At 41.1% G+C, this 288,358-nt stretch overlaps 3 protein-coding genes across 6 annotated transcripts; 1 reads left to right on the forward strand and 2 right to left on the reverse strand.

Moving 5' to 3' along the window:
• The first annotated feature begins 29,525 nt into the window (after positions 1-29,525).
• appl2 (adaptor protein, phosphotyrosine interaction, PH domain and leucine zipper containing 2) lies at positions 29,526-44,124 on the forward strand. 3 transcript variants are annotated; one of them, XM_080475110.1, is made up of 21 exons: positions 29,526-29,664; positions 31,647-31,745; positions 32,765-32,824; positions 33,427-33,498; positions 34,377-34,464; positions 34,551-34,592; positions 34,679-34,737; positions 35,338-35,484; positions 35,951-36,033; positions 36,140-36,292; positions 37,387-37,575; positions 37,654-37,696; positions 37,960-38,016; positions 39,000-39,103; positions 39,922-40,074; positions 40,278-40,330; positions 40,521-40,695; positions 41,697-41,733; positions 41,849-42,004; positions 42,089-42,136; positions 42,644-44,124. In XM_080475110.1, the coding sequence occupies exons 1-21, from the start codon at positions 29,608-29,610 to the stop codon at positions 42,773-42,775; spliced, it is 2,007 nt and encodes a 668-aa protein (XP_080331236.1). In that variant the 5' UTR covers positions 29,526-29,607; the 3' UTR covers positions 42,776-44,124. The 3 variants fall into 3 exon arrangements, with proteins under 3 accessions (XP_080331236.1, XP_080331238.1, XP_080331237.1); XM_080475112.1 differs by having other exon boundaries at positions 29,546-29,664; positions 39,000-39,094; XM_080475111.1 differs by having other exon boundaries at positions 29,551-29,664; positions 41,855-42,004; positions 42,644-44,123.
• Positions 44,125-45,209: 1,085 nt separating this feature from the next.
• On the reverse strand, positions 45,210-74,612 carry tubgcp6 (tubulin gamma complex component 6). Of its 2 annotated transcripts, none has more exons than XM_080474741.1 (25): positions 74,587-74,612; positions 72,121-72,920; positions 71,151-71,314; positions 70,171-70,384; positions 69,051-69,209; positions 68,380-68,501; positions 67,504-67,567; positions 67,278-67,387; positions 67,059-67,150; positions 63,755-63,894; positions 61,106-61,255; positions 60,715-60,796; positions 60,059-60,147; positions 59,722-59,837; positions 58,687-58,825; positions 58,512-58,610; positions 56,653-58,411; positions 55,735-55,896; positions 54,340-54,508; positions 53,406-53,547; positions 50,418-50,612; positions 49,678-49,810; positions 48,997-49,210; positions 46,279-46,472; positions 45,210-45,902 (listed from the first exon to the last, which is right to left on the reverse strand). In XM_080474741.1, the coding sequence occupies exons 2-25, from the start codon at positions 72,898-72,900 to the stop codon at positions 45,811-45,813; spliced, it is 5,580 nt and encodes a 1,859-aa protein (XP_080330867.1). In that variant the 5' UTR covers positions 72,901-72,920; positions 74,587-74,612; the 3' UTR covers positions 45,210-45,810. The 2 variants fall into 2 exon arrangements, with proteins under 2 accessions (XP_080330867.1, XP_080330866.1); XM_080474740.1 differs by lacking the exon at positions 74,587-74,612 and adding an exon at positions 74,357-74,486.
• A 4,780-nt stretch (positions 74,613-79,392) lies between these two features.
• plxnb2b (plexin b2b) lies at positions 79,393-213,841 on the reverse strand. The gene is made up of 37 exons (XM_080474484.1): positions 213,200-213,841; positions 189,208-189,394; positions 130,029-131,170; positions 126,951-127,139; positions 126,700-126,825; positions 124,515-124,615; positions 123,128-123,254; positions 121,905-122,064; positions 119,948-120,059; positions 119,195-119,306; positions 118,715-118,816; positions 117,495-117,590; positions 116,829-116,916; positions 116,010-116,188; positions 114,658-114,806; positions 111,576-111,687; positions 110,407-110,543; positions 109,738-109,920; positions 107,926-108,019; positions 104,566-104,763; positions 103,144-103,323; positions 101,639-101,775; positions 100,891-100,991; positions 100,294-100,523; positions 97,750-97,931; positions 94,819-94,885; positions 93,962-94,108; positions 92,285-92,441; positions 91,026-91,126; positions 88,875-88,959; positions 88,320-88,471; positions 87,595-87,755; positions 84,487-84,634; positions 84,213-84,277; positions 83,991-84,066; positions 82,998-83,072; positions 79,393-82,436 (listed from the first exon to the last, which is right to left on the reverse strand). The coding sequence occupies exons 3-37, from the start codon at positions 131,166-131,168 to the stop codon at positions 82,332-82,334; spliced, it is 5,574 nt and encodes a 1,857-aa protein (XP_080330610.1). The 5' UTR covers positions 131,169-131,170; positions 189,208-189,394; positions 213,200-213,841; the 3' UTR covers positions 79,393-82,331.
• Between the last annotated feature and the right edge of the window lie 74,517 nt (positions 213,842-288,358).

A 288,358-nucleotide genomic window follows, 5' to 3' on the forward strand; every position in this document is an offset into this window, starting at 1 on the left:
TCTGGCTGGCAATGGCATCCTTTACGAGCCACGCTGCTTATTATGGCTACAAATCAAGAAACTCGAGGAAAACAATAGAATTCCACAGTAAAGGGAAGAAGGAAAGGGGATGTTTCTATTAAAATAAGACTTTGAAGTGCTGGACATTTTGACCGATATGAGCACGCCCCTGTTGAAGATGCTTCCAGGGCCCTCAGCCGCCTCTACCCCACGGGCTCCTCGCAGGATTAGCTTTGCTATGATTTAGCGCCGTTTCTCACTGGCCTCTGGAATGCGACGGATGACGGATCTATTTTCCTACATTGTTTCACCTGCTCTAAATGGAACCACATGCCGCACAGGACCGCCTCTCCTTTGTCTGTAATTGGAAGCACATGCACAGCAAAGTCAAAAGTAACGCAAAGCCGACATGACCGACAGGGCTCCTCTTTCTCCTTCCATCCGACCCCCCCCCCGACCCCTCCCTCCCTCCCTCCCTTTAGATCTGGGGTGCCACATTTTGGTCCAGGCCAAGTGGGAGGCCACAATGCAGAGTCTGAGTGCATTTATTGAACTAACTGGCCGGGCATTACGCGTCAAATTCAGTTCAATGGGAAGACTGTATCATGTGTCCCTGTGACTCTTTCAAGCTGCCCGGCTTAAACGTGAGTGACAGTTGAGAGTTTGCTGAGGAAGGAGGCCTTGACATTGAGTCTGACATGCTTTGAGAACACCGGCAGTACTGTAATGCTCATTCGCCACGGTCAGTGATGTCTGGATGGGACAGGCCATGGACGCAAGGCGGAGAGCTCACCAACTGTTACGTCACTGCTTCATATCAAACCCCAATTGCATAAGGGAGGAATGTATGATATTTATTAACCTCATCAGTCATGTTAATTTAACATGTCTGTCCGTGATGTAAAGAATTCTGTGATATCCGGAGGGAGGGAAACAAAACACTCTACATTCTAACATAACAAGGTTTTTGGCAAGAATATCCAGGATTTTCTTATCTTTTTTTTTTTTAATACAAAGATGTCCCTTAACCTTCCAAAAAAAATTCTGACCAGGTGTTGGGAACAAAGTTCTCAAATATTAAAATTTTTCAGATTTTATCATAACGTGGACTAAAATGAACTTCAGTGAGACTGTTTCTCATTTATGAAAGTATAAACACTGAAGTCCGAACCCTGGTTTGAAGAAACAGAAACCATTTGAAAAGGAAAGATCAGTCCACCTCCAAATTTAGATCAAAGAAAGCATAAGCTGATGTCTCAATGAGCCAGGGTTAGTACATTTGATAGGCTCTTAGTGACTCCATGACTGGTAAAAAACAAAAAACAAAACACCACCCCAATAAAGGAGCAAGAGCATTATGCCCAGCATATGGCACTATTGTGTAAACTATGACGGCTGTGTCTCATCATACAATCTTGTGGAATTTTAAGATGTGCCGCATGAAATTTGCAAATAAATACAACACCAAAACATGCCCTCATACCAGCAACCAGGCACATTAACTTGAGCTGACTTGTCATAATCATATGAATATTTTGTCTGTTCCATGTCACTGACTTTGCTTGAAAAACAAGTTAGGTTTCATTATCAGTATCAAATTTAATGGTTCCAACTCACCACATGAGCCAGTAATCCTTAGTAGCAACTCCTGGGGTATGGCTGTTCACTTGGTATAAAAAGATCACACGCCCATGTCACAGTCACTGTCCTGTATGATGCTACGAAGTGTATTTTGATCATTGACATTCTCCAATCTGGCCAGAGCCTCAGAGCTGTATCCAGAAGGATTAACGTGGACCACTACTCCATTGTGCGTTTCTAGTAACAACCGAATGCAGCTGGAACCACTGCTGGCCGATCAGGACAGAGTCAGTCTGCAATCAATGTCTCGATGTATTGACCACCACATGCTACACAGATGGGCAGCGACACCTTTGATCCTACTGTCCATTCAGGAGAAGAAGGATCTTAATGGTGCTAACAAGGGTGATATTATCAACTTGAATAAAATGTGTTTGAGTTTCTTTGCACAAGTTGTCTTGCCCGCCCAATAGCATGCATCAGTAAGAGCACAGACACTGGTTTCCTTCTTCAAACATTTAGGCCCCATTTACCCAACAACATTTGAAGTTGAAATGCATCGTTTTTGCATTGTAGTTGTGCATTCATACCGCAACATTTTGTAAGTGACGTCTTTTTTCAAGGAAATGGCAGAAATGGATGAAGTTAGCATGCTGGACCACAAGTTGGCATCATTGGGTGTTTTAGTAGTGAAATCAGACACACACACCTTCAGAGAACAGTACGTTATAAACATCAACAATGCCGAGCGCACAGACATTCATAAGGACAGACGACCAAGTTGGATTGTGATTACGGTGACTGTCAACTGTAGAACTACTAACTCCCAGCTGAATATGGACTGAGAGTCATGACAATCTGGAGGAGTGAATAGTTATTGTCCATCAACTGCTGAAAAAACTACTACACCTATGGTGCGCAGATGCAGTAGTTCAGAAAAGTTCCATTCCCCCGTTTCCAGGGAGACAGAGTCTGAGCATTCTCGAAAAGTTTCACCTTAGGGGCCGTTTTCAAAAAGGTTACATTTTCCGTGGCTCTAAGCACTGTGAAAGTTTGAAAGTTTTCCATACTTGAAAACGTTGCTGTGCAAAAGGGGCTTGAGAAGTATTTACCAAAGACAAACTGGTGCAGTATCAATTGTTTTTTAGTATGAATACATAAAATTAGAAGTCCTATGTGAAAATGTATTTTTCACTTATGTCCTCTAAGTTTTCCCTTCACTGGAGCTGTTCTCACACTCGCTAAGCTAAGCTGATCTTTTATATGATTTTGCAAAGAGACAAGTGAAAGACTTGATGGTTGTGGAATCCCTACACATAGAACACATCACATTTGTGTGAACTTTACAAAATAACATGCACAAAGAGATTTTATGTCCTCTGCTGATGGAGCCAGTTTGGAACTGTAGATGAGAAAATAAGGCAGCAAGATTTAAAAATGCCAGTAAATGACGAGAAGGCTTCAGTATTTCTGTAAATATTTTTGTAAATACAATTGGCAAAAACAGTGATCCCCCCCCTGCCCCCTTTTCTTTTTCCCCTCTGTCAAAGGGTAAAAGGAAGAAAACTCATTAAGAGGAACACTGGGCTCTCCAAACCTGCATTTTCAAGATTTAGCCTCATTACTATGAAAGCTATAAAATATTGTACTTGATTGAGCCTGACAGTGGCTGTAAACTCATCAGGGTGAGTTCACATGGGCCTCTAAATGGCCTGATTGCCATGGAAAGGTTTTATTTTTTTTCTTTCTCCCTTTCCCTACCAAAAGCTGCGATTAGCACCCTCGTACAGTTGCTGGGCTAGATTAGCAGCTCTGGCGCCAAAGACTGTGCAACTCTACAGCCTCTCAAGTCAAATGGAGAAGACTGGCTGGCTTTAACTATTTTATCGCTGAGCTTAAAGCAGCTGCAGAGGCCTCAAGGGCAGGAGAAGGACATGCTTCTCATTTTTCATGGATAACATAGAGGGAAGGATCTTAACCCAAAGTGGTGCTCCTGAGGCCTGGATCTGGTTGTAGGAGAGAGCTTGGGCTGTGCTGCACTGACATCTGCTGGTGATCGCTTGAGCTCCACTTGTAGTTTTATGAAGATGGTAAACTGAAGAATTGTACAGAAGTTGTTCTAAGAGCAGGTTAGAGTCTTATAAGCCTGCTTGTTCCATATGACAAATAAGAAAAGGCAGGTTCACGGACATGACATCTCCAGAGGAGACATTCTGTGGCAAATGCGCATAATGGTTAAAAATCTGGATTAACGGTACTATAAAAGTCCCCTCGTTCACATTGAACGAAATCCTTGATTGTACAATGTATTGTTGCTGCAGAATCCGGTTTTGCACTTAGCAATGGCCATTTGTTGTCCTCTTTTTCTCCCTCCAGTTGTCCAGTGTGTTACTAATATAATTTGAAACAGATTGAATACGAGCACCTTGCACAGGGAGTAAAAAAAACAACAAAAACCCACAAAAAAAACCCCACAAAAAATAAAAAACGTGATTCTGATGACAACAACAAAATATTTCACCATCACTAGCATAAGGCCAACTTGTGATCAAGCACATCTACCACAAATATAAAAGAGAATAATGGGAACTAATACAAGAAAAACAGACTTAGAGATGCTGTGTCTATAATTTTAATCATCTTGTATTTGATCTTTTGGGAGTAATCATCCGACCTGTAAAACTTTGCAAAGATTTTTGCAAATTGGAGTTTGTCTCCTTTAAAATCATTGTTATTGGACAGTTGAAGTCTGAAACATGAGAAAAACCTGAGAAAAACTCCATTTTAATTTTCCAGGGTTTCTGAAAAGAAACATCACATTTCGAGGCATTTATGTTCCTCTTACAATGTATTTTCAACTTAAAATGTAGTTATTGCAGTTGAAAATTGGATGATATGAAACAGCCTGCTGAAAATGATATGACAAATAACTCACTGGCGAGCTAAATATTTCAGTCGCACAAAGACAAATTTAGTAGCACACACGGGTGCACGGTTTAATACAAACATCATTTTGTTTTTCAGATTTGAGACTTGGAAAAAGAAATTTGAGAAAAAGACGACAGAGAAAAAACAAAAGACAAAAATCTTCCAGCGCACACATGGTGGTGCGCAACAATTGCACCTCTGATAGCGATGATGAATACATTGAGCGGCTTTTGGCCAGCATCACCAGGTTCAACAGAAACCATTTGGCCAATGAACATTGTTTGTCTGACCTGAGCAATAAGGAGCAGGCCGTGGCACACGATGTCTTCATCAGTGAAGAAAAGACTTTAAATAATGAAATACACTTGGAGGATTTGGACCAATCAGAGTCTGTCAACAGGTAGTGGTCCAAACTTTATCGCTCTGAGGAGTTTTTGAATTTTAAGAAAAAAGACTAACTAAACTGAAAGTAACAATTTTCTTTCTTGCTTATTAAAGATCACCACAACAAAATGAAGAGGAGACACAGGGCACGACTTGTGACTGCTCCTCCCCCCCGAAGGACGAGAACCAATTCAACAGTAACACAAGTAAGCACATCAATGACAAGACAAGCTGTTATTCATAATTGAAAAATGACTGGATCAGTTGGATGTGCTTCATTTTACACATAGTTAATTAGATGGCTGCACTAACCTTGGCTGATAGGCTGTTTAACCAGCATTGTTTTACACAACAAACATCATTTTGTTTTTCAGATTTGAGACTTGGAAACAAATTCTTGAGCAGAAGACAACAGAAAAAGAGGAAAGCTTCTCAATGGTGAACTTGAGATAACTCCCCCACTAAAGTAAAGGAAAATATCTACAGTGGGGATCGGACGTGTGGGCACCCCGGGTCAAATGTGTATGTGTATAAATGTGAATAATGAAGCCAAGGGAAACTGAAAAAATCTCCAAAATGCGACAGATTACAAATGAGACATTCCCATAACGTCAAAAAAATTGGGTTTTATTTCCATTGTTTACACTTTCAAAATAACAGAAAAAGTAAAAAGGCTTGTGCAAAAGTCTTGGCACCCGATATAGTTAATACCTTGTAGCGCCCTTGCCCTTTGGCAAGTATCACAGCTTGTAAACACTTTTTGTTGCCAGCCAAGAGTCTTTCGATTGTAGTTTGAGGTATCTTCGCCCATTCTGACTTACAAAAGTCTTCCAGTTCTGTGAGATTTCTGGGCTTTCTGTCCACAGATTTTCCATTATGTTGAGGTCAGGAGACTGTGAAGGCCATGGCAAAACCTTCAGCCCGTGTCCCTTGATGTAATCCATTGTGGATTTTGAGATGGTTTTTTTGGATCATTATCCATTTGTAGAAGCCATACTCTCACTTAACTTCAGCTTTTTCACAGACGGCGTCAAGTTAGTGTCCAGAATTTGCTGAAATTTAATTGAATCCATTCTTCCTTCTGGCGGTGAAATGTTCCCTGTGCCACTGGCTGCAGCACAACCCCAAAGCAAGATGGAACCACCTCCATTTTTAACAGTTGGACAGATGTTCTTTTCATGAAATTCTGTTCCCTTTCTTCTCCAAACGTTCCTTTGCTCATTCCGGCCAAAAAGTTCTATTTTTACCTCATCAGTTCACAGGACTTGTTTCCAAAAATGCCTCAGGCTTGTCCACATCTTCTTTTGCAAACTTCAAATGCTGCTTTTTGTGCTGAGGACGTAGGAGAGGTTTTCTTCTGATGACTCTTCCATGAAGACCATATTTGTACAGGTATCGCCAGAGCTTCCTGGAGGGATTGTGCATTCAAACGTGGGTTCTGACTTGCTTTTCTCACAATCCTTTGAGCTGTTCTGATATTTTTCTTGGTCTTCCAGATCTTACTTTGACCTCCACTGTTCCTGTTGACTGCCATTTCCTAATTACTTTCTGAACAGAGGAAATTGCCACCTGAAAACACTTTGCTATCTTCTCACAGCCTTCTCCTGCTTTGTGAGCATCAATTATTTTCAGTTTCAGAGTTGTAGGCCGCTGCTTAGAGGAACCCATGGTGCTGGATTGTTGGAGCAAGGTCAGATGAGTGTCTGACATTTCATCATTTCCTAAAGATGATTGAGAACAAGCCATGACCCTGTCAGGTTAATTCAGGTCTCAGCTTTCCAAAGGGGGCGCTACAAAGTATTAACTATATACAGTGCCAAGACTTTTTTTTTGACGTTATGGGAATGTCTCCTCAGTAATTTGATGACTTGAGGAGATATTTTCAGCTTCCCTTAGCTTCATTATTCACATTTATCCCCAGTCATTTGCCCACTGAATTACCTGATCCAGAGCTTTTTGCATCTGACAGAAAAGGACAGGCATATTTCTACCCTTCTTCCAGATTGCTCCATCATCCATGGATCTATTATTAAGGAAATCCTTAATCCAGTGGAACATCCTACCCTTAACACCTGCATCATGAAGTTTTATTAATAATCCCTAATTCCACTTTGAATCGTATGACTTTTCAATATCCAAAAACACAGCAATCGCACCTTCTTTATTTAGCTTTTTTGAAATCTTGATCAAGTACTGCAATGGAGTCCATAGTACTACCAACTCTGAACCCATTTCGATAGCTTGAAAAGAAACCCATTGATTCAAGGAAATTGACTAACCTATTAATCACCATTCTTTCCATCACTTTACATAAAACAGCTGTTAAAGCAATCGGTCGATAAGATGAAGGGCAAGAGGGATCTTTTCCTGGTTTCTGGATGGGAACCATAACAGCACGTTTCCACACCTTAGGTAATCCTCCAGCCTCCCAGACACAATTAAACAAAGCCGGTGTTTCTTCCAATGTTACCTCATCTAAATGTTTAAGTAATTCATAACTAATCCTGTCTCATCCAGGAGTAGAGCTAGCTCCTGCTTGAACTGCCTGCGTGAGCTCATTCAGAGAGAAGAACACATCATAACTAGCTGTTTGTGAATAAATAAATAAATTCAAGATTTCTTCCCTCTTCACTAGACCATAATCTCTTAGAAACTTTGAGTTGTGTATCTCTTGAAAATCTTTAACACACATATTTGCTTTTTCTAAGTTATTCACTACTTCCCTACCATCTTCAGAGAGGGCTGGCATTAAAGACCTCACCATATTCCCAGACATTTTATGTATTCTAGTCCAGACCTGCCTAACTGGAGTATCCGGCCCCAAGGTTCCACAAAAAGACCTCCAACACTTCCTCTAAGCACCCCCCCCAAAAGAACTTGCACTTCAATACCGCACCTTACCAAAGACTATTTTTTTTATTTAAATGTGAATGTGACATGCTGCTGCTGCTATTAGTGATGCAACAAACGGAATTTCGTTGTACTTGAACAATGACAATAATGCTTCTCTCTCTCTTTTCTAGCTTTTCTTGCCTTCGCCCTACAGCATTTAAAATGAACACTGTTTTCCTGAGTAGGATGTTTGCTCAAAACCTTAAAAGCTTGTTTTCTTTCTTTCATTGCCTTGTCACAATCACTGTTCCACCGCGGAACAATTACTCAACCCTTTGGGACTCCTTTACATGGGATCGTCCTTAAAGCCGCATCAAGAATTACTTTAGTCAAGGAATCATTAAACTCATCTACAGAACATTCACTATTAATATCCCCGAAACGATTTCCAGTTGCTGCCCTTGAAAAATCAAACCTTTTACCCAAGTCCCCCTGAACCACTATCAAGGATCGTCCTAATTTCCTTAAAACAGGAAAGTGGTAACTCCCCATTGAATGTTTCCCCAGGACATCCCATTCACCCACTCTGGGTCTGGGGAGTTAAATCAAGACAGGATGTTTTATGGGAAGTAGAATCAAATCTATTAGGCATGCAATCAATCATAACTATTAGTCCAAAATGATCCAACATATCTTCAATTACAGCACCATTCCCATCCCTTGACTGACTTCCCCACAGCGGATTATGCGCATTAGAGTCACAGGGAAGTAATCTTATTTAGTAGCGCTTCAGTTTCAGACAATAATAAAGGTTTATAGGGGTTGTAAAAGTTGATCAAACTTAATTTTCCTTGCTGAGTCCATACATCAACAACTCGACACTCAAATGTGAAGGGATGGCAAGTAACATGCTTAACTGTTCCAATTGTTCCAACAATTGGCATTTCATACTCACAGACTTTATATAAGAGGTCTGTCTAAAAGTGGCAAACCCCCCTCCTGAATGGTCAGCCCTATCTTTTTGCAGGCAGATGTACCCTGGAATTACAAAATCAAGGAATGGTTTTAACCATGTCTCCTGTACACATAAAAAAATCTGGTTTATCATCAAAATCTCTGACAAATTTCTTAAGTTCCTGTCCGTTAGCTATTAAAGTTCTTGCAGAGAGGAGGGGCGGGGCTCTGACAGGACGCTGTGCTGCACCGTCAAAAAAAAAGAACTCGAGTTAAAAATTTCAAAATCAGAGCATCTTTCTCCTCCACGGTATAATTATTGGGGGGGGGGGGGGTCAAATGCACAAGTCTCCAATATTGGGCGGGGACACGTCTCCCCTCCGTCCCTCCCGGTTCCTATGCCTATGATTGTATGTTTCACAGTTTTGTGTCCCTGATGAAAAGTAGTCCTCCTTTTCAAAAAAATTGTTTTTATTTCTTCAAGACAAAGGGTTAAAGAAAAGAGAAATAGTAGTGCACACAGCAAAAGACACTTTGACAGACTATTTAGCTTCGGTGTATGAGCGGAAAACACAATGTTCCTAGTACTCAGGAGAGAGGCATAAGAAATAAAAACAAGGCTGGTTATACATGTATTAGATTCAATGTGCAACCATTTAGTAGGGGTCCTCCTCTACTAAAATACACAATTAGAAATACATTAAAAATGGATGCTTTTTTTCATTGGAAGCTGTTCGCTTGACTGTCAAAACATTCCTAGTTGTTCTATTGCTTGATGTGCCGATGATATGACTATGGATGTGTTCTACATCACGTACCTCTCATGGTTTACACAGAGCGAGATCTCTATCTGCACCATATACATAGTCAGCTACCTCCACAATGCAAGAAATCAGTTCAGCGCTTTAGTTTGCCTGAGCAGACGTGCTGTTGGGGAGTGCTTGTCACTTTACACAACTTGTTGATGTAACAGCATATGGAACTAAATAATAATATAAATAAAAAATGAAAGCAAAGATTTTAATTATGCTCTTTTATTTCTGTCTTTATAACATGTTCCCAGCAAATTGAATTAAATGAAAATAACTGGGGTTTGTTTTCTCTTTATTGATTTGGTCTGTTCCATCACCCATTCAGTCAGCTTCTTTCCCCTGTTACTCAAGTTAGTGTCACTCTGGTACCCACTTTAGGTTCTGCAGTGTGGTATTGCTGATTGGGGAAAGACTCATTAGACCAGACACCATTGTTTAAGCCACAGGAGCTTCCTGTGTTAGAAGCATTGGGGAAAGGAGAGGTGGAACAAGCAGCCAACACAAGACCATGTCATCACGACAAAAATCCAAACACAAAGAAAAGCCTGGAGCACAAGGAGGGTAGAAATCACAGGAACACAACTAACACTGAAACACAGATGCACCGGCAAGCAAGACACTCAAGAAAAGCCTCGATATATACCAAAGCCACCAGGTGAAGACAATCACACACTCAGGTGAAACACTTCAGGAAAGGGAACAGCAATCAGACACGAAGAGGGGAAGTTAAAGAGACTGAAACAAGAGACAGTGTCAGAATAACAAACCAACGCAACAACACTAAACGTGGCCCATGACACTGTGTTAACTATATTAAATCTGTCATTTTTTTCCTTAGTGGACCGAGGACAGACTTGATGCAGGATTCATTAGATTCAACAGATTGGTGTGCGATCGCTGACTTCACTATAACACAACGCAACACAACACAACACATGAACATCAATAGAATTAACTCATGACTTTTGTTTTCTTCTCATTGTCTTATTTTTATGATTTAAAAAAAAATTCACTTACTCTACCTGCAAACATGTCAACCATTCACACCCAAGGACAAGTATGTTAGGTTCAAGAAACCACTGAACCTATCATACATGTCTTTAGATTTACTAAAGTGCAAGAAGAGCATACAGACTCTTCAAGAAAAGGACCGAGCCCAGAAACAAATACAAGACTTCTTGGGTTGAGCAAAATGGTGCAATCATCCCTCTGCCCTGAGAATTCTATTTTAACCAGTTTAGCTTCAACTATATGTTATACATTAACGCTAAGCACATTTTGAACAAAGAGGTGCCTTCTTTTGCATCATATTCTCATAAGAAAAATATGCACGAATATGTGTATAAGGCTTTGTTATAGCTGATGAGATGTTTTCCACTTACCGTCACTTCATGTTCATATATCATCCTTTCCTCCACCCGATTGCTTTATGTCTTTTGAGATTGAATTTCTCCTTTCTGTGCTGAATTCTTGCTCGGTGTTGGATTTACAATATATGCTATGTACAAGTTGAAAGTAGATGTAAATCCCCTGGACGCTTTGAGGAGAGGACACTGAAAATAGAATCACAGGCATGTATATTGAAGTGTGGTAATTTGAGAATGAAACCCTGCACGGGTAGAGCCTGGACTAAATGAGATTTGTAGTCTGGATAGACCTGTTCTTTCATCAAGCTTTTGTACCACATTCATTTTTATAGTATATGACATCTCATAAAGAGTGTTATGTCCTATTTGCTAAAGCTATGTGGACATATATTGGCATAATATATTGATATACACCTGTTCTATCCAGTTCTCTTCTCTGTGGTCTCTTATTAAGTTGAATTTCACCATATTCAGTTTGACAGGAGGCCTTAGTTACAGTACCTACAGTGTAATGTGTTGTGGGATCATTGAGGAGGCTTCAACCATTTCCGTGCAATGAGAGAGGGGCCAGTCGGCTCCTCGTTCCTGTGCCTCCATGCACTCCCAACGCACTCAATTACTGAGATGGAGCTGAGATTGATCGAGTTGCAGACGGCTTGCAGCATTGCCTCGCGGGTCAACAATAACAAATGTTCTCCTCAGCCGTCTTCACTTGACTTTGTCAGGCAGTTTGTCCACAATAACTGCTTAGAGCACTTTTAATCCCTCAAGCCTCAAGGCTGCTGATTACAAAAGGTCGATACATTTCAGCAAAGACTCCGATCAATAAGTACAGCAATACATGGGCAATATAAAAGTATTTAATTATAAACAGTTCAATCACATGAGCATGGATTTGTTGCACACATTTTTCTTTCCTCATCTCGGCATTATTGATGAAATAAATGTTTGGACAGTATCAACACGTAGATATCATTATATGTTTTAAAATCTGTATGTGAGTGAAACGTCTGTCAAGCCAGCATGAAATATTATTGAATCTCAAAACCACTTACTTTCAGTCAAACATTTTTAAAGGGATCAGTAGAATAAGGAGACACTTGTGTTATCTTATAGCTACTCTGTGTTTAAATGATCATTTAAATAATTCAAGCATTTCATTTGTTTTATATTCAAGTGGTCTTCATATTTTCAGCACTGCTGTGCTGCAATAACCCATACAATATGTAAAAAAAAATAATTTAAAAAGATATGTTTTGATATATTTTGGAGAAATCAGTTTATTAATTCCCCCCATAAAACAAACATGATTAATTTTTCCACTTTCAACCAAATTTTGGTGACCAGATTGTCTTTCACCTTTAGAGTCAAGTCAAGTATACCCTCGTGTTTCTGTCTTTTTCAGCATTGCCAGCTAAACAATGTAGGATTGTGAGGATCAAAATTATCCTATTTTGAGGGGAAATATTACAATACAATAGTCACTCTATGGGCCTGTATTACTAAGATCCTGAGTAAAGAATCCCTAATTAAATCCTCACATAGATTTCGCATTCAGTTAATGTGTGATTTATTAACTCATTACGAGTGAATAGGGGCATTCAAAGAAGAGTTTTGTGTGCATTCCTGTTCGCATGAGAACCATCTGCTTGAAACTATACATTGCGTCTGTGGCTGTTTGCTGGCATTCACCGTTGAGAGAATGCACACGACAAACCCGACAACGCAAAAGAGTTGAATGTTTTGGTGGAGGAAGCTATCAAGCATAATGGATGAAAAATACAAAAATGTATTAAAAAAAACCCATCGGTGTGGGAAAGTGAAATTTACAGGTATCAAGTAAAAAAGATCATACAATAAAGTCCACAAACAAAACATGTGTGGAGCCAGCTAAGGATGTGCCTCTCTCACCGTAATAACAACATCATCTCAGACTGTACTTCCTTATCAAACACATTAAAAACAGACGCGATCGTAAACAATGCAAACGTTGACAAATTACTGTAACTTATCAGAATCCTCCCAGCATTTTGGACAATCTGGAGCATATTTCTCATATTAAATATTCTTTAAGTTATTTGGCTCAGTGCGTCTTGTCAGTAGATCAGCCTCCACTTGTGTGAGCATCTTCACACTCAAAGCTTTAGTAGATCAGACTCAAGGCGTTTAAAAACGTCCTTTATGTCACTCACACCTGCTGCAGTACAGATTTGACTATCAGCAATCTAAACTCGGTTGCACCAAAGTTTCCCTCTCGTGTGTCCTGACTGCGCGTCTCGTGGAGCTTGCTGACAGTTCTGCCAATCATGGTTGTTGTTCTGGAACAAACATCACTTGTATCCGATTCCGATCAAGGGAAACATGTATGTAAACATAGGAACAGACGTTTTCAGGGTTCACTTAAAAAGAAAAACCTCGAATAGAATAACTATCAAACACCGAGCAACACTGATACCTACCCAAGCCAAACATACTGTAAAAACACAAAAGAGATCATCTTTTTACTCTACTTTGTCTTCCAATGCTACTTTACTCCCTGATGTAAAATCACCCACACTACATTCAACATTCACACAACATATTACAACATTTCAGTGTGTAGGGCATCAGGCAGCTTTAAACGCCCGCATTTTGCCCTCTTGTCCCTGTTAAACTAACAGAATAGGGCAAAGGCAATGGCGTTCATCATCGTATACAGGAGGAATGATCACAAAGGGCAATGTGAGAGTGATGAAAGAGGAAGAGACAGGTAGCACCACACTCTGTAAAAGTCAAAGGCCTCCAGTAGGGACCGATGCAGGAAAGCCCGAACAGGAATGAGAAGGAAATGGAGACATCAAGAATAAGGGACAGCAAAAATCTATTGTCTCAGGTGGGGTACCGATCAAAATCAGTGCAGTGCAGCTGTGTTCGCACAGCAGCTCGTTTTAATATATGTATGTTGTAAACTACATGGTACATAAAGCAGTTGTCTCTGTAGTATGTTCTACATCTACCACAGGTGAATATTGTGATCTGACAAATGCCTTGCAATTATGGAACTGCTACAGAAAAATCCCTTGTTGCCAGTGTGGCTGAGCCCTGGCAACACGGCCAGGCAGATAGTGAGTGTTATTGTGAAGCGCACCCTCCCAGAAAAGAAGCAAACAGTAAGCTTGATGAAAAATAAGTCCCTGTTTTTATGAGACTGGTCAGTCGAGACAGTCGGAGGCCCCCCCGCCACACACACACACACACACACACACGCACACACACACACACACAAACACACATAGAGTTTAGTGTAGTGCGGACAGAACATCTCTTGAATCTCAAGTGTTTAAAGTTGGCCTATTTCCACCCTCCTTGGGGGCAATGGTGAGTGGAGGATGTTGTACATTCATTAGTGGCGAGAACTGTCAAGAGCACGGCTGACAAATGACCTTGGCCCCCAAACGTCCGCCCAGCTGTGACATGTTTTCTTTTCTGGGAACAGTGCAGTGATTAGTGAGGGTGTTTTTCTTTCTTTTTTTTCTGTTCCTAAAGACCAGAGATCGCTGCATTTTTCCTTATGCAAATTAAGTCCACAAAAAGACCAAAAGCAACACTTAATAAAAGAGTTTTCAGTGTGTCCTCAAAGTGTATTGTAATATAAAGTGTTACTCTGTGCTGAGATAAATATGAATAGATAAAAGAAAAAGTCCCACTTGGTCCCAATGCAGTGCGTGAACTACGGCATGGCATGGCAACCATTGCCAACAGTGTGTTGATATCAATTGATTTTATGTGCCAATGGGTAAAGGAGACTGATCATGTGAGGAGCATTAAGACAGCTGAACAAGTCAGATCTGTTTGATAAGTGAAGTCTATTCGTTTATTGAATATTTAATTTTTGCAAAGCATAGAACAAGCTTGTTCATTTTGCCAATTTTATTCACAAAGAAATAAACATTTAAATGACACAAATCGCACATAAACTAAAATATTCCCGTCCTTTTTGTTGTTGTCTTTGTAATTTTTGCTTGTAAGTATTGAAAGTGTCTATATAGTGTCTATATATATATTTTTTTTTAAATTATTTTTTAAGAAACTATGATAATCACTGCAATGACGTTTATGCATTGTGAGTGTTGGAATGAGCGACAAAACAATAAACTTTTCAACTAATTAAAAAATTTTGAGTTGCCCAATTGTCAGTCAATTAATGCAGATAGATGTCTCATTTTGATACTAACTAGTAGAAACAAAGCAGAAAGCAGCGAAGACACAAACAATAAAAGTAAAATATTGTTGAATTTAACCTTTGAAATATCAAATGAATTTAGAAAAAATAAATAAGACTGTTTGATACTTTTGATAAAACCATCTCTATGACAACTGAACCTCTCACAAGATATGACATGTGATACAAAGCCAGAAAAGTCAAGAATAAACAGCCATGGGGCAATTGGGGGGCAAATGCAAGTGCAACACATAAAATTAAAAACCATAACACAGCCTGTGAAGTGGTTTGAGAGCAGTATATATAGAAATTGGAATAAAAGAAAAAGAAAAATGCTGTGAAAAAACATTCCTGCCTTCTGCTTTTTCTTCCTGTGATGTTTTGTAAATATAAAACATTTTGCTGTCATACAATATGTTCCAATATACGTTGTGAGCGGGGAACAAACTGTGTGTCAGTTCAGCTTCTGGAAACCTTTGGAAACATTGCGCGAGCTATGTGAATGACCCAGAAGCACCATAATCAGAGCTCTTCATAGGGGGGAACAAAAACAATCTGCAGCAAAGAGAGTGAATAAGAGACAGGGAGGAAGGCAGAGTGAAACAGGAAGAGCTCCTCTAAGTATCATGACTCATATGCTGCTGTTACATAATCAGTCTGGGGCAGAAGTGAAGTGAAAACACCAGGTAGGCCCCAATTGGCACACCCAGGACATTCTGGAGCAGCAGTGAAAAAAACAAAACAAAAAACAAACTCTTGACTTATTTCATCTCTGTTATTCTCATTAAGGAGCCACACACAGTGTCATTTTAGGCTTTTCTGTTGCAGCGGCAGGTCCCTGATTGCAATCAGGGCTTTGTTCAATGTCACTGAGATGCTCTGTAATGCATTAACAGGAGCATGTTTGGTGCTTTCTGCAAATTTATCACTCTGTCTTGGCAACACAATGAATCATTGATGGCGTCTTAGTGAGAAGAAAAAAAAACTGAGTAGTGAACATTACTGCAGAGGGCTATCAGGAGTGAGTGTGAGTGCCACACAGTTTGTGAGTAAGTTGGCCGCATCCTCCGCCTCCTTCCCAGAAAAGGGAACGTTCCAGTGATGCCACAGAAGAGCCAAGATGGCTATCACAGTGCCTGCTGCTGCCGCCCACAGCTGCCAGTCCCTGGGTAGCTGTTGGTCGAGAACCAGTTTTTTTCTCTTTTGCAAAGCGAGGGGTGATGATGGATGCAATATCCAGACTTGCGCTGCGCGTCCCTGCATCACTGTGCCGCCCATGACTCCATGAGGTCATGCCATCAGAGCCATCACAGCCCAGGCAAGCTGTCCACATCTCGCTCGATGCCCGTGTAAAAGCCCCAGACGGTATTCAGAGGATGGCGAGCCCAAAAAAGAGCACGTACATGCGCTCGGCTTGGAATATGAGTGAGAGAATATGCAGAATCCGGTCAATACGAAAGAAAAGAGAGTCATTTCCCCTGCGTGTGGTCTCGGCACCAGTTTTCTTTTCAAAAGAAGGAACAGAAAGCAAGTGATGAACAAGCTGCTTCTCTTTCAAGTACCTGTGTTCTGGTTCCTTTAATAGTCGCTAGTCTGTAGGAAAGAGAGAGAGAGAGAGAGAGAGAGAGAGAGAGAGAGAGAGAGAGAGAGAGAGAGAGAGAGAGAAAGAGGGGGAATAAAACAGAGTGCCCAGATATTTATAGGGGACGGCTATTTGAAACATTCTTTTTGTTCTTTTCTGATGTTTCCGTCTCAACTGGCAAGACTTTGTTGGAATACACCCACACACTCTACCCGGCAGTCTGATCTGCTCGACTTCAGCAGGAACAAGAGCCAGAGTTTCTTATGCCAGTCGATTGATTATTAAACAGTATTTAACCTCGGTGAGCTAAAGGACAAGCACACAACAAGAAAGTCTGTAGCACCGTAAAATATTGACTGTAGTTGGATTTTTGAAATGGATCACGAGACAGTTGGATACGAATGAAGTCAAATTAAATGTATGCTTCGTGAACAGAAGTGACAGTTTTGTGGACATGAGTAAACATGTTGCATTTCTAGCAGTATAGTCAATGTGAAAAGAAATTGCCCTCTGTGAATACATGTATTGGCAAGAAATCCATTTACTGGACTGCAACTGAGAGTCAGAATCATTTATGTGTATATAATGTTCTGTATATGAATGCCCTGATGGCTTTAGCAAATGTAAAACTTCTCATTAATATTCAGTTACGATAAAGACGCTGCAGGCGATGTGGATTCGTGAAAAGGTGCTTCAGCCACCAGGGACTTTTTTTTTTCTCTGCATGTCTTTGGGTGCTTCACTGCAAGATGCCAATCAGTGTCAGAACAGGGCATCTCATTCCTGTGAACAGTTGAGAACCGCCTCATGAATAACATCTTCAATGCTCAACAGGACATTCAGGAAATGTTTTGGAGACGTTTACCTTTATGCGTAGACTTAGACTGACTGGCAGCTACAGTGGTCAGTTCTGCTGGTAGACCAACGTAGACGCCTCCATAGTTTCTGAGAGGACAGAAGAGGAAGAGGAAGAGGACATTGTAAAACCGTGAACCAGATTTCAAGCTAAAGTTATTGTCGAACTGAACAAATGCAACAGCAAAACTTCAAATGTGATGGGGACAATGTATGTACGTAATAAAATATGTATTAAAACAAGATCAAACATTTTACATTAATCACCTGTATTTAACCTTTGCTTTTTAAGACCGTGAAATGAAACACGGTGACTGATAGTATATGAATTTACATGAATCCGTATGTGTTTTTTTAGTACTTATTTTAAATTCTCTTTGAGCTTTTCTTACTGTGTCCCGCTGCTCGTTTGTTTGTTTGTTTTTGTGTTTGCTGCTGTGAACGCACCAATCTCCAGGAGAAATTAATAAAGCATTATACATCTGTGATCTCGCTATGATAGATGTGAAAACCATATTGTTATCGATTAATTTTGCTAAATCACAATCAAAGCAACAACAGCTTGATCAGTGGGATCAATAACGTGGAACAGCGTCTGACAATAGACTGTGTTTACGTTTCTTTTTTTCTTTCAATGAATTATTTCCATTCACTGCAATCATACGTGGTGATAGGAATGTGCAACCTTGTATGAAGGGCAGTGATGGCCTAGATGTTAGAGAAACGAGCTCGTGTCTGGACGCTCAGCTGCTGATTGTTCACCGCTGTGGGTCCGTGTTCGAAGCACCTTGACATCCAGCAGTCCCGTGATTCACTGAGGCGGTCCACTAGTACCAGTGTTTCGTGTGAAGGTTAAATGCAGAAAAAATGATTTCCTCAAGCAGAACAGCAAGGTGTGGAATAATGTGTATAATTTTAAAAGAAAGAATGAAGTGTTAGAGTAAAGTGTGATTAAAAACAAGAGAGAATTCATCAGAGCCAAACATATCTTCTTTGCTAAAATGAGGAAACACAGACATTAATTGCAGCAGTGATTAAATAACGATATTGGATCCTTTTTTTTCCTTCCTATTATAGAAGGAATTGCTGAATAAATGCGATTTAATGGAAATGAAACTGAGCGATCCTTAATTACCACTTCTACCCTTCACACCCCAAGCTTTTCGCCATAAGAAATGCACAAATGTTTCACATTTAATTAGTGGTTGTGTTTTGTTTTTTTGTTTATAGCTGGATGGTTTTAGGGGGAGAGTTTCAATTAATATGTAAAGCAGAAATTTCTGTTCAATAATTACACTACCGAATAAATGTTAAATGATTGGTAAAATACCTTCTTTTCTCATCTTCTGCTGATGGATCCTCTATCCTGAATGGGAGAAAAGACACAGCTCATGTGAGTTTAATGGGACCACGGGGGATGTACAGATTATCCTCACAGACATACAAATAATGAGAAGTGGGAAACACTGGACGGTGGTTGTACTTTTGCTGAGCTGCAGAACATCTGAGGTGTGCTGCTTTGGCCCTGAAGGGAATACTGATAAATCCCCGATGGCAACTACAGATGATGAGGCACACTTTTCACTTCAGGTCAGATGACTGAACCTGTCCAGGTTTTTGCTGTTGTCTGAGTGTGAAGGGCTGACTTGAAGCCTTAACCCCTTATTTGTGTTTTACCTGCACAAACAAAACAGAAACGGAGGGGTGTTGGTCCCTTATTGTTGTCTTTTACAAATACTGGTTATACCACTCTTTGTGTGCATGCTGTGCATATGCACGGCGTCGACCTGCATGCATTTGTTTGTGATATTTTGCTGTGTAATACAGTCCCAGGCAGCTGTGATTAGCTTCAGTGAGTCAGTACTGTACTGTCAGCTCTCATGGGTCCGAAGTTGGCGGCTCAGATGGTTATCAGAGAGCACAAACACAGAGACAGGTCAAGGCAGAGTCTATAGAGGGTGCGTGCGTGTGTGTGTGTGTGTGTGTGTGTGTGTGTGTGTGTGTGTGTGTGTGTGTGTGTGTGTGTGTGTGTGTGTGTGTGTGTGTGTGTGTGTGTGTGTGTGTGTGTGTGTGTGTGTGTGTGTGTGTGTGTGTGTGTGTGTGTGTGCTTGGATAGAATCAAGTGAATTATTGCAAATAGGAAAGAATGGACTCCCAGAATCAGAGCCACTGCGGGTAAACAGTATAAATCATTGTATACTCATTCAAGGCTCTCTTGACAAATACTTCTACTGTGTGACCTTCTATTTTGTTTTAATCTGGTGTTCATGTACAAGTGAGAACATCAAATGCCCACGTCATTCATCTTTAAAATCTATCTCTTGATATGAAAAGTGATCGTTTGCCTTAAAACTTTGCAAGAAACTCACTTCTACTAACTTCTCGTCCAAATCTAAATGATTGTTTTCTGCTCTCTATATGTTCTTTAGTGTCACTTTCATGTAGAGTTAAACATTTTTCACTCTTGAAAACACAGGGGAAGGTGAACATGTTCACTTTGTTACAAGACAGACATCACTGTTGATACAGATAAAGAACGCTTTGTGACGTGTTCACTCTGATGTGATTAGATGACCCCCTGGAGGACACAGATAATGAACTTCACGAATACTTTGGATGACAGGAAAATGACTGTTGGACTTACACATCCTTGGAGGCTTCTGCTGGCCCTGGAAACAGATATAAAAGTAGAATTTAGTGTCAGTCTGAATAAAATGGTTCCACACAACACTTATCACACGCTGTTCATTCATGTTCACGATTTGTTAGTGATGAAGCAACAGTAAAGTGCAGTAGGTGGACAAAAACATTCCTCTTATCGACACTACAGGAAACTTTTCCCACCCTGACTTCATTTCCTGTAACTCACATGAAATAAATGACTTGATTGCCCGGGTTAGAGTTCAGCAACATTCACGGTTGCTGTTTTCCCACTGCTCATCAAGTTAAATTTTAACCTTTAAAGTCAGGATAACACAGTTTCTAAAATTATAGCAGTAAACATTTTAGTACATTATCAGCCCTTCTCATTTTGATATTTATTGTGTGCTGTTTTGTTGTTTGATATTTGTTGTTTGCTGTTTGTTTGTTGTTGTTGTTTGATGTCTGTTTTATCCATTTGGACCTTTTCCGTACACTATTTCTTCTGATTGTAGCTGTTTTAAAGCTTTTAACAAAACATTTTTGTTGTTTCTCTCAACATATTTAACATACCGGAAAACCAGCACCTCTGGCAGTGAAAGCAAATCAGTCCCTGTTCGTTGAACTATTGAACCATTCTGTAACTGAAATGTCCTGTAAGTTTTTCAACGGATTAAGATCAATGCTGAATACGATGGTCTGAGAACATATTGATCATCACACTATAAAAGTACGGCGCAGCAGCGCGATCGCTATTGTGACATCAGTTCACATCCTTGACCTCAACGTTTGTACGAGGGATTGAAGCAAAGTGAAAAGTACAATCTGGGAGATATCTTGTTTTTTTTAGGACGATATTCTCCTTAACTGTTGTTACTGTTAATTCAATAGCATTATTTCTTTTAATTTGACTGAAAACTGACCTAAACATTGAATGGGAGACTGAATGACTGCTGGAAAAATTCCATATGTACACGCTAGGTCGAAAAAACATGTGAATGCTGGATGAAAAAAAAATTCCTTTTTGTTACATCCTTTCCTCTGCAGAGGAAATTACAGTATGTTTCTCTGTCGCTCCACCAGTTGCTTCCTCTGTCTGTATTCTGTTCAGTGCAGGGGACAAACCGGAGCTAAAACCTCTTCAAAGTGCCATTTTAAAGCTTTGTAGTGAGAGTCATCTATGATGTTGGTTGTGGGCCTGGCAGCTACAAAGAGGAGGTGATAATTATCTGCAGGGTCATCACTCAAAGCAACCCTTTTGTTTTGTCACTGTTTATGTTGTGGTTTTGCAAAATCGCAAACGGAAAACCTCAGATATAGCCAATGAAATAAACTGTATCTGTTGACTCTCAAAATGTTGCGTCTTTATCAATAATTTACTCAGAAAACTTTAATCTTTTAAATGTGGATGTGTTTGTTTCTTTTGTACATCTGTACACCTTGTTTACCTCACACACACTCACATGTATAAAAACAAACATCCCATTTTACAACATTTCTAGCTTATGTTTTCAATTTAAGGGATATTGTCACTTTTATGATTTCAGGTTTGAAGGTTAGGGCTGCATTATGTGTCTTTTGAATATCTTAACTCTTAAAATTATACACACTGTGTTGTTTTGCTCCATTTTCTGCCCGAACCTCACTTTAAACAGATAACATACATCAATTTAAACTTTAGTTTAAAATTCCTCAGTTTAGAAGACTCCCATTGTGCTCGTCCTGGAGCTGTTGAACTCGTTTATGGACCAACACAACAGCTCATGTGTCCAGCGTCGGGCGTCGAAGCTGGAGTTGGTTAGTAATGAGACTGCAATACGTTTCAGCTGGAGAATGATGTGAATTCCTTCTTAAATGTGTAGTATGACACTGATAACAGCCGAGGAACCCAAACCACAATTTCATTTTTCCATCACTTTTTCCATGCCTCACCTCACCTTATCACAACAGTAATGTAGCTTCAAATGAAAGGTACAAGGGGAAGAAAGAAAAAAAAAACCAGAGCACAAAACTGGAAACTTCAACATAGCAAGTATAGCAGAGCTCATCCTTGCAGCAGAAATGGCTTTCACAGAAAGAGCTGGAGTCTGCTGACAGGACACAGAGGCCTATTCATTGTCCTAACAAAAGATCATTTATATCCAAGGGTGCACATCTGGGTGCATAAGATTAGGGACGAGCAATGTGATGTGGAGCCTGGTCGTTTGAGTTTAGTCAAATCATTGCTTGGAATTTGACTATTTCTTCCCTAAATACTTATGATTTCTTCTTCTATCAGACATGAACAGGACCCGACGAAAGGAAACACAAAGATCTCTTTTTGGATGTGCAGCATATAAATACCAATTGATCTCATTTATATTATTTTCCTTGAGTGTATTGACATTTAAAACTGCATTTCTGACTGATGTTGCTTCTTATGACAGCATTTTCTGGAATATATTTGATACAACCCCAGCCGGTTCTGTCAGTTCATACTTGATAATTCCCTTTCTCAGAATCGAGAATATTCTGAGAATAATAAAGAATATTCAATTAAAGTAATTAAAAGGTTAAAGTACCAAAATGTCAGGGTGCATGTTCATTAAGGACAAGTTGTAATAAACAGACAATAGATTCATCCTCACTTTCCCATGCTTTGACATGAAATAGATGCTGCTTGTGAAGGATGTTTGGAATTTTGCATGATAAAACATGAAGCTGCTGCTTCAATTATCTCATATATTGACCTAAAGAATTACGTGTTCCGACCTTTTGACCTGGAAGAGTTCTTCTCCTTCACGCCCTCTAGATCTTATGACCATATCTAATCGCAGTACCTACAAAACAAATAGCAACACACATTAGCAGCCTTTGTTGTGCACACAGTGAAAATCCGAAGTGATTTCATTCTGCTTTACACTTGTTTGCTATTATTATAAATAAATGGCACTTAATGGGGTTATTTTTTTAAATTTTATAACTATAACAAGCCTTGAGTAAAAACTGACCCTTGGCCCTTGAAAAAGTCCCAAAGAGGAATTATTCCATCTAAAAGTATTCTGAAGTCAATGCATGTTATAGGTTGTTTTTTGTTGTTGTTGTTTTGTTTTTAATTGAATTTATTAAATGTGTGGTGATTTTGAATGAGATTCCAGTTCAAATTCAATTCTAATAGTTGTAAATGAAGAAAAAGGTTTGCCTGGTGCCAGCTGAGAAGGACATGAGTGCAACAGGTAGTCCACATTTGTCAGAGTGACAGGGTGTCACATGACCTTGACACTGTGCTGAACACTGACCTCTAAGAAAGAACAGAAAAAATTGGACATGGCCCGCTGCACGGAAATAAATGCAGCTGATGACATGCCAGATTTCCAGCACACTCACACACCTGCTTAGATCTTGTTTACAGGTGGGGTCACAACAAAGTAGATCCAATTTAAAGCAACGAAGATGAAGAAACCTCAATACTGGCTTGTGTTTCACAGTAGCTGTCTGTGGTCCTGTTAACATGCCTGGCAAGCACTTATTAGGTACCTGCAGGCACAAACGCACACATCCACACATGTTCGAGTACACATTGTACGGCTTCAATGTGCACAAGTGGTGAGGTAATCCTGCAGGTACTTCAGTCTAATTATGTTCTCAATCTGACTGTGGTGCCTGGAGATGTATTCAGTGTAATTTAAAACATGTATTGTATCAAGGGGAAATTACTGAGGGAGTTACTTGAGGACACAGAAGTCACACGGATAAGCAGAAAATCTTGATTAACGCTAGTTTAACCGCAAAGTACTGACTTTTCTGGTCAAAAATGTCCATGACGTGCTTTTTGAATGAAACCAGGCTATTGATGTGGTACGTGCTGCAACAAGCATCAGTCAAGTGGAGGAAAGATGACTCTGTCTTTTATCCTTGGACACCCTCACGGAGAAGACAAGAGAAGACAATTACAACTGAAAGAACAAGAGTGGCTCTATCAGTGTGGCTGTTATGATGTTAGTGTCTTCAAGCAAATGCGTCTACTCAGGAACATGAATATGGGAGCCTCTTCAGGATTCTTTGGAGAGCACACACACAAGTTGCACGCCAGAATGCCGCAAGTTACATAGCAGAGAGGACAGAAAAATGAGTTCCGCTGATTTCAAGACACACAGATTAAGATACACTGATGCCGATTTATTTATGAATGAAATCAAGCAACAGCCTCTACACACATGCGCTCACATAGACATGCACTCAAACGCAGGGGTAACCCCAACACACTTCATTTACATTCAAAACACCGTCTCCCCCTTGATGCAGATACAGTGACAACTCTCTCTCTCTCTCTCTCTCTCTCTCTCTCTCACACACACACACACACACACACACACACACACACACACACACACACACACACACACACACACACACACACACACACACACACACACACACACACACACACACACACACACACACACACACACACACACACACACACACACACACACAGATCCCTGAAACACTCACCCCCTCCTGAGGTGCTGGTGGCTGAGGAATTGCCACAACCCATTTTGCATCAATGAAGCCACCGTCCAAGCAGAGCGGAGACTCTCAGTGAGTACAGGGATGTGGGGGAAAGGAGGGAGACCCCCAGTATATTGGGGAAAGTGAGAGAGAGAGGGAGATAGAGAGAGACAGAGGGAGACTGAGACCGAGACAGAAAAAAGGGGAAAAAGAGAGGCAAGGTCAAAGAAATGTCTCACAGGGATCTCTTCTGGTTGTATCCCCCCCTCCTGTGTCTTTAGTCGTGTGTCTATCCTCTCTGCAACACAAAGGAGATCTCAGAGTGGAGTGAAAGCATGGAGAGAGAGGCTTTTATACGCACACACTTGGACACACACACAACACACACACAGTGAGATAGAGAGAGCGAGAGAGAGAGAGCGAGAGAGAGAGAGAGAGAGAGAGAGAGAGAGAGAGAGAGAGAGAGAGAGAGAGGGAGGGAGGGAGGGAAGGGAGAAAGGGGAGAGTGAAAGATGCTTTGCCCTCATATGATTTGCTCTTTTCTTCCACCCTGACATGGTTGCCTGGGAAACCAGGGTAAAAGAGGCGGAGGGTGGAGTGTGACTCAGCCAATGGGGAGCTTCAGTTTTCTATAAAGGTGTAAAAAAAATCGCAACGCATTTTAAAGACATCAATATATCAGACCGTGCATGCCCACCTGTGTGCGGTAAGATTGTGTAAAACATCTGAATTGTCACCGTGTGCTAAATGACAAGGGGCGTTTACTTTTGCTTCTACCGTGAGAGGGATACACACACACACACACACACACACACACACACACACACACACACACACACACACACACACACACACACACACACACACACACACACACACACATATACTGTCGTAACTAATGCTCGGGGCTCATACCTCTGTGACTTCAACCATTGGAAAAGAGCAGCTGAAAAAGCGCCAGAGCAAACTACATGAAGGGCCATGCTTCGGTTGAGGGGGGGTCCTCAGTGATGCTCAAGGCCCCAAACTGTTGGATTTTCTTATAGTCCAATCAGAAAAGTCAAATTAGGTTTGCAAGATGCATTGCATTAGCACTCTCCACCAGCGAAACTAAATCACACATCCAGAGAGAGAGAATGAGAGAGAGAGAGAGAGAGAGAGAGAGAGAGAGAGAGAGAGAGTGAGAGAGAGACACAGAGAGAGACAGAGAGAGAGAGAGAGAGAGAGAGAGAGAGAGAGAGAGAGAGAGAGTTGTCACATTTTTTTAAATTCTAATAAGATGTTTTCAGTGTGAAAGGTTCTGCATTTGACAACGCCTCAAAACTAACCATTTGCGCTGGAGAGGGTAATCATGGCTTCTGCAGGTGCCTGCACAACCTTTCATCATGACAAGACGGATGATGTGAATGAAGCCCGACAAAGTCCAAAAAGGCAGACGTGTGTTCATCCCTCCATTTACTAAACTTACTCAGGGTAACAGATGGTTGGGAGTGAGATGTGATGGGGCTTTGGGGGGTTGAAATTGCGTGATGGCAGGGTACACCCTGACACAAACAGAAAGACAGACAACTGTACACACTCATATTCATGACAAACCGGAGTGCATACAGGGGTGAACAACCCGACTGGATCCTCTCACTTTCAAGCAATTGTGTGAACCAACAACTTACGTTGTGTTATTAGGCGATATCTGACAGAACAAAAAGCTTAGGATTGTCTAAATCAATAGAAAAGCATACATTTCGGACGTTGAGCTTCAAGTTTTTCACATGCTTGGTTGTCAGTGTCTTTTAATAAATTGAATTTATTGATGAAGTTCTGAAAGTTGCTCAACCAAAGGTATTTTTAGACTAGTTCTTGTTGGTAATTGTCATCCAAATGACAGATTTCTCCAGTCAACAGATTTCTCCGCCATACGGCATGATAACCAATGAAACTAAGTCAATTGTTGCCATTTTAGAATAAACTGTTATTCTATACAAAGTAGCTGTTTTGTGATCTTTAAGATGGACTCTTGGTAGGCTTTATTAATTGGATGTTGCTTTATGAAATCTTGCCAAATTACTTCTCAAAACCTGTAAAAGGGTTAAATGTGTGGTTATTTCAATGAATAATGTCATACATCACACCTGTATGCCCGTTTCTTCACAGTTACGAGAACAATCAAAGGAACCATCTTTGAAGGACACGTCCCCCCCAAAATATCTCACACACACACGCACGCACGCACGCACACACACACACACACACACACACACACACACACACACACACACACACACACACACACACATACACACGCACACTCCCACGGCTCTATTTACACACACCAATTAAACCAAACAGAAATTATGTTTGAATTGTTGGCGAAACAGTCAAAAACAGTCTCCTACGATGCGACACTGTGTGCGTCTTTGTCTCTTTCACCGGTGAAATGTTACGACCCACAGCGATTAGAAATAACAAATGTTCTTCTGCAGACGTGATTTCCCCACCCCAACAAGTAGGATTGTACGGGACTCCTGATTTGAGGAAAAGCTTTCCATTTGCTGTTTCCTTTCAGTGTGTCCTTTAGTCAGCTGATTCAATCCAGATTAGTTAAACTGAAACAAACATTTCTTTTTTTAGACCAGACCTAACAAGCAAGCCATGCTGTGTTTGAACTGAAATGCCTTCTCTGGTTGAGACCCACAACTTAACCAATTAACCAACACAAATCATCTGGGGAGGGGAGGCTGGGATCCTGTTCAGCCTGATGAAGGCACATCGCTTGTCACGGCATGCCTACATTATCATGACACAGCAAAACACGGCATGACCACCTGATCACGTCTTTGACATTGTTATTCACACTTTTCTTTGAGATTTTGAGAAAATCTCCAGCAAAACATCAACATGGTTTGTATTTTTCATAATTAAACTATTGAATTCTACATCTAGTTTCAGTTAGTTTCTGTAAACTGATCAAATATTGCACACTTTTATTGAGTAGAATTTAGTCTGTGGTTGTTAATGGAGATATTAACTTTTACCCTGAAAACAGATAGTTGAACACATTTAAATTCATCAAATATCACACAGAAACACAATTTCTTTAAGACACTTATAGACTGCATTCATAATATTATTTTTGCACCTGCTTGATTTGATTTGATTTGATTTGATTTGATTTGATTTGATTTGATTTGATTTGATTTGATTTGATTTGATTTGATTTGATTTGATTGTATCTGGTCAATGACAATACATTTGTGAACTGTAAGCACATTTCATTCCACTCTGAGAATAGATGCTTATTAGTATGCGCACTCCTTCATATAAATACACTCCTGACCGTATATTTGCTATTTATGTTGTTTTAGTTTTGTTCTTCTTGTAACTCACTTTTCTTTCACAGCTGACCACATGTAGGAGCATTGATGTTCTACCTGTATAATCACTGGCTTTTACAAAACACGCATGCATTATTGAACAGATTAAATTACTAATTTAAGATTCAATAAACATGAAAAGGAAAGCATATTTGGTTAGTGTGGCTTGAACGTTATCATCTGAGACACAACCAGTCACAGACAGCTTCGTTCTCCCTATCTTGACTGTGTGCAGCCTCAGCAGGACGTGTGGCTTAATTAAGTTACAGAGGCAGCGTCCACAACACATCTTATTGCTCTACTGATGACAAAGCAGGAGCTGTTTACTTCCTGAACCCTTTTACCTGGAAAATGTCATTTTAGACAGCACGTTGTACTTCTCAACAGTGATTTCATGTGCATCCTGTACAGGACCACAGCCTAAAACATTGGCTGTTGGCAAGCAAACAAACAAACCCTGATCATAATGAGTTAAACTTTGGTACACATCACATGAGCAGGGAGATTCATAAGAAAAAACAATTGATGTATAGTCATCAAATTACCAAATGTATATTTTTGGGATGACTGACATGGATTTGTTTTGCATGACAAGGTATTAAAACATGACCAGCAGTGTTGTAATGGTTGTGACTCTTGCTTGTCAGTCAGAATAAACCTATGAATATTACATTTTCCGATTTGTCTATAACATAGATAGATAGATAGATAGATGGATAGATAGATAGATAGATAGATAGATAGATAGATAGATAGATAGATAGATAGATAGAATACATTATAATATAGTGGAATAACATTATAAATATCTATTCATATACAAATATTTATAATGGAATAACATTATAAATATCAATTCATATATAAAATCTTAATATTATATGATGTCGTATCTTAATGTTATTGTGTATATAATGGTATATAAAAAGCAGCTATATGACGAGAGAAGAGACTTGGATGAATTCAACATTTTGCTTTATTTTATCACCTCCACTACTGAGTGAATGGAAAGGTCCAAATACAAATTTCTGGATTCTGAAATCATAGTTTAATATTCAATTCTAAGAGTATTTTTGTTGCTTGTAGAAAACAATTTGTGTTTGGAGTCCTGTAGAGGTCTGTCATATTTGGAATGCAATGTTTTTGTATTTAATACCTTTTTTTCCCATCATATTTTCAGACGGTCGAAACAAATTCCTTGTTTGTGTTACAAACCTGGTCAATAAAACTTGAAGAATTTCCTTCTAGGATTAATAAACGATTCCCTATATTCTGTTCTGATTTTGAAACTGAACTCTGAAGTTCCTAGTATGACCACGCGGGGTCACTGTTTACACTGAAATGAAAGGTTAGAACGACACTTTACTCTAATTTATTGTCATTCATTAGCATGGCAGCTTTCGAGCAAACAAATCAAAAATGTTAATTAAAAAAAAAAGTTATATAAAATAATTTAAATATGTCTTTTGGAGACTGTCCTTCGCTTCGGGCGGAGTGATTGCAGACGTGGGCCTACGTGTTTCCCTCATCCGCGCAAAGGCTTCTGGGAAACGGAGTCCTATCTGAATAATTCAAGCTGCCAGTCTTTTCTCCTGCACTGCTAAACAAGATGCCGGCCGTACATCACAAACTGCTCCTGGAGGACGCTTTACAGGACAGTCCTCAGGTAGGCCTGCCCGTGTTTACACATGCTTCGAGACATTTCTTTGGTAATTGAGGCGTTACCAGCGCAGCAGTTAGCTTCCAGACAGTACCCTGTGGCCGATGGTGGGCTGTTTCCACTGCCCGATGACAGCTTTCACTTGGCACATTATTATGGGAATGTGATCCTCCTGACAGCAGTGGCCTCAGTAAACACTGTTAAACTTCGGGCAACCTGTAATAATTCCCTGTGCTTCTGTTTGAATTCTGTGTTGTATGTTCTACCTCCCGCCACAGGGCTTTACTGCCCCACGTCAGGGGCAATATTGGGATGTGCATCCAGACTGGTGTCAGTCACAACCACCTAGCTCACCTAGCATCGTTTCCCTGGCAGCATTTTATTCTACATTGTTGGATTAAGTTAGATTATGGACTAAAATCCTCTTCTGAAGCACATCTGGGCCCGACTCCCAGGATGTGGGAGGGGTTTCCATTATCGGACGCCCCTAGAATTACTCAATAGCCTGCAACAGGGCTGTGTCATCATTGTATCTATGTGTCATGTGATCAGTGTTTACAGCTTTTAAATGTGGTTGTTCAACCAATCCAACTCATAATGCACAAGAATGTAAGTGATGTTGCTGCTAATGCATCCGCACACTGGAAGCTGTTGCATCACTCATCCTCCAAACAGGGCAGACCCCCTTTTTTGATGCAAAAAGCAAAGACAACAGGCTGGAGGCTCGTGGCTCCTTTTCAAGTGTTATGTCCTTTAAAATGCACTTCTCTAAATACGAAAGAAGCCACGTGTATTTCTCTGAAATGCAAGCATAGCCAGTACTGACTTGGGGATTTCTTTGAAGTTGCTCTGGCCTTTACTTTTTCTAAAAGTCTGCTGGAGTGAAAATCAAACAGACTTTACCCACTGGGTGTGTTTCGCTCTACCATATCTGCCCTGCCTTGCTGCACCTGTTCATGGAAAAAGAAAAAAGAAAAAAAACTCAGACAGGATTTTCCTCGTTTGCATAGCCAGCCTGCAGTAAAATCATTATGTATTTGGTTTCACTTCAAAGCTGCACTTGAACGCACCTCTGCACACTTGCTCATTCTGTGTGCTTTTCTAACTTTCCACAGTGTGCTTTCTAATCTCCTTCTGAGTTGCAGGTCCCTTCCCAAGCTTATATTTGCATCCGTGTGACATACCCAAATCAATTTATTTCAGGGGCCACATAATGTCCATTGAGCTGGACCAGAAAAGAGAGAGAGTGTAATACCCATTAAATAACAACAGTTCTTGGGTTTTGTACAAACAAACGCTAATACACTGTAACACCACATTTCTTAAGTCTGAAATCCTCTCACAGTGTTTCTTTTCACATCAATGATTTCTGCAGCCATCATTGTGCAACATTGCAATAATTCCCACTCATACTAGAGCGCCCATGGTGATTTTATAAAAACACTGCGACCCTTGGAAAGAAATTAAGACTAGTAGAAGACTCTTATAATAGAAAATAATGTGGTTAATGTCACGTCCATCTCTCTAGTGCTTCATCCAGTCACAGCTGACTATGGCTGAAGGCAGAGTACAACCACACACACACACATCCACACCAACAGACAATTTAAGAGCCACCAGTTCATGTCGAATCCATTGTTTTGGACTGTTGGAAGAAACTGGAGACCCAGACAAAACACGGGTACACATGCAGAAAATGTAAAGTCTCAAACAGGTGTTCTTCTAGCTGTGAACCGAGCTTGCGAACTGGTACACTATCCTTTGGGACATGCAGTTCATATATTCTTTGTCATTTTTATACAGAAATATGTGGACAGAGAATGTCAACGCAACAATTTGTATTGTAGTTTAAAGAGTGAAAACCATCTAACTGCCACCTCTGACAACTGGAGATCGTATGGCATTTTTGCTTGACACATTATCTAAATATTGCTTTTTGTTCTAGTTTTAAAGCTGTTGTCTTCTGTGTGTGTGTGTGTGTCCTACAGACTCGCTCTTTGCTCAGCGTGTTTGAAGAAGATGCGGGGAATCTCACAGACTACACCAACAAGCTGCTGCAATCGATGCAGCGCGTGTTTGGAGCTCAGGTACTCAACACAACACAAACACTTCGCCACTTGAGTTTTCTCGCACACTCCATCTGAAGCCTGATTTGTTTGAATAAAGTATACACCATAATATTAACATGACTTTCAACAGCAGGTGAGTGAAAAAAACAACAACAATTTTTAACTCACTGATACTGACCACCTAAAATCACCAAACAGCTGCCATTTTCTATGATGGCTGTCTTTTTACAATTAAGCGGCATAGCTTACTTTCTCATTCGCAGGACAAACAATAAATAGGTTTAAAAGAAATTTGAAACTTTTAATAAAATATAAAATTCATGAATTGGCAACATGATTTCACTTTTTTGGGTTGATTTGAACTATATTTCATCATGATTGATTGACAATAGCTAAAAATATCCTCATTTATTGTCAAAACACAGATTTTCACGATAACAGTATACATCAGTCTGTGCAGCTTGTTGCACCTTTCTCTTGCATGATTTGTGTAATTATTTATCTCCTTTTCAGAACTTCAATAACACACACATTTCCTCAAACAGCCTTACTGGCTGTAGGTAATAATTATTCTGTTCAACCTCGGACAAAGGCCTCTCTATATCAGGGTGGCTTCTGTTTTCTTTTTTTTTTAAATGGAAACTCTGTGTGTGTGAGATTGTGCATCTTTTTGTGTTTGTCCTTTGATGAACTGGCAACTGGTCCACTCTATGTATTTATAGGGTCTTTATCCAGACTAAAGAGAGAATACAACTGATATCTTGACCTCTTAAGTAGCAAACAGGACAACCAGATGAATATGTGTGCCTGTGGTGATGCTATTCGTTGCCTGCTGCACAGTTTGCATGCATTTGAATACTTAACTTATGTACTTTATATAAATTATATCCATGATAACCATCATTGGCTTATGTATATAGCATTCCTTTTATTCCATCACGTTATGGAAGTCAACAGACGTGACTGACAGAGGTGGAAGTGGGGAACAAACTCCAGTGTAATCCATGTATTGATCCATGTGTCCTTTAACCACACAGAGTGAGATGGGACTGGCCACAGAGCAGCTCTCAAAGCAACTTCTGGATTACGAGAAGAAAGTAAGTACAGATAACTGGACATAAACCCAAATTTGTTTCAATGGCTAGTTAAATAATATGTTATGTGAAAGAAGATGCAGATATTGATCTTTTTAACTCCAAGCCTCTGTCAGGAAGAGCTGTGGAGACACACTGTGTATCATTAACATCTGGACTTGTGTCTACATGTCATTTTGCACGTGTCAGCTGCATGTTTCTCTTTTTGTTTAAATATTTCTAGTCTCATTTTACGCTGTAAACTACAGCTAAAAAACCCCAGAAAAAAACAGAATTGTTGTTTAAGTGCAGAAAATGAAAGCGATATGGATCAGCTCACTTTGTAATTCCACTTTGGGTTGCCGAGTGGATGCTGGATGGAAAAAAATCTCTGAACTGAGCTGCCACTGATCCACTTGAATTGCCTCCATTAGTACGAGGGCTAAAACTCAGCAGCTTCACTCCGGCTTCATCAGCATGTTTGGCCTTGTCCCATGGATGTGATGTGCCAGGAACCCCGGCATAATGGGCGATTTCTTACCTTTGTGGCCTTTCTTATAGGCGAGCTTCACATTATGCAGTTTCACAGCCTAAACTTGTCTCCGCTCTAAATTTTCCCCGTCTAGAATTTTGCCCTTGGAAAAGGAGACGAGGAAGTAATCGCCATGCTGCAGAGCTTCGCCAAAAGTGTAGGAGAGGTAAGGCCTGTGCTGTGTTTTGCTCAACGCGAGTGTCAGTGACTGCACCTTGAGCACCTGGAGAGGGATGATAAACTGCTTCTGAGCCTGGAGCTGGTTCTTCATCACGTTACAAAGAATATATTCACCTGCAGGAAATGACCTCGATGAAAAGGCCCGAGGACAGTCGTCCGTGTAAGAGCAGATCTGATTGTCTGAGAGGGGAATGGTGGGGTTGTTATAATGTGTGTCATACTAGATAGATGAATAGAGGGACGCAGCAGCGGCAGCAGCAGCAGCAGCAGCAGGTGGATGGATGGTTTGACGAAGGAGCAGTGTGCACGCCCGAGTATACAGACAAAACAGATGGGCCTGTCACTGGCGGCACTGGGGGTCCGCCGGGCTGCACAGTCAGCACTCTGGACACACGCATATGCTCAGAGGACACAGGCTGATCGTTTTGACTGACCTTTTACCTCCACGTGTGGGGCGGGGAACTCGTTCCACAATGAGAGTTGGATCCACTACAGCACCTAATCTTGTGAACTTTAGCACCCAGTAAATTGTTCCGATTAATCTCAGCATCAGCTGGTTTGATGTTGCACTTGTTGAGAAGCTGAGGGGATAATTGCGGGATTTGCCGGTTTATTGCGATACGCACTCCTGTCACCAATATCCAGAGTAAACAAGTTTGTTATTCTCCTCATGAAATGCACTCTTCCACAGTACGGCTTCATTATGGAGTCGGGAGGCACTGTTTTCTTGTTGTTTCACCGAAAATGTTATTTTCCAGCTTGCTGGCTGGGGATGTTACTGTAAATATTAAAATGGCTCGGTGTCCCTCAAGATGTCTGGCGAGGACTCATCCTGACGTGTGTGGTCTGTTTTGTGCTGTCCAGCTGAACTCGCTTCACTCTGAGCTCGCCAACCAGATGGCTGACGGCATGGTCTTCCCCTTGATCCAGTTCAGAGAGAAAGACCTCACAGGTAGAGCTGTCCATTGGCTCAAAGACAAAGGACTAAATGACCCACTACTTTCTACGTTTTAATGACATTGGTGTCGTACGTTGCAGAGATTAGCACACTGAAGGAAATTCATGGCATCGCCACTGATGGTAAGTCGGGCTTTTCCTTTCTTTTGAGAAAGAATCACAGACGTGTTTTACTCTCTCGCACTCATGTTGCTGCTCTCGTTTCACAGAGCACGAGGCAGCGATGGTCAAGTACAGCCGGCTGCCCAAGAAGAGGGAGAACGAGAAGGTGGTGTAAATATAAAGTGCTTTCCCAGCCTCACTAATGGAGCTGGTTTTATCTCGTCACGGGCTGTGAGAAGCTTCACAGGGCCGTTACGCCCTCGTTTGATGCAGTGGAAGTGTTTCATAAGCGTTATAAATACAATGAATTGTAATTAAATAATCCTGTGCTGATGTAAAACTATACCAGGTGTCTTCAGTCACATGCAGCTCTTTAGCTTATCTGTAGCGGCTCGCTGTCGCTTCAACAAAAACACGTCTTTCTGGGCGACTTGCATCTTTCAGCAGTTTATCATGAGTGCATCATGAACCACAGTTTCTGTTATATTCAGTTTGACGATTGCCAATGTCTGGTAGCTTGAGAAGATACAACGACAATGCTGCAGACATGTGAAGTATACCAACTGTGTAATGTCTGCAAGGATTAGTCATTTTTCTTTGTGTCTCTCCAACGCGTCAGCCTGTCGTCTTGCTCGTGAAAGATATGCGAGCTCCTTTTTCATTTGTATGTGTGTGCAAGCGAGACGAGTGTTTGCGTATGTATAAGTGTGTGTGCAAACCTTGACATTTGCATGTTTCACCCTCTCCTCTGTTCTGTTCTGGACAGCTGAAGGCAGACTTGGTGAAGGAGGTGGCCTACACCCGAAGGAAGCAGCACTCGGCCTCACTGCAGTATTACTGCGCCCTGAACGCCCTGCAGTATCGCAAGAGAGTTGCTATGTTGGAACCAATGCTGGGCTACACTCAGGCACAGGTACTGCGGCCAAACCTCATCGCCATCATCCATCTTCTGCACGGGTTCACCTCACTGGGTGTGCTGGAGCCAATCCCAGCTGGCCATGAGCAAACGCTCACATGTGCAGACAATTCCGAGTCACAAAATAACCACAAAAGGCGTAAAATATGAACCGTGTTAATCAGAAACAGCCAATATTATCTAACTTCAATTTTGTTATTCTGAAGATTTGGATTTTTTTTATTTTTTTTATTTTTATTCCAAATATTGCAATTAACTAAACCTATTTGGGATTTGTTCTTTTACCGCCATAGGTTTTTGAATCCTCATCCTTTGTTAGACTTAAGCCTGTTTCCTTCACAGACACAATTCCAGATTGAGAAAATGATCAAAATTGAAGAAAAATCTTGAACTCTTGCATCATACTTAGGACTGTGACCATAAAACCAGATATAAATGTCTCCCTGTTGTTTTCATCTTGCAGATCAGCTTTTTCAAGAAGGGAATCGAGTTGGTGTCAAAAAAGATGGACAGTTTTCTCTCCTCTGTGTCCAAAATGACACAAAGGTAAAAAAAAACAACAACCCAAAAACAACTTGATAATGAACTGTGATGAGTGTTTAGACATGTCATCTGATGGATTCTGTTTGTATTAAAACTTGTGTCTGTGAAGTATTCAGTCCCAGCTGGACTCGGAGGCGGAGGGCATGCGTGTGTCCCAGAGGGAGTTTCTGTCGGTGGAAGACACCGTTTATATGCCAGATACGGACTCGGAGTCTGTCAACCGCACGCTCATCCAGAAGGCGGGCTACCTCAACATTAGGAAGTAAGATTAATTACGCTCATTACTGCCCTGTTTGAAATCCAAGGACACTTCTGCTTTGTGCAGAGCCTGTCCTCGCACGTGGAAGCATCTGTTTGAAGAATGAAGTGAAAAATCCCTCCTCGTTTCACTTATGTTGCATTTTGCCAGGAAGTTCAAGAATACATGCAGATTTTTAATATCCAAGAAAAGACTGAAGCTTTATGGTTTTTGCTTTTCTTGCTGAAGTGGCCCAAAACGCGCGCGCACACACACACAGTCACACACAGTCACACACACACACACACACACACACACACACACACACACACACACACACACACACACACACACAGTCACAGTAAACAATGGGTTTGTGACAGCAGACAAGGTGGGTCAAGTAACATGTTGACAGTGTGCGCTGTCAGCTTATTGTAGGGTAGATGTATGAGGAGGCAAACTTCCTTAATGGCTTCAGGGGAGAAAACTGCAGCGTAGCTCGCATTGTGATTTAGTGAAATGTCAGAGCTGTCAAATTCTGTCTCTCCCTCATATACATCCAAAGTCTTTGACAAATGTCTGTGACACCGGAGGAAAAGGTTTCCATTCTGTTTAATGACAGCGGCTGCCAGCAGCCTCCGACGCTCGTCAGGTGGAGCCGAGGCCACAGAACATTTGCTTTTTCTTTTTAAACGGTTTGGGGTTTGAGTTACCCAGGGCGTCGTGGGTAAAGGAAATCTATCAGGGAACACTTCTGTGTGCAAACATATGAGAAGGCAGCTTCCAGAGGATTAATGCAAAGTGAGTTACCTCACTTTGTTTTGGAATGAAATGACTCATGGGCATCGTATCACAGTTCGTCACGAAACATCGATGGATTAAACTAATGTATGTCGTGGATAAGAATTTGTCTTTAACTATTACAGAAAAGCAATATGCTGAGGGATTCATTGAGGACTTTGGTCAGGGTGGTAGAGCACATTTTATATAGACTGCACTGCAATACTCGATCAGCTGTGTTAGAAAGGAAACGTCACCTCTGGAAAGAGATACAGACTTTTAAACATCAACAGACTCAATAAAAGAAGATGAATTCTTACTCCTGCTTCTTTCTCCAGTAAAACAGGCCTGGTGACGACAGCCTGGGACCGACTGTACTTCTTCACCCAAGGAGGGAACCTCATGTGCCAGCCGCGGGGGGCCGTGGCAGGCGGCATGGTGCTGGACCTGGACAACAGCTCCGTCATGGCCGTGGACTGCGAGGACAGACGCTACTGTTTTCAGATAACGTCCCCTTCAGGAAAGACGTGCGTGCTCTTTGCCTCTCGCGTGCATCAACGGGAGTAACGAACAAACATGACACATTTTGGTTTAATCTCCTCCAGGTCGATGATTCTGCAAGCTGAGAGCAAACGGGAGTACGAAGAAGTAAGTGTGAGAGCGGCAGCAGAAAGCAGCTGTGTCTGATCTCTGCTGGTTTGCGTCTCCATCGCGGACATATTCGCCGCCACAAGTGTCTGCCGCTGAACAATGGAGGAGCTGTCGAGACTCGTTTGCGTGCTGCTCATGCTGGGTTTTGTGCTTGAACACATCTGACTGGCTTGTCACAGCCGGTATCAGTCAAGTGATTTCAGGCTCCCCCAGTCAGGGCTGGAAGAAAGTCCTGATGTCCATATCTGCTTGTGTTTCAGTGGATTTGCACCGTGAACAACATCTCCAGGCAGATCTACCTGACAGACAACCCAGAGGTAAAGATTTCACACACTCGTGCACACAGAGGCAAGTTGGAAAAAGACAGAATAAAACACGAGTTCTGTCTTCACTCATGTTGACAATGTTGATTTGGACGGCAAATATTTGCCGTGTCGCCACGTAATAAACCACAAACACTCACGCGATATGAAGTAGTTCTTCTCTGCTGTGGTTCTGTCATGTTGATCGTCCTTCCATCCCAAACTAAAAGATTGTGTTTTCCAGACTCCAGGACTCGAGTATAAATACACCTCTTGCCTTTCACATATTATTTATTCGTCACATGGTAATCACTCGGTATTTTAACACCTTTAGCTGTCACAGATTTCAGGGACAAATCATTGGCTTGTCTCACTGTGGGTACACATGCAAAGTGGCAGCTCTGTCAGGACTAATGGCAAATGGCTGCATGAATGTACATAATGTTGGGAAAATGGTGAGGGAGGGAAAAAAAACTAAACTGGGAATATAGATGCAGTTTACCTACTTTATCATTCATCCACTTACTGAGTTGCCTCGTTTGCCGTTGTTTGTTCACAGAGTGAAAACAAATGTCATTAACAAGTGTCATCCTTCCGTCTCTTCATGTGTTAAATTCTTTACCCTAGAATCCATCTTGTTTCTGCTGCTTAGACTTTAACAACCCAGAGCAGAGGCCAGGAGAATAATGTCTTAAAATGCGATGAAATAAAAAGAATTTTTACAGATATCAGATTGAGTTATAGCTGTTACAGTATTTTATTTTATTTTTTAAAAGTCAACTTAAGAAAAGTCTTTGAAAACTTTCACCAGTTATTCATAAACTCATTCAAACTAAATTAGTTTAAGCATTTGTTAAGGTTTTAATTGTCATCATAGTGTATAAAAAATAATCCCGATAGACATTGAGACCTGGTGAAAACATTTAATATTTTAGAAGTAGTTCCACTAGTTCCACTGTTCTCAGGGACTCGCCCACTAAACCACTTCTTGATTCCAGGCTGTGGCCATCCGACTGAACCAGACCGCCATCCAGGCCGTGACGCCCATCACCAGCTTCGAGAAGAGACAAGAGGGTTCCCCCAACCCCGACAGGTCAGCCATGTGGGTCACGTTTCACTTCATGGACACTGTGTGCGTCTGTTTGAATGTGTCACTGTCTGCCTCTTTGTTCGGTTAAAAACTAAACAGATTTATTGTGAGTGTGTGTGTAACATACGGAGAAGAAGACAGACGTTCACATATTTCGCACAATAAATGTGAAGTCGGCGTTTCGCTGCAACACTTCCAACTTGAAAACAAGACGCCTCCTTGTGTTTGTCCTCGGTCTGTGAAGGTTGACACGTGGAACGTGTCAGGAAAACAACTCTTCATCAAATCACATGGAAGATGTTTTACCATTCAAAGCTCATTATCTCAGGATCTGCTCGTCGCTCTGTTTCGTATTTAACCTGAGGCTGCACGCGGGGAAACCTTTGTTTTGATGGAGACAAGTCAAATATCACTAATGTCACCTGTAGAGCCAAACAGAGAAGGGACATTATCGTTCCCTTTGGCGAAATGATTTCTCTCCATTTAACCCATCGATAACCTGAACTACACATTAGGAGTGGTGGGCTTTGAACCTGTGAACTTCTGCTCAAAAGAACTACTTCTACTATATTCATATATGCACATGTTATTCACCTGTTGACTCACATCTTTAGCTTTCCTTTTCAGTGGAATTAACATACAGTCAGGATAATAAATAATTGTGCATATGATGTAAAATGTCAAATAATCAAGCACACGGACACTCCAAATTCTGCTTCTCCTCTTGACAAAAGTAGATTGTTTTAAATTATTTGTTTCTGAAGCCGTGGATCTTTTGGGTGTTGTCTTTGGTTTCCTCTTCATCTTCACTCCGTGTCTGGTCCCTGCAGAGCGAAGCCGGGGGGCGTTCATTCCACGGGCGGTTCCCAGAAATCAGAGACTGCTCCGGAACCAGAAGACCTGATCGCCCCCGGGACGCCCATCCAGTTTGACATCATGCTGCCAGCCTCCGAGTTTCAGGACCAGAACAGGGCCGGAGGGAGGTGAGGGAACAGCTGAGGCAGGAAGTGTGTGTGAGAGAGGGAGAGCCAGGGACGAGGTACTGGTTGCTGCTGACTAATTTCCTAAACAGCGACCTCATCGTGGTTATTACACCATTTCCAGGAAGCTGAATGAGTCTTAATGGCACAGCGCGAGGGGTTTAATTGTTTCTTTTTTGCTGCTCTGTGTGCTCCCATCCTGACAGACGCACAAATCCGTTTGGAGAAACAGATGATGACTGTTCAGCGGAGAGTGACGGTAACCATTTCCCTGTTCCACACGCACCTTAATGGTGCTCTCTGTCTCCAGCTCTTATCACGCGCAGCTTAATGTCTTCGCTGCGTTTGTGAGCGTGTGTGTGTGTGTGTGTGTGTGTGTGTGTGTGTGTGTGTGTGTGTGTGTGTGTGTGTGTGTGTGTGTATTCATTCCCTGGCTGCGTTTTGTGCAGACTCCCTCCTGCAGCAGGTGTTCGCCGTGCGCTTCCTGGGCTCCATGGCGGTTCGCTGTGGCGACAATCAGGAGGTCATCTATGAGGCCATGAGGCAGGTGCTGGCGGCGCGGGCCATCCACAACATCTTCAGGACCACAGAGTCCCACCTCATGGTCACCAGCAGCAGCTTCAGGTATCACACCACCTTCACACCTTGAGTTCAGTATTTCAGTCAGATTTGTATTAGAAAATCTCCAAACCAATGCGTCAGTGAGTTTATTCTTATGGTAGTGCAGGACTGAAATATAGTGGGATAAACCATCTTGCAAAGAAAACATTTAGGAAATGCAACATCGTAGAGGTATTTGAGGTTATATTCTCGAGCATAAACTGTCTTTATGATACGTTTGTCAATTCACATTAGAAAAGAGAACCCTGCTCAGCTGTGCTCGGCTCCTGCGCCCTAAAGCCCTCGGTTAATTAAAGCGTTGTCGAGGATGACTCCAGTGCTATTCTGGATCATTTCACTGTCTACATTCAATTTTCAAAGGTCAAACATGAGATTTTCGAATTTATTCCTAAAATCCCAAATTTTTTTCTGCCCTTAATTTCTTCCCCCACAAAAAAAGACTTTCTTAAACTTTCATCACAGAAACTCTTAAGTCTTCACATCAAACACACGTAGAGATGTTGGGGGAAGTAAGTGAATCGTTTGTAGCTCAGCCTTTTTCCTCGCCGGGTCTCCTGCGATCGAGTCGCTGAGCGGATTCTTTCGACTCTTTCTGAGATTCATGTCTGATCTCTGACCGAGCCGCTCAGGCCCAGTCTCTGGGCAGACATATCAAAGCCGCCTTGTACTTTGTACTTTGTGACCATCTGTGCGTACATTTGCATGATTGGTGTCTCTTGGTGAAGAAGAACCATTGGAACAAAAAAGAAAGAGAGACGGTCACTACGAGTGGGCAACCAGCTGAAAAGTCGGCGGCTGAAGTGATTAAAGGGAGAAAGGAACGTTTGAAGTGTCTGCGGTTTAATCAAAGCCGAATCTCCAGGTCCTGTGAGAAGCTGTACAGCCTGTGATTAGTTTACATTCATTCAGCCACAAAGTCCTTTTGTTTCCTATTGTGAGTGAAGGTATTCAAGAGAAACGACGCAGTGATTTAACATTTCTCCTCTTTTATTTGCTCTTTTCAGGCTGATTGACCCTCAGACTCAGGTGACAAGAATCAGCGTGAGTACCCAAAAGACTCAAATCAGTTGTTTTTGGTAATATCGTCTTTCGTTTGACCATCGGTAAAATTAAGAAGGAAAAAAAAGAAAGAAAAAACACCTTCCCGACTCCTCAGTTCCAGCTTGAAGAGGTGTGTCAGTTCGCCGCCCACCAGGAGAACGGGAGGCTGATTGGATTCGTGGTGGAGGGCCGAGACTGGAGCGAGGGCGACGAGGAGGGGGAGCCCTCGTTCAGCGCATTCGTCTTCGAGAGCAACACCGAGGGCGAGAAGGTGGATTCAACGGCGGCCGATTATTGACAGAGCTGAAACATGTGGGCTCAGGCTAAATTCACCGGTGTCTTTCTGTCTTTACAGATATGCTACACCATGAATTTGGCAAAAGAAATCACAGAAGCAAAGAAGGTAATTAAAAATTAAAATTCAATTCTGAACATTTCGATTTTTGTTTTTTCCAGGTTCCAGCAGATAAATTAACATATTGATCCTTCTAAGAAGAAAAGCTTCTAAACTGTAGATTATCTCGTAGAATCTTTAGGAACTTCGGACATTTTGTTGCTGTTTAATAGTTAAATTCAAAACCGAAGCGTCGTCGCTGCTCCAGACAACTTTTGATTTGCTTGAAAATCAACTTGTGACATTATTTTTCAGGAAAACTACAGGCGATGCCACTTTTTTACAAACTTACAGAGTATTGTTTTTTTTAGGTTTTAGTGCATTAGTATTTTTATGGAGACAAGAAAAAAAAACTGTGACTTGGAGATATTAGATATTTATCCACTAGAGGGAACACTTTACATTCATAAAGCAGTAATACAGCAAGATGAAAAAGGTCAGTTCAGAATTTCTAGAGCAAATATGAGGAATTAAAATGACTTTTTTTTTTTTTCATAATTCTTTTATTCAAACAAGGACCCCGAAGCGCTGGCTCAGCTGATGAAGAACATGCCTCTAACCAATGATGGAAAGTTCCTCCTCCTGGATCCAGAACCGGGCGAAACAAGCGATGGTGCGGGACAAGAGGATCTGGAATCTGAAGCCTAGTTTACACTCAGGACCCCCCCCCCCCCCAACCCCCCAAAAATATATAATTAATACAAACCCCAGGGCCACCATCCGACCCCCGCCCAGGATGGTGGGTGTTCCCTGGACCACAGTTACCGCCCCCTAGTGCTAACTCTGGTACTGTAACCGCCATACTAGAGAGTGTAGTTCACCTCCACTGATCCTGTGTTACTAGATCTCCTGAGGAGGGGTTGACTGGACCACATTAACCAGAGAAACAAAGAGAAGATAATAGCACGTCCTCCGAGCGCCGTATAGCTTTCTGTGGTCAGTCTGGATGTTTGAGGTTTGAGCTTTGGGTTTTTTTTTGTTTTTAATGGCATGTACATGAGAAGGGACCCTACGCCGGTACTGATTGTGCCCAGTTGTCTTCTAATATTCCCACATATGTCAGGGAGGGAGGTGATGATTTGTTTAGTTTTACTTTTTTTTTAGGTTTACAATGTTTGAAGTGTTCTTGTTTGAGGAGTTTAATCCTGTTTCGTTAACTTGTTCTTCCCTTATCATTTCTTGATTTCTCCTGCACAGAGAAGTTATTGCACTTCCGAGGCTTTTATCTGTTAAATAAGAAACAGTACGTGGTGGCTCCACGATGCACTAATACGAAGAAATGTCGAAGCTTTGAAGACAATGAAGGGCCGATGTATTCTTTTCTGATATGACTATGCGCTTCTTAAACGAGTGGCTGCGTCTGTCCTCTTCTGCACTGTTGCCCCTTCTTTTCCAGGGGAGCAACCTGAAGCATTCCCACTAAAAGGGGTTTACGCTACCTGTACAAAATACGTCTTAACACGAAGCCGTCCGGAAACCTCCTCCTTTGTGCTCTTTCATTGAAAGCCAGTGTAAATATGATCCATCTGAGCGTCTACACCATGTTTAAGCTGAGTCAATATGCTGCCGTGCATGATTAAATAATGACATTTTCGCTCTCGTTTCCTCTGAAGAAGATTAAAGCCTGTTCTCTGAGTGCTAACACAAAAAAAAAAATAATAATTCAAATCTTCAGAAATGTCACAGCAATGCATGAAGGCAGAACAGGGTTCGGTACCATGCGCTCTTGGAAAAGCAATTTTGCTCTTTGCTTCAACATATGAATGCTAATCAAAGCAGAACTAATAAGAAACTGATCTGTGAGTTTCTGGTTTAGATTTTATTTTCTCTCTGTTCTTCAGGTTGGGGTTTTTTTTTCCAACTTGTTTTTTCGCTCGGGCAGTAATTTGGATGCACAGTGGGAAACCGAGCAATGCATCCATGTGACTTTTTTTTTTTTTTTACAGACAGGGTCAATGAAGCTGACATTAAACGTTACCTTGTGTTGACCAACGCCTTTTCTTGTTGCACCGCTCGTCTTTCTTCATATCTTATGAGTCAGAAAATCTGTTTTCATGTTCACTACACTGCCCTCGAGTTCCATGTCTGTGACACTGTAGTGAAAAGGTGAAGGACGCTCCTCTTTGGTTTTGCTGAACATATGTTACGCCAAACATAAAAAAGCAGGGTCACATTTGCACCGAAGTGAGGGATAAAATAAATCTCTCCTTTAACATTTAAAATACTTCACCAGCAACTTAAAAAAAAGAAAAGCACAATTCCAGTTAGTAAACTGGACTTTAACTCGATTAATTCACAGTGTGCACATACTTTTCCTGATGTTACGTCATCATTCACGTCTCGGTAGAGGATAAATTACTAGAATACCTGCTTCTGTGGACAGTCACATATTTCTTCACATGAAGCACTCGAACCGTTGGACCTGCTGCTCAAGTCTGTCAAGAACTTAAAAATCAGTTGTTGGCACTATTGTTCACTGTAACCGTCAAAATGTGTGTTGGGATTTCTTCTTTGAGGGTTTTAATGCCACAATGAATCACAGGATTCTTTTATTAGAGGAAAGATTCATCCACTAGAGGGAGCACTTCACCTTCGGAATGTGGCTCCTTTAGAGGCGAAACAGTCAGATCAGAATCACTTCCAAGTAAAATTTAACTTCTTTTTTTTTTCCGGGATCTTTTTCCACCTTTGATGTGTGAATATTTACATTGTCGTAAGTTTTGTCCACCTTGATGATTTCACACTCCTGTCGGTGCCAGTGTCTCTTTCTCTGACCGATGGCTGCACTTAACAGTGAAGAAAGTAAATCTTCTCTCTGCGTGTGGCCAGCTGCAGCCCATCACACTCACCAACGCTGCTCGGTCTTGATATATTCCTGCTCTGTACGCTGTGCTCCGTCAGGAGAAACCCAGCTCCTCGTGGTGGAGAAACATATATTTCCATAATACAGCAAGAACTGCATTTTCTCTTTCACCCTTCAGTTTTTTTTCCCTCAGTAAACGGCTGAAGTTGCCAAAATTCACGACCCATAAAGCTTTTACATTTCATTTGTCCAAGTTTGCTAAAAAAAACAACAAAAAAACATGGTAAATCGCCTTCTATAATAACTCCAAGTCATTTTTCTTACTCCAGCATGTTTTTTCTTTACATGATAAAGGAGCTTTGGAAGATAGGATTTTTTTTTCTTTTTAAAATACATTTTATTAAACAAAGCTTTCGTTTTTACATTTCATTTCTGTTCCCGCGCCTGTACAGTTGTAGGAACACCTGAGCACAGGCTGCAACACAAAACGCATTACAGTCATCCGTATCACACACAGGCAGCATACAAATGTACATTAGAAGCGGAGCGCAATTACTAAAGCAAACAGATAAGGAATTGAAAGGCTGCGGAGTGAGCGCTGGAGTTTTCGGTCTAACCTCTATGTAGTATTATGCAGATGAATTTAAAGGTATTCTAAGCTCCGGAAATAAGGCCTTAATATCTTTTACACATCTGAAGATCCGTTTTAAATCCTTTTCACATCAGGATAGTCTTTTTTTTTTTTGCTCTGTTTTGGGAGTTTTGTGCTGTTTATGCATCAGCGCTCCTGATGTGCAAAGGCCAGCAAGAGAAAGTGGGTTGTATGTTGCGCACAGTAGCATGTTGGGACACTTTGGCTCATGCACAAGTCACATGCAGCTCAGGAGTCTTTGTAGTAGTTGTTGAAGTTGATGCGAAGCAGGAAATCCTCTAAATGAGGCTGATAGCCTCTATTCACCAGCTTGGTCACCACTGAGAGGAGAAGAAACAGGCATGTGTAAGAGCAAAATAAACTTTTATTAGAAAAATCAGCGGGGGCAGAAAGCCTTATTGGCCCGCTTAAGAAAATTTGTTTGCTGCATTTAACCCATCCCATTCATAGTCAAGTGTTCTGCCGCTGCCTCCAAACACAGGCTCGCTTCTCTGGATCAGCGTCAAAGTGACTGGGTCGAACCCGTAAGTTTGAGTTATTGGAGTTAAAGTAAGCTACAAATGAATCATCAAACTCGTCAGTACAACCAAAGATGAGAGCGACTAAAATTACCTTCTTCCTGAATAATAAATGAAAACAAATAAGCAAGCAAATTCCTACTCGGGGGAAATGCCAGCTGATGTTCTCCATTCTTACCTTTGAAAAGAAAGTGGGAGTAATACTTGAAGGTGTTGTACGACTGCTGCATGGCAATGAAGCTGGGGTGCACTGCCTCCCCCTGCTGGCTGTCCCAGGGCTGCGCAATCAGCTGCGCCCGGAACTTGAGAATGAGGCTGAAGATGCTGTGGATGATGTTCATGACGGGAGCCGCCTTCTCCATCAGCAAACCCCTGAGGGAGGCCAGATCAAGGGGAGGGAGCAAAGTTTAAGGAACATGACAAGAAAGCTCTCAGACAGGACTGAAATCGTACACGCCGAAGTGTGATACTGTCGAAACCTCCGCTAATGAGTTTAAATCATTCATCGGGTTCAGAAGTTAGCCCCACGTTCAGCTGGAATTTTAATTAACTTGTTACGAGGAGGGAAAATGAATTCTATATGAAATTATGAGAGCAAAGAGTGCCACTTCAACATGCTGCGCCAGAAAAGTTATTACTCTGCAGAATTTTTTTTTTTTTTCTCACCATTCGGTGCTGCTGCAGACTGAAATCATGGCGGTGGAAATGAGATTTGTTGCTTTACATATAAAAGGCACTTCTGACATTACAAGGACTTTGATTTCTCTGTGATGAGGTTGAGAGAAGTTGTCTCCAGCAGTGCTGCAATTAAATGCTATTACAATGACGTACTGAGTGGTCTACTCTCTCAAGCCGGAGCCATTAGTCGATTCAACTATTAGTCAGTCACAGGACAACATTTCACGCAATTTGACGTTAAAGTGAAAAACATTTCCAGGATGTGACGATTAAACTTCAGAAACAGCCCAAAATCTTGATGATACTTCAATTACTATCAGAGCGGATGAAGTGGGGTGAAAAAAACCTAATATTCACAGCTGACAAGCTGGAACAAGAGAATTTGCAGTGTTTTGGCTTCGAAAATGAGCTGAACAAAAGCTTGAAGCTCAATTCAACCAACTTATACTTTTCAGCCCAATTACCCAGCCAGCAACAGACCCCTGAGGATATTATCTGAACCAGAGCAGCGAAACACAACACAGAGCAACCGGGCTGGAGGCTGAATGAGGCCAAAGAGAACAAGAGCCCGATTTCAGGTCGGTGTGCAACATGTGGGTCTTTATAGCCTTCATTCTGCAGAGCTAATATGTGATGACATACATCAGTCACTTGAATGTCACGTCTTCACAAGTCCAACATTGAAACCGAATGAGAATATACGAGGTGTGAGATTTCAGAGAAGCCGTTCTCAAATACTTCCCGTCGATCAGTGTCCTGACGGGAGATGTGAGAAATAACATTTTAATCGGTTGAGTTCACTCAATGATTCTCAGTCAGCAGCTGTGCAACATATGAGCCAATAATGTTACACATGAGCGAGGATGAAAACGGCAATGGAGGTATAAGTGCATTCTGAAAATATTCACAATTAAAGCATTTTTGAATTCCTCTGAAAGCAGGATTATAGCAGTGTTGGGTTTTTTTTTCAATGGTCGCTGAAAGACGATATTAATTCAACATAAACAGCTAAATGAATGGTTGTAAATGAAGCATATCGAATCCTATATCAACACTGAACCTAAAGCAGACTGGAGCCAAACGCGGCCTGCGGGCTGTCAGGTGCTCCATGTTTACTCCATGATTGTGATTAATGCATGTTCATGACTGTCAAAGTGAACCAGCAAGCAAAGTTGGGAACAATCATGTGGTTTGTGAAACAACACGTGGCTCTACAGTTCAGGATGCAGCTGACTTGTTCCCCAATCGGGTTTACAAGCTGTCGGCACTTGACGAATAGAGGTAGAGGGCAGAGGGACGTCTACACCTCCTGGATGTTTCTGAGGTTGAATGATGGGACAGATGATCTTTGGCGCAGGGCCACATCTTTACTTGTCACTCTTCTAACGACGACACCGGGGATGGACCACTTGGATCAATGTGAAGGCCAGAAATGTTTCAGGAGGGCCATATTAGAACGGGCTATTTGAAACACTGGATGAGAACTGGACTGACTAATTTGAGCAAATTGAAATGCTGTAAATTAACCTTGCTGAGTCAAGATACATGAATATGATCACTTCCATCTTAAAATGTATTTAGTTTTATAACATTTAAGGAATAATTGGGTTCAAATGAAGTTAATTGACCTTCTTACTGGCATGACTACTTTTGGAAATGATCTGTCAGTTTGTAAAAAAAAAAGAAAAAAGAAAATGCAAATGCAGAACCACCAGTTGCCATAGTCTGCCCTACGAAATGCTAAATTTCAGCTAAGAAAAATTGGATTCCTCAACTGGACTATTTTTTGGGGTGGGATTTTAATCAAAAGATTTCTGGTGATCATTCTCAAATTGTGATGTCCCATCTGTCTCTTGTCCTTTTTTTCTATATTTGGAATAATTGTCTGTTGTCACATTAGTGCAGTATTCTTTAATGTTATGTGCGAATCGTCTTTTCACACTGTTGCAATAAAGAAGTACACTAATCTTATTGAAATAAGACGCAACTTGAGATGTGAGCCTGAGGATTCTTTTAAAAAACCCACAATGCACAAGCCGACTTTAAGCTGTCGCTTTGAGGAGTTTGGCTTCGATTTGTTTAATATTAAAGTTGTAATGACTGAGAAACAATTTGTGATCGCAGCCTGTATCAGAGTTGAAACTGAAAAAAAATTGCATTACAAGTATTACAAAGCCACTGTCTCTCAGACTGGCGCCGTTGCAGTCCCAGCATTCACCTGAAGATGGCTCTGTTGAGGTAGTCTGCGTGCGTGCGGTGGATGGCGTCCAAGTCGCTGGCAGTGGCCAGTTTGGCTGTGAACTCGCTCCAGGACACTTGCAGGATCTGGTTAGCGATGTATCCCTGGATCACCTTGACAAAATGCTGCATCTCGTGCCGGTAAAGCTGCAGCTGGCGGAACTGCACGGAGCAGCCCGCACCTTTGACCAGCGCTGAGGGGCACAGAGAGGGAGAACCCGTCAGGGATTGAGGAATCAAGCTTCAAATAATAGATCTCAGCCCTCAGCTGATTGTATACTCAGAATGATTCATCGAATCATTAAATCAGTGTCTACGTTTTCACATCTCACCTTGTAATTATCGAAGTTTACCACCCTCTAAGATAATACTGAGATTTTCCCTCCCATCTAGATTTCCATGTCTGTGCTGTGTACACAAGCTGTTTCTGATCAATACTCTTTAATCGGCCGAGGCGCACTGTTTTTACAACAATCCCACTGGCTTGAGCTTTGCTTTGTGTCAAAAAAAGATAAAAGATTTACAACATTATTCACAATGAATTTTTTATTGTTGAAGCACAACATGAGGAATTTTAACTCTGCCTGCAAAGACGTGACATAGTGTAGGAGCAATACGCGGAGATACGGGGAGTGCTCCTCCTCCTCCATCATCTTCTCACCTGTCCTCTTGAGGTGAAACCAGACATCGCAGAGGCTCCACACCATGTGTTTGAGCTGCAGCAGGAAGGAAAACAGACGGTTGTACTTGTTCATGCAGCTGTCTGTGATGATGATGTTCAACGGCCAGTCCACCTGGGAGAAGTCAGGAAACGACAAAATTACACAGACGAAAGAAAGAACAGTGCGCAAAGGTGCGAGAACGAGTGAGTGTGAAAGAAAACAAGAAAGTGGGGGGAGAGGGTGTGGGGAGGGGGGAGGGGGGCAGGTAAAAGGGAGAGTGACGGATGATGTGAGGAGAGAGGAGAAAGGTGTGAACACAGACGTTGATGAAGGAGGTGAGAGGATTGTGAAGGGAAGACAGAGTGGTGTGTGTGATGGGGTAGAAGCAGGAGAAGAATGAAGGTGTGTGTGGGGGGGGGGGGGACAGAATATGTGATGCAAGAGAAAAAAGTCAAGAAGAGGTAGTGGATGGAGAACCAGCAGAAGCAGTCATGAGACAGAGAACAGCAGCCGAGGACAATGAGTGTGGCATTAGTCACTCTGCATGTCACGCAAAAGACACAACTCCAATCAATCTACGCGGGGCGAAGCGTTTAAGTGCGTGATAAGCTCATTCTCCACACCCACTGCAGTTTGTCAAAACATGACAGGTTGTCACATCCAAGCTGCCACTCATGGCGCGGCGGGCGCAGCACCGCTCGTGCTCGCCGCGGAGAAAATGGCGCACGGCCGGTCTCACCTTGTAGCGCAGCTCCAGACAGTTGAGGGAGTCCGGGGCGTGCGGGTGGAAAGTGTCGGGGAGGAAGCGCAGGGCGAACGTGAAGTTCCCCGCCAACGGGGTGTCCCCGTGCAGGCTGTACTGCAGCGCCTTGCTGAGGATTGAGTTTAGGACGAGCGGGGTCAGCAGCTCACCGGGCGTCTGGCCGCTGCCCAGCTGGGTGGAGGAAACATCCCGGGGATAAACACACAGAAAGGACAAGCGCTCGTTTATCACAAGAAGTTGCGGTTGAAAAGTTGTGTGTTTTGACAGGTTTTTCACAGCAGGGTGGAAAAACACTACAGGTGGCTCATTGCAGGAGAAGCATCCTCCGCTGTACAAGGTGTGCCAATTAGTGAGTAAAACCTCCCATCTCACGGGCCTCATGAACTGGAAGTATAAAGACGCTTCCACAGAATCAAGGTGTTAGTAGCGGCTGTGCTTGTTAATTCTAAGTAGGAAGTTTTGTCTTCAGTGTAGCCAGGTGGGAAATGCAGAATTATCGAACAAGGGGCTCAAGATCATCGTATTTCTGGGGATGTTACCAGACGAGCCTCAAAACCAAAATAACAAGGCTGCTGTTGGGTGGTAGTCCAACATCACAGGCTCACTCAGCTTTGTGGCATCAGTTCGGAAAGAATAATCAGCAGTCCCAACTCACTGGTGGGTGACTCCTTCAGAGGCTGTTTTTGTCATTTTGATATGAATGTCAACCACAGATCACACAGTTATATGGTAAATATGATTTGGCTATACATACAACAATTTTCACAACTATAACATTTCATATCCAGTATTAGCACTTTCAACTTAAGTGAATTTGCCGGTTTCAGTCATTTCAACTTGAGGTCTTGTTTCATTTGAGCAACTTTAGCATTTTTGTCAAACTTTGCTGTTTCGTCATTTTAGTTTTGAGTTCATTTTCTGATATTCTACAATTTTAATTTATTTCAAAAATGTTTTCGCTGTAGTTTCCCATTCCAGCCCCTTTTAGAGTCCTTCCCAAGAAAAATATTTATTTACATATAATTTTCTGAAACCTTCCTGGAGCCAGTATAAACGACCTGTGGCTCCAGAGCCGTGGGTTACAGGCCCCTGCATCAGTGCGTCAGCACCGTCCGGTCTGACTGGGTGCAGCCCACCACTTGGCCAATCGTGCTTGTTGCTCAAAACTCTGATCATGTTTGTGGAGTGTGAGACGTGAGTAATTTAAAGCGATCACATGGAAGCAGATATCTTCAGGGCTCCAAAACAAACGGTTCATTACAATAATTCCAACCACACGTCGACAAAATGGAGGAATTGCTGCTCATCAGAGCCTTTTTTGCGGATTATTGATCATACGTTGAAACAAAGGGCAAACAAATTATTTGACCATTACAAGAATTATTGTAAACAACCAATGCACCAAATGCTAAACAACAAGCAAGCAAGAAAATAATATTAAAAATATCAAGTTCTTAGAAGGAAAAGCATTAGTGCCTTTTAATCCTGCAATGCAGTTTTATTTATTTATTTATTTATTTGTACAGCCAACAAGTCTAAGCGCTACCTTTACTCTCCACTGACTCCTGGAGCCAAGTATCTGGCTTTTAAACTCTTAAATGCTCCATTAGGTTCACTAGCTTTGCGGCTGAATGCATCTCAATGACATCTGGTGCTGTGTAGCTAACGTACAACGCCGTTTCACGGCTTTTATGTGGAAAAATGACTGAAAATAGAGAAAAAGTTGCAGGCCACACAGCTAAACAAGTTAGGCGTTAGAATTGTGTTCTTAGAGTCGAGGAAAAAGTGCCGAGTCAGGCGATAATCCGCTGTGGGGTTGACACAAAAAGCAGCCCCCGTTTTTTACACTACACATTAATCCATTACTAATATAAAAATATTGATTGCAGCAGCTCTCCGAATGCTCCGTTTAGCTTGCACATTTCACAAGAGCAATCTCTCCTGAGAGGCCATGTGTGATGGAACAGCAACACTCACAGGATCTGAGGGGCTGAATTACATTTTGCAAGAGGAAAATGAGAACCATCACAAACTGTATACACAAGTTTTCAGGGAATTACCAATCCTTGAATTTACGAGTCAACCTGCACCCGCTCTCAGAGCAGCTTCGCAGGCTGAAGCAGACCAAATTAAACACTGTAGGGATGTAACGTTATGACGGTTTCACTTGATGAGAAAATTAACAGCGATGAGAATGACTTTCACAAGAGTTAGATGTGCTGTGAAAACTGAAACACACTTTATTCGATGTCATTTAATTCCTTTCACACTTTATCCACCAACTAAAATTATTCAAACCGAATAGTCTAATTTAATAACTGAAACGATTCATAAAAATTACTGTATTTTGGTGCTAGAATAGTTAACTTTATAAAAGTAAAAAATAAAAAATTGAAAAAGAATAAAATGCCCAATGAAACTACATCAACAACAGGGCTGCAGGATGCAGAGATTAGTGGCATTGAGCTGTCAAATGTTGTTACTTTGACCAATGGGAGCGTTTTATTTAGACAAACTTCACTTTGCAGACAGGTAACAATTTTCAAACGAGCATCTGCCAGTGAAAATATGAACACAAATAATCCTGAAATATGCCAGAAACGTTGCTCTCCACCCTGCAGTCCCCGACTAAAAGCAAGACTTGGATCGACAGCTGTGAGTCAGGAGGCATGCATGCAAGTATTTATGCGAGCGGTTTGAGTCCAGGCTCTTTATGAAGAGTCCTTGGGCCAAACACTGAATCCAAACTTGCTCCTGATGGAGGGAGGACATGCGGCATGGCAGCTCTGTGTGAAAGTGCCTGACAGGACAAAGCACTGAGTCTGCTAAAGCATTGAAAGCATGCGACATAACTGAAGTTATGAAGAACGCAAAAATACTGAAGCCAAACCCTAAAACCTTGCATCCTGTGGATGTGTAGGAAAAAAAACAGGCACTTAATAAAATAAATGACCGGAGCGTCACCTTTTCAAAGAGCAGATCACTGAGTGACTGTGCAAACTCTCCGTCCTCCATCAGCAGGAAGTGCCGCAGCGCCTCGAAGTGTCGCTCCACCCCCAGCTCCACAAAGAAGTAGTCCACAATGGCCTTGTTCACCAGAGACACACTGGAGATGGAGGGGGGAGGGGGGTGGGGGGAGGATGACGGAGATGAGTACAGAAAAGTTTTGACACAATGATCAGTGGTGAAAATGTTGCTGACTTGCAAAATTCCCCCTACAGGCTGTAGAGATGACAGACATCAGCTCGGGGAATATGCCGATGTGCTTCTCTGACTTTAGGGACAACTTTCTTTCTCCCATTACTTTAAATGATCCCCGAGCAATTCACATTTATGCAACAGTGTGATTTGAGGAAAGTTCTCTTTACTGGGAAACTGGCAGCAAAAAAAAAAAAAAAAAAAAAAAAAAAGAGAGATGAAAATAGGTTCTATCATTTTCTGTCAAGATCCTGTCTGAGAGCGAGGGAAAAAATGTTTTTATAAAAATAATGATCTATGAATTTTAACACCAAATATTACTGCACCCCCTCCGTAAGTATGTGGGGATGTGAAAGCCATTTTCTTTACACACAAAGGCTAAACTGCTTTCTGTGCAGAAATGTTGTAAGTGACAGGTTTTGGAGTTCTGATGGGATTTTAACAGAAAAAAAAAAGGGTTTCTCGAAAGATGTAAAGTAATAGGAATTTAAATTATTCCTGCAGTGCACAACATGCACTCAACTGCAGTGGCCTGATAGAGTAGGAAAATGTCAAAGAGGAGAAAAAACCCAAACCAGCTTCATGTTGAAGACAGTGTATGGTTCTACAACTTATTAAAAAAAAAGGTAAACATCTATACAGAAAGCAGTAATGTGTTTACCATCATGTATCCATTTACAAAACAAAACCAGACACTCACTGTGTGATGAGCGGAGCGGTGACGGAGTGTTTGATCAAAACCGGTAGAGAAACCATCTCGCTGAGCTGAATGGCCGTGGTGTCCGTGGCCCGGCGGAGCGTGGGGTCCATCGGGAGGCCCCAGGGGCCCCGAGTTACCTGCTTCAGCAGCTGACACTCCGGGGAGGCGGCTGTGTGAGACGGAGACAGAAGCTGCAGCGTTTCTGAGGAAATGTCCCTCAAATGAAGTGAGACGAAAAGAGAAAACCAAACACCTCAGAACTGTGGGACAATTCAACCTTTTTAACCCTTTCATGACGAGGAAGACGCGATTTCATTACAATTCATGTCAGTAGAATTGTTCAAACTTGTGCTCTTTCCTCTTTTCACTAAATAACATCAACCTTTATTATCTGACATGAATTCAGTATCACTATGTTTGTGGTTCTGCATGTTCCAAATGAGTGACACTTCCTCCAGCAGGCCACCATTATGAGTTTTATATGGACAAAGATGAAAGTTATCTTTAGGAGAAATTTAAAAAACAATATTTTTTTTTTTTTCACCCCCAGTGGTGACAGTTCACACGATTTAACTCTAATATTCAAATCCAATTTATTTTGTCCTCCTCTGTATTTATAGTTGCGCTCCCGCCAAAATTACGACTCCTGACTTTGATCAGCGGTGTGGAAGATGCATTTGGCTGCGTAGATTGTGATTGATTTCATGGAGACCTTGAAAACAGGCATGAATAATAGCAGAGTGACTGAATTACGAATGCAGGGTGAAATAGACAGGATATCATTCAGATGAGCTGCATTTGTATCCTTCTGGAAAATAAACAACCACTTTTTTGAAGGATGACAAGTCTTTATGCAAACCATTTTCAGACAGACTGAATTTTAGCATCAACTGGAAACACAACAAACACAATTGTTCAATTTACAGGATCCTTTTAAATGAGGTTTTAACATTTGACTTCTCTGTGACTGAAAATCCTGACATTCTTCTTCTTTAACCTGATCAACAATCTTTTATTCTTCTCATCTTTTCTCACCAAACTGAAAATCTCGCATTCTTCAAGGTTCTGTTTCGGAGCCACATCTGTTTTGTTCTAACTCAATAGTTTATTTATTGTTTTGAGCTTTGGCTTTCCCTCTTTTGGTTACAGTTTTACAAATAACAGTGAAAAAGTCGAATCAGATTGAAGTAGGTTTTTTTTTTTTTTTTTTTGCTGTTTTAACGTCAATGTCTCTACACCTCTGTGAGTCACCTCTGCCTCTAAAGTCTTGGCCTTTCTGCCTAGACTCCCCCCAGCATGTACAAGAAAGCTGCAGACTCAAACATCACCTTTCCCACAGTAACAACATCCCAAAGGAGCCATTCATTTCGAACCAGTCATATATTTCCCACTGACCCATTAGGTTGGAGCAGTCGTCATAGTGTTCCACCTGGTACTGCGCAGACAAGGCCAAGAGGTATTCCTGTTCAGACTTTTCTCCAGGCGACAGCGCGATGCCGGCTCCCCAGGACCCCATGCCCTCCAACAGCTGCTCGCTGGGGCTCCCTGACTTCGACCCTGAGGAGAGAAGTACAGCAATTACTCCTTACACAGGGAGAACAGTTTACAGTTAACAACTCAATGTGGGCTCAATGAGGGGAAAGAACACTGGATGGTTATCTTTACAATTCAAAAGTAGTAGACCTTTTTAATTAGAAATATCCGAATTGCATAATTTAAATCCAAGAGTAAGGTCCCAGAGCGCGACGTCTCCAAAAACAGTCTAGATAATAAAAAATGGGAGGTGTAGCTGCAATCAGTTGAGTGGTGTTTAAAAGGGTATTTTTATTTGATCTTTGTCCTAAGTATATTGATTTTTTGGGGCTTTATAACTGACTAAATAAAGTAGCGACTTGTGTGCCCGTCCCGATACTTTACAACCTACAAACCATTTTCCAAAATTCTATGAAAACATTGGCCTCTCAAGTGACGACGGGAGCAACGTTATTCAATGTGATTGAACCAGATATTGATTGCAATAAATCTGTATTAAGCTGCAATGATAAATTAAGGCAAGGATGCATGTTCATTTAATAAACCTAAATTAGAGAAGTAGAGTTTGTCATTTTAGTGAATAAGTCATAAGTCATCTTTGTACCAAGTACCAAGTCCTCGCATGATAATTGACTCTGTGGTAGTGCAGATGAAACCAACCGAAGTTGCTTATCCCTGCTTTAAAGTGTAGCTAACCCTTCATGTGGATCTCTTTAAAATAAATATTTGTATTACACGTATACAAAGTATGTTTGCATTGAGCCATATCTGATTTACTACCTTGGTTATCACCATCGTCCTTTTTATTCTGCTGGTTTCCGCTGTCTTTGCTCTTCACCACACATCCAACGCCAAGTGAGGTATCAGACGAGTGGCCGTAGTTGCTGCCTGGCAGCGCAGAGAACTGTGGCTCCGCCCCCAACACCACACAGCCCACTCCTAGTGTCGAATCGGACGAGTGGCCGTAGATGCTGCCTGGTATTGGTGATGGAAGTGGTTCCGGTTTGGAGACGACACACCCAACACCTAAATTTGAGTCTGAGGAATGGCCGTGGGCACTACCTGGCAGAGGAGAACGTTTGGGCTCCTCTCCAGAAACTACACAACCAATGGCTAATGCCGAGTCTGAGGAGTGTCCATAGGAGCTTCCAGGCAAAGGAGACGGGTGTTGTTCTGGGCCGGATACCACACAGCCGGGCTGAAGAGCGCAGTCCGAGGCGTGGCCGTGCTTATTCGAACGTGGCCTCACTTCAGGAATGTTAGACACAAATTCACCCAATTTTATATTAGCATTTGAGGCGTGACCGTGAATGTTTGGGACAGAAAGTGGCGCAACAAAGTCTGAAACATTTTCCCCAACTTTAATGTGAGAATCTGAACTGTGGCCATGCACACTGGGGGAGGGAAAAGGTGCGTCTATGTCTGAAACCAGCTCCCCTACTCTAATGTGGGATTCAGAGACGTGACCGTGGACATTCGGAGTGGGGAGAGGAGCGACAAACTCATACACATTCGTCCCAATCTTAATGTGAGAGTCAGAAGAGTGACCGTGGACACTGGAGGAAGGTAAAGGTACGGTGACATTTGAAACATGCCCTCCGATCTTGATGTGTGAATCTGATGCATGGCCATGAATGTTAGGAGACACAACTGGGGCTGCTACCTCGAATGCATATTCTCCAACTTTTATGTGAGCATCAGAGGGATGACCATGGAGCGCCCTGGTACATGAAACCAGCTCTCCAGCCTTCAAATGAGCCAGTTTCCCAGGCAAAGGAATGTTCTCACGAGCTTGGTCATGCCTGCCTGAGCTGTGTTCTTGAGTGTTTGCTTCCGGTGACTGCTTTCCTCCTTGGTTTCCACTATCTGCTGTGGTGGAAGGGGAATCATCAACCACAATGACTTTTGTAGCTTCAACAGATTGGCTCTTTTCTTCATCTGTCTCAATTTTCGCATCTGGTTCTAATCCAGACTTCTGCATGATGTCTGCTGCTGGTACACTCCCATCTTGTTGCTTCACTGAGTCCTGTACATTACCGCTGGTATTTTGGAACCCATGTGAAATGCATTGTCCTGAAGATAAGCTTGACTTTGGTGTTTGATCAAAAGAAATGGCTCGTGAGCTACTGTCTTTGACTTGAGACGTGCCATCCTCTACCAGGATCGGCGTCACAGACGGTGGTTGGAGAATGTTAGGCTGGACCACAGGTCCCCAGCGAGGCCTTGGCTGGGCAGAGGCTTGGCCAGCAATACCTTCAAGCGGACTAAAGGGGGCACTGAAGTCATAATCTATTAGCTGAGCTCTAGGACCGGTATCTGGTAGGTCAGAGCCAATAACTTGTAGGGCTGCATCCACCTGCTGGCTGTCGGGGTTCGGTAACTTTGGTGGAAAGTCGATATCAACGTTGTCGGAGATAAGAGCAGGCCCTGTTGTGAGTGGGGAGAAACTTGGCGAGGATTGATCCTGTGAAGGTGATACAGCTTCAGATGCTTGAGTCTCTGCTGTCTGTGGCTCAGGCAGCTCCTGAGTGGGATTTTCCTGTCAAGAAGTTAATAATTTGAGGATATATTTTACTCTACAGCAGCATAGGGTGGAAAAAAAAATGAAACAATGTTCAAGAATGATCATGTTGTCATACCAGTGCTGGTTGGAGTGCAGTCTGTTGTGCTGAGAGAACAGGTGGCAGTGCTTCTGCGGGAGGTCTTCCCTGGCCTAGGGGATATTTCTCGAGAATTGCCTGGAAAGCAAACGCTTAAATTAAAACAATATTTTGTTCAAAATCTGTGTCTTATGCGTCTTCACTCATTACAAACCTTAGTTTTTTGCCTGTCATGCATAAAGAACTGAGCACGAACTTCATCGAGCCTCATTCGCTGCACCCTCCACATGGCACGTCTCTCTCTGCGAGCTGCCTCCTCTGATAGACGGCTGTACTGAGCAATCAGCTCTTTCCTGCCATCGGAGAGCAGAAACATAATGTAGAAGTAAATTATTTAGTTGAGTCTCATGGCGAGCAACCTCATATAATAGAAAGTCGAAAAGTACTGTGTATGTGGGCAAATAGCTGTAGACCCTCACTTTTCACCAGTTTGGTTTAATTTTCCGAACTTTGATTTAAACTCATTTATAAACAGAAAGCTCACACACATTGGCTGATTTCTGTGAATGTGCATGTTTTTTTCCCCATTGAACTACGAATAGCCCATCCCATCTGGATGGTTAATAATGTATTCTTGAATTTGAGAGCAATTCAAGTAATCAGCGTTGCTCCTTGTACTTAGGGTGGATTCCGATAAGTGCATTAGTCAGAGTGGGCTTAAATATTGAGATATTTCTTAAGCTGTTACTAGCCACATAAAAAAAGCAATCAATTCATCTGCAAGGTCTGAAAAGCAAGACATGTGTATTTTTCTTTGATTAAAGCCCGACAAGGATTTACTTCCTAGCACATATGAAATGCATTATGTATTTATATCTTGACATTTATAACAAGGCGAGAGCAGAAGTACAGAAAGTAAACTAGCTGGTGGAAAAGTGGCAAATGACAGGTGCTTTTTTTCAGCTTTGGCGCACTCTGTGATCTCCAACATGTCTTCAAGCAAACTAACAGCCCCCTGGTCTCATTACAGGCGTTGGTAGCATTTGCTCACGCTGTGGTATCACACAGTCCTCCCAACTGTATGGAAAATCGGCACAAGTCCAGCCACTGAAATATGCCTCACAGATGGATCAGAAGTCCAATTATGCTTCCTCATGTCCCGCTGATGTATTCGATACCAAACAGAGATTAATCAATCAATCTTCAAGAAAAAAAAAGAAACTCAAAACAAAACACGTCTCCAGTCGACCTGGCTCTCTGCTCCAGCTGCTCCTCCAGGGCTTGCAGTCGCTTCTCTCTGTCTCTCAGCTCTCGGGCGAAGCTGTAGTCGTCTTCCTCCTGCTTCTTTTTAGCTGCATTTCGCCACTGTTGCCACAAACACACAAACATCCTCATTTATAGCTCGGAAAATACAATCAATGTATGTATTTTTTTTTATTGGTCAATCACACTGCCGATCACATGCGTCATTATTTCACAGCACATTCCTCTTTTGAAGTCATTCCAACGCAAGTGCACAGTTCAAATCTGTCACTCCTATTCATGAGCATGCAGTTTTATGTTTACTCTCTTGCACACTTTACTACCTCCTGTTCCTGCTCCAGGTGCTGCTTCAGTTCCTCAAAACGCTCCCTCTTCTTGGCCTCCTCAGCCAGACGTTGTGACACCTGGCGCCCTACAGGAGGCGAGGGAGATAACAGTGGGCTGTTTACCTCTCCACACACTGAAAAGTACATAACGTCTCTTTCTCGCCGTCTCACACACAGACGGGCACGCGCACACACACACTGACAGAAAACAGCATCACCATCTGCCTCACACAAACACACTCAGACACGTCTATGCCAAGACACGCAGAGAGCATCAGGCCAGACATTCCCCCACTCCGCCACTCCCTCCCCTCTCTGCAACTCTGCCACACATCCTCTGAAGTAATAAATGATGTGAGGAGTTTGCTAAACTGTGCGAATGATGATTAGATTTCACAGCCCGCAGGACTGGAAGCCATTCAAAGCATTCCTTGCTGCAGTTGCCCCACAGTGCACATCTCCCGCTCTCCTAAGGGAGGGGAAGGGAGTGCACAGAAGCTCTGGTGGTCAGGTGTCAACAAGCGCTTGTAGGTTACACTTTACAAATGAGCCATTTGTTAGAGATAGCAGGATGTGAGTTGTGCATGTAGATCAGGCACTATATATGATTATAGACAGAGCCTGTGTATGTGCGTGTTCGTGCGACAACTTACCACGGATGCTCTCCAGGGTATTGGCTGCAGACTCCCTGACCTGATTGATCAGCTCCTGCCGTGCCTGCTCTGTTCGCAGGGCCTGACAATAGACAGACAAGGAATCATCATTAACGAAGATCTATCCGCCTGCCCTTGCAGCTCACCTCCCGTCCCTCACTCCTGCCAGTCAACGATGTCAGCTCCAAGCATGATAAAGGCCGTACAAACTAGGGTGTTATATAGAGGGAACAAGCACTTGATGTCAGCCACTTCACCGTACATATCTACCTTCGCCTTCTCTAGATTTATGCTGAGGATTGAGTGGAGGAATGATGAACAAAGTTCAGGCTTTAAGAAGGAATGAGTATAAAAAAAATACACCAAATTTGCACACGAGTGTCATCATTACCTTCTGCTCTCTGCTGATGGCGCTGTGCTTCGCAATCCGCTCCATGCGTCCACGATACACTGCGCAGTCTCTCTCGATCTCCTCCACCTCCCGGAGGGAGAAGGTGACATCGATGCACGGTGCCGGCAGCTCCGACCAGCAGATGTAGTGCTGTGGACAGAATGACAGAGACGACAGAAAGTCAGCACAACTGCTCGTTCGTTTTGTGCGTTAATTCAGATGGTGCATTTGGAGGATTTTTGTTGACATGTTTTATCACCGCAAAGTTCCTTTCATAACAAAATATGTGCTGCCAGCTGTCTGCAAGTGTAACTCAATTTTACAGCTGCATACACAAACAAAGGAGCAATAAATCTAGGATGAGATGTGGTGATGGTGGGGGGTTATGGGAATAAATATGAATTAGAAGCAATGAAATGACCTGTGCAGAGATGAGGTTACATCTACTTTGAATTCAAGGTATCTCCTCAACAAAATTACACAAGTGAAATTCAAATCTCCTTTGGCTCTGCTTTAAATGCGTCGTAGACAAAGGAACATTCATACACTGTACTCGGGTTTTGTTCCACAAAGACTGTATTAACAAATGACAAAAGTATGAAGCACACCAGGCCTGGGATTGTAAAAATGAATAATTAGATGTCATTAGATTGATTGTGAAACATGACACTTTGCAAAATATGGAGACCTTTTATTGAAAAATATTCATAAATCACAGTGACTGAGCCTCTTCTGTGAGTCTAATTTTACCATCTAATTATGTTTTATCGTGCCACAGTACAAATGTGACATGGAGAGAGATTCCCTCTAAATTAATTCTTGTACTAATGTTATTTCAATTTGAGTAGTAGGATTTACACTGTTTTCGTCCTGCTCTTGGCTGCATTAGGTGCATTAGATGCTCTGTATTTGCTTAAGTGAACAAAAGTGGTATTATGTGTTGCATTAAGCATTTCATCCAGAAGATAGCCACAATGTATTTCGTTTGAAAAAATATATAAATACCAGAGGGCAAATCAAACATCCATTAGTAAGCACATTAGGGACCATTGCTTCAATTCTCCAGGTTTAATCCATTATTTCTCAGAAACGTCCGGCAATTTGTCCACAGACATTGTAACACAAGTGAATATGAAACAGATAAAAGGAAACGTTGAAGTTACGGAATGCCAATTACTCAGGGGCAGAGACCATGCTCTTCAGGTCAGGCAGGTCAGGTCATCAAAACCCATGTCGAGCGGTGAATCAGCAGAAAAATGAAAAATTAAATTAAATGCATATTAGACTACGGTACATAAAAACGTAATCACTTCTCTGTAGCCTGCTTTTTTATGGCCTCTATGCCAACACAGTGAGTGGCCCATTCATGTGCTGGAATAACTCAGAGGCCCTGTGTTCTGCTGGCACTGGTGCTGAGAGCCACAAAGTAACTTGTGATTATGGTATAATATGAATGTCATCACCATGCAGGGAGTTCTGAGACGTAAAATACGCCGCTGTATCAGCTATATCGTTCAATCTGAGACAAGTAGGTGACTGAAAGAAGATTTTGCGGTATCTCTGTTGATGTTAGAATGATCATTTAGAATTCATAAACCATACACCACCGGTCAAAACCTGACGAGACATTCTGCAGAATTCTCTGGTTTTATATCACAGCGGCTGAATATCTTGAGGTTTTGGACTGTTTGTTGGAATCAATAGTTCTCTCATGAGCAAACATTTTTCCTGAATGAAAAGAATCGTTGATCGATACGGAAAATAACTAATCTGCAGCCCAATATCGTCAGGGGTTTTCGGGGAAGCATTTGCTATTAACTGTCTAATCAATCAAAACAGTAATTATGCTCTCAATTGATATGTGAATCATTTTGCCTGTAAAACATCAGAAGATCTAAAGGGGGCTCATCATGACCTGTGTACATCATAAAAGCCATCTTCAAATGTGTTTTCTTTACTTTATAGAGGCTCGCAATTAACAAAAATTGACACCTGAGAACAGTTTTACAGCCGTTCTTTAAGAGTCAAGGGAGAACTATATTCCAGCAGTCTTTTAATGATTGAAGAACCAATCATTCATGTTTGTCCAGAAAAGATAACTTATATGTGACCGAAATAATAATGGCAGTATGTCACAAAGCAAGAATCAAAATGGACAGTTCAAATGTTAGCAATAAACGATGGAATGAATTCTGCCAGCAAACCACAGGAGAATGCATCACAATACTGATGGCGGTGTACTGATAGCATTTTGCAGGAGACCAGGCCAACATATTCTATGTCGCTGTATTGATTATTTGTCCCACTCTTTGCGAGCAGTATGGATTTCTGAATGAATAGAATTCGTGTTGTGGCAGGTGGATAATTGTGTGGTGCAAGTGGATTTTGTGGAGTTTGTGCATGTCCGAGCTGATCTGAACATCAGCAAAGTGGCGCTCTGATAACAAGAAGAGGAGCAGATCAACATTGACTGGGTAATCTTGACGATTACATAGAATTTTTAATGTATTCACCGCTAACAACAGTCAGAAATTCAGTTTGTGCTGAATAAATTAAGAATAACATTTGGGATTTGTACACAGCACTCAGCTGGAGGAAACTCTGTGCTCTTGTACACACGGAGGGATGTGTTAAATGTGCAAAACGAACCTGTGGACAGCAGATTTTGAGGAGGTTGATGGTTTTCCCACAGACGTACACATCGTTGGCAATGTGTTTCAAGAAGATTGGGACACAGTCCTCCACATCCTTCGAGATCAGAGTGTAGCCTTGAACCCAGAAGTGTTTGTCTGCAGAAATTCAAAGAACCCAATTACATGTTGTCCGACAATTCAGAGAAAATGGACCAAAGTGGTCTATTTTGCTTCTGATAACAGTACATCACTCTCGCGGTGGAAACACCTAAAAGTACCAGCGGTGGACTGATATGCAGCCCGTTCTGGGACTGAAACTTTTCCTTATTAGTATGACTTACGGGGCATAGAAAAACTCTGTCCGCTTGGATTAACACTTGGAAATTGTTGGCGCTTAGCTCAGTGATCCTAAGCAAAAAGCATAAGAGAACATGAATGCACCAAGCTTCCCGAGCTCTTTACAGAGCGCCCGCGGCGTGGCAAGAAAGCTTAGCTGCTGATTGCTTCCTTGGCCGACAGAGTTCGAGGAGAACAATGACATTTGTGCGTCCTCCAAAAAGCGGGAGCGGGAAGTGCAGGGGTTCGCTGCAGGAGTTGATGAGGTGTAGCCGATGAGCAAATGAACCTCTTAGCCAGACAAAGCTGAGGCGATGAGTTGACCTTGAATGGGGTGTTGCATGACATACAATATTTTGACAGACTGTAATGATTCATGTAACACTGTATTTATGAAGCACTGTCAGAATTAGAAAAGTTATAGTTGTATACAAATTTGGGGACGAGGAATATATGAGGGCCGTTCTGTTCTTCCACACAAACACAAACTTTTCTCATTATCATTTTCAGACAGATAACATTGTTTTTATTGTCTCAATTTATATTCTCACTAGAGAATGTTAACACTTTTTTTTTTTACTTTCAAAATTTCAAAAATAGATATTTAGCTAACTATAAGCCAAAACTGAGTAGCAGTGAATTTATTTTTTTTGTTTGTTTTTTGGCATTGGAAAGAAGTTTGTAACAAATCATTTCAAATCAACAATTCTTATAATGTTTTTAAAATGAACATACATTTATTTGTCATGCAATGGCTTCAGATGTTTGCTTTTTTAAAATCCTGTTAAAGAAACCCCTAGTATTTCTATTTGTTTCAATATCCACCCCATTGCTGACTTTCATATTAGACTGCAGATTTTTCACAACTTCTATTTATCTGTGCTTTTTTTTTTTTTTCAATGGACTATTCGTACACAATGTTTTACTGTCAGACACAGTAAATTCTGTATAATTCAATTTTCATAAGTATTGGTTGAAACTTATTCCAGGTCCCATAGCATATTCTTCATAATTCCTCCTGGTTTACTTTAAGATTGATATACATTTTTAATTCTGATTTGACTAAAATAGTTTTTGATGAACTCTGAAGAAACCGCAACAGACGACAGATTTTGAGGAAATTAATTTACGTAAACAGAGTGGTTTGGATTAGTTAGTTTGGAGTTAGTTGTGTTCATCAGGTTAATGTGAAGATGTAATTTTCATGTATTTTAAGTGTATAGGACATTTTGACCACAAACTGAAACCATCTGCTTTAAAATGCCAGAAGTTACTTAATATTTGTCTGCACAAAGGGTTCAAACTCTTCTGTGCTGTGGAAAAATGTACAATATTTTTACTGAGTCGAGATCACTTTAGAAAAGAGAGGAGGTCCGTGAAGGCCGCCATGTTGGCCATCTCCAATGTAATGGATTACACAATGTAAAAGAAAAACCACAAATCAATCACCTGTGGATAGTAAAAAAAAACCGAAGTAAAATCTAACTTTTGTAGGTTTTCAAAAGGTCTGACACTGCATTGAACTGAACTATTTTGGTGGACTGAATTGGGGCAAGACCAGAGCTGGGTAACTGATTACTATGGAAGACCGTAAGTGTATCAATATAACTATTTATCATAAATATCTTTAAAAGTAATTGTTTAAAAGGAAGATGCCATGTGGTTGATGATAGAAAAGCCACTGTTAATGTTGTGCATCAATCAAGCTCATGTATTTCTTTGCATGTTTTGTCAGATAATGGTCATTCAAACTGTAATCTCTCAACACAGAGGAAGATGGGTAAAGGCGCGTTCATTATGGGAACTTTCAAGATAGAATTTTTTTTTTATAATACGCTAATTTATGCCTGATTCATAATTTGTCATTGACATTTGTGGTCCAGTCAAGAAACACCAAAGCGAGCGCCACATGTGGCCTGCAGGCCGTACAACGCCCCGGAAAGTCAGAAGAAAAACACTCCATTTTCCATGGATGGCTTTGTAGCCACCTAATGAAAAATAAGCATGAGACTAGCAGAAACCCGATTATTGACGTTAAGATTTGAAGCTGCACTCATCCCAACCGGCGCTCTAACTTGATGACGAATTCAGGCAAACATTGCTCAGCACATTTGCTCCAGGAAATAATTGGGAGCTACTATTTGTCTTGAAATGTTGCAGTTGGGGGTTCTGACGGTTCTGTCTAGTCCAATATGTTGCATGAAAAGTGAAAATTCTTTTAAGCCTTGATTTAAAATTTAAAAAAAAAGGAAATTAGATAAGATATGCATAAGAAATGGCATGAAAAGCAGCATGAGCTAACAGTGCGAGCACAGTCTGTAATCCTGCTCCTGCAGAGTACAAATGGGTCTTTTCTGCCCTCCAAGCCTCATCTCCTGTCTGTTCCACTCGCCTGCCCTCCTCCAGAAATCAAGTCATTAATTGGACAAAAATAAAATTAATTCAACTAGTCCAGTTTTGTCAAGGGCGATACCAAGAGGCAGAAAATGTGTAGAAAAAAAGAAGGGGAAAAAAAATCATTCATTACAGAAAAAGTCTGAAGCAGCATGGTGTACCAACTGAAGGGAGAGAAAAAAGCCCCATTATTTATTTGTGTTTGTCCTCGTGGCTTACTGAGCGGAGAAGGTTCTGGTCTGCACAGCTGGGATAGTCGATTCTGTTTCCCACTGATTATCATCCAATAACTTCATGACATCCTTTATAGACACAAGGACAAATCCAACTAGGCAATAAAGGCAGTAATGAAATCTATTTTTTCTGCTAGACAATCTGTCTGGCAGGCTTTTCATTTTCAGAACCTGCTGACTGAAGCCAAACTGTTTACGTGACGGCACGTGTTCGTGTGTGTGTGTGTGTGTGTGTGTGTGTGTGTGTGTGTGTGTGTGTGTGTGTGTGTGTGTGTGTGTGTGTGTGTGTGTGTGTGTGTGTGTGCGTATGTGTGCGTACGTGTGCGTATGTGTGTGTGTGTGTGTGTGTGGTCTCACCTCTGAAGCTGAGGTATTCCTCATTGACCTGGATCATGAATTCTCCGTAAACATCCCTGAATACCCCGCTGTACACCCAGTCGGACACAAACCTTCGGGGAGGCAGAGAGAAAGCAGTCACTCTCTTGGCCCGATCAATGAAGTAAAGAGTCATGTCCTTGGCTTATATTATGTTGTTTTCTGGACACGCATCCGTATGAGGTGCACAGTGTGACTGACCGTGTGTAAGGTGCACAGCTGCTCTTCAGCAGCGACAGCAGGACGGGGTAATTCTCGTTGCTGCAGTTACTCTGTGCTTCATTGTATAGGTAGGACAGCAGTTTAACACCCTGAGGAGAGCAAAGTGGTATTGAGGCGACACCTCATCTGATAGGCTAAACACAGCCTCGATAGGACATATTGCAGTCTGCAGGTTTTAAAAAAGACAACAACAAAAAACACTCACCACAGGAAATGTTGCCTTGCCCGCACCCAGAGGTCCATCTACGCAGCACAGTTCTGACAGGTACCTTGGATTAAAAGAAGTTTTAAATCAGATATATGTGCATCAAGACACATGCAATCAGGACGTGACCGAATTGTCAACAAGCTGCGGTTTCAATCAAAAAATCAATAAAATTATGCCTGAAAAACATTTGCTTTCCAATATATTTACATAACTCAAGTAAAAGAAAAAAGGGTGTGTCCCCAATTGGATTGACATTTTCTCTGGTCAATTGTGGTTGATTTGCATTACAAACTGCTGCGTGCTTGAATCAATATGCGAAGTCGGAGCAGCTGTCGGGGCTGAAGAAAAAGCCTGCAATGCTGCATATAAACGTCTATTAGATGCAGAATTAAGTGCAGGATGACTGATCACATATTTACAAGAACAGTCACACCTCACAGTGGAAATATCACCAGTGTAATCTTTGTTGTAGTCCTTACCGTGTGGCTTTGCGTGTTCTCCTTGTGCATGCATTGCTTTTTTTCTACACACTATTCTTTCCTCACACGGTCCAAAAACATGCAATCAACTGGTGACTATAAAACAGCCCAGTGGTCTGAGTGTATGTGAATGCTTGTTCCTTAGTGGTTTGCCTTGGAATGTACCCTCCCTTCACCCATAGTCAGCTGTGATCATCACCAGCTCTCCACAACCCTAAATTGGATGAGACATCTACAGAAGATGATTGGATGGACAATTTTTGATAAACTTTAAGAGATAAACCAACAGTAAGTTCATTGACAGAAGATAGGAACTGGAGAAATGTATATTTCTGCTCTACTCAACGGGGTCTTTAAATACGAAATAGCTTCAGCGTACACAGTTTGACCTCACCTGAGTTGGCGGCCCACTTTGCGGAAGAGGAAACTGATTGTCAGCAGGCTGAGGGTGCGCGAAGTGCTGAGAACACACGCTCGGTAGTAATGCAGATACTTCCTAAGACCACCAGTGAAGGCCTGAGAGGAAGGAGCAAATAAAGTTTCTTTGACATCACCATCATCTATACTGATCCAGTGGATCTATTCGCTGTGTGTATCGACTAATTAAATGCACGTTTGCACTTTTTGTGCTCCACTGTACACTACCAGTCAAAAGTTTGGACACACCTCCCCATTCAATGTTTTTACTTTACTTTCAGGACTGTTTACTTTTGACAATCTAAAATATAAAACACACTTTGAGTTATTTCACACTTTTTGGTTTACTACATAATTCCATGTGCGTTCATTCATGGTTTTGATGCCTTCAGCAAGACTCTAGGATGTAAACAGTCATGAAAAAAAAATCATTGAATGAGAAGGTGTCCAAACTTTTGACTGGTAGTGTGCATTCAGATTGTTCTCCTCTGAATGTGAATAAACTATGAGTTTATGTTTGCTTGTCTCAAGCTGCTCGACTATTTTCACACAACACCGGTAACAAGTGTTCGATGCAGAGCACGAGTGTGGAGAGGAGAGACAGAGCGTGCAGTCTCTGCAGTATTAATGATGATTATGCAAACATACCTGGAAGACTAGGCCCTTCTTGTCAGCACTCTGCAAAGAGAAGCGGCTGAGCCTCAAATAGTAGGTGCCATACTGGGCCAACTCCGCCAACAGACGGGACACGCTCTCTGGCGAGGCTCCCGAAATGCACACTCCGGGCCGGACGTCAAACTGGACACTCTGCGAGGGCAAAAACTGTTTTAGAATTGGCGGACAAAGACAATGAATGACTACGCAGGCGGATAAAATCCAATAAAATGGCCCTGCAGCAAAGACTGTTTTAACGCATGTGATATTGAATTTTGTCCGGGCTGGAGGATTTCTAGGGACTCGGTTGGTAGTGTTATTACATGAGACAGCATTACATAATCAGGACTGTGCTATTTTGTCTGTCCAATGGATGATTTATGAGAAGGGGATATAGCGGGTCTAGACAGCACTCCACTGGGGAACGGAAAATAACATTTTGTAATCTAGCTCCGTCAAAAACAACGGCCTCAAAGATTGCGCTCACTGTGTTAAAAAAAATAATAAAAAATCTGAAAAAACACACACACCTCTCTCTCTCGGACCACTGCAGCTATAGCACCAATGAGGAACTCAAAGCAGGAATCTTGCATTGAGTAACCATGTATAGTTTAAAGTACTGTATCTGCCTGCTGCACCATACTGCACGTTAATGACAAAAGTCTGCTGGAAAGACCAGATCTGGGGCCAAGGGAGTAAACAAAAGAATTGGGACGCAATTTAGGTTGTAAAAATAACTATAATCTTCTTGAGAAATAAAAAAAACTTAATGGGAAACAATAAACCAACAGAAGAGTTCTCCTGTGGTTTTGTTTTTAGCATTCTGGAGTTTTATAATTTATTTCTTGATCATTTAATCAGGCGATTGACTTGACATTGTAATTTTTCTGTTTTGTTTTTTCTCTCCCTATTTTAAAGGTAATAACTTTCCAAAAGTCAACTGGGCTTGTTTGTACGACACAAAAACAAAATGTTAATTCTCATCTTTTCCTAAGAGTACGCTGTCACAGTGCTATAATTCAGTTTGATCACCTCAGTCTGACACTTATAAAATAACAAATCAATGAACTTTCACAGCATTTTCGAGACCCATAAAGGAAGACAATAATTGCACCTGGTTAAGAGGGAAGGTGGTGGATGCCACGCCAATCAGGACGTTGAGGAGGTCAGACACCAGTTGCTTCTGAGAGTCAAGGGGCAGCGGGAGGACAGGAGACGGGGCATTAGTGCTCATCGCCCTCATCTCCCCTTCCCACAGCCGGTAGAGCTGGTCGAAGGCCTGCCTGCCTCCCTCAGTTAGATAGAGAGACTCCTTCTTCCCTGGTGGGCTGGGGAGAGAAAGAGAGACACCTTTAATTTAACCACGGATGTACAACTAAAAACATTAGTGAGATTTTTTACATCTCAGATAACTTCAAGACCACCACTAGCCAAAACTGAAAACTCAACTGAAGCTTTTCAAGACCTTCACTTCCTTCATGTATAATTACTGTGTCTGCCACTGGATTTTTTGCTTTACACTTTTTTCAAGCATCACTTGGCATTTGCGTACAATAGTTATTTTCCTAGCAAGAAAATGACCCTCTTATAAATGTAAGCACATCTGGTTTTAACACTAAACACCAAATACGGGTTTTTACAAGGTGATTCCTGGAAAATGCAGTAAGTCTTCTCATTATTTTCCGACATTTCTTTGAGTTGTCCATTAAGCCAAAAATAACCAACTAAATCCTATTTTAGATAAGTGCTGCCATCCTGTTCTCCTGTATTGTCTGTCAAAAGTGTCCCAAAAGCAGTCTCAGGATGAAGCTCAGGCTTGAGACTGCTTTTAATATGATGGCTTGTTGAGGATTTCTTTAAAGGGTCAGGTTCCAGCACAACACTGAGGCTGGAGCCAAATTACAGCTGCCTGATGATTGACAACTTCGATGTCAAGATGGTCGAAAATTGTTTCTCTGAAAGCTTTCCAATCAGAAGAAAGCCCACTGTCTATGAAATCCTTGCTGAGTTAAATAGGTGGCTGCTTAATTACAAACTGACATTTTCGTTTTGGATAAATTGCCTTGCTCACGACCAACCTGGCGGGTCACTTACCAGCCAACAGACTCCCAGCAGCGACGTCTGCCAGGTTCAAATGTGCGCACAGCCTCCCAGATGTCGAAGTCAGGAACGGGGCTGGGCTCTGACTGAGAGTCTGGAGTCAAGTTGGAAGCTGACTGGAAGCCTTCGTCATCCGACTGATCTAAAGACGGAGGCACCTGCATAGACCACAAAGGATTGATTACTTAGAAAAACAAAGACAGAAAATTTTAAATATGGAGCTACTGACATATTACAATATGGTCAAACTCAGCAGGCAATTTCATAACAGTACACTTCAACAAATATGGATTGTTTTCGATTGCAGGTAGATACTTCTTGTCATGGAAAGTCAGTTAACTACGTCCTGCTCCAAGACAGCTGAATTTATTGAATATATCAACACGAATAAACTTGCGATATGTAATAATGTCTGGTGTTGTGGTCACAATATGTGATAAATAAATACTTAAGTATTCAATATTAATGGGTTTTTGCTTGTGGGGCTTCATACTTGCAAATAACAGTTCTCTTTCTGTTGCCCCAAATTTACACCAGGCTTAAAGAAGTGATCACGTGACATACAATAGGTGTTTTACTCTAAAACCGACCAGATTCACTTTGCCACCTGTGCAACGTGATGTAGCTTCCATCAATAACAGGCATATTGTCTAAATTAGAGGTTGGCAACCAGTACTTCTTTGCTTGAACTATACTTACTTGCCTGTGTCTCTTCTACTATCCCAATGCTCACTAATTCTTTCACGTACTTTATGACCTCAGGAACAGCTACACAGGAGCAAGCTGTAGGGCTCCACCCTAGTAGCCAAATATGTTGGCATGAAGAGCATGAATGCATCACGTGTGGAAATGTATAATTGCTCACAATTCAATAAGTCTTTTGCAAGTTGGAAAGTGCACATATTGGTATGATGTTAAATCAGTAATATAATTTACAGTTGTAGTTTAAATATGAGTGTCTTACCCTGATAACCAAACCAGTGACATCAATATTACTGGGGATGGGAGGCAGGTCCAGTCTTATGTCGAGATCTGAGGTGCGAGTGTGTTGCAGTGCACCAAACAGCGACATCCTTGTCTCTTTCTCAAATCTTTCTTCCACTTCCAATCTTGTCCTCAAGGTCAGCAGCCCTGTGCCTGGTGGAGCATCCATTAACCTCTGAGTCCCACACAAGCTTTCTAAAGTGCTCCATTCCTCCCCACACACAAGTCCCCACGACCGGGCTTCCAGCCTCTGTAGCTCCTCACTCTGGTAGCTCCAGGTCTGAGGCCTCCGCAGCACGGACCTCTCCTGTCTCATGTAGTCCCCGCTGAATGAGGATGGGGCCGGAGGTGCCGAACCAGCCAGATGCACCAGAAGCTCAAGGACCGCATCAACTTCCTGCAGCCCTGAGGACGTTCCCTCTGGTAGCATTTCCAGCTGCCCCTCCAATCTCTCTGCTTCCTCCCGACAACCCGCCACACGTAAGTCAAAACATATCATCAGAACTTTGTTTCTCGGTGGTGTGTTAGCAGTGACACTCTGACCCAGGACAGACCCCTTGGTGCCATCTTGGAAGAGTTTGGACAGAAGGGCACCGTAAACGCGCTTTTTGAGAGCTCTGCGGAGGCTTTCTCTCGAAAGTGTTCCCAAGGAACGACGCTTCCATGACACCCCAGACAGGCTGCAGTCACACAGCGCGCCCAGCAGCTCTGTGATGCTGCTGCTGTTGGGCTTCATGGAGCTGTTAGGGTGACGGTACATGACGACTCTGGTGCCTTAGTCTGTTTGAGTGAAAAGGAAGAAGAAAATAACAGAAAACAAGAGTTACATATTTGTAGGAGGGAATTCTGATCTTGATCAAGAAGTGTTGTTCAAGCCATTCAACTCATCCCGAACCGTTTTAGAGAGTAGGGAGATGGCAAAAACAAATCTGTGCCGAGTCAAGTGAACAAGATTCTGATATTATTATTGTATGTCTGATGAAGTAGAAATATTTAACAGAGAATAACATGTAAGTCAGGTTAAGCAAGAAACTAACTCATAAGACAAGCATAACTGTGGAACTAAATTGTTTTGTTATATTAAAGGTTGGTGGGATAAAACACGTGCCAGTGATGCTGGGCTAAGTTGAGACAATACTGCAATTCACCCTTCAAGGTAAATATCTGACTGCTAAGAGAATAACATATAACGTTTTAATTTTAATTAATACAACACAGTTCTGAAGAAATGTCTGTATAAATATATTTTTTTCAAAAGCAAAAAAAACATCAATTTAGGTACTTAAAATAAAAAGGTGACTATACCAGACATTTAAGAGTCAATTACTGGATGAACAGGCTTTTTCAAACTGAATTCAAGAGGTATAGTCAGGCGCCATCAGCAGCCTTCAATAATCCAACATCACTGATGCAGCTGAACCATTCAGACTAACTTTGGGTGTGATTCTCATATGGGTAAATTAAGAGGGAGCCTTTTCCTTAAAGCCTTTTCCTTTCATTTAAATTGGTGTGCATGATTGTAGGTTATGAGTGCTCTTATTTAGGTATTACAATAATGATACAAAGAAAGGCGCAGAAACTTTTATTTCATTATATGCGAGGTATGAAGACAATTAAGCTGTTATATACACACACACACACACACACAACTGCGCCAACACAGAACCACAATATTGTTAAATGAATAAACATCCTAAGTTTAAAATTATTTAATAGTTTGAATGAGTACCGATTAGGGACTGAATAAGTGCATGTACAATGCATAGGTAAATATTCAGCTTATATTTCTGCATGATAATTAATATGGCGTTACTGCTGGGAAGAATTATACCAAGAAGGCAACTTTAGGCTTTGGGCAAGGTTGTAACACATGAATTATTTTCAATTGATGGTGTTTGATTTTATTATCAAGAGAGAATGATGGTGAGCAAATTCAGTAACTGCTGGGTTACAGATAAACAGCTAGTTTACAGAAATATCAACGAGAGAGAGAGAGAGAGAGAGAATAATATCAACATTTTCTAAAGTAATAATTGAACTGTCACTAGCTCTGGTTGGCAGACAGCTAACGGAACGTAGCTTCACCTTTAGCATTGTTTGCTAGCATCTGATGCCAGGAACAACACATCTGTCAGAACACGTGTTCTGTTCTCAGTTAAAACAGTGCATCGTGAAGTCGTCCACCCTGTCGAGGCGGTGTCTTGTGTTTAGGTCACCTGAAAGTTTCAGCTTCGCTTCCACTCCGAGACACTGCACCCCGGCTATGCTAATGTTGTTGAAGAGCGGGACAGCTCCGGCTTCAGGTTGCCTTCCGGCGTGGTTCAGGCAAGAAACACGCAAAACCCAATACATGGTTCATCTACGCTGCTCAAAAATTGTCTTAACGGAGCTTGGATTTTGGTTCCGACCACGTATGTGCTATTTATTACGGGGTAATGTCACTTACTAGCCAAACTCAAGCTAGACGCTTCATTCATCTTGTAGGATGCACCGCGGGACGGCAAGAAAAAATGTGAACCCGCCCCTCCTCAATGTGATTGGTTGAGCCGTTGTTGAGCCGCGAATGATTGGTTAGTGATATTAGAAGTGTTCTCGATTGGTCAATTCTGTCAGTCAGTCAAGCCAATAACTACACGGTCATTCGCCACCGCGCTTTGCTGCATTCAGGTGACACGAATAAAGTGGGAATACAGATTATGCTCTTAAAGGATAAATCGAATGGACAATTTCTTACATTCCAATTGTTCATGAAAGATGAAAATTAATTTATACATTTCAGAATCACTCAAAACCGAAGTTAGGGCCAAATGGATTTCACTTGTATAGCACGTTTCCACCACTTGAACAGACCTCAAAACGATTTACACTGTTAATCACATTTACTCATCAAAACACACACACACACACACACACACACACACACACACACACACACACACACACACACACACACACACACACACACACACACACATCAATAGAGGCTGCCATGCATGGTGCTCAATCCATCCATAAGTAGCAATTTAGGCATAGGGACAGGGGGAGAGGGTGAATCAAACCTGCAACCTTTCCTACTGAGAGAAGACCACTCTCCCAACTGAGCTGCCCAAAAAATCAGCCAAAAAATCTTGCAAATTAAAAATTTCCTTCCAACATTTTACCCAAATTATATGCTTTGTTTATTTATTTGTCAATTTTTTTTTTTAATTAATTGCATTTTAAAAACGGGTTGGCATACTGTTTTTGGCATTGTCACCTCACAGCAACAAATTCATTGAATCAATGACTGTATGCCATGAAGCTTGCATGGTCTACCGCCACATACGGGGTTTTCTCTCATACATGACAGTTCCAGTTATGTCAATAAAATGTCCACAAGTGAATGGCTACTGTACTCTATCTAGCCTTGTGATGGATTTAAACTTGTGTGTGTGTATTGGACTGGTTGTGCACTTACCTTGACTGGTATAGAAGAAGGTACATGTATTTTAACAACAGCTTTAAATTTATTTTGACTCAGAGAAAACATTCCATTTTGGGCTGTACAGTGGTGTATTGGTTTGCACTCCTACCTCATAGGGAGACGGTTTTCAGTTCGAGTCCAACCTGGACCTCTCAAGATGGAGTTTGCATGTTTTCCACATCCCTTAATGGCCTTTATTCATGTACAAAATTATGGAATGGCTAAATACTAACTCTTGATTTTCTGTAGGTATGACTGTGTGATTGTTTTTCTCTCAGACACACCTGTGGCAATTTAGGGTCACCAATCAACCTCAGAGGCATGTTTTGGGGCGGAAACCCACGCACACACAGGGAGAACCTGCAAACACCAGACAGAGTTTGGACTGGGAGTTTTCTTAATGCCAACCTTCTCACTGTGCATGCTTTCCCCCCGCCCAGTCCAAAAATATGCATTTGAGGCTAATTGGTCATTTTAACTTGTCAGTGAATATGATTATGAATATGAGTAACTGTGTATCCTGCGTTTGTCCAATGTTATCTGGGTTCGGCTCTAGCTCCCTGCAACCCTGAAATAGATAAAAAAAAAAAAGTGGCATAGACCATGGCTGGATAGCACAAAAACATAATATGTTTGTGTATCTATACGTGCATTTGATGAAAGACAGATCTAAAAATATGAACTGATATCTACTCAGATGAAAAACACATAAGGGTGAGACTGAACCACTGAAGATTTCTATAAATATTATGGAAGTGATAAGGAGGATGAGTAACCTGAAGTCTGAACGCAAAAAGACTTGGTGAGCAGGTTCAGAACAGTGAGACTTCCCCAGGGATGGACTTATGTGGGAGAAATTTTGAAAGCTATTCTAATGTTCTTCCTGTCGACTTTAAACCAATTTCAAGTGAGTCATTGTATGTTTTCACAAACTGAGTAAAAGATTTATGTCTGTAGCTCTTGTTATACAAGTATTTTTCCTTTTACATTTCTCTGGGTGACTGACTTTAAATTGCTCTCACCACACCGCATGGGCCTCCTATGGACTTGAAAAGCCGCAGAGGAGAGCTGAAAAAGATGGGATACCCTTCACACCTGCTGCAATGCCTGTGGGCTTGAATCACAATACATATACACATGGCCTCAGTCTCTGCGTGCATGTCGAGCACAGGTTCTCATACTCTCTCTCTCTCTCTCTCTCTCTCTCTCTCTCTCTCTCTCTCTCTCTCTCTCATACACACACACACACACACACACACACACACACACACACGCACGCACGCACGCACGCACACGCACACCATATGGTCTGATCTTTTTCACAGATTAAATTCCTGTTCCTCCCTGTGCAACAGCAGACAGGTTCAAGCTGCAGCTTTCAATATGCGGTTTGTGTAATTTAACACTTTGACTCATTAAATTATAGGTTTCCTGGTGTAAATGAAGTCTCACTGATGGAAGACAAAACCCAAAGTTTTTGCTCTGTGTAACACATTTCCAGGGATCAGACGAAGCTAAATTGAGACTTTAACAGTTTCACAGTCCATGAAGTAAGTGTTAGTTTAGGACTATCTGTAGCAAAATGAGAATATTTTCTTTGATTAGATTTTTTTTTCCTGCAGCACACAGCTCTATTAAAGTATGTATATATCATCTTTCCTCTCAGGTGAAATTGCCTGGAATAGTGTTGACCCGAGCATTATCCTGCAGACCACATGCATTTGCTGTCTCTGACCTACCTTCAAAGGGCAAATGAGAAACTACGAATCAAATGAAATTGAGTCTGCATATTGCATGTAATACAACTGCTTTGCTATATTTGTAATTTCATAGATTTTTTTTTTCTTGTACCATAGTCTATTATTGTGGGTATATTCTTTGCTGTTTTGGAACAGATTGTAATCACCTTTATCAGTAAAATCATGAAAAGAACATAACTAATGCAGAGCAGAAACACCACTCATCAAAAAATATCAAAGACAGTGCTTGTTATGAGTAGAAAATAGGATAACTTTTTCCTCAGTCTTCTACTAGTTTCTCTTGAGGTTCATTTGGAACAATTCACTGGTCACCCCTGGAATAAGTGCTGTTTCTGATGTGCACCTGTTGTTTAGAATCCAGACCTCAAATGAGTAAACTATTTTGCACATTGATTGTGAAAATACATTTTGGTGTTATATAGCTGTATTTAACAGAAGTAGCTCACTGTACTCCAAAGGTCATTGTGACACATAAAATATTGTTTTAATAGGTGTGGTTTGCTCTGTTACACCATCTGCTGAAAATGGTTTTAGATAGATACTGCAGGATATTTACCACAGCTAATAAGAGGACTGTGTATTGTAATAATTTCAGACAAATCACAAGTCCAAAAATAATGAAGCTGTCAGTTTGCTAAAGAAGAAAGCTAAACCTTATGGGATATTTTAATTTACACCACAGGTTATTTGAGCTTATCGCGCCAGAGAAACAGGCGCTGACTGCATGGTTTTAAATTATTCATCAGAACAACTGTTTAAAATGACACCACAGCATCATTGTTTTATTATTTTAACCAAGTTCTCCTCCTCCTCCTCCCCTAAGGCGGTGGAAATCAAAGCCAAATCTCATTAGGAGGTTTGAAATGTGGAGGTGAAACAGAACCTGGTGATAAACACAACCATCTCCTGCTGAAGGAGAGGCTGGATGCTGTGTGTGAAGAGGTTTCCCAGGCAGGAGAACAGAAGCTAGCAACATGCAGATTTTAACCCAATTTCATGTAAAAAAAAACAAAAAACGTGCACACAGGCAGACTTAAGATAATTATTCTTGGTGTGCTGTTGCTCACATTTCTAGACAGTGAAGGGCACAGTTATTTCAGAAATGTATCACAAGTGCAGGGCACAGCAAATAACGTTGACACCCAAAATGCTGTGAGCCGGCGTTTCAATAGAAATATAAAGTACTGTATTGCCTTTGATTTTCCTTGAGTTATCAAGGATAGTGTACAAGATGCAATGCTTGTGATAATGAAGTGTAATCACTCTTGCTTTAGAAGCAGCTCTTGAAGTCACTCTATCGGTTGCTGCATCAGTGATCTGCTCAGTGAGAAGATGGCCCATGCAGGCCTCTGGTCTGTCTTTGATATCTCCACCCTTGCGTCGGGATTTGTTAAGCAGTCAGATGAAGCAATTTTGCCTTTCATCTTTCTTTTTTCCAATTTCATTCTCAGCTGTCAGTGCTTAATTAATGTTTTCACTGCAATTTTTCAACCTTCGTCGCCGATGACAGCGATGCTGCGCGGCTATTTGCATTATCAACTCGTCGCACAACGCCAATCCTCAGATTGTAGTTTGTATTCCGAGCCTGGTGACAGGAACCTGATGTGGCATTTGGAGGGTGAAAAAGCATCAGCGATCATATTGTATGCTGCATCTGAAGACTGATGCTATCAACAAAGTCGTTTAGGGTCGTAATATGCAAGAAAATTTGTGATAAGGAGGAAAACTGTCAGGTTGAAGGACTTGGCCCTCTTCTTCATAAAGTGACTGCCTGGTTTTAATTTGAATAAATCCATCCATTACTGTTGTTCATGTATAAACCCTTCAGTGAATTTAAGGTCATGTAATGAGCTGCAGAGCAACTAAACACTTGCAAAAAGATACGGTTTACTTCAACAAGATATTGGCTACCTGTGGCAAGTGTTACTCTATCACCCAAGGTGACTGTTACTCATGCATTATTCGTGAGGGCGAGTGTTCAATTGAAGCAAATCGATACTCTAAAAGGGAAAGAAACACAGCAGATAGGAAGGGTGTATATGTCTCTGAGTTTATTCACGGAGGAGTGCATGATGAAATCTGTGGGTAACTGCTCCGTTCACATACACAACTTCTGTAAAATTACGTTCATCCAGTACAACCCGATCAGGTACAAGATAGAGTATCTTCTGAGCTGCCTCGGACAGGGAGGAAAACGTTGGCTTCCGTTAATGGTCCGGGACTGACAATGGAGTATCCCAGTTTCTTTTACCATTACAGCACATTCACATGTTTCAAAATGGAAAAAAGTCTCGACAACTGCACAAACATCTTTTTTTTTTTCTCTTATGTTTTTCTTTTTTTTGTCCCAGGACTCAATGCATAGGATTATACAGTTAGAATACAGTATTTCAACGTGTTTTACAAAGATTTATATGGTATAGGAAACAAGAAATAAAAATAATAACTGCACAGCAGTGAGAAAGGTAATTTGTCGAGTATAGATAGTCATTTATCGTACACACTGTGGAATAGCTTAGAAACACAGGGCAAGAAATTAACACCATTGGAACAATTTTTGCGCTATATTCAATCTACATAAGGATACCCTTTTGACTCCAGACTAATTTAAGAATGCCAGACATTTTCAAGGGAAACCCAAATCACATTGGCCACTGGTTTACATTGAATCATTTTGGCTCTTTGCCTTAGCCACCAAAGTCCTACTAAGCACACACCACAGACACCCAAAGGAAATACACACATCAAAACTGCAACCGTAAAAGAAAATCGTACTGAAATGTCTTCAGCCTATTGGCACGCAAATGGCTGCAGCAGGGCATCTAGCATCTTAGACAGCACACATAAGATCACAATTCCAAGTACATTGCTGTGTCTATAGCACTATCATCATCATATTCACCTAGGTTACCAATAGAATAATTTAGAAACAATATATATGTATCCTATTCAATAAGGCACATTTTTGGTTAAAGAAAGGCTCTGAAAGAAGCTTCTTGCATCAACTCTGTCAGTGAGAAAGGAGTCAGCAGTAAACAACAACGGAGACAAGGATGGAGTCTGCAGTCGGCATGCAATTAAGATCAAAAGCCTCCCCTGCTGATTCCATTATACAGAGTGCCACTCTGCACTGCGCCGAGTGGGCAGTGCCAAGTGCTGTTGGTCGGGATGCCAGGGTGCCACGCTGAGACGGCAGGCAGGCAGGCAAGCTCGAGGTCTGTGCAAACCTCTCTCCAGCCAAGGCAGGAATCGTTAACATTCTGGGGTCTCTGGAGCTCGTTATGCTCCGTCAACTCCACACACCCGTGATCAGATACAGGGAGCACAATTAAATCATCTGTCAACTGCAAGACCTACAATTTAGCGATGGTGTTTAATGGCCCAAAAAATTATCAAACCCTCATTCCTACCCTGTCGACACCTCGGCTCTGACAATGACATATCAATATTCCAATTACTCCAACAATTATGTACAGAATTGAGCCCAGCCTTCTCAACATCGCACAAAAGCTAAAACCACTATAATTTGTTCAGAACATGCCATTTACGTACCAACTGCATCTCTGGCAGATTATTAACAGCAATCAGCAATCGGCTATTTTATAGCTTTAGAGGCAGAATGCTTGGCGGTTATTTGGAATAGTACAGCGTAATACGAAAAAAAGAAATGGCACTAAAAATCATAAACACAAACAATGCATTAATCAGTTTGGATCATCGTCTAACATATTGCTGAATTGCTACTATTTGCAAAGACATGTATCGAGCTAATGCAACCGTTGATTGTGACTCGTGGTGTACTGACATTATTGCAGGGCTAACATGAGTGACATGGCTCCATGGCAGGAGAGAAATCGCTTCTCGCCGACACTTAAAAGTTCTATAGCAAAAGTGACATATCTGAAAACAGTCATTAACTGAAATGCTTTAAAAAAAAAAAAATTCTTCTGAAATGTCCTCCTGTGCTTTCATTGAAGTGGAATGTTTCATGGCACTGTACAATAAAGGGAGACAGACTGTGCTATTATCGATTTCCACCAGCACAAATGGCAATCCAGCTTGAAGCAGATTTGAGTCAAAAGCTAAGAATTGAACTCAAATGTTTCTGAACCTGCCGATGACCTGCCATTCATATGAGCCTGTACATTGCTAGAATAACCAGTGTCCTTGTGAGGACCCTTTGGTCTCTGTCATAAAGCTCAGTGAGAGCACAGGCTCCAGTGTGTTTACTGGGTTTAGGGGGGATTAAAATGACAGAAAGCAGGCGGCTCGTCGCCCTTACGCCTGACATTAGGCATCCTGTGTGTGTGCACGCACATTCCCACACACTCACACACTTGCAACACACACGAATGCAGCAACGCGTGCTGTTCTTCACATGTTGTACTTCACGCAGACATGTACGCACACACAGGCTAATAAAAACACTATCCACACCACAAGGTGATCCATTTAAAAAGATATTTTTTTTTTCCCTTATAAAGCTTTCCGCATAAAGACTGCACAATAAAAAAAATATATAATACAACTCTTAAAACCTTTTCTAAACAGAGAGAAATTGAACATCTGATTATCTCCTTTGCCAGTGCTCCACAGAGGGGCTTAATTCTCAGAGCGAGGTATGCCGCACTGTATTGTGGGAGAAATATCTAGTGAAGCATGAGTGAGTGTGCAGACCTTTAAGGTTTGGCAAGTGAGCTTTAAGGCGTACCTATGACAGTGTAACCCATCATTTCCTTCCCCTCTTTTTGCCCTCTATCTGCATTTCATTAGTTCCCGTTACTTCACAGAAAGGAAAATTGTTCTGGGGCCAAGTTGTACAATATACCTGCCCACACGAGTTTCTTTTCACATTTCCTCATTTCCATGTTTTGTTTTCTGTCAAAAAGAAATAAGCCCCTGTAGTCACTGGCGAAACCCCTCTTCCCCACATCCCTCCCCCTTCTCCTTCTCCCTCTGCTCAGTGGGTTAGAGATCAGTCACTTTGTTTTCCAGGGCGGCTGCTATCTGCTGGAGCCGCAAGGTCAGATGTTTACTCTGGGCAGCTGGGTCCTCGTCCAGGGACGCGATGATCTGAAAGCGGGACAAAAGGTGAGAGGAGCAGAAATGGAGGAGAATGGGAGAGAAAATAATAAGCAATAGGGAGGTAGAGCAAGAAGTGGTCAGAGGATGGTGGGGATATAATGTCAGAGGGAAGCACAGAGACGAGGCCGTGGTGGATGGAGAGGAAGCACCGGACAAAGGGTGAAAAAAGGGGTGGGGAGTGAGAGTGGGGGATAGTGTTATTTGACATCAACAGTCATGTCATATAAGCTGTTATTGTTTGTGAGCCCACTTAGGGGAGACTGACAGCCCCATTTGTTTATCCAACTTGTTCATTAGGTTTTGTTTATCCCCCTTTCCGTGACCTCAAGTGGCAATGCACAATGGACGCTTAAAAATCAATTCCCAGAGCAATTTTCCAATTCACATCCCACAGAAATGCTTTCAATTAAAATTTCATACAATCACTCTTCTGGCATATCAAGAGTGAAGAGAGGAGGGAAAAAAAAGAAAGCAATAATATAGTGGGCACTAGTGCATTAAGTGGAATAGCCTCCTTTGGGTGCGATAGGAAGGAGACGGGCTTCTTACCCCATCATAGTATTTGCTGGCGTACTGGTAAAGCTGATGGAGAGCCACTTGTGTGTTCAGTTTGTCTGTGTGAGACTGGAAAACATCAACAACAATTTAAAGGTTAAATATGCATCGTCAGTAAACAATAAAACTACACACGGCTGAGAATGAACTGCATGTGAGGAATAATTCTCTGCTAATAGAGGCAGCAGAGAGATACTTAAAAACAAACTAACCGCTGCGAGAATTGTGCTATTACAAATCACACACAAGTTAGACGAAATCGTTTAGATTTTCACAAAATCTTTCACATATTGTAGAAACCTCCACTACTGACATGCCTATGATTAAACTATGTACATTTATTTAGCTGTTATTTCACCAACAATCAACCAGTGTTTGCCAAAATAGTGAGCTGCGAAATGCATCTCCCTTTATTTATTTCTTCTATATAAAACTTACATGGAGCAGTCGTTGCACCCAAGTGGTTATAGCATATGCCACATAAACACTTTTTTCCCCGCTCATCTTTTTTATTATGTGCTTTAAAGACTCTCCCCAAAAATCTAAAAGAACAGGTAACAGAACATACTTGTTACACAATACTTGTGTCCTTATCTGCACCAAAGTCTCCCAATTATTTGGAATATTCTCTTTCCATCTATGCCCACAACACATAGGCAATAATGGAATTACATCATCTGGGCTGCTGTTTTCTTTCCTTCGGTTTAACATTTAATTAGAGACAGATTTCATACTGTATCATGGCTGTGAGCATCTAACTAAACTGCCAAAGATGCATTTCAGCAACAAATTGGGCGTAAGAATATTCCTTGCTAATGATGGCAAGTTCAAAGCTTAAGCTTCCAAGTAACTTTATAGTGTTAAACTGCATTTGCAGCCGCAAAGGTGAGCACAGATGTCACAAAATCTACCACAGACTGGAGCGTGGCAATGTACTTTAATAGAAAGGTAAACTAAATGGCAGAGAAAATAAGAGGTCTTTCTCACCCGTGACACTTCGGCCAAATGGGTGTTCATGTCCTGGTCACTGACGGGGACCATCTGCCTGATGCCCTTGTAGTAACTGCAAACACACACAGACACACACAGACACGAGCGGTCAAGACGTGATAATCGCTGCATGATGTAAGCTGGTGAAAAAAAAATTGTCAGTCTGGTGCCATTTTAGATCCGGAAGGAAAACAGTTGGAAAGCACTGACAGTACTTACTCATCCACCATCTTCTTGTAGGAGGAGATCTCCTTTGCATAGAGTAGTTTGTTACTTGGAGAGTCCTACAGATGAGAAATGAATGCACAGCAAGTGAGAATGATGGTACTTCAGCTACAGCGACCTCTGACTTGCCTCTTCTCATGGCGTTTTACCTCCCATTTAAACAGCTTTGTTCTCATCTTGTTCATGTTTTCTCCCATCTTCACACCTTGCTTTTTAACCCCCACCCCTCCACCTAATCCTCCTCCTCTATTCATTCGAATCCACTCACCCGGCTGAGTTTGTGCTCGCTCTTGGTGCAGGCATCCATGAAAGTCTGGGCGATGACAGAGAGCGAGGCGTCCACCACTTCAGAGACGTGGACGTCAAAGATGAAGTGGGGATTCTTGAGGATGTTCACCCAGAAACGCAGTGGGAGGCTGTACGGGCAAGGCATTTGAGAGAAATCAGTCCATCATCGCTATTGTTATCGGTATTATTGCTTCGGCGCCATGGACAATCTCATCAGCCAGATTACATGTATAAAATTCATTTGAGTCAAAGAAGCCTTCAACATGTGAGAGCACTTGCCTGAGGGGCGGTTGAGTGCATTACAGGATAATAACGGTAATGGAGAAAAGCTTTTCTTGAAGGTGTCAGTTTATTAAGAACGATACCGGTGACTGTCAGTTCATTTGACTACTTCATGTGAGGCTGACCTCTCAGAGATTTACCACAGCTCAAATGAAACGAAATGGAAAATTGTGTGTTGTGTGTGTGTGGGGGCGGGGGGGGGGGGGGGGGGGGGGGGGTGTCTGGGTACGGGAAGCAACAGGCAATGATACTCGACTGCCCAAACAAACACTGATTAGAAATGTTGAAGCGACTGCAAAACTTTGACCTTTGAAGTTTCCGCTCAGCCTGACAACTTTAAACGCAGATTACATAATGTAATGCTCGAGTGCTCCTGCTAATTTCCCTTCTGAATGGGAACACACAAGCTGCAATACGCTCTGTTCCAACCTCGCCTCAGCTTTGTAAATTCAAAGCAACGCCCAAAATACAGTGGTTTCCAAAAATCTTTCCCCCGTAATCGGAGCGAAGGTTGGCCATCTGAGACAGGAAACGCACAGCGCGTAAAATTCATACTGGTTGGTTAATATCTCCTGGGAGGGCAGTGGTGAGAATACAATGGAAGCACAAAAATAGCAATGTTACTATAATCACGGAATTAAATTAGCTTGGGACATAATTACCATGTTTGTTTGTTGTTATGCCTCATACACACATTCATATTTAATACATGGCCCCTCAGTTGATTTGATAAACAGAACCGGTGGAAGCAGTATGCGGTGTGGAGTGTAGTAAGTAATTAAATCGCTCATCTCCTGTCCTTGTGTGGGTGCTCTCTTGCCAGCCTTGCGTCAATCACTGGCATCTACATGCAACACGTCGTCTTGTATGCTTGAGCCTCAGCCGACGTGACACTAATTTATGCACTTAAATGTCACATGGGAACGGGGGGATTGCAAATGCAAACTAAGTGAGCTGGAATTGAGCATTTGTATTCAGCCCTTTCTGGGATAAGTAAGTTTTATTTCTTGGAGAGTTACTGTATCTCAGGCGGCTGAATTTATGAAGTCGGCCAGATTCCGACGGATGTGTGTTTGGAAATATGAGGCACTTGTATTTCATTGGCGTAGCTCCATTTTATCGGATTTTAAACTTCCCCTGAACTACATTTCAGAGGGAAATATTGAGCTTTTAAAGATCTATAGCGAGCATCTACTTTTTCAGATCATGAGGATATAATTACAAATTAAGAAATAAAATCTATTAAGACTAAAATGATCATTTGACTAACTGCCACATTTGTTTCCCCTCACACCAAGTTGTAATTTCTGGTTCATTGCCATAATTCTGAATGTTAATTTTATTGTTAACGGCTGTTGGGATGCATCAGCAAAGAAATAACAAGCACATCTGTTCTTGTGCTACTTTAATGTTTTACTTTAAATTCAGTATGAAACTATATTACGTTTCTATTACACTTACAATAAATTCAGTTCTAAAAATGTTCGTTTCATTGAAATATTTGGTAGTTTTACACTCCCCCACGAGCTGAAGTTCTCGGGTGCTCCCCAGAGGAAGCCCGTCCCACACCATAAATATGAGTGGCTTTCATGATTCAATTAAAAGAAACAGGTTGAGACAATACATAAAAATATGTGGGCAAAGTAATTATTGTTAAATGGCACATTCATCAAATCATAATAAAAGGGGGAAAAAAAACACTTTAAAATGGTCTTTTTCACATTAAGAAATACTTTCAAATATGATGGTGAGATCATGAATCCAATCATCCATCATCCCAACTGACTAATGATGAAGGCGGGGTACAGACTGGACACAGACTATATAGAGGAGTCTTTGTTTTAGTTTTTTTTTTTTATATTTTTAAACTTTTGGAAGTTAAAAAAAAAAGAAACTCACCTACAAGCTGGAAATCCAAAACCACATTTTTATAAGAAACTGGGACAAATTGCTCATTTAGACGAGAGAAAACAGCAACAAAGAAAGGACACTCAACTGCTACTTTAAAATGAAGAGGGCTTAATTACCCCAGAGGCCCCAACTCTTGTTGATTGATTGTTATTGCCAAGTTTCTTGTTCTGTTGTTTTATGTTTATGTGAAAAAAAAAGAAGAAAAAAAAGAGGAAAAAGTGGCAGCCTGCGCTCAGATGAAAGGACCCAGGGAGACAAACTGTTCTTATGTAATTGCTCTGATGAAAGGGAAAGCAACATTTAGTATATGAAGATAATTGGTTAAAACACTACTGGCAGCAGGTGAAAAATCTAATTGCTGTGATGATTTGAAGGAAGAGCAGATGTGTTGTATACAACTAAAAATGTCAAAAATCATGGATTAACAAATGTCAATTAAGGAAAAATTACTAATCACTTAGTGTTTGTGCAAGTATTGTAAATGTTAAAATCCAAATTGGTATTTAACATGAAAAACAATCCAATATCTCATTAAAATGGGTAATAGTTGCAAAACGGCCCAAAAAATACACATAAAGTTTGTTTTTCTTCTTTAGTCATCCCATTACTCATCACATAAAAGGTTTGATTATTCTTGACTTAAGGGATGTGACTCACTGACACTCAACTACATTAACTGTACATAGAATAGTTGAAGCAAACAACATCTTTGGTTTGCTTTTTCCTTAAATATCATTACTCTTAATTTTTCCAAATTTCTTGTGGAAATAGATCTGAAATGGGGGACTTCAGTTTCTAACTGAGTTTTGATTTTGTCTAAACTCTGCCTTAACAGCTCCATAAAGAATAATGGCACAGCATACCAACAGCGAGTGGAATCACCACATAATTTTACCTGTTCGTCTTCCAGATATGAATGGTCTCCTCGTCCACATTGTTGTGTTTCTGCGCTTGCTCATCCAGGAAGTCAAAGAAATATTTGACAGCCGGTGGGACCACTGCCCCCGAGCAAAGCACGCTGCGGAAGAAGTCATCCACAAACTGCTGCAGCGTTCCCTGAAAGAGGCCACAGATAATGTGAGACAGGGCAGAGACAGAGAGCGCAGCCAGAAACTGCCAAGCCAGGATACACAGCTACGTGCAAACTCAGTGAGTGTTGACAATAAGGTTTTATTAGGAGTATTTTAAAGTCTACTCTTATTCATATGCTACGTTGGGTTTAAAAGAAAGGCTCAAAAATGAGCTGTACACAAGATGGTGACTTAAACATATGATTGCATTGATCCTGTATCATTTATATCTGCATTATTGTTTCCGCTTTAGGTTAATATGGATTAAAGTGCATGTTTTGCTTGACGCTCTAACCATGCAACGTGTAGGATGTGGAAAAAACAATGTGAAAGGCTTTTGGAAACACCCCTTGGGAATTTCAACCCATTTAGGGTTTTTTAAAACAATAGTTTGTAAATTATAAGATCTTTTTGATTAGTTCCACACATTTCCAAAGATTTCATATTAAAATGACATTTAATGGTATTTATTTTATTTACAGTAAATCTTTGACAAAAGTCAAACGTGGAAACACGACAGGGTTAATGAATGAATGAATGAATGTCGTACCTTGACAGACAGGAGTCGCGTCAGATAGATCTCTGTAATAGCTTTGGTCATCGACTTGTCCTTTATGCTTCCCCGTTTCGACTTGATCTCATCCAGTTCGTCTGCTGGCCTCACCAAGTGAAACACTTTATCGTCTTCTAACAGAGCATTTCCTGTTGAAGAGAAGGGAGAAAAAAAATAAACAATTCACTTCAGACTGTCTTCTAATAAATCTGCTTGTTACTTATTCATGCACATCATATTCAGATGATGAAAAATTTGAAGGCGTTTGTCAACGGAATTTGAATGCGGAGGAAATATCTGCGAAGATTCGCTTAACAATCAGCTACTGGGATGTGTAAATAAAAAGGAGGGAGATAAAAGTCCCTTTTTTTTCAGCACAATTTCAAAGCGCGCTATACATAAAACAACATGTATTAGCATGTTGAATGAGCGTGGGGAGATTGACAAAAGCCCTTGAGAAACAAACAACAAAAAGAAAGGCGTTATATCCCTTGAGTTGGGTTGGTTTGGGTTTAAAAAGTGTGTTTATGAGTACAATATGAGGAAACATACGCTCTTCATGGTTTTCCTGGTTCTGGTCGTAGTTCTGTTGTGTGTGTAGCACTTTGGACAAAACGAGTGTGGCGTTATCTCGCACCTGAAAAAAAAACCACACACACACACACACACACACACACACACACACACACACACACACACACACACACACACACACACACACACACACACACACACACACACACACACACACACACACACACACACACACACACACACACACACACACACACACACACACACACACACACACACACACACACACACACACACACACACACACACACACACACACACACACACACACACACACACACACACACACACACACACACACACACACACACACACACACACACACACACACACACACACGATGAAGCACACTGACTTCACATGCCTTTGAATTTAACAGGTATTGTGACTCTGGTCAGCAGCCTCTTATAGAGCCTCACAACTAATTTCTAATCAATGTGACTGAGTGGACATGAACAGTGGGTCTTTATTGGGGTATTTACAGGTCGTTTTCTTCGGCGTCAACCTATTATTGACCCCACAAATACTGTGATTAGCACTACTCTGACACAGCCAATGAATCTATGGCAGCGAGGCTGTCGTCTGAGAACAACTGTGAGACATCAGCAGGTCGGATGAAAGAAAGCCGAGCGGCTTTGAAAAAGAAGGGATTTAAGTGGCCAAAAAGCAGGGCCAGTACAGGGTTTTTGTGAGTGACCTTTATTTTCTAAGGATCAATAAACTGTCAAGAGGATTGAGTGGCGTTGTGTTGCCACTGAGAGCTGACGAGAGCAAACCAAGAGTGGGCAGTTGGGAGCTCCCAGCGACACATAGCATCTCTCAGATGAGCTGCAAAGCTACCGAGGTCATACACAATCAGATTCAATAAATGCTGTAGTTTACACGCATATAGGATGCATTCCATTAATACTTGATGATACTTTTAGTATGGAGCAGTCTCTGCAAAACAAATTCACATACGTCGCTATGAGCCAGCTGACCAGTTAGCCCGCTAGGCTCCACAACATTCATTCTTCCTCAATTTTTTTATTTCTGAAGAGAAACTCTGATAATTTTTGTGAAATGCATTTAACGCAAATACAAACAACAACAAAAAAACACCATTACTGCATTTATAGGCTATATCTAGAGACCCACCATGTTTATTTATTGATATTTTGTATACGTTATCATATGCTTGTTACTGATGAAGATTAGCAATTCAGTTGCTAGACACATTAACAAGTCTGGTCCCTTGTTTGTTTCTACGCAGCTCAATCATGCTTATGTTACATGGCTGAGATAAACAGAGGCTTCATGATGCTCGATCTGTCTCTGTCAATCTTTCGACAGTCACTTGCATGCCTGAAACATTGCTATGCTCTGAGGAGATCAGCGATACAGGGAAAAGGAGGGGCTTACTTCCAGGAAGCTGCCCATTTTTTTCCAGACATATTTGCACCCCAAACTTTACCTCAGGTGGGAAATAAAACTTTGTAACCCCCCCGGCCTTGGCACCTAAGATGTCACACTGTCACATTGTGTTGTGGAACTGTACGCAAAAAGTAGTTTTCCTATCATCGTCACAACTCATCTGTTGTCTCAAGGGAATTTTGATGCACATTGTTCCCAGGAAGTGTAATGACTGAAATGGGTCAGTACATATGTGATGATATACAGCAGTGGTGTTGAATAATCGCCCTGGAGGGCTACTGTCCTGCATGGTCTTCCAGGACACAACCACACGGATAGAAAGTGAGAGACAGCCATAGTGTTGTGACTCAGACTACAGTTTGCAGACATATTCTTTTACTGAATTCTGACAGGTTGTTGCTATTACAAACCACAAAACAGTGTGGCGATAACAAAATATGGTCGTGTTTTTAAATGAAAGAGAAATACCAAAACACTTAATTGGAGTGTTTAAACATCAGCAGCAGACATGGATGTCATACATATGTGACAATGTTGTACCGCTCAGTGTCTGACATGTAGACGTTCACCCACATTCACATCCACACACCCACATTCTTCTATTTAGTTGCCATCTACCTCCTCAAATCCTTCTATTTTCAGTGTCCTTCTTTTTGAGCACGTTTCACCATGGAGGTACATTTTGACAGTACTTACGTTGTAGTGTGCCAGAGTGTTGATGCGTTTCCACCTTCCTTCCTTCTGGGAAGTCAAGTCCAGATCTGACAGAATCTGCCCTGTTGACCCAGGGCGCCACTCTGTGGTGAAGGCAGGAGGAGAAAGTCCTTTTAGAGAAGGGCTTTTCAAAGTGTGAAGGTGGAGCGCCTCTCTCACAGAGCTGGAAACACATGGCACTCAACCAAGCCTCCTGAACTCCTCCACACCGGGTAGTTGTTTTTGTTCGAATGGAGGACATTCTCGTGTTTTTCACTGAATAGAATTTAAAAACGTATCTCCTTTAAGATTGGAACTGTCATAACTGTGACACTGATGGTTATGCATTATTTTATCATTTCAATGTGCCTTTCTGACACTGTCAAGGACTTTAGTTGAAAAATGTGATTCATAGCTTTCACTTCCACTTCTTAATTTTTCATAAGGAATTTTTACTTTAATTTTAAGTGAAATTGTTCTGGGTGACAGCATCTCCTAAACCACACAAAAATGTTCCCAGGGCTGTCATAATTTGTCTTTAATCAAATCAAGCTATCGATTCAGCTTTTATTTTTTAATTTTTTTAAGAGGTTTTAGTGACATATTTGAGTTAATATGGAGTGGAAAAAGTGACATAAATCTTTTTTTTTTTTTTTTTTTATTATTATTAATTCAAAATGGTAATGCGTGCCCTAACATATTCTGTGCCACTGAAGACCTCAGCTCAACATCGTCTCTGACTTAATTTACAAGTATAACCAAGTACAGGGGGTTATCGTTCTGATTCACCATGAAAGGAGATGGATCCCTGCTTATCTAAAATGTATAAAGAACTGGAATCTACAGCATGCGTGGGAATATGAAGTGGCTTTGATGTTGGAAAATGTCTTCAGAGCTTTAGCCTTTCAAGTCAGTCCCCAAGGTTTCCGAATACAGTAGCGAGCAAAACTTTGTTTAGCAATGAAGAATTTCTTCATGCTGTCTGCAATGAATAACTTCTCAATCTCAGGAATGCTTTTTCCCACCTCACCTGGTAACAGAGTTAAAATTCATTGGCGTGTAAGATGTATTGAGTGATGTTAAAATGAAATATCCATTACTTGCTTAGACAAACGTCTTTCTGATTCCTCTCTAAATTAAGTCCAGTCGAAACTGGGGTGAAGAAAAGCCTACATATTGACATCCAAACCACAATTTGTAAGTGTTACATCAATCATTAGTATTAGATGTTCTTGCTTCATGTGTGGTCTCCATTTACTCACCCAGAGTGACGCTGTCGACCTTGGGCCGCAGGGAATATGGCAGGTTCCTGTACACTTGCTCAATAATTTTCTCTTTCACTTGCGAGACGGTGTCACAGTTGAGCACCTTGACGGGCGTGACGTCCGGACCCTCGCCTTGAACCAGTACCTGCAAAGTCTAACAAACACACAGGCAGAAAAACACCAAATAAGAGACTGCATGGAAATGTCAAGCGCAATCCACATACACAGAGACTTAGAAATATGCAGACTTCATATGTGGGAAGTCTGTGTGTACACTAAGATCTTACATGGAGTTCAATTACATGTCATAAAGTCCCAGTATTTAAACATGTCTGGGTATTCAATGTAATGCTTTCGAGTGTCCCATCTGAAAGGGAGAGACTCTGTGGTCGAAATGGTTTTGAGAATTTCCTGTATGTATTCCTCCAAATGCATAGCTGTTTTACTTTAGGTGGTAACTCTGTCTCATGTTGATTAAAGGTATTTGACAAGGGAAAAACAAGTGAAACACAGCCCCCACCTTTCACACCTATCGAAAGTGAAACTTGTCCTATAGAAGCTGAGATAACATGTGTCATGTATGAACTTGATTTTGCTCGTTGGAGGTGTGTCATTTAGAGACAAACCATCACAGTACAAATTCCAAAAGTATAAAACCAGAAGCACACTCACCAGGTTTATTTACTATACACAACCTAGTATTTTCTCTTCACAAATGGCTGGAGCACATCGATACCAACCCACCCACACATACCAAGCTTCACTGGCCTCTGTGAGAACACACACCAACACTATAGTGACACCAGACAGCACATCTTAACATGACTGACTAAAGACCAAAGCTTAGTGGGAATGAAATGTGCCCCACCTCCCCTCCTCTTCTCAATGAGCTTTACTTGGAATATCTGAGCACTCTACAGAGTCAAATGTGAGGCAGGCAATAAGAGCTCAATAGCAGCCTCGTAATCCCGTCCCCATTAGAAGTGACTGGGACGAGCACACTGTGAATTAAAACCAATTGAAAACCCTGCATCTGCCTGTGAAATCTAGCTTGTCGCCGCTTTCTGTCCCCCCCCCGCTTTTGTGTAATTCAATCACTGAAGGCGATCCATCACGGCAGGAGACATGTAATTCAGACTAATTTGATAATTGTCCTCGACAACGCCATTACCCATGGGTCTTTTTATTTGTGCTGACTTTAACAGAAAACAGCTGTGTTCACATTAGTTCCATTATTGAAACATAATACCCAAATGAGACGCAGGGGCTTTTCCTGACTCCTGAAAGCTGCCCAAATGGATACAGGGCAGGAGCAAGTTGCAAGGTCGAGGAGAGGTGCTGGAGGTGGCATGTACTCTATTACTTGTAGTGACTTGTAGTACTTTAACCTAAGTCTCACATTTCACTGCTATATTGGAATGTGTTGCCTGTGTCGTTTTTTGAGCTGAGAACATTGACACTGAAAATGGATGTCGCACAAAAGCGGGCGGTCGCCTTAGGGTTTTCCCCCACTTTTTTTTTTGCGGTTTCCATGGCAACTGCATGGTGCGCGTGGATGTTTGTATGGCTCACTAGGCACAAAACACCATGCAATTTCAAAGACGTGTGTGCAGTTTCTTCTGACAGGGGGTTACTGATTTCGTATGTAGGTATGCCTTTCTGTGTGTATCTCACCAGGACAGAGTACTCTACGTCGTCACCCAACAGGCCAGTGTCGTTGAGGGTGTACTTGGCTTTCTTCACTCTGGCGTCCACAGGCCCTTTCTCGATCTGGTGCTTGATGGCTCGGAACAGTTTGTACAAGGGCTCGCCTGCAGAGTCCTGTTACAAAGGACACACACACACACACACACACACACACACACACACACACACACACACACACACACACACACACACACACACACACACACACACACACACACACACACACACACACACACACACACACACACACACACACACACACACACACACACACACACACACACACACACACACACACACACACACACACACACACACACACACACACACACACACAGCCATTTAGAAGTTGCCTCAGCTGTTGTCAAGAAGCTAATTGTTGTGATTAGCAGCTTTAGAAGGCAAATAAATTCACACCGTCAATACAAGTACTAATGGGAGAAATGGAGAAATCCATAAATAAACCTCATAGTTTAATGATCAAGCTTGTAATTATACACATTTTCTCTTTTAGTAATAATGTGCATTCACTGTTGATCCCATTTTAAAATAACTCACACAAGGACAGCTTCAGACTAAAATGTGTTCAGTGAAAGACAAATAGTCCCTGTTTTATCCAACAAATAGCAAAAAAAATCCTCTGGATATTATATTTACTATGAAACACGATTAAGCATCGAATAGCATGAATTTCTTTTGTATTCCGCATTAAAAAATAGCTCCCGAAAATATATGTTGGTTGACTTATGAATTGGCAGATTATATTAACTGTAGCTCTTAGATTATGTTTGGATGCACTTGAAGTGATCAAATTCTTTTGTTACCTTCAAAAATTGATAAAGGCAGATAGACATCCAGTTGCACAGCATCCTTTCCACCACCGTCTCTGACCTGAAAAACACATTACATGACAGGTTTTTAATATTACAAACTGCTTGATGTCTTAAAATGCTTTGCATTTCTGAAGTACAGCGGAAATTACATGCAAGGTGGAAATAAACTGGGAAAAAGAAAAAACAAACAACGCCATTCAAATTATGAATCTAAATGCTGAGAAATAGTCATTACGTGGTCAATGGATTTTAAAGCTGTCACTGATTGTTTTCGGTGAACTCATTTATGGGGTTTCGACATTGTTTTGACGCATTCCCTAATGTGTTCATTACTATTTATAAGTCCGTATAGTCTGTGTTTTATCGCCTGCAAAATAAAAGTGACACTTGGGAAAAGTGCAGTTAGCACCGAACAAGAAATGAGAGATAACTCTGTTTTCACTGTGTCCTCTTGAAAACTCTCAAACATCACTCAGAAGAGGATTTTACCAAATAACAGTGAAGGGAAGCCCTGTGCAGCTTGTCTCTGTCAAAATATTATAATCCACAACTTGTGTCAGTGGTCAATTGACAGGGAGCCCATCATAATGTCAGATATCCACTGGTGGCACCCATTGTTCGCTCATAGCATGCCTAATTAGATGGCTTGTATATAAGGGTGCCTGTGTTGGTACAATGGCCTAATCAGCATAATGAGCTTCTCCATTGGGGGATAATTAAGATGTGTACTTGCATAACAGCCAGTCTCAGCGTGCTGAGACACAGCAGATAGTTCAGATCACATAACCCACTCTCAGCAGAGATGACTGAGTGCCCTGTCACATAAGTGTGACCTGCGGAGGTGGGGGGGACTTAACCTTGACGCGATCATTATGGTGGCAAAAGGGGCAAAAAACAAACAAACAACAAACAACCCCCCCCCCCCCCCCCCAAATTAGTCATTTTAATGTTTACGGACCCTAATTATACAAAGAAATGATGAAACAGTGCTGGGGGTATGTAGAAAATATGGTGTAATTCTAATTTTAGAAATACAGAGGGAAAACAGCAAGTTTTTAAAAATCAATGCGCTGTAATTTCATGTAAATCTAAACTGCATTTTGCCAATGAAGTCTGAAATCATGGATACCAAATAATTCCCGACACTTTTAAACTGCTTAAATACCGAAAGATCCTCAATGTAAGAAAGTTGTAAAATCAGAAAAGAGAATCAACTATGCATGCAGCTTGTCAATCCAGTCATCGAGAATGAGAATGAAAAAGTTTGAAAATGACAAAGAAGACAGTGACTGGAACTTTTCAATAAATGGACTGCTGTTTGTAATTAATTTACTGGAGATCACATTGTGAGAGTAGTGGACATGACATATCATACATATTGAGGTCTGAGAGGAGGGACAAGCAGTAATAAAAACTAGATACTGTATTTCTAGTTAAGTGACACGGTTTTTGGACAATTTATATCAAAATTTCAGCTTGTTCAAGAAGGATATGACATTAAATGTATATTATTCATAATGTATTTTTTACGATTCTCCAATTTTACTCATCCAGCCCCCTCGAGATGGAAATTGGCTGTTTGCTGGCCGATGGACTAAAATGAGTTTGACACCCCTAATATATACAGTAGAAAAGACCCACTAATGTTCTTTAGATTGAAAATCTCCACAGAACAATAATTTTGTGCACGATCCTGGAACTCCTAGAAAGCATTTATGGACGTAGAACAGAATCGTAATGGTCATGAGCAACAGGATAAGAAGGAATATGATGAAGAGAAACAGCAAAATAAGTCATTCAGCACATTATGCTTGGACTCCATGGAGGAAAACAAAAAACAGAAGGAGGAACAGAAGGAGGATGACTGGAATAGATCGAGCAGCAGTCTGGCTCTTGATAGTGGACTACAGTAGTCAGTGCAAAAATTTGACGGAAAACATGGCAACAGAATGAAACAGTCCACTGCATCTTGAACCAAGTCCCAGTCCGCCTCAACTGGTTGATAAAATTGGTGCCAGAGTTTAGATACGGGCCCACTCTGATTATAGAGCTGCAATCTCAGAGCAAACGTTGCTCATTTCTCCATATCTAAGAGTACAGAGGCAGAAGGACTACATTACATGGGGGAGAAGAGAGGGTCTGGAAGGAAATGGAGAGAATTGTTCTCTCAAAAAAACTTCCAAATATAAGATTGTGTTACAAACAGCAGGCATCCATAGGCAATAAAAAGCACAGCGGTCTTAATTTATGTTCTGCTTCTGACCGTCGCATGAATGGTTTTGCATAAAAGTTGTTTTTCATTATATTAATCTTACAAAAATTAAGTCAAAAAATTGTCTGATCAAGAGACTGTAATGACGGTTTTAAGCTCTCCTCATTTCATTTTATTAGAGTTTCCTCTTGAAAACCCATTAGAACTGAAATCATGCATGAAAAACATGTTCTCAGACATCAGGGAGACAAAAGCACCTGATGTTACACTCTGCAGCTCTAAAGCAAGACAGTTTGTCACTTGTTCTATTGGCAGATTTTTCTTTCTCCTATAATTTTGTGGAAGCATATTCAGTAATTTCTATTTCTCAGGAAGTAAAAATCCAAAAAATAAAACCAAACAGACAAGTGAAAATGGTCCCGAGTTTAAACAGTGAAAAAAATAAGCCCCAGTGTCTTTTTCAAAGCTTATTAGTTAGGTCTTTTATGGCAGTATTGCAACTGGAGCAAAAGTGACAATATGTAGGAATGCATATCTATGCCAAATCTTCCTTTTCTCTTATCTTTACTTCAAATCACAAATATAGGACCAAATCCAATATTTGCCATGATATGTTACGTGGTATTGAACATTTTGCTATGCCAGTGCTTTGACATATTGGAGTGGAGCAGCATCTGCTGAGAAGCAGCGGCAGGTTGGTGCTGGCTCACCTGCGCAGCATGAGTTTGGGGTTCTTGCTGTGGACGTATTCCTCCATCAGCTCCAGCAACAGTGTCCTCATGATGTCGGTGTAGTATTCCAGCTTCCCGTGCAGAGCCACGGTCAGCAGGGAGGCAAAGTACACCTTGGCCCTGGCATTGAAGTCATGACTGCGCTCCAGGGTGCGGATGAACTGCAAACACAGGAAAAACACACACACACACACACACACACACACACACACACACACACACACACACACACACACACACACACACACACACACACACACACACACACACACACACACACACACACACACACACACACACACACACACACACACACACACACACAGGCAAGCGACGTTATTTATACTGATGAAGCCTGCTCACACAGCAAGTAAATTCAGTATAATATGCTTGTAAATGATCAAAAGATCAAGACACCAATCCTTACGAAAATTACAATTATCAAGGTAAATGTTGTTCTGGCCTGTAAAAAGATTTCGTCTTAGAAATGATACCAATTAGTAGAAGACGAATCACCTCACATATGCTGTTAACACCTCAGAGGCTTTTTCTGTGCCAGCAATGTCAGATTAATGGGAATCTTCACACGTCCCTTTGCCATGTCTGCTGCCTCTGACTTCTAATACTGTACGGCAAAAAGTAAAACACAATCCTCAACTCAAAGGATGGGGAGATGAATTTAAAGTAGATCCTTACAGCATTTTGGCTGCGGTACAGCACGATTTTGAAAGCTCACAAAGATGTAGGGGAAGAGGAACCGTCAGTGTCGTGGGAGATACTACACAGTGAATTACACACCAATACAGAATTGAAGAAGTCAACGTTTACTTAAGACGTTAAGTGCAATGCCAAGTCGATCGTACCTTTTTATTTACCATTGTCAGAAAAAAAAGTCAAAAAGAAACAAAATTGACAATAATTTCATGCATTTAAGGAGGACTGCCTGTGCAGCAGGAGCCACACTCAGATTATGGCTCAGTGCCTTAAAATTCCACTGTTGCCCAAAAAGACACAAAAAAAAGCCATAATGTTGCCGTTGTGTGATGTACTCCTGCCGCTCTCATACAAGGTCTGTTGAATTCACAGAGAAGCATCTCCCCAATTGTAAATTTTATCATGGAGTGGCTTTAAATCTGAGAAACTTTACCGCTTATGCTCAGGGACAACAAAGTTTACACAAAGCTGTGAATTTGATGAGCTGAGAAAGATCTGCTAGCAACAAATTAAAAGAAAAATCGGAATCTGACAGCTACAGTGAAGAGTCCAAAGGTATTGTGAAGCAGTTGGGGGCCGTTTTGCTTGCATGGTTTGGGTGAGAGATCACTTTCATCCTATGATTTCTATCCAGATGGGACTTCATCTGAATGACAATAGCTCTATTCAGAGTGTGTTACAGGTCAGTGGGTGGCTTGATGATTATGAAAATGATGTGAATCATTGGCTGTGGCCTTCACTGTTTTCCAGATATCAACCCAAAGGACCACCTTCAAGAGATCTGGAGGACTGAATTATAAACTGCCCTCTGCCACATCATGAAAATACCAAATAAGGAGATATCTTATAAAAGTATAATATTCATTTTCTCAGTACAGTCCAGAGACTTTAAGAGTCAATGTCAAGGCACACTGAAGCTGCTCTGACAGCCCCAAAACATTACTAAGTTACCTAATAATAGTTTTCCTTGTCACAAATCATAAATATGGTCCCTTAAAATATGAGAATATTTCATAAGATCAGTTGTTTTTCTATTTTTCTTTAGCTGTAGGCCAAAATGATCACAATTAAAACAGATTATATGGAACATGATTGTATGATATTGGTTTTTATTTATTTTATTTAAGATAAATTGTGTTTATCCTCCACGAGCACAGCAAGACTGAGTTAAATGGAGCACCTTCACAGGCACAATATCATGTTGCCATATTAACAACCGCATAATGTTTAGGTAACATAATCTTCACTGTGTTAAATGTAATTCAGTCATGGCATGCTGGCATGTGCAGATTACAGCTGATGCTAATGGAAATATCAACCATCATCGATCTTTTTGCGGATAACTAACAATACTCCTGGAGAAAAGATTTTTGATCCGGTTATGGTGCTGGAGCAAAAGACAGGAGATCACCAAGTTTTTGCAAAGCACCTCATGGGACAAAGGGGTGTCGGTACCCAATCTTAAAGCAATCCATCTACCAGTTGTCGATATTTCACTCCGATTCACAAATGTCAACCTGCTGGGTGTGTAAGAGGAAAAGTCAGGGGATCACCAAACTCGTACATCATCCCGGACTTATAAATGTCGCCATAAAACTTCACGGCCATCCATCGAAAAGTTGCTGAAAATCTCAGTGTGGTCGAAAGTACTGGACTTATCAACACTGACATCCCTCGAGTTATGTTGCTAGTGTGACATCAGACTGGTTTAAGAAGTATTGCGCATCAGTCTATTCATTACATGGTTGTAAACACAGTGCATGCTGATATCATCAGGTAACGTCAGTGTTTTAGGTGCAGTGTAATTACGTTGATGAGGAACGTCTTGGAGTTGAGCAGGTTGGAGAACTGGTTGAGAGCCTGGGTCACAGTGGCTCTTCGAGCCTCTGGGATGTCCAGCTTCCCAGTGATCATCACATCATTGGCTCCATCCTTTGAAGGTAGGAAAAAGACTCTGTCTGTGTAGTTCTTGTAGTCCAGGAAGGGTATTCTGCCTTCACTCAGGTCGTTGGTATGGTCTTCCATCTCGATCATCAAGTCTGCAAAACAGAAACACATGATCACAACCACCTCATTTTCTTCTTACAAAGCAACTTTTGTCACTTGCAGATTGCTCCCCTCTCTCAATCATGAAGTTGCGCAGAGCAGAAAGCATTTCCAATAAATAATTTCCAGGGAGAAATATTGTTTTCTATTACTGTCACTGCAGAATTGCTCCCTGTAACGATCATAACATGACGCTAAGCGTGAGAATGTATTTAATTCACTGCAGGACAATACATCAAAAAATGTAATCAGAGCTATAAAGCACTTCATTACTTTTAAGCCTCTTAGAAACATGGATCCTTTGAGGAACATTAGCAATATGGTGGAGTTTTTTTTTTTGCACAGCTGCACTGTCGGTACCTGTGAACTCTTTCTTGCAGCGGTCTCGTACGCTCTCCTCCAGATTCTCGAGCTGGTGTTTCACCTTCTCGTACTCCCTCTCTGCTTGTTGACTCTTCCTCCTGAACGAACACCACAAAAAAAAAAAAAAACAGCACACGTCAAAAAAGCCAGACGAGATGGAGACATCATTTTTTCCTTTTTTTTTCAAATTCTATCCAATGTGTTTTTCTTTAGTTTTTTCTTTATAGACTATATGCTAGAGTGTGAGAGAAAATAAACTGCCAAATTGGCGGATAACTTGGCAACAAAGTGTTTCTCACACTTCCATAAAAAAATCTTGTTAGGGCTGTATTCCTCTGTGAATGTGGGAGTACTTCTCTGGATGACAATTCAGCTGTAAAGTTTGACTGAGGCTTCAAAAAAGACATTGAAAGTTGAATTTGACTTTGCATGAGCTTAGGGGGAAATCACAGATTGGGAGGAAAAAGGGGGTCTGACACCCTTTTCCTTGGAAAAGTTGTCCTTCTCCAATTTATCACACAAGGAAGCCAGATTCTTCATATATTGTCGAATTAATGTCACATCAATTACTGAAAGCAATTATGCCCCAAAACACCACAAAATAATGAATTGGAAGAGGTATGAAAGTCATATTTCCGAACGGCTCCCTGTCGAGCGTATGATCTGATTCTTCCCACCAAAGCACGGACGTACAGTAGGTGGATTCTTCATCTATAACAGTGCATAGAGTTGACCTGAAATTCACCTGTAGCAGTAGACAGAGATGATGATGATGAGCAGCATGGGCACGATGACAGCAGGGATGATGATGTAGAGGGGCAAATCATTCTTCTTCTCGTATTCCACCGAGCCGACCACCCACTCCCCTTTCCCAAACTTTATCTGTGGATAAACACATAGTAGAATGTCTTATTATGCACTTCCTCATTTCAGCCAGAGATATATTTTGGTAGGTGTCACTCGTGAGGATTGGACAGAGTTGGAGAGAGGATGTGGACAGAATCTGAATAATTGTGCACAGCTCACCTAAAGCAGCTGGAGAGAAGCTAGCAGTATTTTTTGAAAGTGCAAGGCTTATGCTGAAGATTGTAGGACCACTAGAACTATATAAATGCTTAGAGGTACTGAGTCTGACACTTCATAATCCGGCTTTCTCTCAGTAGGTAGCTTGTCCTATTGATAGTCTGGTGGTGTTGCTCCTTTATGCAGCACTCTGCCACAGAAATAAAACAATGGCTCACTTACAGGAATTACCCAGAAGAGATCGTACAGTGCTCATCACAATTGTGGCTCAGCTATAATTAAATGTAATTAAAGCCTGTAGCTACAAGAAAACTGTTGAACCAGTGAAAAGAAAGGTCTCAACATGTACGGAGGACATGCCGAGAGACGTACAGTAAAGACTCATAATGCATGCAAGCTGTGATTTACATGTCGGTGTATAACTCTGCAATGCTGAAAGTAGTCAAGCAACATGACTTAAATACACCTTGGAAACTTTTTTTCTTTTAATACCTCTTCTATGTGAATAGATTTCTGAGGTACATAACCTACTTTTCACTCACCGAATGCAGTTATTAGCTTTTGTTGAAAATTGCTTTGAAAATTGCGATTTTCACAACCTAACCTGTGAAGAACTTGTAAAAATGATGAAGGGACATAGAGTTATCCCGATGGACAATAAAAAATATCTGACGATGTAAAAAAAAACAACATCAGGGGGTCTGGCATTCAAACAAAAGGAGGCTTTGTGATTTGAGGTCTGCAAGGCCGGTCTCATTCGCCCACATTTTGAAAACCTGTTTTCAACCATCTTGTAGTAGTTAGAATTCTAAAAAACATTTTTTTCTCGTTCTAGATATGTTAGAATTTAATAGAAATAATTTGGGGGAACATGTCACTTCAATATCATGAGAATGTCCAACCATTGTACCATTGTAAGATTTAAATCTTAAAAAAAATATATGTCAGTTGATGTTAGAAAACAATTCCAGAAAAAGTAGGAACAGTAAAAGTCTGCATGTTGATTAATATATGAAACAAACAATAATAATGTGATACTGTTAGATCTGATAATATAGGGGGTTTTGGAAACTTTTGACCTTTCATATCTAAATCTCTGTTGTCTGCATGCCTACTTTTATTTCAGTAACACTGTAGCTGCAGTTCAAATCTGCCTCTATAGTGAGGCCACTTAGAGAGTGACCCTCCACTATTATGTATTGTCTGGCTATATTTGTCTGGTCTGACCATTAGTTCCAGCAGCTCGGGACGAGTGTCTCTGCGTTGCCGTCTGGAGCGGGCACTGGGAGTTGTGGAAGGTGGGTCCAGGAACAGCTTGTCATCCTGAAGAGTGTTGACCAGACACTGAACATCGCCCACAAACGCTTGAGCCTCTTTGGCCGTCATAGCTCTGGAGAATCCTCGACCCTGCAGGGAAAGAGCGACAGTGAGGCTCAAAGTGACATGACTGAGCGACATGGGGAAGCAATTAACCGCCCTCCATTAGACACATCAGATGATGAGCGCAACATTTTTTAAGCATTTTCATTGGAAATGAGTGGAAATTGTATAATAGCTCTCCACTGTTCCAATAAGAGCTAAAAGTAATTAAAAAAAATTAAGATTATAGTCATTGTGAGCACATTTCTAAGTAATTTCTTATTTAAGATACTTTAGGCAGAGCTCCAGTCAATCCCACAGGCCTGGCATCGCAATATACACTTTGTGATTCTACAGCACACTTTCGCGTCTACATTTATGCTTTCAATTATTCTAATGTAGCCTAGATTTTAAGAAAAGGTTAAATCAGCTTAAGTAATCCAGTGCCTAGGTAATTGAAAAAGCCTTCAATCTTTTTGTACAGATGGCTTTCCCCACTAATTTACCTGAAGTGTGTTTACCCAAAGAACCATAAGAGGAAATACTATGAAATCTCCAAACTGACATTAAGCTGTGAGAAAGATTCACAGCCGGGCAAGAAGAAACCACATTTATTCATCTAACCCACATTTTCCAAATAAAAACCTTTTCTCTAGTTCAAACGTCTCGCCGGTTAGTATGTGCTTAATGTCTCCGTCTTCTGCTCCTCGGATGAAGAGAAGATGCCACCTCAGAAGAAAATCATTAAACCCCCATAAAAATAAAAACTGATAGCTGAAGCAGCAAATATGGTATTATCCTTTGTTTTCAGTGAAAAGAAGCTTGTATTCAAAAGGAATGTCATCCACTAAACCCGATATCAAAATGTATTTTCCTACATAGTGAAGATGTAACATATTGTATGCATGTCCTATATGCCCTATTCAGTAATCACTTGTGACCCTGCAGGTTTATAATGCAACTCCATTATTTCTCTTTGTATCTTGAAATGAGCATGTGTTGACTAAATGCAAATATTAGCTGGCGGATTTGCACTTGCATAATAATCATACCACTGAGTCTAAATGACAGATAAGCTGCCGTTTCCATAATTGTGACGAGCAATAAAACTCAACCATTATACATATGTGAGCTGTTGAAAAGGGATAAATGTGTGCAGCAACTGCAAATCAGCATCTTTCCCATTTTTATTCTCAAGTCAGATAATAACCCCATTTGTCTTAATTCCTTCACACAAAGGAATCTGACAGGAACAGCGGTGAAGCGGCAGTCGGCGTGGCCCGCACTCACAGTGACGATGATGATGCTTGTCTCAGTGATGACCTTCTTGGTCAGCTCGTTGAAGCTGGGGTTCGGGTGGTAGTCGAACGGCTTCAGTTCCTTCACATAGTTGTCCAGCTGGATGGAGGTTTTAAAATGCAGGCTCATGGAGCCGTTTACTGCTGGAGACTGAAATTGGATGACTGTGTCATTCTTCTCATGGGCGGTCTGCGCAGATTCAGAGGAACAGAAATGTGTCACAAAAAGGACATTTAAGAAAAAAGAAAGCACCACAAAAGAGTGAGGGAAATAAAATAGTAGTATTCAATATGGAAAACATGGGGCAGGATTACAGATATAAAAAGGCACATGGTGGGTGTCGAGGGTTCTTTTTGATAAAAGTAGTGCATGAATGTAGTGTATTGTATTGTATTGTATTGTATCCTATTGTATTGTATTGTATTGTATTGTAGGAGGGACGTGTGAGTCTAGAGTAGGGTGGAGGGGGAAGCCTGGTTTTGTGCATCGGAGAAAGTGGAATTATGCGTCTTTTCAGTCGCTCTATTAAAATCTCAATCTGCCACAGAAGAATAGCAGCTTCTGATGAATCACAACTCACACTGAGTCACCCCTCCCCTGACTTTCTTTACATCACTTTGATTAGCTGAACTGATGGGAGATATTTCTGTCGCTGATTGTTTTGGGAAAGGACTGACAACATGTGCGTGACAGCTCAACTCCACAGTCCTACACACTGTGGAAGATTTCCAAGAGGGCACAGCAGAAAGCTGGAGCTACTATATTTGTGGCTGCTTTGTGTTTTTGTATTCTATTAAAGGTTAATTCGTCTTTTAAAACCTTCAGAAACTGGAAACAAGACCGGGCCAGTTCACAGACTAACTTTTAAATATAAAATCATTTCAAACAGGAAAACTGTTCAACATTTTGTGAAATGCCAGACGACTTCCTTCTGGCAGATTAGGAGGCTATGGAATGAAACTGTTATCAATCTTCTTATCTAAAGGCGCCTTCAGACCCTGGGATTTTAGCAGTTTCATAAAAATTATTTTTTTTTTTTACCTGCTTCACATTGCGACGTGGATTTCATAAAGTTGAGAAAGGCAGTAAGGTTGTTCTTTCCATTGTGACAAACTTTAACATGCAAGAATAACAATGCAGCCACTGCACCTTTCAGGAACTTAATACATAAAACAAACCAAGAATCAAGACATTGTTTTAGTAGTCTTTATGTGCTCAGTATAGAAATAAACTGAGAAGGCGAATGTGGTCCAGCATTTCTCTTAATTACAATTCTTCTAATTATTCTTTTGCATCAATTCCTGCATCATTATTTGGGGGTTGTTAGCAAGGACACAACAACTGTGAAATTGACTACACTGAAAGAAAATTATTTCATGATGTCTGTGGTTGCACTTATGTCATGATGGCGGTCTGTGACACAAGACAGACTTTGAACCAAGATCAAGTCACGATTGACCATCTTGTATCTGAAATGGGCAAAATTACACAGTGTACAGCCACTGTAACTTCCTGCCAGAGCGTTGAGGAGGATGTGGTCTCTCGTGGTTATTACTTTGAGGGAACACATCACATGCATGCAAGTGACTTGAGCTGGACTTAGATTTAGCACGAACAACGACACAAATCCTTTGATTAAATGTAGCAAATATAAAAGTCATTAATAGGTCAATCTCTTCCTTCTTTTCAGTGAAGCCCTCAATATGGTTTTTAATCCACCTGCCAACCTCATTACTTTATGAAACACTTGAAATAACTAACAGAAATTGAACGTCACACTGTGTAAGCATTATATGGTTAATAGCCACCATGTTGACCATCATGTTTAGCATGTTGGGATGTTATTTTCCACTGAGAGCTACAGCGGCAGTAAAGGAGAGGCTGGAGACAGTGTTATTAGTTTAGTGGGCACTTTGTAGCGCTTGACAGTTCCAGGGGATCAGAGTCATTAGTGTCACTCCACTGGGAGTCATGAATGTCTGAAGACTGTAAAATGTTTGCTGGGAACACAAACGCACGGGTCTGCAAACAAGTCTGATCCTCTTAAAAATACAATTTCAAGGACGACATGTTAAACTCATGCTATAACATAACTGCCATCCTTTGCAAGTGAAGCATAGATGAAGAAGTATGTCTGCGTCAAAGATGTATTAATGTAGCTTGAGCTACAGTTTGAGATTTGTAATTGTGTAAAATATTAAATAAACACAGATAATATTGTGAAAGGTGAAATACTTTTTTCACCTGGCTCATTTGGCGATGCAACAATTAACATCGGTACTTACTACGTGACAACACAGAGTCAAACTTCTCCTATAAGGCTGTGTTGTGCAACTTATTTGAACTTATCAGAGGATAAACCTCCACACAGATAACATCTATGTTTAACTACAAACAGATGCTTCCCACAGGAGCCGTTGTTTAAAATTACAAGCACTGGAGAGACATTACAGGAAAATAAAAGGGAAATCACTTCCTTAAGCTGCTAACCTGACCTACAAATCAGCATGTTTTTACCATATGCCAGCTGCAATAATGAGTCCACATATTTGGGTCTCGTTCAGTGGATGGACTTAAACCAAGAGAGGCTTATGAAGCTGACCAGCCAAGGCCTTTGAGATAACACTTTACATCCAATGCTAGTTTGTGGCAGCTTTAAGTATTTTCAAATCTCTACTGTCCCTGGGTAAGAGCACCCAGGGACTTGGCCGGGAATAAAGTGGCAAAGAGTGGCACAGCAGTCACATAATCTTTTTCAACCTTAATGCTGGTGTTAAATTTAGGGCTTTTAAGTTAAATGAACAAAATTGCTACTGCTCAACATTTTCTAGAACACTGGAGGGAAGGTGGCACCAGCACGCTGAAGGCAGCTTCTTCAAGTTTTCCTGGCAGAGTTAATGCAACCTGTTTATGTTGGACGGGAAACATGGCTTCATTCGAGTGAGAGAAAACAATGGCACTGCCATCTGCAACCCTTACAGGTTTGAAAGATTTACGGTGGAAAAAAGTGGTTTATGAGCATCTCAGCGATTAGCGGAAGCAAGGAGGAGTTGGTGTGTGTGTGTGTGTGTGTGTGTGTGTGTGTGTGTGTGGTTGTGTGTGTGTGTGTGCTGGTGTGTGTCTATGTTGAAGCAGTTGAAATGCTTCATAGAGCTTGAATGAATCACTACTGGAGTCATGGGCTCGTGAGATGCAGAGAAATCGAACAGTGGCCCTCCACAGTGTGGGGGGGACAGATGGAGAGGCAGATCATCAAAAAGAGACAGCTGAGAGAAAGAGTGATGAAATAAAAGAAAAAAGAGGCGGCGTGATGTGTTGACAGAGATGCTGATAAATAAAATGAGTAGGAACCTCAAAAGCTGACGTGTTTCCCCCCTGGATTCTCATGACAGCGGTCTGGATTTGGTCAAAACCGGAGCCAGTCACCACAATGTTCCTCCCTCCACTAAAACACATAAAAAACAACATATAAACACATGTATTCCCAGCCACACAAACAAAGAGGAAGACAAGCTCATTGGGAGAGTCACGGAAAGAAAGATGGTCTTCGCAAATTGTACCTGGTGTAATTTTCGCTGGAGATGAAAACAAATTAGTCTGGTTGGGGGGGGGGGGGGGGGGGGGGGGACCCATCTAATGCATCCATTTCCAGCAATTATTAAGCAGTCTATTAGAACATCCTAAATTTCAATTTATTCAGCCAATTTTAAGCCAATCACATGAAAGTGTGGAAGGTACTCCGCAAACACAAACACAGCCAGATTCAGCAAATCTTGGGAGGACAACTCTTACATAAAAAAAATAAATAAATAAAAAATTGGTGGGAATGAATACCTTGTGCTAAGGTTTCAGACAGTAATTTGAAGGGTTGAGAAAGAAACAGGTGCCTTTGCAACTGTCCAATTTCTCACAGACTACACTATCGTGTTTGACCTCATTTTCAATGACAACTTGACTCTACGGGTCTTTGTTTTTTTGTGCTTCTCAACTTCAAACGCTCGAACAAGAGAAAAGGAAGGTTTATAAAGGGAAGTCAGCCGATCTCTCCATTTCTTATTTATATCAATCTCAATTACATTTCTCCCACCACATCTGTTACAGAGATTTGGGAAACGTGGACTCGTCTGGCAGAAACAATGTCAGTCAGATCAAAGAGAACGAGTCTCTGAAAGTGCTTCAAATAAGACTGAGAGCCCTCGACCTCACAAGTGGCTCTGTCTGGCAGGTACTGCACAGCTATTAGGCGAGTGTTGACAGAAGTAACAGGCTCAAAAGGTCAGTCAAAGTTGTCAGCAATTAGTGCCAATTCCCGTGCACATCCATCACTCCTACCCAATATGACTAGATATATTTCTCTCAAAAATCACAGGTCTGAGCCCCATGGGGTGGCTTGATGGAGGGTCATGGGATCACTAATGTAAGGAGATATCATGATGTGGACACCATAATTGCACAAGTATTGGTGCTTCCATATTTAAGAATGTCAAATCCAAGATTAACTCTTAAAACTTTTTTTTAAAAAAGAGAATTGTTCATCAACTTTCTCACAGGAATAAATATTACCTCACAAGAACAAACTACTTAAAAAGTTAATGTTTTTTGGGTATTGACCTTTCCCTCCACAGTCATAAAGCATACATTTGAGGTTAATTGGTGGGTCTAAATTTCCATGCAAGTTTGTGTAGACTTACTCAGCTATTTCCCAGTATGGGTGAACCTGTTTGAGAGCTATACAGAGTAATTGGAACAGGCTCTGGGCTTCATAAATTAGTTTGATGTCGATCTTTTTAAAGGTTTTCAAGAAATGTCAGTTAAGACCAAAAATACAACTTGGTTCTAGAGGCAAAACAATCAGGGGACCAGAAAAATTAGTAAAGTCCATTGTTTGGAGCAATAAAGGCATGTTTCAGATTTCATGACAGCAGATTTTTCACTCTGTCGTTTAAGTGGCATATATTAGGCACGTACTGCAACTGAAACTGGACACACTCTGAATAACTTCACGACAGAAGTAGTGAGCAGGATATCTTCATGATCAACAGTCACAGTCAATAAAGCATACAATTTTCTCTACACATTCATCTGGATGTACAGATTGCAGGAAAAATAAAAGCAGTAATCAATGGGAAGGGTGAACGTAAACAGCTGCTATTTGTTACTAACCAGACAAAGCTTCCTTTGGGGTGGTGGTCCAGGATAATGGGGTTTTCCCAGAACTGGAAGGCACTTAGGATGGTTTTTATGGTACTCTTTCCGTACTTCATCGTGATGGGGAGAAGGTCGGAGGGCACCTTTTCCGCCCGGTATTCTCCTGTCCTGCAGGTGATCTTTGCCCCGAAGTCCTCTCTGCCAAGACAAGGACACAGCTCAGTACTCACAGTCACAGGCTAAAGGAGTGAGGCAGGGTGGTAGGGTGGGGTGGTGGTGGGGGTCACACAAGGTCACCGTGCAGTCGAAGCCAACATGGCAGCAGCCTGACAGCTTGTTAAATCTTGGCTTTGCTGCTTCTCTTGCTCGTTATTTTTCTGTTACCTCTGCCTAAAATGTCACTGTGGACTGGTTTTGACAGAACACACGGTCCCAAAAGCACAGGCAAATTGTATGAGAATAAATCCCTCCTGCTTACGGCACCAACGTTAAGGTCAATTCCATTTTTGCTTCATAAACATAAAAAAAAAAAATCAATTTATGGGCTTCAAAGTGTGCTTACTGTAGAATTTGCATGCAACACAATGTCTGAATAACAAGTAGGTCTATCAACTGGAGAGGCTGAGTTGAAACAGAATTGGTGTTTTGGAGTGAATGACAATTATTGAGAAATGAACTCCTTACACAGTGCAGTCCACTCCTCCGATGTGAACCTTTACATCCTCCTTACTGCCCGTTTCCAGAAATGTCCCAGAAATTGTAATGAGCGTCCCCCCAGCTTTTGGACCTCGGGCAGGTGTCACTGCATCGGGAATCGGGTCCTAGTAAAGGTAGAGAGGCAGTGTCAACGCATACATCGTGAATACAGGCTCACTTTTTCCCTGCAAGCTTCATTCCACCAACAGAAAGAAACGGCAATGTGTCATTAACAGACCCACTTTCTCTCACCCTCCTTGATCTACCTACCCCGAGACACACAGTATCAGAAACATTCAGACACACAGACTCGTGCAAGCACCACATCTGGCTCAATATGCTGAGCAAACAGTTAGGAGGAGCACTCCCCTGTGGTGAAGCTTTAGTAGAGCCAGAGATATGAAAAGCCAGTTAAATAGCTACACTGTAGCCTGTTAAAGCATTAGCAAGTAAAGGGGAACTGCTGCACAACATCTGGTTAAAGAGGAAAGCATACACCCTCGAGCTTTCTTGTACAGTGTGGTACAATCGTAATATGCAACCAGATGCTTTATTTATAAGTAGACCATAATGTCAGATTTGGATGGTCCAGCTAATGGCATGTCATGTGATAGAAGGATCTCGGCTCGGTAGAAGGGGAATGTCTAAAAGATAGTCGTAAGACAGCTATGTTTTATTGTGTAGAGAGGAAAGCAGTGGGCAAAAGACGGGAGGATGAAGTGGAAGTGGCACAGCTGAGGTTGTTGAGATCTTCACTGGCAGAATGGACAGGGATAAAAATAAGGCATAGGCGAAGGGGGACAACTCGTGTGGTGAAAGTGAGAGAAAATAAGTTCATGTATGTTGGAGAGATAATAACTATGTAGGGTAACAAATGCTAAAGATGGAGCTGCCAGCGAGGAGAAGAGGAAGATGAGCAAGGAGGTTCGTGGATGCAGTGATTAAGGACATGCTGGTAATTGGTGAGTGTAAGGGGGGTAAAGGGGGAAGAAAAGGGAAAATTCAAAAAAAAGTTAATTGCATGCTCTTGGTACACTGTGACGAGGACTTCACTGAGCGCTTCGGATGTTCATTTTCCAGATGAAACGCTGTACTACTACTTCATACTGGAGTTGTGGAGAGAAAAACATATTGTGCGTGAGAGTGTGTATACTCACCCTGTAGGTGAAGTACATGCTGGAGGTTCCTCTTTTCCCACCGTTGACTTCCACCGTCACCTGACCCCAGTTTAACCCACTGGCATCAAGAGGGCCAATCTCACACACCACACTAAACACAACAACAGAAGAGAGGATGATAAAATACATTTAGTGATATTCGTCTACCAAGCAGTTCATTTTAATTATTCTTTTGCTAATTATTTTATGATTAACTCACGAAATTCAAATGGAAAATGGCCATTGCAATATTTTATAACCCCAAGGTGAGGTTATCAAATTGAAGAAAATGGATCTTGACAATATCTTATACTTTTAATTAAAAAATGACTGCAGTGATTAAGTTGCTTCAATTTCTTGTCAGTTGCCAGAGCAGGTTTTTAACCTTCATTTATTCATTTCACAGTGGTCTCGGCTCTCTTCATGCAGAAATGCTGCGACTATGCACAAGGTTAGATTCATACCTGCTGAAAACAACCACAGTCTGACCTGCCGGCCACTCAGTAGCTGCACTGGGGCATTCGGGGCAATGCTCAGCAGGATGACAGAGTTGGTAATGAGGGAAGGTTAAGTACTCATTTATCACTTTCCCCAATTAGATTTACCCTGAGATCAAACCTAGGGGTCACATGTTGAATTCTGTAACCTTTAGGACATAATTTCCAACACTAATTAAGTCATCTCAACTGTTCTTAAACAGGTAGATTAATTCTTCACAAGGTTGCGAATGTATTTGTGTGAAATCAGGCTGATTAAAGAAAATAGTTAATAACAGAAAAGTAGAAGTCATTAAACACACTGAACCCACGTGGATTCTGTTCATGTTTTATCATGGTCAGGCAAGCTAAACAGGTTCAGCTGCGTAATGTTGAATAAGCGGCTAGCAACACACAACGTTTCCTACAGCCAGATTGGCTGGTTTTACCCCTCAGGGATTTTTTTTCACCAACATTTCAATGTCTGGAGTTTCATGGTAATCGTGTGATAAGGGAAACACGTCCAAGTCTGCAGCAGTCCTTGGGGAAAATGTGTTGCTGATGAAAGAGGTCAGCATAACACAGCAAGCCTCATTCACAGCAAGACTGAAACAGGAGGGCCTCGGCTCCACAATTAGCGGCTCAAGCTGGGTTGTGAAAGAATAAAATATCACCATACAAATACTGCTTAAGACTTCAAGCAAGCAAGTTGCAACCTGCAGGAAGACGGTGCAGGACATCTTCCAACAAGAGGAGCGAAGGCAGCATGTAAGCACCAAAAGTGAATGATTTAGGAGTGAAGCGCCTCCATCTGGTCTCATAAATCCAGGTTTATGTCTCATCATGCAGATGGCGGGGCAAGAATTTGTCATAAAAGTGGCTCCATCCTGCCAGGTGTCAACAGTTCTGGCTAGAAGCTGTGGGGCAACGACGTGGCTGTTTTCTCTTTTATAGACCATTTGTATGAAGTGAGCACTTTTTAAACACAGCTGCGACTGAAGTATATTTGCAAGATTTGAAGTTAATTCATTTTTTGATTTTGATACAGTGCTCAGTCCATTAAAGTAGCTTTGAGACAAGGTGGATGAGAGTGTGGGTAGACAACCAGAAATCTGTGGTCAGTGTGTGAGTGATGCTATCAGTTCAGTATGATAAATTTGTATCTCAAAGAATCCAGGCTGCTCTGAAGGCAAAAATATGATATCCGGCATAAGCTATGAAAAAATAATTGAGTGGCATTCAGCAGTTTATCCCAGTGGTACTTTCTTTCAACACATTTTTTATGGGCTCAACACAGGAGTTTCCATAGTTTGGTGTTATATTCAGAGGAACAACATTGAGTTTTTAACTCAGCACAGCAGGAAAAATATGCAGGTCAGGCGGATGCCTTTTTGTAATATGATTTTTCTTTTCAATACATACAATTACAGGCGAAAGGGAGAGGAATAGAAATGACAAAAAAGCTTTAGTGGAAAACCAAAAGTATGACAATTCAAGATGATACATAAAGACGCAACAGATATAACAGCGCTGCTTTGTATTGCTCGCGAATCTCACCTGCATTTAACAATAATAAAAAAATAAAATAACGAAAAGAATGAAAAAAATAATGTCTGATATTCAACCAAAAAATACTATTAGGCCTGAGAAAAATAAGATAGTTGAGGGGGACTGGGGAGGGGGATGGGAGCATTCTCCCACTCTAAAAACCTCTGATATAAAAATCAAAAGGTTAAAATCAGATTATCTAATATATACATATAATATATGCATTTTAAAGCTTTGTGATATTTACCAAAAGTAGCAAAAAAATACATATTCATTTAGGCTTTATAGGCCCATCTTTGTGAGACAACAGGGTCCTGTTAAGCCTTAATACAGTGAGGTTTATCGGTGCCCCCATGGTCCCATTGTTTCAAAACAGACTCGGTATATAACATCTCTCCTGAAAGTAGAATGTGGTACCTTGAGCATATTTATCCTTGAAGTGAGAAGTCCTTTATATTTTTACTCCATTTCCTTCCCCCCCCCACCATCATATCTCTTCATTTGTTCATCTACTTTGTAGATTTGTGCTGATTTCTCTCCACTGTGTTTATCTAGTCTCCATTGTGTTCTATTTGTCTCCACTGATTCAAATTCAGTTCAAATGTCTGTGGGGTAAAAGATTCACAAGACCGATTTCCACCACAAACTTAGAACCTGTAAAGTTTTCAGCTTAACCTCGAGAAGCAGCAGAAGGAATTTGAAAGTGAGCCTTTAACTTGTCATGTTGTCATTTTTTTATGTTGTTTTCTGTTTACTGAAGAAACTGTCTGAATAAGTCTTCCTCCTTTGGCATTCCTTTTTCTAAACCGAGCCTCTGTATCTAAATCAACCGGCGTCTGGAGACTGTCAGATCAATACTGTGGTATAATGAGCTAATTAAAATATACAGCCAGGTTACCTTGAGCAAAGAAGAAGAACTCCTCACAACAGATAAAGATCTTGAAAGTACACAAAACAAAACTTTGTCTGAAATGTGTCCATAAAAAGTTTCAACACCAGCCTCGAGCAGTCGGAGTACATGATCATGTATACTCATATTGTATGTGTGCAGATATTACCTGGTGGACACAGAGTACTTTTCCTTCTGATGGATGCAGGGCTCTCCGACCACTGTGATGTTTTTAATGTCTTCTTTATGGATCCCAAGGTTGGAGCCACGGATGGTGATGGAGATGCCTCCCCCCAGGGGGCCAAAGCGAGGGATGATCTGAATGGGGAGATACAGTGTGTGAGGGGGTGGAGTGGGTGTTTATAGGAAGAAAGGATTTGAAATGGATTTGGAGCGATTAGTTGTGCTGTAAGAAAATGCAAGAGATTTGCACAGTGTGTTTAAGCAACTATTCTGCTGACTTACAGTGTTTAATATTCAATGCCATGGCGGAGAATTACATCAATACTGTATGAATCACATCCACATGTATTAGACCCTATCCCACAGTGTACTAGTGATTTAGACTTGATAGATAATAAGCAAAATATTGACAACAACATATATGCTGAGGCTCCATTTAAACAGATAAAATGAGCTTTAAATGAGAAAGAAAAATGAGCAATTTAAAGTTTAAAGACATAAATGTTAAATAAGGTACTGGTATGCAGGCATCTCTGTAGAGTTGTAATAAAGAGGCAGCAGTACATGAGCTAAACGCTACTAATGCTGTCATGATTTAGTAATTAGCCCTTTTTATTATTTTTTTAATAGATTAACTGATCAGGTGCTAGACACTGAATATTTTATTCCATGACAGGGTCACTGAGTTATTCAGATTTATAGTGAGCAAGACATAAATGCCAATCCATGTCACTGAAAAGCAAAAATGTCAAATCCATATATAGGCATCAAAGGAAAAGTCAGAGGGTCAACAATTGTCAGTGTGATTGCTCTTCTGGGGACCTTGAATATCTCTAAAGGTTTACGCGACAATCTACAAGGTAGTTATTAAGGTGTTTCACGTTTCAACACAAAAGCGCTGTTCTCTCTACAGCACACATTAAAATTCATGCACAGAACTATTACCAACACAATAAAAGCAATTTGTCTGTGATATATTTATCTGCCGATATTTCAGTCAGGCTGTGGTATGTTTGGAGTCGCGCTGACATGCAGACCATTAACGATGGATTTTTGCAATGACAGAGAGGCACCAACAATTAGGTAATCAAACAAAGAATTGATCCAATCAAGATATGTTGAAGATCATTGCAACTCGCTCCCAAGGAGAAACAGACTCTCAAAGACTTCTGTCAACAAGAGGAGGAGAGAGAAACTACATGGCCGATGAACTGCTCCGATCAATAATCCAATCACTGCGGTCGATGTCTTTTCACTGCTAATCGCAACTCTTCAAAGCAGCCACCGGTTTCAGTCTAAAGATAAACACAAAGTGATGATTACGCCGTTGCTACTCACATCCGTGATCTCGGGGTTGGGGCACTCAGTGTTGTAGGGGTCCCCGGACCCCTGCTGGCTGCAGAGCTTCTCGTACACACAGGCCTTCTGCTTGCTGCACCACACACACCTGTACTTGGGGTCGGCGTTCTTGCAAAGACTGCAGTCCTCCCTCCCCATGGAGCAGTTGTACAGAGTGACTACACGGGAAGACGCAACACTTTGCATCATACTCATTATCTCATGTGGAAAGACAAAGGTCATTGAAAAGCAGCCCTAAGACATTGTTTCTTGAGGCAGCCAATACGTGTGTATCCGAGTGTGTGTGCTTCTCTGTACTGCCACTATCTCACTTGTTGAATATGTTTCTGTGAACCCAACTGTTCAGTGCATTTGTTGTTGAATTCATCTTTTGAGATGGATTTTATTATTGTTTTGATAATTTGCCTTTCCTCTCCTCATTTCTGTGAAGCACACTGAGTCAACATTGTGTCCAATGTGCTAAACAAGTAAGTATTAATATTATATTTTGTCCATTCACACTTAAATCTCTCAGCGTCAATAAATAAAATGCATTCTATGACAAAGATAGGAATTTCACTTTGTAATATAAAATGCAGAACAGGCCTCACGATTATTTTCTGCTAATTCCTCAGGATCCGTCTATTTCTGTCAAAAACATGGTAGATTACCATGATTACCAATTAAATTTCTGATTAATTTTGAATTGGAGATTAAAGGTAGCACTGTTCAATCTAATAGAAGGCATCATACTGGGACTCACAGCTTGCACAGAGGGTATTATAAATAAGATTTCCACATTAGAATCAAGGAACGCACCATTCAGCGTGCTGTCCATCTTCTTGCCAGACTCCTTGTCCTTCACGTAGAAAAGAACATTGGTCTCTGGTGACTTGTCGTAGGAAAACTAAGAAATTGGAAGAAAATTAATTATTAATACAGAATCCAGTGATTAATGGCACTTAAGCTCTTCTCAGCAAACAGTGTGGGCTGCCGCTCTCTCATGCCAAGGGAAATAAAAAAAACACAAGAAAGAAAAAAAAAAAATTTATACCCAGTCTGGCAGATTTTCAGTTGAAGAAATCAATGTTGGAAAAGAACATAGCTGGGGGCTAGGCACTGTTTGAGCTTCCCAATCACTGAATTCACAATGTGGAGAGGTGTTAAAATAGCTCCAGTGAGGGGAGTCACTGTGAGGGGAGCCCAATAGAGGGCGCTAGAGAATATCACAGTGAAAAGAAGGTAAAGAAGGGTTTCATTTTATAAATCTGGAACATATAAACGGCCGTACTTCGATAGAGTTAAAATAGATTGCTAGAGAAAACTGAAATACATCCTGAATATATTTTACTCTTCAGTGTTATATAAGTGGCACTTTAATAACCAAGACCACAGTCCAAAGGCCAGTACAGGCAACCTGGCTTGAATATAATTAAAAGTGATGTATGAAAGAAATGTTGAGCACAAAACAGAAAACCCACTCACATTGAAGCCGCTGAAAGTGTAGAACGGACCATCCTCAAAATTGACCTCTTCCTCCACATTTCTCATCAGCTCTGTTCCTATGGTGAAAACACGACCCTGCACAGCCGGACAGAAACAAAACAAGAAATGTGTTGCATTCATTTATACACAACATATTTTCCAAACACAGCTCAGCGCGACTTCTTTCTTTTGTCAGGGCAAAGTCAGAAATGTACATGCTGACTCTTCTGAGCCCTTCTGTTCCCACTCCGAAAAGTTTGCATTTTGGCAAATTCACAAGTCGTGCTATACGCCAAACATTCGGCATCAATGCTGTTAGCTGCGCGTCTGTTGTTGGAATTTAGCTTCTCTGGTTCTTATGTGAGTTTCATCATAGTGGTTAAACAAGCAGAACTGTGAACACAATACTAACGTATACAGAAACGGTATAAAATCATCTGTTGCTAAATTTCAACAGTGTCAAACAATCATTTATGAAAGCACACAAAAGTGAATCAAACACAACTTGAACTGTATTTTGGTCGCTCATGCCTCACACCGAGAAGACTTTGCTTTGATTTGCTTTTGATCTGTTTTTCTGTGGAATTTGCAGGTTTTTCCTGTGTGGGCAGGAACTCACTTCATTCCACAATCCAACCAGATGTGTTTAGGTCAACCGATGAGACTAAAAGGCCCACATCTGTAAATGTGTCTGTGGTTGTCTCTGGCTGTGCTGTTAATTCCTCCCACTGGTAGCTGGTAACGGGTCAAGACCACTATGATACCAACAGTTTGATAAAGCTGGTAATGAAGATGGATGGAAGGCTGGATGGATCCTGGATTTGCAGATAGAGCTCATACATGCCGAGTACTTCTCGCATGGCCTCACTGGGTCATGGGACCACATCTTGATAACTGATGACCACATACGTTCCACCTTCTGTGTCTGACATGCTTGGTTCTGTCCTGGGGTATGACTGATGTTTGTAAGATTACCCGATTATCTGCGTCTCATAGGTTGTAAATTAAGCTGACAGTAGTCCAAAATCAAGCCCTGCTATTTAAAGCAATAGATTATTTGTATGTGTCTGTTTATCACAGAGTAAGCAATTCATCTTCGTGATGGGATTATTACATTTACAAACTGTCCAAACACCATTATCAATCTTGTTCACTGAGATCCTGATATGAAATCCAGTAAAATGTCAGAAAAGCTTCCCACAAAGTCCATGCCACCTTACCTGGTAAAGATTCAAATTGATCCCCTCGAAGCTGATTTGAGTCTTGTAGCCGACGGGGATCAGCACAGGATCGGGATTCTCAAACTGAGGACACTTTGCTCCCTGAAATGGCATCAAAACACTGAAAATTCTCCTACTTTTAATTGTTTACATTTTAAATATTCCAACCACTTTACATACGCCCTCATCTGTGGTGACAGATAAGTGTATCACTCAGAAACTGAACTTGTATATCGATATCTACCACCAGGCAATATTTGTTATGCAAGATGGTGTCAGCTGATAGTCGGATTTGTGAGTCTATTAATTTTCAGGAGGAATGTGGATCGCTTAAGCGCCGCATCACATGCGATGATAAGGTGTGTCCTTTAAAACTTCGGCTACAGTCTTCAGCAACTCTTAACCTGCACATCCCATCAGAGCAGAGGTAAGAGTCCTTGCCTAGACATTAACTAGCAGGTAACCTTTAAAATAACTGACCTGACGGTGCTTGATGATGTGGGAGCCGACAGCGCTGTCGTCCATATCACTGCAGGTGTGATCGAATGTATTCCACTGGCAACCCCACGAACTGGCGACGCACGACATGCACCTGAAAACCCAGAAAAACAAGATACAGAACCGAGATGAGGAGAAAATGCTTTCATACAATTAATTAGGCTCCAGCAGCTGCATTCACACACACACACACACACACACACACACACACACACACACACACACACACACACACACACACACGCACACGCACACGCACACGCACACGCACACGCACACGCACACGCACACGCACACACGCACACACGCGCGCGCATAAACATGCAAACTCATCAGAGAGCGTCCGGCACAAAAATCTATGTTGCTGACAATGAAATGGATCTCTGCAACTTCACATAAGCAAAGCTCGTTCATCACACATTCCTCCGTGTGAAAGAAATAAAGAAAAAAAAACAAACGGGGGAAAAAACTGGCGAGATCGACTTTCATTTTTTGATTAATGAAAAGGAAACTGAGGCAATTTCCTCGGCTTGGTAATAAAAGGAGGAGAGAAAATGCAGGAGGTGCATCCAAAACTACCATGCATCACAATTTACAAACAGAGCCTTGATCTCTCATCTGTTCAAGCGTGGTGATACATTTACATCAAGGTTGTCAGTTGATGCTGTGTTCAGTGTCACTGTGTATTTTCGCTGAGTGACAGACCAGAACTGATAGATTAGGAGCCAGACTCACGGTGTGTTTTCAGATTTCTTCACTGTGGCAGCACAGTTGTAGAACTTGAACTCTCGTGTGGCAAGCTGCACAGTTTCGTTGACAAATATCTTGATAGCCACGGCCACGAAATCTAAGAGAAGAACCAGTTTTAAAAAATAGGTTAAAGGTTTTGAAGAGGATACAAGTTTTGCAAATGTATGAACAGGAGTAGAAAACAGACTGAATTCTAAAGACGACAACTAACCACCCACAACATTTAACGCATCCAAATATAGCAATGTCTCATAGATCCCTGGTCTTCTAAAGATCTCTGAAGGTGTCCTATGGGCTGTGGGCTCAGGCACCAACATGTTAGCAGAAGATCCTTTAAGTCTACGATGTTGTGAACCACAGCTGCCATGGATAAGCTTGTTTTCATGGGGTAGCCCACAGATGCTCAATTGGTCTGAGATCTGGGGGGCATTGTGGGCAACATGAACACCTTGAACTCTTTGTCAAGTTCTTCAAATCATTCATAAAACATTTGTTCAGTGTGGCATGGCGCATCCCAGTGTAATGGAAAACTGGATTAAGGGAGCCTCGTCAATCTGCAGTAATGCTTGGTCAGGCTGTTTGCATCAGAGAAACAAATGCATACTGCACATTTATTGTTAAGGAAAATATTATTCATCAATCCATACTGTCTTCATTCATTCATTGATCCTTGGTTCCATTTGAAATGCTTTCATTCCCATTGTAGGAGCCTTTGTCAGAGGGTTTCAGTGTTAGACTGATGATAGCATGAGCACCCAGACTTCCAGTATGCTTCCTGTCAAAGTCACTCACAATCTTACATTTCTTTTTTTAACACCTTTTAACATGTTGATTATTGGATTCTCGCACCTAATTCTTCTCATATATAACAATGGGAGTTACTAACTGCACCTGTTGGTAGTTTAATGATGTAGCTGCATAAGATGCTATATGGATCATGGCTCGTCGGCTCCTCACTCGCCACTCCCAAAACTGTTTGTCATTTACTCGAGCCGACTACACAGACGAGCCGTCAGGATCAGAAGAGACCCTTCTCGCCCCGGTCACCCCCTGTTCACCTCCCTCCCCTCGGGAAGACTCAGAACCATCCACACTCAGTCAAACAGACTGAGGAACAGCTTCTTCCCTCTTCCTCAGAGCTGTGGAGAATCTGAACTCAGAACTCATAATAATACACCCGTCACCTTAAAACATGCAATAATTGTCCAATAGACACTTCATATATGCAACTTCCTGTTCATACATCTGTCGTTCTTCCTATATATGTATATTGATGTTTATTTGTTTTCACTTTTCATAATTGGTTGTGACTTTCTATGCCCATGACTGTTATTCTGCTACTGTCAGACTGCCAACACAATTTCATGGTATGTCATATACATCGACATTGATGGCACCTTAATGTTAATCTATATTTTGATGAATAGAAGGTGAGATGGTAAACCACTGACACACATCTTTGCATGATGACTTCAATGTTTACGTAACTGTCTGTACCACACACACAAAGTGAATGTGTTGTGAGGAAAAATCTTCTCTGCTGTATGTAATACTACGTACGTATGTTATTACCTAAGTGAAAAAAATTGTTTAAATAGAGAAGGTATTTGTTTTGTTTCCAATAGTGCTGCAAATGACATAAACTAAACTAAATTAAAGTTACATAGATTAGACTGAGGCAAATGCTTTTTTTCCCATTACATTTAAACACACAATATTGCACAATGCAAGATGTCCATTCTAATTTTAAGTTGTCAAACTTTCTGTGGAAAAACCACAATAAACTACTCAGCAAAACAGTTAAAATATGATAAATCTAAAGCTTTTTTAGCCATGTGCCAGTTTCTCTCGCAAATAATACAAATCGTTTTTAACAGAAAACCCTTCATACCTGGCTTGAAAGAGGTCGATAAGAGGGGCAGGTTAGTTAGAAAGAGGGTACCTTTGTCCTCAGGTGTCAGCGGTATACGTGAAGGTTGGGGCAGATCACAGGAGACCTGACCAGAGTCAGACATAACGCCTTCACTCCGGAAAGTCTCGATGTCGCAGTGTAGCCGGTCAGACATCCCGATCGTTGGAAGGGAGGGGATGTTGATCTTTACCTGTGCATTTACGAAGGTGATAGAGAAAAATAAGAGTGTGATTTTTACTGAAACCAATGTCAATTATGATTTCATAGCCCAGTAGTCAACATTATGAAAGTGATTACATTGTCTTTATAGCTTAATAATCATACACTTTCATATTCCCATAATCCATCCATATATGTGGCAAACTATCTAGGGAAATTATGCAACATTAAATTTGTGATTTTTGTTAAATATATGTAGTTGGAGTTGGATTTGGATCAGACAAAAATGGCCTACGTATATCTACATTATCATAGCAAAGGCTCTACTGTTACATGTGCTCGCACCGCTATAGTTCCCTTGTTTTTATATGGTTGAAGTAAATTCTCTGCTTGATGCACAATATCTAAACATGTTTAGTATAGCTGATGTTATAGTAGGGAAACTGCAGGTGCATCTAAAACAAACTTAATATCATTGCCAAGTTAATTGTTTTGAAGAATAGAAAAGAACATTTGATCTTTTTTTTATTTTTTTATTTAACATGTAAAAACATGTACATACCATAGATTCTAAAACAAACAAAAAATGCTTAGAATAGTAATAGTAATAAATCTAATGTATAAAGACATTTTACAGGGAAATAAATTGTGTGTAAAAACAGCTATTCCATTATATTCAGGCTCGGTGAGATGTGCCTGTATCTGAATTTGAACGGCTAGAAACTGGCTGAGAATGAGAGAGGAATAGATGTGCAGTGGATGGAAATTCAGTAGTGAGTCAGAAAGGTTGCGAATGAAAGAGGAGGGGAAAAAAATTGGGCGACAAAGTGCAAAACAGAAGCGCTCTATCTTCAAGTTGTGAGCAAAATCAAGCATGCCAGTTATAATAAGACAGTTTGGAGTTTTTCCTGATGGATCAATACAAAGCAGGGAGACCTGGAGCTCGGGGTCTTTGGTTCAAAACATAAACAGTTTAATACTCAGGCTAAGCATGTTTGTGTGATGTAGATGTGAGGTGAGTTGTGCACTGCAGAGCCAGAGACACAAAAACAGAACAAAAGGAGAGCATGAGTGAGACGAAAGCTGTGCAGTACCTTGTCAGTCTTTTTGCAGGAGAGGTTCGGGGGATAGAAGGATACGATCTTGACACACTGCTGCCTGGGGCTCCACAACCAGCCATTCTTCTCCTCAGCCCGTCGGCACTCAGACCTCCTGGTACACCTTCAGATGAAGAATGAACAACTCCCATGAGCCTCTGCTCCATATCTCCTTAACACTTCCGCAAAACCTCAAATCAACAAATTGGACCCAAACTGATTTTGATGTGTTCCCAGGTGACTTCAAAAAGGCATGTTAATTTTTTTTTTTTTAAATAGGTTATGTATAGTTACAAACAACATTAAAGTGAAAACACTACTCCCTAATTCTAATAGTTTCAGATAAAATTTTGGCCAAATCAAACATAACCTTATCGTAGCTGTTTTAAAATGTCCATGTTTAGCTTTTATAATAAATCAAGAATTGATTCAATTCAATTCATAGCACAAATTCAGCTGATTATTATGATTGTAATGATTACCACATCTATCGTACAGTGAAACGGTAACAAGAAAACCATAAGGTTGTAAAATCACATTATAAATTACAGTCGAACATGTTTTTGTTGTTATTGATTGTAGAGCTGTGCCACATTAAACACACAAAGAAAAATTCAATACAAGAAGCCCTGGTCTGATAATGTGCAAACAGCAACATGTCGCATCATGTAGCATTGCATATGACTGTGAAATCAAAGGGATTAAAGGCTTCTCAAGAACTAGAAGTTAACAGGAAAGCAAATAAGCTCAAAATCTATTTTTTTTCCAGTCTCATTAATTATCATCCCATCTTTTCCATGTCTATGGCAAATGTTTTATCAACCGGTAGTCCAAACATGAGAATTGTTTGTCATGCAGAAATAAGTAACGTCATATTTCTCAGCTCACACAATCTAATCAGGGTATTGATTAAAAAAAAATAAAGAAAAGAAATGATTAAAAAAATTAAATTCTTTCCAGTACTTTCCAGAACACTTTGACTCTCAAAGGAAAGCCATTTGCTTTGTGTTCTCAATTTTCCTGATCAGATCCCTGTAAAACATATGATACATGCACAACTTGTTACCCTCCAGACCCTGATAAATATAGGCTGAAGAGAGTAAATTGCATGGTCTGCCTTCGCTGTGTGAGGCTGACAAACAGCTTTAATTCCTTACGGCTGCATGGACAACAGGAGATGGAATATAAACACGGAGAGACACTAAAACTGTCCACAATAAAACACTGAACAAATACCTGCTGTGTTTTACAGATGGAATTGTACGTGTGGGTGTTTTGTGCTAGTCTGTTGCTGTGTGCATGTATCTGTACGTATGTGTGTGTACGTATGTGTGTGTGTGCGTGTGTGTGTGTGCGTGTGTGTGTGTGAGAAAGAGATCCTCACCTGCCCTCCAGGACACACCAGCCACAGTAAGGGTCCCTCAGTTCCACGCATGATTGGCAGTCTTTCTTTTGGAGGCACGTCTGCACTGGCACCTTGGTGATCTAGAGCATTACGACATGAAATATGATCAAACAGTGCACCTTGGGGGGGAGACACTGTACAAAATAGGAAGCATTTACAAGTACAGCTTGTAAAGCCGCTTGGTTTGTTGCAGGTGTGAGTGAGTGCAGAGGGTGATACGAGCCCTGTCACAGCTCGTGGTCTCACATGCCTCCTCCACATATTCACTTAGTTTTTTTACTGCCTGAAAACAGTGCATGCTTCCTGTTCAACGTGGTGGGAAAACTCAAAATCATTCAAAAGGTCTGTCAGATACTAAATCAAAGCATGGTCATTCAATACATATTATATGAGTGACAGACAGTGTCTGAAGCTACCCAGAAATGGGTCAGGGAAATAAATAAAAAGGGGGTGAAAACAAATTGTGTACGTGAGCTAAAGACTGAATAAGATTCTTACAAAATGTCTTTATGCAAAACCATTTATAAAACAGTTGCAGACTATGTCGAGCACCTCACACAAGAAGGACTGGCACTGTTAACAGGGGCATCAAATACAAGGCAACACTACATTGCAAAGTGAAAAAAATTACAAAGTAAACCTTACTAGAAACTGTAATTTGTAAATTATACTAACTGCTGGTGTAATTTCTTAAAGTGATCTTTTTTTATTTTTTATTCAAGTAGTTCTATGTGTTATTGTTTTGTAAAACATCAAGATAAATGTTTACTTTTCCAAAATACACGTACACTTGTTTGGACTAAAGCGAAAGGAAACATTTACAGATGTTGATAATTAGGGGTTTTTCTGTAATCACTTTGGTATTCTGGCTCATTTCTATTTAAATCTGGGCTGGAACTGAAGGTTTGGTATCCTTGGCCTGTACTGATCCCACAGCTTTCAAAAATAACAGCTAATGATGTAAAAAAAAACTGAAAATAATCTAGCAATCAACTAAATGTACCAAAAAATAAAGTATGGCGTAAGAGTGTGGAACCCCAACATGTTTCTGACCACTTACAACTTTTTTGAAAATTGTGTGAAAACCTGTTGCGACACTAAAAAATGCCTCCTAGGAGATACTATCTTGAACTGTTTCCTCCATACATAATCGATTTCACACACCCTCTGTTTGTCAGATAGTCGGTTTTCCTTTCTGCTGTCGACGACAGAAACACAGCAGAGCAATATACGCTTTCCCTTCCAAACACAGTTTGACAACATTTCATGTAAACTAGTTCTGAAAGAGCAAAACCCGCTCCGTGAGCCTACAGCTTCCCAATGTGATCGCCTTGAAAACACTTACTAAATCTTTAATTTGACTTAATGTCGTAAAATAAAACGGCACTGCACTTTGGTCTTATCAGACCACAAATAGTCCAGCCATCTGTATAAAATATGATACCGTGTAGGCAGATTCCACTACACAGCTGAACATTAGGTTGTAAGTTTAGCTCAATGACATTCAATATTAATATGCTGCACGACTATGCACAAGTACTTAATTTCTATAAAGTAATACAGATACATAACAATACATCAAACGTACTCTCCATACTAATTCATTTGAAACAACATCCCTATAAAGAAACAGTTGAATATAAATAACAATTCTATCTCTGGAGCTCTCTAATGTACACCGAGTGTACACAGTACCATATAAAAAGACTCATCACAAAAAACATATTTCTGATATTAGACACTTAAGAAAGTTATTGGGTATTTTTACAAAAGCAACCTCAACTGTTTCTTTTAAAGCAGAAAATATATCAGGTTTGTTATAAAAGCTAGACAGACACAGACAGTAAACAGCTGAACTTTCCTCTTCTGTCTCTGTGCTAAACTCTCAATAACAGAGATCAAGCGAAGAAGCCACTTTAAACACCACAACTTCTGTTTTATTCAAAGCAGCCATCTACAATATCAGGATACAGGCATGCCACCGCACCAAGAGCATCATTTCTATTGCTTTAAAATGTAGATTCCTCTTATAGGTGGGCTACAGTGATTAGTTCGGAGAGCTGCAATAAACTAGACGACCTACACACAGTGCTCCGCCCCAACCCAGCACTGTGGAGACATATTGTGCCTGATGCATGTGCTGTAATAATCCTGACATACGCACCTTTTTCTCTGTAGTCACATAGAGGTGGCTGTGACTGAGGTCAAAGAAAAGGTTCTTGTTGACCTTGTCTCCGATGGTGTCACCGGGAACCTTGCTGTACACATCTGGATCTGCTCTCAGGTGCACCTGGACAAAAGGATTAAAAAAAGGAGACCCCGTCAGACGTGAGGTTTACTAATTCAGATGACATTACTCCCACATGGGAATGGAGGAATGTGATCAGATTACGAAATATTAAGAGACCACTTCACCTTGACAACCTCTCCTTGATTGTTCCCCAGGAAAGCGATGGTGTGATCGTTCTCCACAGCGACAGCCACAGAGGTGAGAAGGCCCGGCCTGGTCAACACTGCCTCTGCCTTTAAGGCGAATCTTGGCTTGCTTGCCAAAGGGGAAGGCAGAAAGTCTGCACCGCACTTGAAATTTTCAAGTGTATCTTTCTGTAAAAGGGGAAAGATAGCACAAACAAGGATGACATATTTATTGTGTGCCTGTTAATACAAAGTAGAAGAGACTTTCACTCCCTAGAAGGGCTGTATAAGCTCTACTACGCAGTTACTGTTAGACATCTGCAGGTTCCCTTTTTTCTCATCACTCTCATTTACAGCTATTTACAACGGGACTTGATAAGCAGGTATAAATTACATTGCAAAATTTTAAATTAATGCATGAATAATGTTAATTTACACCACAGTTCTTGTGAGGATTGTATCCAAAGGCAGATGCAGTTTTTATTATTAGCAAGTTTGGAACAAACATGATAAGACTGCTTAAATTAGCACTCATTAGCTCGAAGTGATCAATGTATGTTCTGCACTGCTTTATGAGAAATTGAACTGCCAATGAGATGATGAGCTATAAGTGAAGCGCTCCAAAAAAATAAGGCAATGTGCTATTTTACTTAGGAGTGACAATGATTTGCCTTCTGGTCAAAAGAACGCAAAACCGCTAAATTAAAACTGGGTTTAATTGCTATCTAATTTAACCAATGTGGAGAAAATTATTATTGCTAGTGTCATTCATCTGCTAATTGTATCTGTGTCAGCAATATGCTGTTGGCACAGCAGCGTCAAAAGCATTGTGAAGAGCAATCAACTGCAGATTCATTAAACTCTCAACTTGAAATATGACAGTATAAACTTTCAGCATGAGGCCAAATATTTTTCTTCTAAATGATGTGACTGAGCTGCTGTATGCCTACACTTAATACAGGGTTTAACAGTGCCCCCCCCCCCCCCAAAAAAAAGTGAGATGGGAAAGCATTACAGATTGTTTGGTATTTTCTGCATGAAGTATGGAGGTATTATTGGTGAATAAGGTTTGTGTACTTGTAAAAGTGAATTTGTAGTTGTGTACCTGTACAATTGTTTTGACTACCTGTAGAATTAGTTTCTTGCCACAAATACAACACCACACTTAAAAGTCACAACTTCTTAATTGCGGGTGCACAAATCCTGTTTTACACGTCACAGATTAAAACAACTTGTGTACCCGTAATTAAGAAGTTGTGACTTTTAAGTGTGGTTTTGTATTTGTGGAGAGAAAAGAATTCTCCAGGTACACAAAACAATTGTACACGTACACAGCTCACGGTACACAATAACAAATTCACTTTTACAAGTACACAAACCTTTTTCACCAACAATACCTCCATAATGAAGGTCTTGATGGAAAATGATCTGACCTGCATTAAAAACAATGTGATCAACCCAAAAACATTCAAACAGTCAAATATTTCATGTTTCTAATGAATACACCAATTAAAAATGTAGGGCTGCGAGAGGAATTGCATAAATTCTGCAACTGCTTGAACCTCCCTAGGCAGCAAAACTAAACCAAATACTTCCAATAGTCGCTGACCAGACCTGCACAACCTTCAGGAGATATGTGGAATTAGATTTCTGTTCAGAAATGCTTCAGCTTAACCATGATGTCAGAGTGTCCGCAATAAACAGCTTTCGATAGAGTACAAGTCTGGTCTCCACCCGGAGGTGGATTTTCCTCTTTTGAATCCATTCTGTAGTAGATGTAAGTACATGCTGAGGGTAATTGTCCTGCTACATCACACATCGTTTCCTTCAAGCTTTTAGCTGTCACTCTAGATTTCATTATAACTCCCTGAGCATTCTGGACAGTGGCTTTGCATTCAACTTGGCCGGGTTCCCACTTCTGAAGAAAAGTTAGCCAAAGCACTGAATCATTGAGAACATTGAAACTCTGAGATGAAGTTGTAGCCCCCTCCAGTCTTATGCTAAAAAGCAATTCTTGATCGAGGGTCTTCAGAAGTCTCTTCTTGGTTCACAGCAGCAGATGTTTGTTTTGAAAAGCAAATTCGAAATTTTATGTAGGTCAAAGTAGCTCTGCACATGGCTTAAGAAGGGGTTTATTTTACTGGCTTTAAGCTTGCTAACTCTTGACTATAAATACTGCTTTCTTTAGTCATATGCTGCTTTCTGTTTGCCCCCGACTTTGGAAACCAGAGTGATTTTTAGTGTAACAGAGACATGCCCCTTCAGCTTGGTCTGGAAATCGGAGGCTTCGAACGCCCCAAGTTATGTTTTCAAGCTCATGCGACTTTTACGGTACATAGAATTTTTACCAATGACTTTTTTTTCTTCAAATTATTACTACAAAACAACAATAGCTTGACTGAACAGATCCCTACAATTTACTGAATTGCAATTTCGTGAATCTGATGCTACAACACTGGGTTTCTGAGAAAGTGACATCGTTCCAAGTACAGACATGTGCATATTGAAAGCAAATGGAAAGCAGCATCAGTCATGCGGTAATCCGCATTCTCACGCTCTAAATTGCATCCAATGCATAAAGCACAGCTATAAAAGATGGCTGGATGGATCAATAACAGAATCTATACTTATTTTTTAAGTTGCACAGTGAATGTTAATGATAATGCTCATTAAAAACATAGGTTACAATTGCATGTGAGGTATTAGATCAAAGAAATCATGTTCGACTATACTTGTTACTTAGATGCAGATCAAATTCAGGTTTATGGCTGATTCAAGCAGAAAACTGAAATTTTCAAAGAGTTCACATACTTCTTCTTGCCACGGTATTCTAAATGAGCTGAGGGAGTTGGGGAAAGAGACGAGGAGGAAAAATGTGTGCGATGGAACAAGATTTAGATGGAAGAATACATTAATCTGCCAAAGAAAGTAAACAATGTGACACCAAAGTAAACTGTGCCACTTCTGCGCATTATTGATTATACCAAAGGGACATCTTCAAAGCATATGTCACCTTCTCCCTTTCAGTTCAAAGAGACTCTTTTAAAGTTCACTTAACTGTCGGGACAAAACACATACCGCAATTTTTGATGTGCAGAATTCGTCTGTTTTAGACGAGTAGGGAATGTCCACAGCAGGATACCCGGAAATCTTCCCGGAGTCGCTGTAGCACGCACTGATGATATCCACCAGACGCTCGTTGATTGAGTTGAGCGGGTACATGCAGAGAGCAGAGATGCTGTCGTCGTCGTCTGGACTCGCCACCATGAACAGAACTTTACTCCATGACACCACCTTCCCATACATTCCCATACCCGACTCAGACATGGCTCGTGCCAGCTCTTTTCCCGGAGAAGCCACGTACGCAGCTTGGACTTTGTTGAATTGGTTATGAAGGCCGCAATTTAATTGCAGCTCTGTGTGGGAGTAGTAATGGTGGTCGTTTTCACAAAGACGAGAGATAAAGGTCAAGTTTTTGTTATCCGTACCGTCAAGAGTCCGAGAAAAGAGGAAATAAACAAAACCATCCTCTTTGAAGGCATGCCGGAAGTCGTGCAAGTACTTGGGAACGAATGGTGTAGTCTGTACCGTGGATGCCTCAATGATGCTCTCAAACACAACCCATTCCCGGAAGTCCTGAAGGATCCGCGTGCTGATGAGTTTTGTACTGTCCAGGCTTCCGTAGCCCTTCCCAACCAGAAACACATTGAATGAATCTTTTGGGTAATCTTTTGAGTAGTTGGACATGACTCCCACCACGTTCACATTGTCCTCTATGCTTGCCACATAAGTCCTCTCGCCTTTACTGTCACTGTAATACAGCTGCTGCTCCACATTGGAGAGGTTGAGGAGGGAGCAGATGCCCCGGTAGCGACTGCCACACACTATAAGTGAACCATTAGACGGGTGAACGAGCAGAAGCTTGTTGAGGTTGGGCATGAGCTTCGTGTCCTGGCAGGCTGAAGCCGGGGGCGTACAGGTCCGGGCATCTTCTTTAGGGCCCGTCTCAGCCCGGGCCTGCTGGCGGAGGTCCTGCCCCAGCTGAAAGATGGTGTTGACAGCTCCCAGGTAGATGCGGCCGGTCTGCGGGTCCTGGACCACATTGTTAATGGGGGTCTCGGAGGTGAACTCCACGATGAGCTTGTTGCTGCCGTCCTCCTGTGCCTGCGAGACTGACCGGCAGATGAGGAAGAGGAGAAGCGAGACCCAGCTTGCCATCTCTGGAGGCAACAGAAAAAGAAAAGGGTTTTTTGTTATTAATGCTGTGAATGCACATGTGAACACACACAACACAAGAAACAATAGGCTGTGGTTTCAATAAACGCTTCAATGGATGTTTTCTTCACATCAAAGGATGAAGCTCAAGGAGAATAGTTGTGTTTTTTTTTAGAAAAAAAGTGCCTTGAGATGATTGTGTTGTATTTAGTGCTACATAAATCATTTAAAAAAAAACAAAAAAAAACTGAATTGGAAAGTGCAGCAACTAGTTAAGTAACACATGGAAAAAGTGCTGAAAACGTGCTTATAACTTAAATTTCTGCTTGTACCAGATCGGCGTCAAAGTTAGCAACCGCATGAAGCCAAAAGCCCAGCATGTTGAATAGATTACTTATTTAAGGATTGCTGTAGTTCTCTGCTGGGAAAAAAAGTTGTTCCAGTAGAAACTGTAAGCTGGTAACGTGAGAATTAACTGTAAAGTAACTGTTATGTTATTGTCCATGGCTGGAAAATACAGTAATTGCATCCTTTATTTTATTCCTTTCATGAGTGAATGAAGAAAAACAATGGTTCTAATAAAACACATAAATTCAATGGTCACAAACTGGGGTTACAATAAACCACAGAGTCTTTTGGGTGAACTGGCACTTTAAAGACGGCGACGTTTGAAGCATATCAAGCCATAGATTAACAGAGCTAGGTTATTGGGGTAAAATGATTTAAAAGCAGCCTCCAGCTAGCCGTGTGTAGTGTAGGTGTTTGTGCATGACTCAACTCCCCGCTCCAGTTACATAAAGGCCGTGTTATTTTGGATTTAATTGACTTAATATCAGAAATGATCTGGTGGAGGACAAAAAGAAGAAGAAGAAAACTGCTCCGTGTAGGGGTAAAGAAAGATTAAGGCCAACAGCTAGATCTCTAACCACAACACAATAAAAGCCTATTTAGGAAGCTTGGATCTGTTCCAGCTTCATTTGCACATTGCTTTTCTCCCCCTCCCAGCTACACCTCCGAGCACAATGTGTTCAGCAAGAACACTGTTTTGTCTGAGGAAACATGATCACACAATATCTTTGTAAAATACAGACAGCATCATGTACTGTCTAACAGCAGGTGCCTGTGCAGTCCTCTTTCACTGCTGTTTGCCCAGGCTGTGGTAAATATGGAATTGCAGGTGGTTTTCCAGGCAGATATTGCCCACACAGAAAATGTGCGACTATGTTTGCATGTGGTTCCAAGCTCTCACACTCTCGGTTGCATCCTCTTTCTCAAAATCACTGTGCCAGTCAGGTCCACGGGCACACGTGTCAAACTGAATCCCCTCGATGAGACTTACAGTAGGACACTTTGACAAAGCTGTGTTTTATTATGTTAACCTGCCTGTGCTCACTGGACTAAGTGGGGAGTCGGCTGATTAGACGTTTGCCCAGGGGGCACCCTGTTAATTTCACTGGAAACACTCATTTGCATTTAAGTGGCCACTACTCGATTTGATGATTTTATTTTTCTTACCATTTTACAGCCTCAGTCCTTCCCCAAAACCTATTTAACACATTCCGCTGTATAAATGTATCCTGGCCTTTTCAATTCATAGCCTTAAATATTTCCATTAAAATTGAAATGGTGCTATAAATTCCCTGTCTGTGCTTATTCAGGACTGAAATGTGTGCGATGGGTTTTTACGGCTTTAATTAAGTGGGAGGTGCAGCTTTCCGTCAAGATTTAACTAAGAACATTCGACATAAAAAAAAAATTAAATCTCGACTTTACAATGGTTCTACGGAGTGGACAATAAAGAGTGCATTATTTCAACTGTAAATTCAGCTCTAAAGTAACAGCCTCAGTTTCAAAGATGTTCCCACTGGCAATTACAAGGTTGTGTCAGCTTTAAGAAGCGCCACAATAACTCTCATGTTTGAGCTTTCAAGGAAGCATCACAGAAAGTGCAAGGGCTGCAAAACATTCAAAATGTTGACAACGTAAACAAAATGGAGCCACGCTGCACTGACAAAGAAGAGGTGGCAAAACAGTGTTCACAATGAAGACACTTAAACAAAACAAAGACCACAAGTAAGAATACTTTTTTTTTGTTTGTTTTTTTTACGTGCTTCACAAAACCTTCCTTGGAGCAATTTCAGGACTTTGTAGTCACTTTGGAACGTTTTGATTTCAAAATGTAAATTGAAGTCAATTCTGAAATGAGGGCTGTTTGCTCACAGAAAGCTGCTTTCTGACAGCATGCTCCGTGATTAAGCTGTTTTGACGAGACAGTCTGACAGCCACATAGCCTTGAATATGCACTTTATTCTGTTTGTACAAACACCTAGCAGGAGAAACTCTGTTTTTCTTCTCACAATCTAACGCCAGTATCTACAAATCAAACCTACAGTCGGTCTTATTAATAGTTTTCTAAAATTAAATAGCAGTTGTTAACATAAGACGGGACATAGCGGTTCGTGTAGGGAGCTTGCATGCTCTCCCTGTGCATGCATGCGTTTTCTCTGTGCATTCGGATTTCCTTCCACGCAAAAACCTCTGGTTGAAGTTCTTTGGTGACTGAGAATCTGACCTGGGCTTGAATGACATTTGGAGGATATTAAATGAAATGGAAAATAGTGCATGTGGTGTATGGTGGTGCTGATTAAAAATCTGATTGTATATTGGTGATCGAAGGAATGAACAGTGATCAATCTTTTCCACTTAATGATCGAGAGAGATAAAAATGAAGGGAGCGATGTGTTGGCAACACAAAGTTTCAAGTTAAAATCACAAACTTTCATTGCTTTTTGGCTGTTCATTTAAATGACACTGATGTGAAGTCACTGAAATATTGCACAGTGCATTTTCAAAATGCTCTGCTCTGTGTCTCTGTGTAAACAGGAAAACAGCAACGTTTCTGAAATGATCAGAACTGTGACCATCATCAAAATGTTGGCATTAAAAATATGAAACAAAAACAGAAATATAAAACAGAAAATGATGTCGCTTCCAGTAGATTATTGTCACGTCAACAGGGACATAAACAGCAGGTCTTCCAACAGCTGTGCCTGAAAATACTTGAATAAAGTTACACTTGAAGTTCAATGATAAATTGTTGTCACATTCAAGTCTCACACAAAACTCCAAGGTAAAGCAGAAATCCTCAACAAGTCTGGATTCAGCAAAAAAATAAAAAAAGCAAGAATGAGCATATGGATGGACATAACCATGAACAGTAATGAACAGTAATTCAGTGTGTCCATCACAGAAGTTAGACGCCCTGAATTTCCAATCCTTAAAAAAATAAATGAATAAAAGTTGGCTTTTGGTTACATAGTTTTAACTTGTGATCACTCACTTTAAGAACCCAACTTTAATCGAACACGAGAGCTACCTGCATCATGACAGAGGTGTCTATAGCCCTCGGCCCCCGCTCCCACCGATCAGATCAGGTATTGATGATCAGCACCCTGTATGCTGAATCACCCAAATCCCGTGTTTTAACGTGTTGGTTCACCCCCCCGCTTCCCAAAAGAAGAACAGTCGATGCAGTTGAAGGACTTTTAAACAAGTCAAAGGTGAAGCACCGTGGTTAGCTTGAGGATGTATGTTCTGCATTTGCAATGATTGTCTTGAAATCACCATTTCACCAATCACCATTATCAAACAAAACGTGCAAAGGAAAAAACAACTTAATGCTATTTGAAATGAATGCATCCCCCATTGAGTTCAACCTACTGCTCAGCTCCTACTTGTTTTTTTATGCGGCCCGCAGGTGAAAATTAAATTCTCACCCCTGCTCTGAATTCACCATTGATGTGAAAGTGTGCCTGCGCGTGTGTGTGTGTGTGGAGAAAGTTGCATAAAGCAAAATAGAAGATAGACGAATGTTTGCTTAATGCCACGCAGTATTTCTCTGTTTTGCATGAAGAGTCTGCCTCTCTCAATCGATACTATACACATTTCCATCAATCCACTTGTGTATTACACAGACCACACAGAGAGACTCCACAAAAGGTGGATTAAGTCAGAGGTTTTTGTGTCAGAAAATTACTTGATTCGTTTGACTCCCAATGTGACGCGCTGTGACAAAGCAACCTCCACAGATTATGGATGCAAGGACATATGTCTTGGGGCGTTCATTTAGTCTTCAGACGGACTCCACTGCTATTTACAACAATGACTTCAAAGTGTCCTGTTCGTGCAATTCCTATGACCAGCTCCTGATCAGAAAAGAGTGTTGCACAAAATTCTCTCTGATGTGGTATTGTGGGTCAGTGCAAACGAATTTCTTAACATATTTCAAAGGAGCCTGTTCTCTCTCTGGATGTCTCCTTCTGTCGCTTTATCACTTTTTATCCTTTTTTTTCCTCCACGGGCTTAATCTTGAACGTTGGAATTAAAGAAGCTTCAAAGAGCTGCAGAGCGACAGGCGCTCAGTGGGGGTGGCACAGGTGGAATGAGGCCCTTTTCTTCCTCAGACCAGCCCACCTCTCTTCTCTTTGCATGCTTCTGAACCGCTCTGCGAGCACTCGGGCAACTGGGCATACTATCCAACACGTGGCTATTCTGAATAAATAAAAAAAAAGGTGCTAAATTTAGAGGCTGCGTGCCACATCAGCCTGCAGCTAATGAAGCCTCCAATGGCCTGGAATAAATAATAATGGAACACATCATGTGCTAATGAAGCTGGCACATCTGAAAAAATGGGACCTCAAGTAAAACAATTGTTGGATTCTGGAAGCCTAACATCGAATTAGGTATCGAGAGAGGAGAACGTCTGAAGGAGGTTGATATCAAAGTTTTAACACAGACTCGGCTATCTTGAATTTTCTCCTTGACTGGAGCCGTATCTTTCAGCTCAACACAATAGAAAATTCATGGTTGTAATGTTAAGTATATATATATATATATATATATATATATATATATATATATATATATATACACACTAAACATTGTGTAACAAATGCTAGGAAATTTGAGGATTTTTACTATATTAATTTAGATTCATATAAATCTTGAAATAGTATTATGTGTAGCCAGTGCAAAGCAGGGACATGAAAGTCTCACTACCTTCTTTTTATGGATAGATGGTCTGCATTGAATGAGTTGCTGTATTCATTTGGAGGAGAAAAGGATATGATACTGCATCTACTTGAAATTTGACTATCCAGAAAAAGAAGATTGATGTACAACTTCATGCTTTTGGGCTCATTTCGCAAGAAGACAGGTGGACTGTGAGAAGACCTGCATGATCTACACCAATAAGCTTGTTGTTATCTAAGCACAACATTTGTAACCTTCAAGATCATATCAGTTGGCCAGAAAGCATAGACAAACAACAAGGTTAGACAGCAGGTTGAGGTAACAGAGAGGGTAGGGTTGCTGGAAGAGATGAAGAACAGAAAACCTGAAAGTATTGCCAATGGAAGGGATGTGCTGGTAGTCTGCTCATGTCAACATTTGAAAGCTTGGCTCCGAGACGAGAGGAGCAAGGGAGGAGAAGAGGAAACGAAATGGACAACATCAGGATATAGAGTAATACGACCTGAGAAACCATCCACCGGTTTGTCGTGATTCAAACGAGTCGCACGCAATTTGAAAGGATGAGTGAATAAGCCTTTACATGATATCACCGTGATTTGAAGGTTGTCTTGTCGCCTGCACTGGCAACCTTTTTTTGTGTGAATGGCTTTGAAAAGGTAATTAATTCAATGGTTCGTGTGTTTTGCTGAATTCAAAACCTAGGCTTAAACATGCGCAGTGTGACAAACAAATTCATCCAGCAAAACACAAGTTAGAGGTTCTGCATTTTGCACTGATTTTAATGAAACAGAAATCTCCACTCAGATTAACTCTCAAAGCAGTGCGGACGTGGAGCGGAGCCAAGCTTCAACCGAAACCCAACAAATCCCAACTCTGCCCTTCTTCTAACTGAAAACCCAAGCTTGATTATAATACCGCCACAAGCTTTATGTTTATAAGACTTCCTTTATAAATATCACCTACATCAGTGTTAAGAAATTACAAGCCTGCATCGTATTTTTTTCGGCACTATTTGTGTTGTTGAGTGTTACCATAGACACAAAGACAAACTGTCAATATTTTATTAGCTCGGCTACAGCTAGTTAAAAGTAATGCTGTTGAAAAGACCACAGCATCAATAAATCCTTGAAAATTAGGATGTAATATTGCAGTATTCATCTTTAATTCACCTGGACTCTGACATTCTTTTGGTGATTATGATGCTATCGAGATTTAATGCATTGCAGAGCACGAAGAAATAAAATCCTACCACTGTACTCTCCATGAACACATGATTCATTTCTAGATTGCAGACCATCTGTGAAATTTGCAGTTAAGGATGATCAACTTGAAATACCTCTTGTGGCAACTGTAGATAATAAGCTTTACAGATGAACTGGTCAAGAAAACCACATGAACAGCACTTGTATAGGTTTTGTCTATGACTGATCGAAACATAACTGTGGCAAACAAACTCAGAAATCACACGAACACTTACATTAGTGAATAAACCTCTCAGACACGCTTTGATGCAGCACAGCGGTATGCAATTTCCGCCTCAAGTTCTTTGGTTGGAGGGGGGAAAAATATCAAGAACAAATCTGTTGTGCAACCTTCACAGGCTTGTATATAGCACACCAAGGTGTGCCTCAATCATTGGACACACACACACACACACACACACACACACACACACACACACACACACACACACACACACACACACACACACACACACACACACACACACACACACACACACACACACACACACACACACACACACACACACACACACACACACACACACACACACACACACACACACACACACACACACACACACACACACACCTTTTGTCAACAAATATAGTACCTTCTCTTTCAGCCTCTCTCGGCAAGTTGGGACATGTGTGGACAGGATACAGTTCTCAAAGGAAGATAATTGAAAAAATGGCAGGTGTGTACACAGGCACACACAGATTTCCACAGGCTTAGAGGAACATGTGCATGCACCAGTACATGCACCGGCCCAGCATGGAGTGCTGACGAGGTAATCCCGATCAGACCACACAGAGACACTCTTCTCTTCAGACTGCCATGCTGCGTTTCTGTGACTCTGTGGCACTGAAACCCAGCATGGCACTCCACACGCATCTCGGCCAGTCCTCTAGCCAGGAGGAAGTATGCGAGCGTCTCATGGCGAGGGAGCAAGAGATCAAGAAGCAGCGAGCGGGGTGGGGGAGGATTAGAAAGAGAGAGCGGGGGTGTATGTGTCTGTTAGGGTTACATTGTGCTCACAAACATCTCCACAACTGCTGACCTGGCAGGTTTTGAACCAGCATGTGTGCTCGTCTCACTCATTAAAACAGATAGAGAGGAAACCGATATGATAAATAAAAAAATAAAGAAAACCTGACAGCCTACGCTGAAAACATAATGGGATATCACCCCATACCGTGATCATTCATATTCAGCACTTCTCCGCTGGAGAGCTGGCTTTGACAGCCACCAGCTCTGACATTGATGTGGGGGTGTCTTCACGCTGAAACCACTTTCACTGTAATACACTGATAAAAGGAAACTGCTATTAAATTACTCGCCTGTCCCTAGCGGCCTCAGCCCTGGGCAGAGAGGAGGAAGGAGAGGTGAGCGAGGGGTTAATGTTCGAAAAGAAACCTTGCCATGTCTCTCACAGCATGTGGGATGCTGAAAAGGCCTGATAAAGTGAGTACAAGGAAACGTGACAACCTGGGTTTGCAGCCATAACAAGGATCTGGGAAAGAGGAAAGATCGTCGCCCTTTATTTTCCCGCCACCAGGAATGGATAGGCAGAACAAGAAGCATTGTTAAAGATAAAACAAGAAGTGGGAGAGCATGAAGGTTTTCTATCTCTACACGTCTTCCATCTTGCTGGGTTTTTTTTTTTTTTTTTTGACGCGCAAACACTCTTGCCCCAGCTTCTCAGTGAAATGGTCTCACAACTTTCAACAGGAGGCTGGTATGACGATGGCAATCCAATTTCCATATGAACAATTACCCTGCCGTCAGGGATGGCAGTTCATTTATTTCAATTTGACTGACTGGGAGAGCCACACTCACCAAAGCAGCCAGCCCCAGCCATTGTATTCAGGGCACCAGACGCAGGCGGGGGGATTGATGTGCCCGGTCCATTTTAGTAGGATCCAGCTGCTCTGGCCTAAATATGCTGCTAACACCTTTAAAGTTGGCCCGTGACCCAACAACTGTGGGTGTGTGTGTGTCAGTGTGTGTGTGTGTGTGTGTGTGTGTGTCTTGATAAAACCACATGTCCCAGTTCTCACGGCTGTGTCCTCACGCATATCTTGTGTGTCTACATGTGTCTGTCCTCTTGTGCATGTTTGTCTGTTCTGATGTATAACCACAATTCAGCGGTTATGAGTGTCACACCCGCGCACACACACACACCATCCTTTTAGGCACAGCACTTTTCCTCATTAGGACTGATAGACTGTTTGTGTGTCTGTTTACCGCTCTGTCACCATTTTCAAGGCTCCTGCTATCTCGCCTCTGCCAGCTGGACACTTGAGCAGCGAGAGCGCAAAAACCACAGGCTCACACGCTCACATACACACTACTTGAGCAGAGCACGCATTTGAATGTGCTTCTGTGCAGTGACACACACGCGCACACACACAACAAGACTTTTCTGCCTCATACCTTTCTCAGCAGCTGACCTCGGTGTCTCTTGTAATCTCTCAATCTCTGTTTGTCCCTCAAACAAGCACACAAATGCAACCTCTCTCTCCGTCTGGGCAGTGGCAGGCCCGGGCTAATCTCCCAATGCTAACTGGCCCCCTCCAACCCCCAGCTGGACGTTGCAGCTTTCCAGCGGGACGGACTGAGTGGCTGTTTGCTCTGTGGACACAGCTGGCGGATGTAGGAAACCTGATTAAATGGCCTGGCCTGGCAGAGAAGAGCTACTTTCAGGAGCCAATACCTCCTACGAACGGCATTGCCGCCACGTCCAGACGGTTGTTAATACATACAAACAGTTTTGGAGGCAGGCATGCAAACACGAGCTCGCTCACAGATAGGTATCTCAGGTCGGGCTCTGTAAGTGCAAACAAAAAAAAGACTGCCCGCACTCACAGCCCTAACTGCAACTAAATATATGCCCATTATCAGTCAAGCCCTTGATTTTCTTTTTCAGTGATTGATTAATTGTTTAGTGCATAAAGTGTCACACTTGCAAAGTTTTGTTTGATGAATGACTTAAATAATTGATTAGCAGAATACCTTCCCATTAATTCTCTCTCAATCTACCACTCAAATAATCAACGTGTGGTTCCAGCACTACCCACAGCACTCATTTCTTTTTGACACATTGAGTGATGGCTGCAGGGAATTTCCTTTTTCACTTGCTCCCGTCAAGAGTCCACACTCTTTTATTTTAAGAACAGGTAATTACTTAGTGCCTTGCTCAAGGATATTCCAGCAGTTTTTATGCTTGCACTTGCAGAGAAACTCAAATCCCTCGCAGGGTAGTTTCCCTCATCCGTAAACTCCCCACCCCCACAGCACATTCCCCCCAAGGCGATCACCTGCTTCTGATGTATGATTGTCCTGCACCTACATAAAGCATGCACTCACATCCTAACACACATGCAGCAACAATTAAGAAGTCAGGCAGGCAGACTGACTGCTGGGAAGGAATCCATTACACACCTTATTGGTTATAATGATTTCACTTCACCAGCATAAATGCCAATGAGCCATGAAGGTATCTTGTAATGTGGTTTAGTCTCAGTGCCCAGTTTTCGTTTGGTTTCAAGGGGAATACTGATCTCATAGTGAGTGATTGCTTGCCTGCCCTTTTGTAGGTATTTGCATGGAACCTTTGTAGACGAGGATATAGAGACTAAACTGGTGTGTGTTTTTAGTGGCTTTAACCTCAAAGTTCATCTAAAGCAAATTTGGAAATCAGTTTCCCAGCATGGTATACATAAGCGAAAAAGTACTGTTGACAACATGTGAAATGATTTTCATATCAGATCTCCTGAGTGCGACTCTGCCGGGATTGTTTTCAGGCTTCAAAACCTGTTGTCTGTGGATATTCTTGTCCATAGCAAGCTCAACACTTTTGCCACCAAATTCAGCCTGAAGCATCCTGGCTAGCTGTCCTGAAAACTGTTCCCCGGATGCCAGAATTTAAGAACAATTTATTCACATCTACATTTTCTGAAAATAATTGAAGGAAAAAAGTAGTAGCAATTTTTATGTTGAGCCATGTTGAGGAGGCGCTGTGGTGGAGCACCAGCACCTACCTTTAGAATGATCTCTTTACAGCCGATAGCATTATCAGAAATTCCTTCGCCTCTGTGTCTTGCCAATTCAGTGCCAATTTCTATTAAATTGTCGTCCAATTATGAGGTTTTCACAATATGGTTAAATCAGATCAAAATTTAATGGAACCTAGTTTTCAGATCGGTCAGACAGCTACTGAACAGTGCCCGACCCAATACTTCTGCTCTACATGTTCCCACTCATCACCTCCCAAGATTGTTGGGATGCTGGGTCGATGTGAAAATGACTTTACATGTGGCATTGTCTTGAAATTAACAAACCCACAAATAACGTATAGATTTTAGTGTGCTTTTGTTATAATCACAGTCACTAACTCAATACAAAGCAGCCCTACTGAATTAAAGTAAAAAAAAATACTAAACCTGTATTTGCTAAATCCGGCGGCTCAAACAAGTACATTTAAGGTTGAAAAAACAGCTCATCTCTTTTTCAACTCATTGTTGTTGACATTTGAGAGAAACGTCACCAGTGCGGTCAGTGTTTTGGCGCCAACTCGGAACAGATTTATGTCTGCTTCGGACTGATTCGAAAGGAATAAAATTACAACGTTTACATGCATTCAAAAACCAGGTTACTGAAAGAAATGTAGTTATGCTTGTAATCGGAGAACACTTTAACACACACTGTAGTAGCCCGGTTACTGCAAATACGTAGCAGGAATGTAATCAGATTACGTCCCTACATTGACTTTGTCTTAGATGCATTTCTTAGAACATGTGACTGATAGAGGATGTTGCTTCAAGACCGTTTTAGGTGGGTGCTTTGAAGCAGATTAGCATTACTGTGAGAAGATGGATAGAGCACAGCTTGTTCTTAGTGCAAGTCTAAATTACATCATGTGTTCCGCCGATGAATATATATTATTTAACTTAAAACGTTTCCTGTAATGATTTGCCATCTCTGCCTGCCTGAGTCTTTCTCTTGTACATATTTGCTTAGAAAAGACTGATTAAATATCAGCTTCCCTAGATATACACTGCTGAAAGATTCTGCTGTGTTTTTAATCATCTACACCAATTGCATGAACCAGTTTCTGTGTTAACAAGGCATTAAAAAAATAGAAAGAAAGAAAAAAAGCTGACTGCGACAACAGGACATCAGAAATCTGTGAACAGTTGCAGATCTTTGCCTACTGAGGCACAAGTTAGTTTCCTATTTATGCACCAACTGTACAAACCCTTTTTTCCCATTTTTTTTTTTCATAAAGAGTCTCATATTTTTCTTTTTTTTTCTTTTTGGACAAGTTCAAAACAATGCCTCAAGCTGAAAAAAAATCCACATTGTGACTATTCCCAGACACCCAGGTAGAGTAGTGCATGAATAGCACACAAGGTGTAGCAACTTCAGTAGAGAAGGCACAACGGATCATCGAGTGGCAGGAGGACAGGAACAGAGGGAGCGCAATCACACACACACATTACTGACTGAGTCTCAACAGCTTCTTTGTGCAAGCTGGCAGGTGCCTGTCACTTGTCAAGATGAGTCAGAGAGCGACTGGTGACTGGTGACTGAGCATTATGATATGGGGGCTATGAACCTCAGCTGAGGTTCTTACTAATAATGCTCAAAGATTTGACAGCACTTCAAAACATATAGGCATAAGGTCACGTCGCCAGCTCAAAACACAATGGCTGAATTAGCTGCAGAGAAATATACCATACAATTAAAATAGCTTTCAGTAAGAAGAAGTACTTTCTGCTGGCTGTGCAGCAGGAAATAAGATGGGGCTACTTTTTAATTAATCGAACAAGGAAAACTTATCACAGGAAGGATAGACTCAGAAAGTGCTTCTTGTTACGAGTTAAGGCTTTTGAAGCATACACACGCTTTATCTAACTTGCTCCTTCCTGCTCCTCACACAGATACTAATGAAAAACTGAATTTGACTACCTATACCACTTCTCCGCAGTGCAACCCACTTCGACCAAAGGTTCTTGACGCTATTGAAACCTCTCCACAACACTCATCCCTCAATCCGCCGACCCTTGCAATCTTCATCCATCATCTATCAGAGCTGCTGCAGCCGAAGGGGAGAGAGCTGCTAAGCAGGGCCTGACTAATGGCTAAACAAACACCATTATCAGGCCTTGGTGGCCGAACGTTGAGCTACAGGAGCCCCAGAGCAGCTGAGGCTCTTTAATACTTAATCCCCGCTGCCCTGCTCTGCTTGCGGCCTTGTTTTTAGAAAAAGGGTGACACTGAAGGTTTCGCTAATGAGGGAAAAAGAGGACAAACATGAGGGAAGAGTAGGTCTGAATAAAGGGGGACGGCACATGTACAAGCACGCACACGTGCACAATCACTTACCTCAAAGACCGAGTTGTGAATAGACTGTATAAAGACAGGGTAGAGACAAGTGTGGCCCACTCGTCTTGGCCAATTCCCCTCTCTAAAAAAGGCTCAGGGAGAAGTTAATGAGCCTGTTACAGCCGCACAGTTCCCCTGATAAGGCTGCTGATTGCACCACATGTTCAATGCAAGCGGATTTTGGGTGCATGTGCGCGTGTCTACACCCACATTTGTATGCGTTTGTCACCTGACCCGAAACGGTCATCTGCTAATCGTACGTTCGCAAGTCAGGAATGCACATTTTTTGATGAACACAAACACACACACACATACACACACACACACACACACACACACACACACGTTGCCACAAATCTCAAGGCGCAATCTATCCCACTCGCACTCATTCGCTCGCCTACATACACTGAAGTCACACCCGTGATCACATTTCTCTCACATACTCACTCTCTCAATCAAGTGTGACTGAGCGAGCAAGCCACTCAATGAGAGTGGGTGATTAGGCCCACGGAGAGTAAGCCTGACCTTTCCCTCCACATCAAGTCCTCCACGCGCATGTGTGTTTTTATGAGTCAGTGGCTGTAAGCTCTCGGGCCCGCGCCACTTCACATCAAATGTCACTGACTTAAATGAGATGGCCAGACGGTCAGGACGATGGAGCAGCGGGAAAATGAGGAGATAGAGAAGGATATTAGGAGGATATGAGGAATGAGGAAAAACCGAGGAACGGTGAGAGAAGTTTTACAGTAGGCTGCAAGGAAACGCCAAAAAAAGAAAAGACTTTAAAAGGAAGAGAGAGAGCGAGAGCCCTGTCACCGATCAATCCTCTGTCTCAGTTCTCTCTTCCTTTGCATGAGAAACAGCACAACTGAGGTATTTTTAAATTCATGGTTGGCTGTGGGAATTTAGCACAGGCCCTTGTGGGTACATAAACCTCCCCCTCTAACTGTAAGGGATGGTTGAGTCGGCACTTCCGCGTTCTCAGAGCTGGGATGGACAGAAAGGCAGACAGTCTGAGTCAGGTCTCAGAGGAGGGTGTGTGCGGAGGGCAGCTGAGGTTTTGTTTCGTGGGTTTGTTGCTCCTCTAACTGCTGAGGGCAACCTTAGACAAAATATATTCATGGCTTCTTCTGTTACTTTCAAACAGCTTCTGTCTGTGTTGATGCCTATTTGTGTTTGAAGGGTAAATACGTCTTATTCTAACACTATGTAAACCAACTTCTTGCTGAAGTTTTGTATGTATTATTATTCCAATGGCCAATTAGTTGGAAGCAACTTTTCTTCCGGATAATTTTGTTATTAGTACATAATATTCATTGCTTCCAGCCTCTCAAATCAGAGTATCTGCCAAATTTGTTATCTCTCCAAGACAGCATTGAACATTGTTGAATTCTCCACTGTTGTTTTGACAAAACAAACTATATGAAGACGTCACCTTGGGTGCTGGGAAGATTTATAGTCCAAACAATTAATCAACAAAGTAACTGCCAGATTAATCAAGGAAGGAAAATAATCATTAGCTGTAGCCGCAGACAACAGTAAAACACATTTGGTGAGCGAGGAAGCATGTACAGTCGGGTAATTAGAGGTTTTAACCACACCAGAGGTTACCCAAATTTATTTGGAAGCGCAAATAAGGGGGAAAGTGTGAAATTATTACTCAAACTACCTCTGCCATCAATCATAATTGAGTGACTCTACTCAGACCCACCATAACAATAAACAGTTTTTATATACATTAAAGGATTTTTGCACCCTCTCATTATTACACTTTCAGTTTTACCTTCAAGCAAAGTGCTTTAAGAACTCATTCTCAATTTGTCTCATGATATGACTGCCTGCGAGTAGTCTGACACATTCGAGCGACGTCCCCGTCCTCCCAGATCTCGCCAGTTAATTCGCTGAATACAATGCTGTCATGTTCAATAGAAATAAATGCCTGAAACTATGGTCAAATAAGGCAAACTGGAATCACTATTTAATAGCAGGTTAAGGTATGTGATGCTGGTGGGATGACAAGTTCCCATCTGTCTTGTCTCGCCCTTTTCCTCTTCTTTTTCTACCCGTCATCGCAGCAGATCTCTGAGGAGATTGTGAGCCGGCACTCACTGTTGACGGGCCGGAGGACGCGTGGCGCGACGCCCGGGTTAATTAAGTTTGAAATCGTGGAGATGATCAGTGGTGCTGCCACTCACACTGCCATCCTCCCCTCCCTCCCCTCGCCTCCACCGCTGCGTCCCCGCTGCCGCCAGAGTGTTCAGTCTGTCTGACAGGTAGAGGGGTGCTTGTGTGCATAAGTGTGAAAGAAAAGAAGTGTTACTTTGCATTTGACTTTAAAAAAAAAAAGACAAACAACCAAGGGAAGTGCAACGTGTGAATAAGATTGAGCTGAAGCAATTAGGTAGCTGATGGGATAGAAAACATGTAACTCTCTCCGACTGTTCTGAAAACCTTTCAAATAAGTCATGGGGCATTTTGTGCCGAGATTTGTTTGTGTTATAGATTAGGGATTTTCACAGCATGGGTGGCCACCGCTCACAGGCATTCAACCACATTGTGCCCTGAACTTTCACACTGCGCATGCAAATGAAAACTCTTATTCTGCCTGTAAGATGCTTTCAATTTCAAATATGAGGTCTTTACATGTAGTTTTTAACTGTTGCTTTCATTATATTATTTGGATTTATGTGAATTATAATTACAAAGAATTCAGTTCTGAAAATGTTTGTTTTAATGGAAAATTTTACAGACAGGATAGGATGACGACACTTTGAAAAACCACTGCCACTCATCTATACAAGTAGATCACTCACTTTATAGAAAATGTCATCAAAACATTTGCCATTACATTCTGATGTAAATATGAAGAGCAAGCATTGTTCCCAATTCCCCAAATATCAGGAGTAACAATTTTATAATGAATATTATGAGGATCTGTGAAACTAGTGAAGCAAAGCAGGTTCCTTCATAACAAACATGAAAGAAAATTACTTTTCACTATATTCGCATAGTTATTGAAGAGTAGACTATTAGTTTATGTGTGAAAAAGACACTGCAATCATAAGACTAACTGATACTTAAAAAATATGATCAGTATCAAAATGTATCTTTCTTTTAACACCTTTTTGTGTTAAAAGGTAAAAATCAATTTTTTTAAATCCTCTTGAGTTCAATTTTAAGTTACATTTTTCATAATTTCAGCGGAGAAATATGTATTAAATAGTTATTTTCAAGGTCAACCCTTATAAAGGTTTCACATGAATTTAAAACAGACTGCCACACCTCTCTTGAAGTTCTATTCAATGTTTTTCCTACTCATTTTGAAAGCAAGATTTCTGTAAAAATGAACAAATAAAACCGCTGTTTATTTCTTACAGCAAAATAATCACTTGAGTTTGAACAGCTCAAATCAATAATGCATCACCAGTAATAACCCATTACAAAAACTCTCAAAATAAGATTTATTTTACTCGGAAAGTATATAAAATGTATGCATTATCATTTTGGATACTGGGTAACAGGGTTGAGTCACTGAGGCATCCGGTCTGTATTCAGTAAGACAAGTTTCATCGAAAAGTATAAAAATGTGATCCTATTGGTCTCATGTTGGATTGTTTTATAGGCGAAAGTGACTCTTAATACCATCTGGTGGCTCAAAGTGGTGTCACACTTGACTGTTTTGTAAGGACTGCCATTTACTTGCAGTATATTGATTGCTATATTTCTAAAAGTGTCAAACTAAATACTACACTGCACATTTGAAAATGAGTCTTTCTTTCAAAATTATACTTCAGTAGCTGAGAAAATGTACCGAGAGTTACCTTCTAACGATGCAAATGATCCCTTTCATAATACTTTAGATACTTTTGCTTGACTATATTATTAATTTCCCTCAAGTAATCAAAGTTCCTAAACTACCTCAAGTATAATGTGATGCATATCTACACCTGATGAAGGACTATGATTACGTTGTATTTTTGATTTGGTTTTTGATTAATTGCTCAGCTCTTGTGCGATCGCCATTTCTAATCAAATGCAGATGCACAAAGGTCAGAGGGAATTAGTCCCCCACCGTCTAAAAATAAGCTGCTTTAATCAGACTGCAGATGGCCTGATAAGCAGCAGGGTGGCATTACGGGCCGGTCGTGTGGCGTAGCTGAGGCGTGTCAGAGATAGCATCTGCACCTCATTGCTGAAGGTGTCTTTCATGTCAGGTGAGCGCACTGACATTCTGTCACATTCAGGCTTCACGTGTGGGAGGGGGGGTCTGCTGATGGGGGGGGGGCAGACATCAAAGTCTATTGGTAGAGGGGTCAAAGGCACACATACATCCCGTTTATGTGAGGAGAAAAATAGATGGCGCCCTCTTGCACATGCACACCAACCATGTTTGGTGACAGGCCTTAAGTTTGAGTGTGAGATAGTGCTGATGTGTGCCAGTGACGATTACATTCCCGTCTCTTTATCTCCTGAGCTTTCTGCTGATAATTACAGCTGTCCCTTCTTTCAGACTCGGTCACACCGAAGCTGCCAGTCTGTGCAGCTTGAGCCAGTGGAATTATCAACACGGCCATCGCGAAAGGGAGCACGCCAAGGTCAGGCCCCATGTTCAATTTCACTTTTGATTCCAGTCCACCTTTCTTTCTCCTCCAGCACTTATCCACTCCTCCCTCCTGGCCCACCCACGCTGTCGCCGTTGAATTTCACTCCAGGGCTAACCTCTATTTCCAGGACAACCACCACCTTGACACTCATTCATTTCCAATCCTGCAGAGTGGTCGGCTGAATGGAAATTGACGATTCAATTTTTGGAATGAAACTCAAGAGTCCTTTTGGAATTGACTCTCCCCTTCTGCCCCCCCCGTCTACTCCTTCTCCGGTGCCCGTTCTGCCACCCCCTCTGCCCCCCGCCACTCGCTATCTCCGTCCTGGTCTGCTGAGTACAGCCAATTTCTCTGCTTGTATGGAGACGTGGGCGAGATGGCGACCGTAAAGCGCAGGTTTAAAAAGAAAAAAAAAAAAAAAACACCCGGCAGCTCCTACAGACTTCTCTCAGACACCTTTCCTCAGTGTCTGCTCTCTCATCACTAAACTGCCGTCAAACAAGCAAACACTTAAAACCAAAGGGTTTATTCTCAGCATTGCTCCCAGCTGGATGTTGGGTGGCAATTTAAAAATGATCTATGCAAATGTAATTTCGCTGTGTGTCATCCAACACAGCCAATTAATGAGTGAGCTTCTCCAACCCAACTATAAATTAACAAGGCTAGATATAACAGCCAGATTAATGTGTTTTTCTGGGACTTGCCTAATTGCTAGAAGACTCCGGTGGGGCCAGTGCGAGTTGCCTCATTTCTACATGTGATAGAGTGAGTTAAGACAGAGCGGGATAAACGCCTGCATCAACTCTATTTATCATTTATATGAACTTTGTTGTCTCTGCTATTGGTTTTTAGTGAGGAAAATGCACACGGAAGGAGATGGGGAAAGATATCTTGTCCTCTGGGAACTTGTATTTGCTCGAGCAGAAATTACTAGTATCAGATGTTGGATTGAGTTCAGTCTGAAGGACAACATGAGCTTCAGTCAGACTAAGAAATTTATTAATGAAAAACAAATCCATAAGTGGTCAGAGAGAGTGTATGTGCATCAATGCCATATCTAGTAATGAGACACGAGAGCTTGAGGCAGGGAGAAAAAAGAGGCCTAAGAGGTAAGAGAGACAGAGGATGAGTAACCGCAGAGGAAGAGCGGGAAAAAGACGAGCGAGAGTGAGACAGACAGAAAATAAGCTCCAGGATCCAAAACAGCACATCACCAACATGGAGGCCTTTTGTTTTGCCGCTCTCAACCGATTGTTCTAGTCGCCAAGGGTGAGAACGCTAATCCGCTGTGGAAAGGAGAGTTGGGAGGATTTACTTTAAGTATCCTTATTAGTGGGAATTCAGTGATATGGGAAGGGAGGAGGGAGGGAGTTGGAGAGGAATAATGGGTGACGGAGGGGAGAAGGTTGAGTGCAGAATGAACAAGGAGGAAAGAGAACAGCATGAGCGTAGTGTATTCTGAATACACTGTAGGTGCCATATGAATCTTTAATACATGGCTTAATGGGGAGGGAGGGACGACGGGAGGACTGAAGAATATAAAAGAGGAAGAGGGAAAGGGAGAGGACTCTCAGAGGAGGATACTGAGCCCCCCCATATCACAACACTACTGATAAGTGGCAGCCGCCCAGGATCAAACCTAATTCTCCACACCTCCAACACCACCAGAGTTTGTCACTCACTTGCTCACGCCGTCTCTCCCTCACACTCGCTCTCTCTCTCTCTCCCTCAGCTGTAGACAATGATGACAAAAGGACAGGCTTGCCTTTGTCATCAAAAACAAACAGACGTGGGCCGATATGCAGATAAAAATGGATAAAGGATCTTTCCAGGTGATAAATTTCTTAATTGCTTTTGTTAAACACATACCCTGCTGGAAGCTTGGCCATGGTACATCGTTTTAATTACACGCACAAGAGCCTAATTAGTTGTATCTGTTGTACCAGAGGCTAACGTGCACCCAATTAGACCCAAATCAAAGGAATGGTACAGTCAGATGAGGGAAATATGCGCTTCTTTGTTCTTGCACGGTATTCATCAAATAACAGAGGAAAGTAAAGACATCGCTTAACTTCCCAAGTTGCTGATGTCATGATCACCCTTTGCTATCTTTAAACTAATTAAATACTCTTTCCCCTCGTGTGAGCGCTCGAGCCGGTGGCTGTCTGACTTGTCACCGTCTCCATCTCTTTGTCTTGCTGAGAATAAATCGTTAAAGTGGAGGAAAAAATGATTTGTGTGATGATACAGGCTAAGTGGCACAGCTTACAACTGCGGCGCTGGTGCAACAGTTTGTGGATTAACACTGGCAAAGTACGGCCTTCAGAGTGAGATCTACCGGCTGGCTCCTATCAACAGCAACAAAAGAAGAGAGGGAGACTGTCTGCAGTGAAATAATGACTGCACAAACACTTTCCTGTAAAGAACGGAGAAGATCCATTCATATCTTAATAGAAGGGTGCTGTGATTGTAACAACGGAAGATGAGAGATAACCTACAGAGAGGCATCCTATATATGAGTGTAGGATTGAAAACATTCAGGAGTGTGTGCAAAATGTTTTCCATAATGGCCTGATGAGCATGCACACATGCACACACACACACAGGGGTGAACCAGAATTAACAGTTCATCTGAAATACAACTACATCAAAGCCATTTCCTCATCCCCAAAGAACAGCGCCTTCCCCCCACAGCGGGGCAAACTGATCCCGCAAACTTCCACATCTGTCACAAAAAAAACTTTTACATTCAGCACAGCCAGCTTTTCCCCCTCCTCCCTTGTGCGAATTTACCGCATTTCAGAGAGCACATAATGGTCTCCTGGGGCAGCGTGCAGCAGAGTCGGAAGGGGGACGGCGTTTCAGAGATTGTCGTGTTTCATTTCTGCATGTTCCCCTGTTAGCTGTTAACAACTGTGCCGACCTACTGTATTCTATAATCAGCGCGATTAGTCAATGGGAAGCAACTGGAGAGCATCACAGATTTAGACACATCTAAATGAAGTCCTGTAGTGTTTTTCTTTGGCTGTCATTACAGCATCAAAATGAGATAGATTGCGAGATTTTCTGTTTCCGCATTTATTTGACTGGTACACAGATATCCTGTTTGTTTGAGGGACAAAGATTTAAGAGCAACACAGTTAACTCAAAAAACACAGAGAAAGAAAGGTGTGAAAAATATTGTTCAGGTTTCAAAGTTAATTTTTATAATTAATTATAACATGATTCAAATGTCTATAAGACGTGATTTTAAACAAAGAGAAATAAAGCATTTTGGCTGTTTTGTTATCAATGCAGCCAATATGATCCATATGTTTGATTTGGTACAGGTTTTAAATTGCATGTCTTCTCAATGCAACCTGAACAGTTGTGACCTTATTCAAAGACCTGCATCGGGGGTCAGTTTTACCAGCACTGCTGCCAGTTTTTAAGTAATGGAGTATTTAAATAATTTGTTTATCAATGTAGGCTTGTATCAACCATAGAAAAGTATGTAAGTTTCACCTATGGTTGGTCTCAGAATGCGTCATACTTAAGAGTTGCTCTCCTTGCTTTGTCATGTGACATAATAGGACAAAAATAAATATAACTATGAATTGGTGTCTGAAAGCATACTTGGAATCAGAAAGCCTGAATGAGACTGAATCTTTGTTAAGCAGTATAAGTGGAATCTGGTGGAGTTGGTCCATTTCCTTGATTGGCTCTATTCTACCTCTGTGGGAGACATGCTGGGCTTGTGGCCTGGCAATCCACATCCTGAACAGCCACTGACAAGTCACATCTGAGTGATAGAAGTGGAGGGGTATAGGAGGGGGAACGTGGTGGGGGGAGGAGGAGGAGGTTGTGTTGGCGGGGTGTAACTACTGATTGTTACCATGGCAATGGTGGACCAAGGATCAGGGGGATGGATCGCATGGCGTGCAGCTCTTGATAGCTGCATGAGGCCACACGTGTGAGATATTCCAAAGGTTTATAATCACTGTCAGCCAGCAGCTCAAGTGGTCTGTGCGCACACATGTGCATTTCTGTGTGGGTATTTGTATGCGTGTGTGTATGTGTGTGTGCACGCGCAGCAAGTGCATTGCAATCTTCCTGGGAAACTCATCTGGCCTAAGCTTCCAACTGGCAGCGAAATCCTAAAATCCTACCTACCAGCTTTCTCATGAGTGACAATCTTCTCTCACAGGCCCCTTGTGGGTTCTTACTTTTAGAAGAAAAAGAAATGTATAAATAGATTTTATTTTCTTGAGAAAGTGGGCTGTATGATTCTAACAAGAGATCGTCTGTGTTGGGAGAATAAAAACAGCTTGCTGCGCTGCTGCACAATAATCCGGCATCACCTGCGTTTTCTTGTTTCTCGATCAATGGCTTGTATGTACACCAACAGCAGAGTTACGCGACTACTCATTTGGGATCAAATCAATGCCAGCTTGCTTTTAAAAAAGAAAAAGAAAAATGTCATCATCATTTCGCTGTGGTATGCCCATCGAGTCGCTCCACTCATCAACTTGCACACTGAATTTTCATTAGGAGGCACTTAATAGAGACAGGCACGTTTAGAGTCGCTCTCTGGGTGGGTGGCTTGTGTCGATTAGGCCAAGTTAATCTCTATCACAATAAATAACATTGATTACAAATGCTGAATGCTGAGGGGAAGGGTGGTAAAATTAAAGTGCAAAGTAGGACGGGGGTGACAGATGACAGGAGCCGTGGCGATGAATAACGGGAGATTGGCTGGGAGTTACAGCTGCGTGAGGGTGTACAGGAGTGTGAGAGATTGGGAGCGCGTGTCTGTGTGTGTGTGTGTGTGTGTGTGTGTGTGTGTGTGTGTGTGTGTGTGTGTGTGTGTGTGTGTGTGTGTGTGTGTGTGTGTGTGTGTGTGTGTGTGTGTGTGTGTGTGTGTGTGTGTGTGTGTGTGTAGCAGGAAGCCAGACGGGGTAACCACAGTCATTCCTTCATGAGTATCAGGTTGAATGAGTCAAGAGTGTCACACCACTAACAGACACACCGGGCTTTTCTGTCGGGACACATGCACTGCGAGTCTCGAGAGAATCACATGCTGTCTCACGTTTCCTCCGTTGGAGGTGGACATTAACAAAACAAATCAAACCAAATAACATAATGGCAGCGCTGCGCTGCCGCCGCCGCGGACAATAATCTGCACTGCACACTTTGGGGTGAGGCAGCATTTTTTTTCCCTGCAGACACTCGGTTCACCCGAGGGTCACAGAGGCAGGGACAAATTGTTTTCAACTAAATCCAATCCTGAGCTGCTACAATAACTTCTTGACAGTAGAAAAAGTCGCAGAATTATGCTCATGCCTCGCACAAATGAGACATTTAGTTTTACTCCTGTCCGTAAAGAGAGAGAGGGGGGGGGGGGGGGGGGGGATAACCTATGTGCATCCCTCGTCAAATTTATCTTTTCATATTGAACAGAAATTACTTCTCCATCTGCATGATTCAGGTTTAAATTGCCAGTCATTCTGTACAAGACATAAAAAGGAAAAAAACACTTATCGTCTCAAGGGCAATGACCTTGCACAGCTTAATAGATCTTTTCTACCTTGGTATGCTGTCTGGATCTGTTTACAATGCAGCATGCCCAACATCACAAATCGGGGATTGCGTGGCTGCTGTCAGGGATTACCGGCCTGCTCTTTCGGTTTTTCATTAAATTGCTGTATCGGAAAACAACAACAACAATAACAAAACAAAAAGAAAAAAAAAATCCATCAGCCTCTTTGTGGAAGACGATTTCACACAGGACACGTTTATGTGTGTGAAGACTTTTCTTTTTAAATATACCATCTATAACGCTGTGCTTCCTCATGAATAAATAAATGATCTGACAGACTCTGCAGTGACAGAGACACATGAGCTTTTGTGTTTTTTTTTTACGAGAGTCACACTGAATCTGTGTAAGGAGGCCATAAATCAAGAAACAGCTTATGACCACAGGATGGACATCAAATACAGTATTTTTTCGAAGCTGTAATATGTTTAATATCTAAGCTCTTTATCCTATATAGGGCCGAGGCATGATTTTGTTTGACACCGTGGAGAGTGGAATCCTCTTACTTTCGTCTTTATGAGGTCAGCAGTGGAAATGGACAGAGTTGAGACAGATGGGACCTGAGGAAATGAGGCAGGGAAAAGAGATAAAAAAAAAATAAAAAAAAACACGAGGCGGAGCATCAGAGCAAGAAAGAAGGATGAAGACCATAATAGGTGGCGAGACAGAAACATGTAAAAATTAGGAAGGAAAGATTAGAGACAATTAGAAAAATGTAGGAACAGGGGCAGAGGGAGATTAAAAGGTTCAGCGTGTTTCGGTCAAAGTTCTCGTTGTGTGGCCAATACTTAAAAACTCTCCTTCTTGACATCGCAAGTGGGGAACTTTTTAGAACTATATAAAACATATTTTTAAGAAAAGAGGGCTGAGTATGAGCGAGTGAAAAGGTGAGACAGAAATCTTCCGTTCCTTTTCAAGTACTTCTGTCCCATTTTTGTATGTCCAAATCACTGTTTTCCCACCATGAATGCCTTCACCCGAAAGTGTGCGAGTACCACTTGAACGAATATCACACCTTACCCCTCTCTGTGATGGCAGGCCTTTCACAGTGCCTCGAGTGTGGCTGTTTAGCACAGTGATAAACACTTCAGATTTTTGTCTGATAAAATGTCAAACTAGTTTGTTTGGGGCATAATCTGACTTTAGAGACAGAATAAGCAACAAGCAACGTTACAGTTTAGACAGTGTGGTGGGATCTCAACAAGGCCAGAGCAGCAATAACCCATAAATAAGCAGCAATAATCTAAAAATAGGAGTAAATTCTAAAATCCTTCACGTTAAATACAGCATTTTATGAACCCTAATGCACAATCTGAACTCCTACCTGCTAGTGTGTCAGATTAATGTTGGCACCAGCCCATAAATGAATTGTCTGTACATTTTCTGTTGCAGTGTGAATATTTGAACAACTCGGTAGAGTTTTAATGCTTCCGTTACTTCGTGAGCTACAAGGTGGATTGTTTTCATCGTGGCCTTACTATTGGCAATGCTGGCACTGATTTTCAGTGCTGGATCTCGTTTTTGTTTTTTTGTTTCATTTTTGTGTGATTTTCACACTACATAAGGTCATCCCATGGGTCGAACTAAATCCTCGGGCGGGACAAGTTTTCTCCTCAGGCAACACATCGGAGGACTGAGTTTGTGCAACTTTATCACACTTGTCCTGACAAACTCACCAATTTACATCATGTCAATAACATTTTGATAGTGTTTATGGAATCTGGATGGATTGATGGTGAACCTTAACAGATATGCAGAAAGTCATTTTGATAAGCATTTAGATTTGCTTTTTTTTTTTTTTTTAAGTCAAAATGTAATGGTTAAATGATTAAATGTGAGGTGACAGTGGCTTTTGCCCAAAGCCCCATCACATCATCTAAACGGTGGGTATAGAGTCGGTAGTAGAAAATAAGTTAGACTTCATCATGGTCTGAGTTAAATTTCCGACACTGTCAGAAACAACGGCTGCCTCACAACATCACAGCCTGACCGCTACAATTAGCTGCAGCTGTTAAAAACCAAAAGAAATGCAACGGAAAATGACAACGATGAAAGGAACAGCAGCGTTGCACCAAGATAATTGTTCAATAGCCATCTATTTAAATCTCAAACCTTTTTCCTGCACACAACTGTTACTTAAACAGCTTTTTTTTTTGTTTGCTTTGTTTATTGACTTTCTTAAGCCGCTGGTGGTGTACATACATGATGTGCAGGATAACTAAATAATGCATACTGAAATGTGTTTCTGCAGCCATCACCTGTGATTTAGTGAGAGAGACATTGTGCAAGCAAAGTCAACGTTGTGCCCCCAAGTTGAAGTAGATTCAAACTGATGTTAAAAGACGGTGAAAATCGCACACGTCTGCAGAAGTCGTTGGAGAAAGTGAACACGTGTGCTGAATTTCAAGTGATTCCTGCAATGTACTTGGAAAATTAGCAAATTTGCCATCTTGCAATTGATTAAGAAGTTACAAAAAGTACAACCATAAAGGCTCAGGTGCACTGCAAACTATTATCTAACCACATAATCAGCAGTAGAGGAAGTGTTTCTGCTGTTTGGGATCTCACTTTTTAAAGAAGATCCGGATCAATTCAGTGTTATAAAGTGGCTGTGCAGCTAATATACTAACTCATAAGTTGATTTTGTGAACGGTGGCTCTTTTAGGGAAACAGAAAGAGTGACAAAACTCGTTTCTGCAGTGCTCTCACTGTTCTCTTTACATTGGGTGATTAAGCAACAGATTTCCCATCAGTCACAGAGGAATGGAGTCCCATTTAGTTGCACCTGCTTACCAAGACATCAGGCTCCTTAAGTGCTGATTGACTGTACTCTTCTTGCCCTTCTTGCTGTCTGGCCTGTTAACTCCGCTGGCCCCTGCACACTGATGTGGACACTTTTTCCCCTGCTCAGGCCACGGGGTCCTCTGTGGAAATGACTGGTCACCAAGTGCTGTCTGAAGTGAAGCTTTGATAAAAAAAAAAAAAAAGAGAAAGAGAGAGCCTTTTTCTACTTGACTGCTCAGATCTGCAGGAAGCAGTCTGCTCCTAAAGCTGCCCTACATCTCCTCCCCCACCACCCTCCTCCCCTCCCTCTATCTTTCTTTGAGAAATGAAGCAGGCACACAGAAGGGCTTCTGCTAGTCTCCATCCTAGGGGCAGGAACGTGGCCCTGACAACTATCTCCTCCCCGCTACAAGCAATCCCTCTCCGCTGCGCTGCCCAAAGAAAAGTGTTGATGCTAACAAAATGCATGACAGCCGCTCACTTATGTTAACAGCCAGCGCACACAGAAGAGCGGCGTCCCTCCGCTTGAGTTGGGTTTTATTTTCAATCACCCGGTCTAACATCTGAACTGTGCAGTCCCGTGGGGGGAGGAGAGCTGACAATAAGCCCAGACAGCTCCGCTGCGCCAGTGGTTTGAACTCTTTGTCCTGCGGGGAAGGGACGGGTGTGTCGGATGGGATAGGGGTAGAGGAGGTGCAGGCTGTCTGGGGAGGGTTGAGCAAAAATGCAAAAAGAATGAGAGCAAAAATGGAGGGAAGGGGGCCCATCAATATTCTGTCACAGCAGCCTGGGAGAGGTACTGCTGCAGAAATGCTTAGAGAACACAAGAAAGACATAAAGAAGTTTACTTTACTTTCACTTAGAGATGAGAGTAATCAATGTCAGTGGACCTCTGTGAATAATCAGAAACCAAAGGCACAACACTACTGTAATATTTTTGCATGCTTTTGGGAGCTCCACAGGGTTTCAATCATGACAACCTTTGTTACTTAAAGAGGACTCACAAACTGTCCCTGGAGCAGAGAACCTCACAAGCAAACTTGTGAAAAGAATTTGGACAGTTTCAGGTAATACTGAAGTTTAATTTATCACCTCCTTTGAGTGGCGTTTACTAAAAAGGAGAAGAAAACTGCTCCAAGTCTGCAGGGTTTTACAGATGAGCGGATACCCGTCACTCTGATTTCTCAAATTAATCACTCCAGACAGACAATGCAAGACAATAAACCAGGCATCACATATTTATTCTACTGTAAGCTACTTTATTATGATTTAATAGGAATATGGTGCCCAAAGACGCCAGCTGACCTGCTGATGGAGAACGATTTCTTTCTTATTATTGGAGAAATAAATTGTCCTGCAGACCTGTCGACACATTGAAAAAACCCAATGACAGCTTCCATAGGCTGATCCACTGCAGCACTTTTAATGCATGTTAAGCGGATGGGACAGGCAAATTAAAATCCATATCAATTACTTCTCATCTCCAGTGACTTCAAAAGGTGAGCAGTGTTTTTAAGATTAAAGAGAAGAAAAAAAAGCAGCCGTCAAGTCTATATCATCAAAACATGTTCAGATTTGTCGTATAGGATCTTTGCCCCTATATTCCTATCCTGCTGTCACTAATGTGATTGAAAAGGTGCATTTATCATAATAATAACTCCTAGACTGTCCATGATCTCTGGTAATATCTAGAAAAGCAAAAGGCACCAGAAAGCAGAGAATTAAAGCATTGCAATAGAAAAGCTCCTTGCAGTGACTTTTTTTTTTCTAGGTCGACCAAATCAAATATTTAGATTTAATCTAGTTGGCAAAATTTTGCACCGTATATTCAGGCTTACTTTCCTGAAATTTTCAACATCTCAACGTTAAGTGGAAGCATGCGTTGTGTGGTCAGTGAGTGTCATTATGAACCATGTTCGGTTCTCAGCGGGATTGCAGTGTCTCCAGATAAACAATATCAAACTGACTTGAACATGGCTTGCACTGCCACTATGTACTTACTGGTGGCTGCATGACATACGAACGGACTTAAAATGAAAACTAACTAGTTTAACCAACTGATAATGTTGGTGGCTTCTCGCAAGGGGGTGGCATTTATGTATTTAACAGAGTAACTGCACGTACCCCTAATTTGCCCCATGTATCAATCATTGGTTTCTCCCAGGACCTTTGCGGTACAAATGGCCAATTACGGACCAAAAGCAGCTTTTCACACATTTGTAACTTGCACATGTCAAGTGTATTGAATGGCTTCAAGATGTTGAAAGTTAAAATCATTTTGGAAATGAAGCTCTCACATGGATATCGTTTTTCTTTCTAAAGCAACAGTCAAAACAAATCCAGGCTGCTTGAGTAAAGTCATTATAAGAGGGTTAAAACAGTAAGAGAAGGATACATGTATGTATATATATATATATATATATAGTACTTTCTTTGAAATGACAAATGGAGGAAAAGAGCCAAACACATACATAGAGCCAAGAATTTCTTTCTAAATCAACTCTTATTAACGCGCAGGTGTCAGCAGGCATTCACAAGCTTTCAAAAAACCCCTGGCACTATTATCTAAAATACAAAACATCTTCATTTCCACTGATCCTCTCAAAATCACAACACCTCCCTCGTTTCTCCCCTTTTCTCATCTCTTCAATCCCTCTAACGAAACACTGCATCAAAGCCTGGCTTTTCTGGAGAGCCATCACACAGGCTCAATAAAGCCACAAGTACGTCGCTGGTATCACATCTAAGATAGCATATCACAATGAGCGGGCTTCGGGGGGCCTCCCTCATCCACAACAGATACCACTGCTGTTGGTTTTTCCTCGTCTGGCTGGCAGTGACTGAGCGGGGCTTTCCAAGTTTGCATCTACCAAGTCAGAGCTCTTTTGGAGTGTTGATTGTAACACAGAGACACACGCATACAAGGCCCACAGAGACAGAGCCTTTCAACCAAAAACATCACGGTGGAAAATGCACATGTCAATTGTTTTGATCAGCCAAAGCAGATGGTGGACCCCCGAGCAACATATCACTCTTAAAAGAGAAAAAACACACAAAAAAAAAAAACCCAGACAAATTTTGTTTTATTTTCCTTGGAGTCTATTTACTGTTTGACATAGTTTACAGTGTCAAAAACTAAACTAAACAGCAGTGGGGATAGTGCTTTCATTAAAGGAATATTTAAATCATTTAGGGAAACTTTTCAATGTTTCCCTATCATCCTTGTCCTATAGTGATATAATATATCACAATATAACCGTGTTCATAAACTGTGAATAAATTAAAGAAATACAGTTCGGTTAAGGAGTGATCTTTTTCAGTCAAAGTTTGTGACAAAAACAAAGGGTGACATTTTCATGAGGGCTTATAGGTGTCCGATAAAGAAGTAAGGAAATGAGATACGAGAGTAAGTCAATCACTAAGTGGTAAAAAACAAGTATAACTTTATGTCCAATGAAAAAAATATATATATTAAATGTAATGAGCATAATAATCACTTCAATAATCAGCATCTGCTGCAGAGACTTAATCTAGCCTTTACCTTCAACTAGCACATGTCAAATAACGGCTGTCAATCAGCCGTTGACAGCAATATATTTTATTTGGAAATGTCAGGAAACCTGGTTTTCAGGCATAATTTGTGTGCAGCGTGAGTGTGATATAAGTAAGTTGTGGGAGAGTTGCCAGCCGTTTCAAAAACATTTGACATTTTTTGTCCACTTTGCTGGTGATACAGTGTTAATTATGAAGTAAAAATGATTCACCAGAGGGGATAAATAGACAAGAAGAGAGAATAACCACCTGCCACAACCCACATTTCACCCAGCAAGCCCTAACCTGCAAATACCATGTATCCATATTAAATTCTGCTCAATCAAATTGAGGGTCATGGTGTGATAGAGCTTAATCCCCGCACAGACAGACAGACAACCACACCCTCAAATTCACACTTACGGACAATTTATGGTCAGTTAACCTCGCATGCATGTTCATGAACATTAGGAGGAACGAATCCTAGTAGACCAACCCAAAAACAAAACCAAACAACACAATCCAAGCACACAGAAAGAATCACTCTACAATCAAATCCACGTAATTCTTGTGAACAGTGTAAACCACTAGACCACCACTCACCCTCACAGACCAATATCACTGTGTGAAAATACTCCATTAAAAGTAATGAGTTGAAACTTTCCTGTAGTTTTAAATGTTTTCATTCTGTCTGATAAAATTATGTTACATAGCACATTTTGGGATGTAAATACTGGCACAATAGCACACAAATGTCATTTTAAGGTTATAACTGATTGAAAAACAGCTATTTTTACTTTAGTATTTTTATAAACCAAGGGGTCAGGAGAAAAAGTCTTTAAAAAAAAAATAAGATGTGCATCGAGAAGAAAGAGAGACCATAAAAAATAAAAAACTCACCCACACAATTTTATATTCATTTTTGTGGAATATTTTACCTCTCCACATCTCGGATGGTTATTCAAATTAAACCATCCCTGAGAAGTAGGGGTGAAAAGTCTCCTTGTTAACAAACCATCGATATCTGAACTCAAGAGTAGCAGCTTTTTTTAGAGAAAGCAAAAAGTTCACTAACCTTGCGACTGATCTTTAATAATGTGAGCATTTATAAATCTGTTAATCTGAACAGTCTTAAAGAGCAACTGCAGTTAAGTAAGGGAGAAAAAAAACATAAAAATGTATGATTCCAAGATAATAACTGTGATGCCCCAATCCAGGCCTGCCACAGAAATACCTGCTGAGGCTGGTCAGCGAGCTCATCTCAGGCCCCGTTTAAATGGGCTGTTCATTTCCATGATGGTGACATCTCGAGTTTCTCGGCTCGTTTTGAAAATTCCTGTAAAGTCAAATGTCGCGTGCCCTAGTCTCCTCATTACAGTAATGTTTACGTGACAAATGTTTTTGAGGTTTGGTTTCAGAAAAAGCTCTTGTTTACGCAGCAATATTTTGAAAACGATGTAGTTTTCAGCAATTCTGCCATTTCCGCATAAACAAATGTAGTTTTCATGTAGGGCCACTAGTTGGGTGCTGTTGCTTGTTTTTGTAATAAAACAACACACACACACACAGACTTTCGAAAAATTCTACCTTGGGAACCATTATCAAAAAGTTGCATTTTCAGTGGCTCTCAGCACAGCTGTTGGGTAAACACACTATCAAAATGCAGCGGAAGTTTTCCAATTTCACTTGGAAACGCTGTCATGTAAACAGGGCCTAAAACATAGACTTCCTGAAACAAAAATATTTGAAAATGTGTTACACTTGTGCTATATTTACTTATACTAGGAAAAACAAAATAGTTTTTACGGTACGTGTGTGAGTACATCAACTTGTGCTTGTCACTCTTTTGAACTCACCAACATTTGTTGTTGAAAAACACACTGCATAAAATGTTTTCAATGGAATTCAATGAGAGCTGTCTTTTTGTAGTTGCACTAGCTGCAACATGTTCTCTTTGAGTTTCAATTAATCCCTGCGTTTTTATGTACTATATTCCGTGGTCTCCGTTATTGCTGTAACATTAAACCAGTTTGTGACAATAGCCAGAAAGTGATAAGAATTTGTAAAAGTCAAAGATATTTAGTCTCAACCACTAGTGTTAACACTATTTAAAGCCAAGTATTGGTTGAAGCCAAGAGCCAGCAGACCAAATCTGGATCACTTCACATAACAATTTGACCTTTAGCCAAAAAGCTAAGTGTCCAATAAATGCGACGAACAACATAAAAGATGCCACAAATAATCAGCCACGAGAGCAGTCTTAGCTATAATAATTGGTAAGTCTATGTTAACGGTCTGAGATTAGACACCTATTGTATTCTGTGCACATTGTAAAACCCCTGAGGCGTATGTGTGATTCTGAGCTACGTAAACAAATTTAAATTTTGATTGGAATAAATTGGGTGTATGTGCTTATTGAGAAGAGGAAAATAGCAGCCCTGGAAAATTAAAGAGGAATCGTTCCAGTGACAGAGGAGATGTAGAAAAGTCCTGAAGTCAATTGAACCTTCACATAACTCACACACATGACCGACCATGGGCTTTTTCCTTTTTTTCCCCACCAATTCACCATTCCAGCCAATTACACTTTCAGGGAAAGCGCCGACCACACAAAAGATATTCCCAGTCCAATTTCTCTTCCCCTATCTGAGCCCCCACATCCTCGGTGCACAATCAGACAAGACTGGGGCAAAGTGCATATTTGAATCGACAGTGCAGATGGGATATAAAGAAAGAAAATACAGTGGGGAGAAAAAGTAAGTTCAAGTCAGAGCTATCTGGCTTCCTTTGATCAGGAGGAACGGTGGATTAGAAAGGATTCTCCAGAAGTTTCCACCTAATCCGCATAACATTGTATAAACCCACCAGTAAACGTTACAGCAAACTCAAACCTACTCCAAGGTCAGATTAGACAACTTCACAGCCCCCTCCGTGCACTACATCAGACAACAGCTTTTCTGCCTTGGACCAAGTTACTCCTCAGTATTAGGTCACTGAGCACTGGTCAACATGGTTTTCACTTGGTAAAGACGGAAAAAAACAAACCATTTATCTTTAGCCTTGGTTCCGTTTCTTTTCCTGTGATGGATGTCGCTTCACTGAACCAAACAGGTCAACTGTACCGCCGTGTGTTAGGTGTGGATTTCTGAGAGAGGATCCGACAAAGAGTGACAAGAGCAACATTTCTCCAGGGGTGGTAACTACTGAAACTGTGATGTTTTCTGCCTACAATGGCCTGCCAGCCTCTCTTGAACTTTCAGTGTCACATCGCTGGAAACAATTTCAGATTGTGTTGGGAATGTGTTTGCGTGTAGGTTTGTCCTCTGAGGGAGAGTATTATGTGTGTGGGGGTGGACTGATGAGACAGGCATGCAGACTCCCTTTTTGAGTCGTCAATCACCTTCGTGTACAGTAAATGATTTTTCAACAAGCTCCGGGGTGATGGATAATCAACAGGAAAGGGCAGGCAGAGTGCTCCTCTCCTAGATTTTTCTGCGGACGATGGAGGGAGGAGACGGTCCCTGTGGCTCTTGTTGTGCTGTGCACGTTTTTCCATTTGGGCGCAAACGTTAAATGTAGCGCCCTGGGCCAAAAGTGATGATGAATTCACCCTCCTGGCAGCTTTGCTTGTTTCAAAGAAACACTCAGGATGGGAGACATTGGGAAGGGGGAGGCAGCGATGTCTGGGAACAGAAGTCTCATGTCGAATGAGAAGCTGCCAAATGGAGCCTCTGCAGCTCTTCATCAGGGCCGGTGGTCCTGAAGGGGTGGCTGCTCCAGGCAAATGCTAAAAACTGCCAGCCAAGCGACACATCTGTGCAGCTGGGTTCCCTCAATGCCGTGAAGCATACAAACCCCCTCAGCAAATCGAATCATATGAGTGAGGGACAAAGAGAGAGAAACTACACAGGAGCTGACAGAAACAGTGAGAAGTTGGGGGTATGTGTGGCTTCTGACTCACAAATACCCAAACCAAAACTTTCTCTGCTCTTCGGGGTTGGCCACACTGAGCCAAAACCAAAAGTAGCCCTCTAAAGGCGCCAGCGGAGTGCAAAGCAAGTCTCCCGGTAATTCTCCCCTTGCAATCATTCTTCTTGTCTCTCTCCAGCTGTATAGCTCGTGTAGTTTGTCTCTATTTATTTTCATGGGGGCATAATTAAAGCCCACTGTTTATGTTGTTGATCATCAATTAAGATGATTCACCGTCTGGCGAGACTACTTTTTTCACTTGATGGTATTGTTGTTGCAGCATCTTTGGCTCGCTCTTGCTCCACCGGAGGAATTTATTCTGATCTGATGCAGCAGTTTGTGGTGACATTTACTTTACATATGATGCTGTTTGCCTCCACTTTTCTAAACTATGTTCATCTTTGTTTTGCAAGTCACACTTTCGATCAGATACCAACTGAACCTGAAATGTTGCACAATGTAGGCCTGCCTTCCAAAACAATGTATTAAATAAAAGCAAAAAAGAAAGAATGTTTCCAAAACATGCTCATGCTGGGAGAATTCTCATCTAGGATTACCGTAAGACAAAGGTTTTTTTGGGAAAGAAAAAATATTTACTCAAGCTTTCCATTTTTTGTCGCTTTTGTTTTGGAGAGAGTGGAAAGTCCCGCACAGTGCCAAAGCGAGCGAAGGCCCAGGCCAAACGTCCAAGACTCGCTTATGGCAAAAAGGCTTTTAATCTTCAGCCAGCTGCAGTAAACTCCCAAGTCTAGTGAGCCTCTCTATACGCTTGTTTCTGCACGTGTTATGCACACTGCACAAACACCGCTTGCACATACTTTGTGATGTCTGAATTACTTGGACCTCATATTTCAAGAGCGAACACCCAGCCCCTGCCAGAAAGTGGACTGACCTCATTTGTATGACCAATTTTAATACATTCGTCTCACATTTTACAGCAGCCACATCCACCACTTTCTGAATATTGTACTTGTTTGTGCTGAACCATGCCTCTCTGTCCCCTCACTTATTCATAATGCACTGATTTATTGGTAATTACTTAGTGACAGAGTTTCTGTCACTGCACCATGACTGTCAGCACCAACGTTTTCAGCTTTTTTAATAAGCAAAGGAATAATATAATGAGATGTATGATTACAGTATGTTCTCAGCAGCAATAACAGCCTTGCTTATTACTCATATATGCATGCCAGCCTTGTATAATGTGAAGTGTGACCTTAAATTTTATCATGGCAATCATGACCCTGTCCAGGATTTCCATTAAAGAATATCTGTCTCATTAGATTATGGAATGCAATCTGTGCAGGGCGAGATAAAGTGGTACCAGGTCACACACTCAATATCTCATCATTATGTAACAACGGAGACTGCAGATATTGCTCTCCACATGTGCACACACACAGACACAAAAACACACACACACACATTTATTTTCCTTTTCAGATTACATTCAAACTGGCAGCCTTTTCATCAATTTACAACACAAAACACAAACTGCAGCCATGGCATAGAGGAATTTGGGATTTGTGAGAGAGCGGCTGGAAATGTGAGCGGCCAAATCCAATGGAGGTTTTTCACACTGCCTTCCATTTCTACTTTTTCCATCTCATTACAGTGCACTTTGAATACTAATGGACGGTGTTAGCGCAGCAACTCAGCACTAATGATTTACACCGCAAAGTAAATACACTAAGATGCAAGCAGGGCAAACAGGCCTTGGAGGTATTATTCAGGGACATTCCTGTGCGCGTGGTAACTGCAGTTTCATTTGAAAACATTATTTATGAGAACAATTTCCCCAACAGGAGAAAATGGTAACGGCTCTTAACACCTCCTTCCCTCTTGAGAAGGAAAATGTCATGCAAATGGATGATTCCTCATGTGCTCAAATCCCCCTCAAATGCTGCCCTGCAAATCACTTAATGCAGCAGGGGAATGGGCATTTTTGCCTCGTCTTACAGTGCCTCTGAGATGGAGTAGGAGATTGTCACTGTGTAATTCCACTCTTTGCTACGTGCCAGCACAACCCTCCCTCAAACATTTCAGCCATGATTTTGGGATAAAAAAAAAAAGAAAGAAAGACAAACAACCCCCCCCCCGCCCTCTCAGCTTTTTACCCATTTGTGGTGAAATTATTTTTAGGTTTAGAAATCCATGAGAATGAGAAACAGACATAGAGAAAGGGAGGGAGGGAGATGCTCCTTGCAACACCAGTGGATTATTGGCAGCTTGCTAAATCCCATCAGAAAGGATGGGGTAGAAACATATCACTCTGTGTTACATGAAGAATAAGAGCTTTAGCACATTGTATAGCCGGGGCCTGCTGCGCTGCCCTCCTCGCCACACTCCTTCTCCTCTCTCCCCTCTGAGTGCCGAGCCACTCCCCGGGAATTAACCCCGCAGTCATTATGCTGGTGAGGGTCACTGGATCTGTGGCATGTGTGGAAACACCAGTAGTTCTCTGGCTTCAGTACTCCGCCTTAGGCGTCCTGCCTGCCCCCACACACATGCAGACACACATGTGCATCCAAAACTGAGCGGTGTCATGCACAGAGAGAATACCCACACAGCCAGGCTGGCTGCCCAGTCACAAGTCGGCCTGCTTAATAAGGACAGCAAATAGTCCCTGCAGCACTAAAGGCACAACAACAGAAGCCATGATATTCTCCCTGTCGCTGGAGCTGGACTTTAACTGTCTCCAGGTCCAAGCAGAGGGCTGGAGGTTCACAAGGCTAAACGCACATGCTCCATTTGAATTAGAGCTGAATTCATGAGGTGACGGGGCTTGTTTTCTGCTGCAGCCACCAGGGAGAAGCCAGCAGGGCTATCTCCTAAACCAGCAGCACAGCGACGTGCCACAGGTATAAACGCTGGTCCAAATAATGAGCGCGATGAGAGTAGGCAGGACAAACAATGGCTCGAGGCAGCCGCTGTAAACGCTGGCATCACTTTTTAATTGCCACTGTTCTCAGTTACGCTTGGTTGAAGAAGGAGAAGGAGGAGGGAGTGGTCCTTTCTGTCTTGCTGTCCTTTACACACAAACTATGTTAAGACCTCCCCACCTTTCACTTTAAAAGCAAACAGATGGAAGAATAACCCACTTTAGCACCCGCCATGAAAACTCTTTCAATATACCGCCTGCCCATAGCAATTTTCCTTTCTCATAGCTTCAACTATGGTGGCAAGATGAGCAAACAGAGATTCAGACGCACGCTCACCCCCCGGGGGCATCATTATCCTAGACACAAGAGTGGCCGCCAATAGTAATGGAGCTCTGGGTCTACCTGGCTCGTGGCTGCTCCTACTTTCTTTTTTTTTAAATTGAAATGGAAGGAATGGCAAAGCTCTGAACACTGTTTATAAAAAAATGCTGCCAGGGGCTTTACTGTGGGATTATGAGAATTGGCCAAGAGCTGGGATAAGTAGGGAGGGGTGAAAGAGAGAAGTTCTGCAGTTGGTGTGTATTTTTTTCAATTCCCTGTGTTGGCTGGTTCTGTACTGTACTGGGCTGGGTTATATTGGGTTGGGTCAGGCTTTTGCTGCCAGTTCCCAGAACACAAGAGCCCTTTTTTCTTCTGCCAATCACAACCAGATGTGCCCAGACTCGTTTTAAGAATTCTGATCCTTCTCTCAGCCCTGATTTCAGCTCCAAGCCAGTCGCAGCAGCAACAGCAGACGCGCGTTCACCAAATTTGGTGAGGAACATGCTTTCATACACAGACAGAAATGCACACAGGCACACACCAGCACATACGCACACACTTGGTGACAGGCACGCACACAAACACAGCCTGGCTGAGGCACTGTAATCACAGGGGCCCAAAAGGAATCCCACAGCAGGAATGGACTCCAATAACATGCTTTTCAACACTGGGCGCTTGTCTCATTCACCGATTCCCTCAGGACATGTAGTTTGAAGAGATTCAACCTGACACAACTGAGAGATTTACGAGGTGCAGATGCAGGGCCTATTTTCTAACAGATACCTGGTCCTCTCAGTGCAATGCCAAGGCAGATCAATTATACACCAGGCAGGTTTCTGCACCCGGAAATTCATCCACAGGTACCACGGCAGCCCTAGAAAGCAAAAAGCAAAACATAAAGCATTTCTGCTGATGAGGCATCGGCGTGCCTGTGGGTGTATTTTAATATGCGAGTGCCACTGAAATGTTTTTCCATCGAACATAGTGTGAACACAAATTTATGCCCTCCAGACACATAAAGCATTGATGTTAATGATAGCAGCAGAGGTGTTCCAACAACAGTTCGCACAGCAACGGACGCAGCGGTTTGTGTGTAAATGAATGCCGAGCTTCGAGGGGGTTTTCTGTTGTGTATATAACCACCAGGAGCTGATGTGCAATTAACTATTCATTACATAAATCTGATTAGGGAATTATTCATCCATACAGGTGATGTGAATACCTATTACACAGCATCTTAACCTCTTTTCTCCTCTCTCCTCTGCTGGGGGAGGTTCCCGTCTCTCCTCTCTGTATCTCCTCTGCCATGGATCCACCTCCAGCAACGTTATCAGCGAGTACCATCTGTTCCCTGCAGCAAGTGTAAAATTGAGCTGCTTGAAAGTCGTCCGATATCGATCGCAGCCACATTAATTTCATAATGCCACATACGGTGTGTCACCATTCACTATCACACCGAGGAATCGGTGCACCCGGTCATGCCACTGTTCACCACTTGCAATCAGTGTGCGCGACCTCATGTCAGAGAGTGATGCATGTACTCCTAGTGTCATAGCTCTACATAACATCTATTGCAGTTAAGGCTACAGAAAACCATTTTTGCAGGAGAAAAGCAAATTCATCAATTGAGCACGTTGGAACAGTCATAATAATGCTGTTCACACATTACAGCCGACTGAGGTGAAGTTTTTTTTTTTAACCATAATTAACGTGACCCTCTGCAAAGGTGTGATGCCTCCTTTCAACTCTTAATGACTATGAACAATAACAGCACTGGGTCAGGTTAATAAAAAATGAAGAGTGAAAGTTTGTGATGAAACAAGAGTCTAAAACCCCTGCTGCTGAACCTCAGCGGCTCTGGTGTTAATTACACATCAAAATACAAAGCAAACAACAAGCACACTGGCTATTCTCCCGCTGACCTTACAAATTAACAGTTATTCAACTGACGGCTCATCCTGAAACTAATTTCAGAACAAAAGGTAATTATTAGGTGTAAAGCTTTTGATCAGTTGTTCTTACATTAGCATTTAAATTACTAAATTGTGCAACAAAGTGCTACAGGGATGACATATTTTCTTAAGGAAAGATTTAAGTTCATCAGCACCTCAGTTGCTTGGAGCAAAAGCAAGTAAAATAGTCTCGCTGGCTTTTGGATTTTAGCAAAACCAAGCTAAGTAACATAAAGGTGTGTGTGAGATATAGGATTATGTGGCTGAAATATAACTCACAGTTGAATACAAGTTTGATATTTGAAAAAAAAAAAAAAAAAAGAAGTTTAATGTTTAAAAGCATAATTTTGGCAAAAGATGATTTATGTATGAGTGAATTATGTGAATGAGTTATCAATAATTATGTTGTAGTAATAAACTAATAAATGTTCTTGCCTTGTGCTAACCAATGACTACATTTAGGGAAACAGAACAAAGACCTATGAAAAACAGCCTTTAACTTCCTGATAAAGGGTTCTTAACTGCAAAATATGCTAACTTCTTTGACACTAATTCCTGCAGCACTTTATCCTTGCACACAAAAATGAGGACAGGCTGAGAGTTGGACCCCAGCCACTCGTTTAGACTAATTTATTTTGCAGTGCATCACTCAGTGGCAACTAAACCTGAGCAACAAAAAGGCAATCCAAGAACGATAAAACGACGTAAAATGCAGCTCAGGGTAAACTGAAAATATTCTGGAGACTCACTAACCCAACATCAGTAAATTAAAAAAAAGTTTATCCGGGCTTAAAATGCAGACCTGATTAATATTGTGAAAGAGAGCCGTTATATGAAAAAATGCCTTGTCATCACCTAAAGTGTTGGTTATAAAAGAACTTTCAACTAGATTTTGGCACAAGATGAAAAGCCAGAAATCTTTGATTATAAATCATTCGTTTTGGGCCATGAAAAAAATCCATATCAAATTTAATGGAAATTGCTTGAAGCCGTCAAAGACAAGCAGGCACACCAACCAACCATGCCTGCCATCTTTAAGCTGTGCTGGTGGCAGGACAAATACAATCACAAAGGCACTGGTCAAAATCCCACAAAGGCATTATACACAGGAGAGTCATTTATTTGCGTCTTGCAAATCCCTGAGGATCTCACCCATGACAAGCTCAACAACTGCAGACGCGCTCAAGGGTGCCACAGTGCAAATAAGACAGGGAGTGTGATCCAATCAGATGTGTCAGTGATGTGCAAGTGGGTTCTTCACATTTGTTCGACTTTGTGTAGGTAAACTTGTATGTACACCAGGAAGCCTATTAATAGGGTCACAAAGCTATCTGGTTTCCTTTTTGTTTACCGTGTTATACCCAGAAGCTTTTGTCAAACATAGGTGATCCAAGTAGGGTAAAACCTGGCAATGCACAGCCGCATTTTAAGTTTACTTTAGTCAACTGTGTTGTTTTTGAATCAATCAAGGAGCATTGAAAGGGGCAGAGAAATCACAGCTCAAATGAGGCAATCTCACTTCAAACAAACCAGATATGTGGCTAACCATGTCTTTGTCAGCAACTCTTACACACAGCCATGAAGACAAACAAAATGTGATAGGATTTATTGGAGTCAAGTCATCAGCAATCATCTTAGGAACAGCGCTGTTTGGTTGCAAAATCATGTCAACCACTTTACAGCCACACGCTTAAAGCATGCTGACTACTGGTCCAATCGCTGTGGAGTAGGACAGGGAACCAAAGAGGATGGGAGGTGGGAGGGCAGGAGACGAGTACGACCGTACAAGAGAGGAGTGCGTGCCCTACAGGCTCCTCTTTAGTGGATGGTCCATTGTGGTTGACTGTATGGATCAATAGATCAGGTCAATAGATCATTAAGCAATCCCTATGCTCCTGAAATAACACAGGGATCAGAGTGGAGATAAGAGGCTCGATCAATGCTGGGTGGACGGAGCACTGGATGCAGGCTGGAAAACAGGGATGGAGGGGATGGAGTCAGCCCTGGCAGTGAGCTCTTCTGGGCTGCCGTGTGCCTCAATTCACAGTCTGTGAAAGGGTCAGCTCACACAAATCATTAAAAAATTATATCATTCTGTATTATGCAATGTAGATGGTTCCATCTACACCACAGCAGACTTTAGCTGAATTGTTTATGATAATTAAAATTTTTATGAGCCATATTTGAGCAGAGATATTTGACTAAAGGGAGATGGGTAATGAAATGTTTCCCTTCCTCTTTTCTAATAAGAGTCATCGTTGTAGGCAGAGTTTAAGCCAGTGGCAAATTACAGGGCCGGTTTCCAAATAAACAATAAAAAGCTACAGAAGATGATGTGACTGTCAGTGCCAGGCTTATTTTTTTTAAAACTGAAGTTATTTGTTTCACTTACTTGACAGTAAATAAATTATCAAAAAAAACAACAACCAACAAGACAGTTTTTAACGGTTGATACTGAAGTGCTATAATTTTAAAGAAAGGAACAGGACTTCTCTATAACAGTTATTTTCAAAGCACGGGGTGGGGCTCCCGGGAGAACGGCAGGGGGCTTAACAGGGAGGGTGCAACAAGAAAAATTACTACTTGGCCTGAGATGTGCAGCGTTACAGTTGAGGAAACTGGGGGTTAGCTTCATCTGTCCATGCTTTAAAAGATCTTGATCTACTCTATACATTAAATTACATTTACCAGTAGTTATATTTAATGAGTCTCCAATGTTCATATTTAGTTTTACATTTAAAGCACAAGTTGATTAATGATGATTGACAAGTTCAATTAAATGATTTACTTTTTTTCTTGTAATCACACTGTGTGCTGTGCTGGTGAACATCAGCAGAAGCAATTAATATATTAATTAATTAATACACTGTATATAAACTCAGAGATACCCTTTCAAATTGTTTCTCTCAACACCAGTTATATTAGGCAAGGATAAGCCAAGTAAAGAGGACATAATTGGTGCTGTAACAGCAATTTCTCGGATGAAGACCTTAGAAAATCTAATTCTCACACACTCGAGACTGGATTAATACCACTGGTCAGCCCACACAATACAGAAATCAGGCCGCCTCCCCCACAGTAAAAGTGTTAATGTGAATTCTGTCTACTATCCAGAGTAATAGAGACATAATCTTCTCACTTACACTTTGCTTAGGTGGCAGTAGAAGGTGGATATCTCAATAACTATATACATCACAAGATTTACACCAAAAAGTGTATCGGTTAATTCTTTCACAATATAATTTAAACACTTTATATTATGAGCCTAGGTGGGCATGGGTTTTCAAAATCAGGTGAGAGTCTGGCTGCTGAGGATTTGCTCACCTCTGTCTCGCAGTGGGGTGCTCAAGAAAAGAACCTGTGCCAAGCGGGGAAGCCAGCAGGATTTGCTGGAATAAAATGGATCGGGGTCTCAGGCAGGCAAATGAGAAACCACAGCTGGATAGAAATCACATAAGCCTTCCCTACTAAGGATAGGGTTGAGTTTATTGCCTTTTTAAGATTCACTAATACAGATTATTCTGTCTGTTTAACTCATTAGCATCAGCCGCTATCTGGCGAACCAGTTTAACGACATACATTATTCCTAACGCTCCCAGGCAAAAGTACAGCTGTGCTGCTCTACTTTGAAACAATGTTTTCTATCAGATAAGGATGTAATTATACTAAGCACAACATTGTGTTGACTAATACCATCTTAGAGTACTTAATTGTATGGCAGCATTAGGATTCCAGTACTAATGCATTTCTATATGGCAAATATCAGTGTAAGCCTGCTGTTATGACAGATACATCTGTAGCCTCAGAGATTTGTGTTAAAGGTCAGCACCTGGTGTTTTTTTCATGAAAATGGACTAAGAATTGATTAATGATCATAGCAACAGCTTTTAATTTCCTTAGAAGATGTTTTGTAACACATTGTCTCTGTTCTGTTTGGAGGCAGAAAAGCTGTTTGGCTTTGATCACACCTTCCTATTATCATCTCTAAGCAACACTTGTATTAAAATATACAGAGCAGGGGGTAACAGCCTGGGGTATGGCGTTTCCTGTCTCCCGCCTGATGCTGCCATGGGCTCTTCCTGTCTGGGTGCCGGGGCCAGACCCGCCCGCTGGGAACCGGAGGAACTCTGTTCAGAAGAAGGGGGAGGGTGGAGGAGTGGCAAAAAGCCATGCGCAGATGCTCCTCCCTAAAGAGGAACAGCATGCTTGCCCCGGCGGACATCTGTTTTCACAGGTGTGCTCACCCAATGTGATTAAGATTGGCGCTACACACCCACGGAGCAGCGCTGCACCGGTACGCCAACACCATGGGTGCTGGGGCACGGGTGTGAGACGTGAGGAACAGTTGTGTTGTTTCGGGGCAGATGGAAGTGATGATGAGAGTTTGAGTGGAGCGGGAAGGAGCAAGTGAAGGAGAAAATGGCAAAGATGGAGACGAAGGGATATGTGAGGAAGTTCAAGAGGGTTATTCACTGCAAGCCACTGTTTGGAAAAGCATCATTTAAGAAGAGTGGGATTATTCTGAGTATGTGTAGATTATCCTCTGCTGTTTAATTCTTACAGTGAGACTTTACATGTAATGGCTTAATCCAGTCTTTGTCAGTTTTTCTGTTGGTGGTTTTATTTTTTTTTAACTACAATCCAAAATGGACTGAATGTTCACAGAGAAAGGAATGGTTTGTCTCACAGATGTTCACCCTCAGAAAAGCCTATAGGGTATAGGTAGGCAGTGGTTTTGGCACAACCAAGATCACTGGTAACCAATGCTACAACCTACCTGCTTCCATGGCAACAACAAGAGGGATTGCTTTGCCTTACACCAGCAGGCCACTTCATGCTTTAATGTAAAGTGACAACTTGCCTGAAATAATTTGTGTGTTGTCAAACCCCCCACCCAAACAGATTAAATTCAGAAAACTAGAAGAAAAAAAAGTCATTTTCCTTATTTATGCTGGCTCCCCTCATAACCCCCCCCCCCCCCCCCCCCCCCCTCCACGCCCCTCACGCCACCACTCCTTCCACACCATAATTCTCCAGTGGTTTTTGAGAACTTTCAGCCATTTCAAGTGATCTCACTCCTGAAGTAGTATGAGGCAGCGACAAGAAAATCTTTAACGAACGAGAAAGCAATTCCATTTCACAGCAGCGAGGAACCGCGGAGGAGGGGTGGGAGAGTCAGTCACCAGCTTCTAAAGAGAAATGGAAGCCTTGGATAAAAGCTGCTCACCCCAAGATATCTCCTTAAAAAAAAAAGGCAGACAGACTTAACACCAAATCATCCTGCTGTACGACTCAGAAGCTTACCTAGCACTGACAACTGACAGGAAGGAAGCTACGCTGTGTGTAACTTATTAGCATTTGTGAATATCACTTTGCTTGTGCCCCCCAAACTTCTTAAACCCCTATCTGTAACTAACAGAGCAACACAATCTCTTACAGCAGCAATGATGTGGCAAACACGGAATAAATAAAAACTAAATGCACACTTATGTGTTCAGAGAGGATCTGAAAAGCTTTGAGCTTTGTTGTCTTTGAAAGTTAGCGATGCCATGCAAAACCTGTTGCTAATACATGCTTCAGGGATATATCTGTAGAAGAAAAAGACGGATACATATTCATGGATACCAGGCAGGCAGTGCTCAGAGTTAATGTTGCTTGCTGTGATATCACGCTGCTGGAAACAAACATATTCCATTAGTCAGTCTGGGATATACAACAAGGCCTGATCACACAGCCAGTCCCTCGTTCTGATTCCATTATCCTTCCAATCGTCTGCACACACCCCCCTCACTCCTTTCCACCCCTCCCATCACTAAGGCAATGGCAATCACTCCCGGTACTCTGCCCGGCTTCAGTCTGTTCTCTCTTCCCATCTCCTGGCGAGCATATCGCAGTGAGGGGTATGACTTCTCTCAAAAGCTAAATGTGAGAAATGTATATATTTGTAAGTGCTAATACTAGGCAGCACAGAATGTTGGGCCAGCACCAGACAGATGGTTCTGAGAGAGGCAGAAGATCAGAGAGACGCTCCCTCGCCACCCCCCTCTGTCCTTCTTCCTCCATTTCTCTGAGAAGGCACTATCACAGCGCTGCGTGGCACCAAGGAGCTTCAGTGTACCAAAAGTGGCCCTAATTCCCTCAATGGTGGAATCAGCTCAATTTAACAAGGGTATCAAAGGGCTTCATCAATGAAAGGATATTTAAAAATCCAATTCTCAACAGCTTCAGAAACCAAGGGTGGATTACTACTGGGAGGGTACTTCGGGTGCGAAAGGAAAAATACAGGCACATAATGCAAAAACAAAGCAGATAAGCAAAAGCAAAAACAACAGAGAAATATAAGATAGCTTGAGACATTTCCTCAGATCTGGATTGTATTACAAATTATATGGAAATTCTCATATGGAGCAAGTATAAAGACACAATTAGCCTTCCCTAGTGTGTCTATCATGAAGCACTGCCAATGTAGATTAATTGATATAATCAAGGGCCAAATCAGCTTAATTCATGGAACCAGAATTCTCAAGAGCTAAAGTTACAGAATGAGCAAAAGAAACTGACAGACTCGCTGTATGTGCATTTGTTTGTGCATGTGGGAGTGATTGTTTCGGTTTCAAAAGAGGAGGGGCTTTGTGTATTTATTTGGCATGCATGTGTTTCACACTTGGCTCACTATGACACCTCATAGGAGGCCTGGGTCAAATAAAGTGCAGTGCTTAACAGCTCACACACACCAGAGGAGGCTGGGCTACTCAGCAACTTAAACACAAAAAAACTGATTCACTTGGATGGACAAGAAGCCACACAGACAGAACATGTCAGTAGACACATGGAGGACCTACACCCCTTCCTTTGATTGAATGAGGCAGGCAGCCAGAGTGGGATATGTTAGCCATGCTTTCAAAAGTATACATGAAATGGCTCAGACACATTTTGGAATAACAGACCATCGTGCCCACAGCCTCTGTCTTTCACTATCTCTTTATATCTGAAACTCACAGATGGAATTTTCTGCAATTCACTCACAGTGCAAAGAACTCTATCGGGGCAAAAGTGTCACAGCAGGCTGGCTTCCACACAGAAAATGTGTTGCTTGGCTTGTTGGAAGAGCGGGAAGGCCTTGCAGAAACTGCCCATCAATTGGGTTTGTCATTGTTCAGATGGGATATAAGGCTCTCTTTGTCTGCCCATGCTCATCTGACCTCTATTGGGCCGATGAAGAAGGCAAACTTCACTCGGCCGACAGGGAAATGGAGTGTGTTGCTCTTAACACACTGCTCACAGATTGCAGAGTTGGCATGGTAATGGTGGACACAGACTGTCTGCCGACCTGGATGCTCTATGCCCTTCCCGACCTTGGTACGACTGTGCCAGTGTGCCAGTGATACCCCCCAAAAAAAAACTTGAATCAAAAACTCTCCCTGTGACAAGGAAAACGGGAACAAGCTTGAGACACAGAGTTCATTAACAGATAAACAGCGGAAGGTGGGGGGAGGAAAGAGAGCGAGAAATGGGAATAAATGAGGAAACGACAACGGACGGAAGATATGGAGAGAGGTTGGCAGCCGTCCATGAAAAGACAGCTGGCAGCGACATCCTTCACAAACCTGGCGACGCAAGCGGCATGATGGAAGCAACCTCCAGAGACACACAAATAAGGAGAGAGAAAGAAGGAGAGAAACAAGCAGGTTTGCAAGGAGGGGGGAGAGTTGAAGCAGTAGATAACGTGGCTTTCGTCTCCCAACTCCCATGCTAATTAACACAGTTCCACATACAGGCCCCCCGCGTGCCTTGCAGACTGGCCCTGATCTTGAGTGCCAACACGTAGGGACAAAGAGTGACGGGATATTTGGATGAGTGAAAAGGTGGGCAGGGGGAGCATGAGAGATGAAAAGGGATGTAAGGTGAGGCAAGGTGTAATGGCCTTGTCTGAAGGTGAGGCGGCTCCCCTGCCAGCGAGCAGCCTGGTTCCTGTGGCGGAAACGAGTGGGAGGGGGGGATGAAGACGAATGAGAGTTGAGAGCGTGGAGATGCTGATCAACAGCCGAGTCACTCACCGCTCACCACATCCAGGGAAAGAGAAAGAGAAAGAGAGAGAAGAGAGAGAGAGTGTGAGTGAGAGGGAGATGAAGAGGAGTGAGGAAGCCAATGAGGCGGCACCGGTCCAGTCACAACACCACAGACACAAATCCTGGTTCTGTACCATTAGCTCCAAACTGTCATAAATCAGACAAACCCTGCCAGCAGGGCGAAAAGGAAGGCCAAACAGAGAAGTCAAAAAGCCACAGCCACGCAGCACCGATCAGACAGCAAAGCAGGGAACCAACAGCAACCTTTTGAAGAACAGAAGCATTTATAACACTACAAGACAGGCGACACACACATAACAGAGGATCTGGGTGAAGTATGGCTGGGCATCAAACTCTAATGCTTTACACAAATGTTCACATAATTAATGGCACCGGCTGCTTTTTCAGGTTTTTAGGCCTGTTTATTTATTCTCTCATAACATCAGCAAACTTTGCTGTATTAAAGCATTTTATGTATTTATGAAATGGTTGAGGTTGTAGAAATTTTTTATGAACAAATGGTGAACCAAACTTTATAGTTCATGATCAGTACTGAATGCTGAGACGATGTACTGGCAAAGGCTATAACAAATACAGCAATTCTAATGAAAAAATGACTTTTACTAGCTACTTGGAACAAAGAAACTGAAGCTCAGAGTCTGTTTTTGTTTCTCATAAACTCTTGCACTAACATTTACATGATCCAGATTGTATGGATGTTAGGAGACTGGATATTTAGTCATTAGGATTTTGTCACAGCAAATTGCTGTGTTCATTTCAAACATGTGGGTTAGTGTTTCCATTCGGTAATGTCATTACTGGAGCAAAAGCTTCATTAGCATTTCTGCACGTAATAGTCTCAACAAGGGATTTCCTAACCCAGATTTCAACCACACCCAACCCAGGCATGCTGCCTTGGCATGCGCCCCACTGGCAAGATAAACAACACATCTGCCTCCCTGCTCAGAAACAAGTACATTTATATATTGTATGAACCTGAATATAAAAGGATATTCTTGTTTTTGTCCATCCGTGTAGACTGATACATAGTGCCATGCATGCACAAAAAGATTGGATTCCATGTAAGACTCCGAGTGGGAAGGCACCAGATTGGCAAAAAACTGGCAGCAGAGCAATTCTCGGTCTTGCAGCAAGTTCTGGTGATTGTGTGCCAATCCTACCTCACACAGCAGCACACCACAGGGGGCTGAACACTTCTACACTTGGATCCAATTAATTTCATCTCCAAACGCCACACATTTCAACATGCTACGAGCGTAAGGAGAGGAAGTGGAGGTTTTGCAGGGGGTGGAGGTGTGCGGTGAGGCAAGTGGGAATAACTGAGAAAGGGGGAAGTGGAGGGATGGGCCATGGTTGGGGAATCTTCGAATTCCCCGTATCTTGCATTGACTTTCTGCACAGGGAGAAGAAAATGCAATTACACGTGCCCTCTCAGCTCTTTCAGGCAAAGTATGGTGTGTGGAGTGATGGGGTGGTAGTGAGGTTTGTGCCCTGTGGCAACCAGCACTCCCATTCTCTATGCTAATAGATGCTTGTTCTGCATTCTAACAGGCATTTGGTGGCACAGCACTGAGTGGGGTGGCCGCAGAGGGGTGAGTGCAGAGTGAGTTTGAAAGGGGGAGGGAAGGCGGGTCTGTCGCCTCGTGTCTCCGGAGATAGAGGGAATAATGAAAAACTCTGCTGGGACTTCAAAGCAAACGTCTGGTCATTTCCTGTGGTGATGGCTGATACGGGCCTACATGTTCAGGCAACAAGCACGCACACACTTAGTCACACATTCTTGCCCGAAAAACCCCACCAAAGAATGCTTGCTTTGATGGTATAGTGCAGCCAAGAAAAAGGAGAAACAAGACTATGGACGTAGAATTAATTTGAAAAGCTTTTGTGTTGCTAGCGGAACCGTCGAAGAGCTTTTCACAGCCTTGGGGTTAAGACTTATGCAATGTCCGTGTAATGTCAGACACCAGCTGGTGATGTTAACTATTTTCCCGCATGTACAGTGCTTTTGAAGTTTGAAACTATCAACATGTGACAATACAAAGAACACGTGTCACAGGGTAATCAGACATGTTTGCACATTCTCAGTTTCTGGTTTTTCAAGTGCCAAGATTGCACTATATATACTTTACATGCACCCACTGTGGATGTAAAGATGCCAAGAGATGCCAAGTTATTCCATTATTTGGCACTGCCATCTTGTCTATGATTGCAGAAACTAAACTGTAGATTTCCAAGTCAAGCTTGAGCAGGGGTCTGTAATCTGTGAATCTTAATCTCATTTCATTTAGAGATTAGACTAGACATTTGCAGACTAGACAAATTTTTAGGGATGCAAGTTTTCCCCTCCCGATCCAATCACGATACCCGAATTTGGATATCTGCCGATATCGATACTATTCCGATACCAGGGCTCTGTTTGCTTTAATATTATTATCATCATTATTGTTGCTTTTATGTGAGGCTGTAATAAACTCCTCTCTACAGGCAAGTATGAAATGTACGAATGTATGCATGTATTCTCTCAAAAGGCACCTTGAGGTTAGTACAAGGTCAGAAAAGGAAACAGTGCAAACTATTTTTGTTCAGTTTGGACAATGTGGGAGTCTGCGTGACGTCATCATCTCATAAAATACTTGTTATATTTTTAAAACTTCAGAATCCCTTTATTAATCTCTGGGGAAATTGTTGAGTAACGCAGCACACACTGCAATTTTTCCAGCACTAAGGCAGCACAAATGATTCGGACTATTTTCAAGGAGTTTTGCGTGAAGTAGGACTCAGCTTCACGGAGGTGTGAATCGCCTGCTACAGCATGGAGGAACTGCTTTTCATTGTTTTGATGTCGCGGTCAGTGCTGTTCTCCTCGGCGAGCTGGCATTTTAAAACGGTGATATCTGGCGGCAGAGCGGCCGACTTGCTGTACAACGGCTTTGCCAAAATCCACGTTGGTGTGTTGCTTTGCAGTGTTTTGAGCGTGAAATATGTCCAAACAGCGACATGGTGTCATGAAAAGTTGGATAGCACAAAGCTACTACACTAGTCTGTGAGCTGGTTGCAAATTGTGGAATAGATTTCCTGACTCATTACACCCCATCTCATTGAGACCCGCCTCCGTTCAGGAAATCCAGTCCACATTTTGCAGCCAGCAAGCAGAGCAGCCGGCAGGGAAACATTTGTGGAGTCATGACAGCAACAGTAAAGCACAGACGAGGCTCATGGATCCGAAATCTCCTCAGGTTGGATCGGACATTTACGATCAGTGAATTACTTTGGTATCGGAACTTGATACCGATACTGGATCGGATCCATCCCTACTCATTTTCATGAAGATTCATATCTCCTGGCTAAAAAAGGTTGATGAATTGTTTTGTTTTTTAAAGCTTAAAAAGCAAGATCAGTAAAAGGGCTTAAGTTGGTAAATTAACTGTAAATTTTTAAAACTTTACAAAAGGTAAAAACGGACAAAAAACAGCCGTAATGACAAAAATTCCTAGCAACCGTTAAAAAGGAAAAACAGTTCAAAATGTGCCTGTGTCAACATCACTAAAACAAATACAATTGTGACTACAAGAATGGCTAAAAAGTAAAACAAGCTAAAATATGAAAAGGAAAAAGAAAATGCTAAATGAATAAAATAGGGAGATTTTCTGAAACAATTAAAGTGAATCAATCTATTAAAAATTACTTTAAATGGTACAACCGCTATAAAAGTTAAAGACAGCTAAAAATTCTTCTGGTTTCCAAAAAAATCTAAAATGTAATCTAAAGTTGTTTTGGTATGCATCACAATATGTTATGCAAAAGTATAGACACAACTTCATGAGCTGTATTCTTCCTCAGTTTGACTTTTAAATATGTTTTGTGGCTTCAAACAATTTCTGTTTGGTGGCAGGTGGCAAAAACAGCTTTGGCAGAGCCCTGTAATCTGAAAAATGCCACGACGCACCCTCATTTACCCTTTAAACACCCGGTACTTGGTGCTTTTGTTGGCTTGTTGAGGTGGAGGATTAGAGATAAAGGAGGCATGATTGGTCTTGTAATGCAGGATGTCTCAGTAAACCACTGAAAAGAAGGGGCAACGTGGGTGAGAGTTTTACATCCACCATAAAAATCTCCATTCAACTTAGCTGAAAAATCAAGTTAAAACCTGAACAAATGTCAGCCTGATCATCATTTTCTAAACAAAAGCTTGAGCATATTGAGAAAAGTTTTGGAGATTTCTACTTGTTGGTTTGGCTCATGTCCTGTCTGCTAAAGTGGAGGGGGCGGGATTGCCCACCAGGGGATGATCAGATTGTGTTGGCTTTGCTTCTGGAGGGCTATCAGGTCATCAATCATTGCTTATAATCTGTGGCGCTAAAAAGTGGACTTATTCTTGGCAGGCATGTTGACATGTTAAAAGCACAGGTATAATTAATTACATTAATGCATTTCATATTGACATCCCAGTTCCACAAATCTTGGCTTCGTGTGACATATCTTATTCTCCAATGCTGCTGTTGGATCAGCCTGTGATTTATAGTGTGCTAAAAACAAATAACTGCCTCTATATTTGCTGTCAAGTTAGAGATACCTGGCTTTATACCCTTTATCTGGGGTATTTTTCTTTGTTTTCAAGTCACAGAATCAAAACTAAGACACGAAATAAGGCTTTATGAAAAGATGAGACAGCTTAAATGCGCCAAAATGTCTCAAAATGCAGATGGAGATGTGTTTCTTGCTCATTTCAGGGTTACTACAAACCCAAATGTACAAACATGCGCAAGCAACACAGTCTGAGTAGTAATCTATGTGAAGTGAAGAGAGCTGCTGGGCAGGCACGCCATGCAAACATAAACAAGCCAGCAGCGGTCATTTCTGGCTTATCTCATTTCTTATCGTATCATCTTGTTCCGTTATGAAAGCCGGGCTCCCCTGCAGACTTTTTGTGATTTGATGTATGAGTGCAAGTTTGCATAAAGAAGCACATTCACGCATGTCTTTGTGTCTTATGTGCAAGTCCCCACGTTGTGAGACTGAGTGTGTGTATCTTGGTGTTCATGTTTCTCAGAGCCCCACACACGCGTGCACACACACACATCTGGTTCCATTCAGGATGCCTGGAATTCTTCTCCTGCTTGGTTCACATTACTTTCCGAGCCCCCATACTGGCAGCGCAAGACAACAGATAAACTACGCCACTCAACACAATGCCTTCCCCACTCACCTCACAACAGGGAAGGTGTTGTGTGACAAGAGATGGAGGTGAAGCTGAGTTTAAAAGAGTGCTCCGAGTGTAATATGGCCCTCGAGCTTGAGACCCCTGAGAAGCCAGGTATGCTAATTTATGGCTTCTCCTCCCACTGTAGACCCTCCCTTACAGTATGTTGAGCAGGAGAGCGTCCTGAGGGAACAGCAAGTTAAAGTTCTGCCAGACGGATCAGCACCTTAATGTGATCCTAACCCCGCCCACTGTTACCCACTGGGAAAAGCCCCACCAGTGGAAGGTCAGCTCTGTAGAGAACCTGAATAGAGAGCCTGGAATACCTTGAGGGTAAAAACCTATTAAAGATGTACTGCAGCATAAGTAGGCTTCAACTCAAGGGGGAGGGAGTAAACAATGGCTACATATTTCTCTCACTTGAGTAAAAAAAAAAAAAAGTTTAGTTTGGTTTTGCTGCAAGAGCCTATGAAAGATAATTTCAACTCCAACATAAAACAACTGTACACTTTGGGATCAGTTCACTCTAAACACCAATCTAGCTATAATCCCTGAACACCCCCTTTCCCTTACATTTCACAACGCATCTCTTTCCATTCTCCCACCCTATTCTCTTATCTCACAGGTTTGACAGAGTGATGTCTTCAGCCAAAATCACCTTGTCTACTCCGGTTCCCCGGGAGATGGAGTGCCAGTGATGTAGACGATTCAATCAGAGAGAAGTGAAAGAGCAGATCACAGACAATACGCTGCGGCCCCATTACCCCCAGTCCTCGGTTACCGCTAGCGACGCTTAGCTCGGGCCCCCACCTAATGGGCCATAATATCATTTTACGCCATGTTCCAGCTCTTTATACTAGCTCTAAACATAACTCTGTCGCCAAGGCACAATAAAAACAGATATATTTCTTTATTACTCCTCACAAAGCATATCACCAGATCTGAGCACCACGACAAAGGAAACTAATATCTACAGAAACCTGCTCTTTTCTGTGCCTCATTTAAAGGAGTCGCAGTGTTGTTATTACATTGAGCTGCACTCTGCTGGCCTCACCTCCCCATGCCGTTCACTCAGAGTGCATGCGTGTTTTATTATAATAAAATGAATACAATATCTTCACCATAAATAGGCTACTTAAAAAGCCATTTTCTCTGCTTTGCAATATGGTTGAATGTCCATCAAGCCCCAAGCTATGAGGTGCCACATGTTTAATTCAGAACTGGTGCAATTTGCTTGTTGTCTGTTACAGCATAGGTGAAAACAGAAACTCATCTACCCTTTGCTCAACCTCACTATCTTTTTTACTCATCCAATAATCACACTCCACACAGTCTTGAGTAAAGTCATAGCAGTCTCCGGCAGGTTTATTACTCTGCATGATAGCAGGAAGGGGAAATGTCACCTGGGTACTGTGGTGTTGTGGCCATTCACTTTTTCTTTTTCTTTTTTCATCACAAGGGGTAAATGCTGTGCTCGTAAGTCTAGAGCCAGATGAACTGAATTTCACTTCAGCAAGGCCAAGTTATTATCCGCAAGTAGGAATCATCCCCTATATGGAGTATACCACGCCATTGTCCTCCACACCTATACATCATGTGGTCTGACCAGCCCATTTACACTATGAGGATCTGACGAGAGATGAGCAAACACTTGGGCATACACATGTGTCCTTGTGCGTGTGTGTGTGTGTGTGTGTGTGTGTGTGTGTGTGTGTGTGTGTGTGTGTGTGTGTGTGTGTGTGTGTGTGTGTGTGGCAATATAGAAGCAGGAGGGGAGTTGGGGAATCCAATCTCTCACACAGAGGAGCAGAGACAGGCGAGCAGATATGCTCCAAGCCCAGAATAACCCCGGCGGTATCCATGAATGAAATGACAGGATTACAGGGGTATTAGAAAACCTGCTGAGATGGTTGATAATGCTGTTTATGGTTGGGCGTCACACCGCTTGCGGGGAAAAAGTCAAACTGTTTGACTAATGAAAATATGGACGAGCTCTTCACACAGTCAGTGAGCAGAAAATTCAAGGACAGCGGTCTACCTTTCTATTGACAGCAGAATCTTGGTGTTGGCCCCTCAACAGACATTGACCAAATCACTTCAAGTTTGTTGTCTGTAACATAGTTGCAGCTGAACCTAAAAAAAAACCTAAAAAACTGGGACAGTAAACATAAGGCCCACTGTCCTGGTTAAGAATAGGAATATTGTTGTGTCAACAACCCCCATAGATAATAGTAATTACTGCCCTAGCTGCAGCGACATCAGACTGAGGCAACTTCACTAGCTGACAGCCTGGTCCTAATTACCAAGAACCCTCAATTACGGGCTCCATTTCATTATTTATATTGCACAGTACACCCAAATAAAAGAGACTTCAGTGACTCTGAACAGTCAAATATGTGGCAGCTGCAGAGGAGCGCCACAAGGACCTGTCCAATCATTCTCTCATAGTATTTTTCCCCTTGCCAAAGAGCAAACACAAACTTGATGCAAACACAACTCAGTGGAAAAAAGAAGAGATAATAAGATAATGCTTTTATTTCCTTTTTCTTTATCACAGGGAGTAAATAAGCTGCAAAGGAAGTGCATTAACCTCTATCACGATTCCTTGTTTACTCATGCTCATTTATCTGCGGCAGGACTGCACAATCAATTTTGAAACATCTGCCCTGGAGCCTTTTAACTGTAAAAAAAAGTTTGTATGTTGTAGCTACATTCATATTTCATTCATTTCCCATTGAAACCTGGGCAAGAGTAATGAACTCATTCGCAGTCATGCAAATGTTTTAGCAAATAAAACATCTGACACATGAAAACATAATTCTTTATCTGGTGAGCATATTCCAACCATCTTCACATACAAACTGACTTTCCCAGATGTTTTCTATCAATGCCGGCTGCCAAGCAATGTCCAGTGATGTCTGGAGGAGGAGGGGGATTGAGGGCTCAGGGCGGGGGTGTGAAATTCAGCTATTCCTGCTCCAGTGAATTCTGCTGAAACTTGGCAGATCATTGTGGAGATTTGTACGTCTGTGGATTTGACATGAAAATGGTTGAGAGGCTCGTCTGGAATCTGTCTTTCAATGTGCCTCCTCTCAAAAGTGGGCTTGGCTGTTTGGCTCATGTTCCCATAAAGTCTGACGGCCACATTTCTTAGCTCCCAAGGGAGCAGATGGGGCGATTAACTCGGCAGACAGGTCTTATACAATCTTCTGAAAGATAACATTACATCATTTCCTTGCTTTTAAAAAAAAAATAAAAGCAGACCTCTGAGGAAAACCTTACAATTCTCAAAATAAACAAACAAGAACCATCTGCATCATTTATACACGTTTCTACAACTGCACACCTTGTTGATGAACAAAGAATCTTTCTCTACTGATGATTCAGTACAAATTTAATGAATCACATAATGATCTCACAGAGACGCTCATGCTCAGCGAGCTAAAAAACCTTGTAAAGCTATAATATTCAAAAATAGACAAGCAGTTAACAAACAAAAAAAACAATAAGTATGTACAAAAGGAATTAGCCATGGCGATCTAAAGCGCTTAGCATTTAGATGACAGCTGCACAGGGCCGGCCTTGTTTGCAGGGGCTGGAGTGGAGCAGTATATGTGGCCCGGAGGCCGGATCTGTTCCAACTGTGCCCTGGCAAGAAAATGTTCAGCCCAGTCAGCCTCGACAGCTTGGATATTCACAGGGGGCGATGGAAAACTGGAGGGCTGCAGCACCATGTTGGAGTTAGGGGAGCTTGCAGGAGGAGGGGCTGGGGGTGATGAGTCAGGAACAAGGTGTTTTATATTATTTTGGTACCGCAAGGACATGACATTTGCCGTGTTCAGTGAGCAAAACCAAACCGCGGCTGGGGTTGAGGGACGTGTGTCTTTGTTGGCTTGGGGTGATTAGGTTTATCATCTGGCGGGTATACCTGGAGAGCGCTGAACCAATCTTAACCATTTCTACACGTTCTGATGGTGTTGGTGCAGACCAGCATGTTTGTGATGATAAATTTGGAAAACTTGGATGAAATGATACATTTAACACCACAGACAGGAGGACACTGCTATGATTCTTGGATGTGATGCAAAAAGACCTTAAAGTTATTTTTTTCCAGCACATGCACTTTTCTACTGTGACCTTATCACAGCAATGGGATTCATAGTTTCAATAGATCACAAGCATTAAAAGCAAAGGATCATCACTTTGCTTCAGCATGGCAAATGAATTATGCACTCTCATTTCTGTGGATGCATAGTTAAATTTGGAGTCATTTTGAATATCACTGAGAAGACTTTTGATGTTGGACAGCTTTCTCCTCACTTGATTAACCTGAACCAACTTCAAAAGTGCTACAGTTCGGGTATCGCCATCAGCGATATTCTAAACAAACCCACAGCCTTTTCTAAAAACAATATTTTCTCTGAGCCACTGCTTTGAAATATTAAGTGTCAAAGGTATTGCTATCCATTAAATGGTCTTGTTTACCTGTTTTGCTATATACATCAAAGAATCACATTGAAAATGGTAAACGGAAGGAGTGGAGTTTTTCACAAACGAATAAGATGGCAGGACTAGTCGACCGAAATGATTACCATTCAAAATAACGTGGAAGTAAATGCGATGGATAAAGAAGACAATGTTTCACAAGGGAAAGTAAATTGTAAGCCCTACCCTCACCGTTACAAAAATGACAATAAAAATAAAATGGAGATTTGTTTGTTATAATGTATCCTAATTCATTCATCCCTGAGTATCTCATTGCTCCAGGGTTGCACCAAGGCAAAGCCCCCTGGGAGAGATGATTGACACCTAATCCACATGGATACCAAAAAGGATGTCATTACTGTGACATTTACAACATCTACTGGAATGAGCTATGAAGCAAATGAACAACAGAGGGGAAAAAACAAAAACTCAACAATAAAGACAAGAAGTGTGAATGTTTAATGTGCTGTATTTTGGGTCACAAGTGGAGCTTAGCTAGTTGAGTTCCAAGTTCTATTAATTCAGCACAGCCAGAACAACCACCTGCGGTAGCCTACATTTCAAATGAACCATATTTTGTTTATCTTTAACACCAGCGGGCAGGCTGGCAGGCATGCAGTACCACAGGAAATGTGATGGAAAGTGGAGCATGAGAGGTATGACCTAAGCAAACTACTGATTATGAGAAGATGGGTGAGAAAAGGAGCCGTCTGTCAAGCTAAACACTTCACAGATGGACAAGTGTATCCCTCTCAGAAGCCAGCACTATTGAGGTTTTGTGGTTGATCTGGGATTTTTTGGAACAGAACGGAGACAGTTTAGAAGTAATACTGAAGAAATCCAAACATGTCATGTAATTATTGCTCACCTTTTCAGTCATCTCATTAACTAAATGAGTCATGAAGACTGAAGTATTGGTGCTGCCTAATGTTTTTGTGAACAGAAGTTTTTATAACTGTCCATATAAAACCATTACAGCAGAAGTTAATTGCTAGGGATCTTCATTTAATGAGCGTCAGAGTAGATTTAATCGCTTGCATCCTGTAATAATCAAGCAGAGAGACCTACTGGAGTGCAAATAAAGTAATGACAGAAAATAACTTAGCCCAACTTGTGGGCCAAGACCTGGCTGATAATTGGACCATTGTTTCCTACCTCATGAACACACAGTGTTGACCATTTACTAGGCAGCAATGTTCCACTACTATGAACACCATGACACACAAACTGTTTTCATTGGTGCACTGTGGCTCTTGGGGGCTGAGGGCCGCCTGTGGATCTCCCAGGTGAGATGGTCAACTATCTGCTAGGCAGCACAACTACTGCCTCGATACGTTCCCTCCGTTCGGTACACCCCATCTTCTCCGTCTCTTCCCCAGAGCTCAGTGCTTCCCTTCTACCTCTGCTCTTGTACTGTCAGCCAAACAATAAGAGCCAGGACTGCCTTAACGAGTAGAAAGAGGAGGCTCAACTAATTAGTGTCACCCCCACGCCGATGCCTCCAAGCCTTCCTGTAAACTCGGAACAGTGCGGTACAGAGCTTGGCCAGAGCTGGGACTGTTGGGCCCATCGTGAGAGAAATAGTAGATGGAAGTTGTTTTTTTCTGGCTGTTAGCCAATAGGGGACCATGGTAATTGCCCAAACCCCACTGTGGAAAGTGAGGACAAAGAGTGTGAGGGTGGTGCAAGCCAAGGGAAGTGAGAAAACACTGAGACCCATTGTGAGAATGAAAGTCCGGCAATTATATATATATATATATATATATATATATATATATATATATATATATATATATATATATATAAAGCTTGAAGAAATTCAACTTTTTTGTTGCATGTTATGTATAAGAACATAACAAAAACATGATATAACTTTATAGGACTGGTGAGGCAGAGCCTGGAGGCTCATCCTCAGGCAAAAATAGCCCAGGAACAGAAGCATCAGGACCATAAGTGAAAATAGAAGTGACCTGGGGTGATACTCACTAGGGTGAAAACGACAGGGGTGCAGTGAGCGTCTTGGCTGTTGGAGTGGAACAGAGGGTGCAGCAGTAGTGGCTGCACAGTGGGCACTCGCTGGACACTTCAATCACAGGCAGCCGGAGCCCCGGGCGAACTTGGCCAATTAGCCGCACACCGCCGTTGACCCCCAGCTTCATTAAGGGCCTGGGCTCTGGATAATGGGAGAGGGGAGGGGAGGTGAAGGGGATTAGGGGATGAGAGAGTAAACTGTCAGCACCGGCCGGGTTCGAGGAGACAGACACATGCATTTGCACAGACACACGTTCAAGAGGTGAAGCTCAAGGTTACGGATAAACACAATTAACTGTGAGAGCATCCTATATCGCACGTGTTCACACTGGCCAAATCACAGTCTCACATGCCTGTAGGGTTACACCTGCAGCAACGCTAGTGGTGGTGGTGGTGGTCGGGAGGGGGGTTATAGTCATAGAGGCCAGAGGGAAAAGATCTGCCCTCTCTCCCACACTGCTGCATTGACAGCAACAGGTGTGGTGGCCAGCGGACATGCAATTACTAGACTGAAGATCTGCTCTTTGTGACAGAGACAACAGCAGATCAGAAGTAAGATCAGAGCTAGAGTGTGAGAGAAGAGCAGCAAAGTGGGAGGAGAGGAGAGACTGGAGAAAAAAGAGAGAAAGACACAGACTACTGGAAGTCCCTAGGGGTGTGACAGAGAGAGAAGGAGAGAGGTTTCCAGCTGGCTCTTTGCATCACAAATCCCTTACCGGCAGAGTACTGAGCTTAGGAAAAAAAAAAGGAAGGAAAAAAAAAAAAAAAGGGAAACACACAGATCAAAAACCAATACATACAGCAGCTACAACACACCTGTTGCTCTGCGAGACAAATTTACACACTTTGGTAGTCTGGAGAGACCTCACATATATGCATGCACAACACAGACACAAAGACAGCAACACCCCGTCTCATTTTGGATCGGGTGGGGCTGTTAGAGGTGCTTTGGGAGAACTTGTGCTCAACGAGCCCTGACAGAAAGACTGTGTGTGTGTGTGTGTGTGTGTGTGTGTGTGTGTGTGTGTGTGTGTGTGTGTGTGTGTGTGTGTGTGTGTGTGTGTGTGTGTGTGTGTGTGTGTGTGTGTGTGTGTGTGTGTGTACATTCACATGGGACTTCTGCTTTACATCAGTCTCATAATGGGTTGGGGGTTATGGAGGGCGGTGGGGGGTGGGTGAAAGCTGTCTTCATGCCCCCCTCCTTCATTTTCTCTGGTCTCCTTCTCCGATTACAGGCCTTCGATCAGGCCAAAGTAATGTTTGTGAGCTTTGCCATCATTGTAGCAATAACTGCTGTCAGAAAGCTTGCATGGTTGGTTGGAGAGACGATACTGGCCCTTTATTTAAAACAAGCCAAGGATAAAAGATCAATGGCCCAATTCAGGCCATGAATTGGAGGGAAAAGTTCACAAACATAGTGGGAGATTATGAGAAGGAGATATATGTGTGGATATGGGGGAGCGGAGAGTGAAGGGGCATCTAGCTCATCTGGGTGCTAGTGGCTTATTGATCGGTAGAGACACACAGCTCCAAGCCATTCATCACAGGCCACTCTCAGGCCCTTAGATAACTCCTATGATAGTGCCCTGCTGCTGAGCAGCTGCAACTGGCCACATCCATTATCCTTCAAAGTAAGCCCCCTAGCCTGGAAACAGGCATGGAGGGGCTACTGTGTGACAGGCCGGAGGCAGGGCTGAAATGGAAAAGACCAGGGCTGTGGTTAGGAGCCTGTGGCTGAGGCAAGTGTATACAAAAGCAGGAGCTGGGGTTGACAGACCGGGGTTTTATGAAAAATGGTGCTATGACAGCCACAACAGAGATGAGAAACTGTCTGTTTGCACCAGTAGGAGAAAAAAATGTGACAGCACTATTGTTTCCATTTCTTGGCCAAACAGTATTAGCAAAGCTGTTTTATAGCAGATAGCACACAAACCATCCGAGCGACAGGCAGCTCTGAAAACTGCTGAGTGGCTCTGTATGCATGTGTGTGTATGTGTGTGTAAAAAGAAATCCCAGATTGGGCAGGTGGGGATCAGCCATAATGAGCCATGCAGGGAGGGAAGCAAGGGAGTTAGGGCAAAAAAAAAAGAAGGGAGGAGGCCAAAGAGTGAGTGAGAGTGATGGAGATGGGGCTCAGAGCCAGAGACAAGGCCCCCAATGAGCAATTACACAAGCTCCAGAGAAGGTGCGGGCTCAGCCCCCAGGCAGGGTTTCAAACAGCACAAAGCCCAGCCAGACATGTACTCACAAGCGCACACACACATGCGCACGCGCACACACACACACACACGCACACACGCACACACGCACACACGCAAACCTTGATCTGATAGTGAAACCAAGAAGTTGGGAACAATAGAACATGATGAACACATAAAGCATAAAGTGGAGGAATTACTAAAATGGGGTCATCTCAAATCCAGGTATCTGCATATCAAAATGTTCCCACATACTTTCTCCACACCATTGTGTTTTGCCCAATACATGTTCCCTTAGCAGCATGGCCTGAAACAAAGGCTGAGGCCAGCGTGCGCAAAACTTTCAAGTCGACTGTGCTCCGTGTGGCGAGTGCTAAACAACACTGAAAAGACTGCACAGCCTCACACCAGGGTGCCTGTCACAAATACAAGTCTGAAATAGTTTCTGAAGGCAACCGTTTGTGCCCCACTCCCTTCAGCCAATCTCACCCATCACCACCTCCACCTCCACCTCTTAAAGGAGAACACAAGCTTTTTCTCTCATGAATGATGAGAGAAAAAGAAAGAGAGAGAGAGAGATGTGCAAACAGATAAGGGGGAGGGGAAATTAAATTAAGAGAAAAGTTCTCGCGCAACGGTATGCACCATTGATTTCCTATTCTGTTGGAAACATTTAATGAGCTTAAATAGGAGCCTCGTTTGACACTGCCACGGTGACTCGGAGGAACCTCCCAGTGAGAGGAAATCGTTCAGCGGCTGTGACGGCTACCGGAGGGGGCTGGAAGATGGAAAGGAGATGGGGGGGGGGGGGGGGGAGTGAATGTTTTAATGTCAAAGCAGGAGACATGAGTGAGACAGATGTTGGATTATGCCCGGGAAATGGTCCATGGGTAGCATTATTTGCTTGGTTCTCAGTGAAGAGAGAAAAAAAAAGAGTGAAGGATGAAGGAGACTGCTGGAGGAGAGGCAGATGTTGAAGGAGGCTAAAGGTGGTCCATATTCACCTGGGCTGCCTAGTTATGTAGGTGCTTACCCACAACAGGCTCTCATTATAACCCAACAATGTCCATACTGATTGACAGTTACTGCTCTAGTGCAGCGTTTCACCTCATTACTTGTTGGATGACCTCCCTAGGAGGCATTCAACAGATGCAATTGCTTGGCGGCCATCTTGTTTCTCTGCCCTAACTGCTCTCTTTTCTCCCTCTATTGGCGGGGGAACTATTGTCACTTTAGAAAGCAAAGTCCAGAGGCGCTTCAGTGCTCTGTGCTGCTGATGAGGACCCCACTGGGAACCATCCGTAGCTGCTTTATAGAGCTGCCTGGCAGAGTGAATGCGCTCAGCATCCCGCCACCTTTTGCCAGCAATCATGATAATAAGAGCGTGGAGTCAGGCCCAGCTATACACTAGTACCACAGGGGGTACTCCCCTCGTGGACTGCTGTTTAGGGTGGGTGTGTTTGTATGTTCAACAATTTTCCAAATCATGCACAATGAAGAACTTAACAGTCCTGTACTGCTACTCAGTAAATACGCAAAGTAGACATACCAGGCAGACAACAAAAACAGATTATATGAGTATATAAATTATAAGCTATTCTTTTTAATCTTGCTTAAGAAAGACCAAAAAAGACATGCAAGTGAAAATATGCTTATGCATTACCGTGAATACATTTTAGGCTTGCCTGAAAGAAATGCTACTTATAGTAGGTCCTGAATTAAATATCATTTTAGGGTATGAGGATGGATTAGTGTTCTAGAAGTCATGATATGCTGATCTCAACATCATGGATATTGTGTTGAATTGTGTTTAGACAGGAGAATTTGCGCCTGAATTAAATTTACAGGTTTGTGCTATATCCCCTCAAAAGCTATCTGCAAGTTCACTGAAAAAAGTAATGCAGTTCTTGGTGGAGAGTGGTCACACAAAATGCTGATTTCTTTTCTGTTAGTCCACATTGCATTGTGTCAAGTATTTCAAAACAAACCATCACTCCTGTTGTTCTTGCCTAAAAGTTTTGTGCAGTTCTATACATATTTGACAATTTTTAACCTTAACTGGGAAAATAATAAGTGTTCCACATCACAGCCCAATTACTGGTCTTTTTAGATTAAAGATTTATGGATCACAGAGAACATGGCAGTAAAGAATGGAGCACTACTGAAAGTGATTTGTCCACAGAGGAGGTACATGCATTCTTGGACAAACCAGACACAAAGAGGTAGGGATTAGGACTTCTTGAACAAAATGGGTGGGAAACTATGCTTTGGTATAAAATATAATTTTTTTTAGAGCTACTGCACTATCTCAAAGTGTATCTCTGAATAAATGCAAAAGAAGAAATACATTGGATATGTTTCATACATTCATGACAACTGTATAAGATAGTACTTTGTACTAACACTCCAAAACAGGCAATGACTTAGCACAGCATTTGCTTATAGGCTTGTAAACATGTTAAGTTACATGTGCATGTGTAACTGCTGCTGTCAAGTGATTCAGCATAAATATTTCAGGTTACTGTGTATGTTTTTACTTCAAACATCTTCTCTGGTTTATCGCAGCTCAGCATTCAACAAGAGCCTGTTTCCTATATTAATGGGTCAGAAAGGAACTCTTCAGTTCGTCACCTCTGGTTTTTTTTTCTCTCTCTAACTTTGGCTTGATTGCTACAAGAGCAGCTGGTTTGAACCACCGCTGAGTATCTATCCTGACAGATGCATAGTAAGCAACGGTGCAGCCAAAGGGTTTTTTTTTTGCTCAACTGGCAACAGTGCTGAGGCCATGTTTCTTTGCAAGTCACACATTATATTGACTTGCAGTTAAAAGTTGTGCTGAGGGAATTTTTTTAGTATTCTTTTTTTCCTCTGGTGACAGAAGTAAAAACAGCCCATGTCAGAGTGCCGTGCTTCCATCCATACAATTTCAGCAGAAACACATAGGCCTGCACTCATGCACAGACATACCAAGTACAGGAAATTGAAAGTGACGAACATTGTTGCTCACCATCATGCCAGTAAGACATAATCTTTCACCGGAAACTGCCGTTGCTCTTCATAGAAATCTATAGGTCATCATCTATAGGATTCTATGGGCTATTCTGTAAATCATTTACAGTGGTCTATATATAGCCTGTGGGGAAAAGGTCATTATTGAAACAGAAAGCTATATTTCATAATTGCACTACCACGCTTCTATCCCCTCAGTGAAATTGGCTCTCCAGAATATATTCTCTCACTCTTTTCCATCTCTCTCTTTCTCTCTCTTGTCCGTTAGAGAGGGCGATTTTGACAGGCTGACTGTCTTTCCTGATACAATAACCACCCTCCATTTGTATCTGAGGAGGGTGCATTAACTAGACAGTGTAATCAGGACAGGCAGCAAGCCTCACCAACCGCCCGCTTTTTACCACTCTATGCCATAACAGCCCGCCATTAGACCACAATTAGCGCAGCTCACTCGGGGAAAAATAACCCCTCAAAAGACCTATGGGCAGCACAGCGGATGCAAGAAAACAACACTTTCGTCCAAGTCCATTGTTGCAATAAACACTCTGGAGACATAATCTTATTTGATCATCCTTGATAATGAAAGCGGAGAAACTTTAAGTGAAAGACTTCTTAAAAAGCACCTGGGACAATACCATGGGACAGTGCCAGATTCTGACCTAATACTACTGATGTGTTAGAGTGAAACATTTTCCAACTAAGGACTCGGACAGAAAAGGCTTATCACCAGACACTTCAGACAGCGCATAATTCAAAATGAAAAAGGAAAAAAGTTCCAAAAATAAATGACATTTAAAAGTTTTGACTTATCATAAATGCCGTCACAGTCCAAAAACTGTGGTGAGTTTTGTCGAAGTACCCTGTGGTGACGGTGCACTCCAGGTGAATGTGCTCGTCCAGAGGAGGATGCTGTCACGCGAGTCTGCGAAAGCAAAGTTCAGCACGTATACTATCTCCCTCAGGGCTTTGGAACAATAAAGAGAAATGCATGTCCCTGTGGTCATTTGTGGCATGCTGGCTGTGGGCAGACACAGATAAGAGTCTGCATCGGTGGAGGCTGACACACTGTGATTATCTCCCGCTGGTGGAATTGACCATCCATCAATCCAGGCGACCAAGACGACTGAGGCCAGCAGACTCAATTGTTTGCCTGAGACAAGATTCTTATGATTCAATGACCTCGGGGAAAAAAAAGAAAAACAAATGTCAAGTTTTTTTGTGTTTTTTGAAGGTGTTGCCATAGGAGTGCACTAATGTGTGGTGATTCAAATTCATAAATCAAAAAGTGATTTGATCTCTTGATTTCTTGCACATATGTTCTCACACCAAGTCAGAGATCACAACCTGACTTTTGAGGGCTTCCTCTCAAGACTCAGTCAGCCTTTCCGGCTCTATCAAGACCATTTCTTTCTCACCTCATGCTGCGTGTTCTGGACCTGAATACAAGTCCATACACCGGAGCCAGCTGAAGGAGAGATGGAAAAAGAGATGGAGAAAAGAAATAAGGGAAAGAGTGTCTCAAGAAGCACATTCTTTCTACCGAGCGCCATCTGGAAGTGGAAAGGTAGATAAACAATGACGTGACTTGCATCCCATCTCCTTCCTGAAGCTTGAACAGACACACACTCGCCACAATGCTTGAGCGCTATTGCCACTGATCCTGTGCAGCGTGCCAGGCATTGTCAGGGATTGGGTCTTATCAATCGTTGGCCAGATACTGAGCACAAGCGTGAGGCAAACAAAAGGGAAGGGGAGAGAACAAAAATGGAGGGGAGCTGCTAGCGACAATGAGAAACACAAATGAGAAGATGGCTGAGAGCCACCCGTCCACGCGGCCTGGACCCGCTCTATTTAATCTGGTCAAGTCTGCCCTGAATCAAAGCAAGCTCCCCTCGTGAGCTGACAGACTGAGGAATCAGACTGCCAATCCCACCCAAAAAGGACTGAACTGAATGAGGCGATATGGGGCTATGCAGTATTGTGCTAGGAATACAGACTATTACAACTGGGGAACTCAGCTTTATTTAAAAAAAAAAAAAGGCAATTTGCATTCACTGAACTTGCTTGAGGAGCTTGGGGGCAACGTTAGCTGCTGCTCCTGCTGCTTTGAATTCCTCTCCATATTTTTTAGGCCCTTCTGGCATGCAATATATTACAGTAGTTGTAGAACTCTTTATTATCCCTTATGGGAAACTTGTCCTTGTACTAAGTCAGAGATAATAACAAAAACAATATAAATACAATATCAAAGCACAGCATTTGAAGGCTGATGAGGAGCTACAGCTGGAGCAACAGCCATAGGATGCTCCCCAAGAGTGCTGCGCCTCATGGGACCACCTTGTCCTAAAAGAGTGCTGCTTAGCTAGACCCAGGTAGGACTGCAGTAGGATGCAGAAAGCAACAATGGGGATGACATAAGTGGAGAGGGCCAAAATAAAGAGACTTTGACAGCTATCCCCCGGGCAGCAAAAGGAGCTGCACCTGTATGCGCACACACACACACACACACACACACACACACACACACACACACACACACACACACACACACACACACACACACACACACACACACACACACACACACACACACACACACACACACACACACACACACACACACACACACACACACACACACACACACACACACACACACACACACACACACACACACACACACACACACACACACACACACACACACACACACACACACACACACACACACACACACACACACACACACACACACACACACACACACACACACACACACACACACACACACACGGCTCTGGCGGAACATCAGGCGGGAGGGATCAGGTGGCTTGGGCAAGTTGATGGAAAGAAAAGAGCTGGGAGGGGGGTTGACAAATGGGTCTTGTCAGGTAACATTCACAGATGCGAAGGGATAGAGGGGAAGAAGAGGTAGAGGATGGGTTAAGGGAAGGGAGGGTGTCTGTCAGCTCATATTGGTTCATCAGCAAAAATCTCCTGCCCTGATTAGAAACCACTGCAGTTAGGGGAGCGAAAGACAGGAGAGTGAGCCTGTTTTCCTCCCGAGGACTACTTACTGATTCTGATTGAGGAGACAAGGAAACATGCCCTCAATCTCTCTCTGGCTGGGATAGTTCTCACTATGATGGCGCTGATGAAAAACACTGAAGGAAGGCAAGAACAAGTGCGAGGTTTCCCTGAAGAAACCCTCAAAAGGCTGTAAATGTGGGTCAGAAAAATTATTATAATACACTGACTAACAATAAAGTGAAAGGAGACCAAGGTGAAAATAAATAAAAGAGTGGAAAAAGAGCCGAGATATGCACAGGAGAAATTGTCTGTTTCAACATGCCTCAGCATGCAGGAGCGTCTTTGGCAAGCTGCTTCAGAAAACAAAAAGAGCATAATCACTTTTAAGTGATTTTGGCCAAATTAATGCACGATCCTTCAGCTGTATTCAGACCTTGATAAATGCACACTGTCTAGGCAGTTATTAAACACCAGAGAGACTGGTCGGTCCCTGTGCCAGCCAAAACTAATTAAAGCCAGGCAGATGTGTCTGGACAGTGGTGTACCACACACAATGCTACACACTTGCTCCCTTGTATGCATGCTTACACACGGGCACACAACCTCTAAATGGGCTGTTTAACCATGTCCACAGTGTAATCAGTGTTGGCTGATGAGCCGTCACCCTGCTAACTAGACCAGGTGAACACAAAACAACAGCATTTCAAGTTCAGTTTATAACTTTGGAGTGTTTGGTTTCGGAAACTTTTTGTCAGCCAACGGCCAAGGGGAGAAAAACGCCTTTCCCTCTGCGCCTTATTATCCTTACCAACACCATGTAACGTGCCTCTTTCTCTATTCCCTACCTTCTCCACTGCAGGTGATGAGAGTTAGAACTAACAGCGCCCAATTAATCTTTCATGCCGCACGTGTTCTTGATTTTGTTAGGTCTGCTTCATGAGTTGTATGAGAGTGCATCTCCACAATAGAAGGCTGGTGAGGCTTTCATCCTCCGTCTCTTCCTCCTCTCCACTTTTCATGCTCCTACTTTGTGAGCAAACAGCTGGGCTTTTTTGTTTTTTTGGGGATAGCTATCATTAAAGCAGCCTACAAGCATGAGAGCTGCACTCCAAACTGCTGATGGAAGGCCCGCTAGCCGAGTCAGAGTCGGGCATGATATCGCATTGTGATTGTATGTCGGGGTCGGGTAGAGCTATTAGATTATAAACACACAGAATCACACATGCATGCACACATACACGTACAGGAGCACAAGACGTAAAGTGATGTGAAGTGATGTGAGCACCTGTGTTTTATCTTCATTTAGGCTGTCGGCCTCACCTCCTTGTAATCAAGCCTATCTCAGCTCACATACACACATCAGCCGCCACTCTTGCAGTCATTCAAAAGCCACACATACACACAAAGGTGACTAATCACCCATCTGGTGCAGCAATCCCCTAGTTTGGATGACAAAGTGAACGTGGCCACAAATATAGGCTAATGCCCTTTCCAACACAAAGCTTAGGCTATTACAACCAAACAGACAGGTCGAGGGGAGGGGGAGGGTGGCTTATGACCCAGCTCAGAGAAGCATGGACAGGGGAGGAAGCAAATGACATCACAGATAAGGGTGATGTACTTGGGCTAGCTGCTCGTGGCTACATGAAGCTGACAAGTCTGTACGTGCACTCAATTTCAATAGCAGTTTCAAGTGTCAAGGGCAGGGAGAGGGCACAGCCAAAACAGCAGAAAAAAGTCAATTCAATGGGACCAGGCTAGTTTGTGAAGTGAAAAAAATCTAAGGTGGCTCACCCATAGGGCTTTCCTGAAACTCTCTTGTTGCTAAATATTAGCATGTTAGCAGTGGCAGGTGCTAGCCACCGCCACTCAGAGAAGTCCTTGGGCTAAGGCTTATCCCACAAATGCCTCAACCACAGTGGAAAGTTGTTTCCCCAGCAGATCCCAGTTGCTGGCTGGTATGATCCAGGTAAGTCTCCTAGTAGTGAGAGAGACCTGATGCAACCAAAGCCAGGTTCAGAATGTGGGATAAGGTTGGATCAGAGCCAGGAGCCATTAGCAAGCAGTGTGCCCGACACAACGGGCAGAACACGACATTTTCAAAGGCGTAGAAAGACTTGAGCAGAACCACGGTGAAGAGTGCTGGGCAGGTGTTTCATTCAGGCCTTCTGATAACAACCCTCCTGTCCAGATTGGCTACTGCAAACAGGGCCAGGGACTGCCAGGCAGCAGGAATACAAATCACCTCTTCGATAGTCTACACTGAGCTAAGCAAAAACTAGTGAACTGGCATTCTCTCATTCATTTCTTAGTTGATCAAGCCTCTTGTGGCACACTGTGTGCTGCTGGAAAGAATTTCAATGTACCGGCATACATTTAGATTAATGTGCATCTTTACAAAAGAGTATATGACAGAACGGTTAATAAGCAGAAACACATTAACTATCAGGATCCACCAGCAGTATGAACAGACAAAGATCTAGCTAATGGCCACAGCCATATCATTTACCGTACAGCGACAACCCAGATGCGGGATAGCACAGTTGCTGTAAAGACAGGGGAGAGGGGACACTTTCATTACTTAAAAGATAACATCCGCAGACTCCTTTGTATGGAATGAGTTTCTGCTCTCAGCTCCCACTATGAATAAGCACACAATTAGTGCATCAATTATGAGTGTTGGAAATAAAACCTCAGGTTACTTAAGTCTCCTTTTCCACTTACAGCATGGCTCTAACTACCAAACAAAGCTTATGAGCAATGTTACTAACAGATGGAGGCACAGGCACTTAACCCCAACAGCACAGGCCTTTCATTCTGTTATTGGTTTTCCAAAAATTCTTGGCAATATAATTCATTTCAATTATAAATCATTGGAACAAACAAGTGATTTAAAAAACACTAGTGAGAAACCATCTGGCTTTAAGCACTGCTTGATCCCAACAATCAGTCACAGATTGAAGTAGACTTTGCACTCCTGGCCCACCTATCACACACTGACCATTGCAATCACCCAAAAAACAACAAGCTTTTACATCTGTGACTGTGAGTGAGTCCCATTAAAAACCCATCACATACGCGACTACCACGCTACACTTACTGCACACAAAACCCATTGCTATAATTGGTTCCACTGCACCCTTTACCTACTCTGGACAGGACAACCGATAAATGCAAACTACTCTGCAGTAACTGGTCATATCTTTGTTACCGTCAAGCTTGACAAATTATTTTCAAACACAGGGAAGAGGTAAACACAACAACAAAGAAACAACTCACAAAATGGAAAAGAAATGAGGTGAAAGCAGAGTGATTTTTTGGGGGGGGTTTTTGCTTGCTATGGAAGGCGAATGGTGACGACAGTGTTACTGTGAGCTGATGGCATACCTCCAGATGAGAAGACACACTCCATCACACCACACAAACAGACAGTGCGGTTGTAAAGCAGATCTGTTGTTTCACAGCGACCGCAGTGAGGGCCACAACCATGTCATTACCTCAACCAGGGAAGAAGAAGAGAAACCCCAGAGCATGGTATTCTCAGACGAAGCAGGACAGCTGGGGGAGGGTGTTAATGTGGGGATGTTTGACAAGGAAGGAAAGATAAATGGAAAGCCGGGGAAGTTACACAGTGAATGTGTGAGTGATACAAGTGTGTGTGTGTGTGTGTGTGTGTGTGTGAAGGTGATTGTGCCGTCGAGGCTCAGCTTTAGTTTGAACGAACATCATGGAGATGTTTGTCATACCAGGGTGAGGAGCGTGTCTGGACTAGGATGAGGCTGAGGAGAAAATCTGATTAGGCCCCTGAGGCACTCCAAAAAATAACACGGCCTTCTCTTTTAAACAGAACACATTCAGGACTGATTTACTGACTCTCACAAACTTTTTTTTTTTTTTTTTTTAATTAGGAAAGCAAGAGATTAGGACCACTCATTAGTATTGAAAAAAAAATAATACAGGAAATTACAATTGAGAGCAGAGGGCAGGGTTGGAAGCTATTTATGAAGAAACATTTTTTTTTATAAAAGAAAAAGTAACTAATTATCACCAGCAAGAGACAATAGAAACTCACAATCAATGCTAATTGTTTCCTGGTGTGACATGACTACAGATAAAGGAAAACCATAATTGATATTCTAAACTGACTTTTGTTAATTAAAACACTGATTATTCTGCTAAACAGACATCGACATCCAGAGACGCGGCGTTGCCCTTTAGAAAATGCACTTGCACAGCGTTAAACCAGATTCCTTTGAGGCCTCCATTTTTTGGCAGCGAGCTGCTGTCCGGGGATCAGGATGTCCATTGATATGTAAACAAACAGAAAAATGTGACAGCAGTTTTCATATGAGATAATCCCCCAGCCAAGCACTTTTATTTGTTTTCTCCAATAAATGTCAAGTTTTATTAATTGATTGAGCCTGAGAGGGACAGAGACTGGGAAAAAGAGAAGCGGTGGGAGCTACACCACCAATTGTGGATTACTGTAATTCCACCGCTCTACTCCACCGCAGAGAGATTTGTTGCAAAAACCTGAGCAAGAAACATATATGTTTACAAAACCCCTGAACACTGATTAAATTGTGTATAGTAACAAAAAAATACACCTAAAAATGATCTAAACCCTTGTGAAGAGAAAGTTTAGGGTTCAAGGGTGCGTGGATTAAAAAGGCTGGACACCGAACAAAGGGGCTTACTGAGAGTTGGATCTGGGCATATAGGGGAGGTGGCTGAGGACAACACGCTTAATGGAAGTGACAGTCAGCAGATACACGACAGTCCCCTCCATCCGCAATCGCTCCCACCACCTTCTATGGCGGCCCAGAAAAGAAAAGGAAAAAAAAATGTTAAGAAAAAAAAAACGCACCCTTCACCCCCCTCCACCCCATCTACTGATTACATACAATACACCCATACTAGGAAAGAGGAAAGGGAGGTGAGGGGATGGAGTGGGGGAAGTGAATAGACAGGGAGTGCTGCCAGGGCCTACTTTTAGATAGCGTGGTTATCAGCAAGAAAAGGAGAGAGAGAAACAAAGAGGAAGTTTACTGGCGTTGTTTTATCTGGAAGGGCATTAAACTGAGAGGCACACAGGGGAATGAGACAGCGGGAGTAAAGACAACGACCACTCAGAAGAAAGGGAGAAACTGTCCAAAGTCAGGCAACCTTCAGACACATCCCCTTCTGTCTAACTCACAGCTACCTTACACTTTGCCCTTGGCTGAAAGTCATCTCTGGTTCATGGTCCCTGGCTTTGATAGGAGTACGGGCACTGGAATGAGCTACTAACGACCCAGAAAGCTACTCGTCAGACTACTGGTGCAGCTTGATATGCAGCGTGAGAGGCTGTCGCTGGGATGGAAACTGAATGTGGCCTTTGATAAAACACTCAAAGAGGGATAAACACAAAGAGGGATAAAAACAGAACTGGAAGAAGGCAACCCATTAGCCAGAGCTAGAAAAGAGGGGGAGCAGGAAGAGGCCAGGCAACTTGAGCTAGGGGTAAATATATGCTCCTGGGTGTCGTCCTTGACCCGGCTGGATGAGGCTGACGCTCGTGATGAGAAAGGCTGTTGGGCACAGCATCCACCAGGTGTAGACTGGAGTGGGATGAGAGGAATGTCGATGAGAGTAGCCCTCCACCCCAAGCCCCCCCTCTTACCAACCCACCCACACTGTCACCAAACACAGCACTCAGGCAGCCCGCCGGAGCCCACTAATCAGAGAACTTAGCCACTGACCTCTCCACAGGCGCTATACCTTTTAATGAGATCCATGCCTTTGATTCGTCCAGCTGCCTGGAGGGAGATCATGCATAAGCTCAGACTCACATCTACACACAAACATCAACTTTGCCAACTGTAGACGGACACTTCTGCATTCACACACAGCTGTGGACACAAAGACACAAGTGATGTACACAGTAGAAATAATGAGCGCTCTGTAATCCACACTGGCTAAGGGCTCTCATGCGTGCACACACATGCACAGGGGAAGTGGATACACAACGATGAACTAGAATAACCGCAGCCTGAGAACTAACTGAAGCCAAGTAATCGACAGACACACAAGGACACAGGGAAGCACACAGACATAAGCCGAGCGCAGCTCAAGGACACAACACCCACCTTGTTAGGAACAGGCCAAGGGAGGTGCAGGTGAGATTGGATCCAGACATGCTTGCTCAGAGATAGAATTGAATTATTGATCAGCCAACAGATTGTGTTATGAGGAATTCATGGATTCACTCCTGAGCTGACCATCTCCCTTAGGCTGTGAGACAAACTGTGTGGACACACTGTACATGTATACAATTGTGTATTGTGTACATGTGCGCCATAGAAGGTGAGGCAGGCTTTCCCCAGTCAAAGTCCGAATTATTATCTGTGGGCAGAGCAGCCAATGTGAGCTCACACTTAGACAAGACAGAGCAAACAGTGAATCGATCTCGCTGACTGGGGTGATGCATACAGAAGGAAGGCCTCACCCTTGCTGCGCTGAGAGGGCTTTAACTGCTCATACAGAGTGGCTTTTTCATTGGCACTCAGGCACCAGCACAATCCTCAGCTCTTAATACCACCAATGGAAAAGAAGGAAATGGGATTTTTATTTGTCTGGGCTGCACGGGTGGTCTGCAGCAGCTAATAATGTACTGAAATACAGAGTTCAGCTTTACTTGTGTTCTGTTATTACCATAAACATGAGCCATCATAAGGTGCATACTGCTAAACAAAAGTAGGACTGTAGTGTTATGCCTATCAACACTTCCTCACTAGTGATTTGCTGCATGAAGAAACTGGACAAAACATCTTTTTTTTTTTTTTCCATGTAATCATCTGGTTTTAGAGCTTAACCCAGTTTGCCAAGAGGAAGAAAAAAGCCTGCTGCCATGTGATGTGTTGATACCACAACTTTACACAATTAGGACATATCGCGCGTCACATGCTTCTCTTATCGTCCTGATAAATGCTCCCACAGTTTTAGCTTTACACCCATGTACCGGCAAACCCTTTACAGCTTAATCGTGCGGTCAACAACAGTGCTGACATAAATCAAAGTTCCACTCACTAAAATCCTATCTAATCAGATTTTCAATAGTAAAGCAAGGGACATATTACTTAAAATTATACCATATTCAATAATCTCGCTGGGTTTTAATGACTGAAACTTGTTTTGTTCATAACATATGTGAGGAACAGATGTGTAGCTTTTGTGTGCTGCTCAGGGGGGATAGTGTTTTGTTTTCAAGTTGGAAGGTGGAGAGACACATAGGAATCCAGTGGGACCGAGATGTGATTTAGCCGTTTCCATTACCCAAAGAAGGGGCTGACTCTGTATTACTAATTAAACAACAGGCACATAGGAATTTGTCATGACATCCTGAAGGCAGATGAAAGAAAGGGAGTTGTGGTGAAACAGAACAGAAACTGGTTTAAAATACAACCACAAAAGGACGGAGGAGAGAATGAGTGTATGAGTGATCTCAACAGGTTCACTTAAAGAGATCCTAATGGAAATCTGCAGCGGTGGGCTACTCTGTCCTAGTTACACCACCGGCCAGAATCCATCCACCAGTGAACAAACTACAGCAGACCGCTTACACCCCACTTTGCTTCAATCTGTTATTGGAACGCTGCACATTTCTCCTCTATTTCCAATTGACAGTGGATGAGAGTAGAAGGGGGAAATGTCTCCTGGTGAGACTCGTGTGATTTGGGGATCCAATTTGGCAGAATGTTTTCTGTAAACAGTGTAACTGCAGCTTGTTTTCAGAGAACGCACTGGAGAGCAGCATTAGACAGTTTGCTGTGTGGAGAGGAAAGAGACAAGGTCTTGGTAATAAGGTTCTGTAACCCCAGCAGCAGATCTACTCGGGCTAATGACTGTAATTAAAAAGCCAACTTCTATTGAGGGACGTGACGAGGGATTGGCTTAGACAGGACGTAGAAAAGCCGTACTTAGAGGAGAAGGAAGTAACCACAGGGCTGAGTTTTAAAACTTTCAGGCTGAACAAATCGGAGTCTAAGTGGTAAGCTAGCATGTGTTATGAGGGCTAGTAAATATTTAGGCATTCTTACAAGGGCATGTGGCTGCGACTCTGATGTCATTTCTTGTAGGCCTGTCATTTGCTTTAGTTAGAGGCTAAAAAGCAACTGTAAACACCGATCTGTTAAAAGAGCAACACTGGGAAGCTGTGTGTCACAGGACCGAAATAAACCACGGAAGAAGAAGTTATCTGCATGACCATCACATGTGAGTCACCGTGTACAATTACACCAGAGTGGGGGAAAAGGTAGTGAAAAGGAGAAACAATGTCTACGTGATTTGCAGACACCAGCATAAATTATCTCACCACTGTCTTTTGGGCTGAAAAAGTTGAGAAGGGAAACAAAACTGGGTAGCTTTGAGGCTGCCCAGATGAGTCAGTGAGGAATAATGCATGTCATCACGACTGCGTGAATAGGAGAGTGAGGCTGGGGGGCAAGCGCAGACACCCAAGACATAGAGCTATGATGACACCTCCACAGATCTGCATTTCAGAAGACAGCTCCGAGCCCTGAGCAAGTTTGAAGCACCAGGATTAATATCCACGTAGAGTACAGACACACCGAGTAAGGAAAGACAAAGAACAGAGTTGCAGAAAAAATATATAAAAAAAGAAAGAAATTCAACCGGAAAGAAAAGTTAAGGAGAAAAAGAGGAAAGATAAAGATACTGCTGATGAAGAGAACAAGAAAGTACATTCAGGAATGCCACCGATAGAGGAAGCTACAAACACAAAAGCAGCGGGGAGCTCTATTTTATTCCCGCACATGGGTCATGGTTGACTGCTTAAGCACAGGTTCCTGTATATCATTACCAAACATGAGTAGTGCACACTCATATGAGTCTACTCTTATTCCATCACATTGGTCCAACTCCACAAGGTCAATGGCAAGGTAAAGACCTGACTCACACGGATGCATTCCATAGCTCTGCACAACAACAACAAAAAAGCATCTAAAAAAAAAAACATGAAAAAGCTCAGCTCTTGTCATAGCATGTATAACCAGTTTTGTTATTCACTGTGAATTTTATTTGTTTTTGTGTATTTCCACACTGAATCATTCTATTTCTGAACTCCATTGCTAATTCTCACATCGATGAGGGGAAAAAAAAAAATCTCTTGAAATATGTATAGTTACCTAAGCAAAGATAAACCTCAGATTAGCAGTCCCATATTTCAGTGACCATTGACAACTAGGAAAATGTCAGTCTGTAAGGTTAAAGCAATATCTTTGGCAGGATTATTACAGCTGCTGAGACTGCTCCCAAAGTTACAACGGCCTGTCAGTTTACAGATGAGAAGCAACAGAGCCGGTGGCATTTAACTAGATTCACAGTAACTTTAACAATCCCTGTATGAACAGATTTTAATAGGTCCCTCTTGCATCATAGGCTACTGAAAGGCCACAGTGCCCACCTCATTTAACAGAGACAAGGACACGCTTCTGACAAAAAAAGAATAATTTTAATAATATCATTTCATCATAAGATTTAATAAAAGGAAGATAACCTTGCCTACACATAATATAATCCAGCTTTATAATAAAAGTTGTGCAGTTTGATCTGAATGCATTGGAAGATGTACAAACTTGACGCATACAAAATTCCTATTACCGTGATGTCAATCGGATTGAGCAACTTTTTAAATACAGCGACGTGCATCACATTTGTTTCATTCATTTTAAAGACACATGTTAAAGAATGACAGAGAGCTGCAGATTAACAAGAACAGGTATCTGCCAAATCTCGTCTTTGCACCATTAAAACATACCCAATTTTACATTTTGAAAAAAACAGACAACTGAGGGACAGACACCCAACCTCCAGCAGTGCTGCCACTTCCAGGTGCCAGCAGGCTTCAGCAGATGCCACAGTTAATAAGGACAGCATATGGTTTATTAAGATATTATTGGCATTGCTATTTTGGAGCTCTTGCGAACACACTTTATATTTATGCTTTCACATTTCAGTGGGGGAAACAAACCTCTGTTTTGTTTTGTATTTTAATTGTGCAAAACACCCAAACACAAGTTCAAATTAACAACAACAATAATAATAATAATAATAATAATAATAAAAGATTTATTTGTTAGCACCTTTCAAAACACCCAAGGTCACTTACAATACACATTAAAAATACAAAGACAATTTGAATAAGTGTCTATAATATTTGATATTATTGATGGGACAGTCTGGCGACCTGTCCAGGGTACATCCTGCCCTTGCCCATAGTAAGCTGGGATTGGCTCCAGTGCGCTACGACCCTGCACATGATAAGCGGCACAGAAGATGAATGGATGAATATTTGATATTTGCTTGCAGTATTCATTTTTCGTGATAACCAAGAGCTTCGGTCTGCTAGTAGCATAATAAATGATATTAAAGTGTGGTCATTTAAAAATAAGGTTGCATAGGTCTCTGCAAAAGTTGAATATTCGTTCTGAAGTGAGTTACTTCCTAGATCGATGATGACCAGTCATTTCTTCAACAAAGTTACAGTTACACAGACCATCCCTCTTTGTCTTCCTCTGTCTGCCACTTTAGCTTCTCCCTTTGCTCACCCAGGTTGGGCTGACCTTCATCTCCAGCTGCTGCCAATGGACTGACCCTTCATGCATCTGTCATCCAACAATTCTGGCTGAGCCACACATTCAGTCCTTCATAATTAATAGCCCGAAGTACATGCAAAATTTTTTAAATGAACAGGGCCAATACTCAACAGCAACTACCGCATTAACATAAACCAGCTGGACGTCACATTAGCTGTAAAGCAGAGGTGATAATTAAAAATGATCTTGGCGTGAGTAAATTGCTCAGTTTGAGGATTAATTGCGAAATGACTCGCAGAGATAAAAATGAACTGCACCCACAGGTGCCTTAGCAAGAATTAAATGGCATTCAACATGGAGCAACTCTCAGTCAAGAACAAAAAGTGCGGTGAAAATGCATTACAGGTGGAATAAGTAGCTCTACACGGTTTCCATTATTCTGTGGTTACTGTAAGCCTAAGTCCATTTCAAACCACAGCTCTCTGAGAAAGATATATCAGCAAGCTGCCAAATCCTGCACAGGCACCCTCAATTTGCACAGAAATGAAGCTTTGACTCATCTTCAATATGTCAGAGTCTGAGAGATCTGAGTCGTCTTTTCATCATAAAGTGAGGGAGGTGGACTAAACATCACCAATCACGTTACTGCGATTGAAGCAGGCACGGCAGACTTCTCTCTGAAGTGTTTAAATGGATAGCATTTTGATAGCAAAATGTGCCAGACTCAATTACCAAAGCAAAAAATAAATTAATTTGTGGCACTCTTCTCTCCTGCCAATACACACCTTGAGAAGAAAACATGTGACTAAGATTTCCCAGGATAGAAATCAAGGTGACCACTCAGTCTCATGTTTGCTGATGAGCTTTCAGATACTTTCTTCTATGGTGTCAGGAAGCATACCTGAAGTTTGTTGTGTATTTTTGCCAGTGGACTGAGTACCTGGGCTACAAGTCATCCCTATAGTTAGGAGGTGATATCAAATTAGGGTTAGTCTAAAAAAAAACAATTTACATTGACAAAATACATTTTGATAATGTAGACATGAACCATATCGAACACATGTTCCGTTCCAAAACGTTCAACATACCAGAACAGAAAATACCTTTCATATCTGTGCTTCTGCCAGGCAGCAATGTACAAGAAATTAACAGAACTGGAAACAAAAATGGTTGTTTGCTTCTATTTAGGCACAAAGATCACTTAGTTAAAAACAAGACTATAGAAGAAAAAGTGAAAAAAAAAAGAAATATATATAGAAGTATATATACATATATAGTTAAAAACACAATTATATATGTGATAATAGCAGAAAAACAAATAACGGCATTCCTCGAAACACTTGCGCACTTATTTAGATTATATTTGCACATCAGCTGTCCTCTTGTGGCTGCTGTGACAAGATGTTTCATGCATAACTTCACTCCAAAAAAAATCTAATGTATCCATGGTTTGTAAATGTTTACAATGGAGATGTTATTCCTGTACAGCGTGTCACCAGCTCAAATGCAGTTGAGAAGCAAGTGAGAGGAAATAGTGACTGAGGTAAATATCTGTATTCTGTAGCCATCTCTGGATTTCTCACCTGAGCAATGTCAACACTGCTGACAGTCAGCACTACAGTTGTTCCCAAAATGCTCTTTGAACAGCAGAAGAGATCATGATTTCCTTGGGGCTAGCATTTTTAAAGTAGCCGCCTACCTCTGTAAACCTCCTATCCCACCAGCTTTCTCCCTCTCTGCCTTCCCTCTGTCTTTCAAGATACTGGATGTCTCAGTTATGCGGAACATCCTGCCCACAACCTCTCAACTAAGCAATTAAAGCAACTCCCTCCCCACGTGAATCATTTAGCTCTTCCAGGAGTGTGAGCATGTTTACAATATTCATCATGTTCCCCTTACTCATGCTAAAAGCAATGCGAGTGAAGGAAAGAAAAGTCACAATGGTTAAAGGTATGGGGTGAGGGCAGAGAGCAGGCAGTCTGGGCAGCAGTGGGAAATACCCACATGACTTGGCAACAGCAGGAGAAGAAATTATGTCAAGATGGTTGGAATGCATGATGTGCCTGGTCGTGTACTTGAGATGAAAGACAGTGTGGGTTCAGAAAGCGTCAAGGTTGCTTTAGAGGTAAAAAAGAACACCCCGCTGAGCTACACTTGACTATAATGTTTGGGGCTGAAGTGCTCGACTTGGAGGCATGCGGGGAGACCAGGTTAAACCCAAAGCTGCACTTAATGTAAAGCTGTATGAAATATTCTGTTGGTGGTGTTGAGTGCGATCAAGTGCCATCTTCTGCCAGAGTGCCTATGTCATAGCCCGCTGTTGATGACGAGAATTAGAATGACCGCACCTAGTAGGGCTGCTATACATCTACTTTCTTATTTGGGATCTGGGGCCAATGTGACTGAGCAATGAGAAGAAGAGTTGCGCAGTGAGGTTGAAAAAGGTTTAAAAGATTTAAAAAAAAACACAGAATTGTAACCGTTGGATGAAATGGAGAAAGGAGAAACTGTTGAGGCGACAGTTTAGGCCAAGGCCATGAAGTCCTAGGGTAAGGGTGGCAGCTGTAAAATCCAGCAGAGATAAGATCAGAAATCCACCTTAGCATGACGACTGTTCATCACAAGATAATCCCCAGACATGAAAAGACGAGTCTGCCCCCAATGGAAATCATATTCCCCAGAATCTTCAGTTGTCTAATGCCAAGCTGACACTCCCTTTGCTGTAGCTGCCAACACATCCCTGAAATCTCTGTGTATCTTAGATAAGCAACAAGAACAAGGTACAATGTATGACCCTCTTTCTCGTGCGTGCTTCTCCTGACTCATGACCAAGTTGACAAAGTCCACTTAGAAATGCCGGTCAAACAATCGCTAACTTAACCCTTTTCAAAATGAAAGTAGAACGAACAAAAAAAAAAGCAATGCTATTTTAATGGAGATTACATTCAATGATTAGTACAGGCTGGAAAGAGGGAGATTAACTTGTCATTTAAAATGAGCAATTTGCAATAAACCAGCGTCGGACACATTTCTTCCAAGTATCACATTGTTTAGTGATGGATTTTTGTCTGTATGCAGCAGACGGGAGGTATTGAGATTGCTTGTTGCCGATGAGGATTACGGTTGTATTTCCAAAATGAAAATTACAAAAATCAGTAATCCGGCACAAAGGAAACAAGAGACGGCAGACGAGTTCAAATTCATGTGCCCTCATAAGCACTGTACAACTCTGAGACGTGGCCTGAGCTGAGATGAAACAACAGGTTCGAACTACCTGGGAAAACTGGGTGGGAGTAGAAAGGGATGGATGAACTTCAGCTCACCCAAACATGTGGAGGTTTAACGGCTGAGCGCTCACTGGCCAGAAAATTCACTGCCTCCATTTCTGAGCTGGTCAGAAGCTATTTTACTGGATCTAAAAATACACAGAGTGGATCTCATCACAAAGTTTCATTTTCAGAGCTCATGGCCTATTACCCAAAAAGAGGCAGGGAGGCGGAGTGGACTCATGGAAATGCTGGCTTTGTTTGGTGTTTGCACCCTTCACTGTGTATTACAGAGCATGAGCTTGCATTTGGCTTTTGGGAATGTTTGGCAGAATACCAAAGCACTAATATGACCTGAATGAGAAATGCCTTCTGTGGTGAAGAAGTGTGGGATGCTTGTTGTCTTCACCCTTGCGTGGAGCAGGAGAAAACATTTATCACCACTCTCCTCTGCAAAGATAAGGTGTCTCTATTTATTCATAGCAGAGGCGATAAACACTGAATGAAGCATTGTGGGGCAGACAGAGGGTAAGAAGAGAGAGAGATGGTGGAAAGAGAAGGACATGGAAGCAGCTCGGGTTTTCAATCGGTTGTGTGTCCGTGCGAGCAGATGGCATCAATCCCTGCTGTAGTCAAGAGACTGGAGGCTGACCCCCCCTGTCATAACCCCCTCATCGCCTCAACTTCTACAACCAGCAGCCGTATTTCCTGTCTTCACGTGCCCCTTCCTTCTGCTAATCCATTCCCGCCACGAGGCTGCATGGTGTTATTTAGTGGGAATAATCCCTCCCGGAGATGAAGCATCCTACATACAGTAGATCTGTCTACAAGGGGTAGAGGATGGGGGGGGGGGGGGGGGGGGGGGGTAGCAACAAAAAACAAATAAAAGGCCGATTTAGAAAGGCAACCAGGCAGTACAGTGGTCCGTTGAGGGCTGCGCCAGGGACTGGGAGATACAGACAGACAGCAAGGCACAGGAGATTCAACAGGGACATGAATAGTGCTTCTGTCTCCTTGTTCTCCACAAGAGACAAGGCAGGAAGAGAGAGGGAACAAGAGAGGGAAGAAAAACAAACAGGAAAGAATTGCTCACTGCTATTCTTGCCCCCTCTGATGTTGATGTACAATCTACTGTCCAGCGGTGGTGGGGGTGGGGGGTTGCAGTTCACGTGCTCATTTCTCACTGAAATTGCCTGCGCACAGTGACAGACACCTCCGTGCGGGGCGATAGGGCAGACGCTCTGTCTGGAGCGCTCCACTCTGATGAAATGCACGGTCCGGAGAGGAAAGACGAACAAGAAACAAGAGCATGTCTGGAGGGGCTTGGCTTCCCTCCTCCCTCCCTGCAAACAATCAGCCGTTGACTTGAGAACAGGGAAACAAGTTTGCGAGCAGTCATGAGTCGCTTCGAACCACGAAGCGTTACAAACATGCATTAAGTAACTCCTGTACAATAACACCGCTGTGGATGTGTGTGTGCTGTGGTGTGTGTGTGTGTGTGTGTGTGGGGGGGGGGGGGGGGGGGGGGGGGTTCACATGTTCAGGAACAGCCACGGTCCTTCAAGAGCGTTTCTTTTCTCGTTAGGTTGCTCCCAAAAGAGTGTTTCACTGCGAGTCGATTTCGAGAACTTGTTTCGGGAAGCACACCGCTCCAAGTACAACAGGAGGAGCGTAAAAGGCACGGAGACGCTTTACGCTCCGGTGCTATAGCAATAGGGCGTAAAATAACCTATCAAAACTTAGCGCTCGTATATACCAGGGTTTGAAATTGATACCACGGATAAAACGGCAAAAGCAAGGAGTCCCAAACCCACTTGGAAGGGAGACGCCAGCTTTCCCCGGAACTCACCTTGAAGGAAAAGGAGCGAAGAGAGTAGTTGCACAAAACAGTCCAAAACACTGGCGAAGCCCCTTGGTTAAATAATAAAACAAAAAAATAAAAAATATGTCCGTAGGCAAGTTTACATTTTATTCGTCCTGCGAGGAGGGGGAGGTTCAGAAAAGGCACTATTCCGTAGAAAAACGGGCTACTTTGTCGCTCATTCCCGTTGAGAGGCGACACGGGTAAGTCCTCGACCCAAAAAAAGAGTCTCCGGTTAGATTATCTGGAGTTTCTCCACGCCCAGGTGCCGAGTCACATGGTAGCCTGATTTCCAGGTGTGTGTCTGTGCGTGTGTGCGTGCGCCTCCAAGAGCCGAGTCTCAGTTGGCAGCAAACACACCTGTGGGATGCGCTCACTCGTTCGCCCCGACTGTCATCGCGTCGGAAAGCCCGCAGGTTGTACCGAGAGAAAACGGGGACGATGGAGGGACGATTGAGGGAGGAGGAGGAGAAGGAGGAGGAGGGGGAGGAGGAGTAGAGGCGCGCACTGAAGAGGAACCGACGCGATCGGGAAACCGGAGGAAGTGTTTCCAATTCCTACCCTCTCTCTCTCTCTCTCTCTCTCTCTCTCTCTCCCTCTCTCTCTCCAGGCTGAAACCACCCCGAGTGCGCGTTTCTGTGTGTGCGCGCAGAGTGAGAACAAGAGGGAAGTTGCGTGTCGTCTGTGCGCCGACGCGCAGAAATATTTCCGCGGGCGGCGGGAGAGCGGTGGGAGCGGTGTAGGAGCGGTGTGGCGCCGCGGCAGCCCCTCGCTGTGCTTCCCAAAAGTGTGGACCGGATCCAGCGGGCTGTGGGGGCTGGGTCCAGGTCATTCCAGGCCAAACGACATTCACCGGGAGTCATTTCAAAATGCACGGGACTAATAGTTTTTATGTCTACTCTTAGTCCCGCCCCACCGGGATTAACTGTGTTTATAAAGGCTCCACAGTTCATCCAAGAGCGGAAAATTCCATGTTGGAGGGGCAACAAATAAAGACAGTTTTAAAGAGCGCAATGATACATCACTTTGAAAACACTCTCAGATTTGATCCATATAGGTTTATAGCTGCACAGATGCACAATCATTGGTACACGTCCTTTCATTTGCAGTATGAAACACATCAGAGGTGTCAAACCTGAGGCCCGGCGGCTAAAACGCACTCAAGGGATGACTTGAATTAACAGTGTGAAAATGACAAATAAATGAATGACTGTCGTTTTTCTTTGAATGCAATTACTATTGTTAATCTTTTGTTTTGAACACGTAGCACAACACACAAGGCACAGATGAGACACATGAGACCTGATTGCTTGTGAAATAGCATCACCATCAAAGTCACACTGAGGCTGAGTTTGTAAAAACACGCAAGCCGAAGGCTGCAAATAGAGGAACTGCACCTACTAGAATATGAACTGCAGATTTGTGAGATGTAAAAAAAAATCAAATTTTACTTTGTTAATTTCAGCATGATCAGGATTTATAAAAAGACATAAAGTTGAATGTAATGGTTCTCATGATGTCGTTGTATCTCTTTGCACTAAAATATGGAGAAATGTTTGATATGTAAAATATGTGCTTAAAGGTTGTTATGCTGACATTTTCCTGACTGCTGCCCCCCCCACAATGTGGCATCCTGTGGATGAAAACGTGTTTGATACCCCTAATGTGCATAGTTTGAAACCAGTTTCCTGAAATGATACACTGCACCATCTGGATTTCAGTTTTTCTCATGGCCCACCACCGCACACGTGTTGGTGAAGCAGTATCTAACAAATACATGTTGGGTTATATGAAACATTATCATAAAATGTTGAAATATGGGGACACTGTTACAATAAATATTGCATATTGGTTGCTCTGTTGGCTCATTTATCCATATCTACTTGTAGTCTGAGGTGGGTTAAAGGGCCCGCTCACCCACATCACAGATTAGCAGAGTTGGAAAGGTTACTGAACAATGTGTGCTCAAGCGCAACTACACATACATTACTGAAATTGTTTTCAGTTACATGTAAAAGTGGTGTTGTTGAATAAATGCTCATAAAAGAAAAAAGTAGGAAACTACTCACCGTCTGACTTACTGTTTACCAAATGCAACTGCGATCAGACAAAAATAAAGTCTCTGAGAAATAAGGAATTCAAAACAAATGGTACATTTGGTAAAAGTAATAAATATATTGGCCACAAATATCCAAATCAATGGGTTTGAATATTAATTCAAGTTGTGGGTGTACTCAATGGCAAAGTAGACAAATTGTGAATGTATCAGTAAAATTACTTCCTCAAAAAAACTCCTAAATGTACACAAAATATTACCCCATCACAATGGATTGGTTAAAATTACTTTAATCCCAGTATTACCTAGATGCTATTCTCAGTACGGTGGCATAGTAATAGAATAGTTTAGCACTGATCTTTGAAATATAAGTTCCTGGGGAGTCTCAAAGCAAATCGAATCCGATCAACTGGACTTTGTCATATGGCTCTGAAGACGTTTCAGTTTATAAAAAGCATGTTGGGCTTTTGTGTGAAGTCCATAACATTCTCCAGACTATCAGCCAGAGAGTGTTTTAGTCTCGGGAGTAACTGGTTGGAATTTCCCCTCAGGCCCTCAATTGTGAAATGGATCTGTCATATCCTGTCATTGAAGAGGTGATTCTGGGCTTTTTCCACAATTGTATCCACTCTGTGGACTCTCACAGTGGAGCACAGGCGCAGCCTAGTTGGTTTAAGTTTGTTTTGCATCTTGTGTTGAATCGCAAATTGTTTCTGAACTGAAGGAGTCACCTGGACAAGAGGCGAAGCTGATTCAATTTGCTTGGAGTTGCCTCCTACCTGGCCAAATGAGGATATTTTCTCTCACGGTCCAAAAACATGTCTTTTACATTTATTCATGACTCTGAATTGTATGTATGAATTTGAGTTTGTGTGACTGTCTATGGTGCACGCTGCCTTGATAGTGAGCTGGGATCGGCTCCAACGTCTTGTGACGTTAATTTGGATGAAGCAGCAAATAATAAATGGATCATCATCAAAAGAACACAATACATTTCTGAACATTAGCAATGATTTAGTTCTTCAGTTCTTAAACCATTACAGTGTGACTGCAAGGCAGCACACCAGGCTGCCCCCTCAAGGTAAAGCACCTAAATGGAGTTCAGCCATTGGTAATGTCGTTCCATACACCCGTGCTTCCTCTATTCATGTTAAAAATGTGGAATGTGAGGGATGCCTTTTTGAGGTGCAGCTCTGTAGCCAGGAATTCAGAAATACCGAGGTCAGGAGTCCAATTTCCTCTTGCAGAAATCCAACCCCGGGACCAAAAATTGTCTGACACCACAGTAGCTACATTTCCTAAAAATAGACTATTTGAAGCAAAGAAGCCAAGCATCCGAATTTGATGGGTACATTCATGTGAACTGTTTGATCTGTGCTCATCAGTGGAGAATATCCCCCTTGTTAGGGCTGCAGTCTACCTTTCCACCGGCAGACATGACCTCAGGGCAACAACAAAAAAAAAAAAGAAAAAAAAGAAAGAAATGCAAGACACTGCATGTGTCCGTCAAGAAGCTGCCTAATGTTTCCTGAGGCTGGTCAGCAGACATTGTGGATGGTAGAGTATGTACACTAATTCACAGGGAAAACTGTTGGCAAGGAGGCCTGTCAGTTTCCCCGAGACAAACACAATGCTGTCGGGTTGTCACTTGTTGGTCCTGTGAGCATTATCAAGTATGCATTCACATTGTACTGGGAAACCAGCAGAATCCTCAGCATCACCTATCTTCAAAGCAAATTGTTTGTAATTGTAAATTAGCTGCTGCTATATACTTAATGCGCAACACATCTGTTACATTTGAAGTGACTGAATGTAATGACGTTAATTGCACTTTTGCTTAATAAATAAACAACAAAGTTGAACATAAATAAACCACTGGTGTTCCATGCAAATGAATTCTGATTAATGTGGAAAGCGACTATAGGGACACTCCTTTTATATTTTCAAAAGCACCCCATTTATTTGTATTTCGCAGAGCTCCATTTGAGTATGTCTTTCCAGGAGCCACATTAGTAGTCATTATAGCACAAATTATTGGTGTGCTCACTGTACCTCGGCTGCTGAATCGTTAATCACAAGATGTATAATTTTGCGGATCTTAAATCCTGCTAAGTTTTAGAAAGCGCAACAATAGTTCATTGCCCTGTGAATCTGCAACAACCTCTGAATGGGCCATATGTTTTGGTCGTTTATTGCCAGAATTCCACACTTACGCGACGCATTCATGCTGCGAGAGGGTGAAAGTGGCATTGATTTCAGATCTGAGCCATATGTGCTATAAGTACTGCTCGAGCTTGATTGACTCCGGCGTCACCCGAGAGGGTACATGAATGGCTTCTTTATGCTGAGAGCCTAATATCACACAGCAATGCAATTTGGCACACTGAGTTTTGTGACGCCGCGTCATGCCTTGTTGTGTGGCCGGGTGTCAGTTTTCTGAGTGATTTATGGGCATGCAAATGAGGCTGTCCGTTGTATGAGGGAGACGTACTGCCTTTGCCTGGTGGGGCCCGGAGCGAAGGCTGGAGACTGCGTGGGTGTGAGTCAGTCCCTAACTGCTGACACAGGCACAGAGCTGGCAGAGATTCACAGAACAAGATGGGGAGATGGCCTTCACAGGTCCTCACATTGACTGATGAGATCAAGAAGAAAGTAGGCCAAGCCAGACAAGTGTCAGGCAAACAGACACCCAGGGATAGAGAGCGACAAACACTCTCCCATCACACATTGCACTGCGAGAGTGGAACGTGGCGGGGTAGGGCCTGCTTGTTTTGGGTCTGAGTTCAATATGTCCAAATGTGTTTGTCCAAAGAGTAATGAGACTGCCGACTGTTGGAACATGCGAGCCCGGGGGACTCAGGTAGCGAAGAGAGTCGAGATGCTTCATAATCACTACGGTGGAATAGGAGTAGAACTTTTTCACTAGATAGCCTGACTGGGATGACATTTTGATCAATGTGGCCATACCTTCCTGCAGCTCGCCTTTATGTTGCTTGAATAGTGATGATCTGTTATCATGCTGGTGTCAAACGGTACCATTTGTCATGGACTGTCCCTCAGCTAGTCCGGACAGTGAAATGACTATCAAACATTTTATACAGCCTAATTGATGATGCAGCATTTCACTTGTCCATAATGATATAGTAATCAGATTAAACTCAAGGTTCATAGTTCACAATGTTTACCACGTGGACACACTGCCCTCTGTCGGCCGACAGCGTGAACTGTTTCACTTACTCTTTAATATTCACTAACCAACGTCGATATGGAAATGGTTATTTCTGTTTTTCATGTGATGTGTTTTCTATGGTACTAACAACGGTCAAACACTCACAAAGCTCGAACCATAATGAATTATCCCCAGGACTCCAAGTCTCACGCATGCTTTTTCTTACGTGACTAGAACATTTTGAGGAAATATCAGGGTTGCAAAATTATAGTATAATTTGGTAAATATGTGGTGGTATGTACAGGAAAAACCAAAATGTAACTATTACATGTATGTTATTGCACTGAAACTCAGCTTATAATTTAAATGTACCGCTATTACATTTGCGATACAGTCTGGTCTAAAACTGTGTTTTAAAAATAATTGAAATGTTATACCCACTTCTTTCTGTTGGTCGGGATTTCTCATTGAAAATCATGGGGAAAATAAATTGTGTTGGAAAAAGATATCCCGCTGAGTGTCTGCATTCTCCTGTTGTGCTTTGAAAACCACTGGTGTGATGGAAATAAATGAATATAACAATAAATAAATAAATAAATAAATAAATAAATACCCATGCAAGGCACTTATTTGCTCATTTCTGCAAAAGGACAAACATTATAGAAAGTCTCAATAAATTAGACAGATATTATGTTTATCCCTGAAAACATTAGCAACACGTTGGAACATAAGTGTTTCATGGATCAAGTTGTTTTGATCACAAGCCATTAGGTATATAATTGACATCATTTGGTCTTGGCTCTCATTCAAAAACACATTACAACCCTAAACGTGTTCATTTAAGTCCGAGCTGCCAATTTTAGTAAGTCTAAAGATTTGTGCTTTTCTAACCCCACCATAAGTGAAGAATTTGGAAGATGTGAAAATATTCTGCGCATTCTCTCGACATTGCGCGTCTTTGCCCTTGGATTGTGGCGGTATCACGCATCTATCAGTCCTACTTTTTGCTTCACCGGATGAAGGTTGCCAGATACACTGTGGTGGTTAATCTAAAGATGCACAGACAACAGATGGAGCGGTTCACAGACACAGGAACTTGTCATGCTGTTGAACGATAAAGGTGTGAAGAAAGCCTCAACAGGGAGCCAGAGGAAGGTTATTTAAAGCAGAGGCACCACTTTGATAGGAATGGTATTCTGACCTCGCCGAGTGCACCTCCAGCTGTCAATGTGAGTTAGAAGTAATTACAGCACGTGAGAGGAGGAGGTGTGAGTAACCGAGCTCTGGCTACTGTACGTGGAACTCACATCCTTTGTGATGCCATGTGCGACACGGAGACATCAGGTTTGGCAGAAAACGGACAGACAGGCTTATGGTGCTGTTGTGATTCAGTCTGGGAATAACCACGGACTGGGAATAGCAGGGTAGCAGCAGTGTGTGGGTGGGTGTGAACAATCTGCAAGCATGTGTGTGTGTACGTGTGTCAGCATGTGTGTTGGAGTGGCAAAAGACAAGATTTTTGAATTAGAGAGTTATTCCTCATGGTTTTAATGTGCTTTTTGTATTCCAGGTACTGACATGCCCTCTAAATATGATATGTACTTTAAAAGGAAACCAAACAAAACATGGCCGCGTGGCACCAAAACTAAAGAACTTATTGCACCTTTGCCCTCAAACTTTGGATCGAAAGTGAAAGCCACCATGGCTAACATTTGTCTTTTCTTATCAGATGTCTCCTGACGTTATCTTTGCTGTCATTTCATGGGGGGGAAAATGTGATTATCTTCCACTTTCTGCCCATAACACAATCTAATCACAGTTTGCTCAGCCCATCTTGTGCTGTCCAGGTGGCCTCACATTGAGAAGGAACAGAGGGACTTGAAGCAACAACAAATGTCTTTAACCAGGCTGGTGTGGTGTAGACCGGATCGCACAATGGCCTCTTTACCTCCGGCTGCACTTGCATGTTGGTTAAACACTCCCCGCTTGCCTGCACACACTTTGAAAAGTGCGCTCCATCCATTTCCTGTTGAGCCACTGATCAGAGATTCAAAGAGGTTGTGTGTCCTTGACAAGGTCTGAAAATGTGTAATTACAGGCAGAAGGCTGCACTGTGAGGAAAGCTGGATCAGCCTCGTTGGCACATGCTCGGTCTATGGATTTCACTGACAAGATTTCATTTCCCAAAACCAAAACAGTCCTACTTATACCACTATTCGCTGCTCTACACGGCGTAAGACGGATTAGATCTCGACTTGAGTATGTCATTGTAGTTTTGCTTTTCTTTTTAGGAGCCCACGGGTTGATAGTAGAGAGGGAAAACGGCTCTCAGTATTTGAGGACTCTGGGCTGTCCACTGAGCCCCTTTTTGGATGGCGTGGTATTATGTGGGCTGCCCTGCAGCCTGTGCTGAATGGTGGAAACAGCTAAGCCATCTGCTACACTCTATTTTCATCACTCTGCCTACCAGCGGGGAGGCCCAGGGGGACTTTCAGCTACTCTGACAATTTGTTCAACAGGTCAACTTTAAGCCTTTCGGTCTGAGACCACACGACCACATCTCTCTTACAGGATGGCCCATTTGATTAAAAAAACAAAACAAGCATTACTTAACTGCTCTGGGCGGATGATAAAACAGGATATACCAATACAAAAAAGTAATCACGCCCCTGCGAGAACGAGAGGAGATTATTCTAGTTAAATGACCAGAACAGGCATGTGCTCAGATGTGTTTTTGAGCCAGGTTAAAAGGATCATCCTGTAAAATGAACTTTGTTCCTCATAATGTGTTTCTTGGGTTGAGCAAAGATAAATTCGGGCTTTCCAGGTGAGGATGAAACAGAGGCTGGCAGGATTCATTTGAGATTACTTGGCGCAAACATGGTGTAATCCCCTTATCTGCGTACTTACCTGTCCCTGACAGTGATCCAAGCCTACCTCTATGAGCCTCATTGGCCTGACATTCTGGCAGGAGCAAATCCCTGTCTAATGTGTCAGCCCAGGCAGCTTTAACACCTGGCACACCAACGCTTATCTGCTGAGCACCCAAAAGCAGCGGCATTATCCTGCCGAAGCCTCACAACAAGTGAAAGGGCTTCTAATATTCCCACTGGGAGATTACAGTTTGTGTCACACACACTGTATGCAAAAGTACACATCTGCCTGTGCCTAGGACTCATGGCCTGATCTGACATCATATGGTTACACTCAGGTCGTGTATATAGTTCTGGCATCCTCGGCCCTGGAGGCTGAGGTTTATTTTTTTTAATTTTTTTTCAAACCTGTCTTTTTATGTTTAATGAATGGATGCTATAGCGCTTGAAGCTGAATTGCTGTGTCCCACTTCAATTTAGACGCTCATGCCTTCTATTTAAACTGCGTAGTTAATCCACAGATTTATTCTGGTGACTTAATGTGCCAAACAATTGACTCTCCCTCGCCTTTGTCTCCAAGCCGGTGCTTTCTGTTTACTCCATCATCCATTTAACATGAGGCTCATTTTGAAAACTGCCATGAATTGGAATAAAAAATACTGATTTATTTGAGAATGGTACAGACAATGGAACTGAATAATGGAATTGTACCAACAAGTTGTTGCTTCTGTATTTATGTCAGTCTTTCTGACAACCACAAAACACAAAAGTAGTGATTTAATTTGGGATTGTAACATTCAGAAATCTTTATTAATTGAAACGCTGATAATCTGGATCTTTAATACATTACACATGCATTATACAAATTACAATATGATTTATATTTTCTATATCATCATGTATATAAGGTTGTAAATATAAATCAGATTGTAGGTTATCTAAAGGGTGGATGTGTTAGTATTAATAATTAATAATATTACACTTTATCACTAATAATGACCTGGATACACAAACATGTTCACACTGTCAATAACCAGGACATTAACCTTTCTATGTATTTAAGAGGTAAATCTAATGAAAAACACCTAAGCCCACGTTATTACGAATATAGGCAATATGAAATATTTTATTTTTAGTTGAAACCTCTTCCTGAATAAAATACTCCAAGATGCTTTGATACCTGTGTGGTAAGAGCATCAACGGAGTAAAAAACAATAATATAAAACACATATTTTGTAAAAGTGCCTAAATCAAGGGGGATTTAATCAATTTCCGGTACAGCCATCTTAATTTCCAGTCAGTTCAGGAGCACATGTCTCATACATTGACTCAACAACTTACAAATACTTGAACGATATCTTTGGATTATTTCTTTTTTCTCATCTTGTGATTTAACATTTTGGACCTTCGTCGAGTTTTATTGTTCGGACTTATTCAACAAAACAGGTGGGGTAAGTTTTTATTTTTTTTTTAAATCTTGTTTCAATTATGGGTTAAATAAAACAACAGTTACAAATTGAAGATATATTCAAATGATACGTTGCTTCGCTGTTTTTGTATGGTGCAGGGATATTTCCTATATTCTGTTAGGCAGCAGAACGAACGCCAATTAGGCCAAGATTGAGTTTTATAACTTGTCACACACAACAGAGAACTGTTTATTTGTTGACCTCTATGTTGCATCTCAAACAAATGTTTTGATACACGGCGAAGTTGTTTTGAAGAATTTGATTTATTTATCTTTTTAGTCGTCCTGGTTAATTCCAGGCCCTCTCATACTAAGTACACATTATCTCGTGCCTATACTGACCTCTGGTGGAGGTTCTGCAATATGGCATGGGCTTGTTTAAACCTTTGGTTGAAAATTAATCTCTATGGAGGAAACGTTGCTCTCTTCATGTCCGATTGTATAGATGTTTTATACAGACGCGACTGTATTTCCTTTTATAACATTTGAATTCAAATTCCAATCGAAACAGAATTTAGCGATTTGAAATTCAGTCCAAGGAGCCACCGTATCCCATATCGACATTTTTAATGTGTTTAATTGTATTTAAAACATTTAAGCTGTATCAGTAACTTGCACAATTTGCCACTAAGGTACAAACCTGATTGTTTACACGTTTATTTGTTAAAAGAAAAGTCAAATACTGACAGTCTCGACTTGATGACGAAACGTGAGCAATCCCATGATGCAACGCGGGACGGTGTGAAGTTAAAACAGAATAAACTCATATATAAAACATTTTTGGAAAGTCTGATTCACTTAAACGTTCAATTTATATTGCACTCGTGGAGCCCTCTGATAATCTAAGATGGAGGTGACAGACCATTAATGAAGGTGGTATGCAGCGGAACGACTCGCTGTGGCCGCGCCGATGTCAAATCAGCTTTGCGCAGTGGCAGTATCGTAGCCTATGAGGTTTATCCGAGGCGCGATTATTGCTAGTTGAAAACTTTACCCAATACCCCGCCTAGACGACTTGAAATATAGTCGGCAACGGCAATTTTTGACGGTCTCTAAGGAGACTGATCTCTTTGTGAATGAAACTACATTAAATATTCAGCAGATTTAGGATGTATGGAGGTTGTCTCATTATTAGGCTGCTACGTGTTGTCATAGCATCTGAAGTTGCTGTTGAGGCGCGAGGAGCTGAATTAACTTGTAATAAAAGACGTTACATTGTATCAGATATACTACAATTAAAAAGAACCACGAGTATTTTGACACAAGTGGAAACAATTCAGGTGAATTTATTCCCTTTGATCGCGACTCCGTAACTCACTATAACAAACATTCTTACATCTTTTTTAAATTGTTTAGAAAAGCGAGTTAATGCTGTATTATTTCTGCACGTTTCCGAAACACAGGCGTTGTACCTATTGACACGGTGGGAACCTTGTGATCCCGCAACTTGCGTGTTCAGGGAACCTAAAATGAAGACGCACAAGGTGTCGTCACTTCCTGTCACAACTATTTTTCTATAATGTGTGTTTTTAACGGTGCAGATGAGATTTGTTTAACATTATAAATCCACAATGGTTTACCAGATTACATCATAAAGAGAGTACACTGTATATTGTAGATCTTTGATTACAAATGTTCACGATGTCACATCACGTGATCAAACACGGATTATTTTACTTTTAATTTAATGACTATTTTATGAATCAGTAATTTGTCTTGGTATTTACAGCTGCAATATTCATTCAGATCAGATTCTGTGGAGATTTCAATGTTTGTAATAGATCGTTGATGAGAAATACTCACATCATTACACGTGATCAAAACGAAACACTTGTAAGTTAACAGTCGATTTTGCAATATCAATGTATTTGTTTTTGACAAGAGACTGTAGATGAAGATCTTAGATGTAGATAGTAAGTTGTTGTTTATTTACAAAGTCATAATGAATAACTCCATGTGTACACCGTGACAAAGAGGTGTGTTGGCCAGAGACAGTCCTCTGTCTTTGCTGTAGGTGTGTCAGCTTTGCGCAGTGGCAGTATCGTAGCCTATGAGGTTTATCCGAGGCGCGATTATTGCTAGTTGAAAACTTTACCCAATACCCCGCCTAGACGACTTGAAATATAGTCGGCAACGGCAATTTTTGACGGTCTCTAAGGAGACTGATTACTTTGTATAAAGAAATATCAAGTGTGCTACAAGACCTAGTACTTATCAGCAGATTTGAGTTATGTTAAAGCATAAGGAATGGAGTATGCTTGTTAGAAAGGTTACACTGTATCAGATAAACTACAATTAAAAACATATATCAGTCTCTAAGGCGACTGATATATGTTTAAAAACAAATACTATCATGTAGACAATATTCAGGATGACTATATTATGCAGTCTGGAAAAAGTCTTGATATGTAGCTTTTTCAGTTTCTATCAGACATTAATTGTTACAGAAAATAATAAATTGCTTCACATATAGGCTATTATGAAGTTTGTTCAACTTTTCAATAATTGTAAGGCTGGTGGAGGTCGTCTGGGATTTCAATGGTAAACCTTTTGGTCCCTCAAGTAAAAGGTTGGAATCACTGATCTAGAGGAAGAATTTCAGGATGAAACTGGACAATTCAGAGGATTCATTAAGGAGAACAGCTCACTTCTGAATCTTGTAAGAGGAAGGAGAGAGACATCAGCGTGTTTCCACGTTTGACACTGAGACTCAATTTAACAATTGCCAGTAGGGGGCGCTCATTGTCAAAACCCTTGAGTTTTTATGGTTAAACTGAGATCCACAAGGGACCACAACAGACTGAATCACTACTAAAGTGATGTTCTGAGAAAATTGACATTACCAGCCTCATGAAAAACTCTCAGCGAGGAAAACAAGAAGAGCCCTGTAAAGATAAAGTGTATTTATTGGGCTGCGGTTGCATTGCTGCTATATCATCCTTACATTTGCTGCTGCTGCTGCTGCTGCATTACAGATTTTAAAATATCTGCTTGATTTTCTTTATAAAGTCAGGCTGGTCTGTGCGGCTGCTGCCGACGTTGGGTCTTGGTTTAGCTAAAACCTGGTTGAATAGCTTTTGTAGTTTGTTTTAGATTGAAGGCTGTTAAATTACATGGGGAAATTTGGTCATTACAACATGTCCACATTGCACAATTATAGTCGTATACAAGAACATGGATTATGTATATATAAGCAGACTATTAGATAAATATATATCTACGGTATAGTTTATTTTTTAACTGTCACCTTGTCGGTAAAAAAGAAACTATAACATACATTTAAGATGACAAAATAAACATAATTCAGGAAATATATATGTGTGTGTGTGTGTGTGCGTGTATACATATTGTGTGTGTATATATATATATATATATATATATATATATATATATATATATATATATATATGTAATTGCTGCTACTGTGTATATTTTACCCCAATCTGATATTTAGTGTTACAGAAATACAAGTATACCTAGTGTGTGTGTGTGTGTGTGTGTGTGTGTGTGTGTGTGTGTGTGTGTGTGATTGTGTGTACATATTGTGTATACATATATATATATATATATATATATATATATATATGTAATTGCTGCTACTATGTATATTTTACCCCAATCTGATATTTAGTGTTACAGAAATACAAGTATACCTAGTGTGTGTGTGTGTGAGTGTGCGTGTGCGTGAAATAGTTAAATTACATTGAATATACTCACAGCACACCAAAACAAAAATATGAAGACATTCTTGGTGTTTAAACAAGGGCTGTCTCTCATTCTCTCTCTATTACTATCTCTTTGAGAGAGAGAGAGAGAGAGAGAGACAGAGAGAGAGAGACAGAGAGAGAGAGAGAGAGACAGAGAGATTTAAAATTGTTTTGTGTACTTTTACTTTTGATACTTAAGCAAATTTCATATGAGGTACTTTCACTAAAGTAATTATTTTATGGGTGACTTTCACTTTTACCCAAGTAGATTTCAAGCAAAGTATCTGTACTTCTACTCAAGTATGGTTTTCAACTACTTTTTACAGCACTTTGCATAATATTTGAATCCATGTGTACACCGTGACAAAGAGGTGTGTTGACCAGAGACAGTCCTCTGTCTTTGCTGTGGGTGTGTCAGCTTTGCGCAGTGGCAGTATCGTAGCCTATGAGGTTTATCCGAGGCGCGATTATTGCTAGTTGAAAACTTTACCCAATACCCCGCCTAGACGACTTGAAATATAGTCGGCAACGGCAATTTTTGACGGTCTCTAAGGAGACTCATATGAGTGTGAATAAAACAATTGTCAAGTTTATTCTAATGTCAGTGTCTCATTTCAAAAGTTTAACACCTTTAGTGACTGAAGATTGTTCTAACATCATGCACAACACCAATTAAATCGCAGCCAGCCTCGTCTCAGTTTGGATCCACAATCTCCAAAAACGCCACAGCAAATGTTTAAGTAAGCGTGATCTTTAAATATCAACCTCATAGCAACATTTTAAACAACTATATTCTTGCCTAAAACACTCTTAAAACTACACTCTGTTAAACAATGACGCTAATATATCAGATTTATTTCCACCGTTGTGTGTTTCCTCCTCCGCGATCTCCTCCGGCATCTCTTGCCAAATCCATTATGGGTAAATTGGCTTCCCAAGACCGTCCAGGTCGGTTTCGATGCATCCTCGAATAATTGGGCGGAGCGAGGGTACATCCGGGTATTTCATGTGTACTCGGTGAGAAACGGCCTAAAAGTGGAACAGTACTTGGTCTCACACTGATGACGTTTCACGGGTACACGAGAACAGAAGTATGGACGAGTATGGGTATTGGAAAACGGCCCCTGTCACAACTATTTTTCTATAATGTGTGTTTTTAACGGTGCAGATGAGATTTGTTTAACATTATAAATCCACAATGGTTTACCAGATTACATCATAAAGAGAGTACGCTCTATATTGTAGATCTTTGATTACAAATGTTCACAATGTCACATCAGGTGATCAAACACGGATTATTTTACTTTAATTTAATGATTATTTTATGAATCAGTTAGTTGTCTTGGTATTTACAGCTGCAATATTGATTCAGATCAGATTCTGTGGAGATTTCAATGTTTGTAATAGATCGTTGATGAGAAATACTCACAACATCATTACACGTGATCAAAACGAAACACTTGTAAGTTAACAGTCGATTTTGCAATATCAATGTATTTGTTTTTGACAAGAGACTGTTTGTAGTTGAGGATCTTAGATGTAGATAGTAAGTTGTTGTTTATTTACAAAGTCATAATGAATAACTCCATGTGTACACCGTGACAAAGAGGTGTGTTGACCAGAGACAGTCCTCTGTCTTTGCTGTGGGTGTGTCAGCTTTGCGCAGTGGCAGTATCGTAGCCTATGAGGTTTATCCGAGGCGTGATTATTGCTAGTTGAAAACTTTACCCAATACCCCGCCTAGACGACTTGAAATATAGTCGGCAACGGCAATTTTTGATGGTCTCTCAGGAGACTAAAATCTCTGTGAATATAATGACAATAAATGATAAGTATGACTTGGAGTTTCCGCGGAAATTGATAACACTTTGTTGGTACGTGTTATTGTACCATCTTAAGTTGCTGTTGAGACGCGAGGAACAGAATTAACTTGTGATAAAAACATTACATTGTGTCAGATATACTACAAATAAAAACACTAGTATTTTAAAACAAGTGGAAACAATTCAGGTGAATTTATTCCCTTTGATCGCGACTCCGTAACTCACTATAACAAACATTCTTACGTATTTTTAAATTGTTTAGAAAAGCGAGTTAATGCTGTATTATTTCTGCACATTTCCGAAGCACAGGCGTTGTACCTGTTGACACGGTGGGAACCTTGTGATCCCTCAGCTTACGTGTTCAGGGAACCTAAAATGAAGATGCACAAGGTCTCGTCACATCGTGTCACAGCTATTTTTCTATAATGTGTGTTTTTAACGGTGCAGATGAGATTTGTTTAACATTATAAATCCACAATGGTTTACCAGATTACATCATAAAGAGAGTACACTGTATATTGTAGATCTTTGATTACAAATGTTCACGATGTCACATCACGTGATCAAACACGGATTATTTTTATTTTATGTAATGACTATTTTATGAATCAGTAATTTGTCTTGGTATTTAGAGCTGCAATATTCATTCAGATCAGTTTCTATAGAGATTTCAATGTTTGTTATAGATCGTTGATGAGAAATACTCACATCACTACACGTGATCAAAACGAAACACTTGTAAGTTAACAGTCGATTTTGCAATATCAATGTATTTGTTTTTGACAAGAGACTATGTTTGTATATGAGGATCTTTTTGTTTATTTACAAAGTGAATGAATGAATGACTCCATGTGTACACCGTGACAAATAGGTGTGTTGACCAGAGAGAGTCCTCTGTCTTTGCTGTATGTGTGTCAGCTTTGCGCAGTGGCAGTATCGTAGCCTATGAGGTTCATCCGAGGCGTGATTATTGCTAGTTGAAAACTTTACCCAATACCCCGCCTAGACGACTTGAAATATAGTCGGCAATGGCAATTTTTGACGGTCTCTAAGGAGACTGATATGAGTGTGAATGCAACTTGACAAGTCAAGATACTCAGGCAGATTTACTGACGTTTCAGTTCTTAACAGAATTTCTGTCATTTTAATATGTTGGTGGTATTGAAGTCAATACTTTCTGATGTAATCCCAATATTACTATATGCCTGGAAGGAAATCTTCCATGATACAAAATACACACCTTTGGGACTGCTTCTGGATTCTAATACAAGATAAAACTCTCAGGTGAGTCAAACCTCTTCATTTATACTTTTTGCGCTCTGATTAGGACTTGTATCTTTCAATAAGTATGTGATAAAACATAGAATCATTTGCACTGTTTTAAGATTGAGGTTGATTTTGCATTGACAATTTGTTGTTTTTTAGTTAAAAACTGGAATTCTATACATGAAGATAAGGCTTTTTGTTTATTTACAAAGTCATAATGAATAACTCCATGTGTACACCGTGACAAATAGGTATGTTGACCAGAGAGAGTCCTCTGTCTTTGCTGTAGGTGTGTCAGCTTTGCGCAGTGGCAGTATCGTAGCCTATGAGGTTTATCCGAGGCGTGATTATTGCTAGTTGAAAACTTTACCCAATACCCCGCCTAGACGACTTGAAATATAGTCGGCAATGGCAATTTTTGACGGTTTCCAAGGAGACTGATATGAGTGTGAATGCAACTTGACAAGTCAAGATTCTCAGGCAATTTTACTGAAGTTTCAGTTCTTAACACAATTTTTGTCATTTTATCATGTTGTTGGTAGTGAAATCAATACTTTCTGATGCAATCCCAATATTACTATATGCTGATAAGGAAATCTTCCCTGATACAAAATACACACCTTTGGGACTGCTTCTGGATGGTAATACAAGATAAAGCTCTCAGGTGCTGTATTATTTCTGCACATTTCCGAAACACAGGCGTTGTACTTATTGACACGGTGGGAACCTTGTGATCCCTCAGCTTGCATGTTCAGGGAACCTAAAATGAAGACGCACAAGGTGTCGTCACTTCCTGTCACAACTATTTTTCTATAATGTGTGTTTTTAACGGTGCAGATGAGATTCGTTTGACATTATAAATCCACAATGGTTTACCAGATTACATCATAAAGAGAGTACACTGTATATTGTAGATCTTTGATTACAAATGTTCACGATGTCACATCACGTGATCAGATTATTTTTCTTTTAATTTAATGATTATTTTATGAATCAGTTAGTTCTCTTGGTATTTACAGCTGCAATATTGATTCAGATCAGATTCTGTGGAGATTTCAATGTTTGTTATAGATCGTTGATGAGAAATACTCACAACATCATTACACGTGATCAAAACGAAACACTTGTAAGTTAACAGTCGATTTTGCAATATCAATGTATTTGTTTTTGACAAGAGACTATGTTTGTATATGAGGATATTATTGTTTATTTACAAAGTCATATTGAATAACTCCATGTGTACACCGTGACAAAGAGGTGTGTTGACCAGAGACAGTCCTCTGTCTTTGCTGTGGGTGTGTCAGCTTTGCGCAGTGGCAGTATTGTAGCCTATGAGGTCTATCCGAGGCGTGATTATTGCTAGTTGAAAACTTTACCCAATACCCCGCCTAGACGACTTGAAATATAGTCGGCAACGGCAATTTTTGACGGTTTCTAAGGAGACTGAACCATCTGCAAAATAAAAATGGTCTTACTGTAGAAAAGACATCTGGTCTACATGTTATAACTGTGAATTGTGGTCCTTTTATGTTTCTTTGGCATCAATTGGAACTCAGCTGATTCTCCACATGTAATAGGCACGACATGTTTTATTTACAGTGGAAATGCTACATTGTTTCAGAAAGTCATGATTGTAAAGTACCCCTGTATTTCAAATGTTTTAAAGTAAAGCAAATTCCTTCATTTATATTTCACTCTCTCCTATAGTGACTCTGTAACTCACTGGACTGTCTTGTGCTTTTTGAATGACTTAGGACAGTAGTTGATGCTGTATTGTTTCTACACATCTGCAGTACTCAGTGTTGTACTTCTTGGCGTGATCAGAATCTTGTGATCTCTCATCATGTGTGCTAAAGGAGCCTACAATAAAGATGCACAAGGTTTCTTCATTTCTCCTTACAACTGTTTGATGGTATGATGTGTGTTATTAAAAATATGGATTAGATTTGTCTTGGATTGTAACTCCACAATGGCCTATCACAGTTTTGGCCGACCAGTCAGAGCTCAAGAGCCACAGAAATGACTGTAGTACTACAAAGAGCCACATCATAAACATGCAGACTTACAAACGAACTTTCTCTCTCATACAAACACAAAATGACATCAAATTTAAATCCATATATTTTTTAAGTCAGATTTATTTTTCGCACACACTTTAAAAGACAGATTTGCGGGAATTAATGAGAATATGCACAATCCTACAGTGAAATTCAGGCCCTGCAGATAATGATAGTAAGTCTTTTTGTTTATTTACAGTTGTAATAAATGACTGCATGTGTACACCGTGACAAATAGGTGTGTTGACCAGAGACAGTCCTCTGTCTTTGCTGTAGGTGTGTCAGCTTTGCGCAGTGGCAGTATCGTAGCCTATGAGGTTTATCTGAGGCGTGATTATTGCTAGTTGAAAACTTTACCCAATACCCCGCCTAGACGACTTGAAATATAGTCGGCAACGGCAATTTTTGACGGTTTCTAAGGAGACTGATATGAGTGTGAATGCAACTTGACAAGTCAAGATACTCAGGCAGATTTACTGGAGTTTCAGTTCTTGACAGAATACCTGTCATTTTATAATGCTGGTGGTAGTGAAGTCAGTACTTTCTGATGCAATCCCAATAGTACTATATGCTTCGAAGGAAATCTTCACTGATACAAAATGCACATCTTTGCGACTGCTTCTGGATTGTAATACAAGATAAAGCTCTCAGGTGAGTCAAACCTCTTCATTTATACTTTTTGCGCTCTGATTAGGACTTGTACCTTTCAATAACTATGTGATAAAACATAGAATCATTGGCACTGTTGTAAGATTGCGCTTGACAATTTGTCGTTTTGTAGTTAAAAACTGGAATTCTATTTCTATACATGAAGATAAGGCTTTTTGTTTATTTACAAATTCGTAATAAATGAATCCATGTGTACACCGTGACAAAGAGGTGTGTTGACCAGAGACAGTCCTCTGTCTTTGCTGTGGGTGTGTCAGCTTTGCGCAGTGGCAGTATCGTAGCCTATGAGGTTTATCCGAGGCGTGATTATTGCTAGTTGAAAACTTTACCCAATACCCCGCCTAGACGACTTGAAATATAGTCGGCAACGGCAATTTTTGATGGTCTCTCAGGAGACTAAAATCTCTGTGAATATAATGACAATAAATGATAAGTATGACTTGGAGTTTCCGCGGAAATTGATAACACTTTGTTGGTACGTGTTATTGTACCATCTTAAGTTGCTGTTGAGACGCGAGGAACAGAATTAACTTGTGATAAAAACATTACATTGTGTCAGATATACTACAAATAAAAACACTAGTATTTTAAAACAAGTGGAAACAATTCAGGTGAATTTATTCCCTTTGATCGCGACTCCGTAACTCACTATAACAAACATTCTTACGTATTTTTAAATTGTTTAGAAAAGCGAGTTAATGCTGTATTATTTCTGCACATTTCCGAAGCACAGGCGTTGTACCTGTTGACACGGTGGGAACCTTGTGATCCCTCAGCTTACGTGTTCAGGGAACCTAAAATGAAGATGCACAAGGTCTCGTCACATCGTGTCACAGCTATTTTTCTATAATGTGTGTTTTTAACGGTGCAGATGAGATTTGTTTAACATTATAAATCCACAATGGTTTACCAGATTACATCATAAAGAGAGTACACTGTATATTGTAGATCTTTGATTACAAATGTTCACGATGTCACATCACGTGATCAAACACGGATTATTTTTATTTTATGTAATGACTATTTTATGAATCAGTAATTTGTCTTGGTATTTAGAGCTGCAATATTCATTCAGATCAGTTTCTATAGAGATTTCAATGTTTGTTATAGATCGTTGATGAGAAATACTCACATCACTACACGTGATCAAAACGAAACACTTGTAAGTTAACAGTCGATTTTGCAATATCAATGTATTTGTTTTTGACAAGAGACTATGTTTGTATATGAGGATCTTTTTGTTTATTTACAAAGTGAATGAATGAATGACTCCATGTGTACACCGTGACAAATAGGTGTGTTGACCAGAGAGAGTCCTCTGTCTTTGCTGTATGTGTGTCAGCTTTGCGCAGTGGCAGTATCGTAGCCTATGAGGTTCATCCGAGGCGTGATTATTGCTAGTTGAAAACTTTACCCAATACCCCGCCTAGACGACTTGAAATATAGTCGGCAATGGCAATTTTTGACGGTCTCTAAGGAGACTGATATGAGTGTGAATGCAACTTGACAAGTCAAGATACTAAGGCAGATTTACTGACGTTTCAGTTCTTAACAGAATTTCTGTCATTTTAATATGTTGGTGGTATTGAAGTCAATACTTTCTGATGTAATCCCAATATTACTATATGCCTGGAAGGAAATCTTCCATGATACAAAATACACACCTTTGGGACTGCTTCTGGATTCTAATACAAGATAAAACTCTCAGGTGAGTCAAACCTCTTCATTTATACTTTTTGCGCTCTGATTAGGACTTGTATCTTTCAATAAGTATGTGATAAAACATAGAATCATTTGCACTGTTTTAAGATTGAGGTTGATTTTGCATTGACAATTTGTTGTTTTTTAGTTAAAAACTGGAATTCTATACATGAAGATAAGGCTTTTTGTTTATTTACAAAGTCATAATGAATAACTCCATGTGTACACCGTGACAAATAGGTATGTTGACCAGAGAGAGTCCTCTGTCTTTGCTGTAGGTGTGTCAGCTTTGCGCAGTGGCAGTATTGTAGCCTATGAGGTTTATCCGAGGCGTGATTATTGCTAGTTGAAAACTTTACCCAATACCCCGCCTAGACGACTTGAAATATAGTCGGCAACGGCAATTTTTGATGGTCTCTCAGGAGACTAAAATCTCTGTGAATATAATGACAATAAATGATAAGTATGACTTGGAGTTTCCGCGGAAATTGATAACACTTTGTTGGTACGTGTTATTGTACCATCTTAAGTTGCTGTTGAGACGCGAGGAACAGAATTAACTTGTGATAAAAACATTACATTGTGTCAGATATACTACAAATAAAAACACTAGTATTTTAAAACAAGTGGAAACAATTCAGGTGAATTTATTCCCTTTGATCGCGACTCCGTAACTCACTATAACAAACATTCTTACGTATTTTTAAATTGTTTAGAAAAGCGAGTTAATGCTGTATTATTTCTGCACATTTCCGAAGCACAGGCGTTGTACCTGTTGACACGGTGGGAACCTTGTGATCCCTCAGCTTACGTGTTCAGGGAACCTAAAATGAAGATGCACAAGGTCTCGTCACATCGTGTCACAGCTATTTTTCTATAATGTGTGTTTTTAACGGTGCAGATGAGATTTGTTTAACATTATAAATCCACAATGGTTTACCAGATTACATCATAAAGAGAGTACACTGTATATTGTAGATCTTTGATTACAAATGTTCACGATGTCACATCACGTGATCAAACACGGATTATTTTTATTTTATGTAATGACTATTTTATGAATCAGTAATTTGTCTTGGTATTTAGAGCTGCAATATTCATTCAGATCAGTTTCTATAGAGATTTCAATGTTTGTTATAGATCGTTGATGAGAAATACTCACATCACTACACGTGATCAAAACGAAACACTTGTAAGTTAACAGTCGATTTTGCAATATCAATGTATTTGTTTTTGACAAGAGACTATGTTTGTATATGAGGATCTTTTTGTTTATTTACAAAGTGAATGAATGAATGACTCCATGTGTACACCGTGACAAATAGGTGTGTTGACCAGAGAGAGTCCTCTGTCTTTGCTGTATGTGTGTCAGCTTTGCGCAGTGGCAGTATCGTAGCCTATGAGGTTCATCCGAGGCGTGATTATTGCTAGTTGAAAACTTTACCCAATACCCCGCCTAGACGACTTGAAATATAGTCGGCAATGGCAATTTTTGACGGTCTCTAAGGAGACTGATATGAGTGTGAATGCAACTTGACAAGTCAAGATACTCAGGCAGATTTACTGACGTTTCAGTTCTTAACAGAATTTCTGTCATTTTAATATGTTGGTGGTATTGAAGTCAATACTTTCTGATGTAATCCCAATATTACTATATGCCTGGAAGGAAATCTTCCATGATACAAAATACACACCTTTGGGACTGCTTCTGGATTCTAATACAAGATAAAACTCTCAGGTGAGTCAAACCTCTTCATTTATACTTTTTGCGCTCTGATTAGGACTTGTATCTTTCAATAAGTATGTGATAAAACATAGAATCATTTGCACTGTTTTAAGATTGAGGTTGATTTTGCATTGACAATTTGTTGTTTTTTAGTTAAAAACTGGAATTCTATACATGAAGATAAGGCTTTTTGTTTATTTACAAAGTCATAATGAATAACTCCATGTGTACACCGTGACAAATAGGTATGTTGACCAGAGAGAGTCCTCTGTCTTTGCTGTAGGTGTGTCAGCTTTGCGCAGTGGCAGTATCGTAGCCTATGAGGTTTATCCGAGGCGTGATTATTGCTAGTTGAAAACTTTACCCAATACCCCGCCTAGACGACTTGAAATATAGTCGGCAATGGCAATTTTTGACGGTTTCCAAGGAGACTGATATGAGTGTGAATGCAACTTGACAAGTCAAGATTCTCAGGCAATTTTACTGAAGTTTCAGTTCTTAACACAATTTTTGTCATTTTATCATGTTGTTGGTAGTGAAATCAATACTTTCTGATGCAATCCCAATATTACTATATGCTGATAAGGAAATCTTCCCTGATACAAAATACACACCTTTGGGACTGCTTCTGGATGGTAATACAAGATAAAGCTCTCAGGTGCTGTATTATTTCTGCACATTTCCGAAACACAGGCGTTGTACTTATTGACACGGTGGGAACCTTGTGATCCCTCAGCTTGCATGTTCAGGGAACCTAAAATGAAGACGCACAAGGTGTCGTCACTTCCTGTCACAACTATTTTTCTATAATGTGTGTTTTTAACGGTGCAGATGAGATTTGTTTGACATTATAAATCCACAATGGTTTACCAGATTACATCATAAAGAGAGTACACTGTATATTGTAGATCTTTGATTACAAATGTTCACGATGTCACATCACGTGATCAGATTATTTTTCTTTTAATTTAATGATTATTTTATGAATCAGTTAGTTCTCTTGGTATTTACAGCTGCAATATTGATTCAGATCAGATTCTGTGGAGATTTCAATGTTTGTTATAGATCGTTGATGAGAAATACTCACAACATCATTACACGTGATCAAAACGAAACACTTGTAAGTTAACAGTCGATTTTGCAATATCAATGTATTTGTTTTTGACAAGAGACTATGTTTGTATATGAGGATATTATTGTTTATTTACAAAGTCATATTGAATAACTCCATGTGTACACCGTGACAAAGAGGTGTGTTGACCAGAGACAGTCCTCTGTCTTTGCTGTGGGTGTGTCAGCTTTGCGCAGTGGCAGTATTGTAGCCTATGAGGTCTATCCGAGGCGTGATTATTGCTAGTTGAAAACTTTACCCAATACCCCGCCTAGACGACTTGAAATATAGTCGGCAACGGCAATTTTTGACGGTTTCTAAGGAGACTGAACCATCTGCAAAATAAAAATGGTCTTACTGTAGAAAAGATATCTGGTCTACATGTTATAACTGTGAATTGTGGTCCTTTTATGTTTCTTTGGCATCAATTGGAACTCAGCTGATTCTCCACATGTAATAGGCACGACATGTTTTATTTACAGTGGAAATGCTACATTGTTTCAGAAAGTCATGATTGTAAAGTACCCCTGTATTTCAAATGTTTTAAAGTAAAGCAAATTCCTTCATTTATATTTCACTCTCTCCTATAGTGACTCTGTAACTCACTGGACTGTCTTGTGCTTTTTGAATGACTTAGGACAGTAGTTGATGCTGTATTGTTTCTACACATCTGCAGTACTCAGTGTTGTACTTCTTGGCGTGATCAGAATCTTGTGATCTCTCATCATGTGTGCTAAAGGAGCCTACAATAAAGATGCACAAGGTTTCTTCATTTCTCCTTACAACTGTTTGATGGTATGATGTGTGTTATTAAAAATATGGATTAGATTTGTCTTGGATTGTAACTCCACAATGGCCTATCACAGTTTTGGCCGACCAGTCAGAGCTCAAGAGCCACAGAAATGACTGTAGTACTACAAAGAGCCACATCATAAACATGCAGACTTACAAACGAACTTTCTCTCTCATACAAACACAAAATGACATCAAATTTAAATCCATATATTTTTTAAGTCAGATTTATTTTTCGCACACACTTTAAAAGACAGATTTGCGGGAATTAATGAGAATATGCACAATCCTACAGTGAAATTCAGGCCCTGCAGATAATGATAGTAAGTCTTTTTGTTTATTTACAGTTGTAATAAATGACTGCATGTGTACACCGTGACAAATAGGTGTGTTGACCAGAGACAGTCCTCTGTCTTTGCTGTAGGTGTGTCAGCTTTGCGCAGTGGCAGTATCGTAGCCTATGAGGTTTATCTGAGGCGTGATTATTGCTAGTTGAAAACTTTACCCAATACCCCGCCTAGACGACTTGAAATATAGTCGGCAACGGCAATTTTTGACGGTTTCTAAGGAGACTGATATGAGTGTGAATGCAACTTGACAAGTCAAGATACTCAGGCAGATTTACTGGAGTTTCAGTTCTTGACAGAATACCTGTCATTTTATAATGCTGGTGGTAGTGAAGTCAGTACTTTCTGATGCAATCCCAATAGTACTATATGCTTCGAAGGAAATCTTCACTGATACAAAATGCACATCTTTGCGACTGCTTCTGGATTGTAATACAAGATAAAGCTCTCAGGTGAGTCAAACCTCTTCATTTATACTTTTTGCGCTCTGATTAGGACTTGTACCTTTCAATAACTATGTGATAAAACATAGAATCATTGGCACTGTTGTAAGATTGCGCTTGACAATTTGTCGTTTTGTAGTTAAAAACTGGAATTCTATTTCTATACATGAAGATAAGGCTTTTTGTTTATTTACAAATTCGTAATAAATGAATCCATGTGTACACCGTGACAAAGAGGTGTGTTGACCAGAGACAGTCCTCTGTCTTTGCTGTGGGTGTGTCAGCTTTGCGCAGTGGCAGTATCGTAGCCTATGAGGTTTATCCGAGGCGTGATTATTGCTAGTTGAAAACTTTACCCAATACCCCGCCTAGACGACTTGAAATATAGTCGGCAACGGCAATTTTTGATGGTCTCTCAGGAGACTAAAATCTCTGTGAATATAATGACAATAAATGATAAGTATGACTTGGAGTTTCCGCGGAAATTGATAACACTTTGTTGGTACGTGTTATTGTACCATCTTAAGTTGCTGTTGAGACGCGAGGAACAGAATTAACTTGTGATAAAAACATTACATTGTGTCAGATATACTACAAATAAAAACACTAGTATTTTAAAACAAGTGGAAACAATTCAGGTGAATTTATTCCCTTTGATCGCGACTCCGTAACTCACTATAACAAACATTCTTACGTATTTTTAAATTGTTTAGAAAAGCGAGTTAATGCTGTATTATTTCTGCACATTTCCGAAGCACAGGCGTTGTACCTGTTGACACGGTGGGAACCTTGTGATCCCGCAGCTTGCGTGTTCAGGGAACCTAAAATGAAGACGCACAAGGTCTCGTCACATCGTGTCACAACTATTTTTCTATAATGTGTGTTTTTAACGGTGCAGATGAGATTTGTTTAACATTATAAATCCACAATGGTTTACCAGATTACATCATAAAGAGAGTACACTGTATATTGTAGCTCTTTGATAACAAATGTTCACGATGTCACGTCACGTGATCAAACACGGATTATTTTTCTTTTATTTAATGACTATTTTATGAATCAGTAATTTGTCTTGGTATTTAGAGCTGCAATATTCATTCAGATCAGATTCTGTGGAGATTTCAATGTTTGTTATAGATCGTTGATGAGAAATACTCACATCATTACACGTGATCAAAACGAAACACTTGTAAGTTAACAGTCGATTTTGCAATATCAATGTATTTGTTTTTGACAAGAGACTATGTTTGTATATGATGATCTTTTTGTTTATTTACAAAGTCATAATGAATGACTCCATGTTTACACCGTGACAAATAGGGGTGTTGACCAGAGACAGTCCTCTGTCTTTGCTGTATGTGTGTCAGCTTTGCGCAGTGGCAGTATCGTAGCCTATGAGGTTTATCCGAGGCGTGATTATTGCTAGTTGAAAACTTTACCCAATACCCCGCCGAGACGACTTGAAATATAGTCGGCAATGGCAATTTTTGACGGTCTCTAAGGAGACTGATTACTTTGTAAACAGAAACTAGTTATTCAGAGTCTTACATCAAAGTCTGTATCCATGAACAGAGGGTTGTCATGATGCGTCACTCAGTATTTCTTTGATTCTCCACATGTAATAAACATGTTAAATTTTGCTTACAAAGAAAATGCTACATTATATCAAAAAGACACTATTGGGGAAAAAAGTCCCTATTTTGAAGGAAGTGGAGGCTTTCAGGCAAATTTATTCCCTTTGTTCATACTTGCTTGACTCCGTAACTCACTATAACAAGCTGTCTTACACCTTTATGAAATTGTTTAGAAAAGCTAATGCTGTATTATTTCTACACATTTCCGAAACACAAGCGTTGTACATATTGACACGGCGGAAACCTTGTGATCCCTCAGCTTGCGTGGTCAGGGAACCTAAAATGAAGACGCACAAGTTTTTGTCTCTTCCTGTCACAACTATTTTTCTATAATGTGTTTTAATGGTCTGGATGAGATTTGTTTAATATTGTAAAACCACAATGGTTTATCAGATTAGATCATAGATAGATTACACTGTATATTGTAATGAAAGTTCACGATGTCACATCATGTGATCAAACATGGATTTTGTTTTTTAATCTCAACGATTTAAAAAAAAATCTGTTATTTGTCTTATGTAAAGCTACTATACGTATTCATTCAGATCAGATTTTATGGAGGTTTCATGTTTGTTCTAGATCTTTGATGAGAAATACTCACATCATATCACATGATAAAAAGAAAACACTCATAAATTAACAGTCGCTTTGGCAAATTCAATTTATTCTTTTTTGACAAGAGACTATTTTTTTAGATGAGGATCACAGATGGGCAGACCTTTTGTTTATTTACAGTTGTAATAAATGACTCCATGTGTACACCGTGACAAATAGGTGTGTTGACCAGAGACAGTCCTCTGTCTTTGCTGTGGGTGTGTCAGCTTTGCGCAGTGGCAGTATTGTAGCCTATGAGGTTTATCCGAGGCGTGATTATTGCTAGTTGAAAACTTTACCCAATACCCCGCCTAGACGACTTGAAATATAGTCGGCAACGGCAATTTTTGATGGTCTCTCAGGAGACTAAAATCTCTGTGACTATAATGACAATAAATGATGAGTATGACTTGGAGTTTCCGCGGAAATTGATAACACCTTGTTGGTATGTGTTATTGTACCGTCTTAAGTTGCTGTTGAGACGCGAGGAACAGAATTAACTTGTGATAAAAACATTACATTGTGTCAGATATACTACAAATAAAAACACTAGTATTTTAAAACAAGTGGAAACAATTCAGGTGAATTTATTCCCTTTGATCGCGACTCCGTAACTCACTATAACAAACATTCTTACGTCTTTTTAAATTGTTTAGAAAAGCGAGTTAATGCTGTATTATTTCTGCACATTTCCGAAACACAGGCGTTGTACCTATTGACACGGTGGGAACCTTGTGATCCCTCAGCTTACATGTTCAGGGAACCTAAAATGAAGATGCACAAGGTCTCGTCACATCGTGTCACAACTATCTTTCTATAATGTGTGTTTTTAACGGTGCAGATGAGATTTGTTTAACATTATAAATCCACAATGGTTTACCAGATTACATCATAAAGAGAGTACACTGTATATTGTAGATCTTTGATTACAAATGTTCACGATGTCACATCACGTGATCAAACACGGATTATTTTTCTTTTATTTAATGATTATTTTATGAATCAGTAATTTGTCTTGGTATTTAGAGCTGCAATATTCATTCAGATCAGTTTCTATAGAGATTTCAATGTTTGTTATAGATCGTTGATGAGAAATACTCACATCACTACACGTGATCAAAACGAAACACTTGTAAGTTAACAGTCGATTTTGCAATATCAATGTATTTGTTTTTGACAAGAGACTATGTTTGTATATGAGGATCTTTTTGTTTATTTACAAAGTCATAATGAATAACTCCATGTGTACACCGTGACAAATAGGGGTGTTGACCAGAGAGAGTCCTCTGTCTTTGCTGTATGTGTGTCAGCTTTGCGCAGTGGCAGTATCGTAGCCTATGAGGTTTATCCGAGGCGTGATTATTGCTAGTTGAAAACTTTACCCAATACCCCGCCTAGACGACTTGAAATATAGTCGGCAATGGCAATTTTTGACGGTCTCTAAGAAGACTGATATGAGTGTGAATGCAACTTGACAAGTCAAGATACTCAGGCAGATTTACTGAAGTTTCAGTTCTTAACAGAATTTCTGTCATTTTAATATGTTGGTGGCATTGAAGTCAATACTTTCTGATGTAATCCCAATATTACTATATGCCTGGAAGGAAATCTTCCATGATACAAAATACACACCTTTGGGACTGCTTCTGGATTCTAATACAAGATAAAACTCTCAGGTGAGTCAAACCTCTTCATTTATACTTTTTGCGCTCTGATTAGGACTTGTATCTTTCAATAAGTATGTGATAAAACATAGAATCATTTGCACTGTTTTAAGATTGAGGTTGATTTTGCATTGACAATTTGTTGTTTTTTAGTTAAAAACTGGAATTCTATACATGAAGATAAGGCTTTTTGTTTATTTACAAAGTCATATTGAATAACTCCATGTTTACACCGTGACAAAGAGGTGTGTTGACCAGAGAGAGTCCTCTGTCTTTGCTGTGGGTGTGTCAGCTTTGCGCAGTGGCAGTATTGTAGCCTATGAGGTCTATCCGAGGCGCGATTATTGCTAGTTGAAAACTTTACCCAATACCCCGCCTAGACGACTTGAAATATAGTCGGCAACGGCAATTTTTGACGGTTTCTAAGGAGACTGAACCATCTGTAAAATAAAAATGGTCTTACTGTAGAAAAGACATCTGGTCTACATGTTATAACTTTGAATTGTGTTCCTTTTATGTTTCTTTGGCATCAATCAGAACTCAGCTGATTCTCCACATGTAATAGGCACATGTTTTATTTACAGTGGAAATGCTACATTGTTTCAGAAAGTCATGATTGTAAAATACCCCTGTATTTCAAATGTTTTAAAGTAAAGCAAATTCCTTCATTTATATTTCACTCTCTCCTATAGTGACTCTGTAACTCACTGGACTGTCTTGTGCTTTTTGAATGACTTAGGACAGTAGTTGATGCTGTATTGTTTCTACACATCTGCAGTACTCAGTGTTGTACTTCTTGGCGTGATCAGAATCTTGTGATATCTCATCATGTGTGCTAAAGGAGCCTACAATAAAGATGCACAAGGTTTCTTCATTTCTCCTTACAACTGTTTGATGGTATGATGTGTGTTATTAAAAATATGGATTAGATTTGTCTTGGATTGTAACTCCACAATGGCCTATCACAGTGGTGGCCGACCAGTCAGAGTTCAAGAGCCACAGAAATGACTGTGGTACTACAAAGAGCCACATCATAAACATGCAGACTTACAAACGAACTTTCTCTCTCATACAAACACAAAATGACATCAAATTTAAATCCATATATTTTTTAAGTCAGATTTCTTTTTCGCACACACTTTAAAAGACAGATTTGCAGGAATTAATGAGAATATGCACAATCCTACAGTGAAATTCAGGCCCTGCAGATAATGATAGTAAGTCTTTTTGTTTATTTACAGTTGTAATAAATGACTGCATGTGTACACCGTGACAAATAGGTGTGTTGACCAGAGACAGTCCTCTGTCTTTGCTGTAGGTGTGTCAGCTTTGCGCAGTGGCAGTATCGTAGCCTATGAGGTTTATCTGAGGCGTGATTATTGCTAGTTGAAAACTTTACCCAATACCCCGCCTAGACGACTTGAAATATAGTCGGCAATGGCAATTTTTGATGGTTTCTAAGGAGACTGAAATGAGTGTAAATGCAACTTGATAAGTGAAAGTTCTTATTCTGCTTTGACAAAGTCTCAGTATGAGATAGAACTTCTGTTATTATATTGTGTTGGTTGTCGTGAATAGATAACACTTCATGCAATTACAATACAGTAAAACCTCTGATGTGGGGAAGCTCTAAAATCCAAGGGCAAATATCTCCTGAAGACAGGTGTCCTCTTTTCGGAGGGACTGGGTCACGAGGAACATAGAAATATAGCCGGCAACGACAATTTTTGACAGTCTCTAAGGAGACTAGGTTGTATGTGAATATCAAATGCTATGTTATCATAATAGTCACCTTAAATGTGGTCATTGTTGAACAGTAATTGCCCGATTCACATTCCATTGCAGGAACATGGGTCCATTTACAATCTCACGCAACCACCAGGGAGAGGATGTTGGCAAAACAAATGAATAGGTTAAAGAACTACACAGAGAAAGCTACTTTAAAGTTGTAAAGAGATAGCTGTAAAACTACACTGAGAAAATAACTATAGGACACAGTTCCTCTCAATCTTCAGTGACAAATGTTTTCCTTCAGTCATTATTTTAAACTACAAACAAGTTACCCATAAAACGTAACTCCGTAAAAAATATATATGACCATAAAACACATCAAATCAGTACCACAGCAGGCAAAACCATTTTATTCACAAGAATTGACTGGCTCTTTAGAACAAATATTTCTTATGTCTTTTTACACATGCTCATTTGTTTAAAAACGGTTTCATATATGGAATTAAATAAATACATAAATGCATTTTTTCAGATTAAAGTTAAGCTTCGTCAAGCAGGCAATTTCACCACCCATAGGAGGCAACCACTGTCTCAGCCAAAACGCTGAGGAGTGATGTGTGATATATTGGAACTGTGTAATGATACTCAAAGGAAAGACAAATGAGTGTCTTTGTAGGTGGGACAGTGCCTTTTGATGTGAGTGGCTTTGGTGTGCTCAGTTTATAAACAATATTGAATAAAGAGAAGTGGCGGAATCGGAAAATTGTGTTTTCGTGTGTAAATGTTATTGTGTACTGTCCCCACATTGAGAGACAACAGCATTATTTTTTGCTGTTATAAGTGAACCAATGTCCTTTATGCATCATCAAAAGTTGCGGTTTCCTTGAATAAGGCTGGCTAGTCGAGTCCAGAGCTCAGGTATTTCTAGTCTTTTAGTGTCTCACCCGAGTTTTCTTATGTTCGTCGTCCAATAGGACACAGGGTATGACTTGTTGATACTCTATTGTGTTATTGTCTATTGTCTTATGATGTTCCTTGTTGATGTTGGAGCTCAGGTTTTTAAAGTGCATGGGTGTGTTATGCAATATCTCTGTTGTGTATGACCAGTGGGGAGGGTGCAGTGGTTCATTAGCACTGCATTGTGTTATAATGAGTTTCATTATGGTTGTTGGAAACACAAGATCACAAGAGTTCAACTGTGATTGACCATGAACAGATATAAACGTTTGGGAAATTGAAGGGTTAAAACCTCTTTTGCCGCCATCTCCTCCATTTCTGACGTTTTAAACACTTTCCTATTTTTAAATCTAGTCTTTGTTTTTAAGTTTTTGCAGTATAATACATCTCCATATTGTTATTGTTAGATTTTGGAGAAAACAGTTGATTTACAGACATCTCCAGACTTATTCAGCATTTTTGCTTCTCCTGAATTTCAGACCTTTAGTTTATAAAAATGATAGAAAATCACTTGTGTCCTGAATGTCTAAATATTTTTTTGCAGTGTCCTTATAACAACAGCAGAGGTCACTACATGGTTATGTTGAAAGACAGAAACCTTGTAGTTGAAGAGCAAGCCTCTTGTTATATCTTTAATACAAAAGAAGCTTTAACACATCAAAGATTGATTGACACATTTTGAGCTCACTTGACCTTTTCAAAACTTTACGACTTCGTGTTTTTTGGTTACATTTGTGCCCAATAGTTAAGGTTTTTTTCTAAAGTGAAAATAACAGTTGCGTCGTCATGTTTGAGCGCCCTGTAGAGACTCGTGATTGCAGTGATTACAAGAAGCGTGGGTTTTTAGGCAATCACAGGGGTGTAGGGTTTAATCAAGGCTCTGTTCTCATTTGGCAGATAAGCCCAAAGCTTTTTGCCACCTCGTCAACACTTTTACACCCTTGCTGTCATGTGAACACGCTCCATTTTCTCACTTTACCAGACTGTCCACACTCATAACAGTGATGGGGTTGACCATTCTCCAACCCCTACTTACTAACCTTGCTCAACTTTATCCCGTTAGTTCATTTTCAGTTCAAACAAAAGTATTTATGTTAAGTCTCTCTTTCCAGATAAACCAAGTGTGGGGGGAAAGAGACAAATGGATCATTTGGTTGTCTCCATCATAGTGAAACTGAGGTGCACATTTGCATAATTTTCTCGACATGGCTTTTGCATTTAATCTTCACTCAATGTGACCTACAAAGTACTTGCTTTTAGTGTGTTGGGCACATTCAGTCCAGCATTGATCAATCAACGCCAGATGGAGTATCATGGTTAATGTTGCCCCATGCGTGTTCTTCTTGACCCAGTATTTGTTTAATATTAAGAAGTAATTATGGACTCAAATAAATATTATGATTTTTTTTGGGTCATCAAGTACACAGTTGAAACCTGTTAAACGCTGACCTTTCAGCTTCTTCATTTGTGGGAGATAATATGGAGACGCTGGCTTTGTTCTACTTGAGTGATAGCTGGAGACATGCCAAACGTAAACAAATAAATTGCACAGCATCACAGGACTAGTTTCTAGGTAACCATGTGACAGTGCCGACAATTGCTATGGAAACCGGTGTATCCCCCCCGCTCTCCTCTCTCGCGTGCTTTCTTCCTCTGCCTCTCAGGTCTTTAGGAAATGTGTCCACAGGAATATTCCCCTTCCTGTGGATTGGTTTTACTTACCAGGTTGGACAGTTGTGGGGGAAGATCCCGTCACGTCACAGAAAGTAATTTACCCCTTACTCTGTACAAGAGGTACAATAAATTCAGGCAGTTTTTTTAGTACCAAAGGCTGCACATCAGTGAAAACATGGATCATGAAAAAAAAGTCACAGGTAGCTATCTGAATTATTAACCCTACTTTTCTGTCATATGATTAGCTGCCATGCTTTTATGTCTTTCTCCTTACAAGTACAATATGAAAGCTATCATTAGCATAAACTCCACTAGAAATGAAGATGTTTTTCAAGATCGCAGTAAACAAAAAACTTGTTTTAATCATTTACCTTAGATCTTTTGTTCAGCTGGCTAATTTGCAATTTGCTTTGCAGCAGGTCTTTTGTTTTGATCCTATTTGTCACAAATCCAGCTTCAACTCCATGCTCCAAATGGAAAATCAAGCTTCCCTTCAAAGACCGAGACATCACAGCCTTTTCTATTAAAAAAAAAAAAGGAAGCAGGTGCAAAACTAAAAGAGATGCTTTGATTTGCGGCCAATTACAAACCTCCTTGTTGCTTCACCTTCATGTGAGTGCCCCTCTCTCTACTTATAAGCCGAGCCTACTGTTCTTGCTTATTAATCAGAATTGTGGTGATCTCTCATGAATGAACGAAAACCTCAAAAGTTATCAAGATATTCAACACACCCAATTAAACTTGTTCCGATCCTCTAATGCCATCTCGCTCTTAATCGCTACGTGGTGTACAAGGGGTTGCCCCCAATTAGTTGCCTCCTGTGACACCCTGACACGGTAGGCGTTTATCGTGATTGTATTTCAGCTTCAATTACTTTGAAACCCCTTCAGACAGGGGTGAGTGGTCTCCACTCTTTATGCGCTGTCTTTATCTGTTTTCTTTTCTTTTCTTTTCTTTGGAAGGGATGGTCTAAGGGTAATCTTATCGTAAAGAATAAGAGAGCTATCAAGTGTAAGCGTTATTGTGCTTTTATGCTTGTGACTGACAGCTTAGTGAAGATGCTATTTTTAATCTCTACAATTCAGTATTACACAGTATGTACGATTTCCTTTCAAAAAACACCCAAATATTTTTCCTCTACCATAGTATTTAAAAGCTGTTCTTAAGATTTGGATTTCAATTCTCAGAGGCTTCCATAGTTTATCTCATGTGATTTAGGCAGTAATTTCTTTGGATCCAATAGCAGATCATATTATAGGTAATACTGACTTAAAGGAAAAAAAAGAATAACCCTCTTACCCTGGGTGGTATCTGTATCATCAAGCTCGGGTCCTCCACCAGAAGCCTGGGAGTTTCAGGGTTATGTGCAGTATCTTAATTGTTCCTAGAACTGCTCTCTTCTGGACTGAGGCTTTAGATGTGGTTCCTGTGGGCTGCTGCAGCCACGAGTGCTCCTACTACAACAGGAACCACCTCAGCTTTAACCCTCTACAACTGTTCCAGCTGTTCCTTCAATCCTGGGTACTTCTCCATCTATTTGTGTTCTTTTGTTCTGATGTTGCTGTCAGCTGGTATTGCCACATCTGTCACTACTGCCTATTGTTCGTCAACCACCACAATGTCCAGCTGGTTATCCAGCAGCTGTTTGTCCATCAGGAAGCTGAAGTCCCCCAGGATCTTAGCCCTGTTGTTCGCAGCTCCCTTCGCGGAGATGTCCAACTGGGACTTTGAGTCCATCCTGGTGCCAGATGTTTCTGTACACTATGCCAGCCCCTTGTTTGTGTCTCTCCATCTACGATGACCCTGTTTGCGTCTTAGACTTCTTTCTGGACCATCTCTGGGCCAAATGTGATGGTGAAAAAATAACTGCGTATATTTCAAGTTCTAAAATACACTCGATAGTCCAATGTATAGCATTTTATTTTAGTTGTGTGTATTGCGTCAGGTTTTTTTTACAGTTTCCAACGCAAAAAATACCACTGTAAGTAGTAGCTTACTTTCAGGCGAGCCACTGAAAGATTGCTTAAATGTTAATTAGCAAAACTAAAAGTCGATGCCTGTAAACTAATCAGACTGGTCCTATTAAGAAGACAATAAAAATTAAAACTATATCCTCTGCATGGATTGCAGTTACAGGTTTTGAAGTCTGAATATCACATTTTCTGCTTTTCCAGAACCGCTGACTATGATTTAAATAACAACTTGGGGGAAAAGAATTCTTATGTTGCCTTCATTGCAGAGGATGGAGCCTTAAATTTTCCTGTAAGCAATGCTCCAGACTAGATGAGGAAATCCAGCTTGTATTCTGTTTTTCTGGCCTTAATCACTTGTGAAAACATTAGCCTTTAACTCAATGTGGAGTTTTTTTTTCTTTTTCTTGTTCTTGCCTCACCATTAAGAGTAATGTTACACGAGATGTCCATTTCTGCTTGTCAAATAAAGCAATTTGTGGCCAGAAGGCGTTATTGCTGTTGGTCTTGTTGTGTAAAAGGTGCTGATGTTTATCTACAGATACATAGCCTGATAAAATTGAAAGTTAGCCTTACATTTTTTTTTTCTTCAAACACCTGACGTTTCTCCTTGCTGTGGGATCCAAATGAGTCACAGTTTATTTACCACCATAAAATCTTTACATTTGAGTGTCCATTTATCTGATTCTCTGAGTTTCATGTTTGATTGTTTTTTTTCCAATAAATGCTCCAGCCTTACAGTGAATTGTCAATCAAAATCACTGTAATGTAACTGGGACCACAAGAGGTAATGCTTGTGCTTTTTAAGGCTCGACTTATGGATGTGTGAAATCATTAAAGTCTATGATATGAATAATTGATGCGTCTTCTTGTTTGATGTAATACCACCACAATTCCAAGTGAAGAAAAAAATGATAATGCAGTGATCTTCCAAGAGGAGAACATGGATAACAGATCAGATGTTAGCCATAAAGTGCTTTACCAAGAAGCTCAAATTGATTGTTGCATCTCAACTAAAAAAGTTGTAACTGTGTGATATGAAAGCGTGACAAAGTGTATTGTGAAGGCAGCTATAGCTGCTTGAAGTTGCAAAGATGTTGTCTTTAAAATGCTTGTGCTGTTGATATGGCGATCGTATGTGGTATAGCACTCTCTTACAAAAATCTGGATGTTGGTCCTTGAAAGTGACTGTGACTCAACATGATGTCCTAAAAACTCTTGTCTGCATTGACAGCTTCTCACCAGATATGTGAACAGCCGAGATCATTGCCGCCAAAACAAACCCCATCCCAGCAGCGATGCTTTTTGAAGCGTGCACTGACATCAAGTTGGACAGTAGGTACCATCTTAAGTCTGCAGGACATGGTGTTTTCAAAAAGGAATTTAAAATAAGTTTAGCACAGTGAAGCCTGTGGCATTTTCAGACTGTGTCAACATATGGCTTCTTCCTTGCATCATGCAGTCCGAACGTACGTATTTCAATTTCTATAGGTGTTTCTGAGTCCATTCTTTGTTGTCTTTTCCAGTATAGAATCAATCCTTTTTTTATGTCGGACAGAGATAGGATCTTCAAAGTCTTCATAATTTGACATGACAGCAGCCTTCTAAAAGGTTCCATCAAATGCTGCCTCTCCACAAAATGGCTATTTATATTATTTTTTGTGACTATATTTTACAGCGTGTGCTGTGAACATCTCATTCCTTTCCAAGTTGGACTCATATTTGATATAAATGGCATCTAAAGCAATTTGGTCTCCATATTCATCAAGGTATGTGTCAATATACTAGTTGGCAGGAAAGGAAACCCCAACCCCTTTAGATTATTAGGAGCCGAGCCCTTGTAGCCCCCGGTTGCCTGCAGCTCTCAGAAATGGCTTTTTAATAGGTAGCCGTCTCCCGTCTTTCCTCAGGATCCAGGTGGTTTTAATTGGATTTCTTTGACAAGATTATTGGCTGCTCTCAGGCGAGACTCGAATTGTGTATGGTTTGGTTTTAACAATTGTGTCTATTTTGCCACTTTAATCCTAAGTAAACTTCACAAAGAAGTTTAATTTGATGTAAAATTACTACATCAAAGTAAACTTCACAAAGAAGTTTAATTTGATGTAAAATTACTACATGGCCAAATGTTGACCTCCATTACCCACCGACTGTCTTCAATGGCTCAATTTAATCCTGTAGATTCATTGAGTTTTAGATTGTGGATCATCAATTATGACATATATGTTGATTACTACAGATTTTTAGCACTGCTGAAATGTAAAAGGCTTTATTTGACTCATACCTTCATCAGAGAATAACAAAAAAACAAAAAAAAAACATGTATGTATGCATGTACATGCATGCCAGCCAGGCCAATAATCCCTCTGAAAATGGCTCTTTTTCCTGTTGTTACAGCAAGGTCGGTCCAGGCCTGGTCCAAGCAATTAGTCAGAAAAAACTTGCAACATTTGTCTAAATGGGCTCAGGAATTGATAAAGACATAGAATATGATATTATCACGCCAATTTGAGTGTTTTATTGTTTCATGTAATTGAAATTAATTGTGCTTGGCTTCTCGGTGCCCATAAAAAACAAGAAGCTTCAATACAAACAATTATTGAGTAAGTTATTGTGCCTACTGGCAACATAGTTAACAGTGTACCATGGCCTTTATAAGAACAATGAATGCATACAAGTTGGCAGACTAACAAAGTAGAACTGCCGAAAGACGTTAGTCCAGTTTAATAGCTTCAGAAAATGTTCAATCAGAAAGATTCATACCAATTTTATTGCAGTGAAATCCATGTTATGCTCCTATTTCAGTCAGTTAAACTGCCAGAAAAAAATATTAAATATGAAAGTGCAGATTTTACACACACTCAAAAGTGAAGTTAAATTAAATATCTTTGCAGCCTTTTTGCATGTTAATGTAAAGACTGGAAAAATGTCAAATTCTCATGAAAGAGCCTGTTTAAGTAACTCGAGAGAGTCATGCTGTGAGATATAAATTACATTCAGAGTTTGAAGAGCTGTTTTAGTGTAAGTGCACAGTCTTTGATAGCATTATGTCACAATACTGCTGAGAAGCTGTGTAATTGAGTGATAGCAAAGTATAAACTAAGACAAAGGTGACTTTTCTTGAGGCTCAGCTGGGAGATTTAACAAGGCGAAGTATTTTGAGGCTGGGACATCAGGTGGAAGTTTATTAAGGCACTACCTTTGACTTCACAGTGTCACGCTGCTCATGCTGTGTCACATCTGATCCCGTCTCACATCTTGTTATAGTCGGCTAAAAACGGGCTCTGGTGTTGCTTGCACTTAGTTAACACATACTTTTAGGGAACACTGGGCTGTTGAACAAATTGGACAGTGAACCATCCTGCTAAACTCACAGAAGTATCCTGGCTGAAAAACTTCAGAAGTGAGATGTAGTTTTCTAACAAGTCATGTATTCATGGATGTATCTGACAAAGTAAGTAAAAAAAAAAGGTTTATTGCAAAGGAACATAATGTAGATTCTTTCTGTTAGGGAGAGTATTTTCTCTCCAAAGTCGCAAAATAATCTGCTTCCTCATGTGGATTTGTTGAGTTTTTCTCTGTTAAAAGCACCTAGAAATGACTGTGTTGTATTTGGTGTTATATAAATAAAGTTGAATTGAATTAAAAAGGCAAATCAGTTGGGTTCCAGTGTTCGACTTGTTTCAGGGATTAGGATTTCATTCAATCAGGCAGTCAACCTGGCCTCCATTTTAGCAAAACCAGGATCAGGCTTTTTGCAAGCTTAATTTTGGCCACTGAACTGTTACAGGAACCTTGGGAGTGCCAACCTCTGAAATCAAGGTATACATTTTGTTTTGCTTTTATCTTTTACCCCCATCAAGATCAGGATGATAGTACTTAAAAGGTCCAGAGTCTTTTCAAGTAGCATTTGCAGTGCTGAACAGATCTGATTGGTTGACTACCTGTTAAGTTGTGATTCTCCCTCTATATTACAGGACCTTTGCAGCTGTGTGTTGACTGTTTTTCTGCCTGTATCACCATTCTGCTTTGATCAAGTGGACGGTTTGAGCATTTCTGGTGTTTTGGATCCACTTTGCTATGTGAGCTCATCTCATTTACAATGTTGTCTCATTGAAACCACTTACAATGAAACAATGAATGGTCAAAGGCAGCACAAGCTAAAAACCATTCCCCTGGTTACAGTCCATTGAATCAGGCCCCAATCACTTTTATGGCATCTTCTTTGTTGACTTTCTTCTTATTGCCCACCTTCAATGAAGATGTAGTGTTCTTATATTGGTTGTTCCTGTCATCAGCCTGTATGTTTAATACTACCAGTATCAACACAAGCAACATTGGGAAAAGAAACCTTTTGAGTTCCTTGAAGAGAAGCACCTGGAACTCAATGTCCTTTTACTCATAATGTTAGAAATTTAGCCAACTTTTTGCATTCCTTTATCTCCCATGCCTGCTTTGCCCAGAGTAGAATTACAGGGACTATAGCCTCCTCAACACCAGGCAACAGGCATGGGACACCTGGACAGGCTGCCAGTCTGTCACAGGACCTACTGGTTCACAACCACACCTATGACCAGTTCAGAGTCGGCAGTCTGCCAAATCTGTCAAACGACTTTTGGGTCAATATTAAACATCTGTTCAATGACAATAATATTAGAATAATGCAACCTCGGGTGGGAAGAAGCTGGTGTTCATTGTGTCAGATATCTCAAGCGCGACCTAGATACCTTTAGGATCACCACCCTTGATCAGTGTTGCACACTCCCTGGCTCTGAATGATTTGATGAACCAGCCTGCGATATATCAAAATTATTGTATTGTTCATCATGAAATCTTGTGTACTCATGATGTCCAATTCAGATATTTTCTCATCCTCTTCACATTGCATGGTCATTATATGTAGGTCAATGAGAATTATTTAATTAATTAAATTTTTTAAAGGTGCCCAGTTTATTCTTTTTATACATAAGCTTATGTGCATGAATATGTTTTTGACCCTTTAAAATTGTGGGTTCATGGAAGAAGTCAACCTATCTTTGAAAGTTTTTCATGTGGCCTCTCTGGAAAATTATTTTTCCACCCACGCTTGAAATCATCATTACTTGTTGCAAATAAAATATCCGTTGACTATGGCATGGATTGCTATAGAATTAAGGCCACATATTTATGTCTTTGAATGTTTTCTAAATATTATCTAAAGCTTACTTAAATAAGGAATCATTGCCACCCAAAATTAACTTCATTAGTGGCAAAAGCATGCTAAACGTTTTTTAAGAGACGCAGTGTACTTGCCAAGCAGAGCGTTGCTATTCCTGCCACCGCCGTGCCCGCAGAGAGCGTTTTACACTGTGGGGTAAGTGGTTAACAGACGGTTGGTGCCTTGGCCAAGGATATGCTTGTTTTCTTGCACAAAAAAGACTGAAGCATAACATGCAGGGGCTTTTCATGAAAGCAAAATGTTGTAATCCTCTTGTATAAATTGTGTCATCTTGACCACACAAACACGAGTGCTGTATATAAATACAAATCTGTTCAATATTTATAAAAAAAAATGTTTGATTATGAGTTTTCAGTTCCCTTTTCTTTCCGATGAAGTAACATTACTCTTGGAGACAATGACAGTTTCAATAATGTTTCATGGAAATCGATAAACACCATCTTATCACACAAGCTACCCAGCTTTATTCAAACATGGCTTAAACAACAGCATGCAATATTTAGTATTGACATAGAATGGATTCGGTTGTTTGGCATGGACTACAATTAGGATGACAAGTGTGCCACTGTACATGCAATTTTTCTTCCCCTTAATTTGATTTGTGTTAATCTTGGCACTTAATCCACTTTAACATTTATATGGGATGCATAATTCATATTGAAGCAGAATGTTTAATATAGCACGGCTAGTACATTTCCACTGATGCTCTGGTGGTTGCCCCCATGAAACATAATCAGAGCCACAGGAAGTGCAATTCGTCTCCCCTTCCATACAAATCAAATTTGGAGGTCATAATCATTTATGCTCCTTTACTGGCAGCCAAATGAGTCTCCTCATGGTTCAGCTGGTCCTGAGGACGCTGCCATAATTCTAGTGCTCAGATCACATGGCCCACAGACCGACAGCAGCCTTTTGAAGGCCTGTTTTATGTCATTGTTTACGCCCTTCATTAACTTGGTCATATTTAATTTTTTTGCCCCTATGAGATAATTGACTCGAGCAATAACAGAAAGGTTAGCCTTGTCCTAATACTGATTCGGGTGCATATTTCCGGTGACACATAGTGGTCAACGTATGCAATTGAAATTACTTTGATAGTTGTATATAGTTAGGTAAACTGAAATTACATTGAGCTATAAATAAGTTTTACGTTGCTTTTGTATGTTAGCATACAGCAGGAACTCCTTATTTTGGCTTTTGGTACACTGGAAGATGTTTTGAGTGAGTGGACTATGACTCAAGGTTGTTTGTAGTTGTGAATTTGTTTCTCATAGGTGCGCCAAACAAAATCTGAGCCTGGATTGTATTTGCTTTTTCTGACGGCAGTTCCTTGATAGAAAATAGCAGCAGGTAAAATCTCTGACATGCCCAGAAGTATAGACGCTAAGTGGGCTAATGCCAGTGTCACATAGTGCTCAAACCTGAGTGGCACTATCTGCAAGGCTTTCCGGTTAAAAAAAGTAAAATAAAAGTTAATTTGTGCTAATTTTGACCAAAGCAATCCCACTTTTAACTGCATAAAATATTGTGAAAATAACATGATCGAAAGCCTCCAATTGGTCTGCCATTTAAGTCTCCCGACAGACTCTGCATGTCGTGATCTTTTTAAAGAAAGAATCTTTGTTGTTGGCGTCAGCCTCAACCGTGGGGGCCACAGACCAGTCAATGAAATGTCTGAGTTTTGACATTTGGCACACAAAGCTATTCACTGTCAAAACCAGTATGTCAGCTCTACCAGAAAGTGGATTTATTGATATCAGGAGGAATGTTAATGCAGGAGGAATATCAATGCAGGAACCAGCATGCAAGTACAGAGTCTCTGCATGGTTTATTATTAGTGTCTGTCCTAACCTTTTATCTTCCTCTTCCTCTGCGAGGGGCAAATAAACTCCCAAAGACCAGTCTCGAAAGGGTCTGCGTTCTGGTCGAGTACAGCAGATCACAGAAAGACACACAGAAACCTGGGAGTGACGGATGTCAGTTCATGGTCAACATCCGTGACTGATCTCCTGCCAGATAGGCTGTCATTCCACTCACTATACATTATGCCCAAGGTAAGTCGCAGACATTTCTAGATGCACACAACGTTAAATACAAAACCAGAGACGTAAAGACTGAATGACAATGCTATTTTCATCAGGAAATAAAATGGTGCCTTACACAATACAGATATCCCTCCATAACTGCTATCAATATTTAAAATCAACTTGCATAACAAGAAAAAATCGAAGTGCTTGTTGACAACTTTGGGTGTATTTCGAGAATGTCCAAATTATTTAAATAAAAGACCAACCGAAAAAGAAAGAACAGCAAGCCCATGTAACAAATGCTCCTGATTTGTAAAACCTATGGATCAAAGGTAAACCAAATAGTTGGTTGTAGTATAAACAGTAAGAGGTACAAACTGAAGCAACAGCACCATCTGGCCATACTTCTGTTTGTACTGTATATCACTGATGATACATTTTCTGGGAATCTGCTCCTAAGAAATAACAGAAATGTGCGTTTAATCATCTCTTGATATAACTTCATTGGGTTGAGTTTTGTCCTACAGTGTGAGGGGCTTGGGTTCAAAGCACAAAGAGCCAATCTCCAGTGTCAGCTACAATGAATTGCTGTGGCAACCCCTTCAAAGGAAACAGCAGAATATTACTACTCCTACTTCATTCGATAAATGTATTTTACTTGGTGGGTTCAGGTCTGTGGTCATCTTAGAAACAAACCGAATGGATTTAGCCTCCCTCGCGGGTCTCGGTTAAGCTCACTGCTGCTGTTGAGTTTAGGAGTAACCACACTTTGATTGCACAGTTTTCAGTTTAACACACATGAAGAGTCTTTAGAAAATCCCATTTACCAACAGAGAAAGTTTAACTTGTTGCTAAATCAACCAGACCCCTGAACAAATTAGCATCCTGAAATGTTGCAACTTGAAAAACTAGAGATAAATTAAATTTACAGTTTCTGTACGAACAGGTTCTCTCTGGAGATGATGTACTGATTAGAATCCAGGCCTAATTAAATGCTTTGTTTTGTGTGTGTGTGTGGAGCATCTCTTCTCTTCTCACGTCCTTCTTGTTGCTGTGACAAGCTGAGTGAAAAGGAAGTGATCAAAAAACCCCAGAAAGGACCAAAATGTTAAAAATAAAAAATGTATGAAAAAGTGCAGAGAAGTAAGCAGCAGTAATTTTGTTAAATCTTCAGGTTTCCAAAAAATATCAACAGTCTTTCTGACTTCATTAACTAATGCTCCAGGAGTGATTTGTTTTCACCTAATTCATTTTAGAACAAATCAGAGGTTACCGTCTTTCAGCAAATACATTTTTTTTGTTTCAGTTTACACCCAAAATACCTGTTAGGTAAAAGGAAATCCTTTATATGAACTTTTTCTCAACTCTTCAAAATGTGAGGATGGCTATAAAACGTATTTCATTTTAAATACAGGCCATGATTATTATCACCATATGTAGACATTATATGTCTTTGTTGCGAAGTTCTCCAACCTCAGAATATGCATTTTTAGTTATTTTTTTGATTTGAAATAGACTAGTAAAATGTGCTTTTGGTAAAAGGTGTACAGTTGTTGCATGAGAGAGAATAGATTTTTACTTGAACTCTGGTTTCCTGAATGTTTAATGAAACGTCCATGTTTCTATCTCCTCCTCATCATAATCCACTGGATGTAAACTTTCTCACTCTTGATAAATTGATAGATGATATTTCCTGATTCTCTTTGTTCCGGTTACAATAACTATTGCCACTAAAGCCTCCAGTCTATCATCCATCTTTTGTGCTTTCCTTATCATGGGAATGGCTGCAGGCGGCTGGAGCCTATCCCAGCTGACAGTGGGAGACAGGCAGAGTACACTTTGGGCAGGTCTCCAGCCCCCCACAGGAACCCAGAGAAACTCACAACTGCAGGCAATAATCAAAATGAAAAGCATGTTTTTAGATTGTAGAGAAATACAACTCAGAATCAGAGAGAACATGCAAATTCCATACAGGAATACATTGATCTACATGTGGCATATATTTGCTCCTTTAAAAAAAAAAAAAAAAAAAAAAAGTTTCCCCCATGTCTGTCTGCTCTCTGCATTGCTGGGCTACATGACAAATGCAACAAACAGCCCATCTGCCATTTTGTCCTCTGCTTGTCGGGTGATCTGTGCATCATGTCACCCCAAAGCCCAGAGTAGCTGTGGAAGAGGTTCCAACCCCACCAAAATTGCCCCAGGTTTAAATCTGGTTTGGTTCGCACCATTCACTGGGTTTTCTGCTGACACTTTTTCTGCTACAGTCTCAACACATGCATTTGAGGTTAATTGTGTATTTACATATGTGTGTGTTTATGATGGACTACCTACCCCTGTGTTGGATAAAGCAGTATATAAGATGGATAGGTGGACAAAGGTTGTTTAGGTTGTTATAATAAAATATTCATGTCAAATTTAAATGGGACAACTATGGAATGACTTCATTTTGAAGGTTTTTTTAAGCTACCTTGTGTAAAATCTGTCATTCTTTTCTGTTAACAGAAGTTGCAGAATTTGACAGGAAATCAGTCCACTTCCTGTCCAGCTCCCCATTAACTTGGGAAAAAGCAATTTAACCAGAAGGAAATGAAGTGTTTGGCACAGCACTAACCTGTGTCTGAGTGAGTGGGACTGCACTAAATGTCAATACACTTCTCATGATCTACAGATAAAGAGACATGGCCCTGTGCAGACTTTCACCTTTAATATCTCAAACAAGCAGACACAGGAGATTGGCTGTTGTGCCCTCAGTCCTTGTTTGAAAGCTTCCCCCGAATAGCACCTAGTCACCTGATGATAGGAAGTGCAGTCAGTTGGTTCCACACAATCTGGATTTCAGTCAAACATGGGTCCATGCTGTGACAACTGTGTTAAAGTCACTGGGTGAGATAAATGGCCTCCCCCAGAGACAGATTGTTCACCGTTAAATTTAGAACACATCACCAGTCAGTCGCCGCCTCCCTGTGGAGCAGCCAAAAAGTATGTTGTATCGTGTGAACGCCCTGTCTCACCAGCCACCACAGAAGCAATTATACTTTTTGACTGTCGGAATGTTACTGGAAACTTTGTACATAGTTAGTATTAGTAACACTTACTCGGCTTTCCTAATTCATTTCTTTGATTGAGATGAGTTTACTGAAGGCATTTTCTTATTTGACAAAGTTCGATCTGCCAATTCCAACAATGTTTTTCAAAAGAAAAGAAAAAAAAAATTGAATATCCTTTAACTTAGTGATGTTGTCAGATATTTCTCTATAACTTATAACACAGACAAAAACAATTAGAATTTGTTTTAGATCAAAATCTTTTGTCATATTTTGAGCAATATTACAAAAATAATGTGCTGTTATGAAATATTAAATTCAATTTAACGCTATATTGTTGATTTACATGACCGATAAGGTAAATGCTAAAGAAAAAGAAGACAAGGTTTGAAATATGGAAGTATACATGTATTAGATCTCCGATATATTGAAGTTCTACTGTTAGAGTTGAATCAAGAGAAATAACATTTTTCTGTTGTATTTTAATGTTTTAGATAAACATATATTTGTTAGTATTTAACGTGCAAGTTAGGATTTCTTTTGAACTTACATGACAGTTAATGAAACAACAACACTAACATTTCATTCATATTAGCATCAACTTGATTGAATAAAGACATCTTACATACTTGTTTGGTCCTAATTTAATATCACTGATACAAACCATGGGTGCAGCTGTAACTGGAAAAATAACACGCACAGTCAACATACACAAAGATATTTACTCAGGATCTCTGATGTTTCATTTTCAATCCATTGTGATATCTATGAGGTGAACATGCTGCAGTGACTAGTTCAAACATCATTCTTTTTAACATTTTTGTGTTGCACATTAACTGTTTGCCATCATGGAGTGAGATCCTAACAAATCCTCCTTAACCTCATTACTTACCAATGCTGCTACACTGGCCTGGTTTATTTGTCCCTTCAAGTCAAAAATTCCCCAAATCTAAAAACTAAGCATTATCTTCAGCTTTCTGTTAGTGGCTTGGCGTTCTTCCTTTTTGCTCAATTTGCTAACTTGTCAAAGAAACACTTCACTGATTTGAGTCCCCAACTGAACAAAACCTGGACAATGTTGCCTGCTCCTTTCTTTCACCCTCCCTTGTGTTTGTTCTGACTGTCATCCGCACTGAGCCGCCAGCTCATTGACTAAGACCAAGCCTGACCCCCCCACCCCCACCCCCACCCCGACCCCCACCCCACAGCTTGTTGCCAGAGGTGTTTGTCTACCATCCATGCCGACATGCTCAGCTCAGAATCGCACTGAAAGGTGGATGAATAATGGACAAGTTCAATACAGAGATTTTTGAAAAAAATCATTTTTCACTCTGAAACGCTGAAACACTCTGAGCTCGTGTGGATGTGTTCAACACAACAGAAAGGGAAAATGCAGAAGAGACAGATTTACGGTGTTAAGTGTTAAAACAGCTATTGGTTTGATTATAAAGCAGAAAGCCTTTAGATTTTTTTTTTTAAATGAAGAACAATTGATTTAACTTTGGAAATTCTATGGAGAAAAGGCTGGATTTCAACTACCGTATATTGAAAATACGACTGTTGTGGAAGCAGAAAGTGTGCCAGGAGCAGTTGCTAAGAAACTGCTGAGGTGTTGGTGTCGGACAGTGATAATTATACCACTGGAAAGTGATCATTTGTGAATAATTTATTCAGCATGTGAGCTAGAGATGAGCGCCGGGAACGCTACGTCCCCGTACGTGTCAGATCCAAAGTAAACACAGTAATGAGAAGTCTGTTAATGGAGACACTTGGTAGACCTCCGGGATAGCCTGGTGAAAGATGGCTTCACCAAAGCGTGTGATATAAATTAGATTCTTCCTTTTTAATGATTTTGGCTGAAGAAATTGTCAGATGGAGGAAATGGACAGTGTACACATCGTCATTGTAACAGCTGGCTACTGTAATAAATACAGCAGCGGTTACAATTCACAAAATTTAATTGATGATGAAATTTCTCCTAATACACTGACCTAATATCCACACAGCGTAATGAATTTTTTTTTTCCTCAAGGCGGCTCCATGTAAAGTGTGGGTCAATGCTTGGAGTTTTCCACTTTGGGGTCTGCTAGTCCTGAACAGACTCAATGAGTCAAGTGTGTTTCCATTTAATGGCACACAAAAACCAATTTACCTGACTTAATAATAAGGCTTATAAACCTTCAAGACTTGTGTATTCTGATAAACACAAGGCACTTCGTCTTATGTCATCATAACAAAATTATCCAGCTTGTTTGCCATTTTGGCAGTATCTAGAGCAGGGGGGTCACCAACAGAGTGCCCATCGGCACTGGGTCGCCCCCAAGGACCACATGAGTCGCCCGCAGGCCTGTTCTAAAAATAGCACAACTCAAGTGAGCTTCGTCAAAAATTTTGTTTTCATCTGTTGGTATTCTTTTTTAATCAGACTTTATAGATTTAAAAATGTCAATATCTTGAAAATTAAATAATTGAAAATATGTTTATTAAGCTTGAAGTTTAGATCCCTGCTGCGCTGTGTGGAGGAACGACGCCGACGAAGGTCCTTCACTTCGTCACCTCACAGTCGCAGACAGTGGCAATTGTACACATAACATTGAATAATCAGGATCTACACAACAACCGAATGACACTGAAGCCAGACCACTCACGCTCATGGTTCTAAAAACCCTTAACTCCCACATATTAGCTGCCGCTGTTGTAGCAGGCAGCAGCGGCGGGCGGACGACTCTTAACATGGAGAGTGTGCCAGTCTATTCCGGGTGGGTCAGAAGCTTTGGGGTCGGAAAATAGCGGCTGCCACCGCCTCTCTCTAATCCTCCTCATTTATGTAGTGTTTTTTGTAAAAGGAAAAGATTCAGGTGAGTGACGCAGTGACAAAAGTTTTGTAGGACGCTGCTTCACCTGTGCAGCCACTATGTCCAGTTGCTTGATTCTTACCTGCCATGCAGGAGGACGAAGGTTTGAGTCCTCATCGGTCCATAGATATATTTAGTTAATTCTATAGACGTAGTTATGTTCATTATCTTTTATTGTCTATCCACCATTCCTCAGTATTTTTATGCAGCACAGAAATTAAAATCAATATCTTCATTTTTGTTTCAAGAGGGTTTTGGGCTCCCAGTGTTTCTGTTCAGTGGGAAACGGGTCCTAATGGCTCTTTTGAGTGTTGAAGGTTCCCGACCACTGGGCTAGTGAAAATGGGATATTTTTTCTATGAAATGTTGTTTTTGTTGTTTTGTTAGAAATAAAGTGTTGAATATTGATATTACTGTTGCCCACCTCGTTAAGTCATTGTTGATAATGATTGTGAGAAATGATTAACGTGATCATGGTCTTCACATGGATGAGTATCATTAATAATAATAAATACCTAAAGGCAAACCTGTTATTTCAGAGGAGTGTGTTAAACCAGTAGCCCTTTTCATGACTCCTATGAAGTAGCTCTCAGTTTCAAAAAGGTTGGTGACCTCTAAACTAGAGTAATGCAGCACCAGCTGTTTTGAGGCTAGAGCATTAGGAATCCTATGTTTGACCCCAAATAAAGAAGAAAAAATTCATTGGAAGAATAGGCTGAAATCCAACGACCTTTACACTGATATAGCAGAGAGCAGACTTGGCTCGCCATGGCATTTATTTTACAAATGTAATTCTAAGATATTTTCTGTGACATAGTTCACATTTTGCCTTTGAAACAGATCATCTCCCCAATATTCTGATATATTTGGTCAAATGTTTTGATAAACGTGATGGCTTCCTCCACCAACTGGTCCAAATCCACGCATTTTTGTGCCTGTTGGGTTTTAGTGCTCCAATCACTCTATGGGGGGCCACATGCGAACGAACACAGAAACAATACAGCAGGTCGTTCACCGCTCGACATTTATTTGAATAATGTTTGGAATTGATGTCACTCATGGTGTCAATAAATCACCCAGCAAATACTGGCAAAGTGAAAAGGCATGTGTGTGAGTGAGTAATTCAGCACGCTCTATGCAAGATCCTAGAAAATCACAGCCCAAATGTCTTCTTCACTCCATTTATCAACTTGTTTAGACTTCAGTGCACTAGTTACCGCACAAAAGGAGCCTGACATTGAAGGGCAGCCATGGCAGGCTTTTGAGAATGGAGATTGGCATGCAGTTTGTTCAGAATTTTCTGGGTGATGATATGCTGGATATGTCCTACAAGCCTTGACAGTCACAAAGTGTTAACATGAAGAGAAAACAATGTTCTTACCATGTTATTTTCTTCTGACATGCATTTCGGAGTTTGCTTCTGACATCTCCTGTTGTGAAATATGGAGTCACTGATGTTGACTGACACACTGTCTTTAAATACCACTCTGAAATGAAATGAACAGATTCCTGACATCGTACCGTCCCTCAAACAAGGTGCTCAATGAGTTGCTCAGTCTAAATGACATTAAAGCACATGTGATTAGGGTTGCAAAATTCCAGGAATTTTCCAAGTTGGAAACTTTCCATGGGAATTAACTGGAATTTATTTATTTATTTATTTATTTTTTATTATTTTTTTTTTCTTTTTTTTTTTTTTCTTTCCGCCCTTGTCCTGTTCGGCAGCTTGGGCCAACAATATGATGTGATTGAGAGCCTTCGGAGTCAGAACAGATTTTGGTCTTGCAACAGGGAGAGACCTGGAGTCTCCTCCTGTTGCCTTCTCCGTCAGAAGTTGGCATGGCTGCCGTACACGACCGGGGGGGAACGCTCAAAGAGAGAGAGAAGAGAAAAGAGAGAAAAAGGTTGAGGGAGGAGGGAGGAGGGAGGAGGGGGATAACATACAATATCCTTGTTGTGCTACATATATTATTTGCAGTTATCACACTGATCCAAATATTTTCCAACTGTTTTTGGATTAAACCAGCCTGAGCAGCTCTATCTAGACAGTAACGTGAAGCAGGAACATGAATTAACAAAGAGGTGACAACAAAAGAGGAACATGATTTTTAAAGTTTGAGCAAATGATGATAGAGAACAAGCAACTTCAGAAGCACCTTTCGTGAGGAGTGGAAGTGTGTGTGTGTGTGTGTGTGTGTGTGTGTGTGTGTGTGTGTGTGTGTGTGTGTGTGTGTGTGTGTGTGTGTGTGTGTGTGTGTGTGTGTGTGTGTGTGTGTGTGTGTGTGTGTGTGTGTGTGTGTGTGGTTTGTCCACTGGGTGTGACCGGAACTTCTGTGGGGGGACCCGTGGCGACACCCCGGGGTCCGAGGCCATCGGGCCCGGACACCGCCACCCCGGCAGACGGAAGCCCCCCAGGCCCGGGGAGACCCCAGCGAACCACCCCAGAGAGACACACTGTCTTTAAATACCACTCTGAAATGAAATGAACAGATTCCTGACATCGTACCGTCCCTCAAACAAGGTGCTCAATGAGTTGCTCATTCTAAATGACATTAAAGCACATGTGATTAGGGTTGCAAAATTCCAGGAATTTTCCAAGTTGGAAACTTTCCATGGGAATTAACTGGAATTTATGGGAATTAACTGAAATGTTGGGGACTTTATGGGAATTTATGGGAATAAAACAGAAATTTACAAAATTGAAGGTTGGTCTTCAATAGGGAACTTAAATATAGTTGGGGAATATATATTGTAGCATAATCTTGGCTAAAACAACTAGATTTAATGCAAGTACACTCATCAATCACATGCACACAGCGCTGCCTACTGGAGGGCGACTGGTGGGGGAGTTCATGTTCATGTTTTTGTTGTTAAAATAATTGATTGTTCATCATTCAAGAATTAAAACTAAAGTTCTACTCAAATAAATCTGTTGAAATGTTTTATAATTGTATTATTTTACTTGGATGTTTGCTTATGACAAAACACAAATATTTACATTTATGTTTCTAAATGATACAGTTTGTTTAAATTACCCAAAATTTCCTGTTAATTCCCATAAATTCCCAATAATTCCACTAAATTCCCTTAATTCCCATAGACAGTTTCCAATTTTGAATATTTCCAAAATTCCCCGGCTTAACTTCCCAAGGAAAGTTTCTGGAAATTTAACGGAAATCTTCGGCCCTTTTGCAACCCTACATGTGATTGTTTCAGAAGAAGTCTTACATTATTCACTTGACGTTAAATAAAGGAACAACAGTTAATTTTTGCATTTGAGCCCCTTAGCAATGTAACGCCGCAGCTCAGTTTACCTTACCAACGTAACATTATTGTCAAGAAGATCATATTTCTGAGCTGTGGATCGTCATTGCTGGCAGTTTAGAAGTAGTCATAGCTCTGTATATGACCTATCTTGGTGGTGGTAGCTAGTTTTTCAAGATGGTATATTTGAGGAAGATAAGATATGAAAAGAATATTCTTTCAGATTGTTTTGTATATTGCCTGGCTACATGCTCTCAAATGCCAAAACAAGAACCATATTAATTATTAATGCTTGTTAATTTGTGCTGCATAGTAATATATCAGTGTGCTTTAGTCGGATTCCGGCTGCTGAAGAATTCAAACCTGTGCAAATAAGTGTTTAATTTCAACCACCTTGGTGTTATAAATGAAATGGCTCAATCTATAACATAAAAACACAGAACACATGAGTTTTTATTATTCAAACTCCCATAAAAGACAGTCAGTTGCACCTCGTCCCTTACACTGTATTCACCGAATTGTCAGTGAAAGAGGATGGACGTTACCGTTGGCAGCTCATCCCTCGATGTGACAGGACACAAATTCACCCGCTGTTCTGCTGCCACTCATTTTATTTTACCTTTTTTTTTTTTTTAATCTGCCCGAGAACCTCAAGCCAATCAAAGCAGGGCAAATGGGATTTACTTGCAAAGTGATTACTTCAAAGGGCAGTCCTTTCAAAGATGCATGAAAAGGCAACCAATAATCTTCTGTGATGTAAAGAGGAGATGTGCTCTTTTTCCAATTCTGGTTTTCATCCTGTGCCTCATTTCTCATTCTTGGGTATTGATTTAAAAATGAGAACACCTGTGGCTGTTTCTTTATTTTGTTGGTTTTTAAAAAAGGCTCTTCTTCTGTCGGCTTTCATTGTCCATGTACCTTGAGACTGAATTGAGATGCTTGACTGAGTTCACCTCAAGTGAAGTGGTAACAGAACAGCAGCTGACATTTTGTTGTTTCATATTCATGATGAAAACCTTTCATTGTTTGTGAATGTCATAGATTACATACTGAGGATTTATCTGTGACAGGTGCAGCGGGAGAATAGATATTTAAAGTATATGTATTGATATATAGTATAGATATATGTTGGAAACCATCTGATTTTCTAAAGGGAATTACTTATATAGTTTTAGACATGGAAAAAGTATGCTATATATTATCTAGAATTTATTAAATAATTTCTAGTTCTGAATGACTTGTATTGTTCTTCCACTGAATTAAAGGCTTCAGGAACTTAATGGCAAAACCATAGATATATCGACTAGTCTTGATTAAAATATTTGTTAGTTTGACATGGAAATGATTTGCCAAGAACATTTCTAAGGTCAGTGTCATTGCAATCTCAGGTTCGTCCCATCTTTGTGATCCTTGTGAAAGCAATATATCAGAAAAAGGTTAAGACATTTCTAAACACTTCAGGTGGTTTGGTTAGCTGGTTGGTTATTTAGATCAGTGCTTCTTATACGGTGCAGTATGAAAATGCGATGACTGAGTCGAATATTGCAGTATGCAACGCAAGAGATTAACAAGCAAATGCGCATGTCGAGGGGAAATACTGCCTTCTATGCTCAGTTAGCTGCATTTAAGACCAAAACATGTCACTTCAGGAACTTCAGATTTTTTTTAAACAGAGTCAACATTTTTTTCCATCTGTAAAGGTGATATAAAATGTATTATATTGAAAATGGAGGTCCACTTACAGTATTACAGAGCTTTGGTCTCCTTGACATTAAAAGTCAACAAGTTTAATAAATCTGCTTCACTTAAAGGCATAATTTTTTCAATAGCTGATATTTTATGACATTTGATTGAACAAATTCTTCATTAGATCAGCTTTACAATCATGATTTTCATCTGATAAAGAGTCTTAGTTTTTTTTTTAATGTCTTCCTGAGACAGTTTCACCGTTTTGCTGTGAGTTAGTTAATAAGGGGTTGCCTCTGAACATGAAAACTGCGTTATCCACTAGTGTCTGTAATGGAGGATAATGAAAGGGGTCGTTGTTTTTCCTACAATCTTATATAAACATGCAGACTGCCACACAGGAGCATGCATCCAGCCATGTCTGAGCCTGTGGGTAGGGCACTTCTGTCTGCTGTAATGATGCCATCTATGCTCAGGCTAAAGGTCAGCCTTCGTCCCTTCGTCTTTCAGCGAGAGCTGGAGGATATGGCCATGGTAACCACTGCACACATTGCAGATGACTATCTGCAATGTGTGCAGTTTTCCTGAGATAGCTCCAACCTCTCTTTACTTGATCTCTCAATATAAATTTATGCATGCCCTTCTGAGCATTCTGTTTTACTGCAGCAGATTAGTTTTGATTTACTTTAAATTTACAGACCGCTCTCAGAAAAGCCATATAATGGTATTTAAGCTCACCCAAGAGAAGAGCAGGATCAGAGAGTTTTTTGGTTTTAAGGGTCTGTAAATTTCCCCTCCGGCAATTTACCTCCAAGAATGAATCCGGAACAACTTCCAAAACACTTTCCCAACACACCAAGCCAGTCGCTTCTATTTTTATTTTTTTAAAAACTCTGAAAGCTACTTTATAGGAACGACGTCCTGGTGCCCTGTAGTAATAAATGTTCTCTGAGCTACTGGTGGAATTTCACGGTCACATACTTCTCAGGCTCTGGAACATTCATCAGGTAAAACTGCAGAGAGATTATTTAATTTTAAAAAGTGATTCAGAGTCTGTACGTATTGTGAGGTTGAGGCCTGGTATTTATGATTTACAGTCCTACTTGCTCATTTGAATAAGCAGAGACTCAAATCAAAGGGGTAAAATGAAAGAGTACTACTTTTTATCTTTCATAGTTTAAAAAAAAAGGTAAAGATCCAGGTTTTTAACATATTGAAGAAAATGAACCAATTTTAAACCAAAATGCTGGAGAGCCCTGTAGTGAATGAGTATTTGCAGGCAAGCACAATGCAGCGGGCCATCCTGTGACCTTGTAATGGTATGTTATCTGTGACAGCCAATGATGTGCATGTAGTAAAAAGATGATGGCTTTGGCACCGGCTCTGTCATTGTCCTCGTACCTCACTCAAGATAATTAGCCGCGGGAAAGTGAAGTGTTTTGTTCCTTTAAAGCCTGTTGGTTGATCAAAGGCATTTGACGGACTCACTAATCTCCTGCGACGAGTCAGAAAGGACCAATCGCATCAGACTGCAGAGTGGCACCTGACACACACAAGGACTCTACACAACAAAAAGCTCATTAATATCACTCAGACTTTGTCTGAAGGTGGCTGTACACTGGCTGCCTCACAAGAAGAAAGCAATCATGGCAATATCTTTTAATGGGGAATAAATTCTGGGGTCCTCTCTCGTACAGTAAGAGGAGTTCAAAGACTAACATTGTCACGCTCGTGCAGCCACGCTCAGCCTGAGAAAATCTTTTGACAGTGTTATAAATATCATGACGTCTGTGTAAACTAACATGGACAATGTGACTTCTGCTCAGTGTGTACCAGAGTATGTCATAGTGGCTGTCAACTTTCATTCAGGAGAATGAAACATTGTGCAGTGAAGCTTATGTTGTGGTTTATGAAATCTGTTGCACAGTGTTGAAGACTCCTAAAAACGCAGTCTGTATGAGTGTGAAAAGGTTTTAATTGTGTATCTGAGAATCAGATAAGTTTGTGTTTTGTACTACTACTACTACTACTACTACTAATGATAATAATAATGTTGACTAATTCAATGGCTCAAAAATAATAAAACAGACAATTTGTCATTGCAAATGATAGTCAGTTGGTAGAAAGGATTCTTGTATCAGCTGTGTTCCAGCCAAACTCTTGGCTACGTGGTTTTCTTAATGTGTAGATGGACCCTGAGTGGGACATACAGTTTCAGTCAGGTGTTCATCAACAGGATCATTCTGAGGGTCAGAGATGCCTTTTCCCAGCATAAGTGAAAAGTAATTATATTGATTATTTTATTAAACCATAGCTATCATCAGTATACTGAAAACCAAAGGAAAGGTTGATTGCAAAACTTGAAGTGTAACAGTTAAGATAACTGCAGGCTATATATGAAAACTTCAATACTTCGATCCTCGCTGACTGTGATTGGAGGCAGAAGAACATGCAAACTCATCACAGAAAAGCACCCAAGCCTGAACTCTAAGCAGGGATCTTCTCACTGCAGTCAAGAGTACTAACCACTACACAATGCCATGCATCCATTAAGTTTTCATCAGCCATTGCTACAAATAATAATGCAATAAATGTGCAATAATTTCTTGATCGGAAATACTCATTTTTCCAAATGATTTGGGTTATTGGGTTATACAATTAAACTTTGCATTGCACTAAGTATTGGTTTCATCTGAAGAATTGTAAAAACCTATGAATACTGGCCTGCCTCTGCATTTTGCAGACATAAATAGATTAGCATTCAGCTTAATTCATGTCAGCGGCCACCCCAGACAGTAGTGTAAGTTTGATTTCATCAGCATTTATAGCTTCTAATGAAGCCCTTGATTTATTATGGTTACCACCAACTTCTGAGAGAAAGATTTGACTCTTTGGAAGCTAAATGTTGGCATACTTGTTCAAATATAAAAATGATCCTGATTATTAGACAAGGCCCCATTTCATCCATCCATTCATCTCATATACCAATTTATCATGTTCAGGGTTGTGGGGTGCTGGGGATGACCCCAGATGACTAAAGGCAGGATATACCCGGGCCTGTTGTTAGGTTGGTGGTGGTGGTGGTGGTGGGGTGATGGGGGTGTGGGATTAGGGTTAAGGGTATATAAAAACAGAAATCAAATCTCATACTCCCTTTCCATGTACTCCTCACATAGTGCATCGTCTCTCTTTAATCATGTTAACGAAAAAGTCCTGCACATTTCGCTGGCTTATCATCCACTACAGGTAGGACCATGAAGTCATGGTTTGTGTGCACCTGATCTTTGACAGACTTGGATATTCTTGTTTCTTCACCTGAATATTAGACCCAGAATAGAAAGAAGAAGAAAAAAAATAAAGGTTTTTAATGAATGCTGTTTGTTTCTGGGCAGGAATTCTGGGCTGGCGATTTTAGCTGTAAATAATTCCAGTAACCCCTTTCACATTGCACACCCTTAAATTAACATTGATTGGCTGATGAAAACTTTATACAAAACTCATTTCCCCCCTTTATTTATTATTTACTGCAAATGATGAATGATAGTTAAAATCAACTGTATGTCAATAGTGACAATTAGAATAAACGTTACCACTTTTTTTTTAGATTTGAATGACATAAACCATCTGAAGAGCACAAAAGCCAGCTCTCTAGTTCTTTTACTCCCCTTTAGTAAAAGGTCTCTCTCTCTCTCTCTCTTTCTCGCCAACACCTTCCCTTCTTTGTGATTTTAACACAAGCGCTTGCGCTGACAACTTAAATGGGTCGTGAGCAGGACAACAAATACAATTTAAAATACCAGACTGAGTCTCTGGGGACTTTCCTTCCATGTCTGTTGATAAAGCCATTTGGGAAATTAACTGAACAGCCACCGGTCTCTGCGAACATCCTGCAAACAACAGCAGCAGAGCTCCGGGAGAGGAGAGCTAATGGCTTATGTGTGTTGAGTCTTCGACTCACTGTTAACTTTTCCAGATAGTCTCAGATCAATGGTTATGATCTAAAGAGTCAGGGTACCGAAGAGGAAGGATTTGCTTTGTCAAGCAAAAAACAAAACAATTATTGGAAGTAGATTTTAAAATGTAAACGACTCCCTTCATAATCCGCTGCAACAGAGTGTGTCTCTTTTTAGGCAAACAAAACGATTTTCTCACTGATTGAGCTGCAAACATTTGCTGTAATATTTATGGTTGTTATTACAAATACGTGTATGTTTATAGCAATTCAGGTTGTTTTGAAAAATGTTTATAATCCAACCAAATGTGTGAGAGAGTATATTATATAATTAAAATGTACGATTTGGATAATGTAAACAAGGATTTTTCAGGATTTAGGAATCATCCGTATAAATATATTAGGTAATGATGAATTGCTTTTAAACCTGGCTCATAATTTGAATACTCAAACATTCAGATGTGGCACATGACATGTTCAGCAGCCTCAGTGCATTTTTAAATGATCAGTAGTATTCTCCCATTTCCTCAACGATCATGCACACGCACATACATACATGGTGATGTCTGCCGTCTAGATACTCACACATCATTGAAAGAAACTTTACAAAAGACACTTCAACAGGGAAAAATTTGGGATTGAAGACCACTCCAGCACAGCATCCCAAAACTCATTATATGATATTGGATCAAGTGGCGAAACACCAGGCACATATGAGTCATAAACATTTTACTCTAACTAATGTTGATTATTTTATGGGAGAATATGTGTGTAATGGTGTATCACCGTCATCCATAAACAATGCATATACAAGTCTGTGACATACAGTATATGCTTTTCAAGTAGTATGCTTCTTTTTAGTGTAAACACACGCTGTTGGATGTCTAATGCGTCTGGTGTGTGAATGACAAAGATAAAACCCCTCAGTGCTCCGACATTGTCGCATCAGGATGAACGTCTGGCTTCAGGATGCTGCGTTCTCTGTGGCGCAGCTGCATTAATTGTTTTGTCAGCCAGGAATCCCAGCAAAGCAAATTGCTAGGTGTCAGAAATGCCCCTCTAACATTTTGAGCATGGTAGTTAAGCATGAGCATGCTGCATATCATTTCACACCTCTTGTCAAAATGAGCTGGAAATAAGTTATTTTTTTGGCAGGTGTGATTGATCACAAGAGGGATTATAAGGATTACGATGGTGCAAAATCAGTTTTCTGGTTTATACATTTTTTTGGGGGGGAACAAAATTCCATTCCTACGGCTTAAAAACGGAGTATAGTATTAACTGAATTATCCCTGTTTTAACGGCTGATGATTTCTTTCATGTTCATGGATTTGGCAGTCTCTTGTTTAAGCACATAACACTAATACCAAGGCTTCATCATAACAGGTGTGGGCCATGTGTTCATTTACAATGAGTGCATAAAAAGTTTTCAGTATTCAATTTTGTATATGATGAAAAGTATATACAGTCACATATTCTTAGGAAGCTAATATAAAAAACCGATAATCCAGAGTGTAAAAAGTCTTCATTTATTTGACCCATATTCACCCAGTTTTGTCTTGAAGTTGGTTTTCCTTCGAAAAGTATGGCTTAGTCATTGACGAATACTGAATTCGAATCCCCAAATCCCTGCTAACCCCCCCCCCCCCCCCCCCCCCTTGAAAATGGGGGGGAAAACAACATGTCAGCTGTGTGGATCTGCAACTGTTAGTGCAAAACAGATGTGCAGTTAATGCCAGTATAAGAAAGATAACTTGTTTACAGTTTTCTTCACTTCTCCTCTAAATTGAGCTGATCAAACAAGTTCATTAAGTACCCACACATTTCAGCTTTGAAGGCTCCACTAAACACATCAGATCGAAGGCTTTCTGGAGGGAATTTAACTCGTTGTGAAAATGGGTCTTGTTTATGTTCCAGGCAGCAGATATGGGAAAAGAAGCCACTGTAGATTTGTGTGGGAAGAACAAAGTTCTGATGATGTTGATGCTGGTCCTGTTAGATTATTGAAGAGATCAATTAAGGCCATATATTATAGAATGACCCTCCGCTATTATTTGATTTTTTAAAAAAGGCTTAAAACTTGTTCCACCACTGGGTATGTTTGGTCTAAGCTTAACACCAGTGTGGTAATAAAATCGCCTCAGTTGTTGGAAAGCTGTTCAAACTCCATATCTGCCAAAGGACACAAGGGAGATCATTAAAAGTGAGGGGAGATGGAGTTCTTTTTGCCAGCCATCTCACCAAACTTTAAGACAATCTATTTATTTGGCACAGCAGACCTGTCTGTGTTTATTGCTCTATCTAAACACAAATGTCAGTAACCATGTGCTTTGACACAAACAGAGAACGCTCAGTGACCTGACCTCCCATTCTTTTCATGCCACGGCTGGTGTGAAAGGCGCCTCCGTCCAGCATTATGCAGACGCTCTAATGATCTCACGCATAAACGTTTTCATTAACTTTTCTGGGAACACAAATGCATGTATATTAAAGATGTGCGACTTCACAACAGGTTACTCAGAAAAGTCTTGAGAGGCAGGAGGTTGCATGTGGAAATGAGATCATTAAAAGTTTCTGGTTCATACGCTACCCAGCCAGCACCAAGAAATCCTAACATTCAGTGAAAATGTCCTTGCTTCTTATTACTATCGCCACCTGAGTCCGGTCAGCTGAATTAAACTCTGTGAGTCATTGCTCGCCTTCTGGAATCAGTGTACTGACTCTGTGTGGACGTTTGAATCATTCAGATCATTTCCAGAGATGACTCTTTGCAGGAGGACAGGCCTTCTGTGCTGTTATTGTCTAAATCCTGGCGTTCAAATCCATCTTTTCCTAGATTTTCAGCTATTTGAATATTCAATCATACGAGCTGCATTCAGAATCTGCTGTGTCTCTGTGAGCTGGACGTTCTACACCCACACATGCCCATCTTGAGAAGAGTACTTCCTCTCATGGTGCCATGTACCAGAGCAGAGCTGCCTAAAGCCGCATCCCACCGCACTGTTTGTGCCGGTGTAGTATTGAATATGGACCCCCTGGAAAATGGACCCGGGGTCCATATTCCGCTGTGGAATATGGACACAGGAGAGGAGGAGATTTAGTGAAAGCTGGACACTGCTGTTCGGAAGGAGAACGTGTAAAGCTGCTGTGTTTACAAGGCTTTACTCTTTTTCTTCACCCGACACATACCTGCGTCGTTCTTAACCCCGCCTACATTTTAACCGTACTGTCTGAGTTGAGCCTGTGTGCGCGTTGCCATACCCTCCCCCCCCAACCGCGGTCCGGCACGTACTGTGCAGTGGGACTGCGGCTTAATTGTGGGAGGGTCAAAGGGATGGCCTACCTTGACTGGGATTGGCTAAACCCCCGATGACACTATATATAATTTGATTTCTGATTCGCTCTTTGAATACACACTTTTTAATGATTGAAACAAACCAGGGCGAGAGATGACAGACATTATTCACTTCTGGGGCATCATTTCCAGGTATGGGGATGCATATTACTTTTGGAAAACCATTTGAAAGTGAATTTTGCTTAATGTGACCCCTTCGCTTTTAGCAACCCTAAGCAGTTTATTGATATTTTGACACGTACATACTTCATTTTGCAGGGTCTGTTTAACGCACTGTAAAGTTTTGCAATAATATAGTATAAGAGATGAAATCATTTGTACACAATAATAGTGGATCTTCAGCTGGATTCTCAGCCAAATCTTCAACTAGTAAAGGATTACTATTACTATAACTATTTAACAGTTATAGATAAAACAATATAACATTATTAAAGGTTTGAGCTATTTCTGACTGAGTATACGACAACCATTGAAAACCAATGGAAAACAATGAAGATGTCAAATAACACATCACAGGTGAGAGGCCTGAGAAAAAATGCTTCAAATATGAGCAATCGCATTAACTGCCAGAGTTGAAGTCAAGCGACAACATCGAAGTGCATTCCACAAAAGTCTAAAAATGCATAAAAATAATCATTGCAACAAGTCTATTGTACTGAAAATATACAGGCCCGAGGCACCTTCATTTTCCACATAATTTACAATGAATGAGTGAAGCGTTTTGTCTGCTTCATGTTGTATCTGTTTAAAAATAATAGCCTTCTTGACTTACTTATCAAGTCCAATCATATATAATTGATCATTTGTAAAGTAATCCAATTCCAACTTGAACTGATAATACAAATTACTTTGTACTTTTTACTACAGCGTGATCCTGTGCCAAAACAATACATTTGAGCTGTCACTATTAGTGTACTGAATCGAGTCGTTCTGACAAACTGTTTTCTCTCTGAAGTTCTATAGAAGCTTAACTTTATGGCAGCTCCTGTTTGCAATGTTTGCAAATGCATTACCATAATTAACAATATAAAGGAAACAAGTAGAGAATAAAACAGATTTTTTTTTCATGACAATGTAGACCATATGTGCAAAATTTATTGTAGGCCGGCATGCAAGGACCTACCCAGCTCACTCTCCCACGAGAGAAAAAGCCTCTAACTGGCAAACTCCTGATATAAATTTTTAATTTAAAAAAAAAAATCTCATTAAGCAGCGCTGAGAGCAATCATGCATCGATAGTGAAACTCACTCCAGCCTCACATACCGCAGATACTATTCTTCATATCAAATAGGAACTTTCTTGATTTGTAGAGAAAGGTAGAAGTTTAACTGAAATAAAAAGCACTGCGGCTTTTTGATCAGTTAGACAGTTACAGAGTATTTATGAGAGCACTTTTATATTGAATTGACAAGTGCATTTTGTCTTTAATAAATTTACATTCAAATCATCTATCTATATACACAGCCCCTGCTATTTATTTATTTATTTATTTATAACATTCAACATATATACAATATATTTTAGCTGATAAAACATATTTAATGCAATTTTCAATTTTTTTCAACATATACTGTGTCAAGAATTGCAGGTGGACCCGAACGCAACCTCCCAAGTTTCCATAAAAACAGAGTTTATTTAAATCACAGTCCAGGAAGCACAAGGAAACGCAGGGGAAACAGAAGCGACAAGACGAGCTGACACAGACAACGGGGGACAGGGGTTTAAATGCACAGGGAAGGCTCAAAGACAAGGGATGGGGGAGGAAAGAGCCTGGGGACCTGGAAGCCGGGAGACTCGGGACTCAGAGGGCACGAAGGCCAGAGACACAGAGACCTGACATGCTGTATATGTCTTACAATTCACTCATTGCCTTCAAATCCTGACATCTTGATAAAAAAAAAAACAAAAAAAAAAAAACATGAATTAGAGCATGCTTGTAAAATGTCCATCTATATACGGTCACAAAATACACCCCGAAACAAAAAGGTGTGTTTATTTATTTATGTATTTATTTATTTATTTATTTATTCAAGATATATACCATATATTTGATCTGATAAAATGTATTAAATAAGTGTGATTATCTTGAAGTCGCCATACTTATAATAGTATTCAATGTATACCCTGTATGTCATGAACACAACCAGCTACTTAACATAAAAATAGCTGTGCAGGTTGTTTAAATCAAGTCACAGAAATCAGTACTGATCATAAACTAATGCTTTTGTTCATTAATGTTGAAAACATGAAATCAAACTGTCATTGCAGGATTCCTGCCAGCTGTTGGATGAGAGTGATGGCAGCGTGACAGATGCATTTGTCACTACAGACTGGTGAGTCCATCACACAGCACAGCCTCCACCTTCCTACACACTGTATCACTGTGCATTCTGCTGAAGCCCCAGAGATCACAGATTATAAATCACCCTCGTGCAGGGGCTACTGTTCCCACTGTGCACAGCGGACATAACTCATAGCCATCATGTATCTGGAGTCATGCTGGGGAAAAAAAATCAAACGTAATTTAGTCTTGCCCATGGATCAATAAAGTGTCTGTTTGGTTTCCCAAGAGTACTATTGTTGTTTGTCAAACTGTGCTCTTCTGAAACTCAAGTGTTAACAGCCTAATATATCTGACAGTGGTAATGACAGCCTCAAGACAGCAAGACTACATTCTATATAAAGGATGCATAGGATGTTAACTTCAATTATGATCTCACTTATTTTAGGGTTACAGAACACTGTTGTGAATCAGGCGTCTTTACATTTGTTTGACCTATTGTGTTAGTTACATGTTCATTATCCATAAAGCTTTTGCTATACTCCATAATGACCGTTGGATATTTAATACTCTGAACAATCAATATTACACACACAGTGAACACTGGAACTACATTCTTGTACACATTTATTAACAATGAAAAAAATGAGCAGGGAAGTTTGTGGGGGTTAGAAAAGAATCTAATTCAGATAGTTATAATTTGCTACATTTCGGAAGAATGATAAAAAAGATATGTTGAAAATATAAAAGTATATTATATTATATTATATTATATTATATTATATTATATTATGTTATATTATATTATCAAACAAAAGTGTTTATAATCTATATTGTAATGATAATTGGTAAAGTGATTTATAATGATTAAACTTGTCAGAATAATATCCATTGTCTATTTTTCTCTTAGCTTTACAGAGCATAATAGTTTCATGTTGCCACTTTTCCTACAGTATTTCTTTTGACTGCGGGAGTGCATTCAGTGTTGCTGGCAGTGGCGGCTGGTGATAAATTTCTTAGGTGGGGCGCTTCATTATTATTCGATTTCAGCCCGTGTTAACTTCATTTAAATACAGTGCTTTTATAAACCACATTACAGCAATCTTGCCTTTTTTTAGATTGAGAGAGACCCGAGTTGATGAAAAATGATTGTAATTTTAAACAGCTAGTGAATAGAGAGCACTTATTTAGATGACTCTTTTATTAACATACTTGTAAAGAAATACAAGCAGATGCTTCATTATTCTCTTCTGAAAAATAAATGTGTTTTTGGTGATGGTTTACTTGCTTCGTGGCAAATACTAAGGTAAGGTCAGCTAATTAAAATGCCCCCTATTAATCTTTTTTTTAAATTAACATTTTTTAAACAGCACCACCAATTATCATTAATGTCCCTTTTTAGGTGAGTGTCATTCAGGCCCCGTCAACAAGAACCAAAACGATCTTTTTTGTCTCCATCTTCAAAAAGAATTCTGTCCACATGTCACTATAAACACGGCTCAGCACGAGGCTTAAGGGCATGGAGTATATATGCCAGGCCTTTAGGGGCGCTGTGACTCATCGAATACACCAGAAACGCAGAGGAAGACATGGAGCACTTAGAAAATTCAGACGTAGACTCCTGCTCATAGACGTCTGTATAACTCTGAGTTATATAGGGCTGTGCTCCTGCTCCTCCTCCGCCGAGTATCAGTGGCTTCTGACGGTCGACCTGGCGCATGTAGTTTGTGATTGTTGTGGTTATTAGATGACATGGGGCCGCGGTGGGGAGGAGAAGGGCGTCTACGTCATCTTTTTTCTGCAGATGATCGTCTTTGCTGTCCACACCTCAAAGCGGAGCCGGGATATTAGAATTTACCCACTCTGGTACCCGTGTTAAAAAAACAAACTGTTTTCGGGCTTCTAAAATGCCGCCTCATGTGGATGATCGGCCAAAAACAGTGCGTTTACGTGAAACGGCGTTCTTGTGTAGACAGCCCCGTTCCCTGTGCTACACTACTAACACTACTTTTACTTTTAAATAAAAGTCATTCCTTCAATTAATGCTTTCAAATTGGTATCTAAATGTGTAAATATAAATTTAAATTTTAAGCCACAAAATAGTGGTTTATATTTGAAAAATAATTTTTTTTGGAGTCTGATCACTTCCGGCAGTTTACATACTTTATGGTTACACATTGATGTATAATTTTGTGTATCGAGTGCTGCAATTGACATTAAACACACTTTCTAAATTATGACAGCTTGACTTAGTTGGCAGGATGTCAGCAAAGGTCAAGCTATTCCTTTCTTAAATGCGAAGCAGGCAGGCATTGGCAGGTATTAACATATTAATGATGTACTGTTCTCCATATAAATAGGCCTAGTGGATGACTTAATTCTCTCACCAGTTAAAGGTCAGTCTCAGCACAACTTGTCTGGGTAACATGAAAACGAAAGAATAGCAAATAGACTGAAGAAATGCAACACTTAGGCACGTTGAGACATGTTTTTCTTTTTGAACTCTGGTATTTTTGTAAATTTCTGAAGTGCATTAAGAGCACTTAGTGTAATAGTAGAACTCACTGTGAAATGTTTCAATAATTACTTAACAATTCTCCCTGTAACATTCAAGTGATCCCAAGTATCATTTATTTACATGCCTGTGGCACATTGACTGGTCTGAGTGGTTTTTCATGCCCTGCTTCCATGGAATCCGAAGCATGAAATAAATTTTACATGAGCTGAAGCTAATCCGCGGCGGGCTGATTAGGTGCTAAAAAGGGAGTAATTCACCAGATAATGAATACAGCTCGATAAAAATGTTCTGCAAATGTCAATGATGACGCATAATCCCTCAATAACTGTCACTTTTTTTTTGCCCCTTCTTATCCTTTCCCCCCCATGGCTTTCAAGTCTCCTCCCTGTAATTCAGAAGATATAGATGAGGTGAAGGGTGCCAGTAGTATATACACAAATAAGCATGAAAAACACGTTTATCATGCAACAAACAAGCTTTAGACATCGGCAGCAATCTGCCGTAAAGAGAAAGGGGTGATTGAAGTGTTATACAGTCTGAGCCGCTGTGTGGTCGCAGGTTTCAGCTCAAACAAACAGCTTGGCATCTGTCATTCAAAGCAAGGCTGTGGCTTACAGGTTTTTCATTCTTCCATGGACGTCTTTAATAGTTTCCCTTTTTGCTGTGCAAGAAAAAGCAGAAGTGATGTGACTCTCTATGTTGAGTTTTTTTTTTAGCATTTCAAACGAGCGAGACAAAGAGGAGAAAAGCTCAGTGAGGAGCAAAATGACAGCGGAGAATGTTTAGCCGGGAGAAGGTAGAGGTTTCACTTGGTTATCGTACCAAACACACCAGGAAGCACACCCACTTCCAAGTGACAGAGGCATGCCCATTGTCTGCTGGAGGCGAGACACTCAGGTGGCAATGTGGCAGGAGCTATTGTGTGCCAGTCCTGAGATGGGTACTTTATAATGGACTGGCAAAAGCAGCGGCAGCCTGTGGCACCGCGGGGCTGTCAGCACGCTTCTTCGGCATGCGTTGGCAGGGCAGATGTGACATTTTGCTGGCCGTCGCCCTGCTGGTTGCTCCTTTAGAGCAAGAGGAGGAGATAATGACACAGCTCACTCTCATAGTGAGAGAGGTGCACCGTGTGCCCATTGTGACGCGTGACCTTTCACATTTATGTCACAATATTTGTCACTCTCATTTATCATGAGCTCACCCTGATGTATTCCCCTTCTCTCTTCTGGACGCAATTCTTCAGCTCCTTGCTGTAGTTAAGAATCGATATTGAAATGTCAGCTGCTGTATTTACGTCTGTGTGTGTTTGTGTGCTTCAGTGTTGTGATGCTTGTCACATGAGATGAATGGACTTTTAATTTAGCGTTTCATGATTAAACAAATAACACCATAACAAAGGCAGATAGGACCGACTTGGGATTTCCTGAAATGAAAGAAAATAAAAACAGCCGTCATATTTAATGCCGTTTTTCCAAAATGTCATGGAAATGAAATGCGCACTTGTTTCTTAGTACTGGAATTCTTGAGTTTTTACCGTGAAAGTTATGACAAACTCATCATCACGGTATGGCTGTGATAGCATCATAGCCAGTCTATTTCACCATTACTTAGGTAGCAAAAAAAAAGATGTGTTCATTATAATCAACATTCGCAACTTCGAAGCTCGATTAAGCCATTTAATTGGACCATTGTCTTTGTCCTTATACACATGTATAAGAGTGTAGTTGATTTATTGCTGAACACTGTGATGATAGATGGAGATATGTACGCTTTCCTTGTGTCAGCATTGGCCATTTCTGACCAAAGATTTTACATTTGTGAATAGCAATCTGAGACGGCATGAAGCTTCTTTTTTGCAGACCACTCAAAACTTTTATTTCCATAGAGCTACAAATTCTCACTCTTCAAGATGGACAGAAGGAAAAAAAAATAAAAATATTGCCTTAGGGGTCATGTAAACAAGTGTTGGAATAGATCCTCTTCCAATACTGAAACAGTGTGAACCCACAGAGCAAATTAATGTTGTTAGATGATGGATAGTCTGACTTCCTTAGGAAATACCCCTATATATGAGTACGTACTCTGGAATCCATTTCAAGAGCCAGCAAAAGTATAGGAAAAAAGCAAAAATATTCACTCCAAAGATTTCATGTCAGTGAGAAGATTTGCAAAGCAGAAAAAGCTGAAAAAATAAAAAAATAAAATCACTTACTGAAGTTCCTGCAAATCACATGATTTAAAGACAAAAAGATACAACGACTTCAGCTTTGGAGAATATGTGAGTGTTATACCACACACATGCTCCACAGCCATCGTTTGGGGAGACCTCTCAGATCAGAGCACTCAGAGGACGCACCGCTGTGAGGGTATAGTCGTGTGGAGGTGGCGACGCACAAAAAATACAGAGAACAAAGTTAAGTTGCCGTGGCTGAAAAGGAGCTCGACGAGCCAGGGGGTAGTTCTAAATCAGATTCATGCCGTGCTATCAGAGGAGTCAAGCAGCTCATTATTACATGAAGTGCATATTAAAGGGAGATTATCGACGGGAAAGTGGCCTCAAATGCTAATCCTCTTCAACAGGTGCAGGAATGTTGATTACAGGAATGCCATGAGAGGCTGGGTGAGTGTTTGCTGCTGAAGATAAAAAATAATGCTTTGAATTTTAGATTTTCTCATACTATTTGTTTTAGAAAGTAACATGGTTTCACATAAGGTTTGCTGACCTTCACCCGCAAACTGTAGTGTTTATAACATAGTGTACAAAACACTGAAGTTCTGAATTCACGAAAAAGATTAAGAGAAGAGGTCTTATCAAAGACGTTTTGAGTTTTTCTGACATTGCAGCTGCATTCAAAGGGGTTTAATGGATGAATGCACAGTCAGAGTGAGTGGGTTTCTTTTGATTGATTGTTTCAAAGACGTTGTCTCTGTTTGGATTGTTTCTGTGTTAAGATTATTATGAGGTTATTATGGCAGACCACAGGAGAGACGAGGAAACCTTTCCAACAAAAGGGAGCTCGAGCTCAACAAGGGTTACCCTCTCCTCTTTTGGTTGTCATGGTAACTTATTAGACACGGGCAGGGTTGGAGTGTAGGGATGCACATTTTTCAGTGTTATTAGCCTTTTCACATGGTGACAGGGTATATGTCACATCTGAATCTCTGGATGGATATTTTTATACTCGGCATTGTAAATGATCTGCACCAAGTCGATGTGTAGAAATCCATGTCTGCTCCTTAATGCAAAATTATACATTTCACAGCATGCCAGCTGAAGTTTTTTTTCTTTAGGGACAGCCATGTAAATAAGTGTTGGATGCCTCAGACAAGCTGTTTCCACATTACTGATGCTGCCATTTCAGCGAGAGCACTTGCAGAGCACAACAGGCCAAATATTGCACTAGCTGCCAGATGGTGGCCCAACTGATGCATTCATGCCATAGGCCATGTGCTGGCACAATACAGTTGTACGCTGTCAGGAGGGGTGTTAAACACACGGAAAACTTGTGGGAACAATTATGCAAAGGACTGCTAATGATTTACAAATAGTGATAATGGATTCACCTTTGAATCTTTGCCGAACAATGTGAAAAGCTCCTTCTAACAAATGTATAAACTCTGAGCATTTTCACATGAAAACCAGACCAAATCAGGCATCAGGAAGTGGCACTGAGCTCTCTGTTTTGAGTGAGGCTCAGGTGATGCCAGCCAGGTAAACACACACGCAACTCGGCCCCGACAGACACAACAGCTGTACCTAATCTGCGGGATCACAATGGGAATTTATAGAAGTCCTTCTCAACTATGCCTGCTACGTTATCTCACTTTGGACAGCTGGCTAACGGCAGTGCGGTTGCCATGGAAACATGCTCGATTTCTGACAGAGAAAAAAACACACAGAGCAGTTTTTTATCACAAGAAGTCGGGAGATATGAGGGGAGCGACACAACGGATCTCTGCCACTGCTACTTGCATGAAGGGCAGGTTTCCGCTCCTTGTATGTTTTACCTTTGACTAATTGCCTCACTGTTTGTTTGCCAGTGAACTCTGTGAAATTGGTGCCTTAAAACAGCCACAAGGCACACTGCCCGGTTATTAGGACTAAAAATATATTGAAAAAAAATGTTTTGTTTTTTTTACAACCAAGAAATTGGGTCTCACACAGATGGTTCACATTTCCTGTTGCCTATAACCCCCCCTCCCCATTTCTCCTTCCTCTTTCTTCCTATTTTCTGAGTGGCAGGAATTTAGGAATTTATGATGATTTGCAGTTTGATCCAACAAACTAGTTAAAAGTGTCTCTGGCGTTCTAAAAATCCTCGGATAGCAACGTGTTGTTGTACAAAGCTTTTTAATGAAAATCATATAGGAGACAGTAAGCAGAATGTCTATTTTGGGAATGATTATGACTGTGAGAGAAATCTCAATCTCTTCATTAAGCAGTGCTCTCCTTTTAAATCACACATTTCTAAGCTGCTCTGATATCTTTTTGCTCCTCAGTGCTGATAGTAAAGCCAGCTTACCATGCAGCTTGTCACAGTAACTTTGTCTCAGTGGGTGTGGGAGCAATGGGATCACTATGATTGATGGACGTAGTGGCATCATGAGTAACTGAGTGTCCATTCCGGGCGTAACTGCTGCTTCCACTGACTGTGAAAGCTGAGCCAGGCTGTCTGCTGCTCGATGTTGATTAGTTGCTAATTCCTCACACAGCCGAGCCATAAGTGATTAAGAGACGTGGCAGAGAGAGATTTAAACCATTGCAAAATAAAATGTTCAAAAGCTTTGCAGTTGCAGTATGTGGTCTTCCTAAAAAGATCAGTCCAATCTAGACAAGAAGTCACAGTTAAATTATGTTTATACTTTAGTCGAGTTAGAAACTGTATTTATGTACATTTAGAATTGATTTGTCTGAAGACTTTGAAGAAGGTTTATTTGGCATATTAATGTTCAAAGCTTGTGCCGCTATGCGTTCATCTTAGAGGTACATGGGAACGGTAACAGACTCGCTGTCAGCAAATCTGTGATGTAGTGCTGCCTGAAGGACCTTTGTAACCTCAACACATCACATCCACAACAGCGGTGGTTTCCATGTGAAGTGGCTGAAAGCGGCAGGCGACTGATGATGTTGCACCAAAATGTTTCAGGACATCAAATTATCCATTTATAACGAGCCGCCCTAATGATGAGCCCCGATGCAAGAAAACCTGGGAAAGCAAAACTGCCTCCTGATTATATTTCTTATCATTAACTACTTTTTAATAGACTGCAGAGTTTAAAGAGACCAGAGCAAGACTGAAAACATTTCCATAGAAACGCATCACAGCAGCAAATTACAAACATTTTGTGCGATCCCTGTGATTGCAGGTGAAAGCAGGTCGAAACACTCTTATTAAAACATTTTCTTGAACCTAAATGCTGTGTATATTCGGATAATATACAGTACATATTTTCTTTAATTAAAAAGTTGACTAGCATTACCTGAATCCTTCTGCCAGGTAATCTTGATAGTTTACATAAACCTACAAATACAGAATGGGAATGTCACATTCTAATTTGGAGACCATGTATCATCAAACATAATCACGATTAAAAAATGTATATGGCATATTGTAAAAGTTCCATGTGATATTGAGAAACTTGCTCACTCTATAACTTTTAAGTTTAGAATGTTAGAACCATGCACACTCATATTAACACCTGTTAATCCATCCATGCACAAGGAGAACATGCAAACTACACATAAAGACCCAGCCAGTATTTGAATTGACCACTGTGTGGCTCATTGACTGCATTTGTCTTTAATTTTCATCCAGTTCATCAGGTTGTTGATTGTGGCCTGTGGAATGTTGGTCTACTCCTCTTCAATGACTGTCCCAATTTGCTGGATATTGGCAGGAACTGGAACACTGTCGTATACGCCGATCTAGAGCTTCCCAAACATGCTCAATGGGTGGCATGTTCGGTGATTATGCTGGCTATGCAAGAAATGGGATGTTTTAAGCTTCCGGGAATTGTGTACAGACCTTTGCAACATTAGGCCAGTACATTGTCATGCTGCAACATGAGCTGATGGTCCTGGAAGAATGGCACAACAGTGGGCCTCAGGATCTCGTCACGGTAGCTATGTGCATTCAAAATGCCATTAATAAAATGCATTGGTGTTCGTTGTGTATAACCTATGCTTGTCTACACCATAACCTCACCATACCATGGGTCGCTCCATTCACAACATAGGCATCAGCAAACCGCTCACCCACACAATGCCATACACACGGTCTGCCTTCTGCCCTGTACAGTGACAACCTGGAACAACCCGTGAAGACAACACCTCTCCAAAGTGCCAGACGCCATCGAATGTGATTTGCCTGCTCAAGGCAGTTATGACGATGAACTGCAGTCAGTTCGAGGCCCTGATGAGGACAATGAGCACGCAGATGAGCTTCACTGAGATGGTTTTTGATAGTTTGTGCAGAAATATTTTGTTTCTGCAAGCCGATTGTTACAGCAGCTGTCCGGGTGGCCTGTCTCAGACCATCTTGAGGTGAAGATGGTTGATGTGCAGGTTTGGCCTGGTGCAGTTACACATAGTTTGCGGTCGTGAGGCCGGTTGAATGTACATTCTCTGAAACGTCTTTGGAGACAACTTATGGTAGAGAAATGAACATTCAATTCATGAGCAACAGCTCTGTTGGACATTCCTGCAGTCAGCATGACAATTACACACTCCCTCAAAACTTATATCTGTGGTATTGTGCCGTATGACAAGACCGCACATTTTAGAGTGTCCTTCCTTTTATTGTAGCCAGCCTAAGTCACACCTGTGCAATAACCCTTCTGTCTGTGTTGCAACTGGGAGAAACCTAAAACATGTAGGACACCGGCCCTCCAGGACCAGGATTGAGAACCCCTGGTCTAGACCCTTCTGTTTGGACAAATCTGTTAACAATATTTTAGAGAAATAGGCCTTTTGAGTTCAGTTCATGAACTAGCCGAACAAACACAACTGTTACATTTATATTTTTGTTCAGTGTACTTGAACTCCTTGTGCACAACAAATTGTGATTTAATATTAATAGTATTTAGTTTTGTTTCTATATCAGAACCAGCATCTGTCCAGGTCTTTTCATCCCTTGGACTCCATTTACCAGATACTGAAAGCTGCAGATGGGCAACATCCAATAAGAGCTGCTGCTCAGACCCAGTCATCACAATATCACAGTTTGGCCCATCATCAACTTTTATGAAAAAATTTTCACTTGTTACTTAGAATATATTAACAGGTGAAGTAATTAACAGTGATTATACATTTTGGCATGGGGCCTGTCACTGGTCATAATGTTATATCTTTTATGTTGATGAGGAACTCATCTACACTTCCACACTAATGTCTAATCAGAATTTCCTGGCTATCAGAAGAGCGAGAGAGAAATTGCAAATTAAGATGTCACATCTGTTTTATAACATTTTTTAAATTAAAAAATGAAACCTGAAATATAATCAGCATGATAGAAGTGAACTGAAATAATAAAGTTTAATACCTCAATCATTCACTTTTAAGGAGGTGTTGTGTCAATCACCTTATCAGTTACTGGTTGTAGCCCTTGAGGATACTCTTGTCAACACATAAACAAGGGCCTGAGCTCAACACAAATATTTCTCTGTGTGAAAATAAACAGAAACATTTGTGCGAGGTTTTTTTTTTTCCAGTGAGAGAAACACTGTGTGGAAGACAGGGAAACCTCTGGGGGCTTATACAGCTTCTCCTTTAGCCACAATGCATTACATTACAAGCTTTGTCTTGTATGTAAGGATTAGGTAAATAATCATACCAGCTTTAGTGTGGGCATTTCAAACCGAAATTAATGTGGTTTTGAACTACATATCCTGGCTAACCTGCTCAGTAGAATGAATTGTGCATCAGAAGTCATCTCAGTTTTGTTAAACTTCAGTCAACATAAGTGAGTTATTTGTTTTTCTTTTTAAAAAACAACATTGTTCATTTTTGTTGAAGAAATTTAAAATCTAAGACTTTTTGTGGTCATTATACTCAAAAAGGTGTGACATAAAAACATATGAAAAAAATCCAGTATGAATAGCACAGCCTAATTCTCCATTTTCTTCTTTCTTTTCAAACTTTGCCCATAATCAGCTGTGATTGTGAATTGGATTGTAATTTGATATTAAGATAGAATAATGGATGATTAATCTATACACATCTAAAAAAACTAAAAACTAAAAAAAAAAAAAAAAAACTATAAACAACAGTGTGGAATCATCTCTACATTACCTGATAAAAATATTTCAGTAGTTTCATCTCTAAAGTACTTCTATTTCATAAAGAATCAATGGGAAAGAAATATAGATGATAAGTGGAGCAGAAATACAAACAAAGCAACAAAGACAAAGCAAATTATACCTGCTGGTTCACAGAGCTTTTCAGATCAATTCACATGTAAGCGCCACTGACTTTACCCAGATGTGCCGGACAGCTGCTTGCGATCTTCCATTATAAACAGGCAGCCAGACACAGGTGTCTGCCTCCTCTCAGAATCATCTTGGTAATAATCTCTCTGACTTGCTGCTATTCCCAGACTAATTGATGTCTGAAAGGCAAACCCAACCAGGTCCTAGAATAGATCTGACTTCCACCCACTCACCTCGTAAGGAATCCAAAGTGGCATCTGTCCAGTGCTGGTGCTCTCCTGTCAGTGCGGGTGCAGCATTTGACAGGAGTGTAGTGTACATGAATGAGTCACCCAGGCCTCTGTTTATCCATGTCACACACAGACAGACTGATTCAGAAACATTCAAATTGGAACAGAGATTGTCAACATCTTGTTGTGACTGTCAGAAATCTGCAATTTAGAAAGAAAAACGAAAAGAAAAACCTATAAATTGAAGTTTTTCTTCAGATGCTAAATGGCGACAAAACTTTCTGTCATGCTGTGAAAATGCTTTTGAAAAACTGGTATGGCACTTTGAGGCAGGCAGTCCAAGAGGAAGTCTTTGTCCATTAGGGCTTTCAGTGTGAAAGCAGATGAAAGCGTGTTAGGGGCGAAGGGGTGGCGGGATGACAAGTGGCTTCTCCGACCTGCCTGCTGGCACTTTGGGCTGTGTTTTCCCATAATACTCTCACCTGTTACTCCTTCACCATGACCTCTGGCCCTGTCAGCCCCCAATGCCTCTTCTCCTTTTCCCCCATCTGCGCCCTAACCCACAATGGTCAAAAATGGAGCACTCAAATTACAGTCTTGTGGAGGCTTAAAATAGCCAACAACTGTGTGTGTGTGTGTGTGTGTGTGTGTGTGTGTGTGTGTGTGTGTGTGTGTGTGTGTGTGTGTGTGTGTGTGTGTGTGTGTGTGTGTGTGTGTGTGTGTGTGTGTGTGTTGATCTGTTTTTGCGTCAGCCCTTCCATGGCAACCGCGCTTTGCTTATGAGCATCTCCCCCTTGTCTCTTCTTCTAATGCTTCTTTCCATTAACATCAAAGAAACTGTCCACACCAATACT

The sequence above is a fragment of the Lipophrys pholis genome (assembly GCF_963383615.2).
Source record: "Lipophrys pholis genome assembly, chromosome: 11".
Classification (NCBI taxonomy): Eukaryota; Metazoa; Chordata; class Actinopteri; order Blenniiformes; family Blenniidae; genus Lipophrys; species Lipophrys pholis.

Excerpts from the sequence above, each read along its gene's own strand:
- appl2 (XM_080475110.1), top strand. The coding sequence starts at position 29,608 with ATGCCGGCCGTACATCACAAACTGCTCCTGGAGGACGCTTTACAGGAC. Across the intron at positions 34,465-34,550 it reads CAGAGAGAAAGACCTCACAG|AGATTAGCACACTGAAGGAA; the intron begins GTAGAGCTGTCC and ends CGTACGTTGCAG. Across the intron at positions 36,293-37,386 it reads GGCTACCTCAACATTAGGAA|TAAAACAGGCCTGGTGACGA; the intron begins GTAAGATTAATT and ends TTCTTTCTCCAG.
- tubgcp6 (XM_080474741.1), bottom strand. The coding sequence starts at position 72,900 with ATGTACCGTCACCCTAACAGCTCCATGAAGCCCAACAGCAGCAGCATC. Across the intron at positions 58,826-59,721 it reads CAGCTGGAGCAGAGAGCCAG|GAAAGAGCTGATTGCTCAGT; the intron begins GTCGACTGGAGA and ends CTCCGATGGCAG. Across the intron at positions 55,897-56,652 it reads GGACGATGGTGATAACCAAG|GGTCGAAGTCAGGGAGCCCC; the intron begins GTAGTAAATCAG and ends TTCTCTCCTCAG.
- plxnb2b (XM_080474484.1), bottom strand. The coding sequence starts at position 131,168 with ATGGCAAGCTGGGTCTCGCTTCTCCTCTTCCTCATCTGCCGGTCAGTC. Across the intron at positions 116,917-117,494 it reads ACACTTTCAGCGGCTTCAAT|TTTTCCTACGACAAGTCACC; the intron begins GTGAGTGGGTTT and ends CCAATTTCTTAG. Across the intron at positions 87,756-88,319 it reads CGCGACTCCTGTCTGTCAAG|GGAACGCTGCAGCAGTTTGT; the intron begins GTACGACATTCA and ends GGCCTCTTTCAG.